At 42.9% G+C, this 271,299-nt stretch overlaps 3 protein-coding genes, 1 long non-coding RNA gene and 1 pseudogene across 8 annotated transcripts; 4 read left to right on the top strand and 1 right to left on the bottom strand.

Annotated features, from left to right (window-relative positions):
* Positions 1-41,119: 41,119 nt before the first annotated feature.
* BMF (Bcl2 modifying factor) lies at positions 41,120-62,200 on the top strand. The gene is given in 6 exon segments (XM_058293906.1): positions 41,120-41,243; positions 41,625-41,663; positions 41,666-41,752; positions 43,923-44,219; positions 45,764-45,924; positions 58,227-62,200. Coding segments are annotated over 6 exon segments (810 nt in total). The 3' UTR covers positions 58,329-62,200.
* An 8,281-nt stretch (positions 62,201-70,481) lies between these two features.
* Positions 70,482-70,579, top strand: LOC111761362 (U6 spliceosomal RNA; annotated as a pseudogene).
* A 38,693-nt stretch (positions 70,580-109,272) lies between these two features.
* SRP14 (signal recognition particle 14) lies at positions 109,273-117,454 on the top strand. 2 transcript variants are annotated; one of them, XM_058293905.1, is made up of 5 exons: positions 109,273-109,364; positions 109,493-109,565; positions 110,037-110,149; positions 111,264-111,296; positions 117,304-117,454. In XM_058293905.1, exons 1-5 carry the CDS (start codon positions 109,341-109,343, stop codon positions 117,352-117,354), a joined length of 294 nt encoding a protein of 97 aa, XP_058149888.1. In that variant the 5' UTR covers positions 109,273-109,340; the 3' UTR covers positions 117,355-117,454. The 2 variants fall into 2 exon arrangements, with proteins under 2 accessions (XP_058149888.1, XP_058149887.1); XM_058293904.1 differs by lacking the exon at positions 117,304-117,454 and adding an exon at positions 112,116-112,526.
* Positions 112,943-231,797, bottom strand: EIF2AK4 (eukaryotic translation initiation factor 2 alpha kinase 4). Of its 4 annotated transcripts, XM_058293899.2 has the most exons (40): positions 231,602-231,773; positions 214,371-214,483; positions 210,907-211,009; positions 200,275-200,427; positions 198,433-198,513; positions 197,152-197,300; positions 192,036-192,151; positions 188,762-188,919; positions 187,102-187,637; positions 181,378-181,484; positions 180,906-180,941; positions 180,613-180,770; positions 177,251-177,678; positions 176,516-176,585; positions 172,943-173,026; positions 170,481-170,603; positions 167,893-167,997; positions 166,056-166,110; positions 165,433-165,512; positions 162,721-162,822; positions 161,137-161,190; positions 155,668-155,904; positions 153,514-153,589; positions 152,732-152,853; positions 149,491-149,540; positions 148,402-148,570; positions 147,149-147,265; positions 144,193-144,258; positions 140,240-140,410; positions 139,685-139,819; positions 135,401-135,508; positions 133,729-133,857; positions 132,115-132,201; positions 120,734-120,846; positions 118,099-118,157; positions 117,332-117,429; positions 115,660-115,728; positions 115,085-115,129; positions 113,741-113,859; positions 112,943-113,160 (listed from the first exon to the last, which is right to left on the bottom strand). In XM_058293899.2, exons 1-40 carry the CDS (start codon positions 231,743-231,745, stop codon positions 113,103-113,105), a joined length of 4,983 nt encoding a protein of 1,660 aa, XP_058149882.1. In that variant the 5' UTR covers positions 231,746-231,773; the 3' UTR covers positions 112,943-113,102. The 4 variants fall into 4 exon arrangements, 3 of the variants coding, with proteins under 3 accessions (XP_058149882.1, XP_058149883.1, XP_058149884.1); XR_011648407.1 differs by lacking the exon at positions 118,099-118,157; XM_058293900.2 differs by lacking the exon at positions 180,906-180,941 and having other exon boundaries at positions 231,602-231,797.
* A 4,317-nt stretch (positions 231,798-236,114) lies between these two features.
* Positions 236,115-258,113, top strand: LOC139438695 (uncharacterized). Its single transcript, XR_011648406.1, has 5 exons — positions 236,115-236,419; positions 236,687-238,212; positions 250,339-250,411; positions 255,052-255,212; positions 256,429-258,113. It is a non-coding gene; the product is annotated as an uncharacterized lncRNA (long non-coding RNA).
* Positions 258,114-271,299: the final 13,186 nt, after the last annotated feature.

Genomic DNA, 271,299 nt, shown 5'->3' with positions numbered 1-271,299 from the left:
CAGGCCTTTATCCTCCTAGATTCAAGTTCAGATTCTGGAGTCACCTTTTTTTTTTTTTAATTGACTTTGTAATAATATTACATCAAAAATATATATGTGAGGTCCCATTCAACCCCACTCCCCCCACCCCCCCCCTCTCCCCCCCAAAACACTCGTTCCCATCATCATGACACATCCATTGTGGAGTCACCTTGATTAACCCCTTCCCCCCACCACCCCCTCCAAAACACTTACTGGGGTTAGTGGTTTCAAGGCTTTGATTGTCCTGCCCCAAACCATGTCTTTCACCTTGAGCCTGAGAGAGAGGAATGAGTGGGAACATAGGAAGTTCTGGTTACTCTTTAGTTCTAAGTCCTCTATGTCCAGGAAGCCTTCCTGAATTGTGGGAGGTGTAGCATGTGGGATTCTTTCTTTGGCTCATTTTATCTCTTCCCTTATACCAGTACTTACCTATTACCTCACTTCCATTCCTCAGGGTGTCCTGATAATATCTACAACTTCTTAATTTTGACTGCTCCCTGTAAACCATCTTAGAAATGTAATATTTGCTCTTTTGATTTCAGTCTTTCTTGTAGCCTGGTCAGATGCCCAGTGAACTGTGGTATAACAGAACAAGTTGGGGGCTAAAACTTTTGCTTGTTTTGCCAGGAAAAAAAAAAGAGATAGATTTTAAAAAGCAAAATGTATGTCTGAAGATCCTCTTAGTCTTATTTAGAACATGAGCTCTTGTTAGGCTGGATTGTGACTTCAACAGCACCACCAGTGGTGAGAAAAGTCAGGATTAAGCTCATACACACTTATGTAGAAACAGGGTGAGACAAAGGTTCAATGTGAGTACCTATGGAGTGTCTGACATAAGTGGAACATAGAAGATGTAAACAATGAACTAGACAACAGTTCTTGCCCTCAAGGAACTTTAGGCTAGTAGAAAAAGCAGACAAAAATCAGACAATTTTTGTGCATTGCTGCCACAGCCAGAGGTTAAATAAGGGCAGAGAACCATGGAAATACCTAGGAGGAGGTTTCGACCTGGTCCTGGGGGAGGGAAATTTTCTTAGAGAAGACTTGCAGAGCTAAGAGAACTTGCACAAACTACTGAGCATAATAATACAAGTTGTGTAGTAGCTGAAGTTTTCTACTGCAGGTGTCCACCCTTCTCTATTCACCACTTTCTATTGAGTTCCTCTTATGTAGTCCTCACCTCTTTAGACCTCAGTGCTTGCCCATCAAAACTTACCTGTCCTGTGTTCCATTGTCACTCACCTAATGGTCATGGTGAAAATTTATTAATGAAGTTATAAGATGTTTATAAGGTAATGTTCTAGTGCAGTATTTTCCCCATCATGTTCTAAGATGCTAATAGATGTTACACGAGAATAGGATTTGGTGTTCAAGTAAGTTTTGGAACTGCTGGATTACATGGGTTTTTTTATTTTTTTATTTTTTTTAATTAGAGAATTTGTGGGTTTACAGAACAATCACGCATAAAATACAAGATTCCCATATCCCAGCCTATTATTGACACCTTATGTTGGTGTGGAACTAAGTGGGTATCTTTACTCCTTAGAGCCCTTAATGTGCCATTGTGCACCATGAATCTCCAAGTGAAGCATTGTATTAGTTTTCTTTTGCTGCTATAATAAACTAATACAAATGTAGTGGTTTAACACAATATTAATACAATTTTATTATCTTACAGTTTGGTAGGTCAGAGGTTTGACACTGGTCTCACTGAGCTAAAATCAAAGTGCCAAGGCTGTGTTTCTTTCTGAAAGCTCTAGGGGAGAATCCTCTTCCTTGACATTTCCAGTTTCTAGAGACCTCTGGCATTTATTGGATCATGGTCCCCTTATGCCCTCTTCAAAGTCAGCATTGTAGCATCTCTCTGACCCTGCTTTTGTCATCATCTCTTTCTCTTACCAAAGTCAGTAAAGTTCTCGACTTTTAAGGACCCATGTGATTACACCGGGTCCACTGAGCTAATCCAGGTAACCTCTCCATCTCTAGGTCCTGAACCTTAATCACATCTGCCAAGTCCCTTTTACCATATAAGATAGCATACTCACTGGTTTTGGGGATTAAGACAAGGACAGTTTTGGGTGGCCATTATTCTGCTTACCACAGGGCGTGCTAAAATATGTTAAGAGTTTCCAAAGTCATTTAACCATAAAGAAACCCATCTTCTATAAAGAAACCTACCCCCCGCATCTTCTTTCAGAACAGATTTGGGAGGTAATACTCAACATGTTGCCCCCTCCAGGGGACTTTGTATTTTAAGAGGAGGGTCCAGGAGAAGAAAATTCATCGAGGAATAATTTTTTAAAATAAATTTATTTCAAATTCAAAAAAAAAAAACTAATAAGCAAAAAGGGCAGATCAACCAGTTATGGATGGATTACTCCTAAAAATGTTCTTTCCAGGTACTTTTATCTCATCTAATTCCAACTAACTCAACTTTTCCTCTAGTGTTCAGAAAGATACACAGATGGACACAGATTGATTAAGTGATATAGTCAGTTTCTCCTTAATGAAAAAATGAGAAAAAAATACTTAATCATATTTTTATCTCACAAAACCAAACCTCATTTTTTTTTACCTTTAGCATTAATATAGTACCTAATTTACTTTTGCTACAAAAAACATTACAATGCTGATGTTAACTCTAGTCTATAAATTACATTAGTTATATTTTTCCCATGTAAGGAATACACCTTAATAGTGGAATTTCAGGCACAGTGGCAACTGGTTAACTCAGGAGACTGTTCTAGTGAGCCCCTCAATTTCATCTTTTCACTTCACATGCAAAGCCAACCTTACCTACATCAGTGACTTGTTAGATAGATTTAGTTGTCAGAGAGTCCATGATTTCTTGCTTTGTCTTATGGAGATATGTGTTTCTGATTGTACAAAAGCTGGTTTTCCCCAAGCTTTGTCTTCATGTATTATATACAGTAAAGCTTTGGCAGGCTCAACACTGTGAAGATGAAAACTTCTGGGTCTCCAGGGAACCCTTGAACTGACTACTTGTTTATTGTACAACCACAGGAGGAGGGAGGGACTATCTGAGGGTGGAAGAAAGGTCAAGGGGGGACAGAATGGCAGGGGGAGGGGGATTTTCTGGGCCAGATGGAACCACATCTGGGAAAGTAGCATCGCTGTGTTAGCCTTCACCCCAGCAACAAATCAGCCAATTAGAGCAGCAGTTGCAATTTAAACTTGCCAGTGATGAGGTGTCTTGAAGTGAAGGAACCAATGAGAAGAGGCATAATAAGCCAGATCAACTTGTGGTGCCAAGAGGAAGGGAGGTGGAGGGTGAAAAGATGCATTTAGCCTGGGGCTAGAAGTTGCTGGCTCTTGCTCAGCTGCATCTGACAGTAGCTGCTACTGACAAGATACTAGGGTACTCACCAAGGAGTTGGGTCCCCTCTTTTCAATTCTGTGAAAACTTCTTTCTGATTTATTGCAAAAGTACCTGCTTTTATGGGTCTTCTCAAAATTGGAACTAGCTTCACCCAGAATGTCCACACTGAGATATGCAAAAAATATGCGTGCTGAATGAGGGGATAGTAATCATCAACTTGCATCTGGCAGTAAAGAATGAAAAGGTCAGAATGGACCACAAGCTGAGAAAGAAATAGTCATAAAGCAGGGCTGGTAAGAAACAATGGAAGATGTGGAGCTCAATAAGCTATGTAGCTAATAGGAAGTGCAAAATGAGATTGTTTTACCCTGGCATTATCCTGATCAGAGTTTTGTGCTCCAAGAAGTTCTTAGAGAATCTGAAGAATTCCTGGGTAATAATCATTGTGCTCATTTTCCACATGAGGCACTCCGAATTCAAAGAAGTAAAGTGGTCATGAGAGTCACCCATGAGGAAGAGCACAGCATGATCAGAATGCTGCCAGGTTCTTACTTTAAGCCCAGTGCTCAGGGTACCACAAACCTTAATTCTAAATTAAAGGATTTGACTAATATTTAATAAACTTCAGCTTCCAGATATATTCTGGGGGAGGAGTGGATTCAGGGTCTCTCAGCATCGTCTGTAGTGGGAGGAGCTTCCACTAACTCCAACGCTAGGCAAGTCCTGTGAACCCGTGGGTGGGGCCCCAGCTGGCAGTTTTGTTTGCCTTTGTGGAACAGGAATGCTGAAGACAGGAGGCTTTTGCACACGGGCTTGGGGGGAACTGGACAGTGACCCTAGGCCTGGCCCCAAGGACTTGTGGTGAGGGGGCCTGCGGCAGGCGCTGGCCCTGTGTGGCACTGGCCCCCAGCAGCACTGCCTTCGTGCCCGGGTATGAGGACACAGCCCACTCTAGTATCTCAAGGACTGCCCTTGTGAGAGCATTGAGGGACTCCCTCTGCCTCCCCAGGGCTCCAGCCTCAGCATTCTCACAGCAGGCACCAGCAGGGCTCAGATTGTCCTTGTCCTCCAGCAGCCTCAGAGATAGAGGCCCCCAGCCAGGGGGCAGGAGCAGGAGAGAAAGAACATGGCAGGTGCTGGTGGAAACTACAGGGGATGGACCGGCTGGTGAGCACCCTGACCACTGGGGGAAGCTTTAGCAGGGGTGCTGATCCAGAGTTGCTTATAGGGCTGTGCAAATTATGCCACACGCAAGAGTGCCTGGCCAGAGGCACAAATGGGGGTGGCTGTCCCTGCTTTGTCTACTCAGAAGGAGTACCTTTAAAAAAATTTGTCTTCCCAAAGGGGCCACGCTTTTCTAATTCACACAATGCACTGGTGTGCTAGCTGTGGCCCTGGGAACGGGGGTCCTGTGGAAGAGCCAGTGGAATTTTCATTACTAGTGTGCACGTGACTACACAGTGGTGAGGACTGAGGAAGTGCGTCAAGCAGGCAAAGCTCCCTCGATTGGTAAATAGCAGTGGGATGGCTCTTCTAGGAGCTGGAAGTTGACAGAGGATGCAGAGTCTGGGGGGTGGCTAAGTCAGGGCTCCTGATACTTCTGTACCAGGCTGCTTCCTCTCTGTCTCTCAGCCATGGCCTCCTGGGGCTTGGTGCCTACTGCGGGAAGTTTGCTTCTGACAGTCTGAGGTGCCCAGCCTTGGGAGGCATTCCTGCAGATCCGGCCTCTACATTCCATTTGCCAGGAAAGGCTGGAGGTCAGAGGCTCCAGGCTGGGAGAGCCAGGACTACTGGAAACAGTGTAGTTTGGACAAATGTGGGTGTCAAATGTGGAGATGTTTGGGCTGCCCAGTGAGAAGCTGGCCATAGCTAGGTGTGGTATGATTCTGGGAAGAATTAAGCAAGTTGTCAAACTATCTGGCCTTGGTTCTCACCTCTGCTCTCTTCCCTAGAGGCTTTTCTGGTCTTGCCTGGAGGTGTGGGTCCAGCCAAGATGGGCCCAAATTCTTCACTTCTTAAAACAACCTTGGGAGACTGAGGGACACTGGGAAACCAAGTCTGGGACCCTTTTAGAGCAACTCCGGAATGTTCCAGAACCCCAGGCTCTCCTCTGGGTTTGAACATGTGAAGATTAAAACACTGTCTCTTGAACCAAGACCTCCGGGGAGGGGTTGCTGATATCTTTCTTCTAACACAGGTTCTCCAAACTATAGCAGCAGAAGATGACCCAGACACATTCAGAGTTAGAAAAACATCATCTTCTAACAGAAGATAACACAGGGCTGCAAATCTCTCTGGATTCAGCTTGGGCTTCTTCTGATCTCCTATCCAGCCCCCTTGTAAGGAGTTACAGAAGGGGGTGGACATTCCAGGGGAAGGAGGCAGGATGTTCACCAGATCTGGTTCTTGTGATTTTGTCCAGGGAGCTGTGTGGTGTGTGAGAGGCTTCTGCCACCTGTGAGACATGTGCCTGGAACAGACTCAGACTCTGGACACAGATGACCTATGGCAGATGTCCCGGGAAGACCCTGCCACACAGACAGGTATGGGGGAGGCTTTTCCCTCCCACCCATGGGCTGAAGTTTCCTCAACTGCAAACAAGGAAATTGAGTCCCTGACTCCCTTCTAGTGGTCAAAGGCTCTGAGTGCCTGATGTTTCCCTCACTGGAGTATAAGAGCCATGAAGCAGAGCCTATCAGTTCTTGCTCTTCATTGAATTCCCAGGACCTGGCCCAAGGCAGGTGCTTGATAAATATTGGTTAACTGACTGACTGATGGAAATGAATGAAAGCACATGACCATGTTGGGCCGATCATGGATGGCCTAGGATGACCTTCATTCCTCCAAGAACATTTGTTAAATATCTATTTTGTGTCAGGGGTTGCACCAGGCACTAGGAGGGAAATAAATAGGAAAGAATCATAAGCCATAGGCTCAAAATAAAACAAATTCCCTCTACAACATAGCAGCTTGTGAGCTATGACCTGGTTGTGTGCCTGGAGTTAGGGGAACCTGAGCGGATGCCACCCCTCCCCTCCCCCAACTGAGCCTGGGGACAGGGAGAAGGGGAGTCAGAGAGTGCTGCCCAGGAGGCCTGGACAAATGAGTAGAAATTAGCTAGAAGGGGAGAAAGGCTTTCCAGGCAGGAGGAACAGCACGTGTGTGTGTGCAAGGGAGTGCTACTGGCATCAAGTGGGCAGAGGCCAGGGATGCTGCTGACCCCTCTACAGTGGACAGGACAGCGCCAGGCAAAGAATTAGCCGGTCCAGAACGTCAGCAGTGCCGAGGCTGAGAAACCTGGCTCAGGTGAAACTAAAAACTGATGTCGAAGAGATTTGTGGGCAACGTGACTTCACTGCAAGCTGAGGGCTGCGTCCGGGCGCCGTGAACACATGTTGTGGACTGAGGGTCAGGCCTGTTGAACTTGAGCAAATTCAACAAGTTAGAACGGGATCACGATCTGAGTGAATACACTGTGGTAGCAGGCATGATACTGCATGGCGCTCAGGGATCAAATTTTTAAAAAATTGATTGCGATGGGGTGGGGGCGCATAGTGGGGCTAGAGGGACAGGATGAAGGAGGAGCACAGAGGTAGATGTGGGTATTGCCCGGGTTTTAGTTCTAGTGCTGGGTGGTAGTTCATGGGTGTTTCTTATATTATTTTGATATAAATGATTAAACATAAATGCAAAAGTGGGCCATGCCTGGATCAATGAAGAGAGAGCTTTATAAGCCAAGGATTGTGACTAATAACAATTACATGCCCCTGGAGTTATAATTAAAAAAAAAAAAAAAAGACTCACCTATGGTGAATGACTAATAATACATTCATACCATTATACTCATTGCAAAAATATCTGTGAGGGGGAGAGAAGGTGACAGGCTATACAAAAAGACAAAAGTTGGCAACTTGGAAAGATTGCCACTTGCCTTGGGTATGACTTTTTCCCTGCATATATGTCATCTTGGCCAAGTGATGGTGTCCAGTTGTTTGGTTAAGCAGGCACTGGCCTGATTATTACTATGAGGGTATTTCATGGATTTAAATCACCAGTAAGTTGATTGCATTTATGGGTGATTACATCAACAATCAACTGAGGAGATTGCCTGCAACAAGGAGAGCATCTCATCCAGTCAATTGAAGCCCTTAAAAGGAGAGCTGATGATTTCAGCGGTCAGAAAGGAGAGTTTCCAACATCACTGCAGCCAGCCAGCTTCTCCTGGGTAATTCATCAAAAACCTTCCCAGCTTGTGGCCTGCCCTGTGGAATTTGGACTTGTGCATCCCCACATCCCCACAGTTGTGTGGGCCAGTTCTTATAACACATCTCATAATATTTACATGATATAGATACGTATCTCCTGTCAGTTCTGTTTCCCTGTTGCCCAGAGAGCCCTGACTAATACAACAGCAGGCCATGGGGAATCAGGAAGGCATGGAGGTGGGGGGAAGACTGGCTCTTCCCTCTTCCCTTCAGATCCAGGCCTGCATGGGAGACTGTGTCATGGGGTTATCACAGTGGAAGACCCACGGCTGCAGGCCTGGCCTTCCTGTTGCACACCCTGCCAACCCGGTGCCCCTATCAGGTCCTTTGGCTACTCTGCCAGGAGCAAAGTACCAACCCTGCCCCACTGCCCCTCTGCTAGGCACAGCTTGGTTCCATTCACATTCAGTCATTCTGCTGGACAGACATGGAAAATTGATAGCATTTTCTTTGGCACCTTCCTTGGCCCCCCCATAACCCCCCATTGTCCTTATGCCCCTCCCCCCCCCCAGGCTCCAGTTACCCAGGCCCTTCCCTCCTCTCTCTCTCTTGCAGAATTTCAACTAGTCCCAAATACCTGGAGAGTACACTCTGCTTCAGACTTTCTTTACTTTCCACCCACATTACAACTTAACTGCCCTAAATAGAGGGTGTATGGAAAACTTTGCTGTCCTATGTCCCGTTAAATCAAGACATTTCTCTCTGAGACCAACTATTCTATAAACATCTGGAGAACTATCTTTAGTGGGACTGATAGATTTTTTATTACAATAAACTTCCCATATAGTGTATGTACATTTTAATAGGGGATATCTAAATATAATAGCTAATGCCTCAATCAAAAGAAATAATTCCAATGGTGGGAGTTCTATGGTCTTTGGTGGGAGATAAAAATCACCAAATGTCTGTGTAAGAAATGATCTTAGAGATCTTGGGATCTCTCAGTTCACAGATGAGGAACTGAGGTCCAGAGAAGTTAAGGTATTTGCCCAAGGTCACACAGCATATGGGGGTAGAGTTGAAAGCACAACCCAACTCCCATTCCTTCTTTCATTCAGTCAGTCACTCAATCAACAAAGTCTTATTGGGAAGCAGATGTGGCTCAAACAATTAGACTCCTGTCTACCATATAGGAGGTCCAGGGTTTGATACCCAGGGCCTCCTGGTAAAGGCAAGGTGGCCTGCGTGGTGAGCCAGCCCATGAGGAGAGCTGGCCTGTGCAGAATACTGCCCTGTGCAAGAGTGCTGCCCTGTGCAGGAGTGCTGGCCCATACGGAGAGCTGGCACAGCAAGATGATGCAACAAAAAGAGACACAGAGGAGAGACAATAAGAGACGCAGCAGATAGGGGAGCTGAGGTGGCGCAAGAGAATGATCACCTCTCTCTCACTCCAGAAGGTCCTGGGATCAGTTCCTGGAGCTGCCTAATGAGAATACAAGCAGACACAGAAGAACACACAGCAAATGGACTCAGAGAGCAGGCGACCAAGGGGGGGAGGGGGAAAAAATAAATAAATCTTAAAAAAAGCCTTATTGAACATTTGGTATTACATGCCAGGCATGAACCTTAGCAGTGGGGAAACAAACACAAACAAGACAAGATCCCTGTTGCCAGGAAGCCCCCAGATTAGTGAATGAAGACAGACTAGTGTGGAAAGATACTTACAATGGAGTGAGGCCAGTTATTCAACAGAAAGATCATATGAAAGGAGGCACATGGAGGAAGGAGAGAGAAATTCTGAGGCTGCTGCACAAGACTTTGCAGGAAGTCTCCTGACTGCGTCTAGGATTTCTCCATGTATGTTAGAGTTTCAATATCACTCTCCAAAGCGGGGAACTGGACACCAGGCAGTTTTCGGGACAGCTGCTCTCCACCAGCTTGTCTCAGTTATCTGTTGACAATCACAGTGGGCCCAGGCTGCATTCCCAGCCTTAGGAAGCTTTGCTGCACCATCAGTATCCATGGCCTACCCAACACCAATTCCCCTATGCTCCTTTGCTCACAGGATGGTTTGCTGAGATGGCAACAGGCTCTCTCTCAAGCAATGGATTATGTGTTGCCCTATGCAGGCGGGAAAATTCTACTCCCCAATTCTCAGCCTCCTATGCAGCTAGAGTGGTCATTTGATCCAGCTCTGACCCTTACAGAAGTCTGAAGAGGGTGTGGGTGGGAGAGACACAATTGGCACAGCCCTCTTGCTCTTCTTCCTACCTTGGATATAGATATGAATCTGGAGCTGGGTAACATCTTGTGAGTAAGAGGCAAAGACAGGAAGATTAAAACCAATATGTTAAGGAAAGCAGAATGGAAAGGTAGAAAGAGTTTGGCTTTATGACTGCATCACAGAGTTGTTGCACCAGCTGAAACCTGCTAACCCCAGACTCCTTGATGTGAAGAGAAAAGTAATACCCTATTTGTTTGTTGTTGTTTTTAAGATTTGTTTTTAATTTATTTTCTCTCCCTCCTCCTCCCCCCCATTGTCTGCTCTCTGTGTATATTCGCTGTGTGTTCTTCTGTGTCCACCTGCATTCTTGTCAGTGGCACTGGGAATCTGTGTCTCTTTTTGTTGTGTCATCTTGCTGTGTCAGCTCTCCATGTGTGCAGCACCACTCCTGGGCAGGCTGCGCTTTTCTCGTGCAGGGCGGCTCTCCTTACAGGGCACACTCCTTGCACATGGGGCTCCCCTACGCAGGGACACCCCTGCATAGCACAGCACTCCTTGTGCACATCAGCACTGCATGTGGGCAAGCTCACCACATGGGTCAAGAGGCCCTGGGTTTGAACCTCAGACCGCCAATGTGGTAGGCGGACACTCTATCAGTTGGGCCAAATCTGCTTCCCTACCCTATTTGTTTAAGCCACAGTTTGTCAAGTTTTCTCTTACTTGAGGCCAAAATCACTCCTAATGAAGACACCATCTGTATCGGTCATGGTCCTAACAGGAAACCAATGATACACTCAAAGCGAGATTTAATAAAAGGGTAAGGGAAGTGGATGTGGTTCAAGTGATTGAGCTCCCACCTACCACACGGGAGGTCCTTGGTTCGGTTCCCAGTGCCTCCTAAAGAAGACAGCAAGCTGGCATGACAGGCAGGCATGGCAAGCTGATGCCACAAGATTCACAAGAAGAGAAACATGAGAGACACAACAGAGCAGGGAGCAGAGGTTCCCGGTGCCTCCTAAAGAAGACAAGCAAGACAGTGAGACAGTGTGACAGGCAGGCCCGGCTAGCTGATGCAACATGATGATGCAACAAGAGACACAAGAAGGAAAACACAGCGAGAGACACAACAAAGCAGGGAACGGAGGTGGCTTAAGCAATTAGGCTCCTCCCTCCCATTATCGGAGGTCCTGGTTTTGGTTCCTGGTGTTTCCTAAAGAAATAAGGAAGATGAACAGACACAGCAAGTGCAAACAAGGGGGTGGGGAGAAATAAGTGAATAAAATAAATCTTTATTTTTACAAAAGGGTACTTTTCAATGGTAGGAGCAGGGTTGAAGGGCAGGAATAAAGGATGGTGAATACCTAGGGGCTAGCAGCAGTGGGTGCAAGTATCAGGAGCTATTCCTGGATGCCAAGGAGAATGTAGCAACGGGAGAGCTGCCGCACGCACGCTGTGACTGAAGGTAGAAGACGCACTGCTGACAAGCATGGCATCACCGAGGAAAAAATACTCCAACCCCTCTCTCTTCCCAGCTTCTAATTTCCCTGCCAGTATCTCCCACTGGCCAAGCCAACTGGAAGCCAGAGGGCACGAGAACCTGGTTGACGAGGGCCTTCCAGGACACTACTGAGTAAAGAGTGAAAAGGGAATCAGGAGGCACAAATGGGAAATATCCAGCACACCTCCTAATGCATGTTTCTAACTTACTTCCTCACTTTGGAATAATGTTACTGAAAACCTAAGTTTGCCAAAGGTGGCCCTGGGACCAGAGCTGTGTTCTCTTGACTGTACAACTGGTAATGAGAGGAATGTGTGTCACCACGCATCACTTGTTTGACTTGACTGCCAGGAAGTAAGAGGTGAAGTGTTCGAACTCAGTTTTCCCACATTTTATGGCATATTGTCATCCAATTTTTATTATAGGCCTCTTTTTAAAGTTATTCATTTATCTTTGAATGACTCTATCATTTGTCATTTATTGTAAGTTGTCTCAAGTTAGTTTTGGAAATAAGTGGAGTAGGAACAATAATTCCTAACATACTTACGGCAAATGGGCCTAGGTTTGGCTGTGGTAACAGATTCTCAAGTATGGCCTCAACGAGACAGAGGCTGTTTCTCTCTTAAGTGAATGTCTTGGCTTCTGCAGGCCATGCCAGCATGGCAGCTCTGCTTTGCGAAGTGCTCAGGCGTGCAGGCCTCGCAAGTGCTTGGCTACCACCTGCTCCTGGCCAAACACTGATCATCTGCCGAGACCCTCACCAAGTGGAGGGCTCTCCAGCTGAGCAGTGGCACCGGCCCTGGGCCTCGCCCCAGGACCAAGCCCCTTGGCTCTGGCCCTGATCCACCTGCTGTTATAAGACCCCTGAGGCCCAGTGACCCTCTGGGCACCTGGATCTCAGGAACATTTCAGGTTTGGAATGTAGTTTCCCTCCCACCCTGGGGAGCAGTGTGTGATGGTGGGGAGAGGAGGGTTGTATCGGTGCCCCAGTCGGCTGCCATGGAAGGAGGAAAATGGGGCTCCTTAAGAGGTAAATGCCGGACTGGGGTGGTTTCCCTTGGGAAGGTAAGTCTGGCATGTAAATTCCTGAAATGTGACCCTCTTGGGGGCCTGTGGCTGAACCGTGCTAGAGTTCGTATAAGGGGGCAGCCTGCAACACTCTAAGTTGTCCATAAATAATGTTATTGTAGCTTATTTTTTAAAGGTTTATTTACCCCCCCCCCAACCCCCCGTTGTTTGTGCTCTGTAGCAGTTTGGTATGGTTATGAATTCCAAAAATAGATAGTGGATTATGCTTGTAATCTGATCTGTACCTGGGCATGACTGAGTATTGATTAGGGCACTGGTGGGTGGGGACTCACAGAAAAAGGCATGGCAGAGGACAGAGTTGAGGGCTTTTAATGTTGGAGTTTAATGCCGAAGCCTTAAGCTGAAGCCCTGGAAAGTAAGCTCACAGAGGAAGCAGAGCAAGCCCTGAGCCCAGGAAAAAGAAGCCCGAGGAAGGGAGGAACCCAGGAAGCCTGAACCCTAGCAGATGTCGGCAGCCATCTTGCTCCAACATGTGGAAACAGACTTTGGTGAGGGAAGTAACTTATGCTTTATGGCCCGGTATCTGTAAGCTCCTACCCTAGATAAATGCCCTTTATAAAAACCAACCAATTTCTGGTATTTTGCATCGGCACCCCTTCGACTGACTAATTCATGCTCTCTGTTTGTTCTCTGTGTCTGTTATGTGCTCTCTGTGCCTGCTTGTCTTCTTTTCATGAGGCACCAGAAATGGAACCCAGGACCTCCCATGTGGAAGGGAGGCACCCAATCACTTGAGTCTTATCTGCTCCTTGCTTGTTGTGTCTCTTGTTGTGTTTTCTTGTTGTGTCTCCTCTTTGTGTCATCTCATTGTATCATCTTTGCCGCACCAGCCTGTCACATCAGCTCACTGATGTATCTTGTTCACCTTCTTTAGAAGGCACCCAGGAACCCAACCAGGGACCTCCCATGCAGTAGGCGGGTACTCAATTACTTTAGCCATATCTGTTTCCCTGTAGTTCTAACTATAATTGGTTAATTAGCTTGCATGGGGTGTTGTCCTGGCCATCTTGTGTTCAGATTCACCCACCACAAGAGGAGAGGGACTTTGTCTGCAACCCCTTTGGCTGGAAGGCCCCATCCAATGAGGGGAAAGTCTAATCTCATGGTGCAAATATCCAGGAAGTGTGCGCCTTGTCCCAAGCCCGGCTCCTCCCTAGTACGGGGGCTTTGAGTCAGCCTTAGGGCAGGACTTGACGAGGCTTGGTGCGGTCATGGGCCACCTCCAGCCACCTCAATCTTGGGTCAGCCTTGAATGCCTCCTGACCTCAATCTATCCTGGGGCACCCCGAGGACAGGCTGAGTCTCCCGGCCTTCTGTGAGGAGAGACATCCCCACAGACTCCCCAGATCTCTACTCTTGCCCGTGCTGGATCCTGGAGGTATATCCAGAGTGATTCAGAGTAGACACGAGGCAGGGAAGGAAGGCCCCATGGGTCCTGGCTCCCCACAGCGGGGCTCGGCAGTCGGTCTTCTCAGTCTTCACAATCAGAGACTTGAAACAACATCAAAACTATTGTCCCACACAGATACTTTTGGTAGTGAAAGAAGGTACTTTAAATTATTCTGGGATAACAGGTATGAACGAGGACTGTCCTAGGCAAATCCAGACTCATGGCCATCCTAACCCTACCTCTGGGGGTGGTACCCATTGCACCCCAATCCCGCTGGTCCTCCATCATGCTGGGGCTCATGCTCCAGGCCAACGTCCACCATTCTCTGCTGCCAAGAGCCCTGGCCTTCTGGCTGTGCTTCCTGAGGGCCTACCTGCCAGGGCACAGCCCTGCCCACTGTCCCTGAAAATGGACCCCCACCTGATAAAATGGCCCTCCCCGCCCCTCATGCTCCACCCCAGGCAGGCGATGTAACTCCCTTCTTTTCATTCCCTATGTCTTGCTGAGGGCTGTGCAATGTTCGTTGTTGGGGGTCTCGGCTCCGGGAAGCAGCGGTGCTGTGCGCTCTTCCGGGCAGCGCTGGCCTGGGTTTGAGTCTGTCCTCAGGTGTTTCCCTCTGGCACTCTTCTTCTGGCTCATTTCTCAGAGGCTGGCCAGTCCTGGACCTTCTTTGCCAATGGGAAAGCAGTCACAGTGGCCATGCCGGGACAATCATCTCTTCCTTCTGGAGCCTTGGAGACTTCCATCAGACTGGAGAGGGTAAAAGTGAGGCGCCCAGTAGCATATCCACCTGGTCCTGCAAATATTGACTTCACTCATGCTTCTCTGAGCTTTCATATCCCCCGCCCCCCCCCACACCCCCTGCTCTCTCTTGCCAAATGCCCCTAGACACTAAATCTGTTGAGTGGCTTGAGGTTTGAAATCTAACAATATCAGAATCCATCACTTTTTAATTGAAACCAACGAAAATCTTCTCTCGACTGTCCTTCCACAGACTTTTGGGCCTCCGTTTTAAAACTTCTCACCTTCTCCCTCATGCTATATTGTCTGGATTTTAAGCAAAATGAGGATGGGGATTTGTCTTTTTCATCTTTGAATCCTCTCCAGATTTGCTAATTGAAGTGTGGTCTGTACTGAAAAAATCCTTGGGAGATTCATTTACCCATTTGGTTTTTTTTTTAAAAAGATTTATTTATTTATTTCTCCCCCCGCCCCCCCCCAGTTGTCTGCTCTCTGTGTCGATTTGCTGTGTGTTCTTCTGTGTCCACTTGTATTTTTGTCAGCAGCACCAGGAAACTGTGTCTCTCATTGTTGCATCATCTTGCTGCGTCAGCTCTCCGTGTGTGCGGTGCCACTCCTGGGCAGGCTGCGCTTTTGCTCAGGGCGGCTCTCCTTACGGGGCGCACTCCTTGCGTGTGGGGCTCCCCTACGCGGGGGACACCCCTGTGTGGCACGGCACTCCTTGCACACATCAGCACTGAGCGTGGGCCAGCTCCACACAGGTCAGGGGGTCCTGGGTTTGAACCCTGGACCTCCCATGTAGTAGGCAGATGCCCCATCAGTTGAGCCATGTCCACTTCCTCTTATTAGGTTTTGAGCAGCACTGCCCGAGGCAGGCAGCACAGTGCTCCTTAAGAGTTGGACTGAACCGGGGAAGTGGGGTATACTTTACAAGTGGATAAAGGCAAGGTAGCTCTGAAATGACTTGTTTTGTGGGTCTGTTTTACCATCTCTATTAAACCATAAACTCTTCAGGTCAGGGACCATATGGATTTAATATATTTTTCCCTGGCTCATATTCAGTTTCCATTGCCTGGGAAAGGCAGGAACTGGGGTGATAAACTGGGAAGCTCTTTTTGGTCCCAAGCACATTGTCTTCTGTCTCTAATGAGTAGATGCCAGCAGAGGAAGGCAGAGAAGTGGGTGACATGGAGTACCAGTGGGTGACACGGAGTACCAGCAGCCCCCAGTGGTAGGGGAGCCTTGGTCAGGAGAAGTTTTCGATAACCTGGGCTGGAAACAAAATAATTGGCAGCGCTGGTCGCTCCTTCTCTCTTTCCTGGCCCTTGTCCATCAGCTTCCCTTCTCCTCTTTTACCTTCTAGCTTTCCCGGTCACATGGCCAAGACCTCAGGGACAACTGAGCCCTTCATTACACATTCTACACAGCTGTGGCTTTCTAGGAACCAGAAAGGGCCATGATAAGGAATCTGGCGCCTGGTTTTGTTACTGCTCACATTTGCAGAGTATTTGGGCAATTCCTTTCCGAGGACTCAGACATCAGGCTCAAGCCAGGGAAGACTGAGTGCATCCCAGATCTGGCTTTCCAAGGGTGGTCAATTCCCCTGAGATCACAGCAAGAAAAATAGGGAGTTGCTCTGGAAGGGGGTACAAAATAAAATAACATTGCCGAGGAAGGTCTCCTGAAAAGGTGATATTTGAATATTTGATTTTTTTTTTTTTTTTTTTTTAACCAATGAGCATTTATTAAAAGCCAGTGGTGCACCAGGCACAGTTCTTGACCAGCAGGCTAAAAAATACAAATGATGTAACCAATTCATTTATTAGTGTATCTGATTAAACAAAATACATTTCATAGAAATGATTATAAAATGCATTGCAGATAGAAACAGATTATCTTTTACACATACATATCTTATGGTATCCTACCTAATTATTAATAAAAACCAGCCAACCCACATGGTAAGAGAAGTCAGCAAACCACCAGTTATTTCCTTATCTTAGGTAGTAAAGGAGAAAAACCTGCTGTCATCAGTATAGATGCCCTGTTTCAAAACTGCTAGTATAGGTCACCTATAATCTTGAGAATTCAGTATGTTCCATCCTGTGTTAAATCACTATTATATTTTTGGGTTGAAAGATTAGTTTTGCTTTCAAAGTAAGTTTGATTTAGTTTGACCTCAGGTGGGCAAAATCACTCCATTAGGTATTAGTCACAGGAATATAACAAAAAAATATTCTTGTCAATACTGAATTGAGAAGTTAAGATACATAGGTGATTGAAACCAGAAAAATAACGAGCAGCATATATAGAGGCCCAGCATATAGTTTATTTTAATGAATGTTCCATGAGCACTTGAAAGAATATAGTTTTTGCAGTTGCTGGGCATAGAGTTCCACAAATGTCAGTTAGGTTAGGTTGGTTGATAGTGTTATTCAAATCTTCTCTATACTCACTGATTTGTGTGTATGTGTGTGTGTGTGTGTGTATACTGGTTCTATCAATTAATGAAAAGGAATATTAAAATCTCCAATTATAATTATGGGTTTGTTTGTTTCTCCTTTTAGTTTTGTCAACTTTTGCTTCATGTATTTTTGAAGCTCAATTATGTCAGGTGCATACATATTTAGGATAATTATTTATTTTGGTGAATTGACCCTTTTACCTTTATAAAATGTCCCTTTTTACCTTTGGCAATACTCCTTGACCTGAAGTCTGTTTTGTTTGCATTGTATCTCTTTTCACCATCTTTTTACTTTTATATCTTTTACTTTGTCTTAATATTTAAAGAACATCTCTTGTAAACAAACATAGTTAGGTCGATCTTTTTCAACCAGTCTGGCAAGTTCTGCCTTTTATTTGGCATGTTTACTCCATTTACAATTAATGTAGTTACTGACACAGTTGGGTTCAAATCTCCCATTTTGCTATTGATTTCTATTGGTCCCACATGTTCTTTGTTTATTACTTGTTTTATGCTTTCTTCTGGATTGATTGTTTCAATATTCCATTTTGTTGCCTCTATTGGCTTTTTAGCTATATTTGTTTTATTTTTAGTGATTGCTCTAGGGATTATGTTATGCATCTATGATAGTTAAGTTCATGTGTCAACTTGGCCAGGTTATTGTGTCCATTTGTTTGGCCAAGCAAACACTGGCCTGATTGTTATTGTGATGACATTTCATGGTTTTAAATCATCAGTGAATTGGTTGCATTCTGACTGATTACATCCACAATCCACTGAGGAGAGTGCCTTCAACTAGAGAAGTTCTCATCCAATCAGTTGAAGGCGTTAAAAGGAGAAATGATGATTTCAGCAGTCAGAAGGAAGAATTTCCATGTCTAGTTCAGCCAGCCAGCTTCTCCTGGGGAATCCACTGTAAACCTTCATCGGAGTTCTCAGCTTGCGGCCTGCCCTGAAGAATCTAGACTTGCCTGTCCCTGCAGTCAATTCCTATAAGTCCCAAATTACTTAAATACTATCTATATATCCTCCCAGTTCTCTTTCCCCAAAGAATCCTGATTAATATAGCATCTTTAACTAGTCTCAGTCTGCTTTAAATTAATATTATACCACTTCATATATTATGTAAGAAACTCACAATGTTATGCTTCTATACCCCTTCCCGTCCTTCGGCTATTGCTGTCATATATTTTACTTCTGCATGTGTAATAAACCCCATATGGTTATTATTTATGCTTTAAATAGTCAATTGTCTTTTTAAATAAGGGAAGAAAATAGTCTTTTGTATTTACCCATTTATTTGCTATTTCCAATGTTCTTCATTCCTTCCTGTAGATCTGATTTTCTACCTGGTATCATTTCTCTTCAGTCTGAGGAATTTCCTTTAGTATTTCCTGAAGTACAAACCTGCTGTCAATGATTTCTCTCAGCTTTTGTTTATCTGAAAATGTCTTTATTTCCCTTTCATTTTAAAAAGCTATTGTCCTGGATATGATTTTCCACTTTTTTATCTGGCATTCCATTGTCCTCTGATTTGCATTGTTTCTAAAGAGAAGCTAGTCATTTTTCTCTGGTTGCTTTTAAGATTTTCTTTTTATCTTTTTCTTTTGGAGGGGGGCGTGGATTTTTACTATGATGTGCCTAGGTATGCTTTTCTTTCTATTTATCCTTCTTGGGATTTCTGAGCTTCTTGAATCTGTAGGTTGATTCTTTTCATCAAATTTTTGGTTTTGGCGGCTATTATGTCTTTTTTAAATGTTGGTTCTATTTCTTTTCCTCTCTTTCTGGGGCTCCAATTACATGTACGTTGGACTTCTTGATATTACCCCACAGATCATTGAGGCTCTCTTCATGGATTTTTTTTCTCTTTCTTTGTCTCAGTTTGGATAAGTTTGATTGACCTGTCTTCAAGTTCACTGATACCTTATTTTTTTGGTGTTCAATCTGCTATTAATCCAATCCAATGCATTTTAAAAATATCATATATTGTATTTGTCAGGTCTAGGATTTCCATTTGGTTCTTTTTCAGGATTTACATTTCTTTCCTGAAATAACCCATCTATTCACCCATTTAGTCATCTTTTCTTATAAACTCTTTAACATATTTATAAGAATTGTTTTAAAACTCTGGTCTGTTAACTCCAATAACTGCATCATTTGTGTTTCCTTGTTTTCTCTTGATTATGGGCCACATTTTTTTCTGCTTCTTTGATCATCTCATGCTTTTTTCCTAGTATTCCAGAAATTGTGTATAAAAGAGCCTCAGAGAGTGTGATGGAGCTGGACTCAGAAGTGACTTTTCTATACATGCCTCTTCTGTCACTTTTACTGAACCTGCAGTTTGCGCTAGGGATAGTCCATACTTAGGAGACTTGAATCTCTGGACTGCCCATGTGCCAGCTGGGCCCTGAGCCTCAGCAGAGTGGCAACTTCTACTCTCTGGTTCGTTGGTGTTACCCAGGTCAGTTAACAGGAAGGTGAAGATAGTCAACCACCACACCAGGGAATCAAGAGTGCCTACAACTGTAAGCAAAGGAATTGCATCCATCATCCATGTGGAATCTAAGCCCCCTCTTGATATAAGAGGTGGAGAGGACATCACCATCCCAGGGTTCACAGAATGGAGGAATGGAATATGGACTAGAGTGGACTTACTGATATTCTGCTATAAAACTATAGTGATGAGTAATAGAAGAAATTTTAGCATCGAGGTGGAGAAAGTGGCCACAGTAGTTGCAAAGGGCAGGGAGAGGGTAGAAGAGATGTCCTTAATGATATTGCAGGGTCAGATGCTGGACTTTGTATATCCTGCCATAACCCACTGAATGTACTGGGGGAGAGTACGAACTACAGGGTAAACTATTATCTGTGTAGTGCAGCAGTGCGCCGAAATGTGTTCACCAAGTGCAATGAGTGTGCCGCAATGATGAGGGAGGTTGTTGGTGTGGGAGGAGTGGGGTGGGGGGTGGGGGGTATACAGGAACCTCTTATATTTTTTAGTGTAACAGTTTTTTTTTGTCATGTATATATCTTCAAAAAAATACAATTTGCAAAAATGATGTGGTGGGGAGTGGGAAGTGGGTTATATGGGAATCTCTTATGTTTTATGTTTTTTAATGTAACATTCCTTGTGTTCTATTAATTAAAAAATTTTTTTTTAAATAATAAAAATAAAAATTAAAAAAAAAACATTAAAAAAAGAACCTCAGAGAATAAAGTATATACATTTGTATGTTATCCAGAAAGTACAATCCTTTTTCTCTGTCTGGTGGCTGGGTTGAGAAGCTAATGATTCAGATTCCTCCTAGAATAGAGTGGAGCTGGGGCTAGGCTGCAGCTTTCTTTAGATTGAGTTTACTTGTGATTAGCCCAACTCAGTAACGTCTACCTCCTCTTTATATTGTCAATATTTTGAGCTGGGAGCAGGTGGGCTGCAGTTTCAGATACATTTGTTTCATCTTTGGACTCAACTCCAGGAGAGCCCCAGAATCTAAGTGCCATGAAAATGTGCAAGACTTTGTTATTTCCCTCCGTTTTCAGGCCCCTCCTCCACTGCCACTTCTGTAGCAAAATTCAGGAGGGGAGACTGGGGATGAGGAGGGTGTGAAAATTATCACGCCAAATGATGTGGATTTTTTCGTTTGTTTTTTGGAGGTACCTGAGACCTCGTACATGGGAAGCAGGTGCTCAACTGCTGCGCTATACCTGCTCCCCAAATGATCTCTTTTTTACACTGGGGCTCTTCCAGATTTCAGTCTGTCCTACCAGCTCACACCACAGCTCAGTGGATTTCTCTTCATCCTCATGAACTCTCCTTCTAAGACATGCTTCTCCATCTGCCTATCCCTAAACCAGGCATACATCCAAGCATAGAAGCTGTTGTGACCTGCATACCTACAAAGGGCTTGTTTCTTCCTGGAATTCATCAAGGTTTCCATACATCAACTGATCTTTACTAACCCAATAGAAAAGTATGATTTTAATTTTGTCTGGGTTTTTCTTGATAACATGGAAGTAAACGATTTCCATATCTCCTTTCATCCTAACCAGAAGCAGAACTCTCCTGGTTATTAGAGAAGCAGTAAGGAGATAAATGTGACTGGGAACAGGACGGGGAGAAGCCTGAGAGTCAACCAAGAGAGAGTTCATGCTCAGTCTCATGGGCAATTGGAAAGACTGGCTTTTACTTTGAGTGAGATGGGAGGCCATTAGATGGTTTTGAGCAAAAGAATGACATGATCCCTGTCAGTGACATGGGTGTTGACAGTATCATTCTGGCTTCTGTCATAAGAATAGACTGTACGAAGGGGAAGAGACAGGAAGGCCAGTTATTGCAACAATCCAGGCAAGAGGTGATGGTGGCTTGGACTAGCGTAGCAGTGGTGGGGTGTGAGAAGTGTCAGGGTCTGGATACATTTTGAAGGCCAAGCCAACAGGGTTTACTGACAGGTTGGATGTCAAGTATGAGAAAAAGAAAAGAGTTGAGGACGATGTCAAAGTTTGTATCTGAATAACCAGAAAGACAGAGTTGCCTGGTTGAGATGGGGAGGACTGAGGAGGGGTAAGTTTATGGGAAATATTTTTAAGCATTCCAGGTAGAGATGTTGGGTAGGTACTGGGTTGTATATGTAAGTCTGGGAAGAGAAAAGGGCAGAGCTTATACATTTTTTTTTTATGACAGTGAATGAACGTGATTGACTCCATTAGTCTGATTTTATATAGTAATAGCTAATATTTATGAGTCCTTACTCTATGCCAAGGGTTGCTCTACGTTCCTTAACATGAATTAATTCATTCAGTCCTCACAACAAACTAAGAAGGAGATTCTATTATTATCATCCACCAAAGAGAGATACAGAGAGATTAGGCAATATTCACAAGACCATACAGCTAATAAAAGATACAACCAGGATTTGAGTTCGGTAGGTCTGATTCATGGCTTACTTTTCAAACCACTATCCTATCTTGTCTCCCAAGTGGTAACATTTACCCCTTGATATAGTTTATTCTCCACCTGTAATAGCATACTATACATATTCACAATCTCTTATTTGAACTCTGGGGCCAGATGGCATGATACATATACCATGTGTTTTGCTAACACCTCCAAGAGGGTCTGGGTTGGCATCCGTAAATAAATTCAACAACAACAACAACAAAAAAAAAGGTGGAAATAATCACCCTAAATGGGTTAGAGACCATGAATAGCTTCACATTATTTTGTGTTAGCTTTGATGCCAAATATGTATGCACACTGCCTAATGCAGCTTGCCCCATGGTTGGCCAATTGAACATGTGTTGTGCTGACTCCCACTGTAGGACAGGGGAATGGAGGGAAATAAAAGGGAGAGGCTTTGGTCCATGGTTTCGGTCACTGCAAGAGAAACCCCTTGATCTTTTGGTGCATTTATGACTAAATGTTACCCCAGAAAATGCTGGAGCATCTCCAATAGGAGCCTCTTTCTCCAAGGCTCTCTCTAGCAACAGCTGCGTCTTAATAGTCCCACCTCATGCTCCAGTTGTTGGATCTGCAGGTCAGGGCAGGCTGTGTGAGAGCACAGAGGCTGAGGACACTTCTTAAACCGTTCCATATTGGTAGTTGCCATCTTGGCCTAAGAGCGGACAATTCTATTAAGAGAGAAGGTAACTATAACAATGCCATCTGGGTGGCTATGGCCCGAGGACCATGCTGGATCCAGAGACTTTGCCCACAGTTGAGCTCTCCCTTTGGGGGATCAGGTGACTCCAAGGTTAAGGGGCAAAGAGTTCCCTGAGACTAGAGTTTGGAGCCAGACTTCCCTCCACCTCTCTGAGGCTCAGTGCCCACATGTGGATGCTGCCCCGCATGCTGTCTCCTCCCACTTCCTCCAGGCACTGACTGCCCTCTGAAGCAGAGCTGTTAGATGCAGAGTCCATTGAAATCCAAACTTTAGGACAATCTGTCTGGCTTTGTCTGGGATCCAGGCTGGTCAGCAATAACCAGGGAACGAAGGACTCTGGAGACAGGAGAAGAAAACTTTAATGGTGTACTTTAAAGGCAGGTAAAAGGGATCAGGGCCCAGTTCCTCCACAGTCCCAGGTTTACCCCTCTGCCTGCCCTCTTGGAGATTTCCTTTCAAGGCTGGTGAGCAGCCACGCTGCTGGCACGCTTCTGCTGGCCTGCCCCCACTGCAGCTGCTGTGCAGATTCTCGTGGGGAAGGTGGGGTGGTAGTGGTGCAGCCAAAGAGGTATGTGCCAGGCAGGTCCCCTCTCCCAAGCCATGGGCCTCTCTCTAGTCTGAGGGACTCAGGCCTAACTTAACTCAGCACTGCTTTCCAGCAGGGAGTCTCCAAGCCGTACACTTCCCTGGAGTTGGAGGGTGAAGAAGCAGGATTTGGGAGGGCAGAGAGAGCTCTAGTTCTCTGTGGCACTGGGCTTCGGTCGTGCCATCTGCTCCCCTCAGGCCATGCTTGTGATGCTGGGGTGAAAGCAGTCACCACTGGGTGCCCTAGTTAATTCATTGTACCTGGTTGCTTCTAATTGTATGTAAATGTATGCAAGTAAACACATCTCTGGCTATCCCAAGAGGCTTGGTGTTATTTTTGTTCAGATTCCCTCGTTGGGAATGTGGGGTTCAGTCATTTCCCCTCTACTTCCCTTCCTTTTTCTTTCAGAAATTCAGCCCTAGACCCTGCAGCAGAATGGAGAACCAAGAACCTCAAAATGAAAGCCTGGAAAAAATCCCCAGGCCCTCATGGAAATGGGTATACTGCCTGTGAGACTCTTTTCTCCTGGTAAAGAAATAGGAGTGAGGGAATTTTCATATTTTTTATGCAATAATAATTTTATAATTAAAGTAAACTTAATGTTCTGGTTTTGAATATACTGGGAATGTAGATTATAACTGAAAGGAAACTGAACCACAATTTTGCTGGAGCGGTGATGGTGGCACTATCAAAGAGGTATTTAAGACACAAATCTTATCCAGTTTTAAATTAGCAATAGCTCTGTCAGTGCTTGGCACTAACACCAAGTGGCAGGGACACTGGTGGTTCTTGGGGCCCAGGCAGCTGACTGATCACACCCCCACCGCTCCTTCCCTTTTCTGGTAGGGAAGGGAAACTAGCATTTCCTGAACGTCTACGTGGCTGGCACCACGTTAAGGACTCACACATTTGTCACCTTATTTAATCCGCATTTTATACAAACAGATGAAGAAACTGGGACTCACAGAAGGTAAGTAGCTTATCCATGGCACAGCAGCAGTCTGTGAATGTCTCAGGACTCAAAGTCCCCACCTTTCTCTCCCTACTAGCTACCTCCCTAAAACAACCCGAAGCAGAGGAAAGCGACCAAGGGGCTCAGTGACTGTGCCTCCTAATTGCAGGGAAGGCTGGGGGAGAAAGCCTTGACCTGCACAACCATTTTTATGCAAGGATGGTATGTAGCTTCTAGGTTACGTTGGCTTCCATTTCACTCCCACACTCTGCTGAACTCCACGCCACGTTCTTTTTCTGCCTGAGAAGTTGTTCTGGACCTGGGGACACCAAGGATTTGCTGAGTTGGGTACCTGTATGCTGCTTTGGATACCTGTAGTTTGGAACGACCTGGATCAAGCTTCTGGGGTGTGAGATTGGGGCCGATACAGAATCTTCCTTGTTTCCTGAGTAAGTAAAGGATTTGGGTGACACCAGACACTCTTACCCCCAAGGCAGATGTGTCCGTGTCCTCCTGAGGGAATTTAACACTGAGTTACTAAAAACAAACAAGCTCAAGCTTTGGTGTCTTTTTCCTGGGATGGTAGTCCATCTAGGAGAAGGGCAGGGTGCATTCTTCCATCACCTCCAAGCCAGTCTCAGTTAAGGAAAGGGGCTCTCTTTTCTTTCTGTCTCTCTTCTTATAGGGCAGATGGAAGAGGTGGGGGACAAGATGGAAAGGGGGTACTTTAGGGCCTCTTCTGTAAACCTGCATTAGCCAATTTACTGATTTCAAAGTTAATTCTCCTCTTCTTTGTTAACACAAAATTCTACCTAGAATTATATTTCTGAATCCCAGATGCACATTTGAATACTTTGGGGAGCTTTTAAAAATTCTAATGCCTGGATCTAACTCATCTGGGTGCAGCCTTGACATCAGGAATTTTATGAGCCCCCCTGGCATTTCTAGGGTACAGACAAGCTTAAAAAATACTGCATCCGAATCACCCGGGAGACTTATTAAAACACAGGTGCTGGATCTCGCTTCACCCTCAGAGTTTTTGATTCAGTAGGTCTGGAAGGGACTCAAGAATTTGCATTTCTAACAAGTTCCCAGTTGATGCTGATGCTGCTGAACTGGGGACCACACTTTGAAAACTTCTGTTCTACAGAGTCTCTCAAGAGGAAGGCAACTGTGAATAATAATAACCACTCTCATTTATCAAGTACTAACTAGATGCTTGGTGTCAAACATTTTACATATATAGCCTTATTTATTCCTAGAGTAATTATATTGTGTGTAATATGATTTAATAGGTAAGTTATATGCTCTTTTTAACATGTATGGGTATTTTGTATGTGTTAGGTTGGATTACTCAACTAAAACATACATTTTCTGAAAACAGAACCAATGGCTTTTCCCACTCTGTCTGATCTTTCTATCCCTGTCATAAGGTTGTCACACACTGCAGAATGTATGGTAATAGCTACCATTTGTCGAACATCTCCTAGGTGCTTCATATAGTTTATTACGGTTTCTACTCCTAATAGCTACATGAGGATGGTACTGTGATTATCTCCATCTGATAGGTGATGTAGCTGAAGTTCAGAGAAGTTAACTTACTAGTCCCAAATCACCAGCAAGTGCCATTGCTGAGATTTGAACCCTCATTCATCTGACTCTAAGCCTTGTTCACAGCATTATCTGTGACCATCTGGCGAGAGAACCAAGGAGTCCTGGTTCTCTTCAAGGAGCCCTGGTCAATGACTGGTTTGGAGGAGGGGCCTGGGGTTGTGATGACTTCAGAAGTAGCTATGAAAATGGGGGTACTATAAGACCCTTGGGCCCTACAGTTTTAATCTCCCTGTGGCAGTTTGATATTGTTTATGAACTCGAAAAATAGATGTTGGATTATGTTAAAAGTAGACAGATTGTCTGTCCCTCTGGGCATATTAGATTATATTGGATTCAAAGGTTTCACTTTTTCTTGATTAAATAACGATTAAGGTTTTGATTGGGCCATGTCAGTAGGACATTGAGTCCTTGCCCCCTTGGTCAGCGTGGACTTACAGAGAAACTGCTCGGCAGAGAAGGGAGGTTGGAGTTTTGATTCTGGAGCCCAGGAAGTAAACATACAGAGAAGCAGATAGGTGAGGAAGGAGAAAACGTTCCATTAGACACAGAAGGAACCCTGGGAGAGAGACAGAGCCATTCAGCTGATACTCTACAGTTGGCCTTGTGGAGAAAGCACAGCAGCTGAACCTGGAGAGAAACAATTCCCAGAATAAAGGAACCCAGGAAGCCTGAACTTTTGGCAGACATCAGCAGCCATCTTGCTCCAACATGTGACAAGAGACTTTGGTTAGGGAAGTAACATGCTTTATGGCCTTGTGACTGTAAACTTCTACCCCAAATAAAAACCCTTTATAAATGCCAACAGATTTCTGGTATTTTGCATTAGCACCCCCTTTGGCTGACTAATACTCTCCCCAAATAACAATAACTGGCATATAATTGGTACTCAATAAATATTTATTGAATTGAATAGCACTGATTGCACTTTAGGTTATGGTAATTGACTATCTACTATTTTGCATTAATGTCCTCTTATTCCTTCTTTTGTGTTAGTTGTACTTCCACAAATGACTACAAAACAACAAAACACTAGCAAATCGAATTCAGCAACGTATAAAAAGGATTATATACCAAGCAGAATTTATCCCAGAATTGCAAGGTTGAATTAACATGCGAAAATAATGTGACACGCAAAACCAATAAAATAAAGAACAAGGGAAACGGACTTGGCCCAGTGGTTAGGGCGTCCGTCTACCACATGGGAGGCCCGCGGTTCAAGTCCCGGGACTCCTTGACCCGTGTGATGAGCTGGCCCATGTGCAGTGCTGATGTGCGCAAGGAGTGCCCTGCCACGAGGGGTGTCCCCCGCGAAGGGGAGCCCCATGCACAAGGAGTGCACCCATAAGGAGAGCCGCCCAGCGCGAAGGAGGGAGCAGCCTGCCGAGGAACGGCGCCGCCCACACTTCCCGTGCCGCTGACGACAACAGAAGCGGACAAAGAAACAAGACGCAGCAAAAAGACATAGAAAACAGACAACCAGGGGAGGGGAGGGGAATTAAATAAATAAAAATAAATCTTTAAAAAAAAAAAAAGAACAAAACTACATGATCATTTCAATGGATGCAGAAAAAGCATTTGACAAAATCCAATATCCTTTCATGATTAAAAAAAAAAACACCCCAAAAAACTAGGCATAAAGGTTAAGTCTTCAACCTAATAAAGGATGACTATGAAAAATCCACAGGGCGCAGATATGACTCAAGTGGTTGAGCTCCTATCTCCCACACGGGAGGTCCTGGATTCAGTTCCCAGTGCCTCCTGAAAAAAAAAGCACAGAAAACCCCCAAGCAAAACAAATGAAAAAACCAACTCAGGGGAGCCAATGTGGTTCAGTGGTTGAGGGCTGGCCTCATCCTGGGTTCAATCCCTGGCCCCTGGTACCTAAAAGAAAAAAAAAACTTCACACCATACCTCAGATCAAGACAAAGATGCTCACTCTTACCACTTCTATTCAACATAGCACTAGAGGTTCTAACCAAGGCAATTGACAAGACAAAGAAATAAAAGGCATCCAGATTGGAAAGGAGGAAGTAAAACTATATTTAGATGATATAATCTTGTATATAGAAAATCCTAAGGAATACACAGACACACACATACTATTAAAACTAATAAATGAGTTCAGAGAGGTTGTATAAGACAAGATCAATGTGTGAAAAAAACAATTGTATTTCTATATACCAGCAATGAACATTCTGAAAATGAAATTAAGAAAACAATTCCGGCGGTGGACTTTGGCCCAGTGGTTAGGGCTTCCGTCTACCATATGGGAAGTCCGCGGTTCAAACCCCAGGCCTCCTTGACCCGTGTGGCGCTGGCCATGCGCAGTGCTGATGTGCGCAAGGAGTGCCCTGCCATGCAGGGGTGTCCCCTGCATAGGGAAGCCCCACGCGCAAGGAGTGTGCCCTGTAGGGAGAGCCGCCCAGTGCGAAAGAAAGTGCAGCCTGCCCAGGAATGGTGCCGCACACACGGAGAGCTGACACAACAAGATGATGCAACAAAAAGAAACAGAGGTTCCCCTGCCGCTGACAACAACAGAAGCAGACAAAGAAGACACAGCAAATAGACATAGAGAACAGACAACCGGGGTGGGGTGGGGAAGGGGAGAGAAAGAAATAAATAAACAAATCTTTTAAAAAAAAGAAAACAATTCCATTTTCAATAGCACCAAAAGAAATAAAAAAATAAAATAAAAATAAAATAAAATTCTTAGGAAAAAATTCTTTTAAATGTTCAAAACTTGTACACTAAAAACTACAAAATTTTTTGAAAGAAATTAAATATCTAAAAAATGGATTGACATCCTATATTTATGGATTGGAAGACTTGATAGTGTCTATTTTTTTTTTAAAGATTTATTTTTTATTTATTTCTCCCCTTTTCCCCCTCCCTGAGTAGTCTGCTCTCTGTGTCCATTCGCTGTGTGTTCTCAGGTGTCTGCTTGTATTCTTGTCAGTGGCACCAGGAATCTGTGTCTCTTTTTGTTATGTCATCTTGCTGTGGTAGCTCTCTGTGTGTGCAGCGTCACTCCTAGGCAGACTGCACTTACTTTGCATGGGGCAGCTCTCCTTGCAGGGTGCACTACTTGCGCATGGGGCTCCCCTATGCGGGGGGACACCCCTGTGTGGCACAGCATTCCTTGCATGCAGCAGCACTGTGGGTGGGCCAGCTCCACATAGGCCAGGAGGCCCTGGGTTTGAACCGTGGACCTCCCATGTGGTAGGTGGATGCTCTATCCATTTAACCAAATCTGCTTACCCTTTACATTTTTTAGATGGCAATGTACCCAAAATTGACCTATAGATTCAATGCAAAACCTATCAGAATCCCGCTGCCTTTTTTTTTTTTTTTTGCAGAAACTGACAAGCTAAAATTCATATGGAAATATGGAAATACAAGGGACCAAGAATAGCGAAACAATCTTGAAAAAGAAGAACAAAGTTGAAGGATTCACACTTCTCAATTTCAAAACTTACACATGGCTACAGTAATTAAGAGAGTGTGGGGAAGTGGACTTGGCCCAATGGATAGCGTGTCCATCTACCACATGGGAGTTCTGCGGTTCAAACCCCGGACCTCCTTGACCCGTGTGGAGCTGGCCCACATGTAGTGCTGATGCGCGCAAGGAGTGCCATGCCACGCAGGAGTGTCCCCGCGTAGGGGACCCCCACGCCCAAGGAGTGCGCCCCGTAAGGAGAGCCACCCAGCGCGAAAGAAAGTGCAGCCTGCCCAAGAATGGCACCGCACACACAGAGAGCTGACACAAAATGATGCAACAAAAAGAAACACAGATTCCCGGTGCCACTGATAAGGATAGAAGCGGTCACAGAAGAACATGCAGCGAGAGGACACAGAACAGAAAACTGGGGAGGGGAGGGGAGAGAAATAAATAAATAAATAAATCAATCTTAAAAAAAAAGAGAGTGTGGTACTGACATAAAGATAGACATAGAGATCAGTGGAACAGAACTGAGAATCCAGAAATAAGCCCTCATGTTTATGGTCAATTGATTTTCAACAAGGATACTGAGACAATTCAATGGATGAAAGAATAGTCTTTTCAATAAATAGTGCTAGGACAGTTGGATATCCACGTGCAAAAGCATGAAGTTGGATCCTTATCTCATGCCGTACACAAATATTAATTAAAAATGGATAATAAGCTATATGTAAGAATTTAAACTATAAAACTCTTAGAAGAAAACATAGGAGTAAATTTCTATGATCTTAGGCTAGTCAATGGTTTCTTAGATATGACACCAAAAGTATAAGCGATGAAAGAAATTGGACTTCATCAAAATTAAAAACATTTGTGTTGTAAGCAACACCATCAGGAAAGTGAAAAGATAACCCACATACTGGGAGAAACTATTTGCAAATCATATAAGGGACTTGTATCCAAAATTATGTAAAGAACTCTTAAAACTCAACAATAAAAAGACCTATAACTCAATTAAAAATGGGCAAAGGCAGGGAAGCAGATGAGGTTCAACTGTTTGGCTCCCGTCTACCATATGGGAGGCCCTGGGTTCACTTCCCAGAGCCTCCTTGTGAAGGCAAGCTGGCCCACACCCACAGAGAGCTTACGGCCTGCACCCACAGAGAGCTGGCGCAGCAAAATGATGCAACAAAGGGAGACAAGCAGACACAGAAGAATGCACAGCAATTGGACACAGAGAGCAGACAGTAAGCAAGCGGCAAGGGGAGGGGATAAATTTTAAAAATTATTTTAAAAAATGGGCAAAGGCTTTGAATAGATATTTCTCCAAAGGAAGTATACAAATGGGCAATAAGCACATGAAAAGGTGCTTAATATCATTAGTCATTAGGGAAATACAAATCAAAACCACAATGACTCCTCAAAATGTTAAATATAGAATTACCAAATGAGCGACAAATCCACTCCTAGTTATATATACCAGGAGAATTGAAAACATATGTCCACACAAAAACGTGTACATGAACGTTCAGAGCAGCATTATTCATAATATCAAAAAAGTAGAAAGGATCCAAATGTCCATCAACTGCTAAATGGCTAAGGAAAATGTGGTATAACCATACAATGGAATGTTATTCAGCCATGAAAAGGAATGACGAGCTGATGCATGCTACAACTTGGATGACCCTTGAAAATATCATGCTAATTGAAAGAAGCAAGTCATAGAAGAAATATTTGTATGAAATGTCCAAATAAATAAATCTGCAATGAATGGATTAGTGGTTGCCTAGGGTTGGGAGGGAGGGCATTGAAGGGAAGTGGGGAGTGATTGCTAATGGAGACCTCAGGGTGATGAAAATGTTCTGGAATGAAGTAGTAGTGATGGTTGTACAACTCTGTGAATAAATAAAAATCCAGAGAATTATATACTTTAAATGGTTGAATTTTATGGTTTGTGAAATATATCTCAGCTATATCTCAATACAGATAAAGACTATAAGGACAAACAAGCAGGAAGGCAAACAGGAGATGTGTCTTATACCTCCTGGTCACCCTGAAGTTCCTAATATGGTTTGGGCACCTAGTAGGTGCTCAATAAACACTTGATGTAAAAAAAAAGTTTCTTCTCAGAAAGTAAGTAATAATTATTTCAGTTAAACCTATTGGGGATGCATAAAAAATAGGAAGAAAGCCCATTGCTGAAGAAATCAAATGGCATAAAGTCCCCAAAACATAAAAATAATTATTTTTAAAATAATCACATTTCAAAGATAGTGACCCACACTTGTTTTCAGTATGAAAGAAATGGAATGCAGAAGGCTTCTGCCTAGAGGGAATATTCGAGGAATAAACATTTAAGCAGAAACTTCCTTCCTGTAGACAAAGAAACAGGTCAACTCCAGGAATGCTTTCCAAGGAACAACATTCTGAACTCCAAGCAACATGGAGCCTTTTTCCCTCTTCACTCTAAGAGCTTGCCTTGGCACAGTAACAAGACTAGTCTATAACCCTGTCTTGGAGCTGATGTAAATTGGACTCAGAGATGAGTTTTTCTCTAAGGTCAATAAATTGTAACGCCAGGAGATTATAATACCCTCATTGTGAGAGGGGTCAAGATTGAAAAGAAAATTCTATTCTAAAGCATCAGTGAATTCTTAATATTTTTCTCTTGTTGCAAAATCCAGAATTGATGCTGATATTTTCGTTTTTCCATCACAAGTTTACATAGGCTCAGACAATGCTGAGGAATCCAGGAAACCTGAAGTAGGCTCCGTAACTGATTTGGGGCAATAGTTCAGAGTTCTTTGGGTATTCCTTCGTTCCTCAGGGGTTTATTACATCTAGAACTGGCTTAATGGCCCTGAAGTCTTAGGAGAGAGCCTAATGACCTTACCAAGTAAAACGGTATTGATAATTCAAGGCTGGCTCTAAAGTAACGACTTGATATTAATTCAAGTCACTGATTCTGGTGCTCTAACCCTTGCCAAGGAATAAGTAAGCCAGGTTAGTGGTACAAAGAGCAATCTCAGCAAGGCGAGACCCATATAGCAGTCCCTGGTTTCGTGTAGCTCTCACCCTGGGGAGAAAGACAGCCTAAGATCTCTCATACAGCCCTTTAAATGCTCATTTGGATTCAAGAGAATCATTTTCAAATGGGGATGATAATGTTAAAAGAAGCAGCCTCTCTAACACAGGATGACTTTCACTGAAATGTCAGTATTTTATGAGTCCATAAAGAGCTGACTATTGTTTCCTGGCCCAAGGTGAGGAGAGAGAGAGGTGGCAAATGCAGGAGGAATCCAGGGTCTGAAGAAAGAGTAAGGAGATAAAGAAAGAGTGCTGCTCTGGGGAGAGGGAGGAGGAAGTTGGCGGAGAGGGAAAGGAAGTCCAGGGATTGGGCAGAAGAAGAATGAGGGCAGTGAGGCTCTATCCTCATGTTCAGAAAATTCCATGGCAATGCGGGGTGGACAGCAGAGCTTAGTGCAGCATATCTGCCGGGCGAATTGGCTCTAGACACCAGACCAGAGACACCCTGGGTGTGTTGGCAGGGCTCTCCAGCACCTTTTTCTCACTGGCCCACCTGACACCCTGACACGTGGGCACTCATCCTTGAAAGGCAGATGCGAGTAACAGTGGCTTCCTGGGACTCCTCCCCTGGCTTGTCTCCAGCAGCTAAGAGGACTTTTTCTCTGAGTCCACAGTCTCTCTGAATGGTTCTTGGCTGGCAAACCCTTCAGCCTGACCCCGAGCCCCATCTGGCTGTGTTCAGAAAAGAAATGTGGAATGCTGGTTGGTCCTACACAGATCCTAACCAAGTGACAGACAATAGTCCCTTGTCCAGCCATGCATGTTAGCCTAGACCCACAGGACCAGGGCAGGGGCGAGGAGATGGGGCAGTGTGATGAATGCAGGCAAGGAGAGAAGTAGGAACTGAAAACGAGCCCCAGAGCTGATGCTGGGCCACTGGACCGCTTCCTGCGGGTGATGCAATAGATTCCGCCACAGGTGGTGGTGGTGGTGGGAGTGTTTGCAACTGAGAGGTTGGAATTTACCTCGCTAGGCTGCCTCAGGCTCAGTCTTCCTGTTCTGGGGGCAGGGGGGACAACGTGTGAGTGCTGGGGGAGGGGTGACTCACCTCCGTGGGGAGAGACTAGGTGTGCCTTTCAGGCTGCAGATGTACGGGATGTGCAGGGCTTTACTACCAGAGAGCCGAGGCTTCAGATCAGGGTTCTGTTGCTGTTTGTCTTAGTTTGTTAAAATGGTGATAGCTCCCTCTTGGGGTTATTAAGGATGAGAATGAGATGCCTTTTGCATCGTGCCTGGCACTTAGTAGGTGCTCAACAGATAGGAGCTGTTTTGGTAATAACCCAGGACCTCAGGCAGGATCGGGATAAGAGCCTGGAGCTGCCCTGAGGTCCTAATCCCTGTGGAGCCAGCCCACTGACCCAAGCTTAGGCCACCTCTGAATCTATCAGAGGAAGAAGGATGGAAATGTGAGTGTTCGAAGGCCATCTATCAGTGGCAGAGCTGAAACTAAACCTACAACTCCTGACGTCTGCCTGGCCTAGTGCTTTTTCTACTCAACTTGATGACAGATGGGTGTTGGGAGCAGGGAAGAAGAGGGGCATCAGACATCTCCAGAACTCTTCTGTGAGAGGACAGGCAAGCCCATTTGGCTCAGCCTCCCTGGGAAGGTGGTTCCTTTAGCTTGTCCAGTTCCAACTACTTGCTGCCACGCCCTCCTCCGGACCCCAGATTCTCTTTGCGCTCGTGTTTGGATGTGTTTGTTAGCATTCCGGTTTGGGAGGAAAGGGTGTTGATATGCTCAAGGATCCTCCTAAGGATTGTATCTGCATCTCCAACCCTTGGTGTGGAAGTCTGGCACATAGTAAGTGCTCCGTGAGTGTTAATGAACTTATATCTGGGTGCTTGACCCTCTCCCACTTCAGAACAATGGTGCATAAGAGGTTGGCGTGGAAACAACCCGTCCAACTCTCCTTCTTGTCCCAGATGCTTCTTCAGCTGTAGGTTCAAAACCTGGGAGACTTTAGACCCAGAAGGGACAAGTCTGCAGTTCTTCTGGGTGATTTCCTTCATAGCAATTGATCAATCCATCTCTGGCCTTGGCAGGAAATGTCTGAGATTTTCCTGCCAATCTCAAAGAGAAGTACGTGTTAATGTACTGATGTACCTTTACCCAGGAAGGAGACTGACATCCTGGGGGAAGGAGAGAGAAGGGACTATATTTTGGTTGGATTTCTTCACTCCTTGGTGGAATAAAGCTAACTTCTGTGGGCTGGGCATGCTGTGCTCTGGGCTCCAAAGGGACCAGGGGAGAGGGGAGCTGAGGACACCACCCTGAGGGCCCGGCCTGTAGTTTTTCTGTTTGTCTCCATAGACTTAGTAAGCACCAGCATGCACAAAGCCTGGAGGAGCGTGCCCCAAAGGTACCAGAGAGTAGAAGACAACGTCCTTACCTTCTGGGAGGAATCTGCTTGTGAGAAGACACTAAGGTAAGGACAGATATTCCATGTGGCAAGCACGATGTCAACAGGACATTCATTGAAAGTTCCCACTCCCCAGTCCAGAGCTGTTTATATTTTTTAAAACTTTATTTTCATTCATTAGTTAATTTTTTCACTTTCTTTTATTAGAGAAGTTGTAGATTTACAGAAAAATCATGCAGAAAAGAATTCAATCCTAGCAGGCCGAGGGGGCAGAGATCTCAAACTGAGGATTGCTTAAGTGAGGCAAGGGTTGCCCTCCACATGGGCCTACAAGAGCCCTGGACTCAGCTGTCCATCAGGGTGGTGGTCCCCTTGTGTCCCATTGAGGAAGCCTCTGCTTGCATCAGCCGTATTAGAGGAATGGGTGTCAGTTCCCTCAATGCCTCGGAAGCCTACAGCCATACAGAAAAACAGGCCCCATAGGCCTCTCCTGCGGGTGCTGCAGGGAACTGGGCAGTGCTGGCCTTTGGTGGGAACGCAGCCCTGGGGATGTCCTTCCAAGGCCATCTATCCAGAGCAGCGGCTTCCTCAGCAAGCACGTCCAGGCCTCCAAGGTCCAAACAACAGGGCCCCCGGCATCCCCAGACCTCACCACACCACATGTCAGCACTCGCGCCACACAGTGGGTCAGGCTGCTGACTCTCCACATCCCAAGCAAAATGAGGCAGAACCGGGGTCTCCAGGGTTTCTGCCTTCCAGACCAGGGTCTCTAAAAGACCCAGCCCCCTTTCTTGCCAGAAGCAGGTGCTAAGATGAACTACACAGGATCATAGCATTCACCACGGGCTTCACACACGCTCAGCTGAGCAGGCGTGCCACCTGATACAAAAGCAGGCTCTGAGCAGTCCTGTCCCTCATCTTTCTGCTCCTCCTTATTTGGGCTGTGTTTTTGAGGCTACTTAATTATATTGACTTCGAACAGGTGCCACTGATAGATAGATAGATAGATAGATAGGTAGGTAGGTAGATAGATAGATATTTTTAAACCCAATTAGAAAAAGTCGTGTAGTCACAGAAACAGAGCCAGTAAGTTTAAAAGGCTTTCCTCTATCTGTCCCATTGCAACCAGTAAGAAATAGGAAGAAGCAGTGCTTTGCAGGTCACCCACATCTTTTGCTCTCCAAAGAATCCATAGGGGATTCTGGTGACCATATTTTCCAAAGCTCCGAGTCGAGGATGTGGGCTGACAGTTTTTTAATTCAGCTCACCTGGGAAAGAGCCAGGCCCCATGACTCATTTTCCTGATTCTGAGGCTAGCCTTCAAAGGTTTGCACTAGACACATTCTGAGAGTTTTCTGCCAGAATTTGGATTCACCATCCAGCTTACTCCTGACAACGCCTGAATGGGGTTGGCAGTGAGGCCTCTTCTCCGTGGGGTCTCACCCAGTTCAGATCCTACCTGATGCCCCGTCCCTTGTCCACAGGAAGGGTGGGGCTTGGCAAGAGGTAGGGGCCTGGTGTCCATGCGAGAAGAGTAACCATGGCCGAGACCCCATCTCTAGATACTGGACTGGAAGTGTAATCCTCACACCCATCTCTCCCCTTCTCATACAGTTTTTCTTTTTTTTTGAGGTACGGGGGCCAGAGATCTCGCCAGGGATTGAACCTGGGACCTCGTATGTGGGAAGCCAGCGCTCAACCACTGAGCCACATCGGCTCTCCTAAGTTGGTTTTTTTCATTTGTTTGCTTGTTGTTTTCTTTGCTTTTAGGAGGCACTGGGAACCGAAATGCGGACCTCCCACGTGAGCAATAACTGCTCAACTGCTTGAACCGCATCCACTGCCCTCATATAGCTTTAAAGTATTACTACTTTTATTTTAAAACAAATAGGCTAGGAGAAATGCTGCATCCCTTGCCCAACCAATCATGCATTCCCTGTGGGGAGAGCTCTCAGTGCTCCTGGAACCTTTAGTTTTCACTGGTGTCTCCTCTTGGATGACACAGAGGCAGGCAGCCATGCACACCCACCGGGAAACCGGAAATGTGGGCTGAATGCCTGCCCCCGGGCCTGGCGAGAGGCCGTCTCCCAACGCAGCACCAGAGACACCTCTTCAGGCTGCCCTGCAGGAGGAGTGAGTGGTCCCTTCTAAGCGGCACTCAGACACTGTGCTAGGGCTGGAGTGGAGTCGTGGGCCGAGGGTCCATTCTCAAGGTCAGGGGCCTGTCTGGGTGTGAGTGAGGGGCTGTGCCCTCTGGCTCCCACCTTGGGACTCCCAATGTGCCAAGTGCCCATGATCTCGAGGGTCCCCACGAAAGGGTATCTACTGAGCAACTATGCTTTGTCGGGGTGCAGGACCCGAGATCACCTGTGCGGGTGTGTTTGTATTGTACAGTCCTATGTTTTTACACAGTTTTTTATGGAAAAAAAAAATTATTCCAGTAACATATATATAATCTAAAGCTTCCCCTTTTAACCACACTCAAATACATAATTCAGGGCTGTTAATTACATTCACAGTGCTGTGCTACCACCACCTCCATCCATTTGTACAACTTTTCCATCACCCCAGACAGAAACTCTGTACCAAATAAGCATCAGCTCCCATTCCCTCCCTCTGCCCTGGTCCCTGGTAACCTGCATTCTAGTTTCTGACTCTATGAATTTCCTTATTCTAATTATTTTATATCAGTGAGATCATACAATATTTAGCCTTCATATTTTTTAGTGAAAAATATTTCGTGGAGTGTTCTCCAAACAAAACTGAACATAGGTCAAACGTCCTAAATCATAGGCCCTGAGTTTCATCTTACTTTTAGGTTCTCCTGGGCTTTAGGGTGGTGGCCTTAGTCTCCGTGTTTTCCTTTCCTTCAGGTCTCTGAATTCCTAGAGGTTTTCTCTTTAGTACCTGCTTTTTCTACTTGAATCCCATTGAACCTGTGATTGGCAAGTAGTCACCTCATTGACTAGGGAATTAGCAGAATTAAAAGAAGTCAGCGAGCAGAAGCCAATCTGTCTCTTCTGGTATCTACTCACACATACACAAACACAGATACACGCACCCTAGAGAAACACAGATACACACATATACACACACTATACAAAACAGAAGAGAGGCGCTATTCCCCCTCCGCCCCCCCACCCTTGCACACAGATGGAATGATTCATGGAGAGATAAATTTGTTCCTTTAGAGCAAATCCAGCGAGGGAAGGACACCCAAGTTTCCCAGGTCTTGGATCCCTTCTGGAGGGGGTCAAGCACTATAGGCATCCTCCACCAAGACCCCCAGGGTACCCATAAATCAGTTTCTAATCTACCCCCTCCCTGGGGGTTGAGTTACAAACCTCAGTAACCCCAGGGCAGCCTGCCTGGTAATTCCTATTATTCAGCTGTCAGCTGGGTTTTTAAAAGCCTCCCTTCCCTGCTATCCAGTTACTAGAGTTTTAGAGCCCAGTCCTTGTCTCAAAGAGAAATCCTATAGCCAGGTGAAACAATGGACAGGGCTCCTGCCCGCTCTCCTCCGGGAGCTGGGTTTTCTCCTCCACTGAGAGCAGCCTCCCTTTAACTCTTTGCATTCCTCCCAGGTTGCAGGGGAAGGTTCGCCTCCCTTTCAGGCCTCCAGGCTGACGTTTTTCAGAGCAACTTTGCTTTTCCCTTGGGATCCTCCTTCCAGAGCCAGCATCAATCAGCAGAGGAGAAAACAAGTTGGGGAGAGGAGTGGGAAGAGAAAGAGGGAGGAAATTCACCGAAATGGGCATTTGCTCTGAGTCCAGTCTAAAACTCAGGGTTCAGCCGCACGAGGCCCCGGCACTGCTGAGTCGGCGGCTACGTTTTGGAAGGTGTGGAAAGGGGCTACTGACCTCCCTGACCCCTTGATCCCTGACAGTATTCACTGGTCCTTCCAGCTCCACAGCTGGGTCCTCTGCTGCCTGACCTTAGAAGCTGAGGGCACTGGAGGCCAGCCACAGGGTGTCCTTCAGAACCAACCTAAGGGCCCAGACTGGGAAGGCTTGGGAGAGAGGTCTTAGAAGACGGTGTGACCCTCCTGCCATATTTCAAGAGGCTCAGACCCAAGGAAATGACCCCTTCTTGCTCCCCAGCTTCACTGGGACCTTGTTCCCCTACAATGGTGATTCTTAACCTTTTATAGGGTCACAGACCCTTTTGGGAATCTGTTATAAGTGATGGAGTCACCCTCCAGAAAAATGCGTGCACCACAAACACAATTTAGCACTGTTTCAGGGGTTAACAGACCTTAAAGCTGAGGACCCTGGTGAGTGCATGGATCCCAGATAAAAACCCTGCTCTACTAGCGTCCCTGCCTATGGACCCAGTTCTACCTTGCTGGGCTGGGCTGAAGCCCACAGAGCTTTAGCTGCCTGGGTGGGTCAGGAGAGTTAGGATGTTCTCCCCAGCAGGGCCTGCTGTCCTACAGGGCAGATTGAGAGCTGCTTCGTCCCTTAGTCCCATTCTTGACCCTAAGTAATGCCCCCGGGCACCCCTGGCTAGGCTGAGACACAGACTCAGGAGAAAAGCCAATAAGAAGAGGCGATGGAGGGAAGGAGGGATGGAGGCAGGTGCTTCCCTGCAGGAGGCCAGCTAGGCTCCATCTCCTCACTTCCCCATTACGTGTGGCATGAGTATGAGGTCACCCTGACCAGCTCTGACACTCCTCTTGGCCAAGCCTTCCTGTTAAATAACATACCTTCTTTTGGCTCCAAGCACCTCTTGCTGGACATCTATCAACTCCTGGGGACCAGGCTGCTGGCCAACCTTGACCTTCCCCTCTTTCCCTTTTCCCTCTTCTCTGTCCTTCGGGGACAGTATTTCCTACTCTAGCAATCACAGCCCCCAATCTACCTGGCTTACTCTCTTTCAGATGCCCTGTGAAGGAGCTAGGGAGAGAATGGGTAGGAGAAACGGTGCAAGGAAGCTTCAGGCTCCACCGAGCTGTGTTTCTCAGGCCCACAATGCAAATGTGTCTGAGTTTACAACCCAGGGAGAGAAGCTTGGTGATTACAGCACCATCAACCCCCACTACCTCTGGTGGGTCAGACTCCTAGTCTGCTTGCTTACCTAGTCTGTTGCAAGGACTGGCTCACTTTCACTGATTTCTGGACTCCTCACTTATCTTTCCTAAAATTCAGGCTTGGTCAAGTCACTCACCATCTATAAAACCTTTGTAGTTCCTCTTTGCCTTCGTAATAAAGGACATTTTCCTCAGCCTGGCACTTCAGGGACAACTCTCTAATCTGACCTAAACCAACCTGCCCATGCCCACTCGTCCTAAATCCCAGCATGCACCCAGGAATCCAGTCACCCACCATGCCCCTGCTCCCTGGGCATACTTCCCCGTCCAGCAGGTTTTTGGGGTTTTTTTGTTTTGTTTTGTTTTGTTTTGCTGCCTCTGAGCTGTTTTTATTTGGTCTTCTTTATGGAAAACTTCCCCCATCCTTCAAAGCTCAACTCAAAAGCCATCTCCCTGAAGCTCTCCCCAGTCTTTGCATTCTGAGTTTTTCTGTATCCCTAGCAGTCATCATCCCTGGAATTAAGACTTTTTTTTTTTTTTTTGCTGTTTTCCATTATTTTCAGGTTTACCCTTAAAGCAGATTGCAAGTTCCTTGAGGGCAGGCATCAGGTTTTTGGCACCTAGTCCTGTCACAAAGTAGGTGCTCAATAAACGTTTGTGAGGTAGTCCATAGACCCCTTGCAGAACAGTTGCGTGATACATAGGACGTGTTGCCCTCTCGCCAGCACCAGCACCATCTCTGGATGTTGCCATGAACAGGATGTGTGTCACCTGCCCAGGCAGCTCCTGCGTTCTTGATCCTTCCTCTACTCAGTCAGAGTTCATTTTGCAACTGTCCAAGCCCAGTCAAGAAGAGGACACGAGAACCCCTTTGGAGGTTTGATCCGAATATCACTCGGTAACAGTCAGACACAAGTCCTCCCCTTCCTACGGCTTTGGGACTGGAGTTTTCTTCTGCCCTGTTCCGCAGCCGTGACCGAGAGAGCGCTGGGCCGCCAAGCCGGGATGCAGGGGGACCCTCGCCTCTGAAAGCTCCCCGCCCCCTCCTCCCTTCCTTGTCTGGACCCGACTTAATCACTCAGTCTACTCTCGAGAAAGAGAAGACGAAAGTCACTTTGGCGCTGCCTCAGTCCCCCCACCCCCCCCCCCCCACCCCCCGCTAACAGAAAGGACTCAGGGACTCTCTGGGGCTTCCGGAGCCTGAGTAAGAAAAGCGATCCGCGCGGGCGACGGCGCTTCAGCTGCACTTCTGGCCGGGGTAGGAATTTTGCTCGGCCCCTGGCAATGTTTCCAAGTGCAGGTTCGCACATTCGTGACCGTCCCTGGCAGCCGCCCAGCTCGGGCCTCGGGGCGCCACTCCCCATTGGCCGGCCCTCGGCGTGACGCGCCAGGGGGCGGGGCCTCATCAGCTGTTTGCGGGATGCCCCGAGCGGGCGTATTTTGGAAACAATACCGCGCGGTGCCGAGTGGCCTCCTCCCGCGCCGGCCCGCGCCGGCTGCCGCCGCCTCCCCGCGCCGCGCCGCCCGCCGCCCGCCGCAGCCCGGTGAGCGCCCCGGCGGCAGGGGCCCGGGCGGAGCTGGGTCGCGCCTCCTCGGGGAAGTGGGGCGCGGAGTCGCGCTGCGCGTGGGGGTCCGGGAGGGGCTGGGCTGCGGGCGTCCAGGGTGCCCATGAAGGACGGGCGCTGGGGTGCAGGAACGGGGTGCAATTCCCACACCAGGGCGCGCTGCTCCAAGAGGGAAGGCGAGGGTAGCATTTGGCACCCGGAGAAGTTGGGTCCAGGTGGGCAGGGGATACTGGGGTGCAGCGCAGAGCGGACCTGGGCGTCCCGAGAACGGCCCGGCGTCTGGGTCTACGCCGGGGTCGGGCTGGGAGTTGTGGGGCGTACTGCCTCCCCTCGAAGTCTGAAGGCTCCTCTCCTTAACAGCTGGGCTTTCCCCCTCCTTCCCAATCGAGTCTGGGCGCCAAGCCCCCGAGCGCTCGTCACGCTGGACCCTGGCGCGGAGCCCTGGCATCACGACTCGGAGGCCGAACCTCTCTCCTGGAATCACCCAGGTCTGCGAGTGTGTGTGTTTGTGTGTGTATGTGTATTTGTGTGTGTATGTGTGTGTGTGTTCCCAGTTTCTAGCCACAGCGAGGCTCAGGGTGCCTGGCCGCTGCCTTCTCCTAGGAGGAGGGAGTCTAAGTTCAGAATCCCTTTTAGAGCCCTCTGGCTGGGATGGCTCCAGCGGGCTTTAATTCCACTTGCTAGGAATAAAGCCTTCCGTGGCAGTGCACTCAGGAAATGCCCTCTCCTACCAGTCTGGACATCACCTCTTCAGCTCAGGGAAGAGGGAGGAAAGATCTCTTCTACATTTTATCCCTGCTTAAACTTGAACTTGCCCAGCAGTCCTCCAGAGGCTCCCACGGACTGGAGAGCCACCTGCAGTGCCATGGACAGTGGAAGGGGTCCCTGGGCATGCAGAGCCACACCCTCTAACTGCACCTCCCCCACTGTCCAGCCTAGGCAAGGGCTGAACTTTGGGGCTTTGCTGGAAGGGGGAGGGGAAGGTGACAGACTTCAAAGGGAAAACCAAACAATGACTTCTGCTTGTGGCTGGTCTTTGGAGGGCCCCTTCTTAGGTTGTAGCCATCACTCTGGGATTGTCAGCCTTTAGGGAGGAGGTTGGAGGACAGGAGGAAAGCTGCTGCCAGATGACTGGCGGGACAGCACTTGGTCCACTCAGCAGGAAACTTTGTTTCCTGGTGCTAACGAGCTGGGTTTCCACCCCCTCCACCGCACACCTTTGGGAATCACTATCCTAATATAGTGCCTGCTTTGCCATCCTGGCCAGCTTCTGTGTCCAAGGAAAAAGGCAGAGACAGGACCACAAATAGCTCAGGGACTGGATGGGGTAAAGCGGGGTAGGGGGGCAGGGTGGGGGCAAGCACCTCAGAGAGATTCTGCATTTGAGAGCTAGGATTTCTGAATTTAACCGAGATTCCTTTAGGTACTTCACCAACTCACAGACCATTTGGCTTGTTCTTCAAAGGCAGGAAACTAGGGGACAGAATTCCCAGGGAGCTTTAATTGAGTCTGACAATGACAAACTTGGTCTCTCTGTACTCTTGCTACTACTGGCTCTGGAGCCCTGAGGGGTTCCTGATGTGTGTGTGTGTGTTGAGAGCTAGATTGGGAGCTCAAGATGGTGAGCTTGGTGGCTCCAAGCTCAGACTTCCACGAGCCATCAGGTGGAACAAGAGGAACTTCTTTATCACCAAGAAACTCATATCAACAACCTGAATAGTACAGGCAGTGAGTGAGGTCACAGAGAGGGCTGAATTTCACTTCCTTCTATGAGGCAGGTTGCACCAATCTCAGGTTCAGCACTGGCAGAAATGGTAGGCTGTGGGCACAGGGATTTAAAGTCCTGAAGACTGGTGAGTAAACTGAGTTGGGGGAGTCTGGATACTTTCTCAGGTGCTGGACCCACCTTCTAAATCTAAGACAGCCTGTGTTGGGCAGACATCTCTACTGTGCTCCCGGAAAGAGAGCTGAGAGGGCAGCTGCAATGACTTATTTGGTGGGTCTTTCTCCCCTCTCTCTCAGGACCGCCTTGTACTACACAGCAGAGCCTGTTTGTTGTGTTGCGCAAGCAGGGGGTGGAGCCTTGGGTAGATGGGCTGCAGGGCGGGGCTTAGCAGGTTTGGAGGGAACCTGGCTAGAGAAGAATTGCTGGCTTTTGTTTTTGCTGCTGAGCCTGTAGTTCAGCTCAGACTGAATCAAGAGCTCGGTGGTTACTCCTCAGTGTGTGATTGTGTTTGTATGTGTGTGTGTTGTGAGCATTGTGTGTCCAGCCAGTCAGAAAGGTCACAGCCCCTTTCTGTCCTCCTGCAGCTACTCAAGAAGCCTAGCCTTGTTTGCATTTCCCCAGGTACCATGTGTGCTTGATGCTAACCTTGCAATATTGCTCACAACACTCAGAGTCAAACTTCATGACCAGCCTGGGTCAGGAGAAGAGGCTGAGGAGAGGGTGGCTCTGGGTGGCCCAGGGAAGAAGTATGGAGAGTCCCTGATCACTGAGGCAGTCTGCGTTTTGAGGGTGGGTATCACCCTTGGCAGTACTTTATCACCTGCATAGTATGTCATCTGCACCTGGCTGGGAAGCAGGAAGGGGAGGGGAGTCTTTCCAGGTGTGGCCAGGGTGGGGGCAGCATCCCAGATGCCTCCGTTGCTCACCGACAGGGGAGATGGAGCCACCTCAGTGTGTGGAGGAGCTGGAGGATGATGTTTTCCAGCCAGAGGATGGGGAGCCAGGGACACAGCCTGGGGACTTGCTCTCTGCTGACCTGTTTGCCCAGAGACAGCTGGACTGCCCCCTCAGCCTGCTTCAGCTCTTCCCTCTCACCCACTGCTGTGGCCCTGGGCTCCGACCCACCAGCCAGGAAGACAAGGCCACCCAGACCCTCAGTCCAGCCTCCCCGAGCCAGGGTGTCATGCTGCCTTGTGGGGTGACCGAGGAACCTCAGCGACTCTTTTATGGTGAGTGCTCTTAGCCTCAGGACTTCTCCCATACAGATTGGGGGAAAAGAGGGGACTTCCCCTCCTTAGACCTGCCCTTCGCTATTTCCTTCCCCAAACTGAGCATCAGGGGGTGTTCATTCCTCGACTCTCACCCGTCTGCCTCTCTGCTTGTCATTGCTCCTCACCAGTGCCCTTCAGACCCCGGAAAGGGCAAATGGGCCTGCTCTCCTTTCTGCTCTTTTGTCCCTCGCTGGAGGGCTCCTTGGGCCCACGGTGTCTCCTGGGTCTGAAGAGAGGCTGCCGGGGCCCCAGCTTTTACACCCTGCTCTCCTGGGAGTGGCCCAGCCTGCTGTGCTCTGGTGGGATGTGCCTTCCCTGAAGTGGCTAGTGCCGCCCTGGAGAAGGCTGGGGGATCTGTGACTCACTGTTGACCCTGAAGGGGAAAGCCCAGCCCCTTCTCGGAGGGACGGCTCCTGAAGGCAGAAGGTGGCTTCCATTGTCACTTGGGACTTTCTGTGCTTGGAAGGGGAACTGGAGAAAAAGGCTGGGCCTGTTTGGGCCCATTGCCAGTAGAAAGGTTGTTTCCAAGGCTAAATCAGACAAGACCCCTTAATTTGTGGGTTGAAACGGCTTGTTTTATGAGAAATATGCCCTCCTCTGACTAAAGGGCAGGGATAGACACTCGGGCGTTTTCTTCTTTTAGTATAGCGGCTTAGAGATGGAGGGAAGAGGCTCAGAGGCTGTCTTGCTCAAGTCTGACGGAGCAGAGTTGAGGAGACGCTGCAGTTCTTCCCAGAGGGAGCTGCCCTGTAAGGCAATTCTGACAAAGTACCTCTGGCGGGAGTCTGAGAAGTTGGCTAAGGCACGCTGGTGGGGAAGGTGAGGAGGCGGGAGGAGGCAGGCGGGCTGCAGGCGCCCCTAGCGGCAGGTCTGAGGCCGGCTCGGTAAGTGTGGCATCCTGGTCTAGAGGTCTCGCCTGCAGCTGCCTCCAGAGGAACTTGGATCTGAACCACTTTCTCTCCCAAGTTTTCGCGCCCCTGCCCAGAGCTTCTGGAGCTGAGACCGGCCTCCCTCGGCTGCACTGGAAAAGCGAAGAGACTTTTTTGTCTTCTCTTTCTCTGTCCCTTGCTTTGCCAGAGCCAGGAACTCTTAGACCTGGCCCCAGCTCTTTTCCAGAGAACGGGCTTCAACCTTCAACATGAATAATAAATTATGGCCAAGTGTAGCCTCGTAAATAAGGACAGAAGGTTGGCAAGTTCACCCAAGCATATTACCAGCCTGCCCTTTGCCACGGCTCCGGTGGTGAATGGAGAACTGAAGGGGAAATTGGAATGATTCTCTTCTACTCTCCCAGCATCAACTTTTATACACTTCAGGCAGTTGGCAAGTCAGGCTGTCTGAGCTTGGCCGAGTGCCCTGATGAAGGCAGGCTGGGTTCCTCTCCCTTCGCACACTCAGGTTTACCCTTGGCCCCAAGTTTCCCCCGGGAGAGGCAGGCCGTGGGGAGGACAGGATGGGGCAGTCGTGGAGAATGCTGAGATGTGGGCATTCTGTCTTCGCAGGCAATGCTGGCTACCGGCTCCCTCTCCCTGCCAGTTTCCCCGCAGGCTTGCCGCTTGCGGAGCAGCCCCCTGAAGGGCAGTGGCAACATCGAGCAGAGGTACAGATTGCCCGAAAGCTTCAGTGCATTGCAGACCAGTTCCACCGGCTTCATATGCAGAGGGTAGGCACGGGGGCTGGGGAGGCGAGCGTGCTGGGGACGTTGGGGGGGCAGGACGTTCCTCCATCCTCTTGTCATCTGCTCTCTCTCTCAGGCCTCAAACACAGGGTCCCATGGCCTTGGCTATCATGATTCCTGCAGGCTGGGTGGGTCCCACAGGAGGCCCTCTCTGAGCTGTGAGGTGGTTATCTGTCCACTGTTGGCTCAGACTTCAGAAGAAAAGATGCTGTGTCCCTTCTTAGGAGTGGGATGGCTTTTCTACAGTCTTGCCTGACAGACTGTTCCTCCTGGAGGCGGGTGTTGGGGGATTGTCCCTCCAAGACCTCAAGGGAAGACATTCAGTGTGCTGTAATGAGGCCGGACAGTGGGGGGGGGGGGTTGCCTGGCTGAGGTGCAGTGGGACCTGGGCAACCAGGCAGAGGGATGGGGCCTGAGTGGGGGAAAGTGGTGGAACTGGTTGTAATCTGACACTTTCCAGCTGGGGAGGCCCTTCCCTTGGCCTCGTCTGGGAACTGGGGCCAGGGACTCTGGAGAGTGTACCTCGGAGAGTCTCTCCAGACCGCGGCTGGCCGCTTGGCCGGCAGCCTGGCACCAGCCCCGCCAGGGCGGAGCCTCGCATGTCAGCCGAGCATGTGGCAGAGTCCGTCAACAAAGGCGGCGGCTGGCAGGCTCGTGCTGGAGGAGCCCTCCGTGCCACTGGCTGGAGGCTGCCCTCTCAGCAGCCGCCCCCGTCCTCCAGTCCCTTAACCCTTCCCCTCTGGGCTGGCTTTCTGGGTGGCTGCCAACTCAGGGAGAGGAGCCCAAGGCTGGATCCTGGCTGAGACCTCTGAAGCAAAAGCCCACCACCTGGGTATAAATGCACTCCCTACCTCTGGGACCAGTGTCCCTGGCTCAGCAGGCTGTGTGTCTTGTCTGCCTCTGTCAGGAAATAAAGAGAATAAATAATGCCGCAAGATCTGACAGACCCTGAGGTTAGATGGTAACTTCGGGTGATTGGTGGAGAGTTATTGGTCTCTTGTTGGCTTGACTGAAGGGCCAGGCTAGCAATAGGGGGAAAGAGGAATTGCCTTTGGTTTCCTGAGAACGGGCCATCAGAAGTTAGATACGGTTAGTGCCCTCTGTCAAGGAGTTCCGAGGGAAATCAGAGGCAAAGAAGTGGGGCTGGACCTCATCCTGGTAAGCACTGCCTCGTCCCTTAGTAATGGGAAAGGGATAAAAAGGCAGCCTGGCCGCCTCCTCTGGCCCTGAGCTCCAGTTCCCCTTCCCTTCTTTGATTATTATGTGGAAACTTGGCTTAGAGCTTCCCCTTCAGTCCATGTGTGGACTCACTCTGATTATTGGTGTCATTCTCTTGGCCTCCTTCCTGCCCATTCACTCCACTCAGGCGGTGCAGACCTGTTGCTGAGTCCAGCTCAGAGCTTCCTGTCCGGGGACTGCCGTTGATGGGAGAACACTGGTGGTAGATTTCTAGACCCCTCTCAGCTATCTGGCACTTTTCCATTCACGGTGTATCTGATCTACCTCTCAGTAGTTGTTTTCCAGAATATGTCCCTGATCTGTTGGGAAGCCCTCATAGGCTTGGGAGCAGGCTGGGAGGCCTTCCTGCCTGCTGTGCCCTGGCACAGGACTCGAACACAGCACAGGAGGCTTTCTTCCTGGCCCAGCCCTCAACAGGGCAAGAGGCCCTTTTCCTAAGGCCTGCCCCTGTTTTTTGCTGGTTGGCATCATCTCTCCCAATTTGGGGTTGCCACTTTGAGGGCACGATGTCAAACCATCGGTCTTGCTAGAGGGGGTGCTATTCTTGCAGCTAGAGCCACCCCAGCCAGGGAGAAGAAGGGAAAAAGCCGGCAGAGCCCGAGGAGATATACATGAGTGTCTCCCCTGCCCTTTCCCTCACCCCGCACCCTCCATCCTTCTGTCATCTTCCACCTTCTTCTACCCCACATCCTGTGTCTTCCTCCTCCTCCTGCCCTCCTACCTACCCAGTGAGCCCTTCTAGCCCAAAGAGTGGTCTTTCTCAAATTTTCCTTTACAAAGAGCCAGGCCCAACCTTTGTCTGGAGGCCTCTTGCTTTTAAGCCTCCTCTTTTTTATCGGGGTGGGGGGTGTTGTCTATAAGCAGATGGAGCACTGGCACTTCTTCTGCGACCTTTTGGCAACTGGTTTTAAGAAGGGGGTCATTTTTTGGCATTGGGCTCTTACATAAACTACAGGATAATATTTTGTACCTGGTAAGTACTTTGCCGCTCCTACATGCTTTACTTCCTTTCCCTGGTCCCTTCTCTCATCTTTGCAGTCAAGGAAACTGAGGCACTAGAAAGAAAGTGATTTAGGATTAAGTCTCTGGGTTTCAGATGCAAAGTCAGAAGGCCCAGGTTTGAATACCAACTCTGCCACTTACTAAGCATTGGGAAGTCACTTGACCTCACTGAGCCCATTTCCTCTTCTGTAACTTGGAGCTAATGCCACAGAATTTTATTGTGAAGATTAAGTGAGAAAAAATACCTATGAAAGTTCCTGGCATACAGGAGTTGTTCCTTAATGCTTGCTTCCCTCTATCCGTCCATAATCCTGATTACCTCCTGCATTTGTTCTTGTCGGTTCACAAATGATTTCCCACTCCTCCTTCCAGGCCGATTCTGGAGCAGAGCTGTCTCCCCAAAGCTCCGCTTTACCTGCCATATGCAGGGAAATCTGTGTCCAAGCTGTTCAGTTGTGGGTCTTGGCTCCCTGCAGGCCCCTTTTGTATCCATTTCTCCACACAGAATGATGGTCATTCCCATTATTGTGGGCTGAGTTTCAAGAGCAACTCAAGAAGCAGTGAGAAAATTGAAGAGGCCTGTCCATCTCCTTTCTCCTTAGAGATCTGGGAGTGTCTCAAGGCCAGACAGTGGCCACTGGTCTGTGAGTTCTGTAGGGTGTGTGAGCCCTCCCACCTTTTGTCTCTGGCTATGGACCTCAGTTATTCTTCCTCTGCACCAGAGGAAACCTCCTCCCTCTGAGAGGGAGGCGTGTGATAATGGGGCTGTACGTTGTAGGTTGGCCTTATAGCAAATTGAGTATCTCAACATGATCCCAGACACAAGAGGGTTCCAAATTGCCCGGGATGTCAATTTCTGCAGCCAGAGCTCTCTAGCCAGATTTCTGCAGAAGCATTGCTGAGTGGAGCTTTTGCCTGGTTGCCCAAGTGATCAGTTCAGGGTGGTTGCTCTGGACGGACAGGCAAGGAGCTGGAGGCAGAAGATCAGAGCCAGTGAGATGCTCTCTGTCAGCTCTTTGGATCTCCAAAACAGCAAGAAGTGAAAGTCTTTCCAGATCTCGTTGCACTTCCCACCCTTCCTTCGGTTGGCTCAGGAGTAGATGATTTCCCTCTTTGCTCCTCTGTGGGTTGACAGGCTGCAGGAGCTACCCCCCGGGATATGCTGACTGTGCCTTACTTTGGACAGGCTCTGTGAGGGTGGTGCCTGGTGTTTCCCTGTTGGTCCAACGTCTGCAGGAAGGAGGAAATGGGAATTTGCCTCCTAACCGTGCTCACAAGGCCATTCTCCCTTTTGTGGTCTCCCCCGGCATGGCCGTAAGGAGGGGCACTAGCTAGTGTCCCCTCCCTTGGGAAGGTCTCCCATTCCAGTGGCACCCTCTTGAAACTTGTGGAGGTATTTCCGGGAAGCTTTAAGAAGCCAAGAACGCTCAAAAAAGTAGCTACCGTAGAGATCTGAGTGAGTGAAGCTACAATACGGTTAGAATTTTCCGTGTTGGATATGGCTTTTTCACTTGGGCCATTGGAATAGCTCCATTCAGAACAATCAGATTGGGAAATTCCCTCAATAGTAATTAGACTTTTTTGGAAAATGAAACCTGAAAAAAAATTGCAGCCAGTCAGTTTAAATAATTTTTCATTGCAATTTCATTGAAAGGATCCTGGGCTTAGAGGCAGATCTGTGTTAAAGTCCCAGCTCCGCCACTTGTACTGTTCATGCGCATAGCAATTAGTCTCTCTGAGACTCAGTTTCGGATACTTACCTTGCAGAGTTGATGTGAAAGCCCTTTGTAAATTGTAGTCCATATAACTATTAAGGTATGGACATTTTCACACTTTTGAAAATGTGTTAAAAGATGACTTTAGGGTTTCGCTTGGACCTGGCTTTGTTGTTCTTGGGGAGCTCTTTTGGAAGCCACATCCTAGTTGGTGTTTGTTTGGTTTATTAACTCGCAGTTTTTCTGCCCAGCAGCCTGGATCCTTTGTTCAGGGAACCCCTGACTGCTTCCTGGCCTTGGGGATGCTCTTATTTGTTGGTGAATGGTTTTCTGAAACGCCAACGGTGGCTAATGAGGTTGGTTGTTCGGACACTAGTTGAGGCCCGCTGGGTAGGGGCCCGAGAGACCAGCTGGGTAGGGCCCCTCGGGAGCCAGCCTCTGTCCCTGGAGTGGGAGGGCCATCTAGGACAGTGCCAGGGGGAAAGTGAGGTGGGGGAGGGGCTGTCGAGAGAGGGTGTGCGTGAGAGCTGGCGCTGGGGCCGGGGCCGGGGGCCCTGTGTTTGCTCTGTGGCTGGCTCTGTTTATATCGCTCGCTATATTTAGCCTCTGAGTCATCAGCGTGGCTGACGAGAGGCCGAGTTCCCCACACACTCTGCACCTGACTACTCTGTCTTCCAGGAGAAGGGCCTTGTACTTCTGGACAGTTCATTCCCTCCCCACCGAGGCAGGCCTTGGGGAGGGGAGTTAGTATTTGAGTTGTTGTTTTTCTAGGGGACAGATGGGGAGAGAGGGGCTGGGATGGCACTAAGAGAGAAGGATACAGAAGAGTGTGTGTTTTGCCTTTCATCCACATCTGGCAGCCCAGGGGCACGTCTGTGACCAGAACAAGAACAGCCAGTCTGTGTGTTGAGGGGGAGGGTTCGAACCGTCTTCCTTGGCCGCGTTGCCTTGTCCTGTCCAGGAAACTGGCTCCAGGAGGGTCAAGAGCAGCCAGCTGCGAAGGCCTTTGGAACCACAGTGGACCTGCCCGGGCATGCCCTCCTCCCACCCCTCTGACCAGGCCCCCACCACTGCGCTTTCCTGTGCTCTTGAGAAGTTGACGTGAGTCTGATGGAGCTGTTCTCTGACTGAGGGAGATGGAAACACCTAACAGTCCTGGAGGAAACTGGGCAAGGACCTCGGTTTCCTACGTCTAGGTCATGGAGGTGCAGAGAGCCGGTGGTGAGTGAGACTCTGGGGGCATTGGTGGACGAGGACAGCCCCCAAAGAGCCTCGGTGGCTGGAACCAGTGGCCTTTGGTTGTGCTGGAGGAAGGCCTGCTGTCTTCCACGGAGAACCCCTGGCCCCAGGCTGCTGTTTCTTCCTTGGAGAAGTGAGTGCCATCACCATGGTGACAGCCAGTGGCTTCACTGTCCTGTCAGCACTGCTCGCTGGGCTGCGGAAGTTCTTGGCAGAGTATTTTTTTTCCCTTTTCTGTTTTGCCATGCCACTCGCTCGCTTGCTCGCTGCCGGTCCTCTGGGTCAGAGGCTGTCTGGGGCAGCCTACCTGTTGGCCCAAGGGGCCACCCTGTGGGTTTCAGCATCCCTGGAATTCTGAGCCCAGCTCTCTGAGGCTGCCGTGGCCTGTCTCAGAGTGGGAAGGCAAGGATTTCCCCAGGACTCCAGGAGCCTGCTGGGAAGAGGGTGCTCCTGGGGTGGGCCCCGGGAGCAGAGTGTTGAGGAAAGTCTCAGCGGAGGGGGTGGGCACTGATTATGCACCTAAGGTTAGAGTGAGTGGGCCCGTAGGCCCCCTGCTTATGTATGTTTTTCTCATTTAATCATGGTAAGCATGTCTTTCTAGGCCCCATTATACCTATTTGGTAGGAAACTGAGGCTCAGACAAATGAGATAAAATGTCCAAGGTGTACTGTAAATGTCTGAGCAGGAGTTACACAGATTTAATTAATTCTAAAACCAGGGTCTCCCCACTACCCCATACCTGCTCCTCAGCAAGCACACCCCAGAAAGTAAAAATACAGTCGTTCTCCCATTCATCACCCTGACCCTGTTCTGCCTCATATAATACTTAGTTTTGTGGTCTTACTTTTCTCTCCATTAGAATGTAGAATAATTGAAAACCAGACTTACACCTTAATAATCTCTGCATCCCTTATTACTCAGTTGGGTCCTTGGTAAAAACTTGCTGAATTGAACAAAAGCATCTTCCAGACTTCTTTCAAGTGGGATTTTCTTGAAGTCTCTCTTATGTCAGTGTTTCTATTCTCAACAGAAAGGCACTTTCTTCATCTTGGCTTGGGTAGATTTAGAGTATGAAGGAGAAAGAGGTAGGAAAAACGTCACCTTGTAGAGTGCATACCTCCCTGTAAACTAGGGCACATGCAGTTCTGTATATTAAAGAAAGTGAGTATGATCTCAGGACATGGTCTGAAGTTATAATTTCAGGCCAGGTTTAGGTTTGTTTCCATCTGCTCTTCAGTTTGCTCCAACTGAGAAAGATTTATTTTTTTTCTGGTCCACAGCATCCTTACTAAATAGTTAATGATCTGGAAACAGTGGCTTTAAACATACTAATAGGGAGCAGTGCCATGATGATTCTCGTGGAAAAGTTAATACTGTTTTCAAGACGTGAATAAACACACCATAATATTTTAGTCAAGGGTTGAAATACTGAGAGTCATCCCCCGCACCCCCCAACCAACTTGCTTGGGGTGAGTTTTCTAAGCCTTTGCTTCCCCATTGTAAAGCATTGTACAGACGTGAAGACCTACCCTCCCCAGGTCTTTGTTAGGATCAAATGAGAAGATAGGGGCCTTTCTAAAGCATGAAGGGCTGTGTGTTCTGAGTATATTATAAATTATCTGTTTGGTTTGCATTTCATGTGGCAGGTTCTTTTAAAGCAGGGCACAGCATAGCTTTGCTTCTTTTTCTAATTCTTTGGGGGTGAATTAGTTCTTGCTGGAGCATCTGGAACACTGGTGACATACAAAGCCCCCAGAGGGTGTGAATTGGATCCGAAGGGGCTGAGGCAGAGGGAGATTCTTATCTAGGAGGGCAGGGAACACTCTTTGTGCTTGGGGCAGAGGCCATGTGGGATGAAACAGAGTTTGATTTGTGTAATCCAACCTTGTCAGACACCACAGCCAGCTCTTTTAAAAAAAAAAAAAAAGCCTTTTACTAGTTGGGTCTCTCTCTAGGCAAGAGGCTGATACTATCACATAAAGTAAATCTTTAGACCTGGCTAGACATCAGTTGTTGCTGGCCTCAGACAAATAGGTTATCGTGCAAAGCTGACTTTTCTGTAGTCAGTCCACTGTGCACTTGTTGAATACCTACTGTGTGCCCCTGTGTGTTCCCTGTTATACAGGATGAATGGTCGTCCATTCAGTCTCAGTGCCTCGCACACAGCAGGGGTGATTTCAACACTAGGCTCCTAACTGCCTTCCTTCCCTGGTCACAGCAAGAAAGTGAGACGTGAGGCGAAGAAAAACCGTAGGTCTCTAAAGCTCTGCTCCCTTAACTGAGGAAAACACTTCTTTCTACCATTTTAGGGCCTCTTTCCTTGGGGCATTCACCTATATTCCTTCCCTACCCTCTAGACTCTGAGTTTGAGGGTTCTGGTATAGGTAAATTCCTTCTGGCCTCCCCTGTAACCCAGTCCCCATCTCTGAGGGTACCCCAACCATGAATTTTGGGAACCCTCAGTCTTGGTGAGGGATGCTGGATCGGAGGCTGGAAGAGCGGGACCTTGCTCCCTTGTGTTCCCCTCACTGATTTTAGGTGATGTGCTGGGCGCTGTGCCAGGGGCCTGAGTGTCTGAGGGCAGGCACACTCTTTCCTGGTTTCCCTTCCTTCTGAGAACCTTTCCCCCACCCCAACCCCTCCTGGAAGGATCCATATTCTCTGGTGTAGTGGCGTCTTTGTGTACTTCATCTCATTCAGCGAACGTTGATTTCCTTCCTCCTCACTGTTTCTCTCACTGGCCTCCCTTCAAGTCCTTTTTTCATTCCTTTTTAGTCAGCCTTTTTGTTTAATAAAATTTAATTTATTGTTGTTTCTCATAATCGGGGCATTCTTTGATTTCTTGGTCTGAGGCAGCTTGGTTTCCTTCTGGTAAAGGACCTTTGGAGGCTGCTCTGGGGTAGGAGAAGGCAAGGTAGAATATGTATGGCCCCTGTGCATGCCCAGAGACAGGACTGAGGGGCTTGTAGATGGATCCGTAGGCCCTGCTCTGGCTGGTCTTACAGCTGCTGCAGCAGCCACTTGAACTGTGGCAAGCCAGCCCGTTCCCCAGGCCTACACAGGCCCAGTGCCAGGCTGACAGTATTCCGTTGCTGGAGCTCTGATTTGTAATCCTGAAGGTAATTGTGGATGCCAAACTCTGAATCATCAAACTTTAGGGTTGGAAAGCTCCTCGGTGGGTTCCAAATGCCTGTCTGTGGTCTGGCTGCCATAGAGCCACCTGGGCAGGTTTTACCTTTGGCTTGACCACTAGGATAAATCATTACTTTGGTGGGAAGAGATTGAAAGGCACTGAAGAAAACACCAAATCATTAAATGTTTTCTCCTAGGCTATATATAGGATTATGAGTGATTTCATTTTTCTCTGCTGTCATATCTTATGTTTTCCATTTTTCTATCATTAACATGTATCACTTTCATGATTAGAATAATATATGGGAACCTCTTGTTTTTTAATGTAACGTTTTGTGTGATCTATTAACTTAAAAAAAGATAATTTTAAAAGTACAATAAATGCAATTTCCAAATTTTTAAAAAGATGTTGCCCAGGAGCTTGTTCAAAATACAAATTCCTGGGCCATATCCACTGGAGGTTCTGACCAAATTAGTATTGGTGAAGCCTGAGGACTCTGTATTTACAGCAGGAATTCACTTGATTTGATGACATGGTCAGGTTTGTAAACCCTGATTGAATGCTAACAGCCTCATTTTACTGATGAAAGTGAGGACTACAGTCAGGTTGGTGGGAGATCCCAGCCTACAGCCAGGTCCTCTGACTCCTAGCCCAGGGTCCATCCACCACCCAAAGTGCCTTCGTTTCTGAGTCATGGGCCCTGTGGACTCTCACAGGCAGAGGCTGAACCTGGATGCTTCCCAAGGTCTGCCTCTGTGCCCTGCCTCCTGCCCTCAGGCCAGGTGAGAAGGGGGGACTTGGTCTACTCCTTTTTAGGAGTCTGGCTCTTCCTGTCCTCCTCCTAAGTTGATGATTCTTTGCCTGTTCCTACGCATTCTGCTCGTTAGTTGTTTCCATGCCACAGTGCACACTGTTGTGGGTAAAGCCAACTTCTGCCAGCAGAGATTGGAGCTGAGATTTAGGTTAGAGCTGGAAGGTTCCTGGGGCATTTTCTATTCCAGGCCTCTAATTTTTAGTTGAGGAACCTTAACCTTGAGGTGGGAGATGATTTTTTTTTTCAAGGTCACATGCAAATTCAGGGTAGAACCAAGATTAGAACCTGGGTCTTAGAGCTCTAGTACTAATGCCTTGAGCCTAGTAGCTGACCTGCAGCCACCCTTGGGAGCTGTTCTGGGAGGTGCATGTTCGAGAATGGCTGTGATACAGCAGAAAAGGGGCATTTAGGCCTCAACCTGCTGGCCTGACTCCCAGCAAAACCTTGGCCTTCCTGTCTGACGCACTTTCTGGCCACAGCTGCTTCTGGGTCTTCTAACAACCCACATGGTGGGGCTGAGGGAGCTACCTTGCCTCATCCTCAGAGATCTCAGGGTCCAGGAAGTTACTTAGGTAGCAGGTGGCCTCCCTTAGAGGAATGGGGGAAACTGAGGCATATAGAGATGAACTCCACCCATGCCCCAAATCATCAATCTTGTGACCCTTCCTCCTTGGTCTTTGGGCTGTTTTGAGATGCTTTGCTCCTGCCTCATTGAAGGGGAGGATAGAGGACCTGCTTTGGTGTAAAGATGGATGGTGGCTTAGTGGTACTGGGTAGATGCTGCTCTAGAGCCTGATGGTCCAAGCACAAATCCAGTCCCGGCTCTGTGACCCGGTCACCTAATTTCTGTTTCCTCTTCTGTAAAATGGGGATGATAAGAATAAACACCTACCTCATAGGGTTTGCTGAGAGGACCAGAGGAGTTTAATGTAAAAGGCTGTGTACCTCCCACTAAACCAGGGGTTCTTAACCTTTTTTGTTCCACGTTCCCCGTTGCCAGTCAGGTGAAAACCACACATCCCTTACTAAGTTCCCGGGTCTGTGTATTATTTAATAAATATATCACACCTGCACCAACATGTCCCCACAAGAATGTTTTTTTAAACAATTTCAGTTCAAGGTCACCGGCCCCTGCGCTCCACCATGCCTCAGGATCACCCTGCTATATTGCCCATTCGGATCCAGTAGGTCTGCGTTTCTAACGAGCTCCCAAACAGAGGGCGCGGCTGCTGATCCAGGGACCGCACTTTGAGAAGTGAGGATGTGGCGCACACAGAGCCTGGCCCGCTCAATGGTGCTGTTGTATCCCCGATTGTTATTGTTACTTGACCTTTCCAAACAGGCACCTGAGGAGACTCCAGATTCCAGCAGCCTGGCCTCTCCTGGGAGCAGGCTTTTCCTGGATTCCCCTTCTGCTCCACCACGTGACCTTTGCACCTGCCCTGGGCCGCAGCTGGGGGAGTGGGAGGAGGCGGAGGGCCTACCCAGCTACTGCAGCCTGCTGTCTTCAGGTTTGCAGCTGAGTCCATTTTCATGCTGCTTTACTCTAACCAGATTTTGTTAAGCCGGGTGTGTTTCCTCTTTTTACTCATCTTTGTTTACAAAACACGGGGAAGCCATCAGTCTCCCCAGCGGCAGGCTGCCAGGCCTCCTTCTGTGGCACACTCCTCTTGGCCTTCCCCTCCTGGCTGTAGCGGTGCCTCCAACTTTCTGGGTTGCTTTCCTGTCCCCCCTTCCTCAGGAGAAAAGAGGAAAGTGACTGCCACGGGTGCAGAGCATTCTGTGTTGATGGGGTTGTGAGGGCCCAAAGGTGAGCCTCTGCATGGCCTGAAGCAGGGCCCCGGGGACCCTGCAACCTGCATGGTGGCCTGGGGAAGGGCCAGGGAGGCTGGCAGCCCGACGGAGCCACGACGCTCTGGGAGTCCAGGAAACCCGGGCTCACCTTCCTGTCCTGCCACTGACTTTCTCCTGCTCCCATCTGGCTGGGAGTTGCCTGGTGCGGGCCAGTGCTGTGGTTAAGGACAGCCTGAGGGTGGGAGCGGGCTCTGGCCCCGCCCAGAGACTTCACAGGAACTTTCCTGTGGGCCACGCTGCTGAAGGCTCCCCTCTGCTCACTAGGTTTTCCTTCCCCTGCCTGCTAAGGATCTGGTGGAGGGGGCCCCAGTCCCATCCTCCTGCCCTGGCAGACAAAGAGACAAAAGAGCTGCCTCTTCCAGCCGTGGGGTGATTGGAGCCCCTTCCAAGATCCTCCCCAATCCCTCTGGACCTCTGTTGGCCCCTGTGAAAGGGTACCTGTGTGGGTGTCTCACTGGCCGCAGTCCTGCCAGCCACCGACCCCTGACCTTTGCCCCCAGCTTCCCTGCCTGACAGTAGGACCTGGGATAACCTCCGGAGCGTAGTGTGCATTCTTTGTTTTTGTTTTCAAGTATGTTCTTGCTTAACGTTTAATTGGCTCCAGTCGGTAGGAAAGCGCTCCAAGAGGGATTATTTATGGCTTACTGTCAAGAGCAGCTATAAAAAGGGCAGCACTGAGCTGGAGATGCTGGGAAAGGAGAGGGGGCGGGTGCACAAGTGTGTGTGTGTGTATGCGTGTGCGTGCGTGCGCGCGCGCGTGTTTGCACTGGATGAAATCAGATTTTGCTGCCTCAGCAGTGTGGTTTAAATTGAAGATTAACCCTTTGACCTTCACAGTGTCAAATCACTTGCAGATGGAGGCTCCCCCCTCCTCTTCCCCCTTGTTCTCTGTGTTACTTTGGAGTGGGGGGAGAGCGGGGGGCACTTCTCTTTCTTTCTGAAGAAAGTTTGTTGTTCATGCAGCTGAGGTTTGAGGGGCTCAGGAGCCAATCTGATTAAAAGCAGCACTTGGCTAAACTCTGGAAAATCCTGCAAGCAGGGGAAAAAGTTTAATCCTCTTGTGCGCAGTGCATAAAGAGCCTGGTCTTTTCTTTTTAATGTTAGAACTGCAATTGTTTTTTGAGAACTCAACTTTCTCCTCCTCCTCCCCACTTCTCTGTCCCCCCTCCATCGCCCCCACCCCACCCCTGGTTTTCTGTACTGATAGGATTAAAGTGCTATGGATCTGAACTTTTATTGGGCGCGATAAGGAGTTGTGTTTGGGAGTTACACTGGTGTTTTTCCCTTTCAGCACCAGCAGAACCGAAATCGCGTGTGGTGGCAGATCCTCCTCTTCCTACACCACCTGGCCCTGAACGGGGAAGAGAACAGGAATGGGGCAGGTCCTAGGTGAGGGTGCGCTGCCTTCTTCGCATGGGGCATCAGGAGTACGATCTGGAAAAGCAAGGACGTCGGAGGCAACTGGCACTGTGGCTCATGAAGTCATTTTTTGTTAGTGTTTTATGTTTTGATTTTTAACATTTCTCTCTGTGTATACGTAAGACATACCCATATGGGACCTTCTTTCCCCATTCAGGGCCTCGACCAGGAATGGGGGGGCCTTTGTCAAACACTGTTGAAGGGAAGGCTGATGTGTCTATGACTGTGGAACCTCCCAAGGCCTCTGACCAGTTGCCGAAGATGACCAGTTAGTGATGTTCTCCCGGGAGCGGACTGTAGCTTTTCCCCAGGAACTCGGTTATGAAAAAGGAGACTGGCTTAGACTCCCAATTCCATCAAACCTATGGGCCTTCCACTGCAGATGGAGGTCCTGATCTCGATGGTGACACTGCTTTACCCACCAGGACCTTGGCCAGGGACTTTCCAGCTGAGCATGGCAGCTTTGCTAGGCCAGGAAGCCCGCACCACGCCTGGGCTCTGATTTGGCCCCAGCCAGTGCCCACCCCAAGGGCTCAGGGATTCTTGTCAGACCCTGTCATCTCCAACAGACCTCAGGGAGGGTTGGGTTTCTCCAAGGACCCCTCAAACATGCCACAGAGTAACCCAAACTTCTGGGTAAGCCTCAAATCTGACCTGGTCCCACTTGGAGGTCCCAGGATTGGTACTGAGGTTCAGAGTCACTGTCTCTGGCTAGCTAGGATCAGCTGGGTGTCGACCGTGGATGAACTGAATAGCCAGCCAGTGCATGGTAGCAAGCAGCTTGTGCCTTTGTCAGCTCCCTCTAAAAGACTCAGCCACCAGATTGCACTTCACCCCCAGCACCAGAACTGTAGGGCATAAAGGGACAGGTCTGCAGTGGGGCTGGAAATGTGGTGGCCATCCCACCTGTAAGAGTCAGCCGTAGAGGAGCCCAGACCCCTCGGTTTGCTTGGAAACAATGTACCTCCTCCTCTTTACCCCCGTTCCTTTACACATAGTGGGATATAGGAAGAAGCCAAGGCAGTGACTTTGTGAGCTGAAAGGTGTCTTTTAGACTAACAGTGATTACATATGGAGCCATCAAAGGTGGGGACACGTTTCCTATCTTTCTCCAGCTAGCCTAGGAGGATGTGCTGTGGAACACTGCAGGATCAAGCTGCCTCTGAACTTCTCCCTTCTCTCCCTGTTGTGGCACTAATGGAGAGAATTTAAAGCAGCCGGTCTGGCATCTCCAATAGCAGACTTGTCTGAATAGACACAGGGAATCAGTTAACCAGACATCTGGACTTATATAATTTTTGCATATCTAAGACAAGACAACATTGGTGCTAAAGATAAAGCAAGGTCCAAAGAAAAGGTGGCTTTCCTGGGCAGAGAAGGGTGAGGGGTCGGGGGTGGATGTTGGCTACCCAATGAAACTAGAGGAGGAGACCAAAATGGATTCTCAAGTCTAAACAAGCCCAAGCTCCTCGATTCTGCAGAGTGGAGGTCTTAAGTGCTGTTGAAGGAGGAATTCATCTTCTGGATGTACAGTTGGTCGGGTCATTCACTGCACAAGGGCACCTGCAGAGGGAGCTTGTGCGGGCTGAAACCCAGCCTGTGCGCTGCCCACCAAGCTGTGTGCCCTTGAATGGGCTGTGTCTGCCCAGAGGAGGGGATGCTTTTTCCTAATTTGCACAAAGGTGCCACATGGGCTCACAGAGTCTCTGAGGAGGACCTCAAACTCGGCCTAGGTCTTTGTTTTGCTTTGCTTGGATATTCTGGAGGTATTACCTCTTATTGGCCAGAAATATATTCTCAGGGTGTGTACCATGGTTTGTCTGCTAAGAAGGTGGGTTCTGGCTTCCAGAAGCGGGAACCTAGGGAACAGGCAAGAGGACTGGCTCTGGGACACGCTGACCATTGTGAAATCCAGCCTTCCCTGTGTGTCCTCAGACCATTTCATGATGTGTGTAGGGAATGTATTTTTTCCCTTCTCCTGGACCAAGACAGGCTGTTGGTGTATGCTGGGTAGCACATGGAAGAAAAAACAGGATTATTTATACTGGCCAGTTTTAACGCTTTTTGCAGACTTTCCCCCTGAGCTGAGAGGGCATTTGAAGTAGGCCTTGGTGCTGAGGCAAAGCCATTAGCTTCAGAGACCTAGCCAGACCCCGGCTGGACGCCCTGTGGCCTATCCTGAGAACTGAGTTCAGTTTGGCAAGCCCACCTGACCACCCAGCCTGGGGCCAGGGGGAGAGCTGTCGGTCCGACTGCACTGTCCCCTTGTAAGGAGAGGCCAGGAACTCACTCAGTATCCTTAGGCAAGCCAGGGCAAAATCTAACACCCCCCTGCAGACACCCCACCACCCCTACAGAGAGAAAGAAGAGAAAATCAGCCCTGAGTTAACTGGCAGAGTGGCCCGGGGAGGGGGAGAGAGTCCCCCTGGCTGGCTGTTTTTAATTGGCCTGTAGACCTAGACTGGCCCCTTTCCCCTCTGCCTGGTGAGGAGTCCCCAGCATTCCTCAAGTCCAGCCTCAGGAGACCAGCCCCTCCCCCGAGCCCCCCCTCCCCCCCAGGAGCCCAGCTGTCTCCGGAGGGGGTGGGGAGTCAGGTTTAGAGGGAGGGAGTGTCTGACCTGGGTTCTGACCTGTAACCAGCTGTAGACTTGTGGGGCTTCTGTGGCCTGCTGGGGTGGGAGAGGGACTGAAAATCTCCCTTCTCTGGAGAAATGCCCTGGAGGCAGGGAGGCCTGAGAGCGACATCAAAACAGCCCTTCCAATACAGAACCCCAGAGCAGGGATTTCTAGAAGCCGGTAATCAGATGGGGGGAGGGCACCACCCCCAGGCCCACCTCTCCTGCCCCCTCGAGGTGGGAGGAGAGCCCCGCCTGGCCTCAGGCCTGTTTCAAAGCCTGGGTGGCTGGAGAGTTGCCCCTGGGTCTTCTTGCCTTGCTCAGTCAGAGGTGGAAAAAGATCACCTCTCAGTGACCTTCCCGAGCCCCTAGGGAAGTGTGGCAGCGTCCCGAGCTATGCAGCTGCTCGGAGCCCAGTGGCCCTCCATGCCCCGCAGGTGCTCCGGCCTGGGCCTGGCGGGTGGGGGTGTTTGGGTTTGAAGCCTCCTGGGAAAGGCGTGGGGAAGCCACAGCCACAGGGACTGTCCTGCTCAGCCAGGGGCGCCTGCTCCAGGAAAGGAGAGCTTGTCTCTTCAGGAGCCCTGCTGGGGCGGCAGCAGAGGCTGGACGCCCTGGGTCTCCCAGGTGCCGGGGGCTGCCTGTGAATCAGTGCTGCGCTGGCGGAACTGGCAGAGTCCCTCCATGTATAGCTGAGACCCTTGGTGGGAGGCCAACCTGGCCTGACTCATTCCAGGAAGGGGTTAACCATGTCGGCCTGGGAAGCCTCTGGGGTGCCCTTGAGATGGGTGGCCTTAGAGCTGGTGGGGACTTCTAGGCTTTAGAGAACAGCAAAGAAAGTTCAGCTCTTCTTTGGGTGTGCCATGGTCCAGAGCCGAAGGTGCTCCAAGCTCCTGGGCCCACCCTGCCCCGTCTCTGTAGGTGGCCAGTGCCTCTCCCTGCTCTACAAGTGTTGCCCAGGGGTCTGCCCGACCCCCGGCCGTCCAGGTGCTGTCCAGGGGGAGACCCAGTGAGAATGTAGCATTGTGTTCATCCCCAGGTTAGTTGCCCTGGAGTCTCTGGACTCTGCCTCTGGGAGAGGGACAAGGAAAAAGAGGGAGGGGAATGGGGACCCCTTTTTTTGTAACCTGTACAGAGTATTTGGCTTTATATTCTTCACATGCATATATGTGTATGTGTGTATCTTTTCCCCTGTCAACTGGTACAATTTTTAATAAAAACCATTTAAAGCAAAGCTGGTCTGTCTTTTCCAAGGTGTAAAAACGCAAGGGAGGGAAGTGGATGTGGCTCAAGCAGTTGGGTGCCCACCTACCACAGGGAAGGTCTCTCGTTTGGTTCTTGGTGCCTCCCAGAGAAGACAAGCAGGATAGCGAGCTGGTGCAATGGGTTGGTGCAGCGAGCTGACACAACAAGATGACACCATGAAATAATGCAATGAAGAAACACAGACACAATAAGCAGGGAGCAGAGGTGGCTCAAGAGATCGGGTGCCTCCCTTCCACATGGTTCCCAGTGCCTCCTAAAAAGAAGATGAACAGACACAGCGCACACAACGAACGGACAGAGAGCAGACAGTGAGCACAAACAATGAGGGGGGGTGGATAAATAAATTTTTTTCTAAATGCAAGGGAATCAGAGAATTAAAGACTCCTAACTTCTCAGCTGCCTTCCCTAGTTATCCTGGAGACCTCCTGGCCTTGTCAGGACTTCCTTTCCCCTCTTGGAGTTGAGAACAATGATTCTGACTACACAATAAGCAGCAGAGCAGAGGCCCCTTGGGGCATAGAGTCAGACTTGGATTTGGAGCCCTGCTCCAGCCTCCACCAGCTGAATGTTCTTGGGCAAGTTAGGAAACCTCTCTGAGCCTTCAGTTCTTTCATGTGTAAAATATAGCTATGCCTGTCTCACAGGATTAAAGGAAATATGTACAAAGGACAAGGCCACTCACTGCTGGCACTTGGTAATGGCCCCTCAGTGACGCAAAGGGCTCAGAGCAGCTCCTCTCCCCTATACCTCCACCCTGCAGTCAAACTGGGGTTTGGTTTCTTTACAGAGGTAGCACCTCAGGAAGCATGCTGGCTGTAGGAGGACTTCCTGGCTTCTTTGTGAATTAACAATTTGTCTGACTCAAAAGGGCAATTTAAAGCTCTTGACAAGGGTTCTGAAGATGACTCCTGGTCCCATCAGCCATAAGGCCTGAGTGTAAAGGCTAATTAGCCTTGCCTGTGCCAGGCCCTGCGTGATTCAGGAAGTCTGCTGCACGCCTGGGCCAGCTCGGGCTCTCTTGTCTACACTAGGACAGAGCTGGCACTTGGAGCTCCATTGACTCATCTAGGCCAACCTCTTCATTTTACAGATGAGTAAACTGAGGCCCAGAAAGGGAGGTTAATTTTCGATTTGGGTTATTTAAATAGCTGAGTCAGTCTGAGAGGGGTTCACTCATCCATCTGTGTTTCCATTTGGAAATTGCTATGCTCGTGCCCAGATCTGCAGGGCAGCCAAAAAGTTGTCTATTTTTAATGCCAAATAACTGCCTCTTCCCCTGTAAAACATGGCACTTCTAACCACTCTATATTTGGATAGAGAAGTTTATTTTTACTGGAGTGTGGTAGAAGTGGGGCCTGGTGCCATGTCTGGATGTTATTCTACATTTCACAGACCGGGTTGCAGTTGAGCCCATTAAGCAGTTCTGTGAAGTCCGTAAGGAATTAGTGGATGACTGGTAATAGTCATACCTTTCTCTCCAGTCATCTACCCCTACCTTGGGTAAGGCTGCACCCACTTGCTCAGGCTATAAAACCCAGCAGCTCACCCTTGGACCCTTCTGACTTGGAAATGTCTCCTGTACATCTCTCTTTGCTGCACTGCCTGAATGTAGTTCCTTTTGCCCGGGTAACTCAGAGCCTCCTAACTTCCATGGTGCCTTCTCTGCTGCCAGGGGACCTTTCTAAAGGACAGAAGCTGACTGTCACTAACTGGCTGAATGATAATGGGCAAGAAAGTGACTTTGCCTTTCTGGTCCTTGGTGTTCTCATCTGTAAAACAGGATAGGTTCAGACCACATATATGTGGCCTGTCTGGATTTTACTCAGCAGTTTCTTTGTTGGGTCTTGAACTCTTTGAAAGAAAACTACAGCTCCTTCTCTCAGGAAAAGGCACATAATATGCCTACACTTGAGAGTTTTTAAAAATTAAGATCTCTGGCAATTCACTGAGTCTCTTGATCTGTCACTTGGTCCCCAGGTTTAAGAATTGTGGTTTTATTGCAAAGGAAAACACAAAAGATCAAGTACTTCGAAAGCTTGGAAACCAAGACAAGCTCTTTCCTCATTCTGCTTTTGACTTTCCTCATATCACAAGAAGGTATCTTGACCTCCTGTATAACTCACCCTTGTATATGCTGGGAAGGAGGAGGGTGCATTCTCGGGAGGCACTTGTGTAATTGTACTTGTGTTCTCGATTGTAGAGATGCACACTTCTCCATCAGCACACTTGGAGACTGAAACTGTGATAACAGCCTGGTCCTTCTGGAGACTACCACCCCAGCCCAGATGGGCAATTTTTGGCCACTGTTGGCTTTGCAGCCTCCTATATGATCCAGTTTGAAGAGAGGCAATGATGGGCCTGGGTGCCTTTCTATAAACTCGGATAGGAAAGGGGTTTCTGATCAAGGTGTCTCAGAGCTTCATGCTGAATGAGCTGGTGTGAAGTAGTCAGACGTTGAAGGCGTAGGGGAACGTGGCCTGTGGCTGTGGGAGACCCAGGAGCTGACACCAGCAAAGGCCTGGGAGCTCCGGGCAGCCCTGATTAAAGGTTCTTGTTTTTCACCTGAGTGAGTCCAGGGTTCTGCCCAGCAACTCTGTCTTTGAAGTGGAGAGGGTTCAGTGCCTGGTACCTGGTGGCAACCTCATTTCTAACACACCATTACATTTGGCAAATGCCCTTGAGCACAGGTGCCAGTTTCGTAGGTTCTGAACAAGCACACACCCCTCCCCCCCAAATGGGCTGAGTTCTGTTCTAAACAGCAACTACAGAACCCCACCCTACCCCACCCCTAGCCTAGTAGATCAAGGCTGGAGTCAATGAGCCTCTTGCCTGAGCACCAGAGCTTTATCCTACCTCAGTAATCTGCAGCTTATTTGCAATCCAGATACACATCCCTGAAATGCAGAAAGAGCTCATGACAGTTCACTGACTGGGGAACTGAAGTTCACCGGTAAGAGTGTGTTTTATACCATCAGGACCAGCAAATATGACCTTCACTCCTTACCACCACCAGTCGCCATTTACCCAGTACAACTATCACCATGTTCTTGACCACCAGTGGGCATTATTGTGTGAACGTCTTCTTGCACATCTGGATAAACTACAGGCTTTCCCTGGGCAGGACTGGGTTGCCTCATTCACCACTGTGTCCCCACTATCCAGCAGAGCATTTGCTCAAAGATCTTTGAGGAAAGAAGGAGAATAAAGATTGGAGAAACGATAAGCACCAGTGCTGTGGTGTCCTCACAGGGCACATCATCCACCTCTATATTTATTGCTGAAGGCCTCCCTGAGGAGTCCACGGAGCTAAGTGGCGAGTGGCAAAATGAGCCTTGTTTCCTTTTCTTCCTCTGCCAAAGACTGGCAATCCGATTCAGTGGATTTTCATGACACTTGACTTGCTCACCCCAGTATGGTTCAATGCAGGAATTTCTGGGCTGAGGTGGAGCGGGAGGAAGAGAACATTGGCATCAGGACAGGTGGGCTTTGAGCAATGTGGGACCAAGTGTGGGTTTGCAGGGGCTGGTCCGTGGGTCCCGTGTGCCTTGGTGAAGGATGCCACAAATGGGTTTAGAGGCTGAAGGTGGGCTGAGTCAGCAGCCTGCCAGCCTCCCTCCGGCAGTGCTCTGCCAACCGCCACCCTCCCCCATCCTGAGGGGGGCAGACGTAGGGGCAAGGGGAAGGGGTTTCCTCTTCTCCAGTTCATTCCAGCCATCAGCTGTCAGAGCACGGAGGAGGCTGAGGCCAGGGTGGGGGTGGGTGGGCGAGGTATTGAGCCCAGGAGTAGCTTGCAGTGTTTAACATCTTGACTTCAAGGAAGTTCTCTCTGATAACTGATCCAAAACTACTCTTTGGACTTTGCTCTTGCTACCCATTGCTTCAGCCTGCCTCTCCTCTCGACACTTGCTACAGGAATAAGTGTGTCCCTTTACAAGCTGAAGAAGCTTTATTTTTTTTAAAGTTCTTTGTTCTGTCGTGAGCCACAAACAGAAGCTCTCCCAGTGGAAGACTTGGTTCCTGAAACAAAGAGTTAATCTCCCTCCAGCGGTATCCTTTCAGACCCCTGAAACCTGTGTCAGCGTTCTCTCACCCGCTCCCCCTGTATTTAGCCTCAGGACTGCCACACAAAGGCTTCTCTGTTTCTGGCCGGGCTGGAGTCACATGCTTTCACTCTTAACCCCAGAGCTTTAAAACTAAACACCCACCCTCTTTGGCCCCAGATGACCCTGTTTACGTCTGCTGAGCCAATTCCAAACAGCAACAGTAGTGAAAACTTCTGTCGGTAGAGACTTCTTGACTATTGGCGTATGGAGAACAAATCTTCACTTTGTATAGCGTAAGGACTTGAAGAAGTTTTGGGAAATGGCTTAGAGGGAAAAAAACAAAGGAAGCCAGCAGCTTGTCCCAACTTCTCTATTTTCAAAAATGTTTCTTACCAGAGACCCCAGAGGCTTAGGCTAAAACTTACAAGAAACAGAATATAGTGAGCAGATTTTTAATGGCTGAGAAGGAGCATGTTCTGGATTTTCCTGTTGATACTCTACTTTGTTTAACCCTTAAGGAAAGAGACTTTTTCTTTCATTTTTTAAAAAATGAGGGCTATTCCCTTTGTTCCATGTCTTTGAGGGTAGGAAAGAAAGATTCCCTTCCTTGGTTTATGGGTGGGAGCTGTGAAACTGCAGAGGCTTCTGGAGAGGAAGTCTGGACTGATCCATTTCCAAGTCCCTGGTCTGAAGGACTTGTGTTTCTGTTTTTTACCCTAAAGCTTTCTTTTCTTTCAGTCTGTGTGGCAGCCCACGTTAACTGTGAAGGAAGTCAAGCTTCCTTTGATTGTTCTTATACTGACCAAAGTGGTAGAAATTGAAGGAAAAATACCCTAGCCTGAAAATGCTCTAGCATTGGGGGCCCCAGATTAGGTATTTGTAAACACAGTACAGATAACAGAAGTTATCAAGTACTTATTGGCTTCATGCCCATCCTTGGAGTGAAGTAGTGGAGATGGAGCCAAGTAAGTTGATTCCATGTCCCAGAGGTCAGTGAAATTTCTTAGGCAGGGAATGGCAAATAAATTTCACACCTAGTGATGCTGAGAAATTGGTAGTCACCTGTGTTGAGAAGGATTCTGAAGCTGTATCTTGGCTTAGCAGAAAAGAGAGCCATGATCAATGAGCAATGTCTTCTAGGCTTGGAAGAAGGATATAGCACATATTTGTTATCCCTGTCCCAGTGCAATCTCAGAAGGTTAGATTATTGTACATATTCAAGGATAAGAAGAAAACAGGCAGTCCAAGAGAGGCAATTGTAGATGGAATGAGAGAAGTAGTAATTATGGCAGAGACAGTGGTGCTAGCTAAACATTGTACTTACCCCTGTAAACTAGGTAGGCCATGTGACAAGTTCTGGGCAATGAAATATAAGCAGAAATAATGTGTCATTTCTCAACTAAGGCAGAAAATGTCCATGTACCATTTTTTACTCTCTTGTCTCTTATTCCAGTGATTGAGGAGGTCTCTTGTTCCAGGTAACACAGATACAAAATGGTGAGACTCCATCATCCTTGGCCCCTGCATGTCTCTGTGGAGCAGAATGCCTGGCCAACCTGCAGTGAATATGTAGCACATAGAGAGAAATCAACCCTTTTTTGTATGTGTCCATTGGGATTTGGGCATTACTTTATTTATACAGTATAACCTAACCTATTTTGACTACTGTAATCAAATGGGAGCAGCCTCCCACCTTTTTTTTTGCTTGCCTATATTTGAGATCACTATTTTAAAAAAACGAAATCATAGAACTTTGAAAGTCACCTCTGATGTATATGAGAGTCCCCAGTCCGGAAGATGCTCTTTGAGATAGGGGTTACAATTTTTGCAAAATAGTGGCATCATGTATGTGAAAGTAATTGAAAGTATAAGCAATATACAAATATAATATATTTTTACCATCAATTCTAGTACAAGTACTTGTCCTACTAATACTGCTATCACTGCCTGGGGCCAGAGAGAATGGTGAGAAGGAGCAGTTATGAAGAGAAGAGGCTTCAGAGTTATGAAGACACTGATGTTAGGGGACTTGGGCTGGAGAAATCTAAATACAAAAGGTAAAAGAAACCTTGGCAATTTAATCATATGTGAAAGGATTTCTTAGGAGAAAAGGCTGATTACTCTCTCTGATCACAAGTAACAAAGTATTTCCATGCTAGGATCCATTCACTGGCCTCTCCAGAAGTGTTTGTACAGATGGTTCAGTTTATATACTATTAAACACAAGGCTTGATGATCAGTTATCTCATTTTCTTCTTGACTGCTGCTCTTCCTTATTCCCATCACAACTACTCATATATTTACTGCTACACAATTGCCCAATCTATTTTCTGTCCTCTGCTGGCCACTTCCCATTCCACTGTTTCACAGCCCTATGCAGCTCTCATTGTGATTTTAACCATTTAGAGTCTTGCTAATTGTTATTAGGATCTATAATATAAATTTTTATATCTCTGTTTCTTTAGGAAACATTCCTATAAGTACAGTTTCTAGCTCAGAGGCATAAGGAACACTGGCTGCTAAAAATAGATAAGCCCTCTCCCCACCCCAAGTCTCAGGGACTTAGCAATAAAAGTTATTTCTCACTCACCCAGCAGTCTAACACTAGAGGTGTTTGGTAGGTAGCCTTCCATATGATGATTCAGGAATCCAGGATCCTTCTAGCTTGTCACTCTAAGTCTTCTGCATGTACCTTCAAAAGCCACTAGAAAGGGGGAAAGATAGGATAGGGAAAGCACATCTGCTTCTTAATAATATCAGCTTGGAAGTTACACACACCACCTCCATTTTCCATTAGTGTGAACTAGTCACATCGTGCCACTTATCACAAGGGAGCTGGAAAACGTAGTCCCTGGCTGGGCAGCAACTTCCCAGCGTTGCCTGTACACTGTGGAAAGGAAGCACATATTGGTGAACAGTTAATCATCTATGACCACAAAGGATATGGATTTTTCAAAAGTCCTTGATACCTGTCTGTAAATTACCTTCTAGAAAATACATACCACTGTACACTCATTTACATCTAACATGACATCAGCCAAAACTGAGCACAGCATTATCATTAAAAAATTTTTTTTTCGCATGTGATAATTTGATGGGTGAAAACGCATGGGCTGGGCTCTGGCTGGCCTCAGTGCTGATCTTGAAAGGGTCTGGAAGTCTCTCCTCTAGTGGGTTGTTCATGTCTGGGCATGGGGACAGCGAGGAAGGCACTTTTATTCTCAGGTCCCGTGGATTTGTTTTAAACAGAGGAGGAAAGTGGGACAGTGGGGATGAAGGAGCAACATTCACTGAGCTTGCACACTTCCCTGAGCACTAGACTAAGTTTTCCAGGGTAGTGAGAATTGACTGGGTATGATGCCGAGCGACACTGATACCCTGGGAGAACTGGCAAACTCCCAAATTGGGAGTGACGGACAGCCTTGGCCAGGAGCGACTGCCACACAGTCTGGGCTCTGTGTCCCTTTCCTAGACCCCTGGGCTCAAAGGCCCTTTCTAGGGAGTAGCCTCTCCAGCTCAGCTTTCTCAAGGGAGTGGCGGGCGGGACAAATTCCCATTTGTCTCCGGGCCACTAGGAAGTGTGTGCAAGGGAGGCAAGTTATGAGCAATCTGTCACCTTCTCTCAGAATTGGTGACGGCAGGTGCTCTGATGAGAGGCGCTAGTGTTCCTCCAGTCCAGCGGTTCTTTCCTTCCCTGAGGCCCCAAATCCAGGCGGTCGACCTTACTCCTGACCTGCTGTGTCCTCTAGACGCGCACACCTTCTTTCCTGCTTTCAGGATAACCTTCAGAAATGGACCTTTTTTGGGGATGGGGGTGGGGGGAAGAGACCAATTTCCTCGAGAGAGGTAGGGCAGGGGAGCAGCAGTGAGAACGCTGCCGCCCCCAGAAAGGAAGCCAGAAAGGAAGCCAGAGGCGCTTTGAACTTCTCCCACGGAGCTGACAGGAAAACTACAAAAACACCGTCAGACTGCATCAGGACGCCAATGGAGCAACCGGGAAGGCTTGGCTCCTTTGGAATGGGTCCCCCCCACTCGGCAGGAGGTTTGCTTCTGGGGGCGGGAACACCAGCTGGAGTGAAGAGCAAGTCTGGCTGCTCAGACGGACTGCAGTGGAAACAGGCTGGGTTTGAAGGTCCCGTTGTGCTGTTTGTTTCTGGCAGACAACAGAGCCAGAGTGAAGGAGGATATAAAAAGTAGGTGCCATGCTTGCTTTGGTGGCACACATATTAAACTTGGGACCATACAGAGATTTGCACGGCCCTTGCGCAAAAATGACATGGACTCGTGAAGTGATCCATATTAGAAAAAAAAGAAAGTTGAGGTGCTGATAGCTGGCTGGACGGGGGATGCTCAAGGTGAGGCGTGCAGGGGCTTCCAAGAAGTCACGCCGACCAGGATCCTGAAGAGACTGTGCTGGGGAGGGTACAGGGGCACCCAAAGGGCCAGGGAAAGCTGCCTTGGCTCCAGGCAGTGGGATGGTGACAGGACTGGCAGGGTTTTTACAGAATCAGCCACGTCATTGTGGGATTCCTTGTTTAAAATTTTAAGACAGGGACAGCAGAAATTAAACCAAGCGCGGCGCCCTGTGTGACCATTCAGGCTGCACACCCCAGAGGTCGGCCCTGGGCGGGAGGCTATCCAGTGTGAGGGGTCTGGAAGCTCCTGGATAAATAGAGGTAAAAAGGATGAGTCCACATTATAGATGTGAAGGTCAGGGGTGAAAACAAAACAAAACAACAACAACAACAACAAGAAAACATGACTCCCTTAGGAGTCTTCTCGTTTTAAAAAATATTGGGGAAAAACACTCTCCACTAACAACACGTTTTTAACTTTTTAACAGGACTTCACATCTCTAAAACCATATAACGTAGGTGACAATTTTATGAGCCACATTACACATAGCACATTTTATGTTCCTAAACGACCTAAGTGATTTTTGTAGGTCCTTAAAGGACACTAAAATAGTACATGCTAGGGGAGAAAAAGAGAACTGTATGTGTTTGTATTTCCTTACCAAATTTCCATATTCCTTTTACAGAAAACCCAACTCTCCCACCATCCCCCTATTGTCCAAAATGCCTGACCATTTCGCATCCCTGGTCCAATCCAGTTTTGTTTTTCACTTATCCCTGTGTTGTCTTTCACAGTTTGGAGACCGACAACTCGCCAATATCTTTAGAGTTGGTGTCATTTCGCCACTCACACAGTCTTCCCAACCCCAGTCCACCCTCCGCTAGCCAGTCAATACATGCTTCAAACTCTCTGAGATGAGAGCTCACCAAAAAAGTAAAGGATCTTAGAGCTTGCGGAGGGAAGCAGGGGCAAGGAGGCTAGCGCTCAGGCCCCGAGCAGGCCCAGCTGCCTTTCCTCTGCCCTCAGGTGGTTTAGTCTCCTCTCAAATGCTCACCCTTTTAGTTCCAACTTCACTCTCTGGGTAACGGGGACGGGGTGCGGAGGGGTGGAGGGATTATAACCGCCCACCAGGATGCAGTATCCAGTGGCAGCCCTAAAGATGAATAACCGAGCCTGGCCAATTTGGCTCTTGGCAGCCACCAGCCCTCCAAACTCCCTGCTCTATACCTGTGGCCTTAGGGAGCAGGGACTGTCGCTCGGGGTTTGTGGCACGGTGTTTTCTTTCCTCAGTGGGGGCTTTCCAGCCCTCTCGTGGGAATGATGTACTGACCATCTCCCCAAACTTAGAGACTCCGCCCCGTGGAATGATCTGCCAGCTTGATGTCAGGCCAAAGAAGCAAAATCTTTTGCTCAGCAAGTCTGTGAGACCCTGGATCTCCTCAGGCATAACAGGATGAGGAGCCAACTTCAGAGGGAGACACACAAGCAGGGTGATGAGTCGTAATATACCTCACGGCCCAGGGGAGAGTGTCCCGGAGAGGCTGGGAGCTAGAAGGAAACTTAAAGAGGCAAAGATCTCCCTCTCCCTACAGCCATGATGCACCTGGAGACTGCACCACCGCCCATTTCTTAGCAGACCAGGGACCTCACTCCACCTCCCCTGCCACCCACACGCTGCCCCTAACTCCTTCTTGGGACCAGCCTCGTGGCTGAGATGGGAGCAGAGCCAGTGGCCCAGCAAGGTTTTTGAGAGACAGGAAAAGGAAGGGTCCCATCCTCAATCTGGAGACCAGAGGGCAGGCCTGCCTCGCCGGCTCTTCCTGCTGACAGACTCCGGCCAAGTTCAGCCACCTCCCTCTGCCCTCGCTCCTGCCCCGCCCCACCCCCACGCCCAATCCGTGGGGCCACAGTCAGCCTCCCAGGCAGCCCCTGTCAGGAAGAGGCCCAGTCAGAGACAGTCCCTTGGGGAGGACCAGAGGTCAGGGTGGAGGGTCGGGGGCCCGACGGGCAGCCTTTCCCCACTTGCAGTGACGGCAGCGGGCGGGAGCCTGGCCAGCGGGAGGCCGCGGGCGCCCAGGGCAGGCCTCACGCCCTCGTGGCCAGGGTTACTGAATCTGCCAGCTGTGGAGCCGGCCCGTGCCAAGTCTGCCCTGGCTCCGTCTAGTCGTAATCGATGCTGGCGCCAGGCCAGGCCCCCTGCCAGCTCCGGTCACACTCGGCTAACAGGAGAGCCCAGCCCATTAACTCCTCGGCTAAAGCCCACTGTCTGGGTCCCTGCCCTGAGGTTTATTTACTCCGGGGGCTGGACGGTCTGGGGCCGGGAGGTGGCGGGCGGGAGGGGAGCAGCGGGGCTGGGGGAGGTGGGCTGGACTGCGGGGGCTGGCGGGCGGCTGGGGAGAGGGCTGAGATAAGGCTGAACCCTGGGTGGGGGCCAGGGGGGGGGCAGGACTTTAGGACTTTGGTGGTGTACAGAGCCGGAGGGCTGGGGCGGCTTTTTTTTTTTTTTTTAACCACATCAAAGATTTCCTCTGTAAAGACACAGCAGGGCAGATGCACCTCCAGAGGCTGATCCTGTACCTTGTCGGTGCCAGCAGGCTCTGTAGACACTGGCTCCTCAACCCCCCAGACCGTGGCCTTCAAATCCTCCAAAAGAACATTGGAAAAAAAAAAAAAAAGAACATTTTACTCTTATATTTTTAAAGTTGGGGTTTAAGATTTTTCATCACCAGTTTAAATAGTTCCAAAGGATGTCCTTCTAGTATTTTACGAATATTGACATTTTATCAAGTTCCAGCACTCTTTTAAATGTTCAATGGAATAAAAATCAAAGCAATTTGATATCCTCTATTAATTCATTTTAAAACAGGGTAACAAACTTTTTTTTAACAATTTGGAAATTTGCATTATTCCTTTTCCTCCATGGACTAGTATTTCCATTTCACTCCTGCTATAGATTTTATTCTAATGTCATATATTTTTTAAATGATTAATTCATTGTTTAAAGGTTTATTATTTTATCTATTTATTTCTCCCCACGCCCTTGTTGCTTGCACTTGCTCTGTTTGTCTTGTTTCTTTAGGAGGCACTGGGAACTGAACCTGGGACCTCTGATGTGGAAGAGAGGTACCTAACTGCTTGAGCCACCTTGATCCCCTGCTTTACTGTGTCTCTCATTGCGCTTTTCTTCTTGTGTCTCTTGTTGTGTCATCTTGCTGTGCCAGCTTGCCATGCCTGCCTGTCACATCAGCTCACCGTCTTCTTTAGGAGGCACTGGGAACCCAACCGGGACCTCCCATGTGGTAGGCAGGAGCTCAATTGCTTGAGTCACATCTGCTTCCCCAATTCATTTTTTAATTGTAGTAAAATATATGTAGTGTAAAAATAATTTTAAATATTTTAAGTGAACAAGTCTTTGACATTAAGTACATTAACAATATTAAATAACTTTCACTTCTCTTTCCAGACTATTTTCATCATTCCAAACCAAAATGCATACTCATTTAGTAATAATTCCCAACCCCCCATTCTCACACCCCTGGTAACCACTATTCTGCCTTCTGCATATATGAGTTTACTTATTCCAAGTATTTCATATAAGAGAAATAATACAATATTTGTCCTTTAGTTCCTAGTTTATTTCATTTAACATGATGTCTTCAAGATTGATCAATGTTGTATCATGTGCCAGCACTTCACATCTTTTTATGGCTGAATAATATTCCACTGTAAAAAAAAAAATATATATATATACACACACACACACACCACGTTTTGTTTATCCATTCATCAGTTGATGGACACTTGGGCTACGAAATCTGTCCAAGTCCCTGCTTTCAATTCTTTTGGATAAATACTTAAAAGTGGGATTGCTTGGTCATATGGTAATTCTCTACTTAACTTTCTGAGGAACTGCCTAACTGTTTTCCACAGTGACTACACCATTTTACATCCCTTCCAACAATAAACGAAAGTTCCTATTTTTTCATATGCTTACCAACAGATGTTATTTTCAGCTAAAAAAAAAAAGCCATCCTAGTGGGTATGAAATGGTATCTCATTGTGGTTTTGATTTGCATTTCTTTAATGGCTAATGATGTTGATCATCTTTTCATATACTTGGCCATTTGAATATCTTCTTTGGAGAAATATCTATTCAAATCCTTGGCCCATTTTTTAATTGGGTAGTTTGTCTTTTTGTTGTTGAGTTGTTGGAGTTCTTTATATATTTATACATATTTTTTGGGTATTAAACCCTTATCAGAGATGTGGTTTCCAAATATTTTCTCCCTCTCTGTAGATTGTCTTTTCACTTTCTTGACAATGTCCTTTGATGCACAAGAGTTTTCAATTTTGATGAAGTCCATTTTATCTATTTTTTCCTTTTGTTCCTTGTGGGTTATTTATTTATTTACTTATTACTTGTGGTTTGGATGTACGTCTAAAAGTACATTGCGATTACTCCATTACTTCCTTTTTTTGTAATTATTTTTTTTTAGTGTGCCATTTTGAGTGTCGTCTTCTTTTCCTTTCTCTGTATTTTTAAATTATTTTCTCAGTGGTTACCTTTGTAATTACAATTACAATTAACCTCTTAAACTAATAGTGACCTAGTTCAACTAGTACCAACTTAGTTTCAGTAGTATGCAAACTCTGTATTTCTATATATCTCCTTCTCTCCCCTTTATGTTGTTACTGTCTCACATTACATCTTTAAACATTGTATACCCATTAGCATGGATTTAAAATGTTATTTTACACATGTGCCTATTAAGTCATATAGGGGGGTGTTATTACAAACTAAAAGTACAAAAAGACAGAATTTTACATTAACTTATATACTTACCTTTACTATTGTTCTTTACTTCTTATGACTTTGAGTTACTATTTGGTGTTCTTTTACTTCATCCTGAAGGATTCCCTTTAGCATTTCTTGAAGGGTAGGTCTTCTGGTAATAAACTCTTTCAGCTTTTGCTTCTCTGTAAATGTGCTGCCACTGTTGTTGTTGGGGCTGGAGTCATCAACTTGTGACCTTTCTGAGCTACTTTTGCTTCAAATAGGGGAATGGAAGGAGAAAAGAGAAAGTAAGAAATAATCATTTAAAAAGGTACTGCCTCTTCAGTACTCCTCTGCCACTTTTGCCTGAGGAGGGGTGGAACAATGGCTGCCCTCAGAGCTGGCCCCCCAGGGATCTGAAGTAGCAGATTAGAAGCAGTGATCAGCAATCCAGCCAGACACCCTGGATTCTGGAGGACTAGGTCATTGTAGGCCAGGCTGGCGTCAGCAAGCTGCACCAGGAGCCGGGGCTGTGGTCCGCACTGCTGCCTGCCACGTGGGAGGGGGGCGGGAGTGGTGCCACTGCACACAGGGGGAAAATCACTGATATTTGTCACAATTCACCAGCCTCTTCCTCCAGCTCTTCCCTGGAGGCTGCACAGGGTTCCACTAGACCTCAGAGTTTCAAAATAGTTGATTCCAACTGTTCCTGCCAGTTCAATAGTTGTTTTGGTAGAGGGACTGATTCCTGGAGCTCCCTAGACCTTCACCTTCCCACAATCCTCCCTAATGTAATGTATTTATATACTTGAAAAAAATTTACCGACTAATCTACTTTAAAAAGTCCAACTTCCTTTGTTCACAAAGCTCTAAGTGTTAAAACATTTTATTTTTATTTTTGTTGTTTTAACAATTAATAATCACTTGATCAGAACAACATAAATAATAGTATAATTTGACAAAAAACATTAAACATAAAAAGTAAATTTTTTTTTTTTTGGAAAGGCCTCTCCTAATGAGATGGTTGGGGGCAGGTTTTCTCCCCCAATTAGTTCATATATATGTGGATGGCTATTACTTATTACTAGACTGAAACAGGGTTTAGCATCCACTCCATTACTACATCTTATTGTTATAGATTTAAATAAGGAGAAATATTGTTAAAACAAATAAATAAATAGATGGAAACATGAGTTTTGTTATAGGCATGTCATTCAATTCTTTGAAGTTCTTCCAAGTTATATGACTAATTTCATTATTATCAAAATGTTTTTAGCCATCTGCTGACCATGTGATTAGTGACACCTTCAATTTTGCTGAAAGTAAAGAATTGGAAACCACCTGACTTGTTAAGAGTCCTGGAACCCCCTCATTAGAGTCACTCACTTTCCCTAGACGTCCCCCACTGCCTCTAGCTGCCACGTTGCTTAGTGTCCTAGAGGCTTCTACATCTGAAGCTGTGCACGCTGGCGGGAGTCAGCAGAATGAGAGGTTCTGCTTCCTCTTCTAAAGGCCCCACATTTTCACTCCCTCTCCCTCTGTGAAAGGGGATGCATTGTCTTAAGTGGGTCACTTTTAGGAAAGCACAAGAAATTGAGGATCCAAAAAATGGATTCTCTTTAAGTTATCTTGGTTCATGAATCCCTTATTGAAAGCCTGAGGTCTGATTCCTGAATTTGATGATGAAGAGACTAAAATTTTACTCAAGGGCTAGAACTTCACTTGTGATCCCTTTTCTAGGGGTGAGCTAAAAAATGGATATGGTTCCAATGCAGGGGTGCCTGTGGCCACCACTCCAGTTCTTCACAGCTCTCAGACTGCCCTTATCGGAGCTAATCTCCCTTCACCCAGGCCAGAGTTTCTCAAGCTCGTGTCTGCATCCTGTTGTTTATTATTCCTATGTATTGAGGCTCCCTTGAACTGAGAGAGGAAAGTGTCTGGAGGCTGGGTAAGATCCTGCTCATTGGAGTTTGAAACATTGGTCTAAACCAATTGGAAAAAAAATTGAGGAGCAGCATCCCCAACTCTTTGTAAATTATATACATGTACTTCTGTCAATCCATATGTTGGATATTAAACTTATTTTTATTTCAGATTAAAAACATAAACTGAAGTTTATTCCCTCTTCTCCCCCAACACCCCCCTCCCCCAGCCCAGGGATGGTCTTGTAGATGTCTTAACCCATTGCGCTAGACCCTAGAGCTGTCATTAAAGATTGTCCTGAAAGACCCAGGGCATGCATGGGGCAGGAGGTATGAGATTGGCACTGGAACTTCATTTCTGGCCTTTTCAGAGGCATTGTGCTCTCCAGTTCTTCAGGCAACATTTACTAAGATGATGTGCCTAGCACTGTGCTAGGTTCTGAGACTACAAAAAGATGCAATCTTTCCTCTGAAGGAGGTTATAGGGTAGTGGAGGAAGCAGAGAAGTCACTCACTGTCTAGGTTTTTTTTTGTTTTTTGTTTTTAATGGAATTCCTATCACATTCCAGGCCCTATGTAGGGGCTCAGGATAAACCAATAAGCAAAACTGCACATCAGCTCTTTAGGGAGCTTACCATCCATGACTAGATATGAGACGTGTACTTGTACTGCCCAACACAGTAGCCACTAGCCACACATGGGTGTTTAAATTTACATTCATTAAAATAAAGTAAAATTAAGAAGTCAGACTCCCAATCCCACTAGCCACATTTCGAGTGCTCAATAGCCATATTGTTCTACATATTGGAAGGCGCAGTTAGAGAACTTTTCATCCCTGCAGACAGTTCTAAAGCACCGGGTATGGTCACCACTGTGGATGGGATGAGCCAGACCATCTGCAGGGCCCTTGGCAGCCTACCCAGTGCCACTATGCCCGTTTGAAAAAGGTTTTCTTTCTGGGGTGTGGTGGTGGAGTGGGATGGTGTTGGTGTAGTTGCGTGCCAGGGGTAAGGCTTGGCAAGTAGAGTGCAGCTCTGGGCCTAAGAAAAGTCAGAGTCTAGAGAACAGGAAATGTAAATATCAGGTCCCTGGAAGCAAATGTGTCCAGGGCTCTGAGTTAACGGTCTAATCTCCTCTCCCACTATGCTCTTGCACCAGTGCACCACGTGGTCTTGCTTACCATGTGTTCTCAGCCTGTCCTTTCCCTATGTCTGTTTCTCCTAACGCCCTTTGAGGCTCAGCTAAAACACCACCACTTTCCTCCTCAAGGCCAGTCCTAAGTCCTTTATGAGGCTAACTAGCATTTATGGAGCACATATTTCATTTGTGTTATTGGTGTGCTATTGGTGGGCATGGGATGCAGAATGTAGTGGTGAGGTCACAAGGTGAATATGCAGCCCCGAGACTCAGTGTCAGTGGCTGTCACTCCCTTTACCACATTAGGTCCATCGTGGTCTTGGTTTCCTCACCATCATGAGTGCCCATTCATCAGGCAATGGAAGTCTTAGGACACAGCATCCCCACTCCTAGACTGCAATTTCTGCAGAGCAGTAACTGTGCTTTGCACGTCTTTGTCTCCCCCCCGCCTCACCTTACACATAATAGACACCAAAAAAGGATTAGTTGAATATATGAAGTCCTACAACCCAGCAACAAAAAGGCAGACAATCCCATTTAAAAATAGGCCAAGGACTTGAATAGACATTTCTCCAAAGATGATATATAAATGGCCAATAAACACATGAAAAAATGTTTAATGTCTTTAACCATTAGGGAAATGCAAATCAAAACCTCAAGATACCATTTCATACCTACTAGAATGGCTATGATTGAAAACACAGAAAATAACAAGCACTGGAGAAGATGCAGAAAGATAGTAACCTTCATACATCATTGGTAGGAATGTGAAATGGGGGAACCACTGTGGAAAACAGTTTGGCAGTTCCTCAGAAAGTTAAGCATAGAATTACCATGTGACCAGACAATCCCACTTCTAGGTATATACCTAAAAGAATTGAAAGGAGGGATCCAAACATATTTGCACAATGATGATCATAGCAGCATTATTCTCAGTTGCCAAAAGATGGAAGTAACCCAGTGTCCATTAACAGATGGATGGATAAATAAAATGGGTTATACACATACAATAGAATATTATTCACCCATAAAAAGGAATGAAGTTCTGATGCATATGACAACATGGATGCACCTGGAAGACATCATGTTGAGTGAAATAAGCACATAAAAGGACAGATATTTTATGATCCCATTTATAAGAAATAAGTAGAATATTCAAATTCATAAAGTGAGAAACTGGAATATTGGTTACCAGGGGCTGGGTGGGGGTGGGGAATGGGGAGTTGATGTTTAATTGGTATGGAATTTCTGTTTGGGAAGATGGAAAAGCATTGGCAATGGCAGATGGTGACTGAGGCATAACTTTATGAATGGAACCAGCACCACTGGATTGTTTATTTGAAAATGGATAAAATTTTAGGTTGTATGTAAGTTACCAGGAAAAAAACAACAACCATACAACAGGAAGAATGAACCCTAATTTAAACTTTGGACTAGAGTTAATAGTATAATTATAATAATAAAGTTTCATCAGTTGTGACAAAGATACCACACTAATGCAAATGTTAATAATAGGGAAAACTATGTGCCTATGGCAGCAGGGGAGGTATATGGGGACTTTGTACTTTCTGCATGATTTTTCTGTAAAACTACAGTTGATCTAGTTGAAAAAAAACTTAAAGGACAATTGTGAAAAAAATATGGTATATATACACAGAAAAAGGAAGTATTAGTTGAAGGAGTCTACTCTTTCGTGCCTCAATGGTGAGACTAATCCTTGCTAGTTAATAATGGATTAAAATCTTCATAGATTCTCAGAAGAAGCTGGCATGTAAATAGCCACTTACCCAGTATTGTTCTCAAAGATGAAGATGTTGGACAGATCTCACTCTCCTTATGCATCAGAAAATCCTCCTCATCTGGATGAGTTGCAAGAGAGAAAGACATTATTGCTCAAAGACATCTCAGCAAAATGCTTCTGCCAGGGTCTGGCCAACTGCTTCCTCAAGCCTGCAGGCCTCCTTGCAAGCCCAGGCCCTGCCTGGAGTAGCTACATCTTCTGATTTCAGACTGGACCCTGTGCAGGGCAGTCCAAGGAATCACTGGTGCTGACACTGGGGGTGCAGTGTGGCCCAAGGAGAAGAGGACTGGCCTTGAGAAGGGCCTGGGTTCAAATCCTGGTCCTGCCAACAGTGACCCTGGACAAATGACTCAACGGCTTGAGCCCATTTCTATAACTGCCAAATGACCAATGATACCTGCTTCACAAGGTTGTTGAGGAAACTGAGTGTTAATAAACCCCTAACATATGGTTTAAGAGTTAAGATCAAGGAAACGGATGTGGCTCACACAGTTGGGCTTCCATTTATCATATAGGAGGTCCAGGGTTCGATGCCCAGGGCCTCCTGGTGAAGGCAAGCTGGCCCAGGTGGCAAGCTGACCCACGTGGAGTGCTGGCCCACGCAGGAGTGCTGCCCTATGCAGGAGTGCTGCTCTGCTCAGGAGTGCCGGCCAACGCAGAGAGCTGACACAGCAAGATGACGCAACTAGAGACACAGAGGAGAGACAAAAAAGAGATGTAGCAGAACAGGAAGCCGAGGTGACACAGGAGAATGATCGCCTCTCTCCCACTTTGTAAGGTTCCAGGATCTGTTCCCAGAGCTGCCTAATGAGAGCACAAGCAGACATAGAAGAACACACAGTGAATGGACACAGAGAGCAACAATGGGGGGGAGGGGGAGAGGCGCAAAAACAAGAGAGTTAAGATCCTGATTCTGCCACCTACTAGCTGTGGGACATTAGTTAGACAAGTTACTTAGATGCTCTGGGTCTCCACTGCCTTTACCTGAAAGAAGGAATCATAGTAGTGGCTAATTTATAGGGTTGTTGTGAGGATTACTTAACGCCTAACACATAGTGGCCATTCAGTGAATGTTAGCATTTAATATTTCATCTTTCCCCAAAGTGATGTAAGCAAGGCCACAAGGCGATGTAAGAAGGTCCTGGGAGGGTCACACACACTCACCTGGATGAGAACCCAGCTCTACATCCTAGTCCAGGACTGAGAATCAAGCTTCTGGTCAAAGCCTTAGACCTTGTTCTGGCCAGTCCCTGGGCCCACTGCCAGGCTCATGGGCCTGCTGGACAGTGAACAGCCCACCCTGCGAGTGGGGGCTGCTGGCCTTGCTCCTGTGAGGAAGGCCCGGGGAGCCTCTTTGTGGCTTTGCCCCTTGTCCTGCTGGCGTCTGCCTTGCTGCCTATGGCCCTACTCATGCCTGAGGTTCACTTGTATGCCCCAGAGAGGGGGTGCCTACCCCCTTCATCGCTGGGGATGAGAAATGGTACGAGACAGCAAAGAAGCATTTGGGGGCCAGAGAAAGAGAAGGCAGGCCTTGGCTCTGCCCCCGCAGCTATCCTGAGAGCTGGTGTGTGGTTAATACACAGCAAGTGCTCCAGGGAGAATAAAACCTTGGCTAAGTGGTGAGGAGGGCCGAGGAGACAAGAGCTAGAAGAGGTCCTTGAAAGGAGAAAGGGAGAGTGCCCAAGATTACAGACCAGGGAGGGTCTCCTCTCCTCTCCATTTTATAGATGAGGAAAATGCCCACGGGGAGGCATTATTTGCCCAAAGTTATAAAACTGGTTGTTGGAAAGGTTTGGAATAAGCCAGGCCTCTTGATTGCCTGCTCAGCTTTCCATCCAGTGCCGACTGCAGCCCTTGCCTACCACTCTGAACCAGGCTATCACTGCCTCCCTGCTGCACACCACCCGAGAGTCCAGGCCAGGGAAGGAGGCTAGGATGAGACCTGTGGCCCGTCTTCCCTTGAGATACCACCAGGATAATCCGAGCATGCAGCCCTCTTTTTCCCAGTCACCACTAGCAGCCTGAGATTCCTGGTCATCTCATCCTTCACACCTTCCTCCCCACATAGCTTGGTTATCCCCTAATCTGACCCAATTCCCCCCAACCCTTCCACTCTGTTCTCGGGAACTCAAGGGTTGTCATCAGCAAAATCTCTTTATTCACTCAACCTTCTCTTTAAACATTCCTTTCACCTTCTTATTCTAAAGAAAAGATGCCTGATCCCAAAACAACAGCTTCCCTGCAGCCACATCAATAGGTGACTATTTTTCCTCCTACAGCCCTTAAATGAATGTGGCCTGGAGGTAGAGTTGTCTTCCTTGCTCCTTATGGCTATTTCTAGGTTTGCTTCTCTTCCCTCCTCACCCTAAAACTCCAGCTCCTTTGAAGGTCATGGCCATCAGAACAAACCAGCCACACCCCTTCCGCCGGCAACACTTAACCATACCCCAGGCCACTCCTCCCCACTCATTCTCAAACTCCACTCCTTCACTACTCCTCCAGACTTTGATAGTCATTCATTCATTTGTTCATTCAACAAATATTTTTGAACACTTACTGTGTGGAATTGAGGGTATGGGAGTGGACCAGAGAGAAAACATCTAGCCTTCAAGGCTCTAAAATTCAGATGGGAGCAAAGATAATAAACAAATAACCAAATACTATATAATATAATGTGAGGCAGAGATGCTGGGAAAGGAGAAAAGGCAGATGGCAGAGTAATGGCAGGAGTCAGGGGATGTGTTTTAGAGAGGGCACCTCCGACTCTCTGTCTTTGACCTCCTCACTCCCCGCTTCTCTTCCCATTGCTGCCACTCATTCCTGTGCTCAGACTGTATCACTCAGTGCCTCTGAAATCCTCACTCCCTGACCACCTTCCAATGTTTTCAACTCATTCACTCTGCTACCTTCATTAGCGTAAATAGTGTTTATCCCCTCTGGGCTCCCCATTCCATTGAACTCAGCCCACCCATCTTTCCCTTTCCAATGGCCCCTTTATCTCCTCCCCCAACCTCCTTCTCCAGTGATTCTGCAGCACATGACAATAACCACCTCTTTGCACAAGCCCTCATCTCTCATGCCCCTTGTTCATTCCACTGGATTCTCCTAATACGGCTCAGCCCTGCTTCAACCCAACACCCTGCCTGCTCTGCACCTGCACTGAATAGCTGAACATGGCTGGGGGAAAATTCACAGCCGTGCTGATTAGCCGCACTTTACATTTCTGACCACAAACCTCTAGTGGGCCCTCAGCTTGCCCTGTAATCCTACTGTATTTCTCTAGTAAATTCACTGCCTCACTTTCCAGATGACTGTTTCACATCATCTCTTCTCTTCTCCCACCCTCAGCACCTCTGCCCTGGTCCCACTTGTAGCTGATGTCCTTGCTTTTTACTTCACTTAGAAAATAGATGCAATCAAATGAAAACTGCCTTGAGTTCTCACTGTCAGATCTTCCAAAATGCCTGCACCTGTCCCAGTCGCTGCCTTTCTTTCACAATGATGGCCTCTTCTCGCATTCCCCAGGGGCCCACCCCTGCAGCGGCCCCCACATCCCAACCCCTCACTCCAGGATTTTGCCTGAAACTTCCCTTCTCCCTTCTGCACTATCCAATTCCTCTTCTCTGTCAGATCATCCCCTTCAGCAGGAAAACATGCTGTAATCTCTCTTACCTTCAGAGCAAACCCTTCCCTGACCCATACGTCCTGCAGTTCCTGCCCCATTTCCTTCCTCCCTTTTACAGCACAACTCCTTGAATTGGTTTTTCTGCTCTCTCCACATCCTCACCCCCTTCCCTCTTAACCCACTCCAGCCAAGCTTTTGTCTCTGCCATCTGTTGAAACCACACTTGTCAAAGCCACCAATGACCTCCTTGTTGGCACATCCAAAGTGAGGCAGGCTAGTATAGGGCAAAGAGGAAAGGACAAGTCACAGCCGTGACCCGGCAGAGAACAAGGCCGAGAGACCCTGCCCGGAAACCCCCTGAGGGAAGGCTGCTACTGTGGGAGAGTGTGGGCTATGGTGTGGACCATCGACCGTGAGGTGTAGCAGTGCTCAGAGATGTGTTCACCAAATGCAGTGAATGTCTCATGATGATGGAGGAGGTTGTTGTTATGGGGGGAGGAGTGGGGTGAGGGGGGTGGGGGGTATATGGGGACCTCATATTTTTTGAATGTAACATTAAAAAAATAAAGACAAAAAAAAGAACAAAGCCAGAAAGACCCTTCCAAGAGCCTGGCCATGAGGTCCCATTTGGAACTCTTTCTGGGTCAAGGGGAGGCCCCGGATAACCCCAAACAAAAGGCCTCATCATTGGTCCCATGAGAACTAGCAGGTGAGGACCGAAAGGCAACCAATCAGAACAAAAAGCAGCCGGGGCCCCTCCCAGCAGCAGGAAAGGGGAGGAGGGAATAGTGGTTGGAATAGGGGCAGCCCCTCAATCCCAAATGCTCCTCTTTGCCTGGAGGAGCCTCCATCCACATCTGGGTGTGTACTTCTTTTCTCTCATTAATTAATAAACTCCTTTTTACCGGCCTAACTAAACTGGCATGTTCTTAAATTCACTTATGCGACATAGCCAAGAACCTAGAGGAATCCAGTATCCCCCAACTTCAAAGGGTCAGTTTCCTGTCCCCTCAGCAGTATTGGATGCAGGAAAGAACACACTCTTCCTTGAAATGCTGCCTTCTCTCGGTGCCCGGCACTCACATTGACCTGGTTTCCTCCTACCTGGACGGCTGCTCTCCTCCTGCTCCTTCACTGGCTCCTTCTCTCTCTCTCTCTTTTTTAAAAGATTTATTTTATTATTTATTTCTCTCCCCTTCCCTCCCCCTGTTGTCTATTCTCTGTGTGCATTTGCTGTGTGTTCTCCTGTGTCCACTTGCACTCTCGGCGGCACCAGGAATCTGTGTCTGTTTTTGTTGCATCATCTTGCTGCGTCAGCTCTCCTTGTGTGCAGCGCCAGTCCTGGGCAGGCTGTGCTTTTTTCACATGAGGCAGCTCAATGTGGGGCGCACTCCTTGCACATGGGGCTCCCCTACGCGGAGGACTCCCCTGCATGGCATGGCATTTCTTGCACATAGCAATGCTGTGTGTGGGACAGCTCACCACACAGGCCAGGAGGCTCTGGGGTTGAACCCTGGACCTCCTATATGGTAGGTGGATGCTTTATCAGTTGAGCCATGTCCGCTTCCCTCCTCTTCTTGATCTCTAAATGTTAGCATGGCGTGGGGCCTTCTTTCCAGTTTATAGTCTCTCCCTGGGCAGATCTCATCTAAGCTTGTGCCTGTAAATGTCATCGAGAGGCTGGAATCTTTGAGAGGCAATGTGGAAAAGAGCAGCGAATAAAACAGGGGCTCCAGAACCACTGCCCAGGACAAATCCCTGCTCTGTCCCTGAGTAGCTGTGTGACATTATTTAATTTCTCTGTGCCTCAGTAAAAAGGTATCTTACGTGGAGCCTCTGAAAAGCAGAGTCTGATATAAAGGCTTAAGAGTGAGTAGTTGGGGAGCAGATAGAGCTCAAGTGGTTGAGCACCTGCTTCCCATGTATGAGGTCCTGGGTTCAATCCCCAGTACCTTCTGAAAAAAAATAAAGAGTAGTTTATTTGGGAACATGATTCCAAAAAGCAGAAAGAAAAAGAGGAAGAGTGATATAGGGATAGAGGGTGGACTGGGTCAACAAATTGGCTGCCCAATGGGTGACTTTCTCATTCCTATAGGACTTTCTGAGCAGCACTTCAGAACCTGCCAAAAGAAAGAGGGTACTAAAGTCCCTCATTAGTTACTACGTGGAGCGTTAACTTTCCTGCACTTGTGGGTGAATGCTGAGTGGGCTCTGTGCATGACCCCACCTTCCAGTGTCAGGAAAGCACTGTGGCAGGGGGTGAGAGACAGGAAATGAATCACTGTCAGGTTGTATTTGCATGACCCAGGACAAGGCCTGTGCTCAACTGGTCACCATAGTAGCAGCTGGGACAAGAGGTGAGGCTGAGTGCACTTACAATGGTGCACAAGACATGCCCAGGACAGACGGGTATAATTATAGTGCCTGCCTTCCAGGATGGCAGAGAGGATGAAATGATTAGTGCAAATAACTGTTGAAAGTGTGCCTGGTCCTTAGCATATGACGAGAGACATGGTGGTGACTCCTGCTTTGACATCTCCCTGCTGGCCTGACATCTTGGAGGCCCATCATGTCCTTCCCCCAACCCAGTTCTTCCTCTAGTCTTCTCCATTGCAGCTACATGGCCATGCCCATTGTTTAAGCAAAAACTTAGGAGCCAACCTGGATTCATCTCTCTTCCCCACCCCTCACATCCAATCCATTATCAAACTCTATCTTCAAAATACAGGCAGTCTGACTTCCCAATTCATGCCCATCACAAGGTGGCCAGTCCAGTGCCAGCCACCATTCTCCTCTTGCCTGGTCCTCTGCAGTAGCCTTCCAGCTGTCTCCTGACGCCACTTCTGTCTCGCTACAGTTCATTTTCCCAGAGCAGTCAGAGGGATCCCATTAAAGCAGCCTCTAACAGCTTCCCCTTACTCTTTTTAAAAATAACAGCTTTACTGAGATACAATTCACCCATTCTAAAGTGGAAAACTCAGCATTTTTTAAACAAATCAATTTTATTGATACATATTAATAAAGCATACAATCCATGGTATTTGGTATACTCACATAGTTCTTCACTGAGCACTTCTTCATTATTAGAGCATTTTCATTATTCCAATAGTAATAAACATCTCTCAGTCTCTCTACGCTTCCCTAGCTGTAGATAGCTGCTAATCTGTTTCCTTCTCTCTAGTTTATTTGTATTTATATTTTGTATAGATGGAGTTGAGCAATATGTGGTACCTGTGTCTAGTTTCTTTCCCTTAGCATATTTCCTTTTTTTTTTTTACCCTTAATGGAAGGTTATTAATATGTTCCTGGGGTTATTAATATGTTACTCAATCAATTGGGCTCCCATCTACCATATAGGAGGTCCAGGGTTCAATGCCCAGGGCTTCCTGGTGAGGGCACGCTGGCCCACACAGCGAGCTGGCCCACGTGGAGTGCCGGTCCATGTGGGAATGCCGCCCCATGCAGGAGTGCCACCCTGCATGGGAATGCCACTCAGCACGGGAAAGCCGCCTCATGCAGGAGTGCCGGCCAATGCGGAGAGCTGGTGCAGCAAGATGATGCAACAAGAGACACAGAGTGACAATAAGAAGATGTAGCAGAACAGGGAGCTGAGGTGGCTCAAGAGAGTAATCACCTCTCTCCCGCTGTGGAAGGTCCCAGGATCAGTTCCTGGAGCCGCCTAATGAGAATACAAGCAGACACAGAAGAACACACAGTGAATGGACACAGAACAGACAACGAAGGGGACGGGGGCGGGGGTGTGAAATAAATAAAATAAATCTTATAAAAAAATATATGTTACTATATACTACTGTCCATAGATGGCTTTTATTTATCTGATATTAATATCTTGTAACATTAATGTACATTTGTTCAGTTTCAAAGAAAAACAATCTTATATATGCAATATTACCCATATTCAAATTTCACTGATGTTTTACTCTGCTATACAGCATATATATATATATTTAATATATTTACAGAGTTGTGCTTCATCACCACAATCAATTTAGAACATTTCATCACCCCCAAAAGAAAATCTTTAACAGTCGCTCCCCACTTTCCCCCTAACCCCCAGGCCTGCCCCCAGTCCTAGACAACCCCTAGTCTCCTTTCTGTCACTATAGATTTGCCTATTCTGGCCATTTCATATAAGTGGAATTGTACAATAGATGATCTTTTTTGACTGCCTTCTTTTTCCTGTTGTTCTTAAAGTCCATATTTCCTGCCACGGCCTTTAAGACTTTCGGTGGCCTGGTGCCCACCCTCGGCCTCCCCAGCAGCCTCTTCTCCTTGTCCACGGCCTCCAGCCATACTCATCTCACCTTGAGCAGGCCCGACTCCCTCACTCCTCAAGACCTTGATGCTTGCTGGTTTGTCTCTTTGCCCGGACCCCTCTTTCTGATAACTGTGTACGGGCCAGTCCTTCTCAGGATTTGGGTGTCACCCCCTCAGCAATGACTCCCCTCTTTTCCCTCCTACTTCCCACCATTTCTATTATTACCCCCAGCTTACTTTTCCTCAGGGCACTTACTCTCTGAAATATTTATTTACTTTCTTGTTTACAATCTCTCTCCCCCTTTAAACCTGCACAAGAGCAGGATTCTGTCCTGTTCACTTCGGCATCCTCAGCCTCTGGACCAGTACTGGGCACACAGTTGGTGGTTGGCACTTGCTGAATGAATGACTGGGTAATGCTTCTGGAAATCCAGTCGAGCAGTTTCCACAATTCTTTCTGCACTGTAAAACAGCACAAGACACCTTCAAAGTTACAAGTTCTTCCCTTGGTCCAATGACAACCCCTCACATCGTGATTTACACTCATTTTCTTTTTTTCCAGGGTATTAGGGTCTGCACTCTCACACACCTTCACCACCCCCCACCTCCACACACCAGCTAAGCTCTCTTCCCTTAGGCTTTCCTAAAGGAGCCTCTTCCTGGAGGCCCTTGCTCCCCCAGGGAGGAACACCCCATTTGTCAACTGGGAGTTGCTGCTCCAAACACACATAAAACACCACGGCTTGAAGGCATCTCGTCCTGGGCTATCTCTGCCCTATTATTGCCAAGTTGCATGTGCTTTGCTGTCTGTTCTGCTTTGCGTCTTTCCTCCCTCGTTTCTTCGGAGCCCTAATACTGCCTCCTTTCTTTTTCTTTAAAAATCTCAGCCTGGTGGGAAAACAGGCCTTTTCATACATTGCTGGGAATGAAAACGTCACATCCTCTATGGAGGACAATTTTCAGTATCTCTCCAAATTACAAATGACCCCTGTGGCCCTGCCTGTGACAGCAAAGGGCTGAGAACCTACCACCCAGGGACATCAGCAGAGGCTTGACTTAGACAAGGAACCCTCTGCAGCTGTGAGAAAGAAGGGAGAACTCTGCATGTGCACTTCTAGAACTATGTCCAGGACACATTGCCAAGAAAATACCATGATTATAGTAAACTGGCTTTTCAACTTATTTATTTACTTATTTATTTTTGAATTTGCATGCACAGGAGCTGTGTCTCTTTGGCTCTCCTTTCAAATTTATTTTATTTTTTTGTAAACTACCTTTGTTATAACAAAAGGGAAACTAAGAAAATATATTGACATAAAGGAATACTGGAAAGAGGTAAAATATTTTTATTAGGGGTTGAGAACTGTTCGGGAAAACAGGTGGAAAACTCACTGACCTTTTTGTATCATTTATATATTTGAATATTGTGACTGTATTATGTTAAAAAATAAAATAAATAAATAGATGTGAAAGAAGACCACAGTCCGATGAGGGGGAGATGTGTCCTTCTTACCTTCAAGAAGCTGGAAGTTCAGCCGCCACGGCTGGGTGCAGATGGCAGCCCCCGGCAGTGGCAGCTGAGATGCTCAGTGAGGCCCGTCAGCCTCGTTTTAGTCATCAGTGTGCTCCCATTGCCAGCAATGGATGGCACCAACTGGGCACTCACTAAATGCTTGTTGAAAGAAATAAATACATGAATGGAAAGATCCCTATTTGAATAGTGGAGCAGTTCAGTCTTGGTGAAGGGTCCCCACTGTTAGAAGGTTTTCAAAATGGGGGATTCTGAGCCAGGAGGAAATAGCAATGCTGTTTAAATCAGAGGTCAGAAGGTGGCACTCCAGCTGTGGTGCCACAGCTCTCCCAACAACAGATTTCCTGTAATTTTCTTGACACATGGGGTCTGGACTACCATATGAGTAAATGCCAAATATAGTATAATGACAGCAATAACGAAAAAGTAATAAAAACCCAGTGGAGGCAGAATCACCTCGACATGGGCCTGATCATCCGGCCCCCTGTTCTCAGGAGCTCAGAGCTCTTCTCTTCCAAACTGAAGGCTGTGGCTCACTTCCAGGCAGGGCTCTGTGCTCTGGGCTGTGTGGTGCTGCCAAGAAGAGGCCAAGCACAAGTCTGGAATACACAGTGGGCTCCTGGCCCTGGCCCTGGGTGGTGGGCATCTGATATGCCCTGACAGGAGTGTCAGGTGAGGCAGGAGCCCAGGCCAGAATTGCCCAGCGCCCCACCCAGCATGCGCCCTCACCTCCTCCCGGGCACTGGCTGCCACCTTGCAGCTGGTCTCGAGTGAGGCAGGGAGTGAGGCAGGACGGGCCTCTGCTGGGCCCCCTCTCTCCCTCCTCCCCACATCTGACTCAGGGGTTTCTGCAGATGGGTAGCTCTGTTTGCTTTCAAGCCTCCTCTACCAAATCGCCCTCCCTCTTCCTACCCTGGGTGGGGGAGCTGTCTGTGAGAGGAGCTGGGCTTTTTCTGCAGACTGGAGGCCACCAAAACCCTGGCCTGAGGCCCCAGGGCCTAACAGGGAAAGTGTTGAGTCGGAGCAATTTGCCTGGAGCTGGATATTAGATGAACCAGGGCCCCGGGCGCTGTCACCACCCGTGCCTGTCAGATTTTGGCCTTCCCATCCCTTCATCTCCCCAAACCTTGGCTCTGAACCCAAGTGAACGTCCCTCAGCTGTGCCCTGGGGTGGAACACCCGTGTGGCTTCAGCTGCATGTCTCCCTGGGACATGAGCATGTGCTGGCAGCCCTGGAATGGGGAGTGGCAGGCTGTGGGTGATGGGCTGAGCCCCTGGACCCTGCTAGAGAGGGTCCTGAGGAAGTGTCAGCATCCTTTGCCTCCTTGCCTCAGAGTGAGTAGTATTTAGAGTCACCCCTTGAGCTTATTTGTCTGGCCCAGGGGTCAACTGGGTATTTGCCCTTCTCTAGGACAGATGGACCAGACCCTGCCAGGGTCCTAGCATGATGGGTTCAAGGCTGGCTTAACTGCTCCTGCCAATCTCCTCCTCTTCCTTCCTGTCCTTCCCTCTTGCCTCTCACACTCAACTCCACCTCTTTTTCTGGAGCTCTAGTTCCTAAACCCTCCCCCATTACTACCCGGAGGAATGCCAAACCCACAGCACAGAGGCCATCAGCTTTTTCCAGAAGTCAGGAAGAGTTGAGGCAAGGGAGGGGCCAAGAGGCCCTGTGGAGAGGGTCTGTGGCTATTTTCACTTCTCAGGAACCCTCCCACCCCCAAAATTGGAATCTCTGCCTTTCACTTCAAAGTCGGGGAGGTAGACAGGCACCTCCTGGGATTGGTCACTCAACCAGAGCACTCCTGTGGCAGGCCCGATCGGTGGGCTGCGGGACCCTTCCCTGGCAGCCCAGCAGCTGGACAGAGGGTGAGGAGCCCCTCCCGGCCGCCTCAAGCCGTGGGGCCTCTCGGGTTCCCTGGGTTCCCTGCAAGGGAGGGGGCTGCTGCAGAGCCAGCTGCAGCTGTGGGAAACCACACACCGCAGCCTGCAGGTGCAAGGGGCCTGGGGGAAGGGGAGGGGATTAACTATTTCTTGGGAGCAAGCCTTCTCTGTACTTTCCATTCCCAAACTGTGGTTCCCCCAAGATATCGGGCCCCACATGTGAGAGGAGTGTAGGGTGGGGTAACGACACAGAGAAGTCAGGGGATTTGTGACCCAGGGATGCGAGACCACCACCCGGGATGGCAGGCGGCTCTGAAGCCTGCAGAGAGGGGTTAAGGCTCAGGCAGGCACCCTGCTGACTCTGGAGCTGGCTTCAGAGGCCGAGAGGGCCGAGGTGCTCGGCACCCTCGAGTATCAGGTTCCTTTTCTGTCCATGTCACGGGTCCCTGCCCCTGGGGAGGCAGCTGGGAGCCTCATCCTCAGGGCACGGTCCTCACCCCACCCCGGGTCTGCCCACTGAGGACCCCTCAGAGGCTGCCCGGGTGAGCACTAGGGGGGCTCAGGGGAGGGGCCGGCGGGCAGGCGGCCCAGGGCCGCGGCGGGCGCGGTGACCACTAGTGCCGGGTAAACCTCAGCTGACCACGGCTCGGACGCCGCGCCGGGGTCGTCCTGGAGGCTGGAAGCCATTCGCAGGGAAAGCTTCCACATGGTTCCCAGAACGCCCCTTTCAGCTCTGCCCACCCCAGAGGTCAGTGCGAGGTGCCTGCTGCCTGTCTGCCGGCACGGCTGTCCTGACTTCTCACCCTGCCGGGGCTTGGGACAGCATCAGCCTGCCCACTGTGGAGCACCCATTCGAAAGAGTCTTCTGGCAAGAGGCCCAGGAGGCCCAGGGCCCTGTGGGAAAAGGTCCGTCTTGTCCTTGTTTCGCTTTCTCTCCCTCTTCCTTTTCATTCTTCCCAGGGTCACTCAGACGCCGCTCCCCCCCTCCCCCACCTTAATCTTTGCTAAATGTGAGAAAGGTGACTCTAGAAAGCGTTCTTACTGCACACGTTTAAGCACCCACTCCTTGTCAGGTGGAACTGAGGCCTGACCCTGGAGGTGCTCACAGCCTGGCAGGGCAGACATTCGCCTGTATCCAGAGGCACAGGCTCCTCCAGGCAGAGGAGGGCCCATGATAATAATGTTTTGAATGATGCAGAAAAGGGTAAGAGGAGCTTAGGATCGAATTGGGGAGATAAGAATTTGAGCGGTAACATCAGGCAGTAGGGGACAGGGTCGCTTCCCACCGAGGTAAAGAGAGGGTTTCTAGGAGGTGGTATTTGAAGTGGGCGGAATGTCAGGAAAATGGGCCTGAGTCATGGGCTTGGTGCCAAAGCAGAGGCTGGGAATATCTCCTTCCACTGGGGGAAACACTGGAGGGGAAATTAAGCATATACAAGGGTGAAGACTCCCCCGAGATAGCAAAAGTGAGGGAGTTGTCTATCAGTCTCCCTCTACTTAACCTCTACTTCCTTAGGAGGGAGGGGGCGATTACTGCTCCCCCCCTCCTCAATTTCTGACCTTTTTATTTTTCCCATCTTAGTTTCCATCCTCAGCAACCCCTTCTTTTCCATAAAGGAACTGCCCATTCCAACTTAAGAAGCCTCTTACAAACGTCCTGGTAGAATGTACACATTCCGAACCCCTTCTCCTGCCTGATGTGTCTCTCTCACCTCCCACATCCACTGTCTAGTCTCCATTTTTCCAAATGCTTTCTTTTCTTCAGTCTACTGCCTTCACGACTTGGTTACAGCAGTGCTGTTCGGAAACCCTTCCTTGCGTAAATGTGCCCCTCCTGCTAGAGAGCATATGCTTTGAGGAGAGAGACATTTCCCAGTGCTCTGGGCAAATGAGTTGCTCATTAAATGCTCCTTGGCAGAAGGAAGTGGAAGGGTACATTGAGGTGAGGAAGGCTGCTGGCCTGGCTGAGCTCTCTTAGAGATGCAGCTTCTGCTTCAGGCCTCTCCACCTCTCTCCATCCTCTGTCATGAGAAGCAGTGTCTTGGGATGGGCAAGGGTGGGGGGCTCTGGCCTTGCAGCTCCCAGCACTGTGGGCTTTAACAGCAAATACTGACTTTTGGCATCTTCTCTGGCCTGATTGCTAGCGCTCACCCAGGCCAACAAACACTCACTCTCTTTCTGTCCGATGCCGTGCAGGGGCGTGCACACACACGCGTGCATGGGGCAGGGTCGGGAGCATGCCAAGCTCATGTCTGCATTGCTTTGGGCTGCAGCTGAGAACGGCCACACGCCTCCTCTCTCCCTTTGCTTTTTGCCAACATTTATCTTGGCAGGGTGCAGGCCTGTATACTACAGGCCAAAAGAGACCAGAGTGTCCTGCTCTCCCACACCCTCACCCACCCTCCCACCCGCACAGCCCCGGCGGTGCCGAAGCCACCTCCAAGAGCCAAAGGCTGTGGCTCCTTTGTAAACAGAGAGTCTATCTGACCTAAGCCATGTGGATAATCTGGTGAGGGCTGGAGAGCAGTGGCGCCCATCCTCCACGGGAGAGGAGCAGCCAGCCAGGGCCAATGCCAAAGCCCTGGAAGACAAAAGCGGAAGATTTCACCAAGTGGACCGGAAGGCATCTAGGGAGCCCAAAGACTTCTCCCGTCAAACTGCCCACAAGGAAATGGACTTGAGCCCCCGGGGCCTAGCTCTAACTTCAGGAAAGTATGGCTCCTGTGATATTTGGAACTTCTGCCTCCCTCCTTCCTCTGGTATCCCCCACCCCTTAAAGCCTCTCCCAGCAAGCATATCCTGGGTCCTAGAAGGGTAGCATATTAGCTCTTTATGCCACTGGGGGAATTGAAATGGTTGTGATGTTTTAGCTGTAACTGTGCAAGGAAAGTTACACAGTGAAATGAAACTGGCCGCCAGTTAAAAGAATTTTCATGAGTTGGGAGGGCTGGGATTTTTCCTTCCTGGTTTTACCACCCACCCCCCCCCCCATCACCTCTCTAGTGTGTCCCCTTACCCAGCTCATTCCAAAATATGGGAGAAAGGGTTGTGCCTAAGGAGTGACTTCGAGGTATCTGGAAGGAAACTAGCTCTTCTCCACCAAGTGTTGGGGCCCCTTCTTCTACTCTAAAACTAGCTCTTCTCGAGATACTCTCCGTTCTGAAGATCCAAATGTCTTTATCATGAGGCTCTGGGTGAAACAAAACCCCATATCATCTCAGCACCTAAACTGAATCCAATTTCATCTCATCTAGACCTCAGTCAAATTCTCATCCTAACTTCTCTCCCAGCTACCCCAGCCCCAACCAGTCACTACAGCAACTCTAAAGTTACCCCAAAGCACCAGAATCTCACATTCTAAAACAGGAAGAGACCCTAGAGCTCATCAATTCCAGCCCCTTTCCCGCTCATGTTAGAGATGAGGAGAAGGAAGTCCAGTGAGGGGAAATGACTTGTCCAAAATCACAGAGCTAATTACTGGCAGAATTAGGATCAGAACTCAGCACTTTGCTTTCCAATCTAGTGCTCTTTCAGAAAAATCATATCACTTGGCATTTCCACTCAGTTCAGAGTTTGTAAAGACATCATTGGAAATCCGAGGATGAGGTATCTATGAAAAGTCAGTTTCTATTTCCCCCAAAGCTCTCGTTTTGTGTTTTATTGCCCTAGTAAACTGCAGCAGGGCTCTGGTTTGGGAGCGGGTAGCGGTGCTGGGGGCTGCTGAGCTGAGTCATGGAGCTCCGGGGATCCTAGCCTGGGCCGATAAGGGCTTGTCCAAGCCAACCTAGGGAGCAGACGTGGGCCCTCCATCCCCAGAGCTTCTGGAAGAACAATTTGTTTTGCAGGGGCTGTAGTCGGGGTTGGAGAGTGACAGACGGCAGTATGGCCCTGGAGCCTGCTGCAGCTGCTTCCTGTTGTCAGAGGGCTCCTCTACCCACCGAGGGGCTGAGCTCCCTGCCCCCATGGCTCCTGCCTGGCTCTCCAGGTGGTCATCTGCCTCAGAAGGCCAGCGACTTCCCACAGACCCAGAGGAAGACTCTGATCAAGGAGTGAGAACTCAGGCTGAGGAAGAATTTGGCAGCCAGGCTCATTTCCAGCCTTATCGCTTACCAGCCCCTGCATCTCTTGAATATGCGTGTTCGTTCCAGTCCAGGCTTCCTTTCCCATCTGGAAGACCGTTTCCATCCTCCCTGCAGAGCCAAACCCTCCCCATTCTCTGGGCCCCCTCAGGGCCATCTCTCCCTCGAAGGCCCGTCCACAATGGCTACCGTCCACCGCAGGTGTACCAGACCTCCGGTATGAGACTATGGGCCCTAACTTCACACTGCCGTGTTTGTGGTTTAAAATTTCACCTGGGTTTGTTTTGTCTTCCCTTTAAGACATGAAGACTCAAGATTTCAAGACAAGAGAATCTGGGTTTTAACCACTACCTCCTACAAACAAGATTCCCCCACAGAGCTGCGTTCAGAGCTGACCCTATTGTAATAGAATGTCTCTGCCTTGGTTCCTGTCTGAATTCTGCCACAGTTCACTCTGGACACTGTGGTGTGTTGTGAGAAGAAGAAGGGTGACTTGGGTTCCCCTCCCTGGAATGCTCTGCCTGGTAATCACGTTGCCTTGTTTCAGGAAGTTGATGGAGGCCTTGCCTCTCCAAGCTTGCTGGCTCTCACTGCTTCTAGTTCCCCTATGACTAATAATGAGGGTGTCACGGGGCTGGCCTGAGCTGACCACCTGCTCCTGGGACAGAAAGGATTCTTCCAGTATGATGATTGCAGGTGGACAGCAAGGGAAGGGGAGAGTGGTGGTTCCTGCGGGGTACCAGCTTCAGAGGCATGGCTCACACATCACTCCTGATAGGGACTGTCCAGCATCTGTCTCATGCCTTGTGGTTCTCTTCACCCCAAACTTCAGGCAGGGCCTGGCTCCCTCTCCCCGGGACGTCTGAGAGGGGCTGGAGTAGGGGTGGACTGAGCAGTAAGCCGGCCTCTCAGCCCTGTGCTCTTCCCTCCATTGTGAAATGGCCTTGGGTGAGGGCCAAGCAGGAAGCTGCCTCCTATAGCTTCTGATGCGTGGCATGGCGCCTGGGGTGTGAGCTGGGCTCAGGCTCTTCCCTGCCCCATGAGGCTGACATAAAGAGCCCACCTGCTAGGAGGCAGCTTAGCTACCCTTGGCTGGTCTTGAGGAGTCTATGCCCTCTTTCCCCACAGCCATATGGGATATTTGGAGGGGTGTGAAGGGCAGTGGAAAATATGTGGGCTTGGGGCTCCAGGTTTGCAACCTCTCTGCTGCCATTACCTAGATTTGTCACCTTAGGCAAGTCACTCCCCACTCTAGGCCTCACTTAGTTTTCTTAATTGTGAATAACTAGAAGGTACAAGGTAAGACTAGAAAGATCCCGGAGGCCCTTCTAGCTTGATATTGTGACTCACTGATGCTAATGATTCATTGATGTCATTACCAGAACTTGGCTCTGATCTGACCCGGAACCTTTGTTTCTTGTGTCTGTCTCGGTTTCCCTATAAAAATCTGCATCTGTTGGTTTCTCAGACGGGTGGAGCAGGATTCCCTAGACAATCAAGGATGAATGATGACATAAAGACGAAGAAATGAACAGCATCTGTTGCTCTGGGGAGATAGGACACCTGTGTAATTTGTGCTAAAACTCCAGCTATATAATTTCCTGTCCTTGACTTCTAGTCAGGAAATTTAAAAACTTGGGACCTCTAGTTGTCATGAATAAAGGGGCCCCTCCTCCCAGCCACTAGACCCAGAAAGCTCTCCTCATGAAAGTGTGGGGAAGAAAAAAGCAGGAAAAGGGCAAGGTCGTCCAATGCTTGAACAATAACCGGGCTTGCCTTTCTTGGCCTCAGTTTCCCCTGATACAACAGGGGACTGTGGTGGCCCCCTTCCTGAGGTTCAGTAGGGAGGGAAATTCTAGACAGGCAGGGAAGAACCTATTAAAGCTCATCTACATTTCATGAGTGCCACCATGAGATTTTGTAGAAGGCTGGTCTTCCAGGCACGTGGAAGACAGGCACTGTCCATGGGTACAGCTCATAGGATACTGGGAATTCCTATACTCCCCAAAGCCCATCACCTGACATCCCACCATCAGAGTCTTTTCTTTGTTTAACATTGCCTAAGTTTCCTCCAGAAGTGGGGCTGTGTGACATATTAACCATGCCACGAACATGTTAGCACGGATTAGCTACCGGGTGGGTAGCCTCTGCACAGCTTGCTGGGGCTAGTGACGCACTGAGGCTTTGGTGGGGGTGGGGGAAAGGCATTTGGAGGACTGAATATTTGTGCCCCAGGTCACTTACTGCCTGAGCAGGAGGGGAGATAATAATGAAACCTGGCCTTTTTACCATCTTCCTTATTATTCGTAAAATGTTTTTATATACATTCATATATTCAACTCCACCACAGCAGTGAGGGAGATATTCCCCTTTGTGCAGTTGAGGCTCATAGGAATTAAAGTGACTTTCCTTCAGTGACACAGCCAAGAAGTGCTGCGATGTGCCTAGAATCCAAGGATTGAGCGCTCAGAAGGCAGGATTTTGCCTCTAAGTATGTGTGGAGAGGGGCCGTGGGGCGGTGGTGGGGCAGGTTTAAGGGTGGTGGAGAGAGCCATGCCAAGAGGGAAGAAGGGCAAGATGAGAGGTAGAAAGTGGGATCTCAGCTTCCTTCCCCAGCTTTTCTACTCTGCCCAGGGCTGCTTTCTCCCCTCCCTCCCACCACATGTTTGGACATCTGAAAGGTCCTAGCGCCATGGTTAGGCTGCACACCTTGCATGTTCCCTGGGCCCAGATGCAGTGTCATCTGCCTGGGGTTCGAATCTCCACTCCACCTCTTACTAGTTTTGTGACCCAAGGTAACTCGTTTTACCTTTTGGTGGCTCAGGGCTTCCACCCTTGAAAGGGACATAAAACAATACTCACAGGACTAGTACGCAGACTCAAGAGATAAGGTATGTGAAGGGCCTAGAAAAAAGCTTGGAACGTACTTCGCTCTCAATAAAGGTAAGTAAACTACTACCTGAGAAAAGTCTCCAGGTCCCTGGGAAGAAAAACAGCCCTGAAAGTGCCGTGGTCAGGAGCTCAGAAGGCCTCCTCCCTGCTGGGGCCCGGCGCTCACTTAGTCCTTGAAGGAAGGGTGGGGCGGGTGATAATCTCTTACGCAGAAAGCTCAAGCCTCAGCAGAAGTCATTTTGAAACCTAGTGACCACAATCTTGGATATTCTCACGGTGTAAGGTAAGGGATGGGACAAGAAGATCCGCCACAGCTGGGCCTGCCTCGGCTGCGCGCTTCCTCCGAGGTCGGAGCGCCCCCTGCCGGCCCCGAGGAGCGCCGCCGCCGCCCGCCCCCTGCGGGGTGGTGGTGGGAAGGGTGTGTGCGCACCCGAGCGGGGTGGGGGAACGCGTGCGTGCGTCCTTGTGCGAGTGCATCAGTGCTAATTACTGACGCTCGTGGGCTCTAGAGAATTCCTTAGGTCCCCCTGGGGTGGAGTGGAGTGGAGTAGGGTGGAGGAAGAAAAGAGGTAACTCAAGATTTTGGAAGTGGAAGTGACATTACAATGTAGTCTTAAGTCTTTAATGTAAAGGTGAAAAATAATGTCTATCTCCTGAGTGCTTACTATGAGTCCAGGGAGTGTGTAGCAGTGGCTTCAGGATGGCTGTTCTCTCCCTCTGGGCACCTGGGTTTCCAGGGCACAGCCTCATCTCCTTCTGGCCGCCCTTCTGGCCTCCTCTAGGAGACAAACACCTTCCACTGACTCACGAGGTGTCCACGGTGACTCACTCCTGTCAGCCTGAACCCAAACCACTTGAGTGCCGTTCACTGCTGTTTTGATGATAAACTCCTTCCTTCACCCTGAGCTGAACTACAGTCAGTGCACTGGGCTCAGTGAGGCAGCTCAGAGCCCAAGGTGTGGCTCCCCTCGGGGCAAAATTGAAAACAGTCAACCTGGCACAGATGACAGACCCGACGGCACAGTGTCTGGCAAGGTGGGCACTAATGCAGGGGTGTTGTCCTTGTAATCCGCTTCTGTCGAACAAATCCATCCTGGAATGTAGGATATGGGAACAGCCAAGTCCAATGTAGGTGACTGGATGTAATAATGCACATGCTAAGTCATTTAATCCTCCCCACAACACAGTGAAGTAGGAATTTTAAAATTATATCCCCATTTTATAGGTGAGAAGTGGAAGGGTGTAAGTAATTTTGGGAATAAGTAAAAAAGGTTAGTGGGTGTCTCCTGTGGAAAACTATGTAATATCTAGTTGGCACTGCTCTGGGTTATCTTGACTCTAGCCTTTCAGTGCCTTTGAGTTGTTTAACTTGGTAGGTTTTAGAGAACTAATGGCAATGCAAATGATTCTTATCTATGGGCATACAAATAATTTTTGTTTAGTGAAGGGACAACCCTCATTTCTTTCAGAAAATAATTTTGCTTCTGTGTACAAATTTATTTCAATATTCTGCACCTGTAAATTTGTACTTAAGTTCAACAAAACTTTAATTTTTTTCTTCAAATTCTACTCAATTTATTCATTTTTAAAAAAGATATTACATTAAAAAAATATGAGGTCCCCATTCACCCCCACCGCCCCCACCCCACCACTCCCCTCCCAATAACACTCTCCCCCATCATCATGTCACATCCATTGCGTCTGGTGAGTACATCTCTGGGCATCGCTGCACCCCATGTCTCGTGTTCCACACCATAGCCCACACTTTCCCATGTTCCATCCAGTGGGCCATGGGAGGACATACAACATCTGGTAATTGTCCCTGGGGCACCACCCAGGACAACTCCAAGTCCCGAGAATGCCTCCACATCTCTTCTCTTCCTCCCCTTCCCCGCACCCAGCAGCCACCATGGCCTCTTTTTCCACACCAATGCCACATTTTCTCAATTATTAACCATAATAGTTCATGAATAGAATATCATTAAGTCCACTCTGATCCTTACTGTATTCCTCCTTCCTGTGGACCTTGGCTTGGTTGTGTCCATTCCACATCTATGTCAAGAGGGGGTTTAGATTCCACATGGATATTGGATGCAATCCTCCTGCTTTCAGTTGTAGGCACTCTAGGCTCCATGGTGTGGTGGTTGACATTCTTCAACTCCATGTTAGCTGAGTGGAGTAAGTCCAATAAATCAGAGTGTAGGAGCTGAAGTCTGTTGAGGTCAGGGCCTGGCTATCATATTGTCAGTCCAGAGATTCAAATCCCCTAGATATATCTTAAGCCCCAGCACCAACTATAATTCCAGTAAAGTAGCATGAAAGGCTTGTGAAAAGAGATCCCATCTGCGTCCAGCTCCATCACGCAGAAACACCAGCTCCAAAGAAGGGCCAACTGACATGGCAGTGAACCCCATCTGCCATGACCATAGAACCTGTGGGTCTCTTTAGCCCTCAAAAGGACCAATACCTGGGGTTGTATCTATTTTATCTGTCTCTGAGACTCTGCTCAGGTGTGCATAAGGGCAATCCTTTTGACAACCTCCAGACTCTTTTTTATAGAGACTCATAGCCATATGAACTCATTTGTCCTTTCCATTTCCCCCTTAATTTAGGTCAAACAGCATTTTTAACTCCTGTTATTATATGTAGACAGGGATATTCTGCTGGTCTGTGTTGAACCTTTAATTCAAGGTCATTTTCTAGTTGCATCATCAGCTGGTACTTGGTAGTGATGCAAGGTCATTTTCTAGTTGCATCATCAGCTGGTACTTGGTGCCAGGGAGGCTCATCCCCAGGTGTCATGTCCCACGATGGGGGGGAGGCATTGCATTTACATGCTGAGTTTGGCTTCGAGACTGGCCACATTTGAGTAACACGGAGGCTGTTAGGAAGGAACTCCTAGGCACAGTGCTCCTCTAGGCCTTGTTCTTATTTCAGGCGTAAAACTTTAATTAATGTAGATGAGAATCATGATTCCACCTTTCTTTTGGAAATTATCTTTTAATAGGGGTCATGCAATTTGCCTCCAGCCATTAAGACAAAAATGAGGAGCACTGGGGTTCAAACCCAGGCAGCCAGGATCTGTGTTTATCACCACCATCTGACATACCATGCACTGTAAGGTTTAACTGCATTGGAGTAACGACCGGTGTAAAACAACCCTTCACCTTACCAAGTACATGGACCCTAATTCTAACTCTCACTCTAGTAAAAACCTATTAACTAAATTGCTCATTGGGAGAGATGATTTTAGATGGGATAGGGAGGAGCACTCATCCAGGCCCCCTGCCAGGCGACTGGGGAGACCAGGGTGGTTCTGTCTTGTGGGTCTCTATAGTAGCCCTGCGTGGGAGGCAGCCAAGGCTGGTATGGGAGCGGCCCTGGCCGTCTTCGCCGAGGGGCTCCGTTTTGCTCTTGGTGCTGCCTAGGCCTTTGCTAAGGGCGCTGTCATGTGGGTGGGGGTTTGGGGGCCATTTTCACTTCACAGTTCTGGGGTGTGAGAGAGGGGAGTGGGAAGGTGTCTGGGCTGCAGATCTTGGAAACTGTGACTCAGCCTCCTGCGTTGCATACTTGCTTCTCTGTCCTAATGACCCCTTTGTATACATTTAAATTACAATTCGATTAATGACATGTTACCCTGCCTGCACATAATTGCAAATTGGGATTTTGGTTGCTGGATAACAACAAGACTTAACCACGTCTTATTGACATACACTCTCAGTTTCAATATATGCTGAGCTACCTTTGTTCCTGACTGCTCATAAACAATTCCATTTTTCTCACTGGAGAATTTTTTTTCAGATCTGCATTTTCAGAAATTGATTGGGTTCATTACTGCTTTTGTTCATTAATGTTTTAATCTAAAAATTTTTAATTTGTCAACATAATTTTGTTTCATGGTATTTGTTTACCCACCCCCCCATGGCTCCCTCGACTGTTTGCCCATTGTTTTTGCTTGCTGTTTGTTTTTTGCTCCTTGTCTGCTTGTTTCTTCTTTTTATGGAGGCAATGGGGACCAAACCCAGGACCTCCCGTGTGGAAAGCAGGTACCCGACTGCTTGAGCCACATCTGCTCCCTGCTTGATGCTTTTTTGGCTCATCGTTTGCTTGTTGTTTGGTTGTTGCTCGTTGTCTTGCTTGTTATCTGCTCGGGTTTTTTGCTCATCTGCTCATGGTTTTTTCTTATTGTCCGCTCATCGTTTTTGTTCAATGTCTGCTCATTGTTTGTCTTCTTTAGAAGGCACCAGGAACCAAGCCTGGGACCTTCCATGTATGAGGCAGTTGCCCAACTGCCTGAGCCACATCCATTCCACATAGTATTTATTTTTATGATTGCTCTTATTTATGGCAAATGATATTGGTTTTCCATTTAAGAAAATGATATTAAATAAACATATTTAAGTATGAAATGAGTCACTTTAAAGAAAAATGTTAACTAACAGTACAGGTGGTATTAGGATGATGGCCGAAATCAGGATAGTGATGTCCAAATGACAATGGTGAATGGTCTATAAATAGTAACAGTGACCAAAACTGTTTATTGGGCATTTATTATGTGGCAGGCCCATTGAAAGAGGCACTGTTCAATAGAACTTTCTGCGATGATGAAAGTGTTCTATATCGGCATTGTCCAAGCTACCTGTGGCTGTTGAGCCCTTGAAATGGGGTTTATGTGACAAAGGAACTGAAGTTTTAATTTTATTGAATTTTAATTAATTTACATTTAAATTTAAATATCCACATATACCAAATTAGGCAGTGCAAGAAAATCCTTATAACATCTATGAAATAAATATTATTACTGTTATTTCCCAACAAATGAGAGGTTGCCTGAGATCAACGAATAAGGAGCAAAGGTCGGATCTGAACCCAGACCTGCCTGACTCTAGAACAGTTGCTCTTAATCACCTCCCATGGAAAAAATACAGCCCAAAGAATACTCTGTCAATAGCTGAATTGTGTGGCCCTAGTGTGATGCTAAAACTGACAGAATTGGGCATTTTCATGGCTACAGTGGTTTATTCTGTTGGGGGTAACTTTTAGACTTCACCTAAGGTGGCTGGCATGCCTGTTGATTCTTGAGTAGAAATGAAGTGTGACTGAGCCCATGGGAAGCAGGTGAGATTTATTCACATTGAAGGCTAATCTTGATGGGGCTCCAGATGAATCGCAACCTCCAGGCTGTGAGCTCCTCAAGGGCAGGGCTATCTCCTTCACCTGATGCCTTCTGTACCTACCCCATGGCTCGAAAGAACATCATCCAATATTTGGTGAATGATAGAAGCTCAGAACCTGATGGTCATCATTAAAGTCAATCCTTTAATCACACAACCACGGTAAATGGTTCCACTTGAACACATGACCACAAATATTAAATGGACTCTCACATTGCCTGACAGACAACCCATTCCAGTATGTTTCCTTTCTGATGATTGCACACTTTCTTCCAAACTTTCAGCACCCTCTGCCTCCTTTTTGCCTTAGACTGATGACCTTGTGTAGTAGACATTTTGTTGGCCTGTGGTTCCTGGGGATCTGAACCTATTTGTAATTCTGCCTTGGGTGAATCTTGGTGAGAAGAAAGGAAAATAAAGGGATCAAAGTGCCCCTCTCCTCACCCATCCCTAGCTACTTGGACTCAGGCCTAGGGCTGGCTAATCTCATGCTCCCCATCAGAACTTTGACCTCTGAGTGACACCAAGGCCCAAGACTCTTTAAACATTATTAATAGCAGTGACCACTACAGAGTGCTCCTCTGTTTACTCATAGAGGGGTTTTCACCAGACTGTTCCTGTATGTGTTAGTCCTGTGGCATGTGAAAATGATGCCTCAATTTTTTATTTTGGCCTTTATCTCTTTTCTGAACTCCAAACTTGTATATTCAGCCTCTTACGTGATAGTTCCACTTGGACACTTAATAGGCATCTCAGATATTACGTGATCAAAACAAAACTTTTCATCTTTCTACAAAACTTTTTATTCATCAAGTCTTTCCTATCTTAGTAAATAGCACCACCACCCCCAGTTACTCAAATTAGGAGAGGGAAGCAGATGTAACTCAAAGAGTTGGCAATCCTTCTGACAACCTCCAGACTCTTTTTTAGAGACTCGTAGCCATATAAACTCATTTGCCCTTTCCATTTCCCCCTTACATTAGGTCAAACAGCATTTTAAAGTCATGTTATTATATGTAGACAGGGATATTCTGCTGATCCGCATTGAACCTTTAATTCAAGGTCATTTTCTAGTTGCATCTTCAGCTGGTATTTGGTAGTGATCCCTCAGTGCCAGGGAGGCTTATCCCCGGGTGTCATGTCCCATGCTGGGGGGAATGCACTGCATCTACATGCTGAGTTTGGCTTCGAGACTGGCCACATTTGAGTAACATGAAGGCTGTCAGGAGGAAACTCCCAGGCACAATGCTGCTCTAGGCCTTGTTCTTATTGCAGGCATATAGGCTCACAAGCATAGTCATTAGTATCAGGAGCCCACTGTTGGACCCTTATTCCTTCCGTTGCACCTGGGGGACCTGCCGCTGCTCCCCTAGGGACCACGACAGAGCCCCCCTGGCCAGGAACCCAGTACCCCCAGCTGTTGTTTTTAATTGTTTCCACTATGAGTATATCTAAACATTACCATGCACCCTGGACATATGCCCTGTATAACTCCCTGTCAACCATATATAGCCTGTCAATAACATCCCATACCAGTATTCCTCTGCCGCCATTGTTGAACCACTCTGTGATCCAAAACTTCCTGTGAGCTGGTGTTTCTGTGTGATGGAACTGGACTGATGGGATCTCTTTTCACAAGACTTTCATGCTACTTTACATGAATTGTAGTTGGTGTTGGGGTTTAAGATATATTTAGGGGATTTGAATCTCTGGACTGACAATATGATAGCCAGGCCCTGACCTCAACAGACTTCAGCTCCTACACTCCGATTTATTGGACTTACCCCACTCAGCTAACATGGAGTTGAAGAATGTCAACCACCACACCATGGAGCCTAGAGTGCCTACAACTGAAAGCAGGAGGATTGCATCCAGTATCCATGTGGAATCTAAGCCCCCACTTGACATAGATGTGCAATGGACACAACCAATCCAATGTCCACAGAGAAAATGTGGCATTGGTGTGGGAAGGGTGGCCATGGTGACTGCTGGTGCGGGGAATGGGAAGAAGAGATGAGATGGGGAGGCGTTTTCGCGACTTGGAGTTGTCCTGGGTGGTGCTTCACGGACAACTACGGGACATTGTAGATCTCCCCAGGGCCCACTGGATGGAACGTGGGAGAGTGTGGGCTATGATGTGGACCATTGCCTATGGGGTGCAGCGATGCCCAGAGATGTACTTACCAGGTGCAATGGATGTGTCATGATGATGGGAGAGAGTGTTGCTGTGAGGGGGAGTGGGGGGTGGGGGCGATGGGGTTGAATGGGACCTCATATTTTTTTAATGTAATATTTTTTAAAAAAATGAATTAAAAAAAATAAATACTCAATTAAAAAAATAAAATGTATCTCATCTTAAAAAAAAAAAAGAGTTGGGTGCCCACCTACCACATGGGAGGTCCTGGTTTTGGTTCCTGGTGCCTCCTAAAGACGAGCAAGACAGTGAGCTGATGCAATGGGATGATGTGGTGAGCTGATGCAACCAGATGACCACAATCAGATGATGCAACGAGGAGACACAATGAAGCAACACAATGCCAGACACAATAAACAGGGAATGGAAGTGGCTCAAATGATTGGGCACTTTCGTCCCACATGGGAGGTCCTGGGTTTGGTTCCTCGTGTCTCCTAAAAAAAAAAAAAGAAGACAAGCAGACACAGAAAGCAGACAGCAAGTGCAAACAATGAGGTGGGGGGAGAAATAAAATAAATCTTTAAAAGAAAAACGTCTAGGGGGTGGATGTGACTCAAGTGACATGGGAGGTCCTGGGTTTGGTTCCCAGTGCCTCCTGGAGGAACAAAAACGGACAAACAAAACAGATGGGAAAGCCAACTCAGGGAATCTGATGTGGCCTAGGGATTAAGCGCTGGCTTCCCACATACGAGGTCCTGGCTTCAATCCCCAATACTCCTTAAAAAAAAAAAAAGTCCAGGAATCATTCCCAATTCCTTAAAGCTCACATTCAATCTGACATAAATCCTGTTGACTCTAACCTTCAAAATTTACTTTATTCTCTACTGCAATAGTGCTGGCACAATAGTGCTGGCACTTGGATTTCTGCAGTAGTCTCTGTGGTAGGCTGAATAACAGTCTCCCGAAGATGTTTACATCCCAATCCCAAAACCTGTGAATATGTTACCTTACATGGTAAAAGAATTTTGCAGATGTGATTAAATTAAGATTGTTCCATGAGAAGTTATCCTGGGTTTTCCAAGTGGGCCTAATATAATCACAATGGTCCTTATAAGAGGGAGGCAGGAAGCTCAGAGTCATTAGCAGAAGATGTGAGGATGAAAGCAAGAGATTGGAATGATGCAAGGAAGGAGGCCACCAACCAAGGAAAGCAGGAGGCCACTAGAAGCTGGGAAAGGCAAGAAATGGGTTCTTTCCTGAAGCCTCCCAGTGGAAAACAGTCCTGCAAACACTCTGGTTTTAGACTTCTGGCCTCCAGAACTGTAAGAGAATACAGTTGTGCTGTTTTTAAGCCACTAAATTCATGGCAATTTGTTATAACAGCAATAGGAAACTAATAATTTGTCTCCCCATTTCCTACCTTGCCTCTCTACAGTCCATTCTTCACACAACAGACAGGGGATTAAAATTTAAAAAATTAAAAATGAAAAAAAATTTTAAAAAAGATTCTTAGATTACATAAATATTACATAAAAATATGGGGGATTCACATATGTCCAGGGGGATCCTTTAAAAATGTAAATCAGATTGTCAATGTTCTCCTTAAAGCCTCCTTGAAAAGAAGATTCTTTGAATTTGGAACAAAATCCAAACTTACTGTGGCCTATATTAGAAAGATCCTACATGATCTCCAAACTCTCTCTACTCTTTCTTCACTTCTCCTTTCCCAAGTGTCCTACCCACCTCCTTACATCTTTTCCCCCAACCCCACCTCCACCTTGCTGACACAGGGCAATTGGTTTCCATCTGGGAGCCTGTGCTCTATACATTTCCTCTGTCTGAGACACTGTCTGCATATCTTTGGATTCTGTTTAACCCTCAGCTCCAAGTTCTCCTCCTCACCCCAATCTAGTCCTTTAATTACTCATTCGTATCACCCTGTTTAGTTGTCTTCACATTACTCATTATCTGAAGCCATACTGTTACTGGATTTTGTCTAGGTTCTTGAATATGCTGCAGAAAGGAATTTCAAGAGCACGCCAGTTGAGTTAGGCCAGTAATTTATTCAGGTATGGAGGGAAAGAGAAATGGGAGAAAATAACAGATCATGGGTCCCAGGTAGAGAGGAAGGGGCTGAAAAGTGATAAAGCAGGCTAATTTACAGACTACAATTCCCCATTATAGAAAATAAATGACCAAGCTGTCCTTGCGTGGCCATCATGGCAGAGGAAAAACAGTGAGAGCAGGGCACAGAGGGCAGTAACAGGCACATGGACCAGCACTGAGACTGGCACTGAAACATGGTGAAGGCAAGAGTGGGGGGGGGGGGCTCAAGGACAAGAGAGCTCAGGCCTTGTGCCTGCTTTTTGAACTATTAATTATTCCACCCCTTTGCTAATGGCAGGGGAGGAGTTCCAGCTGTTTGCTGTTTTGATTAATTACCCCACCCATCAATCCCCCATGAGGGCCCAATGATAAAGTCCTTGGGGAATATCTGGCGCTTCTCCTGGCTTCTGGAGGAAATCTTCTTGGAGTGGTGGAATCTTGTGTTTGTGTGTTTTGGGTGTGTGTGTGTGTGTCTTCCAGCAGCCATCTTGGGGCTGCTGATATTCACGTGGACTCTGCCAGGTTCCAGATCCATCTATTGATTCCCTATCTTACTAGCCAGCTTCAATACCACTTACTCCTTTTGTTTATACTTTATTTCCTACCTATCCCTTTAGCCCAAGTTCCAGGAGACCAAGGATTTAGCTTGTCTTATATCCTGCTGTATCACCAACCCCTAGAACAGTACCAGCCTCAAGCACTCACTGAAAGCCTATTACATGATTCAGTGTTGACTTTACAGGGGGCCTAGTTTAAGCTGGCTACTGGCAGAGGAGGTTCTAGAACCCAGGTCTCCTGACTCAATCTAGAGGTGGAACTAAAACCCTAGAGCAGCTGAGGTGGCAGCCCTTAGGACCACCCAGCCTGGTCAGAGGAGAGTTCAGAGGATCCCCACGACAATTTATTATAATGACTGATAATGAGAACAGGAGCAATAATAAAATAACACTTTCTATGTGCCAGGCCCTGTTCTAAGTGTTTATTATATGTTAACTCATTTACTCTTCACAACAATACTGCGAAGTGGATACTATTATCTTGACTTTTACGATGAGGTAACTTGCCCATCATACAGCGGGATAAACAGAGCTATGTTTCTATCTAACCTTTTTTAAAAATTTATTTAACGCGCTTTCTCACTCCTTTTGGGGAGCCCAGATCCGCCCACTGGTCCTTCTCGCAGTTCCTCGCAGGGGACAGTGGGGGCATCTCAGGGCGCGGGCGCCGACGCCTGGTGGGCGGGGCGGGGGTAGGACGGAGGCAGGGATTGGTGGAGAATTGAAACCCAATAGAGGAAGTCCCGCCCAGGTAGGCGGAACTTCCGGTCCCAACTGCTTGGGGTTTAGGCTGACGGAGCAGAGCCGGCAGCGCCGGGATGGTGCTGCTGGAGAGCGAGCAGGTAGTCAGAATCTGGTCTGTGGAGGGACGGATGCGGCTAGGGGCTTGTTCCTGCCTGCGGGAGGGGCCGGGACGTGGCGCGGCGAGCGTTTGGGGTTGCCTAACGGGGCCGGGCTTGTTGTGTTCCAGTTCCTGACGGAGCTGACCAGACTGTTCCAGAAGTGCCGGCTGTCGGGCAGCGTGTTCATCACCCTGAAGAAGTGTAAGCAGCAGTCTTCTCGACAAGGCCGGAAGGAAGTTGGGGCGGGCGCCCTGGAAGCCAAACGATTCCCTCGCCCGGGTCTCCAATGTCTGGGAGCCACAGGCGGAATCTGCCTCGGATCCCCGCCTCCCCCTACCTTCATTTACCCTGTTCTGGGCACATTCAGGGCTCAGAAAATGGAGAATTGTGGCTGGTGTGCCCCCTACTCCCCAAGCATGTCTGGGTTGTTCTTTTGACAAGGATCCTAAACTCCGCTACTACTTGATTTAATCGGTTTGATGTTACAATGTTTCCAGAGTGGAGATGGTATATATAGTTCTGTAAGGTTTGGCCAAACCGACAGCGATAAGGGATGATAATAGAAATTAGATAGAGCCGGTAAATTCTAAGTATCCCTTCCCCACCATTTTATTAATTTTTGTCTACCTGTTCATGTATGGCCGTGTTCACCAGGATGTATTTTTAATGCAGATGATGGTCGAACTAAACCCATTCCAAGGAAGGGTACCGTGGAGGGCTTTGAGCCCTCTGACAACAAGTGCCTATTAAGAGCTACTGATGGGAAAAAGAAGATCAGCACTGTGGTGAGCCGGATTCCTAACCCTCCAATCTTGGAGTTTAAAGATGAGTTTAACTTTGAGGATGGGGCCTGACTGAGCCAGACTCCCCCTTTCTCTGCCAAGAACTAGTAAGCGAGTTGCTCCCCAGCTATTACCAGACCAGGATCTTTCTTTATCACTTTAATAGAAACCCCAATAACAGAATTAAAAAGAAAAAAAGAGGTCACTTTTTTGTTCTAAAATAGTTGTAGAAATAAAATTAGCATATTAGTCCTTATCCCTACTTTGAGTAGCAGTTGACATAAATTTTCAATTCCTTTTTCCTTTTCTGTGCTGGGGTTAGTGAACAGATGATGCTCTTAAGCTGTATTCCAGTATTTGTGGTTCACGCTGCAAATATGTAGCTATGTGTTAGACTGAGAGAATATACATTTAGTCAAGAGCTCTAGTCTTCCCTTTCAAGGTGGAGGTTGAATATGACAAAGCAGGAGACTCCCTGGATTCTGAGTACTGTCTCCTGCTAGCCCAGATCTGGACTGCCTCCAGTCACATTACAATAGGACATTCAGGAGATGTAGTTGATAAGTCTCCCTTTACAAGTTCTCTTGATAAAAATTTTTACAGTGGAGCAAGCTAATAAAGTCTTAAAAGTTATTAAAAAAAAACCTAAGGAATCTTCTTCAGAGTAGAATTTCTCTTATTATGGTAGCTTGTATTATGCTAAAATTGGCCTGAATGGAAGGCAGGTTTAAAATATGATGATGGAATGGTTTAAATGTATCTTGCACAACAATTTAACGCTGAGAAAGCCTCAGGTTTCTCAGACCCTAGGGAGAAAATACGATGCAAAACATGGAAGAGGTTCCCATGGGATAAGAAGCGAAGCTTCTATAGGAACCTGCTTTTTGCTCTTTTCCATTTGGGTGCAGTTTTCAGTTGTGTGGGAAAAGGTACAGAGCTACTTTGTTTCTCAGGCATAGGAAAGTGGCCTTTAGTGTATATGACTCCTGAAGTTGGGGAATTCTAAATTTGAAGGATTAGGGTGTTGTCTTCATGAAGCTTTTGGAGATCATCTGGGTTGGGGCAGGGGATTCCTGTATGGATAACGGAAATTATCTCTTTTTACCTTCTTTTCCAGGTGAGCTCCAAAGAAGTTAATAAGTTTCAGATGGTGAGTTGTGATGGTGTTCCCTATGTCCCCTTCTCAGGGCAGGAGTTGGCATAATATTGAACACTGAGTTAAGATTGATATTTGGGTTCACTCTCCCCCTTGTTATATTTTACCAATATTTTACAAATGGAAAGCTGCCAGGCTGTGAATTCTGCTTCCAGCATCAACACTGTCTTTATTCTAGTTTAAAAGACTACATTTTGTTGCCTTAGGCTTCTGATAACCCTCTACCTATAGTATAGCTGAACAAAAAATTGTCTGCAGTTTTCCCTTTTTGTGTTAAAAACAAAGCAGAACAGGGAAGCAGCTGTGGCTCAATCAGTTGGGCTCCCGTCTACCATATGGGAGGGCCTGAGTTCGCTTCCTGGGGCCTCCTTGTGAAGACAGGCCCACCCACACACTGCAGAGTGCTGCCCGGCCTGCAAGCGCCACAGGGTGCTGACTCAGCAAGGTGACAAAACAAAAAGGGAGACAAGCAAAAAACACAGAAGAATGCAGGGACGGACACAGAGAACAGACAGCAAGCAAGCCACAAAGGGGGGAGAGGAAATAAATAAATACAAAAAACCCCACAAAAACCCAAAGCAAAACAAAACAAAGCTAAAAAGGTATAACTTGCTGTGGGTGAGTGTTGCAAAAGCTGCTAAAATGTGAAAGTGTTTTCTTTACCTTTTTCCTTAAAATGCAATTGCCCCATAGAATTATATTTTTTATCAGGTAGACTTTCTGATTTTGGCTACCCTAAATTCATTATGGAAGTGGGGCAGCTGCTTCACTAGTTGGTAACCCTTTCCATTAAGGCCATGCTCTGTTTTTCAGGCTTATTCAAGTCTGTTGAGAGCCAACATGGATGGGCTGAAGAAGAGGGACAAAAAGAGCAAGAGCAAGAAGACCAAAGCAGCACAGTGAAGGGTCCCTGACTTCATGCTTTCACCAACTAACCACTGAATTATTTTTCCTTTGTTTTTTCCTTTTGGCCACACACACAGCTAGGTTTCTGGTTCCCCCATAGTGGCTGATTTCATGTGAGTTACAGGGTCATTTTGGAGGGAAGAAGGGCAGAAAAAGGGCTGTAGTATTTACAGGGTAGGTGTAGTTAGAAGCCAGGTTATTTTAGACCTGGCTAATTGGTCTGTGTTGCATGATTGTGTATTCCTGGGTTATAGTTTAAAGGCCTTTAGCCTTCTCTGTGAAGAGTAATGTATCATTAAATGCATCTATTTATCAGCATGGATTGTCTCTTTTATTTTTCCCACCCCATTTAATAGTTTCTGACAACTACTAAATGCTTAATGAATAGGCTTTAGTGGAATCTTTAAGGTTGCTGGAACTGAAAACTGACAAATTTATAAAAAGTTATCTTACGGGCATTCTTCCCACCTAACTATAATTTTATCATAGTTTCTTTAGCAAGTTTGAATGAGTTCTCACAGCTAAATGAAAGTCTGCTTAACTGCCATAGGATAAGCATATTATAAAATTATCCAGAATAAATGATGCCAAAGTAATGATTTTTAAAAAAATGGTTTTTAGTTTGGCATTTTCACATCTAATGTTAGGGAAATGGGAAGAACAAAGCTGTTTTCTGGTGTTCTAGCTCCATGAATCCTTTAGTGTTAACAGATTTGCAGTGAAAAAGCACCAGATATATGAAAACATTTATTCAAAAAGCTAAATTTATGATAATATACAATATAAAACTGACAGGACAGTTCAGAATTTAAAGTTAATTTAAAATTACAGTGAATGTACAACATTCTATAGTATAAATCCCTGGCTGAACAATGTAATGACAGTTTTTTAGGATTAAAATAAGATTCTGTAGTAGTCATCTCTGTAGCTGTACAGGAATAGCACAGACACCCTGCAAAAGAGGGAAAAGGTAGATTAAAAGGACAGACCATAGGTAAGCATAATGGGTAGAGAAGAGCGTTAATAAATATATATATATATTTTTAGAGCACTTAAACTGTAGGAGCTTTGTTCAAGGAAAAACAGGATGGAAAGTTAGTCACTAAAAACATAACTGACTGGCAGGTCGTGACTGGCAAGGGTCTGCACTGTGGTCCTACACGAGGAGAGCACTAGTCACCTCAGCAGGCTTCACTGCTGCTTTTAAGTGGATAACAGGAATCACTGGCATTTTGACACGAGGACATAAGCAGTCACAGCTCTTTTCTTTCATTTAAACATATTTCTACAAGTGAATAACCTGGGTGAACAAATTAGAACTGGGATAGCTACCCTTGGGACCACTGTGTTTTGTCAATGACAAGATCATGACCAAGTGATCGACAGTCCTGAGCAAGATTTACTGGTTGCCAGTTGTAGTTCTAACATAACAGGCTGACATCAAACCTCAACAAGGCAATAAAATATGTGTCACTCTAAAACCTCTCCCTGAGGGCCAACCATGTGAAATGTGCATTTAAGTGATTACTTACTTTTTCTCTACTTTGATGTTATAAATTTCATCACAGACTAATTTGAGGTATCTTTGCTTTGGCAGGCGTGACAGCAGCTGCTTCACAGTTGCGTTAAATGCCTGTTCATCAGCATCCCACTAGGAAAAAATAGACAAGTCTTAGACTTAACAGCAGGGCACTAGAGTTTATTAACTGGCCTTCTCTGGGTCACTGATGAAATGCCAACACCTTTCCCTGTTCAAGTATACCAGAAGAAAGCAGGTAGAAGGAACCAGGAAGACTGGTGGGGGACCGTGCTGGTGGTTCTTCCTTTGAGGCATTGTTTTCCTTTGAAGATAAGATTATCTTACTAGAGCCTTTTTTGTAATGCCACAGCCCCAGTGTGCTAATAAGACTTTAGACCAGTTATTTCTTCCTGCTGTTTCCTTTGTATAAAATGGAGATAGCACCTCTGATGTGATCCATTTGAATGACTCATAAATCAAATTGACAGTAATGTATGCTCATTTTCAAGACAACAACAGAAAACATAATATGAAATGTTAGTTCTCAGGCAAAGTTCACTTTTTATCTAATCTGGGACTACAACACTCTGGATGGACCAAAAAAACTATCTTTTTCAAAAAATGACATGCAAAAGCCACCTGTAGCTATGATTATAGTTAAGCATTATCAATAGCAAAGGGAACTATAAATTCAAATTATAGAAGTTCTTAAGGTCTTTGATGATAATGACTTATATCCATCTGTAAGAAAAGCATATAAAAAAGGACCTAAATTAATTTTAATCTTTGCAAAAGGATCTTCTACATAGTTTTAATTCTACAAATAGGCTTCCCTAGCTAGAATGAAGTTTGAGAGCCAGCATAGTATAGTGGCTAAGAACACATGTTCTGCGAGTCTGCCTAGGTTTAAATCTTGGCTCTGCTACTTACTAGCTGGGAGACATTGGGTAAAATATTTAATCTCTCTGCTTCTGTTCTCTTATCTGTAAAATGGGAATAATAGTATTAATACCTTTCTTTTGGGGTTGTTATGATTAAACAGTTAACATTTGTAAAACACTTAGAACAGGGCCTCCCAGAGCCTGACACATAGTAAAGGTACTACGTGTTTATTAAATAAAATAAAAATAATGTATTTCTAAAATTTAAAAAGTCACTAGAAAAGTATGATTTCCTCAACATATAATTTAATAATATATGCTACATAAAAGGAACAATGTCATTGAATTCCTGGAATTGCCAGAAAAACACTTTATCACTAAGAAAATATAATACCTTTTTCATTTTCTTTTGGCAAATTAACAGCAAAGCTTTGGGATTTTAAAGGCCATGGCACAGAAGAGTTTATCTTGCTTACCTCTAACGATAAAAACTGTACAATTGCTTCTTTTGGTAGATCCACCTGTCAATACACAGAAAGGTGCATCACCTATCAGGCAGCTCTAGACAGCACAAGCTGACTTGTGACTATGGTGTCACTCGGGACTGTGCAACCTGAATAGGGCTGGCAGAGTCTCAGATGCCACTGTGCTACAGAACAAACTTAATGAACTACGCAGTGGTGAGATCAGCACTGATGAACTATAAGCTGTGGAAACTACTCCCAGTTACCTCACACACCAACCCACATCCCATGTCCTCAGTAAACTTAGTGAGGCAAAGGCCTGAAACATTAAGAAAAATGATTTTTGTTTTCATTTCCTCCCATCTTTCAGAGGAAGAAAATAAGAGAAACAACAACAACAAAAGGGGGGAGGACTCTTCCATTTTCTCCCTAGTTCTTTGCAGTTTTAGATGGCTTGTAGTTTACATATCAGCAAGGCCTGCATCAAATATTGTTGACACTGAGCAAAAAAGTCCTAACCTCTCAGGAAACTACTATTTACAGTGTGGACAGAAACCATCCTCAAAATGTTGAAGAAAGTGACTTACAGCCAAAATTTCAATTTCACTGCTTTTCTGATGTAAGTTGGCAAGTGAGGTCTGAAGTCGTGTTTGTACCTAACAATAAGAAAATGGAATTCAGAGTACATCAAACCATGTCATCTTGACATATTAAAATTCTGTTCTAACGAATATTCACAGAGTGACAAACCAAAGCTTTGAAGGTATTCCAAACGTTATCTAAAGATTTGCTCTTAATCCATCTCAGAAAGACAGAAGTCCAGCCTGTTAGGATCTCAGGGAAAATAAGATTTTATAACCTATCTTGCTCATTTGTTTAATAATCCTTTTATTGCTTATTTATTTATAATATTAAAATCATACCTAAAAACGTCTTAGTATAATGAAATAGTACACTCTGAAGCATGGTGATTTCAGTATTAAGCTAAATTTGGAGAAAGGGGCACCTGACATAGCAAGAAAGGATACAGAAATGAAATATATTAGGTGATGAAAGCAGTAGGTAGACATGAAACATCCTAATATCCTGAGAAACAGGAGAATTTGGAAAAATTAGGTACCTGATCTTTGTATTTCAATCTAATTACATTTCTAAGTAATGACCCGTCTCACATTCACCCTCTTCCCAAATGAGGCCAGTGTCCTGCCCATGCTTATTAGCACTGTCTGCACCACCTTTCCTACTGTCCCTCCATAAAGCCTTTTTAAAAAAAAGTATTTATTTCTCCTTGCCCCGTGTCTGCTTTCTGTTTCCATTCGCTGTGTGTTCTTCTGTGTCTGCTTGTATTCTCAGTAGGCGGCTCTAGGAACCGATACTGGGACCTTCTGGATGGGGAGAGAGGCAATCATTCTCTTGTGCCACCTCAGCTCCCTGATCTGCTGCATCCCATATTCTCTCTCCTCTACGTCTCTGTTTGTTGTGTCATCTTGCTGCGCCAGCTCTCCGCATGGGCCAGCACTCCTGCGTGGGCAGTACTCTGCATAGGCCAGCACTCTGTGTGGGCCAGCTCACCCCACGAGTCAGCTTGCCTTCACCAAGAGGCCCTGGGCATCAAACCCTGGACCTCCTATATGGTAGACAGGAGCCCAGTTGCTTGAGCCACATCTGCTTTCCCATAAAGTCTTTCTTGATCATTCAAGCTCATCTCTATCCTTCCCACATGTCCACAGCACAGTTCACTCTCACATTCAATACATTTAATTCAGCATTCTATTATGTATTTTGTCCTACTGGTCTCCCAATTGTGTTATGCAAATACTTCTAAGGTTATAAACTTTTTGAGGACTAGGGCTGTCTCCTATGTCTTTTATATTTTACACAGTATTCAGTACAGCATCAGCATATAGGAGAGACTAAATACATGAGAAACTTCCCTCAACTCTTTGTGGCAGACCTCTTCTGCTTTGTGATTGAAAATGAAACAACAAAAAACCCAGTCTGCCATTAGAGCCACAATAGAAAGTTTTGTTTACATTCTGACACACAGCTGCTTCTAGTTGCACACAATGTGTACTGACACCTCTTTGTAAGACAACAGGTCAGAATTTGGCACCAGAAAGAGGCTTTGTGTTGGTGAAATTTTCAGAAACCACTAAATTAGGGAAGTGGGAAGAAAAATATTTCCAGGAAACTCCCTGTTTCTTATTTTCCTTTCCTGTTTTCTTTCTTAGGAAACCAAAGAAACCCTGACCCATGTACCTGTGTTTCATACCGCCTCCTAGTGCTGGCTGACAGCTTCTCCGGGGCTATCACACTCACACTGGGAACAACTGCTGCTCCATGGATTTCAAACAAACCTGAAATAAAGAGTTTCAGAATTGATGGGTTTACCTGATCCCACTTTCTGTAACATACCACAGAGAGATGGTAGAATCACCCTGTTCTGATTCTAAGGGCTAGAGTACATCTGGGCTTTGTTTTCTATCTCTGCTGCCCCTTGCTCTTGACCAGGGAGGAGCCCAGAACCCCACTCCCAGGAGTTTTGATGCTTCTGACTGCTCTCCTTGGGGGCTGGGGGTAGGGGAGTGGTGAAGGTACAAGAGGCACAAAAATTCATGAATCTAAGAAAATCAAACTTAGTATCTCCCAAACTCTAATACTTATTTCTCCAAGGAATTTAAAAATACTTATCTTCAATCTACTGTATTGGGAATTTTTCCAGGAAAATTATCCACATTTAACTTATACAATAAACTGAGTCAAAGGAAGAAAGCCATTTGTAAAAACAAGACATTAAGCAGAGATAAACCAAGGCTCAGAAAAGTCACCTAACACCTATTTGTTTTGTCACTTTCAAAGCATAAGGATAAATTCCATTTGGTACAATTTATTGGACTAATTATTGTTACTTTAAAAGTATCTTTCCAACAAAACAAGGAGTTAGCCACAGCAGTAACTGCTTAGAACAAACATGCATAAGTAACACAAGGCATTATTATGTTTGGATTATAATTAGTAATTTATACCTGAAGCATTAGAAAATGAACCCTTCAGATTTTGCACTGCAAGATTATCGGAAGCTTCTCTAAAAATAAGCAAACAAAAACAATTAGGAAACAGTCAACAGGGCAAGAGCAACACCGATCACTTTTAGTGGGTCACACTTACAGTGACCCACTTTTCCTATTAATTAGAGAAAAATATGTTCCTCTTGGTTATTAGTAGGAGAGAAAGCAAAATCTCACATCAAAAATTTTGACTTAGTTATGATTTGGGGCAAGAGTAAATTAAGTTATAAAAGAGGTAATTTTAAATGAACAAATGCCTAAAGAAAACATTCTGATTTATTCAACTGAGTTTGAAATCCTGGCTCAACACAAGAAGCTAATTTCAATTAAATAAAATATGCATTCTTTCCTCACTCCTCACAATACAAGGAAACATTAGCAACACATACCCCACCCTCATCATGGCTCGCCTTGGCCATCACCCTCAGGACAGCCCTTGGTAAATCAGGCTCTTCTTTCAAAAGCTGTGAATGGATGTTCTTCCAAAGGCTGCGACTTAATTTATAGCCTTTGAGACACACAATAGCACAGTATCTTGGGAATACAGGGAAATAATCACACCAAGGAAACATTTTGAACCTAGATTTTCCCATTAAACTTAATACCCAACTAGCCTTCGAAGTGTTTGAATAGTGTTCACTCATACTCTTAAGTAGTTGAATGTTTTTTCGTTTTCTTTCCTAAACATTTGTCTCTGATTTGGGCCTGTGGTTCTAATTCCTGGTGACTTCAAGAGCATTATATTCCCTTAGAAAAAGTCTGATGGTGAATACATTCAAGCTAGGGGCAAATGGACAAAGGCAGAGAAGGGAGAAGAAAGCAAGAACTTTTATTTTAGTCAGGATTTCTCAACCGAGGCACTACTAACACTTGGGAAAGCTGTGTCTTTGCGTGGGGGCAGGGAGCATCCCATGCACTGCAGAATGTTTAGCCACGTTCCTGGCCTCTACCTACCAGATGCCAGTAGTGACAGTCCCCCAGGGTGACAACCAAAAATGTCCGCAGATTTTGCCAAATGATCCCTGGGGGAACGGAGCGGGGCAGGTTGCTACAGCTGAGAATCACTGTTCTAAGTAAAAAAGAATTTGACTGTTGCATTTCCTGATTATAAACATTTACATGTACTTTGCAAATATACAGAAAAGCTTAAAGAAGAAAATTAAGATCCTCTGTAAATAACACTAATCCCCTGTAAATTCACTAATCAGAAATAACTACAACTAAAAATTTGGTACAATCTTTCAGACATTTTTCTTTGTATGGGCTGTGTATTTTGGTTACAACAAAGATGGGATAATACCATATACATCCTATCTTTCCATGTCAATAAACTTGGTTTTCCTAAAATCATCATTCTTAAAAGGATACATAGTATTTCACTATATTAACCATAATTCAAACAATCTTCTAATATATATTTTGATATCATAAACCAGAGATTCTCAAAGTGTGGTCCAGGGACCCCTAAAGGTTCCTGAGATCCTTACAGGGAGTCCTCACGGGCAAACTATTTTTATAATAATCTTAAAATGCTGTTTGTCTTTTTACTCTCATCCCCTTAGAAATGTGCAATGGAGCTTTCCAGAGACATGACATCTCACAACTGATTGAATGCAGAAGCAGAAGTAAGAATTGAGTTCTCTTCTAGTAAGACATTCAAGAGATTACAATGTGTGAAAGAGATTTGCAAAAACGTAAAACAATGCTGTTCTTAACAAATTTATTTTGTTTTGGAAAGTATAGTTATTTCTCATTAAAGGTACAGTATTAAAAAATAATAACAAAAGGTGAAAAAAAGACAAAATAAAGAAAAAAAAGAAAAAAGTACAGTATTTAGGTTAACATGTAATGAGTTTATTGGTATTTCAAAATGAATAAATAAACATGTTTCAGTTTGACTTTCTAAAACAGAAAATGATAGATTTAAGTCACATAAACAAAACCTCTTTGGAGACCTTAATAATTAATAATTTTTAAGGCTGTAAAGGGTTCTGAGACCCAAAAGTTTGAGAACCACTATTTTAAACAATCCTTGATAGACATCTTTATAGATATCTCTGTGGAAATATTTTTAGTACAAATTCCTGAAAGTGGAGTTGTTAATTCCTGAAAGTGGAGTTGTTGAGTCAAATTTTTTCATTTTTATTTTGAAGTCTTTTAACTTATTTTACTAAATTGCTAGCAGATATTTGAACTAGTTTATACTCCCAGCACGAATCTATAAGAACTTTTCCCAGAACACACATTTTTTTCAAATTACATTGACAAAAGACTACTCCAATTCTTTGAGGGGCAGGCAGAGTAAGATAATGGCAGGTAGACTTTGGCTCCTTAGTCCTTTCAAAATGATAGAAAATTCTTTGAAATGTTACGAAGAGCAAATGTTAAAAGGGGGATATGATTCTTCTTACATAAGGGGTCATATAATTAAAGTGCTGATTGAATTATTCAGAATAAATTCAGTGGTTCATTAAAAGTTGTTCTGACTTATCTTTATTTCCCAGAAAGATCAAATTGACTTTTCAAATAAATGTATATATGTTCTATATGGGCAGCTGCAGCTGCTTTTCTGGGCTTTTGTTTGCTAACTTACCTGATATTCCTTTCATCACTGACTTTAGTCCTCAGTTTCTGCACCATGTGGTCTACAAGATCAGACTCCAGTACACGTTTCTCTGTTTGCCTTTCTTTCTCAAAAGACTTAACCTTAAAAAGAAACAAAATGGATCCATCAAGATTTCTGAAGCCAAAAGCCTTGATCAGAGTACCGCAGTAAGATTATTAAATCAACAGCATAGAACAGTGTTCTCAACCTGCCGCGATTCCCGCCCCCCGCCCCAGGGGCATTTGGCACTGCTCAGAAACATTGTGGTTGTCACAACTGTGGGGGATTCTACTGGCCCCTAGAGGCCAGAGGCCAGGGATGCTGCTAAACAGCCTACACCGAACAGGGTAATCCTCAAAGTGCCACTGCTGAAAAGTGTCTAGGCTAAAACAGTTTATCGTAGATGACAGAATTTTTTTAAAAAAGGGCCATGATCCAGCTCCCATTTCATTTGATTTGTTCACATATTCTTCCCTTAAAAATCCTCTGGCCACGAAAGTTTCTGAGACCTCAGTAATATCTAGAAGCTCTCCCTCTGCTTTCTAAACTCAAGTCTTGCCATGCTACCGTGCCACTTTTATAGCACATGCTTTCATGCTTTATTTAATTTTTTTTTAAGGTAACACAGGCCGGGGAATGAACCCGGGACCTTTTTATGTGAGAAGCCGGCACTCAATCACGGAGCCACATCGGCTCCCCAGAGTTGGTTTTTACATTTGTTTTGCTTGTTGTTTGTTTCCGTTTTCCTTAGGAGGCACCAGGAACCAAATCTGGGACTTCCCATGTGGGAAGCAGGTGCTTAACTGCTTGAACCACACCTGCTCTCCAGTACACACTCTCTAATCTTCACTCCATGGCCAGTGTCCAGCCTTGGCCTGGGTTACCATATTTTTCACTGTTATCCCTGTCTTCAGTTTTCTTCACTTCAATCCATGCAACGTATCCCTGCAGATTAATTTTTCTCAAATACAACAATGTCCCTTTACCCAAAACATTCAGTGGCTCCCTACCAGGTATTACATGAGGTCCACATTCCTTGGTTGGGCATTTAGGTTCTCCATGATCCAGTTATAACCATTCTCTCCTGCTTAAGTAAGTTTCTTTACAATTCTTCTGCATCATCCAAAATGAACTATTCAGAGTAGTGCCAGACTAGTTGTCTGCTGTTCTGCCTCTATCTTTGGGACAATTTACTGGTAAGAACTACTATCACCTTTGCAAGTCCCTCTGCCTACAGGGTCTTTTCAGCATGTACCTATATCCTGCCTATCCATGAGGGTCCAGCCTAAATCCCATCTCCACCTGAAGACTCTCCTGCTACCTCTGAAGTAGCTCCCAGGCTGATGAACCATCAGAGAACTTTATCTATAGGACTTCATGTACTTAGCATTTTCTAGCCTATAATCCTTCATGAATGTCCTAGGTGAGTTTTACAGGTGGCCCAGCTGCCTGTGTGGAGGCAGGTTCCAGACCACAGTGCAGGGCTGGGGAACCTAAACAGAGCTCAAGGTCTTGCTAAGTAGAGGAGACAGACTGGAGTTTAGATAGGCCAAGATGGCTGAAAATTGGGGGGCAGAGGACCAAGGAGGAGAGAGCTATATACTCACAGGGAAAGAAAGATTTCTGAGCCTCTGCAGAGGAGTTCACTCATGTCTTGCTGAATACTGATTTGTGCATGGGTGAGAGGAAACTACTTGATTCTGGGGAAACAACCACTAGCAAAGCGAAAGCAGAATAATTTCTGGAATTCACACAGGGCTAGGAATCGTTCCTGTTCTCACCAGTCAAAGTTGGAGAAACATTATAATACTCAGGGCACTGGGCAGAATCCTCTGAAGGGTAATGCCTTAACAGTGGGGCTAATTAGCCCTAAAGACTGACCTGCACTTGCCCTAACAGACCTTAAAATCAAGCCTAGAAAGGAGCAAACAGAATCTACTCTTAACTACATTCCAGAAACAGTCCAACAGTATTTATAGGAATATAAGAAAGTCTAGCATCTGAAATGTAAAATTCGTATGTGCAACAATCAATGAAAAATTACTGGGAATGCAGAGAGGCAAAAAAATATGACTTATAACCAGGAGAAATGCAATTGACAGAATCAGACCCAGAAGTATCAAAGATGATGAGACTGGTGGACAAGGACCTAAAAACGACTATTATATATATTATAAAGGGTGTAAAGGGAATAAGAACCATGATGAGGAGAGAAATGGAAGACATAAAAAGACAAAAAGACACAAATACAGGCATCCCTCATTTTCTTGCATTTTGCTTTACTGCCTTTTGCAGACATGGCTTATTTACAAATTGAAGGTTTGTGGTAATCCTGCGTCGAAAGTCTATTGGTGCCATTTTTCCAACCACATGTGCTCACTTCATGTCTCTCTGTCACATTTTGGTAATTTTCGCAATATTTCAAACTTTTTCATTATTATTCTATCTATTATGGTGACCTGTGATCAGGATCTTGGATGTTATTACTGTAATTGTTTTGGGGTGCCACAAACTGTACCCATATAGGATGCCATATAGAATGGTGAACTTAATGGACACGTGTGTGTACTGAACGCTCCACTGAGGCTGTTCTCTTATCGCTCTCCCTCTCCTTGGGCCTCCCTATTCCCTGAGGCACAAAAATATTGAAACTAGGCCAGTTAATAACCCTACCATGGCCTCTAAGTGTTCAAGTGAAAGGAAGAGTTGTATGTCTCTCGCTTTAAATCAAAAGCTAGAAATGATTAAGTTTAGGGAAGGTGACATGTCAAAAGCCAATATAGGCTGAACTTTAGGTTGAAGTCAATGCTCATTTGCCATTCTGAAAATCCTAGGGCCCTTAAGAATTATGCTAAATCTAGGAAGCAGATGTGGCTTAAGCAGTTGGGTGCCCACCTACCACATTGGAGGTCCCAAGTTTGGCTTCCAGCGCCTCCTAAAGAACATGGGCAAGACAGTGAGCTGATGCAACGAGATGACGCAACAGAGACACACTGCGAGAGACAACAAGCAAGAGCGGAGATGGCTCAAGCCACTGGGTCCCTCTCTCCCACATGGGAGGTCTGGGTTTAGTTCTTGGTGCCTACTGAAAAAAAGAGAAGATGAGCACACAACGAACAGACACAGAGAGCAGAAGCGAGTTCAAACAATAAGGTGGTGGTGGTGGTGGCAGAAATAAAAAAAAAAAAAAAAAAGGAATTATGCTAAATCTAATTGGCCTACGCTCTATAAATGCAACAACAAAGCCTGGATGCATATCTGTTTATAATATGGTTTAATGAATATTTTAAACCCACTGTTGAGAACTACTGCTAAGCAAAAAAGTTTCCTTTCAAAATTTTATTGCTCACTGGGAATGTACGTGATTATCCAAGAGCTGTGATGGAAGATGTACAATGAGATGAATGTTGTTTTCAGGCCTCCTAATACAACGTCCATTCTGTAGCCCATGGATCAAAGAGTCATTTTGTCTTTCAAGTCTTATTATTTAAAAAATAAATTTCTTAAGACAATAGCTGCCATAGATAATGATTCCTCTGAGGGACTGGGCAAAACAAACTGAAAATCTTCTGGAAAAAATTAATCATTATAGCTGTCATTAAGAACATTCATGATTCACAGAAGGAAGTCAAAATAGTAACATTAACAGGAGTTTGGAAGAAGTTGATTCTAACCCTCATTGATAACTGTGAGGGGTTCAAGACTTCAGTGGAGGAAGTAACTGATAGAAATATCAAAAGCTATGATAGAAATATCAAAAGAGAACTAGAATTAGAAGTGGAACCTAAAGATGGGACTGAATTGCTGCAATCTCAGGGTAAAACTTTAATGGATGGGAGCTGCTTATCTTATGGATGAACAAAGAAAGTGGCTTCTTGAGATGGAATCTATTCCTGATGACGATGCTGTGAACACTGTTGAAATGACAACAACAGATTTAGAATATTCCATAATATGGATTTAGTTAATAAAGCGGCAGCAGAGTTTGAGAGGATTGACTCCAATTTGGAAAGAAGTTCTCCTGAGGGTAAAATGCTATCAAACAGCATAGCATGCTACAGAGAAGTCTTTTGTGACAAGAAGAATCAATCGATGCAGCAAACTTCATCTTTGTCTTACTTTAAGAAATTGCCATAGACCCCCCCCAACCTTTAGCAACCACCACCTTGATCAATCAGCAGCTATCAACATTGAGGCAAGACCATCTAGCAGCAAAAAGATTATGATTCTCTGAAGGCTCAGATGACGGTTAGCATTTTAGCAATAAAGTATTTTTTAATTAAGGTATGTACATTGTTTAGATGTAATCTTCCTGCACACTTAATAGATTACAGTGTAGTGTAAACATAACTTTTATATACATTGGGAAAATGAAAAATTCATGTGACTCATTTCATCGCAAGCTTCTTTATATTGTGGTGGTCTGGACCTGAGCCTGCAATATTTCTGAGATATGCCTGTATAATGTGTACAGATGAAAAGAAATACAGTATAGTGAATAAAAAATATATTGGATGGGATTAGATACTAGAGAAGAAAAGGTCAGTATACTATCTAAAATAAAGCAGAGGGAAAAAACACAACTTCCATGAGCTGTGGGGCAATTCAAATGATTGTCATATTGTAATCAGAGTCCCAAAAGGAAATGGGAGGAGTCAGATAAATATTTGAAGAAATAATGCCTGAAAAATTTCCAAATTTGATGAAACCTATAAATCATAAGCTATAAATGTTAAGGTCAAAGAAGCTCCATGAATCCCTAATATTAGATACATAAAGAATATTACACTAAATCAGATCATAACCAAATTATGGAAACACAGTTTTAAAAGAAAATCTTAAAAGCTGCCAGAAAATAAAAAAGATACATTTGTATATAAGATATATAGCAATTTCGGGAAGGGGACTTGGCCCAGCGGTTAGGGCGTCCGTCTACCACATGGGACGTCCGCGGTTCAAAGCCCGGGCCACCTTGACCTGTGTGGAGCTGGCCCATGTGCAGTGCTGATGCGCGCAAGGAGTGCCGTTCCACGCAGGGGTGTCCCTGCATAGGGGAGCCCCATGCACAAGGAGTGCGCCCCATAAGGAGAGCCGCCCAGCGCAAAAGAAAGTGCAGCCTGCCCAGGAATGGCGCCGCCCACACTTCCCCTGCCGCTGACAACAACAGAAGCGGACAAAGAAACAAGACGCAGCAAATAGACACAGAGAACAGACAACGGGGGGGGGGGGGGGGGGGGGGGGGGGGAATTAAATAAATAAATAAATCTTTAAAAATAAATAAATAAAAATGTTAAAAAAAAATAAAAAGTACTTAATCTATTAAAAAAAAAAAAGAAAAAAGCACAGATGGAACAAATAGAAAATTAAAAGGAAAATGGTAGGTTTATACCCAACTATTTCAATAACTACAGTACACATTTAAGTGGTCTAAACACTCCAATTAAAAGGCAGGGATTGTCAGAATGGATAAAAAAAGCAAAATTCATCTAATGACTATCTCTAAGAAACCCTCTTTAAATATAAAGACACAGGTTAAAAATAAAAGAATGGATAAAGATAAACCATGCAAATACTAACCAAAAGACTTCAGAATAAGAAATATTACTAGGGATAAAGAGAAACATTTCATAGTGATAAAGAGGTGACTTCAACAGAAAGATATAAAATCTTAAAGTTGTATTCACTTAATAACAGAGCTTCTAAACACATGAAGCAAAAAATGATATAACTGAACGAAGAAATATATAAGTCCACAATGACAGCTGGAGTTTCAATATCCCTCTCTTAGTAAGTGACAGAATAGGTAGACAAAACAATAAGTAAAGGTATAGAAGATTTGGAAAACATTATCAACTAACTTGCCCTAATTGATGTTTATGAAATACTCCTCCAAACAAAGCAGAATTCACATTCTTTTCAAGTGCATATGAAATAGCCACTAAAATAAACCATTCGTGGGACTTTAAAACATGCCTTAATAATTTTAAGGGGTAGAAATAATAGAATATATTCTCTGATTACTATGGAATTAAAGTAGAAATCAATGAATAAAGTTACATGGAAAATCTCCAAATATTTGGAAATTAAACCATACACTTCTAAATACTATAGAACAAGGAAGAAATCATAAAGGAAATTAGAAAATATTTTGAGCTGAATTAAAATGAAAATACTACATATAGAAATGTATAGGATGCAACCAAAGCATTAATTAGAGCAAAATTTATTGCATTAAATGCCTAAATTGGAAAAGAAGAAAATCTAAAATCAATGATTTAAGCCAAGTGCCAGCAAACTTTTTTTTTCTGTCAAGGGCCTGATAGTAATTATTTTAGGCTTTGTGAGCCACACACAGTCTCTTTCACATACTTGTATTTGGTTTGTTTTCATGGGCTTTTTTTTTTTTCTTCTTCTTCTTCTTCTTTAAAAAACAACCCTTAAAAATGTGAAACTATTCCTCTCTCATAAGCCATACAAAAATAGAGTGTGGGCTGGATTTAGCCTGCAGGCCAACCCCTGATCTAAAGTTTTACCTGAAGAAACTAGGGAAAAAAACTAAATCCAAAGTAAGCAAAAGGAAAAAAATAATAAACAGAATCAATAAAATAGGAAAAAAAAAAAAAAAAAAAAGAAGAAAATTATTGACATCTAAAGCTGGTTCTCTGAAAAGACTAAGTTGATAAACCTCCAGCCAGGCTGATCAGGAAAAAACAGAGGGAAGACACAAATAACCAATACCAAGAATGAAAGGGGCTCTCACTATACATCCTACAGATAGTGAAATAATATGGGAATATCTGAAAACTTAGAGGAAATGGACAAATTCTGGGAAAGATACAAACTACCAGAGCTCACTCAAGGTCAGCCTGACAATGGTTTCTTTGAACTTATATCCAAAGTATAAACAATGAAAGAAAAAAATAGATAAATGGGACCTCCTCAAAATTAAAAACTTTTGTGTATCAAAATACTTTGTTACAAAAGTGAAAAGACAACCTAATCAATAGAAGAAAATATCTGGAAGCCACATATTTGATAAGGGTTTTTAAAATCCAGAATATAAAAGAAATACTACAACTAAACATTAAAAAGACAAACAACCCAATTAAAATATGGACAAAAGACTTGAACAGACATTTCCCCAAAGATACACAAATGGCTAAAAAACACACGAAAAGATGCCTAACATAACTAGCTATTAGGGAAATGCAAATCAAAACTACAATGAGGTATCATTTCACACCCACTAGAATGGCCACTATTAAAAAACAAAACAAAACAGAAAATTACAAGTATTGGAAAGGATGTGGAAGAATAGGAACACTCATTTACTGCTGGTTGGAATGTAAAATAGTACAGTTGCTGTGGAAGACAGTTTGGTGGTTCCTCAGGAAGCTAAGATCGGAATTTAAAGTATTAGCCAGCAAACCTGATACTAGGTATATACCCAGAAGAATTGAAAGCAGGGACAAATATCTGCACACCAATGTTTACAGGAGCATTATTCACAATTGCCAAAAGATGGAAGCAACCCAAGTGCCCATCACCCAATGAATGGATAAACAAAATGTGGTATATACATTTGTGGTATATACATTTGAAAATTATTCTACTGTAAAAAGGAATGAGTTCCTATTGCATGCAATAACCTGGATGAACCTTGAGGACATTATGCTGAGTGAAATAAACCAGACACATATTGTATGATCTCAGTGATAGGAACTAATTATAATAAGCAAACTCACAGAATTAGAACCTAGAATATAGGTTACCAGGGGATAGAATGGGGTTAGAGAATGGGAAGTTGATGCTTAATTTGTACGGAATTTCTATTTAGTGTTGATTTCAAAGGTTTGAAAATGGATGGTGGTGATGGTACCACATTACTGTAGCTGTAATTAACAGCACTGAATTACAGAGGTGAATGTGGTTAAAAGGGGAAACTTTAGGTTGCATGTGTTACTGAAATAAAAATTAAAGATAAAACAGGACTATATAACACAGTGAACCCTATTGTAGATGATGGAGTACAGTTCATAGTACAAGAACGTTCTTTCATGAATTGTAACAGATGTATGACAACTTATAAAAGATGTCAATAATAGGGTAGTATATGGGGGAAAATACACCTAATGTAAATGATAGACAATAGTTAATAGTACTATTTTAATAACCTTTCATCAATTGTAACAAAAGTAACCAGTGCTAAAAAAAATTACAATTACAAAAAAGTGTTATTGCTATCATCAATTATAACCAATGTTCCACACCAATGCAAGGTAGTGGTGGTGGTGGGATGGTGTATTGGAATCCTGTATTTTATGCATGATTGTTCTATAAACCCACAACTTCTCTAATGAAATCATACCAATTCTATATAAACACCTCCAGGAAATAGAAGAGGAGGGAGCTGCCCAACTCATTTTAGGAAACTAACATTATCCTGATTCCAAAAGCAGACAAAGACATTAGAGGAGGGGAAAAGAAGAGGAAAACAAAACAAAACAACAGATCAATAACCCTCACAAAGATAGACTAAAAAACCCTGAACATGATGGAAAAGTTTTGGTAATGGATGTTGGTGAGGGTAGCACAACAGTATAATTAACAGCATCGAGTTATATATTTGAATGTGGTTAAAGGAGGACATTTTAGGTTGTATATATGTTATGAGAATAAAAATTTTTTAAAAAACTATAGATGTATATAACAAACAGTGAACTCTACTATAAACTATGGACTATAATTAATAATATAATTATATTAATATTGTTTCATCAAACTTAGTATGGTACCACATTAACTGAAAGTGCTAATAATAGGGAGCATAGGGGAACTTGGAGGGGGGAGTATATGGGAATTCTATTTTCTGCATGATTTTTTTGTAAACCTACAATTTCTCTAATATAAATAAATAAATAAATACTTTTTTTAAGTTAAGAAACAAAAAACAAAAAAACCCTGAGAAAAACTTAAGCAAATTGAATCCAGCAATATATAAAAGAGTAATATCTCATGATTAAGGGGGTGTTATGTAGGAAACCAAGGTTGTTTTAACATCTGAAAATCAACCAGTATTATTGTGTTGGGGGTCCCCAAGCCACTCCCAAGTAAAATGATTCACTAGGATGCCTGAGAAGTTCCAGCATATAGTCATACTCATGGCTGTGATTTATTATGGTGAAAGGACACAAAGCAAACCAGCAAATGGTAAAGGCACATGTGGTAAAGTTTGAAAAAAGTAGGTACAAGCTTCCAAGATGAGTCTCCCAGTGGACCCACACAGGACATGCTTAATGCCCCCAGCAATAAGTTGTGATAATATGTATGAAACATTGTCTACCTGGGAAGCTCTTTAGAGACTTGGTGCTCAGGGTTTTCATTGGGTGCTGATCACAGAGGCAACCTCTGCCTAGCACATAAAATTTCATAATCTCAGAAGCAAAGCAGGTGTTCAGCATATACCACATTGTAGAGACAGTTTAGACATAGTGAGCCATTCTTATCAGGAAATGGTGGCTTCCAGATGCCAGCTAAGGGCCAATCTTGCAAACGGACCCTTCTAACTTATATTAACTCTCTATGCATAGTAAATCATCTCAATATATGCAGAAAAAGTTTTTGACATAATTCAAAACTCCCAGCAATCTAAGAAAAGAACTTTTTCAACCCAATAAGGACATCCACAAAAACCCTAAAGCCAACAGCACACATAACTGTGAAAGACGGAATGTTTTTCTCCTAAGATTGGAAAAAAAGCAAAGGTGTCATCTCTCAGCACTTCAATTCAATGTTGTACTGATGGGTCTTAACCTTTGCAATAAGGCAAGAAAAAGAAATAAAAGGCATATGAGTTAGAGGGAATAAATAAAACTGTTTCAATTATTCATAGAAAAAATTATAATCTATGTATAAAATCCAAAAGAATCTACCAAAAAACTATCAGAGCTAATAAAGAGAGTTTAGCAAGGTTGCAGAACACAAGGTCAACAAAGAAAAATCAATTCTATATCTATACACTAACAATTGGAAATTGAAATTAAAAACACAATACAATTTACAATAGCATCAATAAATGAGTTACTTAGGGATAAATTCAACAAAATATATCTATGACATGTATACTGAGCACAATAAAACAGTGCTCAAAGAAATTTGAAAAGACTTCAATAGATGGAGAGAGAGACCATGTTCAGAGATTGAAAGTCTTGATATTAAGATGGCAATTCTCTTTAGGTACAATGTAATGCCAGTCAAAATTTCAGCAGGTATTTTTATAGAAATTGATAAGCTGATCTAAAAATTACAAGGAAATAAAAATACCTTTGAATAGTCAGTACAATTTGGAAAAGGACAAAACTGGAGGATTTGAACTAATTGATTTCAAAAGTTATAATAAAGCTACAATAATTAAACTGGTTGCCAGTTTGGCATAGGGTTCAAGGAGAGGCATATAGTGCTAAGGACCAGAATAGAGAGTCTAGAAACAGATCACCTAATATAGAGACAACGGATTTGCAACAAGGTGCCAAAGTTATTCAATGGGGAAAAGGAGTTTTCAACAGTTCTGGAACATTGGGCTATCTCCACATGTAAAAGAGTGGACCCTTTGCAGGGCACTGATGTATAGGGGCTCTATTTTTTTTATGGATGTGTAGATAGCATCGCTCCTAATCAAGGTCAACCTGTATGTGAACCTATATTTGTATATATACTATTTTATTTAGTTTATATTTTATAAAAAATGAGATTATCTATAAAATACTTCTAGAACATGCCTTAGTGGTGTGCTGGCTCCTAAGATTAAATGCCTCAAATGCTTACATTGATAAGGAAAGAGGCTGCAGAACATGTAAAACCAAGTTAGGACACAAACAGATTTTATGATTCTGTTTAAGCTGAAGGGGTAAACCAAGATAAATAAATAAATAAATAAATATTTCATTTAAAAATACCTAGAAATAAAGGGTATGAAGTGGCACATTTATGAATATTTTTAGTTAAATGCAACAAAGTAGAAAGTCAGGAAACAGCCAGAGAAAATGTAAGCCAGCAAATATCAGTTCTATTTATTATTATTATTATTTTTAATGGAAAAAGAGAACAAGGAGCACAAAGTAGGGAAAAAACCATAACTAAGTTCTGTTTTTTGTTTTTTTTTTTTGGACTCTAAGAAAGGTGTTAAGATTCAGTTTTGTATTCCTTGTTGTATACCTTTGATCAATAACAAGCCCTGCAATTCATAGGGAGAGCTGATAAGATAGATTTCAGCCAGCCAACAAGAGCTGAACCTCCGTGGGAAACTGGGTGCTCCAGAGGTAATACATAGGAAATCTGTTGAATTGTGAAAAATTTCCTATGATCTTTACCTTGACATGGCTTCCCTCTTTATCTGAGACAAGAGCGACATAGGAGATTTCATGATGTCTGCAGTATTCTTGCAATTCCTCTTGGGACTGAAATAAATAAACACAGTGTATAAAACAGAGCACTTGGAAGAGCCTCAGGTAATTAAGGAGAATGAAAATACTGTTCTCAATTGTATTCTCAAAATGAATTACTAAACGTGCTGACTCCAAGGGATATAAACATTCAGCAAGAAAAGCACACAATCCATAGTAGGAATAATAACTCTTGCTGTGCACAACCAATGTGGTCAGAATACTTAAGAGGTTTTAAAAGCTTCAAATCTTAATATAAGTTGCCCAAAATCACCACACCTGTAAACACACACACACATACACACAGAAAGCCTTTGAGGAAGCAAAGGAAACAAAAGATCAGCAGATGAAAAGCAGCAGTGAAGCATAAAGCAAAATAGGGCAGAGAAGCCTGCAGGGCATGCCACTGTGCAGGACTGATGTTGTTGGTCTTAAATTTACTGCAAGACAGAACACTTTTCTCACCCAACTTACAAAACAAGTGGAAGTTGTTTAAAGATGTTGCTCAGCACATTTCTGATGCAGACTGTTTCACAACACACACACACACACACGGACAGAAGTCACTTCAGAGATCTCTCAGCAGGTGCTGTGTGGGTTGCCCTAGTCATCTCTTCATATTCTGGGCCATCTTTAGTGTAGCTGGATGTGTGTACAACCCGGGTGCTCACCTGCAGGTGCAGCCCCTTCTGTGAGCCTCTTGTGGCAGTACAGACCTCAGTTTTCTAAGGGCCTCCTATTCTAAAGGGCAGGCAGGGGCTCAGGGCACCCCTTTCCTTACCTCCACACTCAGGACTGATGACTGTGGGAGTCTGAGGCTATGAAGGCACAAACACACTAAACACAAAATGCCTTTGGGAAGTGTGAGAGGCTAGATAATGCGCCCCGCCCCCCGTCCCCGAAAGCACATGGCCCCCATCCTCTATCATCCACCACTTTCCCCTCAATCTCCACAGTCACATCCTAATCCCCAGGACCTGTGACTGTTACCTCATATGGGAAAAAGGACTCCACAGATGTGATTATGATAAGGAGCTTGAGATGAGGAGATTATCCTGGATCATCTGGGTAGGCCAAATGGAATTACAAGGTCCTTATAAAGGGAGTCAGGAGGATCAGAGTTGGAGAGAGACAGTAAGGACAGAAGCAGGGGGTCAGAGAGAGGAGGCTATGTGGCTGGCTTTCATGATGGAGGAAGGGGTCATGAGACAAGGGGTGTAGGTACAGTCCCTAGAAGCTGGAAAGGTAGGGAAAAGATCTCTCCTAGACCCTCCAAAGCAGCCAGTACTGCCAACTCCTTGATTTTAACTGTGTAACTGATTTTCGGGCATCTCATCTCTAGAACTATAAGATAATAAATTGATGTTCTTTTAAGCCACTAAGTTTGTGGTAATTTGTTATAGCAGAAATAGGAAGATAATACAGAAAGCAACTATAACCACAGAGAAAACAGTTTGATGGAATCTACACCTGTACGGGAAAATTTGTTACTAAAGCCATGCCTGTTTGTACTTCACACACAGGGGCTTTTTGCCTCCTTACCTGTGAGCAGTCATACATGATTTCTGCTGTGATTCCTGCTGCCCAGAGTTTCTGGGTTAGGTTGATGGCCCTGGACATGGACATCTGACCAACACTTACAACCAGGAGGTCACAAGAGCTGACTGTAACCTGGATCAGAAACAGAGAGTGTAACAAAAGTCTTTGTTTCACAGTGACATGGTACATGGAAAACAATATTTAAACAATGTTTATATTACTCTTTTAAGACAGAAATTATTATAGTCATGTAATTCCCAAGTATATGAGGCACTCTCAATTTCATGCCTATTTATAGACTCTTTGTTTTTAAAATTGAGTGGGGTTAAACTTATATGGTGGCAGATCTCTAGTGCTTAGAATTGTTGAAGATATAACGGGCAGAGGTAAAAGAATATTTTCAAAGTAGTTCTACTACGACAATAGACAATAATAATTCATCTTTAACATGAAGTTTCCCTCAAAAATCAATTACACATAAAATTAAATTGAAGACATTAGCACTTAATATGGACAAGTTGAAGTGAAAGCAATTCTTCACTGGTAAACTGAATTAAAGTATACATTTTAAAGAAATAATGGTATTAACATTTAGCATTCAATTATTAAACTACCGGCAAGTAAAGGGCTTACCTTAATAAAAATACAATATTTAAATTAACATATCAATTGTCTGGAGACAATAAGTTCAGATCATACAGCCACTTAATTTAGAGAGATTAAATTATGGGTAGGTTGGCAGGAAAAAAAGAGAAAATATAACAGCTATTTGGCCAAACGTATGCCTCAGACTGGATGGAGAAGGGAAATAGCTGTCCCCACCCTTAGCTATCAGAAGGATATTCTTTTCCTCTGAGAACACTAATTGTTTCAGAAACCCAAAGGCAAAAAGACCATTTCTAGTGCTGTAGACTACAGCAAGATTTCTGAACAAGGGGCTTTGATATGAGTCTATTAACAACTACCATATCTCACACCCACAGAGTGCATTACAGAAAAGGAAAGTGAGGCAAGGAAAGGATGAATGAATTGCCTTAGGTCACTCAGCTAGAAAGCAGAGGGTAAGGATGGAAATTCTAGGACTGACACCCAGTCTTAAGCTATCCTGTCATGGTTAAGATAATTTCCAATACTCTCAGTCTATTGCTGTCACATCTGAGGCTCCATGGAAATTAATGCAAAAGGTAAATAATACTTTAGAAAGCAAAGGTGCCTCAAAGGATGCTGGAGCGGGAACGGATGTAGCTCAAGCAGCTGAGTGCCTGCCTCCCACATGGGAGGTCCTGGGTTCGGGTCCCAGTGCCTCCTAAAGAAAACAAACAATAAGCAAAAACAACAAGCAACGAGCAAAAACAAGCAGAAAATGGATGTGGCTCAAGCAGTTGAGCTCCTGCCTCTAACATGGGAGGTCCCAGGTTTGATTCCCAGTGCCTCCTAGAGGAAAAAAACAGACAATGAGCAAAAACAATGAGCAAAAACCAAAACAAAACAAAACAAAAACAATAAGCAGACAACGAACAAAGACAAAATGAGCAAACAATGAGCAAATAGATGAGGGAGACAACTCAGGGGAGCCAATGTGGCTCTGTGGTTGAGCACTGGCCTTCTGTACATGAGGTCCCAGGTTCAATCCCCAATACCTAAAAAAAAAAAAAAAAACCTGGAAAGAACTTACAGGCTCTTCCATGTTGATGACAGCAGCAGATATCTTGTCTATAGCTAGGCTGACTCCAATGGCAGTGGGAACTGGCCCTAGAGCCTGTGGTCCTCTAAACTGGGGAATCTGTAGAGAAAGACATATATTTCTGGTTAATAAATAGAGAAGAAACTGTGATTATGGGGAAACTACTGATTTAGGACAAGCACTCTATCGGCAACTTATTATCTAAGAGTTCAACAAAGGGAAGCAAGTATGTGTGCCTGTGTGTGTGTGTGTGTGCGCGCGTAGAGAGAGAAGCAAGCATGCATGCAATGTTGGAAATGTTATCAAATGCTGCATCTAGATCTGCATTGTTCAATATGGCAGCCACTAGCCACATGTGGTTACTGAGCACTTGAAATGTGGTTAATCTGAATTGAGTTGTATTGGTCATGTAAAACAGACTCTGGATTGCAAAGACTTAGTATGAAAAAAACCAGCTCATTCATATATTTTTTGCCTGTCATTTTATTTTTTGAATTTGAAAAAGTTTGAAAAAATTTTTTTTCAGAAGTTCTGATTACAGGCTGAAATAATATTTGAGATATATTAATATTAGGTTCAATGAAATGTTACTAAAATTAATTCCATTTCTCTTTACATTTTTAATGTTAAGAGAAAAATTTAATATTACATATGTAGGTTCTGGCTCTAGACCAAGATGGAGTAGGCTCATTTCTCTCTATTCCTCCCAAGTACAGCTAAAACTTCTGGACATTACATATAAACCTCACTCAACTCATGGTGAGTTCCCTGGGGTTGTTTTTCTTTTTCTTCGAGAAATTGTGGGTTTACAGAATAATCATGCATAAAATACAAGATTCCCATACACCATCCTATTATGAACATGCTACACTGGTGTGATACATTTGTTACAAGTGATAAAAGCACATTTTTCTAACTGTTCTATTAACTTTAGTCCATGATTTAACTGAGGGTTTGTGTTGTGCAGTTCCATGGATTTTTTTTTCCCAATTTTTATTCCAGTGCCATATATATTAATAGAACCTAAAATGTCCTCTTTTAATTACATTCAAAGATACAATTCAGTGCTATTAATTATGTTCTAAAGTTGTTGCTACCATCATCACTATTCATTACTAAAACTTTTTCACTGTTCCAAATGGGAACTCTGTGTAACTTTTAAACCTTAATTACCTACTCCCTACCCCCACCTCATGACCTGGTAACCTATATCATAGATTCCCTTATGAGTTTGCTTATTCTAATTATTTCATATGCATGAGATCAAATAATATTTGTCCTTTTGTGTCTGACTTATTTCATTCAACATGATGTCTTCAAGGTTCATTCCTGCTGCACATGCATCAGAACTTATCACTTTTCATGGCTGAATAATATTCCATTGCATGTATGTACCATTCATCAGTTGATTTGACAAGTGGGTTGCTTGCATCTTCTGGCAACTAAGAACAATGCTATGAACATTGGTGTGCAAATATCTATTCGAGTCCCTGCTTTCAATTATTTTGGGTATATATCTAGGAATGGGGTTGATGGATCATATTGAAATTCTATACTTAATTTTCTGAGAAACTGCCAAACGGTCTTCTACAGAATCTTGTACAATTTTACAAAATTCCCACCAGTAATGAATGAGTGTTCCTGTTCTTCCACATCCTCTCCAGAACTCGTAATTTTCCATTTTAAAAATAGTAGCAGGAAGCAGATGTGGCTCAAGTGATAAGGTCTCTGCCTACCGTATGGGAGGACCCAGGCTCGTTCCCTGAGATCTCCTGGTGAAAAAGAAGAGAAAGCGTGCCTGCGCAGTGAGCCAGTGCCTGTGTGGTGAGCTAAGTGTCCAGGTGAGTGCCTCTGTGGTGACCCAGTGCTTGCACAAGTGAGTCATGCAGCAGGATGATGACACAACAAAAGAGAGACAAAGGGGAGAGTCAAGGTGAAGAGGAACAGATATAGCAAGTGTAAACAATGTGGGGGTGGGGAGAAATAAATAAAATAAATCTTAAAACAAACAAACAAAAAACAACAACAAGTAAAACAAACGAAGAAACCAACTCAGGGAAGCAATGTGGCTCAGTGGTTCAGTGCAGGTTTCCCACATTCAAGGTCCTGGGTTCAATCCCTGGCCCTGGTACCTCAAAAACAAAAACAAACAAAAACAAAAAATCCCACAGGCCCCCGCATCTAAAAAGGCTGAATGAGGTGCCGAGACATCCACCCTTGCCCAGATGTAATGAGACCCTACCTAACCCCCACTCCCACCACGGTGGCATCAGAGAAGGCCAAGTGGGAAGGTGGAACTTTCGTCCCTGCCCAGGGGTAATGAATGCCTCCAACAGTATCAGGTGATGTCAGGATCCCTAGGATCCTGGACTTCTACCCCACCCAAGCAGTAAGAAGGTGACTGCCCACTGGGGTAGTGCCCTGGGAGGCTGGGTGCAAAGCTGGAACTTTCATCACTACCCACTGCCCCCATGGTATCAGAAGAGGCATGTGGGCAGAGTAATGAACAGCCCCACCGCCTCCTACCAGGGAAGTGTCAGCAGAGTCTAGGGGGAGCCCGAATTCCCACTCCCACTTAGAAATAACAAGGCTGAGTGGGGAACCTGGACCCTCACCCCCACCTGGCAGTAGTGAGGCAGCGCCTCCTTTTCCCCGCTGGTGTGGTGTCAGACAAGCCGTGCCTAAAACTGAAGGTTTAAAGAACACTCAGACTGTCATAACATAAAACCCTAAATGCCCAGGATAGAATTGAAAAGTATGTGTCATGCCAAAAAAACTGGGAGATCTCAAACTGAATGAGAAAAGACAATAAACAGATATCAAGATGACACAAAGGCTGGAATTATGTGACAAGAATTTTAAATCAGCTACCATAAAAATACATAAAAAACCACTTATGAACATGCTCAAGACATATGAAAAAAATCACAAGTCTCAGCAAATAAAAGATAAAAAGCTCACTGGCTGGGCTCAATAGCAGAATGGAGACAAGAGAGGGAAGAATTGGTGAAACTGAAGATAGAACAAGAGAAATCACTCAATCTAAAAAAAAAGAAAACAGACTAAAAAACAAAATGAATGGAACCTCAGGAACATGTGGGACTATTAACAAAAGATCTAAAATCCATGTCATCAGAATCCTTGAAAGAGAGTTGAAAAAGAAGGCAGGGCTGAAAAAATATTTGAGGAAATAAAGACTTAAAAATTCTCCAAATTGGCAAAAGATGTAAACCTCAGGTGCAAGAAACTAAGCAAACTTCAAACAGGATAAATCCCAAAAGTACATGCCAGGATACATTACAGTGAAATTTCAGAAAACTAAAAGTTAAATAAAAAATCTTAAAAGCATCAAGAGTGTTTTTTGCTCTCTTTCCTACTAAGGGCAAAAAACACCCTGAATGGCAGCAGATTTCTCATCAGAAACCATGGAGGCCAGCAGGAAGTGACATAACATTTTTCAAGTTCTGAAAGAAATGGCAGCTCCACACCCAATATCCAGGAAAATCCTTTAGGAATGAAAGAGAAATAAAGACATTTTCAGACAGGAATACTAAAAGAACGTGTCATCAGCAGATCTACACTAACAGAATGGATAAGGAAGTTCTTGAAATGCAAGGGAAATGAAAATAGGAGGCTTGCTAACAGCAGGAAGGAAGGAAGATGGAAAGAGCAAAATTATGGATAAATACAACAGACTGACTTACTCCTCTTGAGTTTTCTAAGTTAAGTTCGACAGTCAAAGCTATAGATCTCAATGTGTGTAAAGGAAATATTTAAGACAATTTTACAAAAGGGGGATGGGTGAATAGATGAAAAAGGAGGTAAGGTTTCTATACTTCACTTGAACTGATAAAATGCTGACAACCAGTACATCTCTATGGAGATGGAAAAGCTCTGGTATCTTCACTGTAGTGCTGGTTTCAGAAACCTACCTATGTGATAAAATGGCACAGAACTATACACATACATTATACCAATGTCACTTTTCTGGGTTTGATATTTTACTATAGTTATGTAAGATCTAATCACTGGGGGAAACTGGGTGAAAGGTGCATGGAACCCCTCTGTGCTGTCTTTGTAACTTCCTGTGAATGTAGAAAAGTATTTAAAAATAAAAGTTAAAAATATTATAATGTGGTTCACTTTATATGAAAGATATACAGGTGTTCAATTATACTACTGATTCAATTTTTCAACAGATTTGAAAATAGTCAAACAAGTAAAGAAGTAATAAAATTAAACCAGAAAGAGAAATAAATAGCAGGCTGCACTCACCAGCAGGTCATATCTGCCACCAGCTGCAAGGATTTCGGGTACAGCCCGTTGCCTTCGTTTGATGAATGCCACAAACTGGAAGATGATTCCGTTGTGCTGCTGCACCTTGTAAACCAAGCCCAAATTGATTAAGACCTGTAAAGTGAAATGCCATATAAATGAGATTTAGAATGTGGAAGAAACTCTGCAAATGCTATTTCCCATCAACAGTATCAGAACAATCTATTTAGCATAAACAAAATATTCAGCAAGATCTGGTACAATGTCTGTTTATACCCTGCCAACTAAGAAAAATTCTCCTCTCTTCAAGAATAACCATCTCTCTAAGGCTACTTAACACTACAGGGATTGCTACACAATAGGAATTGTGATACTTCAAAGAAATCCTGATTTAAGCCAAAATTATTACTAGCTATCAAATGCTCCAGAGAGTAAAAAATAGTTTTTCTGGAAAAATAATCGACTTACTAGCAATAATAAAATAAAACCCATTTCCCCCTTGTGCTATTACTAATGCTACAAATCTGTACTGCCAGAATCAAACAGTTGCCAAACCTGTAACTTGATGCCAAGTTTCTTCAATAGTCCAACAACCTCCTCCAGATCTTTTAAACCATATTTTACCAATTGGGCAACAGCTGTTTTCTGTTTTATTAATGAATTTATTGTTGGTGTTAGATCTTGCAAATCTCCCTTCTGTTCAATAAATTTATAGAGCCGACACAGCTGGAAAGCAAAGAAGCACCATTAGCTTCCAAACAATGACAGGGAAAGACTCACTTTGTACTGTGTTTGGTACACACAGGGGGAAGGGTAGAACTTTTGTTTCTGTGAGAGCAGGAATTTTATCGCCAGAGGTAATTTTAGCCTTTGTTACAATCCTTATTGAGGATTACGGTTTCCAACAACTCTAAAGCTATTTGCTTAAGTGCTTTAGGCACATATTCCCAGTTCTTTCACACACACACTTATACTCAATGCTGACCCCAGCACAGCGGAACTAGCAGAGCTACCATTATATATTTTCAAGCCAGGCTTGTTCCTCTTTACCTTTCTGATTCCCATGAATTCCTATTACTACAGGCACATAAATGGGGAGGGAGGCGGGACACGGACATGACAGAAAGACACAAAGTCTGACTCATTCTAATACTATCCTCAATCTGCCAGGAACTCCCTCTTCTCCCTTTGCTTGAATAATTCCTACTTGGTAGCCCTGGGATGCTGCTTGGATGTCACCTCCTGCAGCAGCCTCCTAGAAACATCTTCCCCCAGGGCTCACACATCGAACCCAATTCTGACCAGCAGTACCCTTTATCTCCCCCAGAATAAGGCAGGGCCTAGAGATTATCTTGTCTGTGGGCCAGACGTAGTTCCTGGCACATAGGAGGTAAAAGAGGAAATAATTATGATGAAAGAACAAGAAAGAAAAGTCCCAGGATCTAAAGTCGAAATTATCAAGAAACAAGATTACGCTATATTTACGTTGCAGACAAGCACAGCTTGGTTCATCTAAAAATTGGTACATGGAAACTAAGAGCTGAATGAAGACAGTTTAGTAGAGCTTAATATAATAGTTAATCATAAATCACTTGTATTTTTAAAAAATCCAAAAAGTGTTAAACCTCCTATAATCTGTTTATAATCTGGATTGAATCTGGGACCTCATAAGTGGGAAGCAGGCACTCAACCACTGAGTTATACCCACTCTGCTGTTTACTTTTATTAAAGATAAAATTTTAAAATTATAAAAGTCTCTGATTTAAAATTCTTTTTTTCTTCCTAATAAAATTAAAAAACAACAACATTTCTTCTCAATGAATTTTAACATAATAGTACTCCATTAATAAACCACCAGAGGGAAGTGGACTTGGCTCAATGGATAGAGCGCCCGCCTACAACATGGGAGGTCTGCAATTCAAACCCTGGGCCTCCTTGACCCGTGTGGAGCTGGCCCATGCACAGTGCTGATGCACGCAAGGAGTGCCCTGCCACGCAGGGGTGTCCCCGCGTAGGGGAGCCCACGCGCAAGGAGTGCACCCTGTAAGGAGAGCCACCCAGCACGAAAGAAAGCCCAGCCTGCCCAGGAGTGGCACTGCACACACAGAGCTGATGCAGCAAGATGATGCAACAAAAAGAGAGATTCCTGTGCTGCTGACAAGAATACAAGTGGACACAGAAGAACACACGGCAAATGGACACAGAGAGCAGACAATTGGGGGAGGAAAGGGGAAGAAATAAAAAAATAAAAAAAATAAACCACCAGAAGCACTGGAGTCACTCTCCCCAGATTTCTGTTCTCATGCTATGACCAACTAATGCCATGCGACTATGGACAAGTTACAACATTTGGATTTCAGAAGTCTCATCTGTAAACAAGAAGACTGCGCCAGATATGTGAAACTCATTTGCAACATTTCTACTTCTCTTTTTATTATCCTCAGTTCCATTTTGAAATAATGAAAATAGCAAATGCCTTTATTAGATAATAATTTTCCCATTTTAAACTAATCAAACATACAACTTCTAATTAATACTTCTTCCTATCATAAGATAACCAGTGGGTAGATATTTAGCAAAAAGTGAAGAAGTTGACACTTGAGCAACCAATTCAGCTCTATCATGAGCAAGTATAAACTGTCTGTAAGAAACATGAAATTAGTTCAAGGAAGTTTCTGGGTTTGACCTTGAGTTAAAAAGTTGTATGATTTGTAAGTTTAAGCTTTCCGTACTTGAGCAGACTCTTTTTTTTCTCTATAGAAGTTCTATTTATTTTACTCTGAAGAAGCATTCAATTAGTGCTCTGAATTAAAAACAGAGCAACAGGGAAGCAGATGTAGCTCAAGCAGTTGGAAGCCTGCCTACGACACGGGAGGTTCCAAGTTTGGTTCCCAGGGCCTCCTAAGGAAGACTAGCAAGACAGCAAGTTGACATGACGGCTGGTGAGGCAAGCTGAGGCAACAAGATGATGCCATGAGAAAACACAATGAGAGACACAACAAGCAGGGAGTGGAGGTGGCTCAAGTGATTAGGCACCTCTCTCCCACATGGGAGGTCCCGGATTTGGTTCCTGGTGCCTCCTAAAGAGAAGACAAGCAGGCACAAAGAGCACACAACAAACAGACACAGAGAGCATCAGTGTGCGCAAACAATGAGGAGAGAGAATAACTATATAAACAAATCTTAAACAAAAGAAAACAACAACAGTACAATAAAAGCAACTTTTAATATAAACTAACAAGAAGCTGCAATGCTAGTGGCCATTTGGCAGTGCAAAGAGGGGAAAAAAAGCAGTAGAAGACTCTTTCTGCTCTATATAAATAGGACTATTTCTGCACATAGGTGTGTGCTGTGTACCTGTCTAGGATCTTATGTACATATGGTTCTTCATATTTGAATATTATGCCATTGGGTCGTTCATTAATATCTCCTCCAATATCAGATATTTAAGTTTAAATATTGAAATCCTATCTGGGTCTATTTTTAGAACTCCTGGTGCTATGTATCTATTTTACTTTCCCTATCTGCATATTTGACAGGTGATATCTTTAAACAATGGCTTATACACACCCTGTGAAAATTGTTCTAAGAGATGAGGGCAGATATATGCTATATGTATCCCTTGTGGCTTTTTTAAGGCCACATGAATTAAGAAGTTGAATTCAGACTGTGGGCTATCCAACTTATTCCTCTTTATATCTTTGGCACTATGCCTGCCATACTGCAGGTGCCCAAAAGGTTGAGTAATTCTGTCTTGCCTATGTACAATCATGTTTTGACCCATCCCATATGGGAATTTTGCTGATCACCACAAGATTATGTAATGGACTGTCAGACCAGGAGTTAGATGGGTTCTGGAAAATTCAGAAAAAAATCTCTTCTAATATAAATATTCAAGAAGATATCAGAAATTCATGTGGTCTTCTGCTATTCAGCTGCTGGATTAAGTGTGGGTTACTGTGCCAAAGATCTGGGATTGATCTGGTGCCTGTAGGGTGAATATGATGAATCTGTTTACACTGTAAGATTTCCTCATTGCCAATGGGCTCCCACGTAAAATTTTAGGTGTAGAAAGCAAGAGATGTAATTAAACTCTGCTGAGTCAGAAGACCTGGGGAGATGTCCAAATGCATCTGCCAAGCTCTATGCCTCATGCTAGTTCCATTTCATCTACTTCAGGGAAGGACAGTTAGTGCTAGATCTGTTCAATGGGAGGTTCCCCCTAGTATAGTCTTTATGATGGGTGTAAATGAAAAAGAAAGGATCTGATGACCAAGTAGAACAGGGTGATTAAAGCACATCAGGAAGACCCATGGAGAGATAGTCTTTGATCACAGCATTAGTTTCTCTCTTCTCCTAATCTCAGAGGTTGCCATGGTACCTATTAACCCTCAGAGGAAAAACTGTGCCTGAGTCCTGCTACCTTACTGGAATAAGAATTTGATGACATTTCCTGGTATCACAAAATTACAGAGAAAACTGTAACAACACCATCAAAAGGTACTTACTCTATTAGAAGACAAAGACAGATTACAAAATTTAGCTTCAACTTCTCTCTTCGTCAGCTTTTCCATCTAATGTAGAAGAAAAAGATAACAATGAGGGTCTCCAAATTTGGCCTTGGATAAAGATATAATTTCTAGCTCATATAATGCCATAACTAAAGTTGTTTTAAAAATTGAAAAACCCCTGACACACAGGAATTAAAAGAGAAAGTTGTGCATGTTGAATGGTGAGGTAATCCAGACCTGGACAGGCTTACGCAGGGGTTTCTGTTTGGGTGGGGAGCGAATTACTCAGAGCTGTCCTCCCCTAATAAAAGCCAAGGACTGATAAGCTCTTAGCATTTCATCACACATTGGCAGATGGGCTTGTGGCCATGGAATATGAACAAGAATGAGCTGAAGCTCCTCTGCCTTATTTTATTGTATTATCACTGCGCAAGGAGCAGAAACACTTTGTGGGGAGAAAAGAACCATTAAGAGACAAACAGCCCTTTCATCTCAGCCACCAATATGCCATCCAGGTTGAGAAAAACCTGGAAACTCCAGGGCCATGTGAGGCCGGTATGGGCCAACACCAGAAGCATCCAGGAGGCTGGGGTGACGCTAGTGGCATGCATCACCACAGGATCAACTTTGACAAATATCACCCAGTTTAGTTTGGGAAGGTTGTTATGAGACATTATCACCTGACAAGGAATCAGAGCTTCTGTCCAACTGTGAACCTTGACAAACTGTGGCCCTTGGTCAGTGAGCAGACATGGGTAAATGCTGCAAAATACAAGACTGGAGCTGCTCCCATCATTGATGTGGTGCGACAGAGTTACTACAAAGTTCTGCGGAAGGGAAAGCTTCCAAAACAGCCTGTCATTGTGGAGGCCAAATTCTTCAGCAGAAGAGCTGAGAAGAAAATTAAGGATGTGGGGGGAGCCTGTGTCTTGGTGGCTTGAAGCCTTATGGGGGGAGGTTTATTAAATGCTAACATGCTTTTCCCTTGAGGTCCGAGTGTAGATCCTTTGGCACCTCTACATCCCAACTGTGCAGCTCATGTCAAGAATAGTCAGCATCAGGAACCCACCATAACCAGGTTTTAGGGCAAAGACTGTGGAGCCTTAGCCAATTAGCAAATTTGAGCCTTATTTTCATCTATAAGAATGGTAACCTGTTCATTTTAGTTGAACACCTGTTTACATTGTTTACAGTGGGTGAGAGAATGAACCTTACCTGTTCCAGTCTCAAAAGAGGATGGGTCACCTCTATCTACAGAGTGATAGAGTTGAGGCAATTCTATAGGGCTAAATTCCTGAGCCTAAGGATTTCTTTCTGGGTCCCTTATTTTGGACCAAACCTTTTTAATATTAACCAGAATCTAGGATTAATGTTGTTATTCTTCTAGTGAAAAATGTATCTAGTGGAAAAAATTGGGAAATCCCGAAGTCCAGAGACGGACTTAGGTTTTCTAGGGTTTATGTCTTCCTGTTGAAGCCAAACCACAATAATAACCAGTGCTTGTGTACAGATAAGGCCCTTGGTGAACTCAGTGTAAATTATTTGCTGCAACTTTTACAGTTCTGGAATTTGACTATTAACCCAAAATAAAGATATCTAAAACCTTGAAAAAAATAAAAAAATAAAAAAAGAGACAAAGTTGGGGCCTTTGATGTGTACTTGCCAGATGAAAGAAAAGTCAGTCAAGCCTTCTGGAGTTCTACTACTATTTCTGCCTTAATCATAGACTGCCTGGCATTGTTAATTGTTAAATCTCCTGGATGCCTCTTAGTTCCTTTATTGTCAAAAAAAAAAAAAAAAACCAATTAGAAAAGATGAATATTCGCCTCTATGCTAGCACCACAATATAACTGTTTTAATTTTTCAATGTTCCCCTTTCAGACTCCATTTCTGCATTCATATTATAATGTAATGATTACTACAATTGTGCCTAAATGAGGGAAGAGTACTGGAGGTGCTGAAGCCCCAGTCCCACACCAAAGGGTGAGAAATGAGGCCCTGAACCACTATCCACCAATTCATTCAATCAAAATCTAGCTGATAAGCACGGGCAAGTTGGAAGAGTTAAGGGCAAAAGCCTATTATTCTCAATACTAACCGCAACCCCCCACCCCCTTGGCCTCTGTAAAATAAGGATAACAAGAGCACTTGTAAGGATGAAGCGAGCTAATCCATATAAAGTACTCACAATACCTGGCACACAAGTAGGTGCTCAATAAGTGTTATAAATGATACACATTTATATCATTTTATATTATTATATATATTATGTATTATTATATATACATAAAACATAAATAAAATATTTTTTATTATTGGCAAGTATCAGCACCAAATTAGTGATTTTTTTTTGCTTCAGGAAGTAGATTAGTGAATAACTTTATTATCTTATAAGTTAAATAAGATAATTCAATTGTTTTAAATCAGAGGTCACCCTTCATAAACACCCTGGGGACAGCTGTAGTATGGGCCATAGTATAGAGTAAGAGCTCAACAAATCCTTGTTAGACAGCAATATAATCAAAGCTAATTGGTTCTTTCACATTAGAGTGATGAGGGAAGGACATAAAACTCCCAAGTCATCAACTTCTGATGTTCATTTTAAATTCTACATAAACAATCCAATATATTGGGTTATTATGTTATATTTCAGTGCCACTTTTAAAGCAACTCACAGAATACACGAGGCCAGGTAAGACAGTTGGATTGTATGGTGCAGTGATGAGTGTGGTCTTTTGTTGAATTCCAGATTTTAAAATGCTTCAAAGTAAACCATGAACTGGTATGTAATTCATAGTTTATCCACTTCCTACAATATAATGTAATGCAAACAGATTCTCTTTATCCTTAAGAGTCTAGACTTGACTATAATAGTTTCGTGGTTGTGTTTCAATAAGAAAATAATCATAAATCATTATCTTTCAACATCAAGTCATAGTAACTAAATACTTACCACAGCATCATACAGAATAACGTAGACTTGACTGAGTTTATCTTCTGGGATTCCACAGTGTAAGAGTATTGCTTTCAGTAATGTGGTATGGTTCAAGTAAATACTGTAATTCCTTTCCTAGGATACAGAAAAAAATTATTTTCATCATAAAAGCAGTATTGCTACATGATCAAATATGGACACTTACCATCAATTTACCACCCTAACATAATGGGAAGATTGAATTTTAGCATATTTCTCTGTTCATTTTTTTTATATGCATTCTTTTTACATAGCTGTACTTAAAGAATATAACAATATTTTATGATCAAAACTGCTCTGCTGACTGGTCTTCAGCTATATATAAAAGCCTGAGAAAGTTCATGGAGATTTTAAAGAGGGAGGGGATCTGGCTTCAATAGCAATTGACCTATATGTACAGGCTGGTGGAAAGTTACCACTACTGTTATCCACATACGTCAGTTCTTAAGCATTGACACGGCGGTGGGCTGTGTGCTGAGTGAGGTAGAGTGGAATTCAGAAAAAGCAAGACACGTGGGCTCTGCCCTGAAAGAGCACTTACTCAGGTTGGAGACAAACAACTACTACAACTCCAGGTGGTAAGTGGATGTCTCATATCAAGTGCTTTAAGAGCTAGGAAGAATAGGGGACCAACCAATGAAGAGCAGCAGGCTCCCTGGGGAGAAAGGGCCCCAAACCACAGTGCAGCAGAGAAAAGACTCTCTTGACGAGGAACCGCCGTGACTGCCCGACAGCACAGAGCGCGCTTGTGGGATGGGGGGAAGATGCCTGACTAGAGAAAAGGCTGTGTTGGAAAGAGCAGGGAGTCAGACCCGTGAGGCAGGGTGAAAACATGATGAAAAGTTAACCTGGAGAGTTCAGAGAAAAGGAGGAGGAGGGTGCCACAGAGGGTTCTGAACAGGGTAGGAGCATGCTAAACGCCTCCCAGTATGACTCTTAGCCTGATTTCTTGCATTTTGGAAGTACAGGAAGAGGAACAATACTTTCTACCCGCCCAACAAAACAAAACAAGCACACAAAAACAAAACCAATTCTTGTCAAGGTAGAGGTAAAAGTCTAAGATTAACCTCAAAACGAACACTGTCGGACTCTTTTCAGTTACTTTACCAAGGAGGGGATTCACTGCCAGCAGAAACTAGGAGAAGCAGTTCTGCAGCTGATGCTTTCCCCATCATATTTGGTGAAGGACTCTAGCAGGGGTAATCTTGGAATATTAAAATCTGGAAAGCAACCTGAAGCACTGGAAACTCCTGGATGATTTCATAGATAGTGTAGATGATTTCAGCAATGGGCAGGGAGCTGTTGTTGGTAGAAGTGACAATATCAAATGCACATTCCAGAAGTTCTTTGGGATGAAATCGGTCTAACTTGCGAGGTCTGAACACACGTTCTATACAGTATCTGGAGAGAGAAACCCAGATTTCTAAGGTCATGCTTACTAGAAACAAATATACAAAAAGACATTGTTAAACAAAAAAAAGAAGAAACAAATGAAAAAAATTAACCAGTGGTAAGACCAAGAGGGCTTACAGATCGAATTGGCCAGAACAGCCTTGCCTTTTGATATAGGTTCCAGTTCCTAGTTCTGCAACTATTAAACTATGAGACATTTTTTAAAATGTCTGAAATAGAGATGAAATTACAAAAAACAATTCTACCGTAAGTGCTTACTTTCTACCCACACCTTAGGACTATAACTATTACTGGTTCACTTGCAGCTGAGAATAAAAACACATAAAGAGCTTTCATTTTGAAGACAAACTTTAAAGGATGGTGCCTCATTGACAACAATACTACTTCAATTTATGAGGACCTCAATGTTTGACTCCTGTGATATTTAAACACACAGAAAACCTCTTTCCAAGGCTGAGTGCCTGGAGGTCCTCAGCGGTCGGCATTCCTGCTGGGTTAAATCTGCTTCTCTTCAAGTAGCTTTTGTGCAATTACCTGTGTAGGCAGTTTTCACACAGAGATCATTGGCCACTTGTTCCCCCAATTAAATTTTAAAAGGGGCCACCTGTGACTGAGAACAGCCAGATGTTTTTTCAAGGAACCATTTGTGAAAATAATTAGTGATGTTGCTTGGGGGCATTTAGAAGGCACAGGAATGTCATGGTTCCCAACTGCTACATTGCTTCTGAAGGGCAGGCTGACAGGTCCTGTCACTTAAGAAAGTGATACTGCAGCTGGGCTTTGTGACAATATTCCAAGCTCAATACACTGAACCCAAAAGTCTTTACTGGGTAAGGATCATAGAAGAAAAAACATCTTCCTCAGTCTCTTTACACATCCACCAAATAGAAACTCCCATTGTTTCTTACCTTTTTAAATTCAGTATATTATTTCTTGCCACATATCTTGCAAAAGGAATCTGAAAGAGACACAAAGTTTTAAAAATCAATGTCATGATGTGTTAACTACCACATTCTTTTAAAAAAATTATCTTTACTGAGATAAAATTCACACACAAAGTTCACCCTTTTCAAGCATACAATTCAGTGTTGTTTTATTTTAGTATCTTCACAGGGTTGCTGTGAAGGTTAGTGGCTAGGAAAGCTAAGTTGTAGTACTCAGTTATTTCATCAAACACTAAACTAGGTATTAATATCTACAATTAATTGACTTTAAGTAAAGAAGAAAAGCTTGATGATGTGTGTGGGCTTCAATCAAGCTGAAGCCTTTAAGAGCAAAAACAGGTTTTCCAGGGAAGAAATTTCAAGACTGTGTATCAACTGCCACCTGAGTTTCCAGCCTGATGACTTGCCAGCCCCCAAAATCATGTAAGCCAATTCCATAAAATATATCTCTTTATCTACACATTCTTTTGGTTCTGCTTTTCTGGAGAACCCCAAATGACACAGTTTGCACCGGTCACCACTCACACTCCTTCTTAAAATGTCCCTGGGTGCTTAAGTCAGCACTAGACTACACTGTAAAACTGACCATCAGTCTTAGTCATTTCAGCATATTGTAAGTTTGAGAAAATTCAGTTTTAGTTATATATACTCTGCTAAATGTTTATTATTAATATATAAACTAAAATCAGTGCAAATTACTTGGTTCCCTGTGAAATTTTTTTTTTTAAGTATCAATTATGATAACAGACTCAAAATGGGGTATTATCTCTTGCAGTTACTTTTCTGATTTTCCTAAAGATCTCTTAGGAGAAATTTTTAATAGCCACCTACACATAATAACCACAATTTAGAAAGCTACTGTCAGATTGCCCCAAGAGACCCAACAAAATATCATTAATTAATGGGTCAAATTCTAAAAGGGTAATCACTTTTTATTTACCTTTTCCATTCTTTTTCTTAAAGATTTATTTATTTTTTATTTATTTCTCTCCCCCTCTCCCCCCTGCGCCCCAGTTGTCTGTTCTCTGTGTCTGTTTGCTGTGTCTTCTTTGTCCGCTTCTGTTGTTGTCAGCGGCACTGGAATCTGTGTTTCTTTTGGTTATGTCATCTTGTTGTGTCAGCTCTCTGTGTGTGCAGCGCCATTCCTGGGCATGCTGCACTTTGTTTTGCGCTGGGCAGCTCTCCTTCCGGGGTGCACTCCTTGCACATGGGGCTCCCCAGCGTGGGGACACACCTGCATGGCAGGGCACTCCTTGCGTGCATCAGCACTGTGCATGGGCCAGCTCCACACGGGTCAAGGAGGCCTGGGGTTTGAACCGCGGACCTCCCATGTGGTAGATGGATGCCCTAACCACTGGGCCAAGTCTGCTTCCCCTTTTGCATTTGAACAGCTCACAGAAAAGGAGTTGATGTCTAGAAATTTACACACTAGTTTCCCTATATTTAGGGAATAGAAGCCAATTTTAAATACAATAATACAGCTATATAAATGTTTGTAATACTACCCATTCTTTAGCAAAGCCGAAATGCTGAATATCCTATTTATTTACTCCTAACTTAAAATAATTCCAAACCACTTTACTGTTTAAGAAAAAGAAGCCAAGAATATAGAAGAAATTTCCTCTTGAACAATAAAAGCAAAACATGCTTTTGCAATAAGCCACACAACACAGATATGAAAAAAAGAAAACACTTTGATTCCATGGCCCCCTCCAGAAAAATTAAGTTAAAGGCTTAAGTGTATTTTTTGACACCTTACTCTATGGTGATACAAAGGAGTTGGTGTAGAGGATCATTTATGTACATGTTTAAACCTACATAAACTATGTGCACACAAATACACACAGTGTACATTATATCTGTACCCAGATTTTTAAAAAACGTTTTCTATATAACAAAAATGGGATATTAGATGTTCCTTTGAAACTTGCTTATTTTCCAGTTAACAGTATATCACAGATATTCCTACAGATCAAATATAGATATGGATATATCCAAATATATACATATATTTGACTTTATACATATATAATAAACATATGCATTTGAGCATATAAAAGTAAAAATCTAAATTTTCTTTTTAATAGTTGCCATAATATTGATGCAATTAATTATTCAACTATTTTCCTACTGATAAACATGCAGTTTTCAGTTTTTGTTTACCACAAAAATACTTTTAACCCGTATAAGTAATGTGTTTTATTTCTTTGGATAAATCTCTGTGGGACTGCTGATTCAAATGATATAGTATGTGCATTTAATATTTTTTTACTTTATTAAATACTTTCAGATTACTTTTCTAAAAGATTTGGTAATTACATTCACATCAGTAATGTATGAAAGTACCTATTGCCTTGTACCCTTGCTATCCCTGGATGATATTAATTTATATATTTTTGCCAGTCTTATGGGTAAAGTTGATATAGCTTTGATTTGCATTTATTATTATTAGGCTAAAATCTTTTCAGATATTTGTCAGCCATGTACATTTTCTCTTCTGAGAACTACCTGGTTGTAATCTTTCCTTATTTCTCTTTAAAGCTGATGTCCAAAAAAAACCCCAAAACAATTTTTAAGTGCTCTCTGAATGCTAGGTATGAAACCCTTGTCTGATGTATGAGTTGCATGTTTTCTTCCAGCTTACTGTGCAGTGCTACAGATGTGCTTCTTAGCAGCCAACACCATGTGAATGAAATGACTGCTAAGAATGGTGCTGCTAAAGGGAAGCCCTGGGAGGTCAGAAGAAAGCAAGCAGGAGAAAAATTCACCATGCCCAGAGTCAGAAATATTTGCTGTTACAAGAATTTAATTATCTTAGACATTAACATGTTAAGATGTTACCAAAGATCTGGCGAGAAGCAAAGGAAAAAAACTACACTTATCTGTCTGAGTTGTCTAGGTTAACTTGGCTGGGACCATTAAGTGGAGCTCAGCACTGAGGTGCAGATGAGGCACTTGGAATGCAGGCTCTGGTTTCTAGGGCCATTGCAAGCCACTTGTGCTATTAGCAAGGTAGATGAATGTAGGGTCAAATGTTTACTTAATTCCAATTATGCTCTCACACTAGTAACTCCCTTAAGAATAAGTTTCTTAAAAGGTGACGTTTGGAAATTAAGCCTAGTGACAAAGATGATCAGTAAGGGTACTCCTTTAAAAGGGACACCATCACTGCGTCCCGCCTGCCAGCAAGCATCTCCAGCCTCACCCGCAGGTCGAAAGGAAGCATCACCAGCATCCCACTGTGATCCATGAATAAGGCGGCTTCATTGTGCTCATATATTTGCCTATTTCGGGGAAGCAGCAGCGGAGTACATAATTCAACAGCTCCTACGTCAAATAAGAAAAAATAATCACCAGGTTCTCATTCTTCCTAGAAAGCAACTTAAAATGAACACAAATCTGATAGTTAAGTAATCTGCCACTGGGACTGTTGAAATCATCATCATTTTATCTTCCTTCAATTGTCTAAACTAATAATGGAGAGCTCATCTAGATTAAGTTTGTCAATTTAGTCCTACTTCTGACTCCATAAACCAGCTGTAGTTTGGTAGCAAGGTTATAAATCTTCAAAGCAGTTTCTCAAAAACCTTACCTGTAAAACTGAGCTTAAATTTTACATTATATCAATTGCTTGTAACTGAACTTTGAAGTAAAATATGGTTGTATTAAAATTCACTAACACTACTTTTTTTCTTTCTTTTTTTTTTTTGCAGTAACCGGGATCAGGGATTAAACCCAGGACCTCGTGTGTGGGAAGCTGGCGCTCAACATTGAGCCACACTGGCTCCCCTGATTTGTTTTTTCCATTTGTTTTGCTAGTTGTTTGTTTTTGTCTTTTATAAGAGGCACTGGGGAACGAATCCAGGATGTCTCATATAGGAAGCAGATGCTCAACTGCTTGAGCCACATCTGCTCTCCAGCACTACTTTCTAATGATGAAGAAACATCTTTTGAGAAGGAATAAGATTTTTTTAAAAAAGGACATACCATGCCTTTTAAAGATGCGGATGATGGTTTCACACACATGTTGCTGTATCTTGGCCGTATGGATTGAGAAGCTGCCCTAAAATATGACCAATTAAAATAATATTATCAAAGCTTAATCAAAGAGATGCCCTAAAATATTAATATGTGGATTGCAATACGTTCTACACAAAAAAGATGTCAATGAGTCAGTCTATCTCCGAACAAATTTGGGGAGAAGAGACCGCATGTCTTGCAATGCATCCTGCCTCAAAATGCACGCCCTTACTTTTCCAGAAAAGGAAAGGCTGCCTGAGTTCCAAGTCCAAGCTCTTAATCACTTTTCTATATGCCTTTCAGAGAGAGTTAATCAAATATAAAGGACCTTTATATTTGAAGACTGGGAGTCTCAGCAGTACTATGGAGAGATCAAATAACCCAATGGCATCAGGCTCACTCCCACATATTTTGGGTGATTCATAGTAAGCACTTTAAAGCTATGTGACATTTACATAGTATGTAGAGGAAATGAAACTTCTTTTTTCTTATTACAAAAATAATCCCATTTCACTAAAATTTAGAAAGAGAGGAACGAAGAGAAAAAATAAAGAAAATCACCGATAACCCTGCAAATATCTAATATTGATGAGCAGTAAAATGCCATTTGGCATTTAATATCTATACTGGTCTTTCACAAATTTTACCTCTACTTTCTCTACTACTCTTTAAAAATTGTCATATTTTAAGCATACGGAAACATAGAGATTACACCAAATATCTGTGTGCCCACTTCCCAGCTTTATTAAATTTTAACACTTTGCTATATTTCAGACAACCTTATCCCTCACCCTTTTTTTTTTAAAGAAATAAAATGTTGAAGGTTCCCAGATGTGGCTGTGCCTCAGAAACCACCTGGAAGGTTATATATATATAATTCTGAAGTGCCTCACACAGGAAGATTCTGAGTCACTAGAATCTAGGGCCTGAGCATCTATAATACTCTAAGGCCTTCCAGGTGATTCTGATGTATTACTGTATTACTTGATCTGAATTTGAACTGGGTGGATGTTTTAGGCTCTGGACAGCTGGGCCAGGGCTCAGATCCTAAAGGCACTTCTTTTTTTTTTTCATTTAAAAACAATTTATATTTATTTAAGTATATGTTTATGAACATACATAAACAATAACTATATAATAAATGTTATGAACTGTAGCAGTTTGATATGGTTATGAATTTCAAAAATAGATACTGGATTATGTTTGTAATCTGCTCTGCACCTGGGTATGATTAAGTTATGATTAAGGCTTTGCTTGGGCTACATCATTAGGGCATTGATTCTCCACCCCTTGGTGGGTGGGGACTCACAGATAAAAGACATAACAAAGGACAAGAGTTGAGGGTTTTTGATGTTGGAGTTTTGATGTTGGAGTTTGATGCTGAAGCCTTAAGCTGGAACCCCAGGAAGTAAGCTCACAGAGGAAACAGAAGCCAGCCCCAGGAAGAGAGGAACCCTAGGAAGAAGCAAGCCCTAGAAAGCGAGGAACCCTGAAACCCGAGAGAAGCAAGATCCTGCAAGAGAGGAACCCAGGAAGCCTGAACCCTCACAGACATCAGCAGCCATCTTGCTTCAACATGTGAAAACAGACTTTGGTGATGGAAGTAACTTATGCTTATTGTTTGTTATCTGTAGGCTCCCACTCCAAATAAATACCTTTTTATAAAAACTAACCAATTTCTGGTATTTTGCATTAGCACGCCTTTGGCTGACTAATACATGAACTTACAGAACAAACATGCATAATACCACACAGGGCTCCCATACATCACCTCACACAAATACCTTGCATTGCTGGAGATTTTAGTAACAAATTACGAAAAGGCCTCATCAAAGTATTACTACTAACTATAGTTCATCTGTCTAAATGCACTGCTTCTTAATCTTTTAGGTGGGTGAGGAAGGCGAGTGGGTTAAGAACTCCCGTAAGTGATTAACAGTGTAGTACTTCTTCCTGGAATAATGCAGATACATAAATCTTGCATATACTCTTTGAAGTTTCACAGACATCAGACTAAGAACTAATATTGGTGGCATTAAAGGAATGTTAGGAATAAGGGAGGGACTGACTCCTTTCTGTGACCAGGCTAAGCTCTCTTTGGGAAGTCTGGCTTAAGCTCACCTTCAGGATGTCGCTGTCGTAGGTGTAATCGATGGCAGGAGAGATGCGCTGGGAGAAGATCTGGGCCATCATGGTGCGATAGGCCTTCCCATCCACATTGGCCAGGGTGTGGTGCAGCACTTCATGCAACTCCGATTCCTCCATCTGTGGAGGGGGAAGCAGCTCACTCTTGAGCAGTTCTGTGGCTGTGGGCCGCTTGGCTGGATCATGGTTCAGGAGCCAGGAGATGACAGATTTCTAGAAGAAAACCCAGGCATGCCACTGAGGGGCTATGATGGGAAATTCCCAGGAATTCTCCTGACAGCTCAGTGATTAGTTCAGGCCAAAGAAAAGATACCACAATTCTTGTATGTAATGGTCCATTTCAACTGGTATTTCTGAAATCTCTGTATTTGTCATTTTTCTCCTCTGTACTTTATCATGGCCACAGAATTGTGCAGGATTGTAAAAAGTATTTATTAAAAGATGGAGGCTGTTTTATATTTTATTGTCACAACCAACCAAAAAATCCTCAACTCAACAAATATACAGAAGCACTACTAGCTTAGGCCTGATCAATACAAATTATTGTGTAAAAAAAGATGTTAGAACATGAAACAGCTTTAGATGTCTAATTTTAGTAAATATCGTGATGCATATTAGCTGCTGGAATCCTTAAGGTAATGTAAAACATTTTTTTCTTCTCCATTTATTTGTACTAATAACATTCCCTTGAATTCTTCTGATTTGTGTTTCTCATTTGTTATACCTTCACATTAAGCAGGGAATCATTTGAAGGCAATCTAAGCTTTTGAACAGTTCCTTAATGATTCCTAATTCTCTTGTTTATAAGGAGTTAGAGGAATATTTAAAGGACCAGAAAACGTCAGTTTCTGAACAAAGCTTATTAAACATTTTCTAATTATACGTCTTTAAAATACTTTCCCCTCCATATCCTATCCATGTCTTAGGCTGAAATAAAAACATACCTAATTGCTTTTTGTGTGATGTGGTAGTTTTCTATTATAATGGAAAAAAACTGAAAACTGACATGATGTAACTTAGATGAAAATTTATTTTGAGTTAAAATGATAAAAAACAGTAACACCCAATTTAGCAAAATAGACATGTAATACTGCTTATTTTCTCTGTGTGTGTGTGGCAAAAACTGTATTATTCTTAGCCTAGAAGCCTTTTCTATGTTGCTGCCTTTCAGTTGGAAAGCAATGATGTCAGTAGTGGCTGTAGTGCCAATTTTTTTACAGTCTAAACTCAAGCCCTCAAGGATACCTAATAAACATGTAATGATAGGAGAACAATTGTCATTGTGAGTTGCTCTTGTGTTTGTAGTTTAATGAAGTTCCTATGCTATGACAGCTGTTGACATGTGGAAATACTATTACTGACCTTGGTACAGATAAAGGCTGTGACATGAACATTTACTTATAACATCCAGAAACAAAGCAAATGATTCCATTCAAATAAGAAACATGACTACATATTTTCTAATGGTCCTTTACTATTTAAATATATGAGGCAGAAGGAGTACTGTGGTGGTTTGAGTCTTTTGTGGACCCCCAAAAATTATGTCCTAGAGCTAATCCATTCCTGTGAGCATAAACCTATTGTAGGTGGAACCTTTTGATGAAAGTACTTCCGTTAAGGACCTTTGACCAAATTATGTGAGCCAGAGTGGGTTATAATCCTCTTACTGGAGTCCTTTATAAATGTAGGAATAAAAAGGCATAGAGGGAATGAATAAATTGAGTAGAATTTGGAAAAAAATAAAAAATAAAGTGTTGAGACCCCCCCAAAAAAAAGAAAAGAAAAGAAAAAAATTACACATCCTGTAAAGACTTTAGATAAAATATGACATCATTTTGGAAGGAATTGTAGACTTCTTCAGGCTTTCCCTGGACAACTAACAAAATGATGATGATGGACAAGTGTCATTCCAAAAAGCAAGGAGTATCTGCAATTGCAAGCAAAACAATTCCTTCCATCTGCCCCCTAATATCTAAGTTCCCTCTCAGCCTAAAACAGAGTAGACATTATCCCAAATCCCTCAAGACTGAGGATTGAACAAATATAATCAGGGAGTGTAATCAGGGACCAAAATAGATTTATTGCAGATATTATCTTGTGTTAATGGAAGAACTCGTAACATTGATGTAAAGATAGTGGTTGCCAGGTGTTCAGAGCAGAGGGTGAGGGATGGATAAACGGAACACAGGACATTTTTAGGACAGGGTACTACCGTGTTGCATACATGACATTACACATTTGTTAAAGCCCATGAAACTGATACAATACCAAGTGTAAACCATAATGTAAACACAGACTTTGGTCAGTAGCAGTACTTCAGTGTTGGTGCACCAACCGTAACAAATTTACCAGACTAATATGAGAAGTCAAAAATAGGGGAAATTATGTGTATGTGTATAGGCAGGCAAGGTCATACGGTAATTCCCCTTAGTTCGGTGTATTTTCTCTGTAAATCTAAAACTTCTCTAAGAATAAAATTTATTATTAAAAAAAAAAAAAAAGGCACAGAGGGAAGTGGACTTGGCCCAATGGATAGGGCATCCGTCTACCACATGGGAGGTCCGCAGTTCAAATCCCAGGCCTCCTTGACTGGTGTGGAGCTGGCCCATGCACAGTGCTGATGCACACAAGGAGTGCTGTGCCATGCAAAGGTGTCCCCTGCATAGGGGAGCCCCACGCACAAGAAGTGAGCCCCATAAGGAGAGCCACCCAGCGCAAAAGAAAGCGCAGCCTGCCTGAGAATGGCGCTGCACACACGGAGAGCTGACAAAAGATGATGCAACAAAAAAGAAACACAGATTTCCGGTGCCACTGATAAGGATCGAAGCGGTCACAGAAGGGGGGAGGGGAGAAATAAATTAAAAAAAGGCACAGAAACAGAAAAAAGCAGCAGAGACAAGATAGAAAAAACTCCTAGAAACTGAGAGAGAAGGTCCAGGGGCCAGAAGCTGAAATCAAAGGAAAGGAGAAGCTGGCCACTGAAGCCAGAAGCTGAAAGCAACAAGGCCATTGTGCCTTCACATGTGCCTGACCGCCCACAACTGCAGCTTGGGGAGAAAGCATCTCCTGATGAAACCCTGATTTGGACATTTTTCTCAGCCTCGAAACTGTAAGCTGTTAAACTACTAAATTCCCATTGTAAAAGCCAACCCATTTCTGGTATATTGCCTTGGCAGGCTTTAGCAAACTAAAACAGATACATAGAGCCAGAAATGAGTCTTGTTAAACACTACTGAATTACGAACATTAATGTTAGTTTTTTTTTTTAATGGGTTATGTCTTAAAAAAAAAAAAATTATTTATCCCCCCTCCCTCCATTGTCTGCTCTCTGTGTCCATTCGCTGTGTGTTCTTCTGTGTCTGCTTGTATTCTCATTAGGTGACTCTGAGAATTGATTGGGGACCTTCAGGAGTGGAAGAGAGGCGATCATTCTCTTGTGCTACCTCAGCTCCCTGGTCTGCTGCATTTCTTTTTTTTTTTTTATGCGGGCTCCTCCAGGCAGAGAGAGCCTACCCTATATATATATATATATATATATATATATTTTTTTTTTTTTTTGTCTTTATTTTTTTAATGTTACATTAAAAAAACATGAGGTCCCCATATACCCCCCACCCCCTTCCTCCCACTCCTCCCCCCATAACAACAACCTCTTCCATCATCATGAGACATTCATTGCATTTGGTGAATACATCTCTGAGGACAGCTGCACCTCATGGTCAATGGTCCATACCATAGCCCACACTCTCCCGCAGCTGACCCAGTGGGCCATGGGAGGGCATACAATGTCCAGTAACTGTCCCTGCAGCACCACCCAGGACAATTCCAACCCCAGAAAATGCCCCCACATCACATCTCTTCTTCCCACTCCCTACCCCCAACAGCCACCATGGCCACTTTCTCCACACCAATGCGACATTTTCTTCAATTACTAATCACAATAGTTCATGAATATGCATTTCTTATTATCTCACCTCTGTGTCTCTTTTTGTTGCTTCATCTTGCTGCGCCAGCTCTCCATGTGGGCCAGCAATCTTGCACGGGGCAGCACTCTGTGTGGGCCAGCTTGCCTTTACCAGGAGGCCCTGGGTATCAAACCCTGGACCTCCTATATGGTAGACGGGAGCCCAATTGCTTGAGCCATATCCACTTTCCATATTTAATTCTTTCATTTTACAGGTGAGGAAAGTTAAATTCCAAAAAGATAAAGTGATATGTCCATACAGATACATAGCCAATAAACAAGAAATAGCAAATTAATACACTGTTCTATCTAGATTTCTGTTTTCAATGTTAATAATTTAAATAAGGGGGAAGCAGATTTGGCTCAATGGATAGAGCGTCTGCCTACCACATGGGAGGTCCAGGGTTCAAACCCAGGACATCATGACCTGTGTGGTGAGTAGGCCCACTTGCAGTGCTGATGTGTGCAAGGAGTGCCATGCCACGCAGGGGTGTCCCCTGTGTAAGGGGGCCCCACGTACAATGAGCGTACCTCATAAGGAGTGCTGCCCTGTGCAAAGAAGGTGCAGCCTGCCCAGGTGTGGCACTGCATACATGGAGAGCTGACAGAGCAAGATGACGCAACAAAAAGAGACGTAGATTCCTGGTGCCACTGACAAGAATCCAAGTGGACACAGAAGAACACACAGCGAATGGACACAGAGAGCAGACAACAGGGTGGGGGGAAGAGAAATAAATAAAAAATAAATCTTAAAAAATATATAAATAAATCAACAAAGGACTTTGCCTTGATCATAATTGTGAATGAAACTCAGTTTATGGATGAAACTTCTATATGACAAGAGAACTAACACTTTGGAAGGAGTTCTCACAAAGACTAACAATCAGCACTAAAAGAGAAGACACACTAGAAGCACAACACACAAATTCACTAACAATATTCTTTCTTTTTAGCTGCAAGTCTAATTTATGACATGATTTACATATACACTCTCTGATATTTATGGTGTTGAGAAATTATTTTGCTTTAAAATTTTGTAGCATCAAATTGTCTAGAAAATTCAACCCTCCCCTTTATAATTTGAGCTACTTCAATTACAAACCAGAACAAAAGTATAGTTTTGAATGATTTTTTTTTTCTTAAAGTTCCAAGCTTTATCTGAAACAATGAGCTGTAAAAGCATTCTTTTTCTTTCAATAGCTTCAGCCAAGGGTCTAAATAGCACTTCAAAAGCACAATGAACCACACAAAAGAACCCTCCTGTAGTTTGTTAATTTTCTATGCCAGCCCTTGGCATTTTTATGATGTATTTCAAGTCTAATAATATTTTAGGTGCTTTATCTCTTGAGTTCCCCCGCCCCAACATTATTCCCAGGACACAAGAGAATGAGTGTGGCAGAAGATTACTAACTGAAAAAGAAGAAAAACAGTAATTAAAACCCAAGATGGAAAACACAGTAATTAAAGCATCAGAAAATTACCTGCTTTGTATGTTCTCCATCATCGAAGTCTTCTGGAAACTTAGGTGAAGTGGGCTAAAAGGATATTATATTCAAATCAGCAAATCCTTGCCAGACTGTGACAGTGAAAGCATTTGTTCACCACGAGTAATAAAATAAAAAACAGAAATAAAAATTTGCTAACAAGGGAAGACTGAGGTGATAACCTTCTTGAAACCCAATGTCCATGCTTCCAAATATACACCTATCATTTTAATACAAACATTATTCAAAAGACAGCTTAGGTTTATAGAAAGTACCTTATCTGAGGACAAAGTATTTTAAAGTCTGTTTTTTCAGAGAAAGATAAAGTAGCTTTATTAAACACATAGATGAAAAAAGGCAAAGCAGCAAATCACCAACATGTAGTAAGAGAAAAACACTAACTTTAAAGCTCTACCTCCCCCAAAGTCTCCAAAGCTCTCAATCTTCCGTTAACTGGAACTACAATTATAACATTAACTTGACTGTTTAGATACTCTTGAAATGAGGGAACACACATGCATTTTAGATTTAAAGAAAGGACATCAAGGACAATCATGTAAGAGCAATCTCAAATTAGGCAAGGATACTTTACCTATTTCTTTACTACATGAATACAGTTGTCCATGCTATAGTGGTGGTAAAATAATTCAACTGTTTTCCAAAATATCTAGTGGAGTATTTTTAGTTAGGCCATGTGTGATTTCACCTCCTGTTTCACTCTGCTCAGGAAGAAGTTGGTTCTCCATGCAAATTGCTTATGAATATCTGAATCTAAATGACTCTCACCTAAACATTACTCTCCACTTAGATGTTATTGCCATTTTCCAATAGGCATCCTTGCTCTCACACAATATAACATTAGTTCCTTTTAGTTTGGGCAATAATGGAGGCAAAGGATTAATCCCAGAACACAAAGGAAGATTTCAGTGTGGCGGGGAAGAAAGAGTAAGTTCAATTCAAGTGGTTGATACTTTCCTCAGGTCTTTTTTTTACATCTGATTATTGTGGTATTCTTTAGGCATTACCACACTGGGTCCATTCAGCAGTAATCTTTAATTTCTAGAAGTAAATTGTCATAATCCTTATTGTTTATTCCTTTTGCTTTAACTGTTTTGATAAAACCTAATATTTAAAATTCCTTCTTTGCTTTATTACCAAGAATGAAATCTCTCAGAATAATTTTTTAAAAAATAACTATAACTAGCGATTTCTACAGGGAAGATTTCCAAAAACAAACAAAACTGTGGAAAGTTTTTCATCCCTGGAGGCGCATAAGTAGAAGCAGATTTTCACTCACTAAAAATACAGAAAAGAGACAATAAGATCCCTTCTAGGTCTTTGGCCACCAAACTGCTATTTTAAGAACTTAAGTGAAGTGACTTCTCCTGCTTAGAAAAATGTTTCCCTGTAAATAGATGAACTAGTTAGCCTGGCATGTCTCAAGAAATGAATCACTAAATTTACAGTGGGATACCCTCTTCTATACTATTAACACCAGAAAAATACCTCACCTTGAATTAGGATTTTCATGCTAGGATTCAGGTTACCGGAAATTTATGCAAAGAAATATCTGATACATACATCTCTGAGTTGGTTGAGAACAAAGATCCTTTCTGAGGCTGTGACCATGGGATGATAGGACATCTCAAAGAAGATGATACCCAGGCTGAAGAGATCTACCTTCTGAAGGGAAAAAAAACCTGTATTTAAAGAGCCTTGATATGAAAGTTTAATTTACCAGGGATTACACTGGGATATGCACTGTTAGCTTGAGGGAATATAGTTGGCATAAATGAAAAAACAAACCACACTAGAAAAACTGGATGATTTGTTCTATAAAATTACAAATATAAAGCTAAAATGATATTTTAGACTTAGATATTGATAAAACATTTGGTGTGACTTCTGTCAACATTTGCCTTGAAAATTAATTGTAACTGGTTTAGCTATATTCACAAATGTAGATAGCAATACTAGCTGAAGAATGAAAATGATAAGCTAAAAGAAAAAGGACAACCAAGATGCATCATTAGAAAGTGCTTTGCTTGCATCTTTACTAATCCTTTCAAACGTGAAACAAATCAGGTGGCAGACTTGGCCCAGTGGATAGGGTGTCCGTCTACCACATGGGAGGTCTGCGGTACAAACCCCAGGCCTCCTTGACCCGTGTGGAGCTGGGCCATGTGCAGTGCTGATGCGCACAAGGAGTGCCCTGCCACGCAGGGGTGCCCCCCACATAGGGGGGCCCCACGCGCAAGGAGTGCACCCCGTAAGGAGAGCTGCCCAGTGCAAAAGAAAGTGCAGCCTGCCTAGGAATGGTGCCGCACACAAGGAGAGCTGATACAACAGATGACACAACAAAAAGAAAACACAGTTCCCATGCCGCTGACAACAACAGAAGCGGACAAAGAAGACGCAGCAAATAGACACAGAGAACAGACAACTGGGAGGGGGGAGGGGAGAGAAATAAATAAATAAATCTTTTAAAAAAATTTGCAAGAATATTTTTCAATATTACGTCATTTTTCTAAAAGAGGTTCCTAAAACATAATTTTAACATACAGTATTTATCTGGATTTTTAAAATCATTTATTGAATCAGATCCCTGTTTTTAAACATTTAGTTATTTTTCATTATTATAAATAATGCTGTGATGAGTCCCTTTTACATAAATCTTTTGGACATCCCTCATTGGTTCCTTTGGATAACCTTCTAGAGTTACAACTGCTGAGCCAAAGAACAGAGCACATCTCAGGATTCATGACACTGCCATACTGACTTCAGAAAGATGACACTAAATGTGCCTGCCTATGCCCTGGTGTTTGCATGTCTGTCTCCCCATACCCTCATCCTCACTTTTGTTGAGTACTTGGAGGACTGTTTCTACTTTAGATATTTTTATGTCACTGCCAATGCACCCTGTCAGAAGCAAAACCCAGGCTTGAGTTTCTACTGCAAGTTTAAGAATAGGCTTTGATATACATTTCCTGCTACTTTTAAAAAAATTTAGCTCTACACTCTTGTCCTAGGTGATCTCACCCAGTCTCATGGCTTTAAATCCTATCTGTGTGCTGATGACTCTCAAATTTATACTTCTGACTCTGACCTTTATCACTGAACTTTTAAATCCTGGATCTCTAAACCACCTACTGGGCATCTCTAAACAGATAACTCACGAGGCATTTCAAACTCAGTATGTCTTAAATTGAATGTTCTTGCCATCTTCTTCTAACTCACGTATCTTTCCTCTAGGTTTCCTCAGCTCAGTCAACTAAGATTACTTCAGGCAGAAACCAGAGCACTACACGTTTTTTCCCTCATTTCCTCACCTCACAATCACTCCCTTGGGAAGTTCTGTCCATTCCCCTCATATCAGCACACTTCTCTCCATCTCTGTTGCTACCACTCTATCTCCAGCTACCAGCCTCTCCACCTGGATTTCTGCAAAGCCTCTTGGCAGCTGCTTGGGAAGACTTTTGTTCAAGATTCTTCAATGGCTCCCTATGCATTCCAGATAAAATTCACACTCCTGTTGTGTGCTAACCTGGCCCTGCAAGCTCTGACTGCCTTCTTCTGCAGTGTCACTGAGCCTCTGGCCACCTGTTGCTTACCAGACTAGTTATGCTAGCCTTCTCTGAGTCTCTTAATCTGCCAAGCTCTCTTTCACCCAGGATCTTCTCTTTACGCATGCCGCTCCTCTGCTTCACCCCTTTTCCCTGAGGTGTACCTCCACCCCCAACCTTGCATGGTTTGTCCTTCTCATCCTTTATCCTTGGGGAGCCTTTTCCTATCAGCCTCTCTAAAGAGATGCCCTCAAATTGTTCTCCTGTCCCTGGACCCCATTTCTTTTCTTCTTAGTACTTAACACAATTCATGATTATTTCTTTTGTTTTTGACTTGTTTATCATGTTTCACCCACTTCTGTATAAGCTCCCTGAGGGAAGGGACCACATCTCTCTTACTCATTTTGCCTGACGTGTTCCCTGTGTTCCTGGTTCCTGGCTGGGGGTGTTCCTGGAATAGGAGTAGGTTCAAATATTCTTTTGATGGATGGATGGACAGTAAGCTTCTTGACAGCTATGGTGCGGCTTCCTTCACCATGGCCCCTGAACAGAACAGACTTTCTCTCTCTCTCTACATTTATATTTATGCTTTATATATATGTTGAATGAGTAAGTGAATGCTCATAATTATTTCAGCTGGTAGCCAAATCCTAAATGCTGTGATCTTCATGTTCTTACTATTATCTCACTCTTAAAACCTTTACTTCCCCCATAAAGGTTTCCCCTTTACCTGGTTGTATGCAGATTTGGTGCTTCCCTGGACCTCTGGGCTTACGTATAAGGCAGTGCCAACCATTCCAGTCAAATGACCTATGTAAAGGAAGGCAGAGGGAAAGTTTTCCAGCAACAGGACTCACGGTTAAGGCAAATTTTTATTAAAAAGAAAAAAAATTAGCACTAAAGCATGACATGTAACCATCTGTTTATTGTTCACACTACTCACTAAAAGAAGTGGCATACATTTTACAAAAATGATTAACCACAGGTCACACATTGCCCCACACAAGGAGGTCTCTGCTGTCACAGTGAAAGGTCAGTGTTGGGTGAAGACAATCCCAGACAGACCAGATTGCAAGGGAGTCCCATATTACCAGCTGGGGTTAAACAGGATGTAACTGTCCACCCAGCAGAGGCAATTATTCAAGTAACTTAAGCTCTAATGTCATAGAGGTCTGAAGAACAAGTAACACAGTGAAAAGGGGAAAAAAAAGCATTTTCATAATTTTACTATTTTAATGCATAATTACCACTTGCTTTAGAATAATCTTTATAAACAAGATATAGAATTCGGGTTAAGAAGTTTTTTGGTGTACGTTTAATATACTAACTAAATATACAGTGTTCTGGATTTACCTGAAGGGTCTGATTTAATTAAGTGATCTGCCTGATCGTCTTGCTTACCGTCTGCCTAAAAATGCAAATAAACCAAATATCAAATTAAATGTTATATTACTCCCTAAGAACGGCTTATCCATTTCTAAATGAAGACTGAGCGCAAATATTACATGTAAGTCATAATGATTGTAATAATACTCCTTGTAAGTTTGGTTTGGTTAACCCACCAATAACAAGGTCACAGGAAGCTCAATGAAATCATGTGGGAGAAGGGCAAGGCACAGTAGAACTCTTTCCTCAGCGCAGAAACACTGGAAAGTTTATAGAAACAATTTTTTTTCATATTGAAAAGGCCAAAACAAAATCTATTTACTAGGAAAAGTGATAGTAAATTAAAAACAAACAAACAAACAAAAACCCAACCCACTGCAACAGACTCTTTCTCATTGATGTTAATCTTTCAAGATCAGTTTTCACTCTTCTTTTCTAGAGGCTGGACACCAACTTCCGCTCTTACCGCTAGCTCTTCTTGGTAGCCTCACTTTCCTCTACTGTCTCTGTAACAGCATTGTCTTGGGCATTACCCAAAATTGCCATTTTTATATCATCACTCTACCTGCGTCCTCATTTTATCTTGCTTTATCAACCTTTGAGGTAGGCACTAGTTAGTATTAGGCACATTTTACATACAAGACACTGAATGGTTAACTAACTTGTTGAAGGTCACACTACAAAGAAGTCCCAGTCCGTGGGACTCTAAACTCTTCTTACGCAGCTCACTGCACCACAGCCTTGTCTGGATGGAGCTAATCTGTAGTGTGGGATCACTTTCCCATCGGATGGTTCCTGCATAGTTGTGGCACTCTTCAACATGCTCTGGTCAGGACCACGTCCTTACTGTCTCTTTCCCACTCTTTCCTCTCTGCTCCTTCTAACCTACCTTCTCGGTTAGTCTCTATGGTTGTTCCCACCACTAATCAAACCCTATTTTCCTTTTCTGACCCTTTGAATTAACTTCACTTACTATGTATTTTGGTGGCTAATAACTCCAGCCTACGGTGTTAAGTAAAACACTTCCTCTGGCACTTTGGGCCTGCCATCTCCATGACCCCTTGACCTTCCAGTCTCCCTCTTCCTGTTCCCCTACACCTCTTAGTTTCAGCCAACCAGACAACAAGCTGGTCTTCAGACAACCCACATCTGCTCACCCCAGGCCCTTTGCTTGTGCTGCTCTTTCTATCTGGAATTCCCAGCCCTGGCACCAGCATGCCCTGACCTCAATCTCTGCGTAATGGGCTTCCAGACATCCTTTTAGGCCCCTATGAAATGCCATTTTCTTTATACAGCCTTTCTTGATCCTTACAACCACATGTAAATTTTCTCCTGTCTTTCAACTTTTAGGTCATTTTTCTTACTTTATGTTATTTAGCCTTGTAGGCTAAACAAATACTCTCCTAGGCTGTGAAGAATGAATACCTTCTGAATTATATGCTGTCTAGAACTGGTTTATTTTTTGAACCAACTGAAAGGACCTTGTGTGTAAAACATCCAGTCCAAGACCTGGCATGTTAGACCAAAATACCGAATTATCTCATGAAATAATATATGCTTTTGACCTAAATATCATCCACAAGCCAATCATTTCATTTCCCTCACATATACTGCATTACTATTTCTATATCCACAATTTCAAAGCCTAAAAAAATCACTTGCAATTTGCCCTTTCAGCCTTACATAATTTCCTAAGGATTATATAGCAGAGTTCAGTGACCTCATAATCTTGTCTTCTAACACTTTCAGGATTATGAAGGCATGGGTCTCTTTTCAGTTACAGTCTAATTTTAAAAATACTCACAGCAAAGGCTAGATGGTCTGTTGCCAAACCAAAATCACCTATTTTCACATGGTCGTCAGAATCCAAAAAAATATTGACAGGCTTCAAATCTCTGTGAATCATTCCCTGTTGGAAGACACAAAAGAAACCAACCCTTGTTTCCCAATCATAATTTATAGTTCTTTCTGTTTCCTAAGTTGAGAGGTCAATGTAGTGATGAAAACCCAATGAGGTCCCTTCCCATGGAAGAGCTTGGTCCAGGCTTTCTGGCCTCTGCAATGCCTCCTGATGGTCCTGCCAGTGGCCTTTCTATCATCTCCCAGTTCGATCTGGGGTGGTCTTGATCAGGTCAAATCCAAATCCCAACATGGCATACAAGGACCCCTCTGCCAGGTTCACCAACTTACCCTCCTTTCTGCTGAATCACAAAAAATTCTGGTTGAGAACACAAACAGCATTTTCATTCCTTGCCCTATTTTTTCCTTCACACCATATCCCCTGCCTAGGAAACTCTTGCCTTCCTCCACTCATCTGAACTGTATCAACATTAACAAGTGCCAACTCATGTATGAAGCCTTCTGCAGCAATTCTAACGATTCGACTTTGCATCCCCAGCACACATGGTAGATGCTCAATGTTGTATGTTTGTTTATTTTGTTTTTTCAAGTACCGAAGCTGAGACCTTGTATGTGGGAATCTGGCGCTCAACCACGGAGCCCACCAGCTCCCCTGAGCTGGTTTTTTCATTTTTTTGCTTGTTGTTTGGTTTTTTGTTTTTAGGAGACACCAGGGACAGAACATAGGAGCTCCCCTGTGGGAAGCAAGCAGGTACTCAACTGTGAGAGCCACATCTGTTCCCTCAATGATTACTTGTTATATTAACATGGCTCTCTTTCCTTCTTTTTTTTTTCTTGTTTGTTTATTATTGAAATAATGAAAATGCTCTAATAATGATTCTCTCTTTCCTTCTTGACAGCTCATAATGCTTTCTGTTTCGTGTATACTGGAAATTATTAAATGTAATAAAACACTTCATCATATGATCTTTTTTCAAACCATTACATGAAGGTAAAATTTGGCTCCTTCAAAAAAGCAGCTCTCTAAAGCATGGATTTTGTCATATACTCATTTCTCCCCATATTTCTAGGCATGGTACAGTGTTAGAAGCCCAGCAAGTGATTAGCAAATACTGAGCAAATTAAATGGAAAGGAAGAAAGCACAAAGGGCATGGATCTAGGACACGAGAGTGATAGCACAGTCATAAAGTTCTAATTGCTCTCATGAAATCAGTTTTATTTCTACCCTTGCAAATTCTGCTTCCACCAAATCATTGATAAACTATACATGTATAAAGTAAAGCCCTGGATTTTCAGTATTAATATGGTATAGCACAAACATTTGAAGGTTAAAGAAAATTGAGGCAAAGGAAAAAAATCAATGCATTTATACTGGTTAATGTACTAGACAATCCCAGTTTTAAAATCTAAGCAGTATTTCATTCTGAAGATAGGTCCATTAGCATTTACGCTGAAACGGCAATTTCTAGCTATAACGAGACATTTATACTTGTGACAAATTATGTTATTCAAAGAGTCTAGTTCCTATCCTTGCCAGATGAATTTCCATTTTCTCCATGTTCCTAGGAAGAGCAGTCTAATTCAGTCAGAATCCAGTAAGTTGGCATGTATTAATCACACCGTCACTTTATTCTAAACTACTCAACGTATCACCCTCACAACCGTCATGTTGAAATATTTCCTCCTAACCCAGGGGATTGCCCACTTTTTTCTGTAAAGGGCCAGACAGCAGTTTTAGGCTTTAGAGGCCAGACGGCCGCTGTTACAACTACTCAATTCTGCCATGGCAGTGTGAAAGCACCAAAGACAATATGTAAACTAGTAAACTAGTGAGCATGTCTGTGTTCCAATAAAATTTTATATATGAACACTGAACCTTAACTTTCTATAATTTTTTTTCTATTAGAACAGTTGCTTTATTCTTTTTTTTTGCAAATACTTTTAAAAAATTTATTTATTTTATTGTTTTTTTAGAGATAAATAGATCACATTTATGTAATTTTCATGTGCTATAAAATACTACTTTTGAGTTTTTTCCAACCATTTAAAAAGAAAAAGCCATAATTAGCTCAGAGGCCATATAAAATCGGTTGTGATTTGCATCTGCCCCATAGGCTTGAGTGTGTCAATCCCTGTTCTAACCTACCAGGCTTTCTTTGAACTCTTTTCTTGTCTTTTGACACTTCGTTCTATTCCCTACAAAAATAGATTACTGGGGAACAGATGTAACTCAAGTGGTTAAGCATCTGCTTCCCACTTATGAGCTCCTGGGTTCACTCCCTGGTACCCCCTAAAAACAAAAAAACAAACGAAAAAAACAGCTCTCACTGGGAAGTGGATGTAGCTCAGTCGTTGAGCTCAGGTTTCCCATGTACAAGGTCCTAAAAAAAAAAAAGATGATCTCAGTATACCCATACTTTCCCCTCTACATATGATTTTTTTCTCCATTCTCACAACACTTTATCCTTTTTATTCAGTTATAAACATTATGTAAATATATGTTCTCAGAATTGAAATGTTTTAAAGTTTACTTTCTCATGGATGTAAGCTAATCCATCCAGAATCTCTCGAAAAAGTCTCCACAGTCTGCTGCTGTCTTGATACAGTCCCTGGTCGATGGTGTCTCGCAAAGTGCTCTTTTCACAGTACTCCATCTATGGACACAAACAAGCCAGTCAGGATTTGATTATACAATGAGTGTAAATTAAGGACAACTGCAATTAATGTTATCCTTCAAAAATATGTACTACGATTTTAAAAAGTTATGGGAAAGCCTTGATTTTTATTAAGTAAAAATTTGGGGAAACATTTATAATCTCAACACTCCAATAATATCACTTTATTTTTCATACTACTTATTTTTAAAAATAAGACTTGTTTAAAATCCTTGTCACAAATAATATGAAAAATATGAGAATTAAATTTAAGCAAATGTTTATTTATACTGTTTTATAAGATTGCTTCCAAACCCAAATTCCCAAGAGGGGTTAATTAATCTAATGATGTCACTGGCCTTTTTTTTTTTTTAAAGCAGTTTTATTAAGATATTATTCACTTACCATATGGTCTGTCCAAAGTGTACAATCAATGGCTTTTATTTTATTTTTTTAAAAAGATTTATTTATTTATATATCCCCCCCCCCCCGCCCTGGTTGTCTGTTCTCTATGTCTATTTGCTGCGGGTTCTTTGTCCGCTTCTGTTGTTGTCAGCGGCATGGGATTCTGTGTTTCTTTTTGTTGCATCATCTTGTTGTGTCAGCTCTCCGTGTGGGTGGTGCCATTCTTGGGCAGGCTGCACTTTCTTTCGCACTGGGTGGCTCTCCTTACGGGGTGCACTCCTTGCGCATGGGGCTCTCCTACGTGGGGGACACCCCTGCGTGGAAGGGCAATCCTTGCGCGCATTAGTACTGCGCATGGGCCAGCTCCACACGGGTCAAGGAGGCCCAGGGTTTGAACCACGGACCTCCCATGTGGTAGACGGACGCCCTATCCACTGGGCCAAGTCTGCTTCCCACCAGCCTTTCTTATTTGTACATTAAATTTATGACAAGTGACCTTCAAGTCTAGAGCAAAACATTAATTAAATATTAATTAAAACATTCAAAAAACAGATTTGACCCCTTAATCATATTAATGTATCTGAAAACAAGGCAGTATCTGATTAATATTAATCATATTAATGTATCTGAAAACAAGGCATTTAAATCTTAAATCAACCTTTAGCATTCGATTTATGAACTACCCTATACGCGTCAAATGAGTGCCAGAGTTGAGATTTCTCATGAAGAAGGATTTTATTGTTTTGAAAGCAGAGGAACACCTGTGCTGATTTTCTTGTCCTCAGAATGACTGTCTGCAAATTCTGATTCATCTTCCAGGTCCCAGCCAGGGCCTCTGACCCCCAAATGTCATGATTCCACTCACTTCACATGCACTCCTCAAAGACTTCTGTCTCATTTAATCGTTTAGAGGGTAAGAGCACATGGTAAAAACTTAACAAAGAGCAGTTTGGGTAGCAAATGCTTTATTATATATGTAAGTGGTACCTCCAAGCTATCTGCATTATAGAATATCAAAGATCAGCTCTAACCCCAGGAATCAACCAATAAATTAGTCTCTTTTAGTCTCCAGCTTGTCTGAGGTTCCTTCTTCCACATTTAAAGATCTGCCTGCTTACAGATATAACTGAACAACTAATAATGATCCATGGTTCTGTTCACTTTCTTTTTGGTTTGTAGCTCGCTGTTCAGGATGCTGCCCCTCAAAAATGAGTAAGCAGGATAAAACCTAGGTTGTTTTTTTTTTTTAGGCGGTACCAGGGATTGAATCTGGGACCTCGTACCTGGGAAGCATACACTCAACCACTGAGCAACACCTATTCCCCATAGGCTTATTTTTAACAATGCCTTATCAGAACTGGTTTGTTCATGGCTCTTGTCCCCTAGAGGTTTGTGTACATGCCACCTTGTCTAAAGTCATGTCAGTGTTTCTTCTGCACAAATGCATTTGTGTGCACCATATCTTACTTGTCCAAATTCAGCTTGTTAGAAAAAGAGGAGTTTCCGAACATGCACAACTAGCATGTTAAAAAATTATAAAAGCTATCATTTCTGGAACTCAGATATGGTTCGAAGCACATCACATGTATTACCTGTTTGTTTTTCCTCAAAACGAGTCTGACAGATACTATTATTTAATTTTCAGATGGGGAAACCAAGGCACAGAATGTTTAAAAACCTTGCCTGAGCTCATACAACTGAGGATCCAGGATGTGATTTTACATAGCCTGAGTCCAGAGCCCATAACCACTGCCGCGTGCCATCTCTTGCTACGGTACAGGAAAAAAAGAGTTCAAGGGTAGAGGAAAGGGCCTCAAGGCCATGATCCTTTCTGGCCAATTAGTCCTGATGACATCTCTTCTGTCTACTATTTGTTCTAGTCTCCTGAAACATACCTATTAGCAACTACTGGGAGTTGCAAGCCAGGGCCTCACCTGAATATACAGGTAGTGTACAGCCTCAGTTGTCATCGATGCCTCAGTGTCATGGCAACCGTTCTTTCCATTGCAGTCTTCATCCTAATCCAAAAGGAACACATGAGAATTCAAAATGGGGGTTGAAATTAAAAAAGAGTATCACCATCAGCAAGTATCTGTGTTCTCCCTCCTATGTACATGGCTATCCTGTTGTCTGTGAAGGTCAGTGAGCAGAACACAACCACTGTTCTTTGGAAGTGTTCAGCATTTTTAATGCAATTTTGCTATTACCCAAACCCACCATATGGTTTACAGGTCTGTCACCACACAGACCAGTGATGGAGAAAAAAAGGAAACAGGTAGGCATTAAAGCTGTGCAATCTACAGAATGACTCCACCGCAAGCCAAATCTTGATCATCATTACAATCCTTCTATAGATAAGAAGGGCGGAATGTATACAGTCTAATATTTTAAGGCTTCAGTTTTATTGGAATGTCTTCCATTGGTGGTAGGTTTACTCTGGGAACTGAAGACTAGAAATCCATCTTCAGCTAAAACAATTTGAATGTGACAATTTACTAAAGGCGTGCTGCCCTCTGGCCTCCACGCCTGAAGAACAAGTGCTAGGTTTGCAGCCACTGTAATTCTCTGGACTGCTTTTCCACATGCTCATTTGTTTGTCCCCTACAGATCATTTTTCTTCCATAAATGAATGAATGAGTGTCCCTCAACCAAGGAATGGATAACTGAATGTGGTACATACCTATGATGGAATATTATGGTATTCTAAGAAACGAAATTGTGGTACATGGATGAGCCTTGAAGACATTATGCTGAGTGAAATAAGCCAGACACAAAAGGACAAATATTGTATGCTCTCACTATCATGAACTAAATATGAAGAATAAACACATGGAGTTAAAACCTAGAATATAGATTACTTGGAGATAGATGAGGGCTGAGAAGGGGTACTAATGCTTAATGTATGTAGAACTCTTAATTAGCTTGACTGTAAAAGTGTGGAAAGTGATAGAGTTGATGGTAACACATTACAGTGAGTATAACTACATGGCTGGTTTATAAATGGAATTGTGGTTGAAATGGGTAGTTTAAGGACATAAATGTCAACTGAAAGAAAGCTAGAGAATAATCTAGGGACTGAATAACATAGTGGACACAGAGGCAGATGAGGATTGTGGTTAACAGAATACAAGAATGTACTTCTATGAGCTAGAACAAATGTACAGCATTGTAACAATGTAATTAGAATATGGTGATGCATGAAAAATAATATAACTTATGGACTACAGTTAATAGGAATGTTAAAATATTCTTGTATCAATGTCAAAGATGGCACTACATCAATGCTAAGGGTCAATAATAGGAGTTATGGGGAAACGGACTTTGGCCCAGTGGTTAGGGCGTCCGTCTACCATATGGGAGGTCCGCGGTTCAAACCCCGGGCCTCCTTGACCCGTGTGGAGCTGGCCATGCGCAGTGCTGATGCGCGCAAGGAGTGCCGTGCCACGCAAGGGTGTCCCCGCATGGGGGAGCCCCACGCGCAAGGAGTGCGCCCGTGAGGAAAAGCCGCCCAGCGTGAAAAGAAAGAGCAGCCTGCCCAGGAATGGCGTCGCCCACACTTCCTGAGCCGCTGACGACAACAGAAGCGGACAAAGAAACAAGACAAATAGACACCAAGAAGAGACAACCAGGGGAGGGGGGGAAATTAAATAAATAAATAAATCTTTAAAAAAAAAAAAATAGGAGTTATGGGATTTTTCCTTTTGGACTGAGGAAAACAAAAAATTTACAGAAGTGATGATTACACAACTCTGTGATGCAAGTGAGGTCACTGAGTACACACTTTGGATAGATTGTACAAGGCACAGGACTGCATAACACAGTGAACCATGTGGTGGAAAATGGACTCTGGTAAACAGTACAAATATGACAGTGTTCTCTCATGAGTTATAAAAAATGTACAATACTAAGACATGGTGTTAATAATAGGTGGCATATGGAAAAAAAAACCAAGTGTACACTATGGACCACAGTGGTAACAGTCTGATGATATTCTTTCATAATCTGTAACAAATGTTTCAGAACAATGAAAGGTGTTGGTAGAGGAGTGATGTATGGGAATTCTTCACAGTATGCATGACGGCCTTGTAAGCTCTCAGCTTCTCTAATAAAAAAAATATATATTTATATAAAATACTATAACCACCTCCCCCAAATATTTAAAAAAAAACATTAGTTGGCATTTGACTACTTCTAATATACAGGTTTTTGGGGTTTTTTTTTTGATGATGATGCATTTTTTATTAACACTTTTCCCTTTATGAAAGGAAATAAAAAAGGTCTGCTCTGAAAAAATCAGGTTCTACTTCTGAATCAATTATATACTCTGGGAATTACCCATAGAATATTGTTACACTCTTGGAAGCTTCTACCCATTGATTAGAATGCTTGTGAAATGCCCTTAATGGAGAAAAACCAGGATTATAAATTTGATGCTATCCTAATTTAATGCAACCTAAAACCAGACATAGATAACTTTCAGTTTAGCCTAAGTTTAGATTATTTATGCAAAACTTTCCTGGTTAAATTTATAATTTAAAATTACTGAGAAGTTTTAGGTACTTTTAACAGACAAGATAAATACTTATGAAAAGAATTGTTTGACACCTTCAAACCAGTTTAACTGTTTAACAGAGTCTACAAGTAGACTTTTCTTTATCTACTGTGAATGCACCCTTATGCCTCCTCAAAATGACATTTTTATACCAAGAAACAAAGTTAATGCATTTGGCCCCAACCTGAAGACTGTTTCTCTGAAGCAACAATGGACAGCCCTAGCAGTTAAAAAGCTTCACCTCTGAACTTCACGCACAAGCCTTGAGGGGCTCTGCTGGCCCCTCAAGAAGGGGCGGAATGGAGTGGAGTCTGAGACTTGGAGCAGTGCTTCAAACTTTTTTGACCATGAGCCATGCTAAGGAAATACATTTTATATCATACCCTTTACACATACTTGTGAGAAACAAGTTCCACAAACAGGGTATACTCTATTAGTGACATTTTGGATTCTCCGGTCCTCCCTAGCATATTAAAAATTAAATAAAGCTGGTTATGGTTCTCTAAATGGCTTTTTAAAAATCTATAACAGTTTAAAACCCTGTTTTAAAGGAGATTTATGAAAATAAATCATGATTAATTGATAATGGGGAGAGACCAAGGTAACTGCAATTTGGCTGTCTAAACAACCAATTTGCTTTCAATCAGCATCCTTGAACACATAAAATTTCCTGAAATCCTCTAGGAAATGGATAGAAAAAAAAAAGCAGTGTCTCAATTTACACCTCTCTTCTAGAAGGAGGTATATATTATCATTTGGATAAATTAAAGTCTATCAATAAATATGGAGGAGCATTATTTTAAAAGAATGATCATGTTTTAAAATCGCAGGTTTGTACATTTGCATGTCAGATCGGTGCTTTAATATTTTACTTGAAGTTTATAAAATCAAATGTTAATTTCCTTACATGCCCATACTATAAAATAAATGATATGATTTCTATTTATGTATTTACCTGATTATGACTCTTACTATTCTCATCTTCATTGTCAAAGATGATGTCACTTTCAGAATCGGAAGCAGGTCTTAAAAAGAGAAATAGAGAAATGTTAGAGAGAGTAAAATCTCTGATATATTTCTAAAACTCAAAATGCTTTGTAATTACTAGAGAGCAAAGAGGCTACAAACACTTTAACATCACTTCATGGGCATAAATCTATATAGAATGCCATGCTGATTTTTATATCCCTAATACATGAAACATAGAATTCTTGATTCAAATAAAAATCAGCCGGATTAATTTTCCTGGAAAAAATTACTAGCTAAGAGTTACTGATAAATTCTATTCAACTAGATAAAATAAAATGAAATCAGGTCACAGTCATGAAAGTATATGACCAAGGTGAATTCTGAAATGCATAAACTTTGGGATCATAATTTTTAATTTAGGTAATCTCTTTCTGAGTTGGAAGCTCTTATCTAAAGGAATGTCTTACAAGAAATTTTATTAAATGTATCAAGATCAGATATTCGAAGTAATTTCTGGGTTTTGGTAATCTTTTGAAGATTTAAAAAACAAAAAGTTTTGATTGCATTTAGATACTCTCTAAACGCGGTTTTCTGGTTTTCTTTTTTTAACATTGTAAGCACAGGCTTGGATTTCTATATAAATCACTTTTTCCCCGGCGTGGGCTGGGTGGGATTAAAGATAGGCCCCCCCCCCATGCTGACTAAGCACTCGCGCTCCTACAGGAAGGACTGCGAGAAGACGCCGTCGTGCTCGTCCTCGTCCTCGTCCTCGTCCTCGTCGCTGCTCGAGCCCGGGCCCGTGGCGGGGAAGCGGGCGCTGGCTGAGCGCTCGCACGACGTGCTCCACTCCACCGAGCTGCTGAGGATGGGCGGCGGCGCGTTGGCCTCCACGCTGTCCGTGTGGCCCTCCGGCAGCCCGGGCGCACCTCTCCGGTCCTGGGCCTGCAGCCCGCGGTCGGGGGGCGGCGTCCCGGGCCCCGCCGGCCGCTCGTGCCGCTCGATCCAGGCGTTGTAGTAGCGCACGATGTTCTCGTGGTGCAGGCGCGACAGCAGCGTCACCTCGCCCTTGATCCTGCGGAAGTGCCTGCTGGCCGGGTTGATGGGGATGCGCTTCACCGCGTAGCAGCAGCCGTCTAGCTTGTTCTGCACCTGCCGCCCGGAAGGGGAAGGGACACGGAATTGTCATCTGGTCAGAACCTGGCACAAACTGCCATTTTATACAGTTGTCGCCTCCTCTCCTCCCCAGAAGAACCTAGAGTTCTAAGGGAGAACCAACATCTACAGGGGAGAACCACATTTCTGAAACTCTTTTAAGTTGAATCACCTCTCCTTTCCAAAACAGAAAATGTCTCACCCCAATCAAGATTTATTTAACTTGCTAAGAGACCCTGGGGCAACACAAAATACCATTTTAATCATTAACTTTATTGACAGTTACTTCCCTGCTTTCCCAATATCACATCTGCTATCTAAATTTCTAAGCAAACCTTGTTTTCCTTGACTTAAAAAGCTGTGTGTATTTGGGTTTACTTAATTCCCCAGAGATGTAATTTTCTTTCCTAGAAAATGGCATTTATATTACTTTCCTTGGCCCAAACAGTTACTGTAGGATTAAAAGAGATAAAAAGTTCAAAGTACTTGTACCGAGGTCTCACAGAGAAAGGTGCTCAGTAAATAACAGTAATAAGATACGAAAACTAGAACAACAAAATCAAGAGCATAATAAAATAATAAAAGTATAAGAAAAAGTTTCAAAGGCAAATTCCACTATTATCCATATCTTGGGTGGTTTCACTATGCAATTGGATTGACTGAAATAAGTTCCAGAAAATTCTTTTCACTAGACCATTCCAGTCCCAACCATACAGACTGATGTGTCGACATACTTAAGGAAAGTAACAACTCAGTCATGGACGGAGGGAGAAACTAGATTACAAAAGAAGAAACAAAGCATAGTTCTCTTTAGATTATTTTGTCTAGAAATAGTGGCAAGAACAAAAGCTTTGCAGTAAAATAGATGTGATCTGAATACTAGTTTCATCTCTTAGTAGCTGTGTAACTTCATGCAAATTACATAACTTCTCTGAGCCTCGGTTCCCTCATCTGGAAAATGGAGATAATACTGACTCATCTGGAAAATGGAGATAATACTGACCACGTAAGAATGTCATGAGATTGAAATATGGTGTTCGTAAAACAACTGTCAAATGACCTGAAACACTGAATGTGTTTTAATGTAGCTACGCGTACTTTTCCTGCCATTTACTAGCGATAATAGTGGGAGGATTTGCCATTTTTCTACTCATACATTTAATCTACCTGTCTTTAGGGCAACTATATGAAATCTAGCATATAATGTAAGTCACTGATGGGTGTTGAATTAGCTACAATGGAAACTCCTAGGAATTCATTTATTAGAATGGGAAGGTATATAAACAGTAATGGGTTTAATTGCTAAGGAAATGACAGATCACTGAGCAGCCTGCTCTGCCCTAAGGCAGAAATACAGAGTTGGGAGGGGGTGGGGTTTTCAAAAAAAAAAAAGGGGGGGGGGACTTAAATTACTAAGATGTTTTTGTTATATGAGCTTCCTAACCATTCTTAAGTATGTATCTGTAAGGAAATGAAGATACTGTTGTTGTTTTTTTCAAGAATATAAATTATAAAGAAGTTAAAGGTGAGTTAAAGGGATAGTATATACATCAATCACCCATTCCTCAAAGATAACTGATCATCCTGATCAGGATATCTGTCTGTCCTATTTAGACAACTAGCTGTTATATCTATGCTTTCATGAAGAAAGCTGAACATTGCCTATAATACTATAACTTCCCTTTGGAAAATGTGCTTAAGATGATCTTTCTGGCTCTTACTACTGTAGAATAACTAATTCAAGTCTTTTGTTAGTGTAAAAGGCCTTCAGTGCAATTCTGGCAAGACTTCATAGTACAAAAATACTTTCTAGTGAGACTTTCAGAATCCTAAGTAGACATTTGCCCTTTTTTTAAAAATTATCTTTTTTTTAAAAGATACATAGATCACACAAAAGACATGTGTCCCCTTTTGATGGTGGGCCACCTTCCTATGTGTAAAATAACATATACCTTATAGGAATTTAATAATGAGTATTAATCTGGGTCTCCTAAAGTCAATCAAAATACTTTAATTACATAAAAGTAGCTAAACTTTTTTCTACAAGGGGCAGATAATAAAAGTCATCCAAATAGGGAAGTGGCAGTGGCTCAATCAGTTGGGCTCCCGTCTACCATATGGGAGGCCCTGGTTTGTGTCCCGGGGTCTCCTTGTGAAGGCAGGCTCACCCGCAAGCGCCACGGAGAGCAGACTCAGCAAGGTGACGCAACAAAAAATAAAGGGGAGACAGGCAAAAAACACAGAAGAGCATGCAGTGAATAGACAGAGAGAACAGACAACAAGCAAGCCACAAGGGGGGGGGGCAGAAATAAATAAAATACAGACACAGAAGATTGTACAGCAAATGGACAAAGAGAGCAGACAGCAAGTAAAAAGTCGCAAGGTGGGGGGCGGGGGGGGGGGGAGAAAAAAAAAGTCATCCAAATATACTGAAATGAAGAGAGGAAGACCTAATAACAGCACACATTATTAAGCTACACTGGTTTCCTGACTCAGTAAAAGCTGGAAAATAAAAGCCATCAAAACCACCTGGGACCATTTCCCACTTTGAATTTCCATCTCTGTTCTAACCTTGAAACTCTTTTATCCATAGTAACTCCATGTAACACTCCAGCAAATTGGAGAAAAAGAGAACCACTTCTTTTTCTGAACCAAATAGCACAAAAATATTCTTCACTCAGAGGTACTGACACCACTTGAAGTACTGTTATAACCATGCATTTTTTTCATGTTAAAGTTCTATATCAAGAAGAGAAGAGGAATGATGTGTCCTTTTAAATAAAGTCTTTAATTCCAGGAAGTTGAAGATGATCATAGTTTCAAATGGTGGAACTCACTCCCCTCCCCAATCTAAAATAGAAGTATTTGCAGAAATGGAACAGAGAAATAATGCTAATAGGGACGGGAGATAAATCTATAACTCCATCACACCTTGATGACAGCTCCAAAAGCGCCTTTGCCGAGAAGCTGTAATTCTTCAAACTCAATGAAATACCGGGAAAACTGTTTCTGTGTCTCACTGAAGAATGCAGCACTGGGTAGCTGGTTGCTAGGAATAACGGTCTCAACATAATCTTGCCCTCCAGAATCTGAGAGAAAACAAACAGTAAGAGACAAATAAGACATTAAAAATATAGCAAGAGCTACCATATCCAACAAGGAAAGTGATGCAAGCACTGGAAGAAAGGTCCCCAACAAGTATTTTGAAAAAGGTTACCTCTTACCTGGCCACATCCTTTCATACTTCTCATCTTGTCCTCCTTAAATAGGTAGAAATATATAATTATCCCAGGTGGGGGCAAGAGAAACAGAGTAACTAAGTGACTGAGGTAGAGAGCCAGAACTCAAACCCTCAGCCCAAGCTTTTGTGAAGTTCCTTAACTTGCCTGGTCACAATTAAGGGGTGACCAACAGAAACTAACTTAAGTAGCATCAACGAAATCTAGTGATGACACAACAATTGGGGTTACTAAACATTACTAAATATTAAAAGCGGCTACACCAGTGGACATTCCATGGGTAGAGACTGGGAAGATGAGGGTGGCAAAACAGTTCCATGCAGTCCTCATCAAATGACTGGATTTATGCATAGCTCTGCTAAGACAGATGCTGCTTCTTCCAATTTCAGGTTTACACATATTTTCAAAATAATTTAATGTCAAACAGGGTATCCAAAAGAAAGGGCAGCAGACTCACCTTCAGGACTTTGCTCCAGTAAAGGCATTTTTGCCTGAGGATTTATAAACCTGTGTTGTAATAACTGCTGAGGACTCCATCTTTCCTTGTCATCCAAGCAAACACACCTCAGGGAGGGGGAAAGAAGAATTTGAGCAACTCACATAGCTAGTTAGTCCAAGGCACTTAAATATGGGTTTATTTTTTAAAGGTACAAATTAGAGAGTTCATGTTAACTATGGCAATATTTACCTATTAGGTCAATTTAAATTAAAAAAATATTCCTGCAGGATTAGATGCTGAACACCAGGCTGGGTGCAGTGGGAAATAAAAGTATAGTCTCTAGAGGCAGGAAGACTTATCCTCATGGAACAATTGAAAAAAAAAATTATGATAGCACAAGAAGGCTATGAATTTTCTCTTCCATTAACAGTTTAATGACTTGCCATGCTAAATTAAGCCTTTCTGGGACCAGTCATAACAAAGCTTTCTAAAGGGAAAGCAAATCAGATAGCTTTTGGAGGGTTGGGCCCATATGATAAACTTTCATTGAAGCTTGTTCATAATATGAAGTAAATTGGTAACAATTAAGGACTAAATTTTAGAAGTCCCACATTTCACCACAGTCTTTCTTTTAAACCTGTTTCTTAAGCCTATGAACTTACCATTTAATGTTTTAATAAACAGGTTTTTTGTTTTTTAAGGAGCAAAAACACACATTTTCGACAAGTCATTTTAAAAAATTATTTATCCCCCCCCCCCCCCCCCCCCCGCCCCAGTTGTCTGTTCTCTGTGTCTACTTGCTGCATCTTCTTTGTCTGCTTCAGTTGTTGTCAGCAGCACAGGAATCCGTGTCTCTTTTTGTTGTGACATCTTGTTGTGTCAGCCTCCGTGTATGAGGCACCATTCCTGGGCAGGCTGCACTATTTCGTGCTGGGTGGCTCTCCTTATGGGGCGCACTCCTTGCGTGTGGGGCTCCCCTACGCGGGGGACACTTCTGTGTGGCAGGGTACTCCTTGGCGCATCAGCACTGCACGTGGGCCAGCTCCGCAAGGGTCAAGGAGGCCCGGGTTTGAACCACGGACCTCCCATGTGGTAGACGGACGCCCTATCCACTGGGCCAAGTCTGCCGCCAGAAAGGTCATTTTTTTAACCCAGGGGTCTCAAAGTTGGGTCCTTAAGCCAACACATCTGTGTCATTAGAATCACCTGGGAATGGGTTACAACTACAAATTCTACCTCATCCCACACCTAGCAAATCAGCCAATCTGGGAATATTCACAGTACTGAGGCTTAACAAGCCCTGCATGGGGGTTCTCAATCCAAGCCAAAGCCTGAACACCACCATTCTAACTAAACTAAACTGTCTAGGTCTCCCAGGGATGGCGGTGATAACCCAAGTCAACACGTGGTGGGGCTTGGCTCTAAGTGTAAACAATGTGCTTAATAGAAGCAACTACCAGGGTGAGCTCTGAATTTAAAAATCTATACATATAGAGTGGTGGCGGCAACCATCACAAAGGGTAATCATTTGTTTTATTATTTTTTTAAGTCACAGAACTGAAAGGCAAAGCACTCCTAATTTCATACCTTGGAAGGGCAAGGAAAGATTCCAATAAAACCATTTGCATAACACACTCTATTGTTCCTTAAACTTGAAATTATTTTTACTTATATAAGTAAAAGTTGAATACCTTTCTCCTTGAAAATATTAAAATATTACTGAAAGTGATAAAGTCTTTGGCCACATCCCCCCCTCCACTTCCTTCCCTCCCCTTAGTGTCCATCATTCCAGACCGTTTTCTGTTCACACAGCTAGCCAAACAAAAAATATGGCAGTATTGGGTGGACAATGGTTTTTAAAAAATGACATCACCCTGTATATATATATATATTATTCTTCAGCTTGCCCTTTTCATTTAAACTATGTGTCTTGGAGATCTTTCTAAGCCAGTTGTTAAAGATCTTTTTAACCGCTGTAGAGGCCTGAACCTATCAGAATTTATTTATACATTCTCCTACTATTACACTTCCAGGGTTATTTCCAATTGTTCACCCATACAAAAAAAACACTGCAATGAAAATCCCTATACATGCCTTGTTGGGTTTCTGAAATGTATATCTACTTTAACATAGCTGAGATATTATTGTGATTGACATGATAATAAAACTGGCTCAAATAAATGTGAAATTTTATCTTTAAGAGATTTTATAAGTCACCAACATCTTACTTAGATGAAATTCTCTGAGCCTATAATTTGTTAACACAGTAGCCAAAAGTAGCAAAGGCAGACACTATGTCCAGCTTTGAACCAATGGAATGAAATGCCTAGAAACATACACATTAAGTCCAAAGTCCTGACTGCTGAGGAGTTGGATGGTAACAAACCCTATTAAGCACAGCCCATGCCCCAGGCACCATCTCAAAGAGGATCCTCTCAAAACCTCAGGAGGCCGGAGCATTATCTCTGTTTTACAAGGGAGTTTAAGTCACTTAGTAGGGTGTAGATATAGAATCTGAACCCAGTTGCTGGTTCCAGAGTCTGGCGGGTCTTCCCAACCACAGAAACTGACTTAAAACAAAATCTTCCTCCAAAGGGTGTTCACCAATAAGTAAAAATAGGCACAGATGAAATGCTGCCATGCTGTCGTTGTTTATGTTTTCTTTTTAACTGGGGCAGGACAGGCGGCATCAAAGGTAGTAAAACAATACCCGTAGCTCCTACTTAACAAAGCACTGTCTATCAAACCACTTTAGAAAGAGAGAGGACTATAAAAACATTTTAAAGCAGGGGTTCTTAACAAGAGGTCCATGAGCTTGAACTGAAATTCAAAACAAGATTATTCTTGTGGGGACATGTTGGTGCAGGTATTCTATATTTATTGAATAATACACAGTATAGTGTGGACTTAGTAAGGGGTCCATGGTTTTCACCCGACTGGCAAAGGGGTCCATAGAACAAAAAGTTAAGAACTCCTGTTCTAAAGGACAACCAATAGTGCTGATGTGAAGTTCAAAACTGAAAGAGTATAGAACTATTTTCTGTCAGACAAGAACTAGGAAAGTTTCAGCTATGGAACCAGTCATTTTGCTACTAAATGTGAAAGATAAGGTCTACCAAAATCTCCCCGTGCTGTTCTCAAAAACACACAATGCTATCAGCAACCTTTACTAAATTACTCTTGACCTTCATGAAGAAGGGCAGAAAGCTAAAGGAAAAATTTTAACTAATAAAATGAGTCTTTCCTTTAGTGGTTCTCTCACCGAATTTCCTCTGATGACATTTTAGCTAACCTCATTGTTAGGGTTCATTTAAATAAATATTTTTGAAGTTCTATTGCATTAAAAAGAAATCAAACAATTTCTTCAAGAATCTTAAGATATTTATATTCTTTAAGGTGAGAAGCCTGCATAAAGAATCAAAGTCAGTACTTTTACACAACTACATTTATATCACAACTACTTCCACTTTGTTGGTACACAGAAACAATCTTATTTAAATAGCTACTTACACATTTGTAACAGATAAGACAATGAAGTGATAGGAAATAACAATATAGATAAGGTCAACTGGCAATTGGGATGTATAGGGACAGGGAAAGAGACGTGGAGGGTTAAAGAAAAGCCACAAAGGAAACGAATGAAATGAATAAAAGTAAGTAGTTGTGGGAAACGGAGGTGGCTGAACCAACTGGCTCCCATCTATCATACAGGAGGTTCAGGGTTCCATGCCCAGGGCCTCCTGGTGAGAGCAAGCTGGCCCACATGGAGTGCCAGCCCAGAAGGGAATGCCACCCAGGGCGGGAAAGCTGCCCCATGCAGGAGTGCCAGCTGATGCTGAGAGTCGCAGCAAGATGACACAACAAGAGACACAGAGGAGAGAAAATAAGAAGATGTAGCGGAACAGGGAGTTGAGGTGATGCAAGAGAATAATCACCTCTCTCCTACTCTGGAAGGTGCCAGGATCAGTTCCTAGAGCCGCCTAATGAGAATATAAGCAGACACAGAAGAACACACAGCAAATGGACACAGAGAGCAGACAACTGGGGGGAATGGGGATAATGGAGGGGGAGGGGATCTTAAAAAAAAAAAAAAAGTAAATGGTTGAGGAAAAAGAAATAAGCTGAGAAAAAAGACAAGAGTCTTAGAAAGGGAAGAAGTCCAGTCAACTTGTGCAGGAAAGGAGGATCAGGGGAGGATCTGGAAAAAACTCAGACTGCAGGGATCTTAGTTCCCATTTGACAGAGAAACTGAGAAAACTGAGCTCTGGCTTGGACTGAGAACAGGTAGGACAGAAGTGCAATTTTCTGAAGCACAAGCTAAAGTCTGTACTGGAAAGAACTGACATGAGGGACCCAGACAAAGGCTTCAGCCCGAAAAAAGCCTTTCAGTAAGGATTCTCTCAAACTGGATAAAATTGGCCTGTAGAGCAAAATTATCACTTTCCGGTATAAAAAACTCTCTCACTAGAACAGGGATTCTTTGTTTGTTTGTTTTATTTTTTTAATTGATTTTTTAATTGATTTTATAAAAATATTACATTAAAAAAAAAAATGAGGTCCCATTCAACCCCACCACCCCCACCCCACTACTCCCCCCGCAGCAACATTCACTCCCATCATCATGACACATCCATTGCATTTGGTAAGTACATCTCTGGGCATCTCTGCACCTCATGGTCAATGGTCCACATCATGGCCCATACTCTCCCCTATTCCATCCAGTGGGCCCTGGGAGGATTTACAATGTCCGGTGATTGCCCCTGAAGCACCATCCAGGGCAACTCCAAGTCCCAAAAGCGCCTCCACATCTCATCTCTTCCTGCCATTCCCCATACCCATCAGCCACCATGTCCACTTTTCCCACTCCAATGCCACCTTTTCTCTGTGGACCTTGGATTGGTTGTGTCCGTTGCACCTCTATGTCAAGAGGAGGCTCAGATTCCACATGGATACTGGATGCAATCCTCCTGCTTTCAGTTGTAGGCACTCTAGGCTCCATGGTGTGGTGGTTTAGAACAGGGGTTCTTAACCCTCTTTGTTCCATGGACGCCTTTGCCAGTCAGACAAAAAAAAACAGACCCCCTACTAAGTCCACACTATATTGTGTATTATTTAATAAATATATCACATCCGCCACCAACACGTCCCCGTAAGAATGTGTTTTTTTGAATTTTCAGTTCAATCTCAGGACCTCCTGAAATCTTTCCACAGGCCCCTAAGGGGTCCATGAACCCCTGGTTAAGAACCCCTGCACTAGAGTTAAGATGTCATTTGCATTTACAACTTGGCTGAAGGAGACACTGCTAATGGAGGAGAATGGTTACGAAGCATGAGAGGCAGAATTGCACTCCTAAAGCAATTTTCTAAATAGAGGCCTTGTCTTTGAGTCTAGAGGAACCAGCAGCAAAGGTGCACTGAGGGTCCTCCATTTGGGATAACCAGGCATAGCAACGGCCATAGCAATCCCCCTTGACTTCTGAGAGTACACCAGGCAATCTCCCCAAATTCATTTGAAAATCAATTATTAAGTCCAAACGAATTTAGGAGAATGTTGGAGTTGAAGGAATGATAAATGTAAGAAAGAAAACAGAAAATATGTGGTTGGGAAAGAATTGGGAAACAAAAACTCAAATCCTGTTCCTCAGCTTTTCAGTTTACACATCACTTAGGTGCTCAGCACACCCAAGCACAATCAAAAGTACAGGAATAAAATGCAATCAGAAGTATCTCAATGATACTCACTTCTTTAGAAAATCTTGAAAGTCAGCTGGTAAATCACTAGGGATGGTCACAGGATACTCTCCACATTCTTGCCCTTGGCTGAGGGAGAGCAGCAGAAGGCCAAGACGCCAAACATCCCCTTTCTTCCCTGTTTTATAAGGCAGGGCACTGTCACTAAAACGAACTCGGGTTTGCTCGAAAACATCTTCCTTGCAAATGTCTGCCAGGCGCTTGGAAATGCTGTAGTCTGTAATCTTGATATTGCCCATTGCATCCACCAAGACGTTTGATGCGCTCAGGACCTTGTGTACCACAGAGTTGCTGTGCAAATAATCAAGGCCTGCCAAAAGCTGAGATGCATATCTGCGAAGCTGATGCACAGGGATGGGGCCAGAGTGGCTTAGGTGTGTTGTGAGGGAGACCCCGCTGACGTGCTCCACTAAAATGTCTACCACTATGGAGTCGTCTTGCTCTTTGAGATTCATTGCAAAGTAGCGTACTACATTTGGATGACTCAGTTTCACCAGTGAACTAAATTCCGTTTCTGCCCCTTGAATCTGAAAAGGACAAAAAAAAAACCAAGATGATATTGGGCTGATCAGCATTAACTGGTGTTTCATTTCCAAAGTGAAGTATTTGACAGAAAATATACTTTCAGAGAAAAGGAGAATGAATATGTCCTGAATTGAAATTTCCCTTAAGCTATATGGTGCAGCTAACAGTTCATAAATATGGAAAGTTTAGTTAATTCTCCACTTCTTATCTCAAAATCTAGTCTGGAAATACTATAAAATTAGTGAATAGCTTGTGAAAACAATTTCTTTTGAGACTTGGCCACCAGAAAGAAGATGAAACATTAATTTTAAAACAGCCTTTTCTGATAATAAAGATATGTGGTCAACGTTTTATTAAAGTACTAATACAAAGAAAAAACCCAAATTATCTATATTGCCAGTATCCAAAGACAACAATTGTATTGTATTTACTTAGTTTTTTTCTGTACAGAAATATACATATATTTCTAAATGCAATGCTTGACTACTGTTTTATAATCTCTTTATTACTTAACACTGCAATATGCAATATTAAATGTTTTCCTTAAGTTCAGTGTTAAAAATTAACTTTAAAATTTTCTAGTCCCTCCTAATTCAGTTTTGAAACAATATTCAAAGCATGGAGAAAATATAAATGAATGCAAAAAGCACAATTACAAAATACTATTTTGTCCCAGCTGCAGAGATGTCTGTAATGCCGTAATAAGAGCTGAAGAAGGAAGAAGCTGCAAAAGTTTTGGCCATGCTGTGAAAGTTTGGACAGAGGTAACAAGGGGCTAAGAAAACCAAAGAAGGGGCTGGACTCCAAATGTCCCCTCTGGCTAAACCGATCTCAAACCACTCCAGCTAATCTCTGCATGTTAACCAAATACAGAGCTCTTTTTTTTTTTAAAGATTTATTTAATTTATTTATTCCCTCCCCACCCTGCCCCACTGTTTGCGCTCACTGTCCGTGCTCTTGTATCTGTTCATTGTGTGCTCAACTTCTTTTCAGGAGGCACCAGGAACTGAACCCAAGACCTCCCATGTGGGAGGCTTGAGTTTCCTCCACTCCCTGCAGAGCTCTGTTGTCATCTCTTCAGGCTCCTGTTGTTCAGGCAGTCACCCCGGACACATGTAATACCTACCTGCTTTCTGCACTTGTCAATTTTCTCTTTTTCTTGACTAGTAAGGAATGGGCCCATCTTTTTCTGCCACTGAAGGACCCACTCATACAACAAGACAAAGCTGCCAGTAGCTGTTTCCAAAGCATTATAGATGACTTTTCCAAGCTGTTCATCACTGTCTGCACAGTAACAGAAAATTAATTAATCTCATAGTTAAAGCAGTGAGTTTAACAATGGGTACTAAGTGCTAACTATGAAAAATATGCTCCTTTGTAACCAATTTTTAATATTTAACAATATACCCTGTGCCTTAAAGTATTATTTTTTACAAGGGGACAAGAATCAACAATGAGGTTGTAGAATCAGACCAAATGAAGAGACTAGTGTTTTATTCTACTAGTCACTATTCACGATGTTACTCTCACAACCAATTCACTTCTGATGACTGTGCTGATCAGTGCGACACAGTTGAATATCAACTAAAATGATAGAATCTGGATATAAAAAACATTATATCTAGATTATTCTGTCAATGGAGATTATTGTGTACAGTAAAAACATGCTTCAGTAATTTGGAAATTCAAACACATTAAAGGCTTTCTAAGTATAAAATTTGCATATGCTCAGTAAATACAAACTGGCCAGTGGTTTCAAGAGAATGAACTGGAAATGGGAGTTTAAATTTGAAACTAGATAGAGAAACACATTTATTTAGTGATAGGCATATGGTTCCCACTTGTACCAGGGAGAGTTAAACTTCGGCAACACTAACAATTTTCTTTTACACGTACATATTTTCATTAGACACTATGATAGAAAATTTAATGAGATACTGGAAAATGGAGAAAAATACCCACAATATCACCATCTTGTTTTATCTTTCCAGTAGTTCCCCTACTTTTTCCCTCCTTCCCATTTTACCAAATCATAGCATATATAGCAGGTTTTTCACCCTCAGCACACTGGCATTTTGGGCTAGATACTTCCTTGTCGTAGGAGGTGGTCCTGTACAGTGCAGGATGTTTAGCAGCACCCCTGGCCTCTTCCCACCAGATACCGTGACCACCCCTACTCCAGGCGTGGCCCCCAAAAATGTCCCCAGACATCACCAAATATCCCATAGGGGACAAAACAGTCCCTGGTTGAGAACCACTGATATGTAACATTCTGCTCTTAGCATATAAGCATTTTTCCATGATGCACCATGTCTTCACAATGAAAACAAATTTTTTAAAGAAACACTGATAATTATTTCTTTTCATTTGAAAAATGAAAAGTACAGTAATCTGTATATATAAGACAAAGTGCCCATAGCAAAAATATTTTGGAGAAAGATGGCTAAACTAATGTAAAATTTTTACCTGAGAAGCATTTTCTACTTCATAGAAATATTGATAATTTATAGATATTAATTAAAATGATCTGCTATACTTGTCACAAATAACTCCTAACATTTTCTTATTTTATCTTATTTTTTTAGGAGATACTGGAGATTGAACCCGGGATCCTGCATATAGAACAGGCGCTCAAACTACTGAGGTCCCCAACTCCTGACATTTTTAGCCTAAGGAAGAAAAATCCTGATGTTTGAAAATTTGTCAAACAAAGGAAGCTACCTGTGGCAAGTGGGATTAAATGACTCACATTCGAGACACATGATATTAAATGTTTATGGGACGGACTGTGATGTTATTCACATAAAGCCTAATAAAATCTGTGCAGTATGCAGTACAGTTTCTTGCAATCTCTATTTCCCCAGTTGGGACTAGGTAGATATTTCATAATTGCTGCTTTGTTTTGTTTTTTAAATACTTTCACTTTATTATTGCCATTTTCTTCTTCTCACTTTTGCTTGATGGGAATAATAAAAGAGACAAAAGAACACACTGCAATGAGGCTAAAGGAAAATGTTACCAAGAGAACTCCTCTACTATATGCTAACAATGATCATTTATAAAGACCATCTTTATAGTGTTCTATCTACACCCATAAATAAGTTCTTTTTTTCTCTCTAGTTATAGTAACTTTAAACTGGAAAACAAAAATTAATTAGTTGATCTTTCATAAGATGATTTCACAGAAAATTAGGGCATATTTTTAAAACTAGAACCACTGTTGAAAAAACAAATAAACAACTAACTCAGTGATTTTATTAAAAAATCTGTCTAATGAGTATAGGTGAGAATAACAGACAGAGTCATGGTGATAAACAGGTGGGTTAATTTGCCTTCCTGATTTCACCAGGTTATTACACAATAGTGAGTTTTAGGTTAATTCCATGAATCTGAAATGCCTCTGAGTCAAGGACGTTTTCAGATCGAAAACCAATTATCTCAACCAAGGTCTTAAACCTGCCCAAAAATGCTGTACCGAACATGGCAGGCTCTCTGCATGTGCAGGACCCTGAACTGGCCAGCAACTTTTGGCCACCCATGGTTAAGTGTCCAGTTCATAGGCTATTCAGATATTTGGTTTCTTATCCTTGTACCTGCTGGCCACTCCCTGGAGGCTTACCTATTTACATGTACTTCCTTAAAGAGAAAGGAACATGATGCCAAGAGAAAGATAATTCAATTTAGATAATTTGATCAGCTTTTAGCTCTGGTAAAAAACAGTAATGAGATTGAAAATTAAAGTTGTCATATTTGGCATTTGCAAATAATCCCTAAAATGAGTGGCTGTATCTGTATGGCTAATGTAAGGTGATGCTCGTTTAGGGCAAAGGAAGTAGATTCTGAAAGCCCAATTTTAATATAAGCAATTCAAATTCTGAATTGCTGAACACCTTCACTCCAAATAGTCATCGGCGGAGAAAACTGCTAAATAAAACATTTAGGAAACAAGGTCGTTTTCCTGGTCAGGTGCAACATGCCAAGCAGGAAAAAGCCAGGCAGATGAACGTCAACTTAAGAAAATGAAGCTTGTTTGTTAAAGATGACAGGCCTTAGAAATCATATTGCTAAAACATATTTTTTCAATAGCAGAAACACATAATGCAACATTCTGTTTTCTATTATAACCATTTTTTGTTTCAAAGATAATTATAGTGATGACAAATTTAAAATCATCTCTATGCTAACAATATTTCCAAGAGCACATATATTTATTTCCAAATTACAGATGGGGAAATCTTAATAACTTTTTCTTCTGGTCATCAGGAATGAATGGGAACAAGCATGACTCACTCCTGCCTTGAGGGTTTTCCTTGGACTTTGCTGGTTAGATGTCACAGTCTTTATTCTATCCTGCACCTTAATGATTAACTTCTGTCATTAGAATAATTTAAATTACTTACCAATACATTTCCCTTTGTGCACCATGAGCTGATCAGGACTACCCATATTGAAGTACAGGACTTCACAAGAGCCGGGAGAATCTTCACTACTACATATAGAATACTGACGTTCTCGCCTTAAAAATAAATTTGGACAATGATTTTTTTCTTTAACTTAGGATTAATATGGGGAATCCTTGCCCCACCATTTTCTCCTGTTTATTAACTATTCACAGTTTAACATCCATCTGTACTAGGAATTGAATTGAAATGCTAATGGGAAAGGAGTTCAACATCCCTACCCACCCTCTCCCCACTGTGGTATTCTCCATGTGAATTCTACAAACCCTTAACTCTAGATTTATGCTGTCTAATATGGTGGCTGATAGCCACACATGGCTATGGAAATTTAAATTAATTGAAATGAAATAAAATTAAAATTTCAGTTCCTCAGTTGCAGTTGCCATAATTCAAGCATTCCATAGCCGGAAATGGGTAGTGGCTACTGTATTAGAAAGCACAGACATAAAACATTTCCATCATCACAGAAAGTTCTATTGGACAGCAATAATTTAGCTCAATTCCACATTGATTCCACTTCTCTTCACTCCCATGAACATGCATCTCTGGAGAAAGCTACAAAACAGGGGGCTATGGGGACACTACATGGTCCTGGTTTCCAATTGTGCCCTTGACCATTGAATGCTCATTCATTCTTTTAATTGTCTTTGGTAGATAGTCCTACTCATTCCCCTCCACAACTTCTCCAAAATACTTGCAACCCAACCCCCCACTTCATTTATTTTCCCACTTTTTTTTCTAGAGAGGGAGCAATAGCTGGGAAGCTAGATTATAATGCTAAAATAATTAATAAATGGGGGAAGGGGTTGTGGGGAAGAGGTAAGGGATATAGCTCTTGATGATCAGCACTGGATATTTACAAGAAATGCTACACAGATCTCTAGAAAACTCTCTTCTCACTCTAAAGCATGATCTTGACTTATACTTATTGAGAACATGAGGCAACAAGGAATGAAGCCCTGTAATTTCTATTGTTCCACCTTTAGAGCTTACTTGGCATCTGCACCATTCTTTCTTTCTCCCAGATTCTGAGGAAGGTCAGCTACCATGATCTCAGTTCCATTCCCTACTTCTCCTCTGGGATCATGGTCTCTCAGTCCCTCTCTCCTGTATGTTCCATCTGTCCCTCTACATTGGCTCTTTCCTCTCAGCCTATAAATCTCTCCCATTCCCCAAAACCCTTCCCTCAATCCTGTACCACCCAGCCCCTCTTGTTCTTCATATTCATATTCATATTCATATTCATATTCAAACCTCTATACTTGCTGTCTCTACTTCCTCACCTTTCATTAATTCCTCCTGACACTCCAATGTCAATAAAACTGCTACTTCCTTCCCATCCACTCTCAATCTGATTTTTTCCCTTAGTTCTTTTACATTGGTCGGTGGCATAGTCATCCACCCTGTCTCACTGGCCAAAAACTTGCAAGTCATGGTGGGCTCCTTGATCTCCTGCATCTAACAAATCCCCCAGGTACCATCCTTACCTCTCCATTTCTCCTGTCCTCATTCAGGGCATCACCAACTTCCTCTTGGACATATGTAATGCTCTGTCATTAACTAGTCTCTTCACTTCCAAACCCCTCCATCTTCTCTTCCCCAAACCTTGACCATCCACACTCCTGTCAGGATCTACTATGATGGGGTTTGCTAATATTTCATTCTCATATCACATGTGTCCCCATATTATAAGTACTAGGGAAAAACTAATCTTTGGTGGTCCTGTTTAAATTTCTATTTCTAAAGTTATTTGTGCAACTAAGGGGACACATAGATGATAATCAAGAAAAGGATAAAAGTAAACTATGGTTTAAAATGATATGCTAGACTTATTTATATAAATTACCCAGAAGCACCTCTACATGCTAAAAGTCATTTTGCTCTTTAGTTTACAGTATGTTAATGCTTGGTTTTAAGGTGCTTGGGTATACTAATAACCCCATCATGACAGATAAATGCAAATACAGTGAGAGTGTTAAGAGTGCTAGTAAGAAAAGATATATAATTAGGATAGAAGGAAAAGTAGAGAAAAATTTTAAGTAAAAGTTGCAAGAAAATGATATATGTGGTATATGCCACATAGGATAGACAGTTTCACAGCAGGAACAATTCTGAAGGATTAAAAAGCAAAAAGCACAGAGTTTAAAAGTAATGAAGATGCAAAATTCAATGCCAACAATGTGTATTATTTTCACTCAAAAGATAATTTTACCTAGATGTGTATATATTGGTTGCTCATACTATCTACTTCGGATTTATCAACACCTGGGTTTAGAACAAGCTTTTGGAACCGAACCTGTTCATAAGTTGAACAGCTTCTGAACTCCCATAGCTATAGGAGTAGCTATCCCAGTACAAACAAATACAATACATTGTTCAGAAGCAGGGACACTGTGGTTTCATCATAAATGATCTATTCTAGGATTGGGGAATGTTCATGCGGGTTTACAATATAATTAGGAGCAATACTCATGTTATCAGTTTTTCCAAGTAGCTTATAGTAAGTATATACCCTACTGAGGATAGAGGATGTTTGAAACAAAATTACTGAATATTAACTAGGTCTTATAAAGAACAGTCATAAATCAAATTTAGAAGACTACATTAGGTGTATGGGACCTTGATACCTGAAAAAAAGAAGAAAAGATGACAATGAAAAAGCTAAGTGGGCAAGGGGAAAGGTGGCAATTTGTCAAGTGAGTACTTGAGAACTGTGCTACCATCCAAAGAGTGCTCCACCAACATGGCTGGCCAATGGTATAGATAATTGGGATGGGATGGATACAGGGACTCTCATACCTGAGACATACAGGGGCTAGGATATTCTCACCTTCTTGCCTAATTCACCAAGGTACCACAGAAAACTCTAGCTCTTGATTCCTCAACTTGAAACTCAGGGTAGCTTGGTTGAAACTAAGTTAAAAAGAATTCCTGGTATTGTTTAATTTGAGGTGAACCAGTCTATGCCTCCATGGAACCAATTAGAGAAAGGGAGAATAATGAAGGACGCCAGGTTTAGAGATGTATTAAGGACTGCTCCCATCTTCCCAACCTTTATACTTTAGGTGTTTGTTGTTCTATCCAAGACACACAAATGCCACTCTACAGGCATTATATAAAAAGTTGTTTTATCAATGTCGGTATGTGTATATGGGCGGTTGAGGGAATTTCCATTCCTCCTTTGAATAAGCTTGCTTTTTTTTTTTTTTAAAGATTTATTTTATTTATTTCCCTCCCCCCACCATTGTCTGCTCTTGAGTCCATTCGCCGTGTGTTCTTCTGTGTCTGCTTGCATTCTTGGCAGCACCAGGAATCTGTGTCTCTTTTTGTTGCAACCTCTGGCTGCGTCAGCCCTCCATTTATGTGGCACCACTCCTGGCCGGGTTGTGTGTTTTTCGTGTGGTGCAGCTCTCCTTGCAGGGCGCACTCCTTGCGCATGGGGCTTCCCTATACTGGGGACACCCCTGTGTGGCATGGCATTCCTTGTGTGTGGCAGCGTTGCGCATGGGCCAGCTCACGTGGGCCAGGATGCCCTTGGTTTGAACAGTGGACCTCCTATATGGTAGGCAGAGACAATTTCAAACTATGTTGCCTACTGGAAGTCCATTAATATTCTGGCACAGTTGCAGAAATAAGTGGGAGGAGTTACAACCTTAACAAGAAACTGTTCCCAGGAACAATATTCAAAAATACTTAATTCACCTTAATGGCAGGTGTCTAAGCAGCAATAGCAAAATAATTTTCTGAGCTGAATTTTAAAAAAATATTTAGGAAAAAAACGAAATGCTTCTTCTTGTTTTTTAATAGACAAGTGATATCCCAAAAGTTCATATAAATCTTTAGTAAGGTTCCTAAAATGTTTTTTTTTTTTAATTTTAAAAATTTTCTCTCCCCTTCCCCCCACCCCAGTTGTCTGTTATGCCCATTCATTGTGTGTTCTTCTGTGACCACTTCTATCCTTATCAGCCGCACCGGGAATCTGTGTTTCTTTCTGTTGCATCATCTTGTTGTGTCAGCTCTCCATGTGGGCGGCGCCATTCTTGGGCAGGCTGCACTTTCTTTTGCGCTGGGCGGCTCTCCTTACGGGGTGCACTCCTTGCACGTGGGGCTCCCCTACGCGGGGGACACCCCTGCATGGCATGGCACTCCTTGCGCACATCAGCACTGAGCATAGGCCAGCTCCACACGGGTCAAGGAGGCCCGGGGTTTGAACTGTGGACCTCCCATGTGGTAGGCGGACGCCCTACCCATTGGGCCAAGTCCACCTCCTGTTTCTTTTCATAGAAGCAAAGTAAGGGTTGGTTTTAAGGGCTGCTTAGAGTCTCATAAGACTCAATAATTAAACACATAGTTCAATTATAATACCTACGTTACTTAATAACCTGCCACTCATAAATGGGTTCTGCACAAACATTTATTTCTTATCTACAGGGGGCCACAGTAAATAGGGTAGGGAGTCTCAATTTTTGTGGGAAAGGATATGGAGGAAGTGGGAATGCCCTTCATGTGACCTCAGGTGACAGGGAACAACCCAGGAGCCCACCTGCAAGGACAGGGAAGCTGAGTGCCCTCATTAGCAACATTGGAGGAGCCCTGACAGCAATGTGGGTTTCTGTTCTCATATAAAGATATTCCTACACCTGTGCCCATTTCGGTCCATTCCCCAAATCTGTGGTGGAACCTAAGGAGTTAAAAGACATGTTGTATAAAATTTGATTAGATGGTCATTATTCAGATGAAAGAATTTTCTAAAAATCACTTACGGAGTAGTTAGATCACTAAAAATCAGATCAAACTTACTGGAGACATGACTGTGAAGTGTTAAAGGCTGTTATAAAGAGGTTTATCTACAGCAAACGAGCTGCAAGTCTGGTTTCATTAAAGATATTTGGAAAGTGCTAAATGAAAATTTTGTCTTCTACAATTAATATATTAAAATATATAGGTTTTTAAAAACTTATTAAAACTACTACCTGAAATACCCACCAAATTTCACTACAAGTTGTTTTAATTCTACATCTTTCATCCTCCCAGATCAGAAATCCCAAGAACTTACTTAGTTCTTCCTGAGGAGTTTGTCCGGTGTTTACCATTTCCTATAAAGTCCGGAGAACCTCCATGTAAAATGGTAGCTGTTCTATGTACTCCTGGGTCTTTCTTAGAGGTATGATCTTGGTTTGATAAACTAGCAATTTCCAAGCGTTCCTAGAAAAAGCAAAACCTTTGCTAGACATAAGTCACAGACTGAAGACAGTCATGGTATGTAATTATAATCTTAGTATAGACAGCAAATTAAGCTGAATGTTTACAAATACAACAGAGTTGAACTTAATTTTCAAAAGTTAATGTTAAAATACGTACCCGTTCAAGAAGCACAGTTGGAGGTCCAGGTTACAGTTACAAGATAATGTGAATTTTATACATGCAAAGGCTTAGAATCTTGGAATATGAGTGAGAAAGAAGAGCAAGAGGCCATGAATAGAAGACAGGGCCAGTCAAAGCGAATAAGGAGTGATTGATGGGGAACACAGAGCAGATGTTAAGACAGGAGGGGTGGTAGAAACAGTAAAATCATCTTACATTATACAGGGCTCTGTATTTTTATATAGGCAGTATCATAGGAATAATTACATGAGGCACAAAGGAAGGCATTATTAGTTCCATTTTAAGGGATGAAAATGAATCACAGAGAGTGTCACATCCCAGGTCACAGAACTAGACAGTAAAAAAGCCAAAGCTTTCAGTCAGGTATTGCTTCTGCATATGCCGGTGCCTCATTTTGCTACACCTCATAGTTTCCCTTAAGTTAAATTCTATAATCCTACAAAAAACAATAAGTAAAAAACTTCTCTGGATTTCTCCAAATATGTAGTTTTGACTGAGTTGGATTCAGGAAAGGTAAAGGAAAAGGTATTTTATCCTTTTTACCATTGCCTTTAAAATCCGCTCTGTTGAATCATTCTTCTCTATCACTGAATGAAATCTCGAAGCATATTGTTTTCATTCACTCTTAGATATGAACAAATAGTTTTATCTTCCAAGTATTAAAAATTCTAGTCTAAGCTAATTATTAAAGCTTCAATCTCTTACCTAACCTCTTCTTTCCTTTGACTTATTGTAGTTACACAAAGTCATGTGCATACAACTCCAAATTTTGCTACCTATTTGGGGAATCTAAGATTTGCAATGATTATTTTTGGTTTTATAGTGCTTCATTTTAAGCTTTGCTACTGAGAGTAACATGGAAGGGAAAAATGTCATTAAAAGAAATAACGTTTTTTGTTTAGTAAAATGTAAACTACTTTAGTAAATCTTGGTAGAATTAATGCTAGAATACCTGCTTAGCCATTTCTTTCCTTTTCTTCTCTTCTTTTATCTCTTCTTTCCTTCTCTGAATCTCATGAAGGATTTCACGTTGCTGAAATAAATCACACTATCATCAAAAATCCATATAACATGTAAATTCTGGAACCACAGAAAATGTTGTGAATTTCAAAAATTCAAGCCCCTCTTTCCTAAAAAACCTCAATATATGAAACTGTAATACAAACTGCAATGAGATTATTTTATCAGAATTATTATGCAATGGGCATTTCTACTTAGATGGGTTTGAAGACTGCTGGGAGAGGCATTTAATCACCACCCTCCATACGTCCGAGAGAGGCTTTCACTTAGCTTGAGAAGACTTGACTTAGCTTCTCCTCTTTGGTATTTGCTTGTCTACAGAGAACACACACTTGTGGCTGCTCTCTGCCAGGGGGTCAGGGGCTGACTCACTGGAGGAGGGTGAGACTGTCCTCAGCACTGGGTCTGCAGTAGGGGTGGCCAGGGCACAGGCACCGGGCCTTCACGCCATAGACCTCCACATGCATTCCTAAGCCACCTTTCTCAGTATTAAAAGTGGTATTTTGAGCTTCATCCACTTGACTCATTTATCTATTGCTTAATTCATTCTGAATTTAGGTGGGAAAAGGACTGTTTCAATTAGCTCCCTAAAAGCCCAGACTGCAATGAAAAAAACTATTAAGAGCACCAAAAACTCTTAACAGTAATACTACAAAATGTAAAAACTTACCCCAAGTTTACAGATAAAGAAGTACACCAAAACAAGACTTTTGGTTAAATAGTCACGAAACATGTGTCTTACTAAAACAATGACAACAACAAAGAATCTTAAATGCTAAATGATAATCAGGCTACACAATTAAATAGGTGATAAGCAGTAACAGAATGAATGGCACTCACAAAGAGATATTGTTAACATCAGGACAAGATGAACAAGATGAAGCAGAAAAATAAAGAAAAATAAATAAATAAAAGCCAGGCATAAGAACCTAAGAAAAGCAAGGGGAAGAAAAAGAAATCCTAGAAATAACAGTAAGAAATAGTTACATCTACATGAAGAAAATTAGAAATCTTCATCAAGAGATAAAAATAAATGGAGAATCATCCCTGGATGGGGAGTTTAATATATAAAAATATCGATTCTTTCCAAATAAAAATAGAAGTTTAGCATAATTTCAATTCAAATCCTAAACAGTTAATTTATTTTGTTTTATTTTGAGAAAGCAATACTACAGTTTGTCTCTAAGAATAAATGGGTAAGAATGGCTGAGAAAAACACATTTTTAAAAAAGAACAGGAAGGGAAGGGACAAAGAGAGCTTGACTTTTCAGATATTTTAAATAGCAATTCAGAGTTTGGTAGAGGCAAGAAAAAAATAAAGAGAAAAGACAAAGTCAAAAAATATTCCCACAAATGAGACAGGATCTTATATCTTCACACAAATAGATTAAAGAAAAAATACAAATTGTTAGTGAACATAAAAATGTTCCACCTCTGGCTTTTGCTATTCATTTGGGCTTGAGATATTTGTTTCACACAGGGAAGAGGAAAACTCAGTGAGTTCCCCAATAGCTTTACAAGTGCAGAAGGATCACGGGAGGCCCGGTTAACTGCCTCTTTTTTTATTTTTATTTTAAGTTTTGAACCAAGGGTACTAAGTGGCCCTGATTATTGAGAGGGAACCACTCAATTATTTTCCAGTTACTCTTAAGACTCTTCTCACACAAATCCACATTTCTTGAATCAAATACTGAGAAAAATTTAAGGGTATGCAGAGAGAGAATAAAAACTCATAGAAGCTGGCAGTCTTCCAGGCTGGCCAGCAGCATCTCACCTCCTGCTCCTCTTTCCGCTTGGCCTCTAACAGCCGCCGCTGCTCCTCCTGAGCCCGCCTTTCCAGCATTTCTTCATGAAAGGACTTGGGAGGGGGCTTGTTATGTTCGCTGAGAAATGATTGTACGTGGTAAGCCAGTTCAAATATCATCACCTGAACATGCAGACCAAAATCAACCACAATCAAGTAAATAATGATTTTCAACCTTTGATTGATAATCAAAGGAGAGTGGCTACAGAAAAAACATGACAACAGTCAGAAACCACTTAGAGAGGTGTTATTCATTTTTAGATGACACGATCTGAATTAGGTATGAGATGCAATCACAGCAGGAAAAAGCTTTTAAATGGCTCATCTCACTGTGCTGCTATCCAAGACAAATCACTAAGTAGACAAATAAAATGTGTTACTTTTCTTTTGTACACCTATTCAATTTATTGGTATTTTCTGTGTTATAAACCCAACATAGTATTTTTCTATACAAATCTGATGAACTATCTAAATCTGGATTAAAATAAGAACTACCTCTCAACTTAGAAAAACTGTCTACATAATGACCGTTGTAGAGAGAACACTCTTTGCTAACATCGGAGCTTTCATCTATCCACATGGCATACTGAAAATATTCTGTCAGTGTACATAGGCAAATATTCAAAGGTCTTACCACCTATCTACCTGCTAATAATAGCCTAGCAGGAGGTTAATCAATACTTAGAAAGGCTTTCATTTGCATTTAGGGGAGCATTCTCAGGTAGGGCCAGAGCCCCGCTCACAAGACATTCTTCTTTTCTTTCAGTGTATTTTCAAAATTTATTTTTAACAGATACTTAGATTACATAAATGTTACATAAAAAAATAGAAGACGTTTCCATATGCCCCACTCCCCACACCTCCCACCCTTCCCCTCGCTAACAACTTCTTTCATTATTGTGGTACATTCATTGCAATTGATGAACACATTTTGGAACATTGCTACTGTTCATGGATTACAGTTCACATTGTAGTTTACACTCTCTCCCACTCAATTCTGTAGGTTATGGCCGTATATATAATGACCCGTATCTGTTGTTGCAATGTCACTCAGTACAATTCCAAGTCCTGAAATTGCCCCTGTATTACACCTCTTTGTCCCTCTCCCTGGTTTCAGCAAGGACATTCTTTATGTGAACATAGGAAGTCACTCTCCTCTACCCCATAAATTATACCTAGGTTAGTATATCAATAAAAAAAGGGTTTCTGAGATCTCGCATTGACTAATAAATTCAGTCCCAAAGAGTGCCAAGCTCCTTATGTAGATAAGGAACCCCACATTGAGATTTTTCAATTATAATGAAGCAATTTAATCATTCTTATTTCAGCTATATGTTTAAAATGGTTTCAAAAGGCACTTAGGGGTGGATAAACAATAATAGCACTCAGGTACACTAAAACAAAGAAGTTAGTGAATTTGGTGTTCCACCTTTCTCTCAGGGGATAAAATATATAGAAACCACAGCTATTGTTGGGGGAAATTAATGTATTTTTCGTGACATCAGAAGATTTGGTAGTTACTGAATATACTTCAATTTATAGTTGAGAAACACTCAGTCTAGAGTCTAAGAGGCAAGATCTTCTAAGAAAAACTTTTCTAAGGAAAGCGGGGGAAAAATAGGCACTTTCTTTTATGTCAAAGAGAAACTACTTCTAAATCATAAAGGATCCAGGAGTCAAGTGATGGAGAGTTTTTCCTTTGCAAGTCTATTTAACTTACTAGCTTTTCTATATGAGACTTCTCCAGCATCTATATGGTTCGTTTCCTTCTTTCCCTCAGGCCTCTGCTCACATATCACCAATTTGTTAGGGGTTCTCCAGACCTTCTTACATAAAAGAGCCCCACTCACCATCACTCTCTAAACCCCTTAGTCAAATTTTTCTTCGTAGACTTATCACCCTGAGTTGTTATGAAGTTATTTGCTTGCTTTCTGTATGTTTCCCTCAGGACATGGTTTGCATGGTTTTGTTTGCTGCAGTTTTCCCAGGACTACTGTGTGGAAAACACACAGTAAATATTTGTTAAATGAATTAATGAAAGAATAAATGAATTTGCCTTTACTAACTAAAAAAAAAGAGGCTGAGTCTAGAGGAGTACACCTATGTTTACTTTTATATTACAGGAAAATACAGGCCTACTTATAGAATAAAAATATTTCAGAGGCAAGAAGTATTCAATAATAAATTACTTTTGAGTATCCCCGTTTACATAATTAAATAACTCATTATTTTAAAGTTGTTTCTTGGTGACTGCAATACCTCATCGAATCCCTAAGCCACATTTTAATACCTAATTATATACAATTTGACTTAAAAATAAATCTACTTCTCTAGAAATTATGTATATTTTAGACTTCCCAGTAGTCAGAGCGAACAGAAACAGGTTTTTAGATAAACAAGAACAGTGATCTGCACGGTACATTCCCATGTTTAATGCCCTTTCAAATTTCATTACATGTGGATACCTCAACTGGATACTAGTATGCCTTTAACAACACTTTATATCCCTTTTAATCAAGATGTGCTCCCTTTGCAAATAGCAGCTGTAGAGTATTGATAGGAATAGTATGGGAGTCTTACAAGTTTTTGGAAACACAATAAATATTAAAAATCACAAACTGGGACTCCCACTCCCAGGAAGATGAAGTAGATGTAATTTTTCCTATTCCTACTGAGTACAACTAAAAACGCTGAACATTATATATAAAACAAATAAAAGAAGATTCTGAAAGGCAGAAAGAAGAGAGCAGGCCAGCGAGTGATCCTGGGACCCAATAGTTATCTGGGTTTACATTTTGCACATATTTCAGACTAGGAGCTTAAGAAGCCAGCAACTTAGAAAGAGGTGCAAACAAACAAACAAACAAACAAAAAGTGCCCAGAAAAGTCCGCTCTCTTTAGTCAAAGGACCCAGGAAAGGGGAAGCCTAGCAAGACGGAAACTTCCAGATAAACATCACAGAAAAACTGGTAACCCTAACCCCACCCCTGCCAGCAGAGGCCAAGCGGAGAACTCAGGCCTCCACCCTCATCAGGCTCTAATAAGCCAACTCCCAGGGCGCCCCCTACCCACACTACTTTCAATCTCCAGAGCGGTGTCAGAGAAGGCCAACAAGAGAGGCAGGGCTTTCAGGCCCTCCAGGCAGAAACAATGTCCCCCTCTCCCCAGGTGAAAGCAGAGGCCCATGGGGAGCCTGGACTTGTACTTCAACTGGCAGGAACAAGAGACCCCTCCCCTCCCCAGTGGGAAAGTGTCAGAGTAGGCCTAGTGAAGCAACTCTTACCTCAGATTAGCCGTACAAGGCTATCAACCTTTCCCCAGGGTCAGTAGAGGTCATGTAGGGAACAGGAACAAGGCACTTCTAACCCTCTGAGTCAGAGGGGATCACTGAAGGCCTAGTGGGGAGCTGAAATTCCTCCCCCACCCCCTGAAGTAACCACAGGTCTCACCCCTCCCCTCAAGAGTCAAGGAGACCGACTGGAGAACCTGGACTTATAAATTTGCAGTAATGAGTGGTGTGCCCCTTTCCTCTGCCAGATTGTATCACAGGAAGCCCATTAAAACAGAAGATATAAATAGAATGCAGAGTCTTATAACATAATGCCCAATAAGTCTAGTTTCTAATAAAAGAAATCACTTGTCAGACCATGGACAAGAAAATTTCAAACTGAATGAAAAAAGACAATCGACAGATGGCAGCAATGAGATGAAACGTATGTTAGAATTATCTGACAAAGATTTTAAAGCTGCCATCCAAAAAATGCTTTAATAAGCAATTACAAACATCCTTGAAACAAATGAAAAGGTGAAAATCTGAGCAAAACCCTGGAAAGTCTCAGCAAAGATATGGGTGACGTAAAGAAGAATGAAATGGAAATTTAATACCTGAAAAATAACAAATAAAAAAACTTACTGGTTGGGCTCAACAGTAGAATGAAAAGAACAGGAAGAATTTGTACACCTGAATATGGAGAAATAGAAATTACATAATCTAAAAAACAGAAAGAAAATAGACGGAAAAAAAAAAAAGAACAGTGCCTCAGGGACTCCTGGGATTATAACAAAAGATGTAATACTCTGTCATTGCAATCCCAAAAAGAGAGGAGGAAAAGAATGGGGCTAAAAAGTATTCAAAGGAATAATGGTTGAAAACCTTCCAAATTTGGCACAAGACATAAATCTACAGATTCAAGAAGGTTAGTGAATCCGAACAGGATAATCCCAAAGAAATTCCCATGAAGATACATCATAGTCAAACTTCTGAAAACCAAAGACAAAACAAAACTCTTGTAAGTAGCAAGAGAGCATTGACACCTATTCTATAGCGGAAGAAAAACAATCCAAATGACAGCAGATTTCTCATCAGAAACCATGTAGGCCAGAAGGAAGTGGCATAACATTTTTCAAGTGATAAAAGTAAAGAACTGTCAACTCAGAATTCTATACTCACTGAAAATATCCTTTGGGAATGAAGAGGTTATTAAGACTTCTCAGAAAAAGGAAAACTAAGGTAATTTATTTCCAGCAGACCTACTCCAAAAGAATGGCTGAAGGAAGTTTTCTAAACAGAAAGGAAACGATAAAATAAGAAGCCTTGGAGTATTAGGAAGGAAGGGAGGGAAGAAAGGAGGACATAATAAGCAAAAAAATATCAGTAATTACAATAGATTTTCCTTCTCCTTGGTTTTCCTAAATTATGCTTGTATAGGTTTATTTCTGGGTTCCCTGTATTGTTACATTAATCTATGTGTCTATCCCTTAGTCAACACCACAGTCTAGATTACTGCAGCTGTTTAAGTCTTGATATTGTTTATGCTGACTTCTCCCACTTTATTTTTTTTTAATTTTTTAAAATTAATAGATCACAAGGAATGTTACATTAAAAAACATAAAAAAACAAAAAACATAAGAGTTTCCCATATAATTTATTCTTCTTTTCAACTATATTGTTCCAAGTTTTTATTTTAATTCACGTCTTTGGACTAGCTTCTAGAACATATAAAGAATTCTCAAGACTCAACAAGTATAAAAGCAAACGATTCAATTATGATAGCAGATATGGCTCAAGCCATTGAGCACCTGCATCCCACATGGGAGGTCCCAGGTTTGGTTCCCAGTGCCTCCTAAAAACAAACAAACAAAAGGCAAACAACAAGCAAACAAACGAAAAAAACAACTCAGAAGAGCCTATTGGCTTAGTGGTTAAGCACCAGTTTCCAACATGCAAGGTACCAGATCAATCCCCAGTACCTCAAAAAAAAAAAAGAAGAAAAAATAAATTAGGCAAAAGACATGAAGTAACATTTTGCCAAAGATGATATATGAATGGCAAATGAGGACGTGAGGACATGAGAAGATGTCCAGCATTACTAGCCATTAGGAAAATGCAAATTAAAACTAAAATGAGATATCATTGTATACATCTATTAAAACAGCTAAAAAAATTTTAAGGTATCCAAAAATGACGTTAAGAAAACAGTCCCATTTACAATGGAATCTAAAGAATAAAATACTTAGGAATAAATTTAACAAAAGAAATGCAAAACTTATACTCTGAAAACTATAAAACATTGTTGAAAGAAATTTTAAAAGATCTAAATAATTGATAAAACATCATGTTCATAGATGAGAAGTCCAACATCTAGATGGCAATACTCCCCAAAATGATCTACAGATTCAACACAAGCCCTATCAGAATCCCAGCTGACTTCTTTGTAGAAATAACAAGCTGATTCTAAAATTTATTTGGAATTGCAAGGGACCTTGAATAGCTGAAACAATCTTAAAAAGAACCAAGTAGGATGACTCATACTTTCCAATTTCAAAACTTACTACAGGGAAGTGGACTTGGCCGAGTGGTTAGGGCATCCGTCTATCACATGGGAGGTCCGCAGTTCAAACCCCGGGTCTCCTTGACCCGTGTGCAGCTGGCCCATGCGCAGTGCTGATGCGCGCAAGGAGTGCCATGCCACACAGGGGTGTCCCCGCGTAGGGGAGCCCCACGCGCAAGGAGTGCACCCCATAAGGAGAGCCACCCAGCACAAAAGAAAGTTCAGCCTGCCCAGGAATGGCGCCACACACACTGAGAGCTGACACAAGATGACGCAACAAAAAGAAACACAGATTCCTGTGTCACTGACAACAACAGAAGTGGATAAAGAAGAACATACAGCAAATAGACACAGAGAACAGACAACTAGGGGGGCGGGCGGGTAGAGAAATAAAATAAATAAATCTTAAAAAAAAAAGGCAGCTTCCTTAAAAAAAGAAACTTACTACAAAGTGTAGGTAATCAAGATAATGTGGTACATGCACAAAAATAGATCAATGGAATAGAATTGAGAGTCCAGATGTATACCCATACATCTATGATCAAATGATTTTCAACAAGATCATTCAATGGGGAAAGAACAGACTTTTAAACAAACAGTGCAGGACAGCCACATGTACAAGAATGAATTTGGACTCTTATCTCACAGAATATACAAAATTGAACTTAAAATGGGTCAAATATCTTAATATAGGAACCAAAATTATAAAACTCTTAGAAGAAAACATAGGCAAGTTTTTTCAAAACATTCTGTTAGACAATGGATTCTTAGAATTTATATCATAAGCATGAGCAACAAAAGAAAAAATAATCAGACTTCATCAAAATGTAAAACTTTGTGCTTCAATGGGAGAAAATACTTAGAAGACATTTATCTGATAAGGGTTTAATATCTAGAATAAATTATGAACTCCTACAACTCAATGACAAACAACCCAATTAAAAATGGGCAAAGGAGGGAGCAGATGTGGCTCAAGCAGTTGAGAGCCTGCTGCCCACACAGGAGGTCCCAGGTTCTGTTCCCAGTATCTCCTAAAACAAACAAACAAAAACAACAAAAACAAACAACAAGCAAACAAATGAAAAAACCAACTTAGGGGAGCCAATGGGGCTCAGTGGTTAAGGCTGGCTTCTAACATATGAGGCCATGGTACCTTAAAAAAAAAAAGGCAAAGGACTTGAATAGACTTTCTCCAAAGAAGATATACATATGGCCAATAAGTACGTGAAAATATGCTCAATATTATTAGCCATTAGGGAAATGAAAATTAAAATCACAATGAGATACCACTCACACCCCCTAGAATGGCTACTATTTGGAAAAAAAAAACAAGTATTGGTGAGGATACAAAGAAACAGGAACCTTACTCTAGCACATTGTTTGTGGGAATGTAAAACTACAACTGCTATGGAAAACAGTTTGGCAGTTCCTCAAAAAGCTAAACATATAACTCACATGACCTGGCAATTCCACTTCTAGGTATAAAATTCCAAAGAACAGAAAACAGTTACTCAGACAATATTTGTACATCAATGTTCATAGCAGCATTATTCACAATAGCCAAAAGATGGACGCAAACTAAGTGTCCATCAACCAGTGAATGGATAAATGAAATGTGGTGTACATAATATATATATATATATATATATATATTATATCACACACATACACACACATAATGGAATATACTTCAGCCTCAAAAAGGAATGACATTCTGATACATGATATTACACGGATGAACCCTGAAGACATCATGTTAAGTGACATAAGCCAGATACAAAGGGACAGATATTGTATGATTCCACTTATATGAAAGAGCTAGAATACGCAAATACATAGATATAGGAAATATTGTACAAGTTACCAGGACAGGGGTGGAGGGAATGGGGGCAGTTAATTCATAATGGTTTCAGGGTTTCTCTTTCGAGTATTGGAAAAGTTTGGGTAATGGATAGTGGTGAGGGTAGCACAACACTGTGAAAGTGATTTATCCCACCAATTGTACACTTGGGAGTGGCTGAAATGGGAAAGTTTATGTTGTAAAAATGTTTTCACAAAGGAGAAACTAAAGAGACAATGACAATTAAATGTAATATATGATCCAGGAGTGGAACAAATAATGGAGGAGAGTATATTCAAAAGGATATCATTGAGACATATTGAAAAATTGGAATACAGACTGTAAGCTTTATATGAATGTTAAATTTCTTGAACTTGGTAACTGTATTTAAGGTGGTTACATAAGTGAATATCCTTGTTCGTAGGAAAATGTACATGGAAGAACTAAGTGTTCAAGGAGCATTATGTATATAACTTACTGTCAAATGTTTATACAACAGGTAAGTAGCTAGATAGGTGGATGGAGAGAGGACTGGACAGATACAACATTACAGCAAATGTGGCAAAATGAGCACCTGAGTGGGGATATGTTGGAGATCTTTGTATGGCTTTTACATTATTTTTGCAGCTGCCCTAAAATTTGAAATGATTTCAAAATACAAATTAAAAAATAAAATAAAGAAATGAGCTCTCAAGCCACAAAAAGACATGAAGGAATCTTAAATGGATATCGCTAAGTCAAATAGCCCAGTCTGAAAGCTATATACATAGGATTCTAGCTGTAACAGTTTGAAAAGGCAAAAATATGAAGGTAAAAAGATCAGTAGTTACAAGGAATTTGGGAAGAAGGATGAAAAGGTGATATACAAGGAATTTTTGGAACCCACAGAACTGTACAACACAGTGAACCCCTGAATGTATGTTATGGATTTAGTTAATAATAATGTATTCATATTGGTTCATTAATGTGTAACATTAACACACAAAAGTGTGTGGAGGGTATGGGAAACTGAATTATTTGCTCAATTTTTCTGAAAATCTAAAAGTGTTCTAAAAATTAAAGTCTATTATTTAAAAAGATAAAAATAAAATTTAAAATTGTGAGAATATTAAATGCTGGCAAGGATGTGGAAAAACTGGATCACTTGCCCACTGCCTCATGGATTAAAATGGTACAGCCATTCTGAAAAATTGTTCGGCAGCTTCCTGAAAAAAAAAAAAACACATAACAAAAAACTAGGCAGCTAACGTACCACCCACAATTGTACTCCTGGGCATTTAACCAAGAGAAAGGAAAACTTATGTTCATACAAAATAACACCTTTGTTTGTAATAGTCCCAGACTAGAAACAACCGAGATGTCTTTCAAAGGGTGAATGGTTAAATAAATGGTAGTAATCCACACCATGAAATACTATTCAACAATAAAAAACAAAAACAAAAAAACCCTACTGATATATGTAGCCACCTAGATGAATTTCAAGAGAATTACGTTGATTGAAAAAAGCCAATTCCAAAAGGTTACATACTATATGATTCCATTTATACAAACATTCTTGAAATGTCAAAATTATAGAAATGGAGAACAGACTAGTGTTTGCCAGGTGTGAAAGGCAGGGTAAGGGTGGGAGGATGTGGCTAGAAAAGAGCAACCTGGGGGATCCTTGTGGTGACACAAATGTTCTGTATCTTGACTATAGCAATGGCAATATCCTAGCTATGATATGAACTACAGTTTTGCAAGATAGTATCATTGTGGCAAACTGGATAAATGGTACAGGGATCTCTGTGTATTATTTCTTACGACTGTATGTGAATCTATTATTACCTCAAAATAAAAAGTTTTAAAGCAAAACAATTTTTAAAAAATCACAAATTATGAATCCAAGAAGCCAGAGGATTTCTGTATTGAATTTTCAATATAATTCTATAATATTTTCAGCTACACATTAGTGTACTCTGACACTAGAAATCATTCCAAAGGCCTAGTGTTTTTTTTACCAGGTTGTACTCATCAATCACTAAAGTCCTTGGAAATAACAACTGAAGTGGATATAATTTTTACAGCCAAAGGCACCATGCAGATCACATTATGACTCACTATGTTACAGAATGCACGTAAAGAACAGTCTGTTCATTTTATAGGACTTCTCTTCAGCAGAGGTCCAAAATGGGGATGGTGGGCTAGGGCTAGTCCTTACTTAATGCTTCTCAGTTTTGACATGATGGAATAATTAAGCACAAGCTGCCTAGGCAAAAACACAAAGATTTTACACAAAAGTGAGGAAAAGATGGATTATATTCAAAGGGAAAAAGTATGGCTAAGGAATCCACAGTAGTCATCTGCCCTCAGAAGCCACCAAGTTTTGCTGCCTTCCAGAGAGCGTTGCCATTGGAGGGAGAATGCGTGTGCTCCCCAATGCTCAGAGGGTTACAGGAGAATTTAGTACTGAATAAAGTACTCAGGTACTGAAGGGACATTGGAGTAGAGTATGTTGCCAATTGTCGAGAAGGAAAACAGTACATTCTAATTAAAAAAAGGGGAGCGGTGGCCAAGTTTGGTTAGAAATTACCCATCTGTTAGACTTTCCCAACACACAGATTTAAGTCAAGATCAAGTCATGATAGCAGGCCCAAAGTGTGAAAAAACTATGGCCACATTCACATCAATTGCTTTCAGAAAAATGCTTAAGCACCATTAGTGCCACCTACACACACTCTACAATTTGTAACTCATAAACACTGTAAATTAAAGAAATACAAATTACAATGTTCCCCTTCATAGCTACCAATAAAAACAAAACATTCTAGCCCAAATTGGATTGAGGTATATTGAAAAAGCCTTTAAACCAAAGAAAGGGCAGAAAAGTAAATGCTGGTGAACACAATGAGATTTTTATTGCCTTCTTTTATATAGTTTAACAAATCTTACCTCCCCACAATGTTTTTTGGCCAGCTCTTCTAGGCGCGATTTTAACAAATTAACACTTTCATTTGATAGACCTTTGGCATTCTTTAACTCTATTTCAGGGACTCTGGAAAAGAAAGGGCAAAAAGGGAGTCACTCCAGAAAGCACAGTGTGTTCACATAAACATTTGCTAGGTTCTAAACAGTCCTGGGGATTTCATAGGGGCCTCATATGTGAACCCCTCGGTGCCACCAGCAACAGTTCCCTTAATCTCAAAAGGATTTCAACTATATCCCAGCAACTCCAATTGACACAGTGCTTGGTGTGGGGTCACTGGCACCCTGTGTGGAGGAAGTGTGTTGGTCAAAAGCTTCAGTCTGGGCTGTCAGACTTCTCTTTCTGATTTCAGTTTTATAATCTGATTAAAAGTTTCCATGTTCCTGACATCAATTATTATTTACTGCCTTTGGGTTGCCCTAGACCCCCCACCTTTGTGTTTCTTCTTTAAAAAAAGCAATGTTCCAGCTCTTACACCCCACTCTGTGGTACTTTATTTTTTTTTTAAAGATTTATTTATTTATTTAATCCCCCCCCCACCCCCGGGTTGTCTGTTCTTTGTGTCTATTTGCTGCGTCTCGTTTCTTTGTCCGCTTCTGTTGTCGTCAGCGGCACGGAAGTGTGGGTGGTGCCATTCCTGGGCAGGTTGCACTCTCTTTCGCGCTGGGCGGCTCTCCTTATGGCACGCACTCCTTGCGCTGGGACACCCCTGCGTGGCACGGCACTCCTTGCGCACATCAGCACTGCGCATGGGCCAGCTCCACACGGGTCAAGGAGGCCCGGGATTTGAACTGAGGACCTCCCATGTGGTAGACGGATGCCCTAACCACTGGGCCAAGTCCGTTTCCCCTGTGGTAATTCTTGATGCTGGCTTACACCCAACATGCTCTGGCTCTTACTGCTCACTGGGAAGAGTCCAAGTGCTCTGTACTTGCTTGTGTGCTCCAGCATAAAGTAGAAGAACCAGGCAAGATGGCACCACAGTGATCCACCCAGTAGTCCCACAACCTGCAAGTCACTCTTCTGTGATTGGAAACAAGGTGGAAATGTTCACTCACTCATGTATAGATCTAGTCACCTACTCTACAAACTGACTATTCCAAGTTTGCCTAATTCATATTCCTCTTTATCCCTAAAGAACTTCTCTAAGAGTCAACATTTTCTATCAAAGGAAAGCTCAGGTTACTTTCTTTTTTTCTTTTTCTTTTGGAGGTATCAGGAATTGAACCCAGGACCTCCTCGTACATGGGGCAGGTACTCAACCACTGAGCTACACCCACTCCCCAAAGAGAGCTTGTTTGTTTGTTTTTTTAGGAGGTACCAGGGATCAAACACGGGACCCTGTACATGCAAAGTAGGCGCTCAACCCTTGAACTACATCTGCTTCCTCAGGTTACTTTCTACTCCAAACCAATAACAACTCACGGACATGAAAAAGACTTTATTTAATTTTACTGTAAGTGTAGCTGAGTCAACACGTCCTACCAAGTATTCCTGAGTAATACATGGTACTTTAAGTTAGCAAAGCCTATTCACCTACTCTATGTATTCTCCCAATATTTTGGTGTGATAGATTATTATAATCATTATCTACTTGGATAGATAGAAATCTGAGAAAGTAGCTTATATTAGAAAACAATAATAAAAATACTATACAGTCCTGAGTCCTCATATGGCCCATCTAACCCAGGACCATTTACAGAAAAAGAAAGTTTTCCTACACAATATGATTTCAAAAGGTTCAGGAATGTTCCTCTAAGTCAAGTCTTCCATACTTATTTTTTAAAAATTAAATAAATATTATATAACAATATTAACAGAATGGTGAAAATCTCATATATAATACTAATTAATGAAACATTTTCCCTAATTTTCCAGTGTTCTGGCAAATTAATGTCCTTACCACATTAATTCAAAATTTTATATAGTTGATATAATTTTTATTTTCTAATTTTTAGTATTTCCATGTTGTTCTTAAGAATTATTCCACAGTATCTTTGCTAAGTGGACACATCAAGATTTACCTGAATAGTTTTCTAGTGCAGTGGTTCTCAACCAGGGATGATTTTATCCCTTAGGAGACATCTGGCAATGTCTGGAGACATTTTTGGTTGTCACAAGTTGGTGAGGAGGGTGCTCCTGACATTTAGTGGGCAGAGGTGAGGAATACTGCTAAACATACTATAAGACACAAGGATAAGTCCCCAAACAAAGAATTTTCCAGCCTAACATGTCAGTAGAGCCAAAGGTTGAGAAACCCTGTTCTAGTGTCTGACATTAGACTGCCTGCAATTTTTTACTTTCATAAGAATGCTACAATGAACATTTTAGCACTTATATATAAAAGTTTTTCTTCATTTTGATATTTCCAAAAGAATAAACATTTTGAGTTCTTAAGGCACTGTCTTTTCCTTCATAAATATATACAGCCTTAAATTCATTACCTAACTTTTCTATACCTACTATATATACTCTAGATACAGTTTTGGGAGCAATAAAGGGTTAACTGCCTTCAAAGGAGTTCATCCTCGAACTATTTGGATTTTCATATCTTCCATCACCTCTTAGGAATATAAATTCCATAAATTTACCACCCACTGTGTTAGGTCATGTTCCCTTTTATTTGTCACTTCCCCACTCAAAAATTGCTGGGACCCTGTAAAGTAAGTTCAAACCACGTAACATCATGCAGGCCAATCTGCCTTTTCATGTGGAATGTCTAGGGAAAGATTGTATTGAATAGACATAACATTAAAAAAAAAAAAAAAGAAAGAACACATGTGTCCTGAGAACTAGTGCTTTTGTTCTAATCAGTGCTTCTCAGCCAGAGCTGGTACCACCTCGAGGGGAGTCTGGAAATATGTGTGGTTTTTGTGGCTTTCTCAGTCGAATGGAGAACACTCCTGGCATTAGGGGGGAGGGGCCAGGGAAGCTATAAACGTCCTGCAGGGTGTGGGACAGCCCCACACAGGGAAGCACTATGGCTCTCAACACTCCTTTACTCTAGATATAAAGGTCCTATTAGGCACAGAAGGCTACTCTGAATTTAAGGACAATCGAACTTAAAAACTAAGTATACAACTGCTTTAATAGTCATCATGCCTTCATCCTTTCCTTCTATAATTTTCCTCTTCTTATTTTATGAAGACTTAGGCAAACAAAAGCTAACACATCAGAAAAAGCAATTAGTCATTGTACAAATAACAGTATCTGTAGTACTATTCTACAACAACTTAAAATAAGATAGACTTTTTGACAATATCTATTGTTGAAATAGTTTTGATCAAACAAGGGGCAGGAAATAAAAGTTTAAATGGAATGGGGAAAGGAAAGAGAAAATACCATTAATTTCAACCTTCTTAGCTGTCAAAACAGAAAACTGAAATCACATCATAGCCATTTGCAATGTACAATGTATAAAGGTACTCACACATCTGGATAGGTGGGTGGGCATTTAACCCTCAAATCCACTTTCACATATACTTCTTCACCAGCCAGGCCCTGAGGGTACAGAACTAAATTGATTTCAGGGGGCTTTTTGACCTAAAAGAGAAAAAGAAAATAACACTTTTCCCCTAGACAGCCAATTAATAAAGATTAGGATGATAATCAACTTAGCTCAAAAGTTCTATTTTTAAAATATGATATGTAATTATATTCTATATAGATGTTTGGCCATACTTTCTTAAAGCACATGTGGCAGTTTGATATTGTTTATGAATTCCAAAAATAGATAAAACTGATCTGTCCCTTTGGGCATATTAGATTATATTGGATGCAGAGGTTTCACTTTTACTTGATTAAATAATGATTAAGGCTTTGATTGGGCCATGTCAGTAGGACATGGGATCCCTGTCCCCTTGGTGGGCAGGGACTCACAGAAAAAACAACAAGGCACAGGAGTTGATTGGAGTTTTGATCCTGGAGCTGGGGAAGTAAACACACAGAGGAGATACATGAGGAAGGAGAGAAGGCTCCATTAGACATAGTCAGAGGCCTCGAGGAGAGAGACAGAACAGCTGAGCCAAGAAAGAGGCACGCCCCGGGAAGAGAGAAACCCAGTAAGCCTGAATCCTTGGCAGATGTCGGCAGCCACCTTGCTCCAACACGTGGCAACAGACTTTGATGAGGGAAGTAATTTATGCTTTATGGCTTGGTAACTGTAAGCTTCTACCCCAAATAAATACTCTTTAAAAAAGCCAACAGATTTCTCGTGTTTTGCATCAGCACCCCTTTAGCTGACTAATATAGCATGGTTTAAAAACAAAATCTGTGCCAGAGAGAATGCATTTTCCTTGTCAAAGTTTTCTAAGGAGTGAACCAAATGTTCTGCTTAGCTTCCTTTAAGTGCTGATCATGTGTTGGGTGCTATTCTAGACACTGGGGGTACAGGGGTAAATCAAGGCAGACATGGTCCCAACCAGCTCATACAAACTCAGAAGACAATTACAGTGAAGTAGAGTTGGCCCAATGGATAGGGCATCCACCTACCACATGGGAGGTCCAAGGATCAAACCCAGGGCCTCCTGACCTGTGTGATGAGCTGGCTAATGTGCAGTGCTGATGTGTGCAAGGAGTGCCCTGCCACACAGGGGTGTCCCCCATGTAGGGGAGCCCCACATGCAAGGAGTGCACCCCATAAGGAGAGCCACCCAGCATGAAAAAAGTACAGCCTACCCAGGAATGGCGCCGCACACACAAGGAGGGCTGACGCAGCAAGATGACACAACAAAAAAATGAGACACAGATTCTGGGTGTTGCTGACAAGAATACAAGTGGACACAGAAGAACACACAGAGAATGGACACAGAGAGCAGACAATTGGGGGGAGGAGGTAGGGAAGGGGAGAGAAATATAGCGGGGAAGGACAAGATATTTTAGAAGGCAGACAAGGGAAACCCTGTCTGAGGAGGGAATATTTGAACTGAGACCTGAATATTTAGATACTCACAAATGAAAACGCTTGACATAGAAAAATTTCATAACTCGTCTACAAGTGTATATGCTTTCAATAAACTGCTTTTTATCAAATATTGTCTTTTATTTATATAACTTTTTTCCAAAAAGGATTTGAGACAGTTTATATGATATATACAAAATGAAAAGTTGGGAAGCTGTATTAGTCTGGATTCTCTAGGGAAACAGAGTCAACAGGAGATATGACACATTAGCCTAACCATCACAGTCTACCCCTTGTCAACTTGGCAACCATACACATTACCTTAAACCATTTTTAGTCTCTAAGTAAAAACAATGACATGTATATATATATTTCCACCTAAGAATATTCAACTGTCCTGCATATAACCAGAAACACATTAATTCCCTACAGAATAGGGTGCAAGTCCTTGGCTAATATGTACTCTTAAACTTGACATCCTTAAATATTATGACACGAAACTAATACAACTTGTCATATGAAAAAGGGTTAGGGAAGAAAACAAAGATTTCGTTTTATGTACATATACAATCATATTCAAACAAGGAAGAAAGATTCAAGACTATTACAGTCCTCATTTCTGAAACTGGATATGTGGTCAAAGTTCATATTTATTGCTACCTTCTTTCACTACCCAGTCTATTTCCTATCATCCTCAGCAAGCATCTCAGCTGGCTGTGGTTCCCTGCCTGGTAGGGTGACCCAAACTTTCATTCCTGAAGATTCTGGGCCATTGAATTGGGTTGTTGCTATTTTCCACTGATTTTAATCACAGAGCATGGCAGTACTAGGAGATGCCCTAAAGGATCTCCTATATTCCAGGTAAATTCTTCTTTACCCCCATTATGGAGACACAATCCTGTTTCCCCTTGATAGTCAGGATCAATCACCCTTCATTGTCTGTTGAGTCAGAGGTAAGAGGAGCCTGAAGGGGCCAGGTGGCAATCTTAACTTCCAGTTCAATGGAATCATTGTTGTGTGTGTTCCCTGGTGGCAGTACTCCTCCTTTTGGAACTAAGACCTGTGGACCAGCAGAGCTTAAGGTTGCAGGGACAGGAAGCAAACATTTTCCTAGTGGATCAATAGGGGTAATAGTGACTGGTGCCACTCCCATTCCACCCCTTGATTCCTGGACCCATGAATCCTGGCTATGGAAGAAACAGCACCAGAGTAGATGCTGATATAGAGCATTCACAGCCACCTGGAGAACATCGCCCGAGCCCTGCAAGGTATTTCCACCTAGTTGGTGCTGTAATTGAGTCTTCAGAAGACCATTCCACCATTCCATCAATGCAGTTGCTTCAGGATGATGGGGAACATGGTTAAACCAGTGAATTCCATGGGCATGTGCCCATTCCCGCACATCGTTTGCTGTGAAATGGGTTCCTTGATCAGCAGCAATGTTGTGTGGAATGCCATGGCAGTGGACAAGACATTCGGTAAGTCCATGGATGGTAGTTTTGGAAGAAGCACTGCATGCAGGGAATGCAAACCCATACCTAGAGTATGTGTCTATTCCAGTTAAAACAAGCCACTGCCCCTTCCATGATGGAAGTGGTCCAATATAATCAACCTGCCACTAAGTGGCAGGATGATCACCTCCAGGAGTGGTACCATATCAGGGCTGAACGTGGGTCTCTGCTGCTGGCAGATTAGGTACTCAGCAGTGGATGTAGCCAAGTCAGCCTTGGTAAGGGGAAATCCATGTTGCTGAGCCCATGCAAAAACTCCATCCCTCTCTCCATGGCCACTTTGTTCATGAGTCTATTGGGCAATGACAGGAGTGGCTAGGGAAAGAGGCTGAGCATTAGCTACAGAGCAGATCATCTTATCCACTTGATTATTAAAATCTTTCTCTGTTGAAGTCACCTTCTGTGAACATTCACATGGGACACAAATATTTTCATGTTTTTTGCCCATTCACAAAGGTCTATCCACATAGCTCTTCCCCAGACCTTTGTCACCAATTTTCCAATCATGTTTCTTCCAAGTCCCTGACTATCCAGCCAAACCAATAGCAACAGCCCATGAATCAGTGTACAAACGCACCTCTGGCCATTTCTTCTTTCACGCAAAATGAACAACTAGGTACAATGCTTGAAGTACTGCCTACTGGGAGGATTGGCCCTCACCACTGTCTTTTAAGGATGTCCCAGAAAGGGGCTGCTGCAGCTGTTCACTTTCGGGTGGTACCTGCATATCATGCAAACCATCTGTAAACCAGGCCTGAGTTTCCTTTCCTCAGTCAACTGACTGTAAGGGACACTCCAAGAGGCTAAAACTGTGAGCTGGGAAAGAGAAGGTAACATGGAAGCAGTTGAAATGCAGATCCTCAGGGCAGGGTGGAGGCTGGGCAGTGCAGACTTTAGTTTGGTTGGTACCCACCACAGGGCTGGAAGGAGGTCCAGACTTCCTGGGCAGGCTGGACGCTGGGTGATACAAGGTTGACAAAGTGTGGTCTCCACAGAGCAGGCCATCACAGGTGTATCTAGCAAAGTCTCAGCAGAATTTAGGGTTCCAATGTTCCCACCAATATTATCATTATCCCATATGTCTTCATCCCAATCCTCAGGGTTCTACTCCTTTCCAATCAATGCCTTCACTTTAACAGCAGACACCCTGCAAGGTTGAGATTTTAGTTTCCGTTGTTACTTCGCTACTTGTACAATGAGAGTCTGAGTCTGGTTTTCAAAGATCTCAAGCCTGTGGCTGCAGGAAACGAGATTTTGTTTCAGAACACACAGAGAAACTTTCACATCATTCATGTGTGTTTAAGTTGCAAATTTGAAGCCTTTAGCTCATCATTCTTTTGTAACTATATCCAGAGTATTTAGGAGTCAGCCAACATCATTGTAACTTTTGACTCCACAGAACTCTGCTAAGGTGCTGAAAACACTCTCAGACAAATTCTTTTTTTTTTTTTTTTTTTTGGCAAATTCTTATTTCTCATAAGCGTGGAAGCAGGGGAATCTAGTGATAATATTTTGCATATCTCCATTGCCAACTCATGCCATGGACTGTTAGTGGCCTCTTCATTATTGTAAAGGGCAATCATTAGTAACCTTGAGTCAAATTCAAGTATAGAGCCAACGGCAAAACTCCTAGAACCACCTCATATATCCCATGCGTAAGATTCAAGAACCACTTCTGGTAACAAGCTGTATTAGTCAGGGTTCTCTAGGGAAACACAATCAACAGCAGATATCTGTAAATAGTATGAGATTTTATAGAATTCTCTCATGTGACCATGGGGATGCACAAGACCAGATCTGCAGGCAGGTTGCAAATCGGGGGCTCTGATTAAAGTCTGATGAAGATCCTTTATGAGTTTCTGGGAGACACTGGCTATCCAAAGACAAGCTGGGAAATTCTCTCCAAATGCTGAAACCACTTCCCCTTTTAAGGCATTCAATTGATTGGATAAAATGGCACTCATGGCTGATGGCAATCTCCCTGGTTGATCGCAGATGTAATCAGCCACTTATGCAGTAAACTCACTGATGACTAAAGTCCATAAATGTCCTTTACAATTAGCCCAGCGCTTGTTTGACCAAACAACTGGGCATAATTACCTGACTGAGTTGACACATTAGCCTAACCATCGCAGAAGCTGAGGGAAGAAACATTTACTGAACACATATGGTCCAAGCACTTTGCCAACTTGGCAAGGTGGGTATCATCCACAAATGATAGATAAGGCAGTTCAGGTTCAGAAAAGTAAAAAAGACAGAGCTGAAATTCAATTTTTCTCCAAAACCTGTATCTTTTTCATAAGTCACTCTGCCTTGTTAATGATATGCCAATATTGAGAGTTTGCCCAGTTGTTGTGATTGAGCTTTGACTTTGTCTCTGAATGTCCAGGCAGCAAAAAGAGAAACGTGATAATATCAGAAAGGAGAATGTATAAAAATTCCTTTGGGGACAACAATGTACTTACCAAACTAAATTTTAACAAAAATTTATAACATTAGAGCTTCCATATGGTACTCTGACTTTCATAATTAACAATGTTCTCATTAGCTAAGTATATAAAATATGTAAAAGCAGTATTTTATATTACTGTTTGATACAAGCTGTGGGTACTTCAGTGTAACATAATTCTTTGAACATGGTTCTGGGGAGATTTAAACACTTCATGGCTCAAGAGGTCTTTATCTATTTATTCACCTATCACGTATCTTTCACCCATACTTATTGAGGGCTGACTCTATATCAGGAAATGTGCTTGGTATAGACGGGTGAGAAAAACAGATGTGTGGTTCCAGTTGTCACAGAACTTCCAGTCTGGTAGGGAGAAACACATAATAAATACGTAATTACAAGTATAGAAAGTGCTGTTGGAGAAATGGTACCCTACTTGGAGAAGGATCCAGGTGGTTGATGACTTAGTTATGGTTATCCAGGAAAATCTATCCAAAGATGTGGCATTTAAGGTGAGACAAGCCAGAGACAGAGCATCCCAGACAAAGGAAAGAGGCTCAGAAGTGAGTAGGAGATTGGCGTCTTCCAAACCAAAAGAGGACAGTCTGTCTGGAACATAGCGAGGTAAAAGGGAAAGCAGGTGAAGCAGGCATGATAGGAAGCAGTTGGATTACAGGACCCTGACCAGGTAAGATATGTGGATTTTATACTAGTTGGGATGTTGTGGCAGGATTTTAAGGTGGGAATATGATCTAATATATATTTTAAAAGGTCATTTTTGGCTGTTGTGTAAAGAATGAATGGAGTAGAGCAAGGGCAGAAGTCAAAAGCTATTATAAAGTGGAGTGCACGTAACCCAGTGGTTGAGCGCAATAGCAGTCTGGTATTATTTACGAATTTCAGAAATAGGTACTAGATTATGTTTATGAACTGGTCCGTTCCTCTGGGCATATTAGATTGGATTAGATTCAGAGGTTTCACTTTTACTTGATTAAATAATGATTAAGGCTTTGATTGGGACATGTCAGTAGGATGTTGAGCCCCCACCCCTGTGGTGGTCAAGGCTCACAGAGAAAATGACATGGCAGAGGAGAAAGTTAAGAGTTTTGATCCTGGAGCCCCAGAAAGTAAACACATAGAGAAGCAGATACATGAGGAAAGAGAAAGCTCCATTAAACATGGCAGAGGCCCTGGGAAGAGAGTTGAGCTGTTTGCCTGATAATTTATAGTTGGCCTTGTGGAGAGAGCAGAGCAGCTGAGCCCAGAGAGAAACAAGACTTATCCCAGCCTACAACTGATTTTAGAAGAAGCTGGGATCACAGAGCCTTAAGAGGAAGAAGAAGCCTGAACCCGTGCAGATGTTGGCAGCCATCTTGCTCCAACATGTGGGGACAGACTTTGGTGAGGGAAGTAACTTATGTTTTAAGGCCTGGTAACTGTAAGCTTCTAAACCAACATATATCTGGTATTTTGTATCAGCACCCCTTTGGCTGACTAACACACTCGTAAAAACAAAACAAAACAAAACAAAACAAAACAAAAAACAAGCCTATTATAAAAATGGAGCCTGTGTTCATGGCAATGGAAGGAGAGAAGGTAGAAGATGGGCTTGAGATATATTTTGGAGGTAGAACTGGCATGATTTACAAACAGATTAGGTATAGGCAATGAAAAAGAGAAGAATCAAGGATGACTCAGCTTTCTGGTTTGAATATTTGGTATAAAACTAATGATAATTACCAAGATGGGGGAAGGCTGGGAAGAGAGAATTTTTAAGGAAAAATCAAATGCTCAACTTTTGTCACACTGAGTTTGCAATACCTGAGCACATCCAAGTGGAAATATCAAGTAGGCAGTTGGATGTGTGTGTTTGAGAAGCTTCAAATGAAGACAAAAAGTTCGGAGTTGCTTGCAAAGGGATTATATTTAAGATAAGGAATCAGATAATAAGAAGAGGCCAGGAATGAACCCCAGGATGCTCTAACATTCAGAGGTTAGATAGAGGAGGAAAAGCTGACAAAGAAAGCTGCCAGTGAAGGAGAACACAGGAAAGTACCTTGTCATAAATGCTCCCTAGGGTTGTGTAGGATGAGGACAGAATGCATCCACTGGCTGGGTTAAGGAGTGACGTGAATTCAGCAGGCACTGAATGCAGACCCTACTGTGCTGAGGAATGAATATTAGATGAGGAAGGGAAAATATCATCTAGACAAGTTTGGGTTTGAATATTGAGAAAGTCAGAGAATAGGACCAAAATGGAGGGAGGTGTGAAATCAAGAGAGGAATGTGTTTTGTACTGTTTTGTTTTTGTTTTTTAAGGAAGTACTGGGGATTGAACCTGGGAACTCACACTTGGGAAGCAAGTACTCAACCACTGAGTTACACCTGCTCCCCTGTTCTGTTTTTAAAGGTGGGACATGAGAGGATGTTGATGGGAATGTTAAGGAAGAGCAGAAAAGATACAAAATTAGGATCTGAAGCAACAAAACCCTTCAGAGGGCAGAAGGTAGTAGAACCTGGGCACAACAGAGATGGACTGGACTTTGATAGGAGGAGGGGCCCTTGTTCAAGAGTAATAGGATTTCTTGGTGAGACTAAACCAGCAGGGTTCCAAGCTACCTCTCACCTCTTCTGCCAGGGCAGTGCAGCATTTATCTGCTTTATGTATCAGACGGAAACTGTAAAAGAACAGTCGTATCTTAAGAAGGGTCATTTATCTTATATAATATATTGTCACACATGTTATTTTGCCTTTTTCTTTTTGCTATTGACCAGTGGAAACTTTATTTCAGAACAGCATATGGGAATAGTACTCTAAATCCTTATTGACATAGTTCAAAAGATGCAAAAAAAGAAAAAAGGAAAAAAATTAGTGGAGAATTTCAAGGGACCCAAATGATCTGAACAATCTTGAAAAAGAATAGAGTTGGAGGACTCATACTTTCCAATTGTAAAACTTACTGCAAAGTGACAGTAATCAAAACAGTGTGGTACTGACATATGGAGAGATACACTAAACAATGGAAGAGAACTGAGAGTCTCGAAACAAGTTCTCAAACACATGGTTGATTTTTTTTTTTTTTTAGGTACTGGGGCTGGAGATTGAACCTGGGACCTCACTTGTGGGAAGCGTGCGCTCAACTCAACCACTAAGACACACTGGCTCTCTTGAGTTGGTTTTTTAGTTTGTTTGCTTATTCGCCTTTTTGTTTTTAGGAGGCATTGAGAACCAAACGTGGAACCTCACATGTGGGGAAGCCGGTGCTCAATGGCTTGAGTCACATCCATTACCTCAACTGTTTTTTTTTTTAAGACTTATTTTTATTCACTCCTCCTGCTCGCTGTTTTGCGCTCACTGTCTGCTCTCTGTGTTCATTTGCTGTGTGCTCTCTGTGTCTGCTAGTCTTCACTTTAGAAAGCACCACAAACCGAATCTGGGACCTTTCATGTGGAGAAGTGCTCAATCACTTGGGCCATCTCAGCCCTCTGCTTTGTTGTGTCTCTCACCATATTTCCTTTTTGTGTCCCTTTGTTGGATCATCTTGCTGCATCAGTTCACCACACCTACCCATTACACCAGCTCGCTACCTTGCTCATCTTCTCCCGGAGGCACCAAGAACTGAACCTGGGACCTCCCTTGTGGCAGGTGGGAGCTCAGCCGCTTGAGCCACATCTGCTTCCCTCAAATGATTTTGACAAGGGTGCCTAGGCCATTCAATGGGGAAAGGACAGTCTTTTCAACAAATAGTGCTGGGAAAACCGAATACCTACATGCAAATGAATAGTCGGACCATTTCCTTATACCATGTACACAAATTAACTCAAAACAGATCAAAGACCTAAATATAAGACCTTAAACTATAAAACTCTTAGAAGAAAACAAACAGGAAAAACTTCATGGCCTTGGATTTGGTAGTGGTTCCTTAAGTGTGACATGAAAAGCAGAGGCAACAAAAGGAAAAACAGTTAAATTGGACTGTACCAAAATTAAAAACTTTTGTGCATCAAAGGATTCTTTTGAGAATGTGAAAAAAAAACCCCACAGGATAGGAGAAAATAATTGCAAATCATTTGTCTAATAAGGGATTAATATCCAAAATAATAAAGAACTCTTATGACTGAACAACAACAAAAAAACAAAACAACCCAATTTAAAAAACAATACAGAACTTGAACAGATATTTATCCTGTTTCTCCAGAAAAGATATACAAAGGATTAATAAGCACATGAAAGGATGCTTATCATCAAACATTTGAAATGCAAATCAAAACCAGGAGCTATCACTTCACACCCACAAAGATAACTGTTTTTAAATAATAATAATACTTACGAACAACAAAATGGAGACTAACAAGCCTTGATGAGGATGTGGAGAAATTAGAACCCTCATGCATTTAGTAGCTGTGGAATACAGTTTCCAGTTCCTCAGAAAGTAAAAAAAAAGGGACTATGATATGCCCTGGTAATTCCACTCAGTAGGTATATAACCAAAAGAACTGAAAACAGGGACTCAAACAGATACTTATATAGCAGTATTCACAGCAGCAGTACTCGCAACAGCTGAAAGACGAAAACCCCAAAGTCCATCAACAGATGAATGGAGAAACAAAATGTGGTATATACATACAATGAATAATATTCAGCCAAAAAAAGGAATAAAGTTCCATGCTATGACATGGATGAAGCTTGAAAACTGTATGCTAAGTGAAATTGGCCAGTCAAAAGAACAGATTTCATACAATTCCACTTACATGAAATAACTAGAAAAGGCAAATTGTACTAGGCTACCAGGGTCTGGAAGGAGGGGGGCTCTTACTTAATGGGTATAGAGTTTCTGTTTGGGATGATGAAAAAGTTCTGGAAATAGTGATCACAGTTACACAACATTGTAAGTATGCTTAATGCCACTGAAATACACACTCAAAATGGTTAAAACTGGGAAATTCCAAATTGTGTATATTTTACCACAATATAAAAAAGGAAGAAAGAAAAGGGGAAATGTCTTTTTTTGTTTTTTTAATTCATCTCCCTCATTTGTCTGTTTGGGTGTTTTTTTTTTTTGCACTCGCTGTCTGCTCTCTGTGTCCATTCTCTGTGTGCTCTCTTGAGTTTGCTAGTCTTCTCTTTAGGAGGCATCAGGAACCGAACCTGGGATCTCCCATGCGGGAGAGAGAGGCACTCAATTGCTCGAGTCACCTGTGTTCCCTGCTTTTACTCTGTCTCTCATTGTCCTTCCTCTTTGTGTCTCCTTGTTGCGTCACCTTGTTGGGTCAGCTTGCTGCGACTACCCATCACACCAGCTTGCTCTCTTGTTCATCTTCTCCAGGAGGCATCAGAAACCAAACTTGGGACCTTCCATATGGTAGGTGGGAGCTCAACTGCTTGAGTCACATCCACTTCCCTGGGGGAAATGTCTTCTTAAAGTAAGATATTCAAGATCCAGCAGGGAGAAGTGGATTTGGCTCAACGAACAGAGCATCTGCCTACCAGAGGGCAGGGAGATCCAGGGTTCAAACCCAGGCCTCCTGACCCATGTGGTGAGCTGGTCCATGCGCAGTGCTGATGCGCACAAGGAGAGCCATGCCATGCAGGGGTGTCCCCCGCATAGGGGAGCCCCATGCGCAAGGAGTGTACCCTGTAAGGGGAGCCGCCCCATGTGAGAAAAGCACAGCATGCCCAGGAGTGGCACCATACACAAAGAAAGCTGAGGCAGCAAGATGATGTAACAAAGAGAGACACAGATTCCTGGTGCCAGTGACAAGAATACAAGTGGACACAGAAGAACATACATCAAATGGACACAGAGAGCAGACAACTGGGGGGTTGCGGGGGAAAGGGGAGAGAAATAAAAAAATCTTAAAAAAAATAAAAAAACAAACAAAAAAAGACTCAGCAGGCCCAATGTGAATGGCTAAATGAAGGTGTTAAAATACAACCATTCTACTTAGGAGTGATGGTATTTCTGTTTTTGAGGCAACAAATCAGGAATAGCTGGTTTCTTTATAATTGGAAAGAGCAAGAAGTATGTAAACAATAAGAAGGAGAATTACAATTAAGAGCAAGATGTCCAGATAAAAACTACAAATGCAAACCAAAGGACAGGTCTTTCTTGGGCCCAATATAGAAAAAAACTTGCAACATGAATAACAAACGCCACATGAAGTGAGTAATCTCTGTATATGTAAGATAACAAATCTGGTTTAATATTCTCTTTTGTCTTTATGAAGGAAATTAAAAGTATATCTGAACAGGGAAGTGGATTTGGCCCAATGGATATGGTGTCCACCTACCCCATGGGAGGTCCAAGGTTCAAACCCAGGCCTCCTGACCCGTGTGATGAGCTGGCCCATGCACAGTGCTGATGTGCGCAAGGAATGCCATGCCACGTCCCCCGTGTAGGGGACCTCACGTGCAAGGAGTACACCCCATAAGGAGAGCCACCCAGCTCAAAAAAAGTACAGCCTGCCCAGGAATGGTGCCACACACTACAGAGAGCTGACGCAGCAAGATGACGCAACAAAAAGAGACACAGATTCTGGGTGCCACTGACAAGAATACAAGCAGACACAGAACACACAGCAAATGGACACAGAGAGCAGGCAACTGGGGGAGGGGTGGGGAAAGGGAGAGAAATAAATAAAAAACAAATCTTTAAAAAAAAGTATATCTGAATGTAACTAACCATTTAGTGTTCCAGTAACTTCCACAGCAGAGCAACACTAAGCAGGACAGTAGTGATAACGGCAGTGGCCCAGATAGTGTCCACATAAACTTTTAGGGAGGAGAGTTTTGGTGCAAAGCAAAAAGATACCTGGATGCACAAAGATTTCAGCTTTAGAGGTACCTGAACCCAGTGATGATAGCCTGGATGAAGAAACACACCCATGGGCACTGAGGAATAACATAAGTTGGGGACAAACCCAACAACTTGTTTGGATCAAGTACCATGTGAGGCCAACCCAATGTGACACTGAAGTTACCAGTCTGACTGGCTACTTAAAAGGCCCTAATCTTTGTTGAACAGAGTTTAACTGTCCAGAGATATATTCCTTCCCATAGGGCAGAAATTTGGGGGGATTTCTCAGCAGATTAATAATCCCCCAAAGTCTCTTTTCTCCTTATTCCTTAGCAATAGCTTCTATTGCTGGATATCAGACTCTTTTGCAGCTAAGTGTGGCCACGGGGTTAATTTCTGGCCAATAAGATTTAAGAAGAAATACCAACTGCAACTTCCAGGAGTGATCTTAAAGGAAAGGATGTAACTTCTTTGTCCCCTTTTCCTTCCATCTGGCTAGAATGCAGATCTGATGTCTGTAGTTCAGACATTTTGGACTATGAGAGACAAACCAAGGATAGTGGAAGAGCAAGGCAGAAGAAGCCCTAGACTACAGACTTTCCCAAAAGAAAAAAATAAACTTTGTTTTATTTTAAGGTTTTTTTGTGCTGATATTAGGGCCTTCAAGGACTCCTCCACGAGTGAAAACAGGATTGATTAAATATAGGTTCACCACCAGATGCTGGGTGGGGTAGGGCCTGCATGAAGATAAATGATCATTAAAATTTGTGCTGATAGAAATCTTTGATTTAACCTGAATAAGGAAATAATGAATTCCTGGAATATTTGCAGATAAACAAACACAAAGCAAGGTGTAACCAAACTCTTTTTGAGCACACCAAAGGAAAGGAAACACACAATGCAAAGTTTATCAGCTACAAAATAAATGAAGTCCTGAATGAGAAAGTATTTGTTTTGAAGGCTGGAAATGAACATGACATGAAAGCAGCACAAGTAGTAATGGAGAGAAGGCCATATATTCCCACAATAAGATATTAATTAAATTTGCATCTTAATAGATTCATCAAGTTGGATACTCTCCTTAACTGTTATCAAATAGCCCAACAATTCCTCAGAAATAACAAGCAAGAGTGATACAAACTTAGCCCTAAAGCATGTGAGATAATGCTCATTCGGAGCTCCTGTTTTTTTAAAAAATCAGCTCTTCAAGAAACAAAATGAGTCAAGAATCTAAAAAATATCTCAAAGTGAGGAACACTGGACGTGGGGACCCTGCTCTGAGCAAATGCAGAATGTGTGGTAAGTGCTTTTCTCGGGCACTTCCTACCACTCAGGCACAACAAAATAACGTGCCAGATTGTGTTTACAGTACTGGAGTGAAGGGCAATACTAAAAATGTGAATTTTATCAGCCATTTCATGCAGCTACAAAACTGAAGCATGAAAGTCAATGACTGTGATTCAACTTCACTCATTTATAAGACAAGGGCAGAGGGAAGATGAAATTGGGGAAATTAATTGAAGATGACACACAATTCAAACCACTTTCACGTGTTTGGTTTACAATTGTTACCTAGGATTCTGCTAATCATATTCTCTCTGAATTTTGATGGCAAGACTTTGGTCAACATGACCTCTTATTTCTCACCTGCTTCAGAAATCCCCACGTTCTGTAATATGAGGGAGAAACCAATTTATGTGAAAACACAAAGAGTCCAGAAATAAAGCAACATGTGCAAGGTAGAGAATCTGGGCTGGCCTTTGGTTTTCTTAAATAGTGAGGATGACAAATATTAGATTAGATAACACCCATACAAATTTTATGTTAAATGCCTTAAAAATTACTAATTTCTCTTTTTCTAAAGATGAATATTTTCTGCAACTAATGTAAAAATCACCAAGTTCATTCATCAGATGTCCAAGTATTTCCTCTTAGCAATCTAAAAAAATGCTAGGTTCTTAAAAGTTTAATAACCTACAGCTCCACTGTAAACATGAAAATATTCAGAAGTAAATCTGAATTCTCCCCCAATTATATGCATGTAATGCTATTCCAATAAATATGCCACAGATTTTTTCAATCAGGCAAGCTAATGTAAAACTAGTGAGGAAAGTTCCGTAAAGTGAAAGGTAACCACATTAAATATCAAGGCTTGGTATAAAACTATAGTAATTGAAGCAGTATGGTAGTATTGCTTAAATAGATTAATGGAATAGAATAGAATAAAAAGTCAAGATATAGACACAAAACCTATGGAAATTACTCCATTCAATTAAAAATTCTGAGAGCTTGATTCCAGGCATAGGGCATATAGTAGTGAACAAATCCACAGACCCTGTCCTCCAAAAACCAGCAGTCTCATGTAATGTAAAGGTGGCATTTCAAATGAGTAATGTAAAAGACTAAAAAACTCATCAACTGTTGGTTTAACTGGTTAGCTCCAGGGGTGGGGAAAGGGTGGGGAGAGAGTGTGGGTGGCTAAATCCATCCCAAGATGGAGCTAAGAAGTGATTTCTATGTTTACTTGGTAGAAATTTTAAAATGAAGTCATGAAAGAACTAAAAGAGAGCCTTGGAGAATTCATTTTTTGGGTAACACTGGATTAGAGAAGTCTTGTCCAGAAACAAACAAACAAAAACCCAACCACAGCGACAATAAAACAAAAAAATAGGTATTTTGACTATATAGGTATAAGAAAAAAGACAATACAGTGGAAAACTGGACAAGGGACAAGAACAGACAGTTCACAGAAAAAGAAAATCCATGGATTGCAAACAAAGATGGTCTAAATCTTTGAGATTATAGTTCATCTATCTGCTGGCAAAGATGAAAAAGTCTGAGGTATAAAATGGTAGATTTAGGAAAACAAGCACTCTCATACATTACTGGTGGGCTCAAAGATAGAAGCAAGCTTTTTGGAGGGAAATCTACAATAGCCATCAAATTATAAATGAGCAGATTCTTCGCTGATACGGAAAACTAGCCAAGCTAATTAAGTTAACGAGAAATCCATAACTATCTGGTAAATCATATTTTAAACCAGAGGTGTCTGAACTTTTCCAGTTCATAAAATAACTTTTAGCATGCTCTACAAGAATGTTTAATTATTTATAAATTATATGTGCTTCTAACCTGAAATCTACATTATAACAAGTCTCCCCAAAAGAAATTTAAAACAAAACAAAAAAAAACTGACCTGAATTTATCAACTGCAAATTTGGCGGGAATAGGCATGAGCCTATTTGTAGTTTTAATTTATCCCACTCTGTGTAAATATTTGAACATTCATTCATTTTGTTGTCTTTGATTATAGATGCTGCCCCACACACCATAGGAGGTACTGAGTAATGTGTGGTTCATGCACACATGCACATGAACACTTCTGAATTCTGGAATCCATCAGGCCTCAAGAAGGGACTGTGGGCCTGCACAGGCTTTTCCCAAAGAAGAGTGGCAAATAGCAGGCGATAATACACACTTGTTGAATAACTAGACTCAGATTATGGCTTTATGACTGTTAATTACTTGCCTTTGGAGCCTCCCTAAAGTGTTTAGGGCCATTTGCCCTGTATGCTACCAGCCAAAGGCAGCTATTTGAAGTCTGCCTGTTCTCTAGGGTGTTTTGTTAGTCTTCTATCTTGTTACAACACAGCTGGCAGCTGTAAATTCTTGGGACTGCCAGTATTCCTACCTTCAGCAACTTCTTTTCCCTTTCTATTTTCCTGCAGCCTTAGAACCAGATAACTAGGTTTGTATACAGTAAGGAAATCAGCTCTAAATGAATTCTTAGGGGCTTAGCATTGAGCAGGGTGACGCTATTTGTGACACGTATTGTGTGATATATTTTGGCTGCTAATGGGCGGGTATACTTCCTGATTCTCAATGTTTTGGAACAGAGAAGTTGCCAGATCACTAGAAAGTTATGTTATCTTATTGTAAGCATATATAAGAGAAATATTTACATTTTTGCTATTTTGGGTTAAAAACATTTTTTTAAATTAAGTGTAAATTAAATGTAAGCTCCTGGTGGGGGGTGAGTTAGAGATTTTTCTGTTTTGCCCACCACTATACTCTCAATGCCTAGAACAATGAATTTTAATGAATGAAGGAAGCAGCCCATTGGGTGAGAGGTAGAATGTTTTGCCCTGACAACTCAGAAGATCCTATTTTTGGAGGAAATTCTGGACATGTAGAGAAGGCAGATGCTATGGAATGACAGAATTAAATACAGATGAAAGAAGGTACTATTTTAAAAATAATATTCATAGACATATTAGTTTGGTAGATGAACTCTTCAAAGGGAGTAAGGTTGGGAACTGTCAGTACCAGCAGTTTATTATGTGCTTTAATTTACCTTCAGACAATAAGGAAAGTAGTATTTTAAATGAAATGCCATTTTAAAATGTCTAGACTCATCAAATCCCCATTTCCATTACAGCCAAGATGAATGTAGTCTCTACTCTCAATTAAGCACCTTACAGGAAAGTACATAAAGTTCCTCCAAATCGGAAAACACAGTGACGATGCCTGGGGAGAAAAGTGGGGATTATCTGGGTTATAGTTTTGAACACACAGGAGCATGAGATTGAAAGGGATCCTGATTGGGGGCCATCGGTAAGGCCTATGCAAGCTCCCCAAACGAATAAAGCTGCAATGGGTCTATATAAATGAGGGCATAAGGCATCCTCAGTGTTTTTCAGGAAAACATAAAGGGTAAGGTTAGAGGGAGACAGGAATGTTACGGGGTCAGTGTCAGCAGGGAGAAGCAGCAGTGCCAGTTAAGAGGAGCCGACCTGGGGAGCAGACGTTAAGAGAATTCCACACAGAGGGTGGTTCTAGAGCTCGGCCGGGCGGCCGCGGGTGGGTTCAAGGACAAAAACTGAGCGTGAGTGGAATGTGGCAGGACCGACGGGCTGCAGGATCCCGAGGGGCGGCCCAATCTGGAAGCTTCTAGTTCCGGGCCCTAGCCGGGGGAGGCCCGACCGGACGACCCACGATTCCTACCGGTCCACACGCGTCAGGCCTCAGGTCTTGGAAGTCGGCCCCGTAGATGGCCTCCAGCGCCTGCAGCTCATGGTCCTGCCGCTGTGGGTAGCTCTCCGGTGGCTCGTCGCGACCGCGCCCGGGCGCCCCACGGCCCCCAGCCATGGCAGCGCGGCGGCCCAGGCAGGCGGCGGGGCGCCCCGAGCGGGAGCGGGGGCGGGGCTCCGGGCCGGGGGCGGGGCTCCGGGCCGGGGGCGGGGCTCCGGGCCGGGGGCGGGGCTCCGGGCCGGGGGCGGGGCTCCGGGCTGGCGGCGGGCTCGGGGGCGGGGCGGAGCTCTGCAGCGTGGCAGCGACCGAAACCGAGAAGAAGGGAGGGAGGCAGAGAGAGGGTTTTGCCCACGGCCTATTGTGGGATCGAGGATAAAGGAACCTGCAGGAACGTCGGAGATCAAATCATTGGGAATCAGATGACAACGCCAAATTGTGTGATTTTCACCAAATAAGTCTCTTTAAAAAGAGAAGTGTCTGCTGGAATTCCTCCAGCCTGGCGTGGATAGCGAGAGGAAAAGCTCTTTACGGGCGGCAGACTGATATGTTCTCAAGCCACTTATCCGTCTAACCTTCACTTGTCCCAAAACAAGACGACCAGGGTCAAAATTGTCACCACTACTCCCTTTCCCCCCGTTAGGCGCCCCAAACCCATCACCTTAACTATAGATGCAACACGCAAGCATGTCCTCTGCCCCTACATTCCCATCTTTAGGGATCTCTGGTACCACCTGGCAATTTCAACCGAAAAATGTCTTTCCACTCTGGCATCCATGAAGATAATTATACTTCTTCCCCAGTTCACCTAAGGCGAATTTAGGGAGTCTTTCTGTTTTATCTTTTTTCCAGTCATATTTTTTCATATTTATAAAATGCTCTATTCTGACATCGTTGCTCTTCATTCTCTATTGCCTACTAATGCTGCGTGTCAATTTAGAATAATCCTGTCATGTTGCCTGAAGTTGGGTTTAATGTTTCCTCTGTCCACCTTGCTTGCCCCTATACTGTTTGTTGAATAGGGATTGTGAAATATTTTGCTGTCATCTGTCTGTTCAGTTCTGGCCAGATAACACAGATGCACTAGCTTGTCCCAAGGCCCATTTCTTACCCTCCACCCAGGACCTGTTCTTTTCCAGTGATCCCTGTCTAGGTAAATGGCACCACCACTGCCCCAGTGGCCTAGGCCAACTAAGTGTCATACTGGACTCCTCACAATTTCTCAGCAATCACATCCAGATAGTTACCAAATCCTGTTGTTGCTATCTTTTAACTATTCTTCTAATCTCTCCATCTCGTGCCATCTTATTGCCACTAACTTAGTTCAGGCCATCATTATCTCTTCCCTGGATTACTTCAGCGGCTTGCTAACCCATCATTCTGTCATTATTCTTGACCCACTTTAAACTCTTCTTCCCACTGTAGTCAGAGAAATATTTCTAACTCAGAAATATGATCAAATCACTCCAATCTTTAAAATTCTTTTGTTTCCCCATTGTTCTTTAAAAAAAAAACTCTAAGGAAAATTTCAAACACATGTAAAGTAGAGGAAATATTATAATAAGCTCCCTTGTATTCATCATCCAGCTTCAACATTTATAAGCATTTTGCCAATCTTATTTTATCTCTAAAATAAAATCTTAGGCATACTATTTTTTCTATGAATGCTTAAGTATGTATCTCTCATGGATAAGGGCTTTAAAAAATAATAATAAATGTAACAAAATACCATCCTTACACCTTAAAAAGTAACAACTTAATATCTTTTAATACCCAGTCTGGGGAGGGGATGTAGTACAGTGGCTGAGCGCCTGCTTCCTGTGTACAAAGTCCTGGGTTCAATCCCCACTACCTCCTAAAAAACAAAATCAAAAATAAAACCTCAACTATTTCCATTTATCTAAAGTAAGGATCTGTACTCATTATTGGACCTATAATATAATATAATAAAAATAATGAGCAAAATTAGAAAGGATTATATGACAATATTGAATCTGACTTTAATGGTTGTTCTGTGGCCATGTTCTCATTATTAGGAAATATAAAAACAGTATTAATGGCTGAAAGGGCATTATGTAGACACTTAGAGCCAAAATGATGCAAGGAAAAATATATATATAATGATGCAAGAAAAAATATATTCTCATATACGAGAGAGATGACGAAAAGGCAAACGTATGATAGAATGTTGACCTTTGTGGCATTTGGGTGAAAGACATATGGGAGTTCTTTGGATGATTCTTGCAGCTCTTCTGTTAGTTTGAAAATATTGGGTGGGGGTCAGGGTTCAATGCCATTGCTGGGCAGGGGTGTTAGGATTTCCCTATTACCATCCTCTTGGGGCAGGGAAGGACTTCCTCTACTCCTCCTCATGCAACCTCCTTACTACTGGGCTGAGGGGTGTTAGAAGTGCTGACTCCCTGCTAGGCCTCCTCTGACATTGCCCTGGTGGGGAGGGGGAGTGGTGCCTCATTACCAATGGGGTAGAGGTGGACGTCAAGGCTCCCCACCCAGCCTTGGCTTGTGGGAGAGACCATTGGCTTTTTTTTTTTTTAAGATTTATTTTTATTTTTTTAAATTTATTTCTTTCCCCTTCCCCTCCCCCCACCCCCGCCCCAGTTGTCTGTTCTCTGTGTCCATTTGCTGCGTGTTTTTCTTTGTCGGCTTCTGTTGTTGTCAGAGGCATGGGAATCTGTGTTTCTTTTTGTTGCGTCATCTTGCTGCATCAGCTCTCCATATGGGCAGCACCATTCCTGGGCAGGCTGCACTTTCTTTTGCGCTGCGCGGTCTCCTTACAGGGTGCGCTCCTTGCGCGTGGGGCTCCCCTATGCGGGGACACCCCTGTGTGGCACGGCACTCCTTGCGCACATCAGCACTGCTCATGGGCCAGCTGCACACGGGTCAAGGAGGCCCATGGTTTGAACTTCAGACCTCCCATATGGTCAATGGACGCTCTATCCATTGGGCCAAGTCCATTTCCCTCAGGCTTTTTTCTTTAGTGTTTATGTGGAGTGCTTAGCAATTATTGCCTAAAGGTTTTCTGTCTTCTTAGGCAGCCTCTTTCCTGGTCCTCGTCTGTACCCATTGGTGTTTTCAGGTTGCTGGCTTCTCCTTTTTCCAGTTGGGATATATGAGGAACAAAAGGAAATCCTGGGGAACTTACCACTGTGAGGTTCCTTCTGTCCCAGATTCCTAGTTGATCTGCCTTCTTCTCTCCACCTTTATGAGTCTTCTCGGGTTTGTTTCATATGTAATGTCCAGGGGGTTTTAGTTTCCTTAGTGGGAAGAACAGGAAAAAGTATGTCTATTCCTTTTTTACTGAAGTAGAAGTTCTTCCTAGAACCATATTATTTGTTATTTGTTTCCCTCCAACCCCCAAAATTAAGCTCCCTAAGGGCAGGAGCTTTTTCTGTCTGGTTCGTTGATGCATGCCCAGACCTAAAATAGCACCTGACACATAGTGAGTTTCAATGAATATTTGTTCACTGACTGAAGTTAGAAATGTGGATTGACGCAGTAGAATGGAAAGCCTTGAATGCCAGTCTGAAGAGTGTCTGCTCTTGTAATATTTCAAAATCTGAATAATGTACTGGTTCATAGATTCAATCATTGTACAATAATATGGGAAGGGCAAGAAAACCAGGGTTTACTGGGAAGCCACTATGTATTAGGTGCTGTGCTAAGTGCTTTCATAAATCTTATTTCAGGTGAATACTGGACTCTACAAGGCCATGCAGGAGAGATCACCTACAGAGGTGACACCCAGCAAAATCTTGAAAGACTACTTGAGTAGTTTATAGTGATTTGAGGAATGAAAAATGAGGAAATGAAAACAGGATGAGGTAGAACTCTTTTCTTGACTGTGAAGGACCAGGAAAGACAAACAGTAGGGAGGATATAGACAGAGAGATTTAAAAATCCTATTTAAATACACTAATGTTCTATGAAGTGGGTAATGTTATCAAACCCAGGAGTCATATAGAAGAACTGATGGCCATACACAGCCAGGAAATGGCAGAATTTACTTTGAATGTTAGCTATTTCACTCCAAAGTCCATGTGCTTTTCATTTTACCACTCCTCCCCATACCCTGCCCCCCACAAAAAAAGGTTAAAAACATTTTTATTTGCATTAGAACAGTTTGCTTTCTAATAAAACGTTTCAATTACTCCTCACCAATAGGAAGCTGGCAATAATGCTTACTCATTGGCTATAGGAAGGAACTTCATACTGGTCTCATCTGGACCCTCTTAAAGTTTGTTTGCACTTGCACATCTGCTCCCTGCTTCAGGACTTCTGTCACTGGTCTGAGTTGTTCATTGCTTAGACATCTGCTTGCTCAAAAGACTGACTGTGGTGGAGGAATGCAATAGCTCTCTGTCCTTCCACTTGAGGATGTTTATTCATGTGTATAAAGCACCTGCCACGGGCGGATGACTGTGAGCTCATAGTTTCAGGAACTGTGTTTATCTCATCTTTGGGGATCAGTGCTCTCCTTGGCCAGCAGTTTTGTCTCTCAGAATGCTGGTCAGTGGGTCTCTTTATTCCTGGAGTCCAAACTGAAAATGAATCACCAGTATTTGTGTGTGTGTTTTTTAATAGTTTCAAATTCCATTTATTTCTTTTTAAAAATTCTATTTCTGGAAGCAGCTGTGACTCCATCAGTTGGGCTCCCATCTACCATATGGGAGGCTCCGGGTTCCCATCCTGGGGCCTCCTTGTGAAGGCAGGCTCACCCACACGCTGCGGAGCACTGCCCAGCCCACAAGTGCCGTGGAGAGCCAACTCAGCAAGGTGAGGCAACAAAAAGGGAGACAAGTAAAAACACAGAAGAGCGTACAGCAAATGGACACAGAGAGCAGACAACAAGCAAGCTGCAAGGGGGGAGGGAATGAAAAAAATTCTATTTCTAAGAAAATTCTTTAATTAGTTCTTCCTTCCTCCTTTCCCCTTTCCCCCTCTCCCACCCTGCTGTTTTTTTGCTGTCTGTATCTATTCCCTGTGTGATCTTCTGTATCTGTTTCTCTTTTTTTGTCTTCTCTTCTCGTTTTTCTCCTCTAGGATTTACCGGGATTCAATTCTAGGGACTTCTGATGTGGAGAGAGGCTCCCTGTCACTTGTGCCACCTCAGTTCCTGGTTTCTGTTGTACCTCGCCTTGACTTTCCTCTTCGTCTCTCTTTTTTTTGTTCACTTGTGCAGGCACTGGCTTGCTTCATGAGCACTCGGCTCGCTGCGTGGGGATGCTTCTTTTTTTTTAACCAGGAGGCCCTAGGGATCAAACCTGGGTCCTCCCGTATGGTAGGCGGAAAGCCCTTGAACCACGTCTTCTTTCCTCTTTAATCTGTTTTAATGGTTTATAAGCTTTAGCAATATTAGTGAGATCTACTGAATATGTTGACAGATAAAATGAAAGTAATTTTATTAAAGCAGTACACATATGACATAAAAGTGAAAGGAAAAAGTATATGGCAAATGAAATTTACACTTTATCATTGCCATAGTAAATGACATCATGTTGGTGATCACAGAGAAATGAGGGCAGACATGTTTCCAGTCTTCTAATGGTAAATAATTAGATGCATAACAAAAAAATATTAAGAAAGGCTATATGATAAAGAGATTAAAAACACATATATACTAAGATGTATTTTGGAACTAAGCTGTAATTTTCATACCAGTGTTTAAATTTTTAAATACTAATTAAACTAGCCAATTGTGCATAACTTCATTAGGAGAGGAGGAGCTTGTAATTAGGAAAGGCTTTCTTTCCTAATGAAGAAGAGGGGGGAGATTAATATGACTCCCTAGTTTGGAGCGTAACTAACTTACCACGCAGATGGAAGGAATGTAGGAAAAGACCAGATATCAGGGAGAAGAGGAAGAGTTCTGTATTAGGCATATTCAGTGTCAACTGTCTCTGGGTTAAGCAAAGAAAACAGTTGAAAAGAGTAATATGGTAACTCTTTTTTCTCTCCCTAATGCTGTTTACAGGCAAGTTATCATATTTAAATGAAGAACGTATGGAGAGCAAGGCATTTATAATACAAGACAAATGACAATGTTTTGCTAGACTGTGTAATAAATACCGTCTAATTTTCTCTTTAGCATCCATTTACTTTTCAGAGCCCTAGATCATATTCAGGGGATCACATTTTCCAACTGAGGAATTAGAAAAGAGGAAAATTAGATTTTATTAAATATTCCAATTGTTGTGAGCAAACCCTTTTCAAATAGCTGTTGGAATAGATTTAAATAGAAAAAAAAATAGGGGGAAACTGATGTGGCTCAAGTAATTGGGCTCCTACCTACCACATGGGAGGTCCCTGGTTCGGTTCCCTGTGCCTCCTGGAGAAGACGAGCAAGACAGCGAGCTGGCGCGTTGGGCAGGTACAGCAAGCTGATGCAACAAAGGAGACACAAGGAGGAAACACAATGAGAGACCCAATAAAAGCAGGGAGCTGAGGTGGTTCAAGTGATTGAGTGCCTTTCTCCCACATGGGAAGTCCCAGGTTGGGTTCCCAGTGCCTTCTAAAGAGAAGATGAGCACACACAGAGAGCACACAGTGAATGGACACAGAAGCAGACTGTGAGTACAAACAATGGTGTGGGGCAGGGAATAATAATAATAATAAAGTAAAGTCAACATGTATATACTTGCAATCAACACTGTAGAATATTTTCACTAATTTTGTAATATTAATATTTTATCAATATTATCAATATTTATTTTATCAATATCAATATTCAGCTGCTTCCCTGATTATCATTACCATTTTTTTAGTCATCTGATAATTCATATTTGTTGAACATTTTATAGGATGAAGGTTTAAATTGTTTTCTAAGAGTTAAGCCTTCTAATAGCTTCCTAAAAAGTAACTTGTAAGTTAATGTAGAGTTAATAACATAATTATTAATCTGTCATTTATATGACAGAAAATACAAACTGTAGAATTCTCACAATCAGCTTCCAGAAGTATGGCTTCTAGCATCATCTGAGGATAAATGTGAATGTTTACTTAAATAACTCAGTTAAGAATATCTTTAGGAGAAAAGATATTACATTTAGGTAGAAGTGGTAAAAATATTCCATTTAGAATGTTAAAATGAATTAACTGCACAGAATACTTTTCATAGTAAAACCCTTTCTTCATATAAAGTCCCAAACAGGGAACCAAGTATGTGAAACAGATGTTTGGAGTTGTTTTGCTTGAGTTGTGATGATCAATACAGGGCTAAGGATGCTGAAAACTCCTTGGAGAATACTACATAAACTGATATAAAGTGGTAAAGTAATGCAATATTAAGAGAAATATTTGAGGGAAGCGGATGTGGCTCAAGCTATTGGGCTCCAGTCTACCATATAGGAGGTCCGGGGTTCAATACCCAAGGCCTCCTGGTGAAGGCAAGCTGGCCCACGCAGAGTGCTGGCCTGCATAGAGTGCTGGCCTGTGCAGAATGCTGGCCCATGTGGAAAGCTGGCTCAGCAAGATGATGCAACTCAAAGAGACACAGAGGAGAGACAATAAGAGACACAGCCGACCAGGGAACAGAGATGGAGCAAGAGAATGATTGCCTCTCTGCCACTCCAGAAGGTCGCAGAATTGGTTCCCAGAGCCGCCTAAAGAAGAAACAAGCTGACACAGAAGAACACACAGCAAATGGACACAGAGAACATACAATGGAGGGAGGGGGGAGAAATAAATAAGTCTTAAAAATAAAAAATAAAGAGAAATATTTGAGTTTTCCTTTATTTTATTTTCATGCATATATATATTTATTAAATGTGTTTATATATTTTAAATATATTTTTATTACATAAGTCATAAACTTACAAAACAATCATGAACATGTGTAGAACCCTGATGTGTCTTTTTTTTAGAATTTATTTATTTATTCCCCCCCCCTTTCCCCTTCTCCCACCCTGCTGTTTTTGCTCTGTGTTGTCTTTTCTTCTCATTTTCTCTCCTCTAGGATTCAATCCTGGAGACCTTTGATAGAGACAGAAGTTCCCTGTCAATTACACCACCTCAGTTCCTGGTCTCTGCTGTGCTTCACCTTGACTCTCCCCTTGTCTCTCTTTTGTTGCATCATCATCTTGCTGTGTGACTCACTTGCGTGGAGTACTGGCTCACCATGTGGGCACTGGCTTACAAGGCAGACACTTGCACAGGCACTGGCTTGCCGTGCAGGCACACTTTCTCTTCTTCTTTTTCACCAGGGGGCCCCAGGGATCGAATCCAGGTCCTCTCATATGGTAGGCAGAAGCTCTATCACTTAAGTCACATCTGCTTCCCCTGATGTTTTTTAAATTAAAAGTTTATTATGTCAATGTTACACATTACTCAGTTAAAACAAGATTTTAACTACAATGACAATAAATCTGCTTTAGTTGGTGGTTGCACTGCCCCCCTTATTTTTGTTCATTCCTCAGTCTTGAGGGATTTGGAACAATGTCCACTTTGACTGCTTCAAGATGAGAAGGGATGTAGATATTATGGGACAGAGCAATGGAATTTTTTTTTTTTGCTTGCTATTGAAGATACTCCTTGCTTCTGTGATGCGGATGGTCCATCTCTTTGTTTTGTTAGTTGTCTAAGGCAGGCCTAAAGAACTAGAGAGTAGGAGTTGGCCACTTATCAGCTGGGTTTCAGGGTTCCACCAGGATAAGAATAGTCTGAGGGCTTTAAGTCTCTGCAAAATATACTTAAGAGGTATATTGAAAATTATAGGAAGTAGAAGAATCATGATTTATAAGAGAGTACAACTATGTTATTTTGGGGAAATGGCTTTTCATATAGTCCCAGATAGAACCTGCTGAGGGATTATTGATTTCATGCAGACTTGTGGCTTGCCAGTGGTGTCTGGACATCCCTAGGCCCCTCAGGAGCAATTTTGTTTGAGGCTTTGTTTACTATGGCATTTTGTGAAGTCTGGCTGAGACCTGTATATATGTATGGAATGTCTTCCCAACTCACTTTGAAATCTCTTAGTCATAAAATCTCTATTTTATTTAATATTTCTCCCTTTGGATCAAGGTTTTTCTCCAAATGCATCGCTAATTAACTGTTGGTAATAATCCCTTTGTGTTGGGGAGTCCCATCCTCAGGAGCTATGTCCCACATCAGGGGGACGTAGTGAGTCTATTTGCAGAGTTTAGCTTAGACAGAGACCATGCTTGAGTAACAAGGAGGTTTCAGGAGGTAACTCTTAAGCATTAATTATAACTAAGGAGAAGTGGACTTGGCCTAGTGGATAGGGCGTCCGTCTACCACATGGGAGGTCTGCAATTCAAATGCCGGGCTTCCTTGGCCCATGTGCTGCGCTGATGCACACAAGGAGTGCTGTGCCACGCAGGGGTGCCCCCCGCATAGGGGAGCCCCATGCACAAGGGGTGCGCCCCGTGAGGAGAGCTGCCCAGCACAAAAGAAAGTGCAGCCTGCCTAGGAATGGCACCACACACAAGGAGAGTGATGCAGCAAGATGACACAACAAAAAGAAACACAGATTCCTGGTGCCGCTGACAACAACAGAAGTGGACAAAAACAAGAACACGCAGCAAATGGACACAGAGAACAGACAATGGGGGGGGGAGGGAGAGAAATAAATAAAAAATAAATCTTTAAAAAAAAAATAACCAGGCTTAGTTTCATTATTACAGGAATAAAGTTCATAATCTCAATAAGGTTCATCGAAATTGCAGCCCCCTGATGTTGACTCATTAAACAGGCTATCAGTGACTTGGGACATCACTATTTAATCGCTTTATAGCTATAAAGTGTGGATTAAACCCATTTTTACAGAATTTGTCAAACACCTTCAAACAAAATATACCAGTTGCATTATTGTAAAGTATTCCCAGGTTTATTAGTCTTCCAAAAGGGTGCTGATGCAAAACACCAGAAATCTGTTGGTATTTATAAATGGTATTTATTTGGGGTAGAAGCTTACATTTGCCAGGCCATAAAGAGTAACTTACTTCCCTCACCAAAATCTGTTGCCATATGTTGGAGCAAGACAGCTGCCAATGTTTACAAGGTTTCAAGCTTCCTCTTCCTCTTGAGGCTCTGCGGTCCCAGCTTTTTCCAATATCATCTGTAGGGTGGGATAAGTCTCATCTCTCTTCCAGGGTTCGTTTCTCTCTGGGTTCAGCTGCCCTGCTCTCTCCACAAGGCCAGCTGTAGACTATCAGACTAACAGCTCATTCCTCTTCCCGGGGCCTCTGCCATGTTTAATGGAGCCTTCTCTCTTTCCTTATGTATCTGCTTCTATGTGTTTTTACTTCCCAGGTCTCCAATATCTAAACTACAACTTTCTCTTTTGCCATGTCATTTCCTTTCCTATTGATGTGGCCCAATCAAAGCCTTAATCATTATTTAATCAAGTAGAAGTGAAACCTCTGAATCCAAGCTAATATGCCCAGAGGAACAGAAGAGTTCACAAGCATAATCAATATCTATTTTTGGAATTCATAAACAATATCAGACTGTTGCACCAGGTTATATCTTATTCTGCAGTGAAAAAAACAAAAAGCAAACTTTAAATGTTTTGATATCTTTTGCTATCTGACAAAGAATATTTTAGATTTATACAGTGATCTGGTTAAAAAAGAAACTGTCAAAGAATCCTCAGTCAGTTTTGGAAATAATCATTGAGCACTACATTAAGCACTGCTCACTGAAAACATGACCTACATGCCCTTAGGGATGTGTATTCAGAAAATGGTTATTCAAAGTTTTATTTGACTCAGAGCTAGCAATGAATTTGAGCATCAGCCGCCATCAGTGCCAGTGCCAAGGGTGGCTTTGGGAGATGTAGCTCCCACCTTCGTTCTTTCCGTAAGCATCTCAAAACTTCTTAGTTGTTATAATAATAATAATAAAAAGTATCCTAGCAATGCAAATGCCACTTCAGGAAAAATCCCTAATTCTTCCCTTCTTCTCCAGCACTCCCACCATCCGCATTGCTGCTCCAAAGTCCATCCTATAAAGAAATTTTGTAGTTGCCACTGGCAGCTGTTATTTCTGAGGTTTAAGGTCATATAATACAGATCAATACCTGCCCATCAATGTTTTCTGGTTCTTGCCCTTTTCAAAAGCTATTTTCTCTTTGATGCCTAACACATTTATGCTTTTATCCTTTGTCTTTCACCTTAGGAATTTTGGAAACCATGTGGTAGAATGCAGTTACAGATATCATATTCGTTGGTCTTTTAACTATGCTGGCTTTCATATTTGCAGTGCAGTGGAACAATACGCGGTTGTACGGACAGTCCTCTTGTCCCCTTACATTGCGGGTAATGTTTTCAGGTTTTGGAATAGTGCTACCTGCATTTTCAGTTCTCCTTCCTCTTTCCCACTGCCTTTGCACCCTTTGGTTATCACTTTTGCTCCCTTCCCTCCCTATATCACTCCAGCACTGAATGACCAGAAGTCTGGGCTCTGACTTCCTTTGGCATCTTTTCCCAGCAAGGACAAGCTGGTTCAGGGATTGTGATGATCATAGTTACCTGACAATTCCAATGTGTAGAATGATAAATACAGAGACTCTGTCGTACTTTTTTCCTTTGGGCTTATTTGTTCAGAAAGAGTAATTTGTTCTACATTTACATGTGTATGTATTCTTTTAAAGAGTTTCCACTCATTTAAATGTTTAAATGATTTATCTAAAGCTTCATATTTTTCCAATTATATTTATTGCTGAAAGAACTAAATTGATAAGATTCAAATAAACTAGGTTAGTGTTCCCAGAGAAGTTTTTAGATATGGCAAAGTTTTCAGATATTTTCTGTACTAATGATCCGTGTTACTTTAAAAAGAACTAGGGGGGAAAAAGAGCTAAGATTTCTTTAAATTAGTTGAATTGTTTGATCAATATAAGTTGCTTTTTAGTCCTTCGCTTAAAAACTCAGCCATATTTGCAATAGTATCCTACAAGTCAATACATAGTGGAAAAATAAAACTCCCAGGGTTGAAAAAAGAAACTAACAGTGCTTAGGTTCATTTTACAAAGATTTTCGCATAAAAGGTGGACATGTGAAACAGAAGGTCCAAAGGATCTGATGAAAATGGCCATGATGGTCAGTTATAGGAGGGGCAATGCTGAGATTTGAGAGAAGAGATGTCAACAGAATGGGAGTGATGGACAAGTGAAGGTACTTGCTTTTCAAACATTACCAAGAATTATAGGAATGACAGGTATGGATAGATTTTATTCCTTAATGATATCAGTATTGGAATCCAATGACATAACAGTGGACTACAGAAAGAATTATGCTGACCAAGACTAAACCCTCAGAGAATTATAAAGAAATGAAAGGTTTCTTTTTGTTTTTTGTTTTTTGGGGGGGTCCAAAAGTACATTTCTAGGCTGTACTTCTCTCCTCAACTCCAGACTCATATATCCAAGTACATAGGCCATGGGTCCACTTTGCTGTCTGAAAGGTAACTCAAGTTTAAGATGTTAAAATCTGAGCTCCATCCTTAGCCCAATCTGCTTCTCCCATTGTCTCCTCCAATCTTCTAGATGCTTAGATCAAAATTTTGTTGTCACCTTTTGCACCTCTCACCAAATCCTATTGCTCTACCTTCAAAATAAATCCAGAATTTGATAGATTTTCACTGTCTCCACTGCTACTAGCTTTTTCAAGACACCATCATCTCTTGTCTCTCCTGTATCACAAACAGTACCACCATATCAGAAACAGTTCCATGGTATCACACAAGTCCAGGGGACATCATTTACATTGAATTCTAAGGCTAAATATCTCCCTGCTTCAGTTCTTGCTCACCTTCACTCTATTGACAACATAGCTGCCAGAGTCATTTTTTAAAAAGATAAGTCAAATCATGTCACTCTTCCATTCAAAATCCTCCAGTGGCTTCCATTTGTCAGAGAAGAAGTCAAACCCCTAACAGTGATCTTCAAGGCACCACATGATCTGACCTCCTACCCTCCTCTTATTTCCTCTGCTTTTCTCTCTTACCACTCTATGCCTCTGGCCTATTTGCTATTCCTTGGATTCAGCAATTAAATTCTTGACTGAAGGGGAGCAGATGTGACTCAAGCAGTTGAGCATCTGCTTCCCACATGGGAGGTCCAGGGTTCAGTCCCCCCCAAAAAACAAACAACAAGCAATCAAATGAATAAACCAACTCAGGGGAGCCGATATGGCTCAGTAGTTGAGTGATGGCTTTCCACATGCCAGGTCCTGGGTTCTGGGTCCCTGGCCCCAGTACCTAAAATAAATAAATAATTCTTGCCTGAAGACATCTGTGCTCGTTTTTTTCTCTGTGGCTTTTTACTGCCCTTCCTTCAGGTCTTCTTTCAAATATCACCTATCAGTGAGCCCTTCCCTGGCTACCCTATTTAAAAACAAACCTCCACCCTCCTTTGCTTTCACAGTTCTTGTCCATTTGATATGTTTTGTTCACATATATATCCCTTGTGCCTGCAACAGCAGTTAGCATATAATAGGTGCTCAACAAATTGTTGTTGAATGGATAAATGAATAAGTGAATGGGTTGGATGAGAGGTAAAGAGAGTTCAGAGATGATTTCTTATTTTTTACTTGAACAAAAGAATGAATGGTGGGCTATTTCCTGAGATATGGAAGGTTGCTAGAGAAACAGGATTTTTAGGACGAATTATACTTCAATTTGAGGTTTATTCAGTTTAAAATGCCTATCAGATATTCAGGTGTGTAAGCAGAGTTGGTCCTGTGGATATGGACTTGAGGACTGGGTCACAGCTAGAGATAATATTTAGAAGATGTCAGCATAAAGATGACATTTAAAGAAAAAGACTGGATATAATCTCTAGGGAGGGAGAGAGCTGAGGCAGACCACCTGGCATACCTTGATACTCTAATATTTTGTGTTTAATTGAAGGAGCCATCAAATGAAAATGAGGGATAGCCTGTGAGATATGGATAAAAGTGATATGTTGGGAAGTGGATGTGGCGCAAGCAATTGGGCTCCTGTCTACCATATTGGAAGTCCAGGGATCAATACCTGGGGTCTCCTGGGAAAAGCAAGCAGGCCCACATGGAGTGCTGACCCATGCAGAGTGCCACTCCGTGCAGGGGATGCAGCAAGATGATGCAACAAAAAGAGACACAGAGGAGAGACAATAAGAGACTTGGCAGACCAGGGAGCTAAGGTGACACAAGAGAATGATCATATGCAAAAGAATGAAAGAGGGTTACCATCTTATACCTTATACAAAAATCAACTCAAGATGGATCAGAGACCTAAACATAAGAGCCAAGACCATAAAGACCTTGGAAAACAATGTAAGGAAGCATCTACAGGACCTTGTAATAGGAAATGACTTCATGAACTTCACACCCAAAGTGCGAGCAGCAAAAGAACAAATAGATAAATGGGACCTCCTCAAAATTGAAGCCTTTTGCACCTCAAAGTCAAGAAAGTGAAAAGACAGCCTACCCAATGGGAGAAAATATTTGGTAACCAAAAATCTGATAGGAGACTAATATCCTGCATATATAAAGAAATCCTATATCTCGAAAATAAAAAGACAAACAACACATTTTAAAAATGGGCAAGAGATTTGTACAGACACTTCTCCAAAGAAGAAATACAAATGGCTAAAAAGCACATGAAAAGATGCTCAAAATCACTAGCTATTAGGGAAATGCAAATCAAAATTACAATGATATACCATCTTACTCCCATTAGACTGGCAGCTATTAAAAAAACAGAAGACTACAAGTATTGGAGAGGATGTGGAGGAATGGGAACACTCATCCACTGCTGGTAGGAATGCAGAAGGATCCTGCCATTCTGGAGGACAGTTTGGCAGTTCCTCAAAAACTAGCCATAGATTTGCCACATGACCCAATAATTCCACTGCTGGGTATATACCCAGAAGAACTGAAAACAAGGACACAAACTGATATATGCACAACAATGTTCATAGCAGCATTATTCACTATTGCCAAAAGTTGGAATCACCCCAAATGCCCATCAACAGATGAATGGACAAATAAAATGTGGTATATATGTACAATGGAATACTACTCAGATGTAAGAAGGAATACAGTACAAACACATGGAATAACATGGATGAACCTTGAGGACCTTATGTTGAGTGAAGCAAGGCAGGCACTGAAGGACAAATACTACATGATCTCTCTGATATGAAATAAGCAAACCAAGCTGTCTCAGAGAGCTAGAGACTGGATGATAGGTTTACAGGAAATTGGGGAGAAGAGGAAGGTTGTGAGCTGACACCTACATGGGTGAACTCTATGATAAAGTGGAGGTAAATAGTTGTAAAGGGAAGGGTTAAGACAGGGGCAAAGGGACACTATTGGGTGGGGCTTTGCAGACTTGAGGGGACTAGGGTTGGGAGGATGGGTCAGATGACCCAAGAAACTGGGAGGAGGGTTGGGGGAGCAGATGAACATGGGAGATTGTTGGGTATGTGGTTGAAACAATAATGGTGAGAAAACTCTTTTAGAGGAAAACTCTTTTAGAAAGGGTTACTTGTTTAAGGCGCTTAATGGGCAATTAATTAAAAAAAAAAAGGGACAGAGGAGAGATAATAAGAGACTTAGCAGACAAGGTAGCTGAGGTGGTACAAGAGAATGACTGCCTCTCTCCCACTCCGGAAGGTCCCAGGATCGGTTCCTGGAGCCACGTAATGAGAATACTAGAAGACACAGAAGAGCACACAGCGAATGGACACAGAAAGCAGACAATGGAGGGAGGGGGGAAAAATAATAATAAACATACCTTTAAAAAAAAAGTGATATCGTGGAAGCCAAGGGAGAAAGAGTAATTTAAGAAGGAAGGAGGGAAACGGACTTAGCGGTTCAAACCCCGGGCCTCCTTGACCCGTGTGGCGCTGGCCCATGCGCAGTGCTGATGCGCGCAAGGAGTGCGCCCGTAAGGAGAGCTGCCCAGCACGAAACAAGATGCAGCCTGCTCAGGAATGGCGCTGCCTACACTTCCCGTGCCGCTATCGACAACAGAAGCGGACAATGAAACAAGACGCAGCAAATAGAAACAAAGAACAGACAACCGGGGGAGGGGGGAATTAAATAAATAAATAAATCTTTAAAAAAAAAAAAAAAGAAGGAAGGAGAGGTTCAAATGGTAGGAATACCCACTAGATTTGGCAATATAGAGGTCATTGGTGTGCTTGCAAATAGTTTCAGTGGCTTGATGGGAATGGAAGTTATTTTTAGAATAGATTCAAGAGTAAATGAAAGTTTGAATTCAGACAGTGAGTGTAGACACTTGCTGAGGAGTAGAGAAATAGAGTCGTAGTTGGAGAGGTGTGGCATTAAGGGAGGTTTTTTAAAGACTACATACTATGTTTCTGTCCTAACTTATAAAAATAGGAAAGAGAAAGCAAACATGCAAAAGAGTTGATGCCTGTGGGGAGTCAAAAGGAATGGATTCAGAGCACAAATGAGAGTCTGATCTTTTGTGACACAGAACACTGTGGTTATAACAGAAGGGGAAGAGAAGATATGGATGTGGATGCAAGAAGGTTGAAGTGTTTGATGGTAGGGATATAAATAATTTCCTCTCTTTTCTCAGTGAAATATGAAACCAGGACTCATATGAGGTGAGTCCCTGGTTGAGGAAAGAGGAAGAGGCAATGTGTTAGGTCTGAGTAGAGAAGCTAAATAATATAAGCTTTGGAGGGAAAGAAACGTAGCAGTGTGCAGTAAGTGCTGACTCGAGATTTTAGTAATGAATTTAAAGCAAACCCAGTCAGCCTGGAAGTGAGATATTTGCCAGCCAGCCTCAGTTGCCTTGGTGCAAAAGTAGAGAAAGCAATAGTTGGGCTTAACCTGGATTGGGGTTGTGCCAAAATCATGCAACAGAGAAAGAGGAGAAATGGAGTTAAGACTGTGTGCAAATGCGTGTAATGATGGATCACAGATTCTAGGCTGAGTGAGGGTGGAAGTAAAGCTGGGGGTGGGGGGTGGAGAGTGCGAAGTTGTAAGATCTTGCTGAGTCTGAAGAACTGTTGCAGTGGCATCCCAGAGTAAGCACTCTCGAAGGTTCAGAGGTGGAGCTTAGAGTGAGAGGTGGATGCTTGAAGGTGAGATTTTGGAGGTGGTGCTATTATTGGTAATGATGAGATCTGTGTGTAACCTTGTGTGGTGGTTTGAAATTGCGTGTACCTCAGAAAAATATATTCTTAAATTTAATCCATTCCCATGAGTGTGAACCCATTGTAAGTAAGAGCTTTTCATGAGGCTACTTCAGTTAAGATGTGACCCACCTCATTCAGGATGGGTCTTAATCTTCTTACTTAAGTCCTTTATAAGTGGAATGAAATTCAAACAGAGACAGAAAGCCACAGGAGGCAAGAAGCTGAAAGAGAACTCAGAAGAGAAGGAAGAGACCAGGAGATGCTGCTATCTATCTACTTTGCCATGTGACAGAGGAACTGAGGATTGCTGGCAGCCAGCCTCAGAACCTGATAGTCTTTAGGGAGAAAGCATCGCTTTGATGGTGACTTAATTTGGATTTTCTTTTAGTTTCATAACCATAAGCAAATAAATTCCCATTGTTTAAGTCAGCCCATTTCATAGTATTTTCTTGAGCAGACTAGGAAACTAAAACACCTTGGAAGTGAAGGAAATGATCTTTGGAAGAGAGGTCAAGGAAAAGAGAGGCCAAGACTATTGATGGATCATCCACATGGACATGAAGTCCCCAAGATACAATCCTAGGAATTGGGGAGGAGAGTGCTCTGGTTATCCTTGAATGCTGAAGAACAATTGGGAGGTTGTACAAGGCAGAAATAAGGAGGAAAAGTAGGTAATAAAGCCCAAAGGTATGCATTTCAAAAGAGTTGAGGATTTTAGGGAGGAGAAAGACATGGTTAGAGAGTGACAATGGGGAGCAAGGAGGATATCCTGGCTCTGAGATTTGTTGGTTGTGTAAGAGAGAAATCAGAATTCACCTGAAAGGAATTCAGAGTTGTCTGGGTTCACTTAAATCACAGCAGCAAGGGATTATTTAGAGGTGAGATTGAGGATTTAAGAGAATATGCTGATTGTGGATCAGAAATTATCAAGGAAACATACATAGAGTTTTGGAGAATGAGGAAGGGTAGAGGATTGGATCCAATGAGGGGATGCTCATAGCAGTAGCAGCATGATGGGATTTCACCCAGAGGAACATGCAAATGATTGGATGGTATGAGGACCTTTGGTGATTGCTCCTTTCTTCATCTAAAGATGGTGTAGTACTTGGGCTGGTAGACTAAGGAGATAGAGGCACTTGTTCTTGCAAGTCTTCATGACCTGGCAGCATGAAAGTATGCTCAAGCAAGTATGAAATAAAAATGACTTAGTGATGTTTGCATCACTTTGTGAGTGTCTGTATGTACTAACATATTTATTTACCCAAATGAATTTTGTCCTTTAAATTTGGAATTAAGTTTATACTTTTAATCCAAAACTGTGCCATTGCCTCCTAGTCAGACTATATGTCATACTATTTTATAGTCATAGCTCATCTTTTATTAAAGACAGTATTACTACTTTGATCACTTAATCCACCAGAATTGACCCTAGATAAATCTTTAACTCTTCAAAAAAATCAAATTTATTATTAGTATGTATTTGTTATGATGTGGAGCCAGTTGCTACACAGTGCGTAGTGAGTACACCAGTTCAGGCACAACAGAGACTTTCAGCAAATAACTGCTTTCTTACTTACAGAGCACAAAAGGTCCAAAAGTGCAGGGGAAGATGTCCCATCATGGCTGGTTCCCTGCAGAAGCCAACTGCTATGGTCAGTATCAGGCACGGTGGCTCCGCATGCCCTGCTTCACTGTGGAGAGGATGAATGCCTGTGTTGCTTGAGTGTGAAGTGTTTATACACCCTGGGTGGGGGTAGGGGGACCCTGACACTGAGCAAAAAGCATCAAGCAAAGTATATAAAAAGTATCAAGCAAAATTTGTGCAGAGTCCCAACCTGATAAGCAGCTGGGGGCTACCTGTTCCCAGTTATGGGTTTAAAGTTCAGTTATACCATTACATCAGACTTATTGTCTTCTCCTGGCTATGGAATGGAAACATATTGAAACAGCTCCACACAGAGAAAAGGAGGGGGAGGAAGGCAAGGGCTGGGAGATGGCCACTGGCCTGTCCATGACTTCCCCGCATATGATCAGGGATACAGGAAAGAATGTGCCAACTTCTGAAGGTGACTGTAAATGAGGATCCCAAAAAAGTGTTGAGAAATCATATTTGTCAATAGCTAAATAGCTTTCCAAGGTAACTCCTTTGAAGATAATAGCACTCAATGGGCTTTTTCAGTTTTGGTATATTTGCTATTTAAAAATTAGTTGGCTGGGGAGCAGATGTAGCTCAAATGGTTGAGTGCCAGCTTCCCATGTACTAGGCCCTGGTGAGGCAGGTTAATATAGGGAAAAGGAAGGCTTGGGTCACAGCTGAAGATCCAGCAGCAACACAATCAACAGATCACATGAGACCCTGCTAGGAAACCTCCTGAGAAGAAGGCTGTTGAAAAGACCCTGCGATGGGAACCCGATTTGGCTCAAATGATACAGTGCCCGCCTACCACATGGGAGGTCCAGGGTTCAAAACCAGGGCCTCCTGACCCTTGTGATGAGCTGGCCCACATGCAGTGCTGATGCGTGCAAGGAGTGCCGTGCCACACAGGGGTGTCCCCAGCATAGGGGAGCCCTACATGCAAGAAGTGAGCCTGGTAAGGAGAGCCGCCCTGTGTGAAAAAAGTACAACTTGCCCAGAGTGGCACCGCACACACAGAGAGCTGACGCAGCAAGATAATGCAACAAAAAAGAGACACAGATTCCCGGTGCCGTTGACAAGAATACAAGCAGACATAGAAAAACACACAGCAAATGGACACAGAGAGCAGACAACTGGGGGGGGGGGGGGGATAAATAAATAAATAAATAAATCTTAAAAAAAAAAAAGATCCTGCGAGATCCTGGCCTTGAAAATCTCATTTGGAATGAGAGGGAAAGCCCTGGATACCCTGAAAATGCCTTACCATTGGCCCCCTGAGAAATGACAGGTAGGGCAACCAATCAGAACAGCAAACAGCTGGGGGGAGCAGGGCGGGGGAAGCACAGAGAGGAAAGACTTTAAAAAGCCCTGACCTGGGGTCATATGCGCAACTCAGCCTGCAATATGCCCATGGTCCATGCCTTAGACCATGTACTTCTCTTGTTTTTTAATAAGCTTTTTACTCCCTTGCCTACCCAATGGCGTGTCCTTAAATTCTTTTATGCGACAAAAGCCAAGAACCTAGAAGCCCAGAGCCATTTGGTAACATTATTTGGCAAGGAGGTCAGGAGACAGAGAGGCAAACGGCACTCCCCCGACCCCTGCTGAGGACGGGTGAGTTTTAATTAAAGCCTGTCTGTACCCTCCTTTGTTTTATTAGAGGCCCTGAGCTGAACTCCCAGGCCCCTGAGAACATTTGCCTGTAAGCTGTAGAATAATCTCTGCTTTTTTAACGTTCCTCTTAATGTCGGGTTTAACTATAGAACTTGGTCCCTGAGAGTGATCATGTGATGAACTCGCTTGTGCCTATCTCCTAAAACCTCTCAAAGTAGGCAAAAGAAAGGTCCCTAGCTAGTCCTTTCCTAGCAGGAAAGTCCTGTTTGGGAGCTGAGGTCTGGGAAATGGACCCAGATGTCTTTTAAGACCTCTGAGGCTCTAGGGATGCCCAGAGACATAAGGCTCTTGATTCCTGGAACATGGGGACAGCGAGCAAGGCTCCCAACCTCCAGGATGCTGGCTTGGTGAGCAATCCATCCAGCCAGGTCTAGCAGTGGGATGCCACCAAGACTATTCTCCCCCGGATAATGGGCAGCTTCTAATTGGGCCAATTTGCCTACTGATAGTCTAAAAAGAAAGAGGCTAATCTTTTCCTGCCACACCATGTGGCTGCAGTATGGCTGAGAGTGGGCCCTGTATGGAACCCTGAATTCCAGTTAAACCTGTGTAAGAGAGGACAGAACAGACAGATCTGAGGGCCAGAGACCATGTGGTCATGTCTCCTTAAAGGGGATGAGGAAATGCTCTACCAAACAGGTCAATTAAAGCTCAGGGTGGGAAGCAGACTTGGTCCAGTGGATGGAGCGTCCATCTACCACGTGGGGGTCCATGGTTCAAACCCCGGGCCTCCTTGACCTGTGTGGGCCTGGCCCACGTGTGGTGCTGATGCGCACAGGGAGTGCCGTGCCATGCAGGGGTGCCCCCTCATAGGGAAGCCCCACACGCAGGGAGTGTGCCCCATAGGGAGAGCTGCCCAGCACGAAAGAAGGTTTACCTGCCCAGGAGTGGCGCCAAAGCGTGTGTGGAGAGCTGACGCAGCAGGATGGCACGACACAGAGAGACACAGATTCCCATGCCGCTGACAACAGAAGCAGACAAAAGAGGAACACACAGCAAATGGACACAGAGAACAGACAACTGGGGCGGAGGGTGGGGGAGAAGGAGAGAGAAACAAACAAAAAATAAATCTTTTGAAAAAAGAGCTCAGGGAAATTACTCAGAGGTAGAACCTAAAATCTCAACCTTAAGGAAGCAGATGGGGCTCAACCAATGGGCTTCTGTCTGCCACTGGGAGGTCCTGGGTTCACTTCTCAGGGCCTCCTTGTGAAGGCAAGCTGGCCTGCACCCATGGAGCGCTGATGGCCAGCGCCCATGGAGAGCTGGTGCAGTGAGATGACGCAACAAAGGGAGACAAACAGACACAGAAGGCACAGCAAATGGACACAGAGAGCAGACAGCAAGCAAGCAGCAAGGGGGGAAGGAGATAAATAAATAAAATAAATCTTTTAAAAACACACACAAAAAACCCATTTATTTCAAAGAAAGCTGGTAGAGGCAATATAAATATCCTCTTGGTAGATCCTAGTGTTACCAGATTTTGTCTAGGTTCTTGACTATGTTGCAGAAATGAATTTCAAGAGCACATCAGGTGAGTTAGGTCATTAATTTATTCAGGTAGGGAGGGAAGAGAAATGGGAGAAAATAACAGATCATGGGTCCCAGGTAGAGAGGAAGGGGCTGAAAAGTGATAAAGTGGGCTGATTTACAGCAATTTCCCATTATAGATTATAAATGCCCAGGTTTTACTTGCATGATGACCATGGTAGAGGAAAAATGGCGAGAGCAGGGCACAGAAGGCAAGAACAGGTGTCCAAAGATGAGAGAGCTAGTTCAGGCCTTGCATCTGCTTTTGAACCATTAATTATTCTGCTCCTTTGCTAATGACAGGGGAGGAGTCCCAGCTGTTTGCTGTTTTGATTGATTACCCCACCCATCAATCCCTCGAGGGGCCCAATGATAACGTCCTTGGGGGAATATCTGGGGTTTCTCCTGGCTTCTGGAGGAAATCTTGTTCCGAAATCTTGATTTCTCTGGTTCTCCAACCCCCCTTAACTCCTGTTTAGAAACAGCCTTCTCAGTTTTCAACAACTGGAGACTGTGCCACCAAGATGGAGAAGGTCAGGAGGGACAGGCACAGGGTCTAGGACAGGTTCATCTTTTAACTGCCCCATTAAAGCCACCAGTCACCTCAGGGTTATCTGAATCCAGGCTCCATGTCAGCAGGAACCTGGCACAAACTGTCTTACCACATGGACCGCTGGGGCCTTGCCCCAGGGAAGGATGGAAGGGGTCTGAAGTAACATGTGAACCATCAACCAGAGTAGTGACCCTTGACATGGCAGATTAGATGATTAATTTTTTTAAAAAGATTATTTCTTTCTCTCTCCTCCCCCCCCCCCCCCCCGGTAGTCTGTTCTCTGTGTCTATTTTCTGCATCTTGTTTCTTTGTCCACTTCTGTTGTTGTCAGCAGCATGGGAATCTGTGTTTCTTTTTGTTGCGTCAGCTTGTTGCATCAGCTCTCCATGTGGGCGGCGCCATTCCTGGGCAGGCTGCACTTTCTTTCGCGCTGGGTGTATCTCCTTACGGGGCGCACTCCTTACGTGTGGGGCTCCCCTACGTGGGGTACACCCCTGCGTGGCAGGGCACTCCTTGCGCACATCAGCACTGTGTGTGGGCCAGCTCCATCCGGGTCAAGGAGGTCCGGGGTTTGAACCGCGGACCTCCCATGTGGTAGATGGGCGTCCTAACCACTGGGCCACGTCCTTTTCCCCCTAATTTTTTAATTAACATGGGAGCCAGTTATTCAATCCTAGCCTGCACTCTGGACCACTCTGACCTTGACTGTGCCTAATAAAGGGAGGGAATAGGGGATCAAGGTCTAGGGCATTTGCTAACCTCTCCCCTGTAAAATAAGGAACCTCCTCATATGCCATCAATTAAGACTTAAGAAAGAAAAATTTTCCTGTTTATTCCTAGCTCCTTGCCTATTCCCTTGTAACATTCCAATTCTTCCAGTGAAAAAAGCCTTACTCTTGCAGCCCCCAGAGCACCACAATTCATGTTTCACTGAGGGCAGAGCTTCTCTGGACCCCTTAACTACAAACTTAGCAGCCGTCCAGGGATCTTCCTGGAGGAACTAAGCTGGAGGGTCCTACGTGAGGTTTCTGCCATGGACAGACACTGGGAGCTTTGCATTAAGGTAATTTTATTTTATTTTAAAGATTTACTTATTTCTCTCCCCTTCCCACCCCCCACCCTGGTTGTCTGTTCTCTGAGTCTATTTGCTGCATCTTCTTCTTTGTCCGCTTCTGTTATTGTCAGTGGCACTGGAATCTGTGTTTCTTTTTGTTGCGTCATCTTGTGTCAGCTCTCTGTGTGTGCGGCACCATTCCTGGGCAGGCTGCACTTTCGTGCTGGGCAGGTCTCCTTACGTGGTGCACTCCTTGTGCATGGGGCTCCCCTACGCGGGGGACACCCCTGCGTGGCAGGGCACTCCTTGCACGTATCAGCACTGCGTGTGGGCCAGCTCCACACAGGTCAAGGAGGCCCTGGGATTTGAACCGCAGACCTCCCATGTGGTAGACGGACGCCCTAACCACTGGGCCAAGTCTGCTTCCCTAAGGTGAATTTAAAGGTAGGTCTTTTCATAAACTAAGCTCAATGTGTAAAATTTGCTCTTCTGTTCTAATCTGTGCTTGCTTTAATTTTTTCAGTCTGCTCATGCCTAGGAATTCATAAATCAGATTTAGGTTCACCTGTTACAAAGTGGATAATGATGAAAGGTAACCTAAAAATGAATCTTTAAATGTCTATAATATTTTGCAATTGAATTTGATGTATTAAAAAAATCACCTGGAATTAGTTCGACTGCTGGAAGAGCAGAAAAACTTAGCAGCATTAATGTTACTAATAAGATAGCTTTAATTGCTTAGTTAATAAACAAAAGTGCCCAATTTGTTCTAAAGTAAAAACAATTTGGAAACTGTAACTAAGAGTTAAGATCATTATATAGATGCCTTTATATTATAAAACATCAGATGGATAATATCTGAAGTTGCTATAACTGGGTGGATTTAGCCTAGAACCTACTACTGTGATGGTAATCTTAGACTAATTTACCTTCGTTTATGGTTACTTCAGGTCTAGCCATACCCTTGCTTATACTTGCATAGTAATGGTAATTATAAACTAAATTTACCTTTGATTATGATTATTTTGAGACTAGCTTACTAGTTTCACCTCGTCCTTGGACTTCACGTATTGTGATGATAATTCTAAATGGAGTTTGCCTTTGCTTATGGTTATTTCATGACTTCTGCCCCACCCCCATGATTCAGAGGAAGGCAAATTTAAGACACCCCTGTCTCTTGTCCTTCCACTGGCATTAATATTCCTGCTTTTTCTTGTGACTCCAGGTGTGGACTCGATTGCTGTCTGGTGGAATTTTCAACCCTCATGGCTGGACATCCACTCTTCTAGTGCATTGGCCGCTGGAGTCCTGTTATCTCCGAGGACTGGGGAGCAGGGGGCCTCCCACCTTGAGTGTTAATGTTCCTAAACGCAACAAGTCATGAGAAAAATCAGATTTTTCTGAAATGCCAATGACCTCAGTGAGTGTATATTGGAATTAGTCTTGTTCATCCAAGGTCTATCAAAATTAAAATGGGAAGTTAGCAAAGCTCTGAAGTAAAGGAAAATGTTGTAAATGGTATTATAAAGCATTGAGAACAATTTGGTTATAAGCCAGCAATTAAAGAACAAAATTCTCATGCAAAACAGCTTAGTCACAGTGCAAATCAGAGTAATCAGAAATAGCCTCCAAAGAGATCTTATGACTATAATGTTATTTTACAGTTAAACTTATTTTGTAAAAGAATGCAAATTAGAAGTAACATTAGTGAGTTGTGTGTTTGTGTCTAACTCTCTATTTGTGTTTGCCTATTTGTTCAGTGTATATCTTCATATATTGGGCTGGTAATATCAAATTAAAAAATGAAAATTCTTAAAAGAGCTCTATTCAAAATGTTAAAAATTAAATATGCAGTTATATTAATATAGCCTGTGCATGAATTCAAAATTATCTAATTCTGTATCCAAGTGTACCTGGTTTCTAGAAAGCCAAACAAGTAATATAGGCCCTAAAGGCTTGAAATATTCAGAAAGGATGTAGACTGAATGTGTATTCAAAGTTACATCCAGACAGATTGTGGGCAATATATTAATTCAGGCTTACCTGGAGGGTAGGCAAAATGTTAATTCAAGTTTACCTGGAATGTGGGGGATATATTAATTCAAAACCTATCTGGTACTCAACCAAACACTTAAAACTCTAAGAAACTAACAAAGAAAAGTCCTTTTTGCATAAAAGCATTGTTTGACTCCCCACTCCTATGTCTTCTGTGTAAAAGGGACCAGAAATCCTATTCAGGGCTCGACTTTTTGGACAGGAGTCCACCAGGCCCAGGTGGTCATAATAAATCTTCCTTCTCAGAATATTCCTGAGGCATAGCCTTCAATACATGATCATTGAATCCTTTCTGCTTCCATAACATTTCCTGGGACTTGTCCAGGATCACAGTGAAGGCCAGAGATGGCAGCATTTTGTTGCCTCTTTCAGATGCCTCTAAAATAATAGCTGGATTTCAGCTATTATAATGGTAATCTTAAACTAATTTACCTTTGTTTATGGCTACTTCACTAGATAGACATCTAGTGCTTACTACAGTGATGGTAATTATAACTTAAATCTACCTTTAATTATGGTTATTTCATAACTATGTTCACCTAGCCCCTAGACTTCCAACTATTGTGATGGTAATTATGAACTGAGGTAATTATGAACTTTGTTTATGGTTGCTGCAAGTCTGGCCCCACCCCTTGCCTCCGCTTATGGTTCTGAAGCAAAAAAAAAATTGTATCATAGCATTAAAAACATTTTGGTTATAAGCCATTAATTAAGAAAGCCACAAAGGGGTGAAACTGTGAACCCCTAGTCTGGAAAAGCCAGCAAAGGAAAGCCTTTAGGGAAATCTTTCAAGTGTTGTTTCACAGTTGAACTTGTTTTGTAAAAAAAGAAAAAGAAAAGGAAAATTTTAACCAACTAAGTTGTGTTTTCTGTCAAACTATTCATGTCTGCCTATTTACTCAGTGTATATCTTCCTGTATCAGGGTAATAATATCAAATTAACAAATAATTCTTTAAAAAACTCTATTCAAATTGTTAAAATTAAATATGCAGTTACATATGCAATAAATATTACTAGAACCCAAATTAGGCTAAGTGATATGGAAAGCTCATATAAACATCTGTATATAAAAACTATTAGGGGAATCGGCAGTGGCTCAATCAGTTGGGCTCCCGTCTACCATATGGGAGGCTCTGGGTTTGTGTACTGGGGCAGGCTTGCCTGCAAGTGCCATGGAGTGCCATCTAGTGCACGAGTGCTGCAGAGTGCTGACTCAGCAAGGTGACACAACAAAAACGGAGACAAAACACACACACACACACACAGAAGAGCGCACAGTGAATGGACACAGAGAGCAGACAGCAAGCAAGCCCAAAGGGGGGTGGGGGATTAAAAATAAAAATAAAAATAAATAAAAAATAAGGGGGCCAGGTTTGGCAGATTAAAACTCTGTCTTCTAGGCAGGGGAATAAAGTTGGCTTTTCCTGTAGTTCCCCATTTTAAACCTTTTAACAGCCTTAAATAAGGGTAATTACTAACCCTATTACCAAATTTCAGTAAGTAAAGGAAAAGTCCTTTAAAGCTATGAAAAAATCCTTACTAAATTATAATTAAAGCAAATTAAATAATTATAGTATATTTTGGAGCCTAGAAGTCAGTATACTTTTAAGATTATTAACAGTTTTAAAATTTTATCAAAGAAAAGAGGTTTTAGGCCCCTGTAAAGAAATGAGAAAAACAACAACAACAACAAACCCAACATTCTTTGTTTAAACAATAATGGTTTCAACTTATTTGGCTTTGGTGTTGTATCTTGGGTTAATGGGATACCAGGTTAATAGGTTAACAGTATATGTACTTGATCTTTAAAATGGTAAAGGCTGTAGGTTCATGTTTAATGAAACTGAGTTGAAGAAATGTAAACCTGCTCTCTCCTAAATGTGTGAAGTACAATCCATCGGTTGCTCATTGTAATCTAAGGTAAATTAACCAGTCAATGTAATTGTGTTTAAGTATAAAAAGTTTGTAAAAGCATCTTCCAAATTGAAGCATTTGAATGGCTATTTCTAAAAAGCCATTATTAATTAAAAATCTAAATTAATATTAATGGCAAAATGTAACTTCATAGCAATAAAACCTGTCTGAAAGTTACCTCAAAGTGCATATTCAAGTGGTGGTAATGAAAAGTTACCTTGATTCCACTGAAAATCTTCAGTTTTCATTTTAAAAATAGAAAAAGTCATTTTTCCTCTACTGCTGATGTAAAATACCTGTGTAATTAACATCTTCATAGTAAAAGTGTAAAAGTAAAAAGCAAAGTACTAAAAGTTTGTTTAATATATAACACATTGCATTAGAAATGTTTGAAGGATATATAAAAATCAAGAGATAAACTTCAACATTGTCAAACTCTCTTGTGCATTCATACCAGATGTCCAATACACTGCAGGGTACTTCTCCATATGAGTTATTGGCTAGGTTGGTCACTGACCCCTAAAACAAGAAAAGTATCTACTATATCTCTTGTCATGCTTCTGAAGTGGATGGGAACTACTTTGCAGTTTCAAACTCCTGCAGCAGCCAACTGTGGCTCAGTACAGTCAAATGTACAACGGATATCATCTCCAGACTGGCACTGTTTCATAGTGCCAAAGAGTGCTATGCACCAGGCTGGTAAAATCTACTTTCCTAGTTTCTCTCTAGGGTCAACGGTGCTGCAGCTTCTGTGAAGAACACATGAAGTGGAGCAATGAATACCAGAATACTGTGAGTAGAACTTAAACACAATTGGCACTATAGCTTGCTCCCAAGGAGAAATAACCTGTATGGTATTGCTTTAGCTATTAATTGCAGCTCAAGAAAAAACTTATGCATTGAGTAGTACATTAATTAGTACTAGGTACTGCACCCATATCCTATTCTGAATATATTTTTGATAATTATGGTAATACTTCTAGTAATTCATATGCAAAGGAACATCAAACATGTTAAAAGTCCTGATCAATTTCATCTTCTGAGTAGTTAATGAATATGTCTATAAGATAAAAAAATAAATGGCCATCTTGCCTAAAAGCAGTGGAGTCAACAGTTTTTTTAATTGAAAAAGCCACCAAATTAACTTGGGGGCAACCTTTCACAGTCTCCAACCCACACCAGGTGAAGGATGCGCTTGAGCCCAGGGACACCAGTGACTTACAGGTAGTTAGTTAATTAATACCAGGCTCAATTACTAGAAATCCCCAAGGTGCAAATAAGGTGTGTTGAACTCTCAATCCAGCAACCTACTACTGGTAAAGGGCCCACAGTCAGATCCTGAAGAACCTCCCTGAGACTCTTTACCAAAACTACTCAAGCAGGCCAGATCTAAAGGATGAACCTCTTGTGAAACCAAACATTAAACAGTTCACAGATGAAAGCAATTTTATTAAGAGAAAAATTAAAAAGGCAAGCTATGCAGTCGTTTCTCAATTTGAAACCATAGAAGCCAGAGCTCTTCCCCCTGAAACTTCAGCCCTGAAAGAAAACTAATTGCCCTTACCTAAAGTTTAAAGCCAGCAGCTAGAAAATGGGCTAATATTTACACAGACTCTTAAGTATACTTTCCTTGTCATTCACACTAATGAGAAAAAGGCTTGCTTACTAACTGTAAGTCAACTATTAAACACAAACAAAAATCCTAAATTTACTTAGAAGCCATACTGTTACCTCAGGAAATAGCAATTATGCATTATCCAGAGCATCAGAAAACAATCACAGCTATAGCAAAAAGAAATGCTCAAGCTAATGCAGCTGCTAAAGCAGTAGCACAAACCTGGGTTTCCCTCCTACCCCTTATTCCAGCACCTGTACTAGTACTTAAAATTCCACAGTGTACCCAGAGTAAATAAATCAGGGAGCTAGCTTGGGGTTCACCCTGGAAACTGATGGGTAGCTTGTTGGAAATGCTCAGGTCTACCTGTCAAGAACAGTGCAGTGAAAAGTCCTTCATGAACTTCACCAAGGCACTCACCTGGGGAAGGATGCCCTAACCAGCTTAGCCAAATGGGTTTTTAAAAGACAAAGCCTGGTAAAAACAGTAAAAAAAATTATCAGGAGTTGCTCAATTAAAGCCAAAATATGAAAACTTTACTCTGTAGTTCTGATCACTCCCAGAGCTATTATAGCTAAAGGAATGTCCAGCTTGGTGTACTAATCCAGAATAAGGTCAGCTACCCAAGAGTGCCAGTGCACCAGAAGCACCTGTTGAAACACATGAGTGCCTGTAGTTGAACAACCCGAGATACCTCTTCAAAAGACAAAGCTAAGTTGTGTCTGTGTCAAAATCAACTGTTTCCTTTAACTCTAGAGCAAATGTCTATTGCTAGAAAAAAGGCAAACCAGACTTCCCTTTGAAAACCTTGCCTCTTTTCATCTCCTTTAGCTTAACTGAAAAGAGAAATGCCTCGTCTCATTCCTCTCCCCTACCATGAAAACTGATACTGGCAATGTATTCCTAACCCCACTGTCTATTGCAATTTCTCTCTGAAGTTAACCAACAGCATCAAACAAACAAACAAACAAACACACGTGCTGTTTCCCATCAACTTTAGGAAAACGCTGCCTTTGCGGGCACCTGAACTTTTCTAATTCTGTGGTCCAGTGTCCTCTTAGTAGGACCATATATTCTCAAAATTCTAATTAAGTTTATTTCTTCCAGGATCAACATCTTGTTAGCCATATGAAAACTTCACCCAGATTCATACAGGATGCCAGATCCGTCTTCCTCCAATTGAAATAAAATAACAGAGTTCTATACCTCGTCAGGTAGGGCCTACAGCCCATAACCAGCAGGAAGTAGCTACAGAAGAAAGATCATCTCCCTTCAGCACCCCTTTAAGATTAAAGGTGTAAACTCTCTGATGGGGGAATAAAGCAGGCAAGTAAGATAGAGAAATAATAGATGTATCTGGAACCTGGCAGAGAGTCCATGTGGACATCAGTAACCCCCAAGATGGCTGCTGGAAAACCCCCACCCCTAGGATTCTGCTTTCCAGAACAAAGACTTCTTCTGAGAGCAAGGAAAAGCCCCAGATATTTCCCAAGGACTTTATCATTGGGCCCTCACTAGGGGATTTATAGGTGGGGTAATCAATCAAAACAGCAAACAGCTGAAACTCCTCCCATGCTCTCATCATACTTTCCTGCTTCCTCCCCTTAATAATAACTAGAGTATGTGCTTTAATAAATAATGCGGTAAAAACACAGACACTAGCCCACTTCATAACCCCAGAAATAGTGATGCCAAAGCTTCATAAACTTGAGCAAGGCCTCAAAGGGGGGATATAATATAGGCTGTGCTTGAATTCAGAATTACTAATTCTGTATCCAAGTGTACCTAGTTTCTAGAAAGCCAATCAAGTAATATAGGCCCTATAGGCTTCAAATATTCAGAAAGGATGTAGACTGAATGTGTATTCAAAGTTATATCCAGACAGAATGTGGGTGATATGTTAATTCAAGCTTACTTGGAGGATAGGTGATATGTTAATTCAAGCTTACCTGGAATGTGGGGGACATGTTAATTCAAAACCTATCTAGTATTCAAACAAACACTTAAAATTCTAAGAAATTAACCAAAAAAAAAAGTCCTTTTTGCCTAAAAGCACCATTTGACTCCCCGCTCCTACATCCTCTATATGAAAGGGACCCAGAAATCCGATTCAGGGCCTGGCTTTTTGGACAGGAGTCCACTGGGCCCAGCCAGTCATAATAAATCTTCTCAGAATATTCCTGAGTAATAGCCTTCAATAGGCAATCATTGAATCCTTTCTGCTTCCACAAAAATATATGTAAATGAATATTTCTGGAACCCAAATTAGGCTAAGCAGGATGGAAAGGTCATATAGAAATCTGAATATAGAAACTACTGGGAAAGGGGGAAAGATTTTCTAAGCTCTTTGATCTACCCAGCCCCCAGGGACTTCTCTTTGCAAAAGCAATGAGGGAAAGGCTAGGTGTGTCAGATTAAAACTTTATCTGCTAGGCTGGGGAATCTAAGAATTATTTAGTCCTATAATTTCCCAATTTAAACCTTTTAACAAACATGGTGGTTAATAATCCTATTACCTAATTTCAGTAAGTAAAGGAAAAGTCCTTGAAAACTATGGAAAGGTCTTTCCTAAATTATAATTAAAAGAAATTGAACAATTATAATATATTCCAGAACCTAGCAGTCAGTACGCTTTTAAGATTATTCACAGTTTTAGAATTTTATGAAAGAAAAGAGGTTGTCACTTCCTGTGAAGGAAGGAAAAGAATATCCATTGCATAAACTGAGGTGGTTTCAATTTTATTTAGTTTGGGTGTTATCGCTCTAGGTTTATAGCATACCAAGTAAATAAATTAACATTATAGGTATTAAATCTTTAAGATGATGAAAATTATAAGTTCATGCTTAATGAAATTAAGATAAAGTAAATTTCATTGGTTGCTAATTGTAATTTAATAAGCTTATTTAAAGGTAAAGTAACTAGACTATGTGGTTTTGATTATGAAGAGTTTATAAAAGCATCTTCTAAACTGAAGCTTTTAAACAGCTAATTCCAGAAAGCAATTATTAATTAGAAACCTAAATTGATATTAATAACAAAAAATAACTTCATAACAGAGAAACCTATCAGAAGCTAGCTCAATCTGCATATTAAAGTGGTGGTAAGGAAAGATAACCTTGATTCCATTGGGAATCTTAGATTTTTCATAAAATAATGGAGAAATTAGTTTTTTCTGTACTGTTATAGTAAAATACCTGTTAATTAATGTCATCATGGTAAAGGTGTAGAAGTAAAAAGCAAAGTACTAAGATGTATGTTATACATTGCTTTGGATGTGTTTAGAAAGTGTATAAAGATGAAAAGAGATAGATTGCACTATTGTCAAACTGTCTTGTGCATTCAAGCCAGGACCAAATACCCTGCATGGTACCTCTCCATTTGAGTTATTGGCTTGGTCTGTCACTGTGACCCCTAAAACAATAAAAGTATCTACTACATCTCTGAACATGCTCCTGATGTGGATGGGGAGTACATTGCAGTTTCAAACGCCTGCAACAGCTGACAATGGCTCAATACAGCCAGATGTACAATGGACATTACCTCCAGAATGGCTGTTTCATAGTGCCAGAGGGTGCTATGCACCAGACTGGTGAGACACTGGAGCCTACCTTCCTACCTTCTCTCTAGGATCAACTGTGCTGCAGCATTCTGGCTCTGTGAAGGGCATATCAAATGGAGTAATGATTGCCAGAGTGATGTAAGTAGAACTTAAACAAACACAGCAGGCATTATGGCCTGCTCCCATGGAGAGATAACATGTATAGTGTTGCAAACCTGGAGCTTAGATCTATTAACTGCAGCTCAAAGAGGAACTTGTGCATTGATTGGTATTTAGTACTATACCTCTATGCCTGATAATTGTGATGATATCTTTTCTATTCTGGAGCATATGCAGAGAGATATTGAACATGTTTAAAGTCCTGGTTAATTTAATACATTTTCTAAGTAGTTAATGAGTGTGCCTATAAGGTAAAGGAATAGCTCTCTTAAGTACTGTCTTTATTTAGCTTGCCATTATGCTTGTCTCATTGTTGCCTATACTATCTTTGTGAGTTTATATCTAGGACAGTGCCTCCTTCATACCTCTCCTAGCTGTCCTAAGCATAAAAACTGATGTGGAAACTGGGGTTGGCAGTTTATACCCAAACCTAACAGGTCTACCACAATCTCTCCCTAGAGTTAACCAACAGCATAAAAGAACCCAAGGAAGAATGCTGCTTCCCATCAATTTGGGAGGATGCATCCTCTGAAGGTACCTGGCCTTTCTCACTTTTGTGGTCCAATATCATGGCTGGCCCCCTTTTTGGGTCTGCTTACAACTATCTTATTTATCCTCCTAGTAGGACCATGTATCTTAAATTCTAACTAAGTTTATTTCTTACAGAATCAACACGTTATTAGTCATGCGAGGATTTCATCCATTTCCACCCAGGGTGCTGGGCCCATCTTCTCTGAACTGCAATAAATTAGCCAGAGGTTTACCATAATTCTATTGCAGTTGAGGTTTTACACCTTGTCAGGTAGGGCCTACTGCCCCTAACCAGTGAGAAGTTGCTACAGAAGAATGACCATTGCCCTTCAGCACCCCTTAAGAATAAGGGTGTAAACCCTCTGAGGGGGAGTTGAGGCAGGTTAGTATAGGGAAAGGGAAGGCTTGGGCCACAGCTGAAGATCCAGCAGACAACATGGCCAACAGACAACATGACCAACGTCCATATGGCTGTGAGACCCCATCCAGAAACCTCCTAAGAAGGCTGTTGGAAAGACCCTGTGAGATTCCAGCCATGAGAATTTCATTTGGAATGAGAGGTAAAGCTCTGGATCCCCTCAGAAGTCTTCACCATTGGTCCCCTGAGAAATGATAGGTGGAGCAACCAATCAGAAGAGCAAACAGCTGGGGAAGGAGGAAACACTTAAAAAAAGCCCTAACCTGGGGACCCATGTGTTCAACTCACTCTGCAGTATATCCGTGGTCCATGCCTCAGACCATGTACTTTACTTGTTTCTTAATAAACTCTTTTTTTTTTAAGATTTATTTTTAAATTTTATTTCTCTCCCCTTTCCCCCCTCCCCATTGCCTGCTCTCTGTGTCCATTTGCTGTGTGTTCTTCTGTGTCTGCTTGCATTCTTTTCAGTGGCACCAGGAATCTGTGTCTCTTTTCGTTGCATCATCTTGCTGCATCAGCTTTCCAAGTGTGTGGTGCCACTCCTGGGCAGGCTCCACTTTTATCATGCAGGGCGGCTCTCCTTGTGGACATACTCCTTGTGCGTGGGGCTCCCCTACATGGGGGACACCCCTTCGTGGCATGGCACTCCTTGTGCGCATCAGCACTGTGTGTGGGCTTGCTCACCACATGGGTCAGGAGGCCCTGGGTTTGAACCCTGGACCTCCCATATGGTAGGCGGACCCTCTATCAGTTGAACCAAATCCATTTAATAAACTCCTCACTCCCTTGCCTATCCCATGGCATGTCCTTAAATTCTTTTATATGACATAAGCCAAGAACCTAAAACCTCAAAAACCAGAGCCATCTGGTAACATAGGCCTCAATCCCCAATACCTCCTAAAAAAAAAGGTTAAATTAGGTTGCTTTATGATCACTATGTGTGTGTGTACATGCGTGTGTGTACATGTGTCTACTGAGGCTCCCTGGGGTGGGGGGGGAATTCAACTTTCCACCTTTGGATAAATTCCCTGGCAAGTCTGTATGTATGAGGACCATTAGAAATTAGGAAACTGCATTAGGAGATATAGTCATAGATTCATATCAGTTGAAAACGAATTCCCAATTGACATTGGAATAATATGGAATGCATTAAGGGATGTATTAGTATCTTTTTAAACAAATAATTGTTTTGGCGGTAGTTTAACACACCCCAAACAAAGTCATAAAGTAAATACACTTAGCCCAATAATGAAAATACTGAATTTTTGACTTCTAAACCTTCAAGCAAAAATTCTCGAAAGCCACTCACCCTTTGCTAATTGCAAAGTAACTGTTTTCTTTCATTTTTTGAAATGCAAGTCAGTGCTTTATTTACATCTATGGAGAGAGAATTTCAAACATATTGGAAGGTGATGATTTTCCCCCCTTTGACAATTGTTTTCTTTCTTTTTTTTAATGGCTTTTTTTTTTTTCAGAAGATACCTGGGATTGAACCTGGAACCTCATACGTGGGAAGCAGATGCTCAACCACTGTGCTACTCCCACTCCCTGGCATTTGTTTTCTTTAAGCATCAAACAGGAATGAATTTTATAGTTACCCTTTATTGAGTTTCTTTGATATGCAGATACTATGTTATGGGTTTTCATTAATTTGGTATTTTTATCCTTGTTTGGTAGTAGAGGAAACTGAATTTAGAGGGTCAAGTAACTGCCCAACGTTGTGACTGGAAATGGTGGAGCAGGCATTCAAACCCAGGTCTGGTACCAACATTCATGCTTATCCCGTCCTCCCACCCCCATCACACTATACTTTCTAATCTTTACACAGGTTTGCCTGTGGAAAGAGAGAAGCTGTGTTTCCAGGAAAAGAGAAATGGGTTATCACTGAAACTAAACTTACATACATTTTTTAAAAAAAGCTGTCTAAATGACAAATTTATCGAAGACCAACATGTTTTTAGATATGAAAACCCCAAAAGTTCAGTTCAAAGATATCCAGAGGCTCTATTATCAGCTACCACTTTTCTTTTACAAGGACCTAGGATATCCCAACAGCCACTACCAATAACCATAGAGATTTTTAAAAGTCCTGAGTCAATACCTTCCATTCCCAAGATATAGTCTGTGTTCTCTTAAATATGCAGTGCCCAAATTTCATAACTATCTGTGAGGATAGTATGGATTATGCTGTGGTAGGGAGCAACTCCAAAAATCTTAGTGGCTTAACACAATAAAGGCTTATTTCTTGCATATACAAAATTTGTTGTGGGTCGGGTGGCTCTCAGGGCATCTGCCAACCATATGGTGACTCAGAGGCACAGGCTGCTTCCATCTTTTGGCTCTTCCATATCAACACAAGGCTTCTTCCATCATTGCAATGGTAGGGTAAAAGAGATGTGAGAATCACAAAAAGCTTTTCACTGTCTCAGTCCAGAAATGACTCGTCACTTCTGCTCACATTTCCTTAGCCAAAATAGTCACATGACTCTGCCCAACTGCAAGGGAAGGTGAGAAAGTTTTCTGTGAGCCTGGAAGAAGAGGAGAACCAGATATTGGTGGATACTAGCAACGTCCACATAATAACCTGTATTATTCATGTCTTTTATATAGGCATAGAAATAACCATTTGGAAATAAAACTGCTTATTCCAGATGGGTAGGCTGTGGTCACATGGACTCTTCTGAGCATACTGCTGCTTGGGCTTACCAACACAAATATACTTCTATTTCTCCAGCTTCTCTCTTTCCTCCTTTAGTGAGCAGACACATAGAAGCATGTGAGTTTGCAGGTGGGGGAGCAAAGGGGAGGAGGATACCCTTCATGATGAGAAGGAAGAAAGAAGGGAAAACTAAAACTCATAGGCTACATATCATTTCCTCTGTCACCTTGGTCTTTTCCCAAAGCCTATTCCATCTCTTCTTCCCCCTAACCAGATCGCTTCCTTACTCTTCAATAAATGCTTAAGAAAGTTGGAATCTGGAAATTCTTCTGAACATAAATGGATCCTATTACATTCTGTAAGCTTATTCTGTGCATACTGTAGGAAAGATTTGTTATTAGTACATATGTGCAGATTTTGCCCATCACTACCCCATAGGAGTATAAGATTAAAAACAGAGAAGGAAATAGTAGGAAGTTTTGTTTTGTTTAAGATTTATTTTATTTATTTCTCTCTACCCTCTTGTTGCTTGCATTTGCTGTGTCCATTTATGTTGTGTGCTGGTCTTCTCTTTCTAGGAGGCACTGGGAACCAAACCTGGGACCTCCAATGTGGGAGGAAAGCACCTAATTGCCTGAGTCACCTCCACTCCCTGCTTTTCATTGAGTCTCTCATTGTGTTTCCTCGCTGTCTCCTAGTTGCGTCATCTTGTTGCGTCAGCTCTCTGTCTTGCTTATCTTCTCCAGGAGGCACCAGGAACCGAACCCAGGAATTCCCATGTGGCAGGTAGGGGCTCAGTTGCCTGAATCACATTCACTTCCTGAGTTTTGTTTTTTAAGACCTATTTTCCCATGGTTTCTGAAGGGAAAATCCTTAGGAAATTCCAGTAGGTATATAATTATCTGAAACAGGTAATTGGAGAAAACTGAGATTCTATTCTATTCCAAACCACTGTGGACCTCTTTCCAACACACTGTCTTAACTTTTGTAAATTGAGTGAACTATTGGCTCAGGGAGTAGAGTAACTCTATTAACACTGTGGAGACTGAAGGAGGCAGGCCTTTGGAGACAGGAAGACCTACAGACTGAATAGGACCTTGGAGGAGAGGAGGTTCTTACTCCTCAGAGCCTCTGCCTCTCACTCTTTTAGCCACCAACTCTGCTTGGGAATCCTATCACCATATTTACTATTTCTATAGGGAAATGGATTCTGAGGGCTAAACAGCTAACAAAGACTTTGGGAATACAAAGTATTTTCCAGTTGGGAGAATGTCTTTTTATACTATTGATTATGGGGAAGGAATACAAGGAAAATTTAGTAGTAATAGCATTATCTAAGAGCTAGGGATTGCCTATTTTTTAACTTTACTCCATTTCCCATTATATATTATATACTATGATTTTAGTGTAGTCTAGAAAGTTTTGGGGAAAAATAATCAAAATTGGATAGCACATAAATGAGTTGGTGTTTTGTCCTAATCACCTGCCTTCTGCTATGGCTGTATCAATCAGGTGATTGCTGCTGGTTGTTAATACTGGCTAACTCATATGAACATAATATCTGTACACGGTAAGAAATTAAAGTGGACTATAATTAATTTATGTGGTTTCTGACCTTTTCAGGATGAAGAGGTTTCTTGCTTTTAAAGTACTCTTTATATCTGCAAAATGGACTCTTTTCTATACCTTTAGCCAATACTTCTTAGCAGTTTTGAATTGGGGTGGGGGTAAGGGTGGGCAAAGGGGTATATTCACAACTGTTACCAAACAACTTTATCTATACACATTCTTTCCCAAACTGTATCTAGCTTGGATGTTGGTGAATTATTACTATGATTTTTGTTTGGTAACAATTGCTTTGTAAGATGCTAGGGGCTTCATCTTGAAAAACGTGTTTATAATGCTCAGAACTAATCTTTACTAGTGAAAGTGGCACATTTATTTTGAAAATACAGTTAGTGTAATTAATTTTCTCTTCCCCGTTCCCCCCCCCCAACTGTTTAAGATAACTGTCTTCTTACATAGAGGACTATTATGTTCAGGTATTGGAAGAATTCAAAGACATGCAACACTTGGATTCTTACCCTTTTAAGGTGAGTAATAAGAAAGGGTTACCAGTGAAAGCAAAGCAGCCATGTTGTATATGGGGCCAATATTGGACAACCAAGAAAAAACTCTGTAATTTTAATCAACTTTTAAAAGTTAATTGTCCACGGGAAGCGCACTTGGCCCAGTGGTTAGGGCGTCCATCTACCACATGGGAGGTCCGCTGTTCAAACCCCGGGCCTCCGTGACCCGTGTGGAGCTGGCCCATGCGCAACACTGATGCGTGCAAGGAGTGCCGTGCCTCGCAGGGGTGTCCCCGCGTAGGGGAGCCCCACGCACAAGGAGTGCACCCCTTACGGAGAGCCTCCCAGCGCGAAAGAAAGTGCAGCCTGCCTAAGAATGGCGCCTCCCACACGGAAAGCTGACACAACAAGATGACCCAACCAAAAGAAACACAGATTCCCGTGCCACTGACAACAACAGAATCGGACAAAGAAGAAGACGCAGCAAATAGACACAGAGAACAGACAACCGGGGTGGGGGGGAAGCAGAGAGAAATAAATAAATCTTTAAAAAAAAAGTTAATTATCCAGAGGACCTGTCATACCAGTCAATATGTCGAAGTGCCCTACCAGATCCATAGTCATTAAAAAGAAACCATTTTTTATAAAGTCAAACCAAGCATATCTTGTCTTCACCTTTCTCAGTTCTCTTTAATCCAGATCCTTTTTCTGGATGCCATACATTTTTATTTCTCCCACTCAGCTTCTTACTTTACCGTTTCTTAGTGCATACATGATTATCCCAGCTTCCCAATCTTTTGCAATTCTTTTCCCAGCCAACTCTCCCTCCCCAGTAATTCGCCAGAACAGGGTTATGTTGTGTAAATTTTAGAAAGGACACTAATACAAAGGCCCAGGAAACCATGCACTGGGATCCTAAATTCCATCTTTCTCAAATTCCTTTTTTTTTTTTTTTAAGATATATTTTTATTTCTTGGGCTCTCCTTGCAGGGAGCACTCCTCCCCCATATACTGGGGACACCCCTGTGTGGCATGGCACTCTTTGCGTGCTGCAGCACTGCGTGTGGGTCAGTTTACCACACAGGCAGGAAGTCCTGGGTTCAAACTCTGGACCT

Source organism: Dasypus novemcinctus, chromosome 3 (assembly GCF_030445035.2).
Source record: "Dasypus novemcinctus isolate mDasNov1 chromosome 3, mDasNov1.1.hap2, whole genome shotgun sequence".
Classification (NCBI taxonomy): domain Eukaryota; kingdom Metazoa; phylum Chordata; class Mammalia; order Cingulata; family Dasypodidae; genus Dasypus; species Dasypus novemcinctus.
This window is presented reverse-complemented; position numbering and strand designations above follow the sequence as displayed.

Coding starts and splice junctions, on each gene's coding strand:
- SRP14 (XM_058293904.1), top strand. CDS start 109,341: ATGGTGCTGCTGGAGAGCGAGCAG. Junction 109,365..109,492: donor TGCTGCTGGAGAGCGAGCAG/GTAGTCAGAATC, acceptor GTTGTGTTCCAG/TTCCTGACGGAGCTGACCAG. Junction 109,566..110,036: donor GTTCATCACCCTGAAGAAGT/GTAAGCAGCAGT, acceptor TTTTTAATGCAG/ATGATGGTCGAACTAAACCC.
- EIF2AK4 (XM_058293899.2), bottom strand. CDS start 231,745: ATGGCTGGGGGCCGTGGGGCGCCCGGGCGCGGTCGCGACGAGCCACCG. Junction 153,590..155,667: donor ACGACAGCGACATCCTGAAG/GTGAGCTTAAGC, acceptor GTCATATTTTAG/GGCAGCTTCTCAATCCATAC. Junction 147,266..148,401: donor AGGAGTTTCCAGTGCTTCAG/GTTGCTTTCCAG, acceptor TCTGTATCCTAG/GAAAGGAATTACAGTATTTA.